At 44.7% G+C, this 288358-nt stretch overlaps 6 protein-coding genes, 4 non-coding genes and 1 pseudogene across 34 annotated transcripts; 5 read left to right on the top strand and 6 right to left on the bottom strand.

Moving 5' to 3' along the window:
* The first annotated feature begins 14082 nt into the window (after positions 1-14082).
* Positions 14083-32522, top strand: HIGD1C (HIG1 hypoxia inducible domain family member 1C). Its single transcript, XM_003252149.3, has 5 exons — positions 14083-14248; positions 14741-14795; positions 15515-15616; positions 22558-22692; positions 32019-32522. Exons 3-5 carry the CDS (start codon positions 15523-15525, stop codon positions 32081-32083), a joined length of 294 nt encoding a protein of 97 aa, XP_003252197.1. The 5' UTR covers positions 14083-14248; positions 14741-14795; positions 15515-15522; the 3' UTR covers positions 32084-32522.
* An 8830-nt stretch (positions 32523-41352) lies between these two features.
* SLC11A2 (solute carrier family 11 member 2) lies at positions 41353-87979 on the bottom strand. 8 transcript variants are annotated; one of them, XR_001116174.1, is made up of 18 exons: positions 87784-87979; positions 72135-72206; positions 69913-70061; positions 66806-66931; positions 65967-66086; positions 61525-61631; positions 60554-60624; positions 60383-60450; positions 58373-58528; positions 57176-57334; positions 56087-56173; positions 54351-54470; positions 53748-53897; positions 53170-53243; positions 52368-52521; positions 49952-50005; positions 43210-43374; positions 41353-41627 (listed from the first exon to the last, which is right to left on the bottom strand). XR_001116174.1 is itself a non-coding variant. In XM_012508413.1 (17 exons), exons 2-17 carry the CDS (start codon positions 72166-72168, stop codon positions 43297-43299), a joined length of 1707 nt encoding a protein of 568 aa, XP_012363867.1. In that variant the 5' UTR covers positions 72169-72206; positions 87779-87887; the 3' UTR covers positions 41353-43296. The 8 variants fall into 8 exon arrangements, 7 of the variants coding, with proteins under 7 accessions (XP_012363867.1, XP_003252193.1, XP_030672418.1 ...); XM_012508413.1 differs by having other exon boundaries at positions 41353-43374; positions 87779-87887; XM_003252145.3 differs by having other exon boundaries at positions 41353-43374; positions 87784-87879.
* On the top strand, positions 72439-72500 carry LOC115836482. The gene has a single exon (XR_004031560.1). It is a non-coding gene; the product is annotated as a U7 small nuclear RNA (small nuclear RNA).
* Positions 75551-75659, bottom strand: LOC115836443. The gene has a single exon (XR_004031527.1). It is a non-coding gene; the product is annotated as a U6 spliceosomal RNA (small nuclear RNA).
* An 11268-nt stretch (positions 87980-99247) lies between the features above and the next one.
* LOC115836427 lies at positions 99248-99351 on the top strand. The gene has a single exon (XR_004031511.1). It is a non-coding gene; the product is annotated as a U6 spliceosomal RNA (small nuclear RNA).
* A 12138-nt stretch (positions 99352-111489) lies between these two features.
* LETMD1 (LETM1 domain containing 1) lies at positions 111490-130931 on the top strand. 12 transcript variants are annotated; one of them, XM_003252142.2, is made up of 9 exons: positions 111490-111669; positions 112227-112378; positions 115294-115409; positions 116973-117055; positions 119038-119224; positions 119348-119449; positions 119554-119706; positions 121230-121326; positions 122557-123627. In XM_003252142.2, the coding sequence occupies exons 1-9, from the start codon at positions 111548-111550 to the stop codon at positions 122625-122627; spliced, it is 1083 nt and encodes a 360-aa protein (XP_003252190.1). In that variant the 5' UTR covers positions 111490-111547; the 3' UTR covers positions 122628-123627. The 12 variants fall into 12 exon arrangements, with proteins under 12 accessions (XP_003252190.1, XP_030672406.1, XP_030672405.1 ...); XM_003252143.3 differs by having other exon boundaries at positions 111509-111562; positions 122557-123624; XM_030816553.1 differs by having other exon boundaries at positions 111518-111669; positions 117007-117055.
* On the bottom strand, positions 124367-147416 carry CSRNP2 (cysteine and serine rich nuclear protein 2). 2 transcript variants are annotated; one of them, XM_030816544.1, is made up of 5 exons: positions 146990-147416; positions 140208-140444; positions 137611-137870; positions 131191-131487; positions 124367-127832 (listed from the first exon to the last, which is right to left on the bottom strand). In XM_030816544.1, exons 2-5 carry the CDS (start codon positions 140356-140358, stop codon positions 126909-126911), a joined length of 1632 nt encoding a protein of 543 aa, XP_030672404.1. In that variant the 5' UTR covers positions 140359-140444; positions 146990-147416; the 3' UTR covers positions 124367-126908. The 2 variants fall into 2 exon arrangements, with proteins under 2 accessions (XP_030672404.1, XP_030672403.1); XM_030816543.1 differs by having other exon boundaries at positions 147100-147405.
* Positions 147417-159270: 11854 nt separating this feature from the next.
* On the bottom strand, positions 159271-237130 carry TFCP2 (transcription factor CP2). 3 transcript variants are annotated; one of them, XM_003252135.4, is made up of 15 exons: positions 236288-237130; positions 184143-184294; positions 183195-183271; positions 181220-181325; positions 175829-175935; positions 174083-174235; positions 172196-172306; positions 171401-171489; positions 168728-168776; positions 168242-168335; positions 166195-166285; positions 165150-165274; positions 164273-164415; positions 161484-161535; positions 159271-160773 (listed from the first exon to the last, which is right to left on the bottom strand). In XM_003252135.4, the coding sequence occupies exons 1-15, from the start codon at positions 236407-236409 to the stop codon at positions 160736-160738; spliced, it is 1509 nt and encodes a 502-aa protein (XP_003252183.1). In that variant the 5' UTR covers positions 236410-237130; the 3' UTR covers positions 159271-160735. The 3 variants fall into 3 exon arrangements, with proteins under 3 accessions (XP_003252183.1, XP_012363851.1, XP_030672402.1); XM_012508397.2 differs by having other exon boundaries at positions 159271-160770; XM_030816542.1 differs by lacking the exon at positions 236288-237130 and adding an exon at positions 184403-184636.
* LOC105740150 lies at positions 189944-190729 on the bottom strand (annotated as a pseudogene).
* LOC115836429 lies at positions 227544-227650 on the top strand. The gene has a single exon (XR_004031513.1). It is a non-coding gene; the product is annotated as a U6 spliceosomal RNA (small nuclear RNA).
* A 14972-nt stretch (positions 237131-252102) lies between the features above and the next one.
* On the bottom strand, positions 252103-281079 carry POU6F1 (POU class 6 homeobox 1). Of its 4 annotated transcripts, XM_030816539.1 has the most exons (12): positions 280608-281079; positions 273087-273174; positions 269496-269590; positions 266894-267089; positions 262450-262571; positions 261321-261546; positions 260540-260793; positions 259762-259890; positions 258934-259137; positions 255271-255412; positions 254537-254705; positions 252103-253534 (listed from the first exon to the last, which is right to left on the bottom strand). In XM_030816539.1, exons 3-12 carry the CDS (start codon positions 269541-269543, stop codon positions 253189-253191), a joined length of 1836 nt encoding a protein of 611 aa, XP_030672399.1. In that variant the 5' UTR covers positions 269544-269590; positions 273087-273174; positions 280608-281079; the 3' UTR covers positions 252103-253188. The 4 variants fall into 4 exon arrangements, with proteins under 4 accessions (XP_030672399.1, XP_030672397.1, XP_030672398.1 ...); XM_030816537.1 differs by lacking the exon at positions 273087-273174; XM_030816538.1 differs by lacking the exons at positions 273087-273174; positions 280608-281079 and adding an exon at positions 271519-271561.
* Between the last annotated feature and the right edge of the window lie 7279 nt (positions 281080-288358).

Below are 288358 nucleotides of genomic sequence, written 5' to 3'. Positions count from 1 at the left end.
CAGGGCTGCTGCTCCACCAACTCACTAGGGCTCAGGGCTCCTTCCTGTTCCCAGCCCCTGTGGGCTCTACAGAGTGTGCAGCCCTGGCCATGCCTACCCTACTGTAGCTGGCATCCTTGTGGCAGCCGCTCCAGGATGGCCCGCTACAACCATCACTTCTACATACCTCTCATTTGTCCCTTCCACTCCACTTCCACAGCTATCACCATCACCTCAGTTTGAGAACTAGTGCCTGGATAGCTATTTGTATAAATTGACCAGGGATGGCTGGAATGACAAACCATTTGTGTAAGAACTTGCCAGTTATTGCCTAGTTACTCAAAGGATATGACAGGAAAGTAGGGAAGGCACTAAGTCTAGACACAATAGTAGAAAAACACTCCTTTTGCAACTGACTCAATCTTCCTTGCCCTTCTTTGTCCAATTCACCCCACTAACATAGCACGGCAAACAGAGAAGCTTAGCAAGCAATTTTCCTGGGGTACAAAGAAGTGGCTTCCTAGATAAGCACCAATATCTGATCTAAAGCATAGTGTCTAATACCTAACAATGCTACATGTTGGTCTCCATACCTCCACACCTTCACTCCTCCTGTCTTCCTACTCATCATTTCCAGAATGAGGACACTCTTTCTTAACAGTTTATTTTTATTTATTTATTTTGAGATGGAGTCTCACTCTGTCACCCAGGGTGGAACGCAGTGGTGCGATCTTGGCTCACCGAAACCTCCACCTCCCAAGTTGAAGCAATTCTCTTGCCTCAGCCTCCTGGGTATCTGGGATTACAGGCACCTGCCACCACACCCAGCTAATTTTTGTATTTTTAGTAAAGATGGGGTTTTGCCATGTTGGCCAGGCTGGTCTCCAAAACCTGGCCTCAAGTGATCTGCCTACCTCGGCCTCCCTAAGTGCTGGGATTAGAGGCATGAGCCACTGCGCCTGGCCTTAAGTAACAGTTTAATTTGGCTATTCTCACAGCTCAAAATTATGAAAGTACCTACTAATGATAAAATCGAATTTAAGCTGCTCCTCTCTGTATTTAGGGCTGTCAGCGCTGTCTCGACACTTTTACCTGCTTTGTGGTGCAGTGGAAAACCACGAGGTTTGGAGTCGGAATATTTGAATCCAGATCTCATCATTGCAGCTAGTATCATTATTAACTTAGTAAAAGAGGATACCACCACCTACATCTCCCAGGATTCTTATGAGGATGAAATGAGATAAACACAAAAGGTGCTTCGAAAACCATAAAACTGCCAGTGTTGTGCACTGGGACTCCTCCACACGGTCTCTCACTCTGGTCAAGTCCTGCGTCCTTAAGCATTTGTAAGAGGAAGAGAATGATATTTATTTTTCTATCAGAAAAGATATCTTACTTCTATAAATGTAGCCTTGAAATTCCAATCATCTAGATATTTTTTTTTTTTAGGCTAGTCAATTGAAGCAGTGGGAGTGGAGAGGAACAAAAATCTATAACTGGCTGTGATCAATTCACTGTAAACACCACTGCACTCAAACCAACCCATCTGAATTATTATACATTATAATGTTTTCTGAAGATTTGGTATATTTTAAAGGCTTCTGTCATAAAAAAAATAGTTTGGCAAAATTCTTATTTTTTCTTCCTAACAAAAAGTTCAGCACCCTCATGAGAAGCACTTGCTTCAATTGCTACAAAAAAGTTCCAGACAGAGTGCTTGTGGATATAAACACGGTTTTCTAAATCTCTCTAATCTTGGCTCCCATCTTATCTGTCAAGCTAAGCAGGTAGTATTAGAACTATAAAAGAAGCACCATCTAATTAATTCTATCTTGCCTATCAGGTTATGGGAACAGATTACTAAATCTAATCCCAGAGGAAGAGCTTCTTTGATCTTATTGTCCACTGAAGTTTAGAAATAAATCCAAAATCCTTACTAAAAAAGCAAAGGCTTGGCCAGGTTTAATGGCTCACACCTGAAAACCCAGCAGTATGGGGGGCCAAGGTGAGAAGATCACACAAGCCCGGAAGATTAAGACCCAACTGGGCAGCACAGTGAGATCTCATCTCTACAAAAAATTGTTTTCAAAAATTAGCCGGGTCTAGTGGCATAGTCTTGCTACTCAGGAGGCTGAGGTGGGAGGCTTGCTTGAGCCCGGGAGGTCAAGGCTGCAGTGAGCCGTGATTGCACCACTGCACTCCAGCCTGGGCGACAGAGTGAGACCCCATCTCAAAAAAAAAAAAAGACTGCAATATTAAAATAAACAGATGTACATCTATATTATGTATCTACAAATATAAATGATGCTGTATACCAAGTTGCTTGCCAATGCATACAATCCCATCTGCCCCTATTTTTCTTTTCTTTTTTTTGGGGGGGGGAGATGAAGTCTCACTCTGTCACCCAGACTGGAATGCAGTGGTACGATCACAGCTCAGCTCACTGCAGCCTCAACCTCCCAGGCTCAAGTGATCCTCCCACCTCAGCCTCCCAAGTAGCTGGGACCACAGGCATGTGCCACCATGCCTGGCTAATTTATTTATTTTTATTTTATTTCATTTTATCATTTTTTTTACAAAAAACCGAGATGAGGTCTCACTGTATTGCCCAAACTGGGCTTGAACTCCTGGCCCTCAAGCAATCCTCCCTCTTGGGCTTCCCAAAGTGCTGAGCCACCATACCCAGCTGAATTTTTTCATTTTTAGTAGAGATGGGGTCTCCCTATGTTACCCAGGCTGGTCTCAAACTCCTGGGCTCAAGTGATTCCCCCGCCTCGATCTCCCAAAGTGCTGAGATTATAACCATGAGCCACTGCGCTCAGCCTGCCCCAATTTTTTAAATGGGAGGAAACAGTGGAGAAAGTGAACTATTAATACATTGTTAACCTGTCAGCCCACATTTTTGCCATTGTGCTTTTATTTTTTTCCTTTCATATTCTGGGCTCCTGAGTAAAATCCTATAAACACTGGTCTTATTTCACACAACATTTGGATGGCAGGTATGCCTAAAAATGTGAGAATTAGGTAAAAATGGTGCCATCTAATGCCAATTCTTAACTTTTATGGTGGGACGGGTGGTAAGGCTATCGACAACCTTGAGAATCTGATGAAAGGTATAGGTCCTCTCTCTAGAAAAATGCTCCTACAAATAAATGTACCATTTCAGGAGGAAACAGATAAAACAAACACTTGTCAAAGCATCTTGTCATCACTTCCAAAGCACCATATATGAAATTTTAAACTCAAAAGTCCCATTCTCTAAACCTATCCTCCTAGCCTTTTACATCTCCCACTAAACCTGATCCTTCACTTAGAGACTTCCAATGCCTCCACTCTACCTGGTCTGTCTCTGGCTATCAACCTGCACTGATTCCCTTCTCCCACCAGGCTGACCTACAGAGTAAATCAATTCATTATCATTATCACTCTCCTATTCATGCTCCCTTGTTCTTTTTTTTTCTTTTTTGAGACATAGTCTCACTCTGTCACTCAGACTGGAGTGCAGTGCTGCAATCTCGGCTCACTGCAACTACCACCCTCCAGGCTCAAGTGATGCTCCCACCTCAGCCTCCTGGGACCACAGATGTGCGCCACCGCGCCAGGCTAATTTTTTTGTATTTTTGGTAGAGGTGGGTTTTGCCACATTGCCCAGGCTGGTCTCAAACTCCTGAGCTCAAGCAATCCGCCCACCTCAGCCTCCCAAAGTCCTGGGATTACAGGTGTGAGCCACCACGCCCGGCTCATGTTCCCTTGTTCTATTGCCATACAAATCAGCCAATTTCTGAGCAAGCGGGACCTTTTACCCCAAATCTGCTTCTTATTCCATATTTTTTAACTTAGTGAATGGCAAAACCATTTTTGTTACTGGAACTCAAACTGGAAACCAGGACATCATCCTAGCTCTCTCCCTCTCACTTACTGCCCACAACCAGTCAGATGTGGTCTCATCCTTTCGTCCTCCATTGCTTCTGCACACATCACTCCTTACTTGGCTTAACTGGCCTCCAGTCTGACCCCTTCCAATCTATTTTTTTACGCTGCTACCAGAACTTAAATAAAAAATCACTTCCTGCTTGAAATCCTTTGATGGCTTCCCATAGCTTTCAGATTAATTTTCAAAATCCTTAGTTTAAAATGCAAGGCTCGGCTGGGTGTAGTGGCTCATGCCTGTAATCCCAGCACTTTGGGAGGCCAAGGCAGGAGGATTGCCTGAATTTGGGAGTTAGAGGCCAGCCAGGGCAACATGGCGAGACCTCATCTCCACAAATAAAAAATTAGCTGGGCATGGTGGTGCGCACCTGTGGTCCCAGCTACTCAGGAGGCTGAGGTGGGTGGATCAATTGAGCCCAGGAAGTCGAGGCTGCAGTGAGCCCTGATTGTGCTACAGCACTCCATCCTAGACAGAGCCAAATGCAGTTTCTTTTTTCTTTCTTTTTTTTTTTTTTTTTTTGTTTTTGTTTGTTTGTTTGAGATGCAGTTTCACTATTGTTGCCCAGGCTGGAGTGCAATGGCATGATCTCGGCTCACTGCAACCTCCACCTCCCAGGTTCAAGCAATTCTCCTGCCTCAGCCTCCTAGCTGGGATTACAGGTGCCCACCAGCATGCCCAGCTAATTTCTGTATTTTTAGTAGAGACGGGGTTTCACCATGTTTGCAGGCTGGTCTCAAACTCCTGACCTCAGGTGATCACCCACCTCAGCCTCCCAAAGTGCTGGGATTACAGACATGAGCCACCGCGCCCTATCAAGATGCAGTTTCAAATACAAAATCAAATGAAATGCAAGTATCTTGTGATCTGGCCCTGTTGGTCCTCAAGCTCTATCCTCCACATGCCTCCCTCATGCCTGGTTCTATACATGACAACATTTGTGCTGTTTGCCTCTGTGCAGTTCCACAACAGCTATGCCCTCTGCCTGGAGTACCCACATACTCCCTTCATCTCAAATTCACCAGTTCTCAAAAACATCCATAGTCTTCTCCAAAAATGCCTTTCTTAATTCTGCGGTTTATCAAGTGCTCTAGGTATACTCCTGTGGGCCAAGCTTCTATCCTCTCACCTTTCCAGTGGGCTCTAATGTTGGTTTACTCATCTGTCTCTCCTACTTAACTCTAATGTCTTGACAGCAACACACTTGTTTTATATCCTTATGTCATATCTGCAGCACTCAATTAATCTTTGTTAAATGTACAAATAATCCCAGGCATCTCTGTTCCTACCCTCAGGAGAAAGTAAAATACCCTAGTTAGACTTTCAACGATGCTTATAAATCTTGTAATTTACCTTCAGCAGCCACAAAAGCCAAACCTTGACACCCTCAAGTCACCCTAGTAATGTCCATACTCCTCCCTCTCAGCAGATGACTTCACTTCTCACTTCACAGAACAAAAAAAATGAGCCACTGAGACTGGAAATGTAAGAACCTCACAGATCCCTTCTCCTGACCTAAGGATGAGGTCTCCTCCCAGGCTCTGCAACAATACCCCTGGGCTCTTGATTCTTCTCTCCCAGGTCTGTCTTTTGCTAAGTCACACTCATTTTGTATCTTCACTGTTCCCCTCTCCAGGAATTCCATCCCCTGTGCTCAAATATCCTAAAATCCACACCTTCCTCCAGTAAAATCAAAACAAAACAACACACCAGGCCAGGCAAGGTGGTTCACTCACATCTGTAATCAATCCCAGCACTTTGGGAAGACAAGGAGGGCAAATCACTTGAGGTCAGGAGTTCAAGACCAGCCTGGGCAACATGGCAAAATCACATCGCTACAAAAAATACAAAAATTAGTAGGGTGTGGTGGCATGTGCCAGTAATCCCAGCTACTTGGAAGGCTGAGGTGGTAGGATTGCTTGAGCCTGGGAGGTTGAGGCTTCAATGAGCCATGATTGCCCCACTGAACTCTAGCCTGGAAGACAGAGTAACACCCTGTCTCAAAAAGGGTGGGGGAACACCCAAAAAAAACAAAATAACACACCACAGAAAACTTTGTTTTACCTTCCCCTCAAGTTACTGCCTTCTCACCTCCCTTCACTGTCAAATCTTTAAAAATGTTAAATCCAGCCGGGTGCGGTGGCTCATGCCGGTAATCCCAGCACTTTGGGAAGCCAAGGCAAGTGGATCACCTGAAGTCAGGAGTTTGAGACCAGCCTGGCCAACATGGTGAAATCCCATCTCTACTGAAAATACAAAAATTAGCCAGGCATGGTGGCGTGCACCTGCAGTCCCAGCTACTCAGGAGGCTGAGGCAGGAGAATGGCTTGAACCTGGGAGGCAGAGGTTGCAATGAGTCCAGATTGCACCACTGCACTCCAACCTGGGTGACAGAGAGACTCCAGCCTGGGAGACAGAGCAAGACTCTGTCTCAAAATAAATAAATAATTCATCCCTGGGATGCAAAGCTGGTTCAACATACACAAATCAATAAACATAATCCAGCGTATAAACAGAACCAAAGACAAAAACCACATGATTATCTCAATAAATGCAGAAAAGGCCTTTGACAAAATTCAACAGCCCTTCATGTTAAAAACTCAATAAACTAGGTGTTGATGGGACATATCAAAATAATAAGAGCTATTTATGACAAACCCACAGCCAATATCATACTGAATGGGCAAAAACTGGAAGCATTCCCTTTGAAAACTGGCGCAAGACAGGGATGCCCTTTCTCACCACTACTATTCAACATAGTGTTGGAAGTTCTGGCCAGGGCAATCAGGCAGGAGAAAGAAATAAAGGGTATTCAGTTAGGAAAAGAGGAAGTCAAATTGCCCCTGTTTGCAGATGACATGATTGTATATCTAGAAAACCCCATCGACTCAGCCCAAAATCTCCTTAAGCTGATTAGCAACTTCAGCAAAGTCTCAGGATACAAAATCAATGTGCAAAAATCACAAGCATTCTTATACACCAATAACAGACAAACAGAGAGCCAAATCATGAGTGAACTCCCATTCGCAATTGCTTCAAAGAGAATAAAATATCTAGGCATCCAACTTACAAGGGATGTGAAAGACCTCTTCAAGGAGAAATACAAACCACTGCTCAACGATATAAAAGAGGACACAAACAAATGGAAGAACATTCATGCTCATGGATAGGAAGAATCAATATCGTGAAAATGGCCATACTGCCCAAGGTAATTTATAGATTCAATGCCATCCCCATCAAGCTACCAATGACTTTCTCCACAGAATTGGGAAAAACTACTTTAAAATTCATATGGAACCAAAAAAGAGCCCACATTGCCAAGTCAATCCTAAGCCAAAAGAACAAAGCTGGAGGCATCACACTACCTGACTTCAAACTATACTACAAGGCTACAGTAACCAAAACAGCATGGTACTGGTGCCAAAACAGAGATATAGACCAATGGAACAGGACAGAGCCCTCAGAAATAATACCACACATCTACAACTATCTGATCTTTGACAAACCTGACAAAAACAAGAAATGGGGAAAGGATTCCCTATTTAGTAAATCGTGCTGGGAAAACTGGCTAGCCATATGTAGAAAGCTGAAACTGGATCCCTTCCTTACACCTTATACAAAAATTAATTCAAGGTGGATTAAAGACTTACATGTTAGACCTAAAACCATAAAAACCCTAGAAGGAAACCTAGGCAATACCATTCAGGACATAGGTATGGGCAAGGACTTCATGTCTAAAACACCAAAAGCAATGGCAACAAAAGCCAAAATTGACAACTGGGATCTAATTAAAGAGCTGCTGCACAGCAAAAGAAACTACCATCCGAGTGAACAGGCAACCTACAGAATGGGAGAACATTTTTGCAATCTACCCATCTGACAAAGGGCTAATATCCAGAATCTACAAAGAACTTAAATAAATTTACAAGAAAAAAAAAAAAAAAACCATCAAAAAATGGGTAAAGGATATGAACAGACACTTCTCAAAAGAAGACATTTACGCAGCCAACAGACACATGAAAAAATGCTCATCATCACTGGCCATCAGAGAAATGCAAATCAAAACCACAATGAGATACCATCTTACACCAGTTAGAATGGCGATCATTAAAAAGTCAGGAAAACAACAGGTGCTGGAGAGGATGCAGAGAAATAGGAACACTTTTACACTGTTGGTGGGACTGTAAACTAGTTCAACCATTGTGGAAGACAGTGTGGCGATTCCTCAAGGATCTAGAACTAGAAATACCATTTGACCCAGCCATCCCATTACTGGGTATATACCCAAAGGATTATAAATCATGCTGCTATAAAGACACAGGGAGGGATAGCATTAGGAGATATACCTAATGTAAATGACAAGTTAATGGGTGCAGCACACCAGCATGGAACATGTATACATATGTAACAAACCTGCATGTTGTGCACAGGTACCCTAGAACTTATAGTATAATAAAAAATAAATAAATAAAAACAAAAGATAAAGCCTTCATTCTATGTCCAATGTGTGTAATATCTGATTCTCGTGTTCCTTCTTAAGATATTCTTCCATTCCTATGGCTTCTGGACACCATTCTCTCATGGGTCTCTCAACCCTCTACATCTGCTCCACTTCTGCTTCACCAGTATTCCTTTCCTAGTCCTTGTTATTCCTGCAGACTTCTTTTTGTGGGAGTTCACTGGATCTGTGACACGTCCACCCTTTCCTACCCTGTGGAGCAGACTGACTACACAGAAAAATGTGGGACACCTTTCACATGTATTAGTTTCCTACTGCTGCTCTAATGCATTACCATAACCTAAGTGGCTTAAAACAACACAAACTTTTCATGTGACAGCTCTGGAAGACAGAAGTCCAAAACGGGTCTCACTAGGCTACAATCAAGGTGTCAGCAGGTCTGTGTTTCTTCTGCAGGCTCTGGGGGAGAATCGATTTCCTTTTCCAGTTTGTAGAGGCCACCTTCACTCCTTGGCACATGGTTCCTTCCTCCATTTTTAAAGTAAGCAGCATAACATCTTCAAATCTCTCAACCTGACTTGATTCTCCTACCTTCCACCTTCTTGTAAAATCCGTTGTAATTACATTGGCCCCATCCAGATAGTCCAGGACAATCTCTTAACTCAAGGTCAGTTGATTATTAGCAACCTTAATTCCATCCACAACCTTAATTTCCCTTTGCCATGTAATGTAACACATTCCCAGGTTCCGGAAATTAGGATGTGGACATTTCTGGGAGTGGTGAAGAAGCGATATTATTCTGCCTGCCACATCAGCTAAACCAGCAAATATATAAGAGATAATGGGACCTTCAGTGAGGCATCAAATTGGTCTAAAGTAGACAAGATGAGCTTAGCATGGTGGCGGGTGCCTGTAATCTCAGCTACTTGGGAGGCTGAGGCAGGAGAATCACGTGAGCCTGAGAGGCAGAGGTTGCAGTGAGCCAAGACCACGTCACCACACTCCAGCCTGGGCAACACAGTGAGACTCTGTCTCAAATAAATATGAAAGCAAAGATGAGAATCGTGTGAAATGGCAGAATAGTTGCAGGAAGAACTGAATGAAGACTACAAGGGAACAAAATACTGCCCTTACACTCTAGGTTTCAAAAAGAAAATTAGGCTGCATTTTATAGAATAGCTGACATTTGTCTCTGACACATCTCCCCATGCTAAAATTATAATTTCTATTTCTGGAACCTTCCCTACATGATCACTTGACTCAGAATCCTTTGATGACTCTAAGCATATCTTCTAATCCTCCCCCAATCTCTTCACAACTTTAAAATTATGAAACCTAACAAATAAGTTATTGAATATGCAAAATGACCACTATACATACGAAAATACGTTCAATTTCACTCATAATACAAGAAATGCTCATCAAAACTGCTGTAACGTACCATTTCTCACACATCAGATTGGTGAAAACTTCTAAAGCCTGACAACACATTCCGTCGGGCAGGCTGTGGAGAAAGAGACACTTCTGTAGATTGCTGGTGGGAATGCCAATACAATAAAACCTCGTAGCGAAATCTGGCAATATCTAACAAAACTAAACTTTATTTTCCTTTGACCCAGCAATTCCCCTTCTGGGAATTTACCCTGAAAATATACCTTCAATAATATGAAAACATGGCTGGGAGCAGTGACTCACGCCTGTAATCCCAGCACTTTGGGAGGCCGAGGAGGGTGGATCACGAGATCAAGAGATTGAGACCATCCTGACCAACATGGTGAAACCCTGTCTCTACTAAAAATACAAAAATTAGCTGGGCGTGGTGGCACATGCCTGTAGTTCCAACTACTTGGGAGGCTGAGGCAGGAGAATCGCTTGAACCCAGGAGGTAGAGGTTGCAGTGAGCCGAGATTGCACCACTGCACTCCAGCCTGGCGACAGAGGGAGAGGAGGAAGAAGAGGAGGAGGAGGAGGAGGAGCAGGAGGAGGAGGAGCAGGAGGGGGAGGAGGAGGGGGAGGAGGAGGGGGAGGAGGGGGAGGGGGAGGAGGAGGAGGAGGGGGAGGGGGAGGGGGGAGGGGGGAGGGGGAGGGGGGGGGGAGGGGAGGGGGAGGGGGAGGGGGACAGGGAGGGGGAGAAAACACATATGCACAAGGCTATTGCTTGCAACATTGTTTGCTGTAATGTCTCCAGCCTACATGCTCACTCACATCTAGGAGGGCACTTAAACTATGCTATACCCACACAGTGGAGGACTATGCAGCTATAAAACAGAATGAAGAAAAGATCCCTAGAATGTGAAGTCCTGCACTCTCTGCTTGTAGATTTCGGATGCTTTCTTCAGGATCCTTTCCATTTGACACTTCTCTTGCATCTTTCTGAGGCCATCTGGGCTGGGGTCCGCTTGTCCAGGCTGTGTCGCTTCTCCCCCTTGTTCTTTTTGCTCATTGCCATGGCTTTCAGGAAGTTTGCCTTGTCTTTGTCCTTCTTTTTCTTCTTCTGCTTGATCACACTGAGCTCTGTGATGCCTTTCAGCTAAAGGGGTCCCTTCTGGACCTGCTTATAGGCTGTCATGGCACCTGCCCGCAGTTTGGTAGGTAGACTGCCCTGGTTATTTTAATGATCAAATTGTCCCAGATTTCGCTATTGGAAGCCCCTTTAAGCTGGCTCCTGTTGTCTATTGACATGTCCCATTATTCTTTGAATGCTTTTTTTTTTTTTTTTTTTGAGATGGAGTCTCACCCTGTTGCCCAGGCTGGAATGCAGTGGAGTGACCTCGGCTCACTGCAACGTTCATCTCCCAGGTTCAAGCTATTCTCCTGCCTCAGCCTCCTGAGTAGCTGGGACTACAGGCATGTGCCACCTCACCTGGCTAATTTTTGTATTTTTAGTAGAGACAGGGTTTCACCATGTTGATCAGGCTGGTCTTGAACTCCTGGCCTCAAGTGATTGGCCTGCCTCGGCCTCCCAAAGTGCTGGGATTAAGGCGTGGGCAGTGAGACAACACAGCCTGGGTAGCAGAACCACCACCCAAGGCAGGAATGGAACATACACCTTGTCCCTTTCTGAGCCCATTCCCCCAAAACTCCACTTCCAGACACTTCTAATGTGTATTGCCAGGGCAGGTATTGCTAATCAATCACGGTTTTCTTTGTTATGGAACCCAGACACATTAGCCTCATAACCCTCATCTCTGGGCTCCAAGCAGCCACTTGTATTTACTCAGAGTTAGCCCATCACCTGGAGCCTATTTGGCATTCCAGCCTTAAGGACACCTCATGGGTGACAGGACCAAGGCACAGCCCCAGTGTAAACAGACATGGGTGCAGTCAAATGGGAGGGTCCAGGTACCAGTGCTGATGGGCCAGGGTCTTCGAGGGCCTACTTGACCTAGATAAGGATCAAACTACATGGGCTACTGGGAGAAACGGTCTCTGCTGATATAGATATTGAATAAATAATAAAGGCAGAAGAGAAAAATCAAGTATGGAGTTTGAGGTTGGACTATGTAAACTACAGAATAAAGCAAAAACCAGTTATTTTAAAATAAAATAAAATATAAATAAATATTCATAGCGATGGATTATAAGCTACTGAATAAAATAGGAATGTAAGAGTCCAAACTGATAAATGATTAAATAGAGAAGAAAGAAAAGCTAATCCTCATTAGAATGCCTACTGATAAATGGTTTTTTGTTTGTTTGTTTTTGAGATGGAGTTTCCCTCTGTCACCCAGACTGAGTGCAGTGGCACAATCTTGGCTCATTGCAACCTCCACTTCCTGAGTTCAAGCGATTCTCCTGCCTCAGCCTCCCCGAGTAGCTGGGATTACAGGCACGCACCACCACGCGCAGCTAATTTTTTTTTTTTTTTTTTTTTTTTGAGATGGAGTCTCATTCTGTCACCCAGGCTGGAGTGCAGTGGCGCCATCTCAGCTCACTGCAACCTCTGCCTCCCGGATTCATGCCATTCTCCTGCCTCAGCCTCCCGAGTAGCTGGGACTACAGGCACCTGCCACCAAACCCAGCTAATTTTTTTTGTATTTTTAGTAGAGATGAGATTTCACCCTGTTAGCCAGGCTGGTCTTGAACTCTTGATTTCAAGTGATCCACCTGCCTTGGCTTCCCAAAGTGTTGGGATTACAGGCATGAGCCACCGCGCCTGGCCATAAGTTTTTTTTTTAAGGTGATGTATTTAGAAAAACCACCATTTAGCAAACTAAAATTAATGGATTCAAGCAAGGATCATCAACGGACACTGAAATTAATGGGTAAAAGTCTGACAAATAACAGGATATTTGTATAATATTAAAGTACCTATTCAGAAACTACTTATTAATTAAATGGGAGAAAAAAAAAAGTAACCACAGTGGAGAACCAGACAGACACCACGTTAATCCACGTGATCAAAGCAGTGGTGTGCTAGAGCCCACTCCTACCAACCCAGGAAAGGGACATTTCCTAACCTTGTGTTCTGTGATGACAGACTCTATTTAGAAATTGGGCATGGTGGGAATATTTACAACACAGAATGGGGCAATGGCAAATGCCACAGAACAGGGCAATATCTCCCCCTCCAGAGCCAGTCGAGTTCTTAAACATTTGTCAGCACCACACTGGACCAAAGTTAACTACCACCAGGCAATTCAACTTTCTGTGTCTCCTGACACTTCACACTAAGAAGAGCACAACATCATTTTTGTCATATTCTGCCCAAAATGTATGACCTCAATCTAGTGAGAAAACATGTGGTGTGGGGAGGGGGGAACACAGGACTAGATTGAGAGACATCCTACAAAATAACGGGCAAAACATCAAGGTCGGCTGGGCGCGGTGGCTCACACCTGTAATCTCAGCATTTTGGGAGGCCAAGGTGGGTGGATCACCTGAGATCAGGAGTTTGAGACCAGCCTGACCAACATGGTGAAACCACATCTCTACTAAAAATACAAAAAAATTAGCCGAGCGTGGTGTGGCGTTTCTACAGTCCTAGCTACTCGGGAGACTGAGGCAGGAGAATTGCTTGAACCAAGGAGATGGAGGTTGCAGTGAGCCAAGATTGCGCCATTACACTCCAGCCAGGGTGACAAGAGCGAAACTTCATCTCAAAAAAAAAAGAAAAAAAATCAAGGTCAAGAAAGACAAAGATGATTAGGAAGGTGTTTCAGACTAAAGGAGACTAAAGAAACAGGACAACTAAATGCAATATATGATCCTAATTGGATGCTAGACCAGAATTTTTTTTTTTTTTTTGCTATTAAGGACATTATTGGGAACAACTGGTCAATATGAATAAAATCTTTAGATTGAAAAACAGAATTATATCAAATGTTAAGTTTCTGATTTTGAACACTGTACTATGGTTATATAAGAATGCCCCAAATGCATACAAAAGTATATGGAAGAAAAGGCATAAGTCTGCTACTGTCAGGTGGTTCGCCAAAAATATTTTTTAAAGAAAGAAACATGTTAATAAAGGAAAATGCGGGTACCAGACACGCAGTTGTTTGTACTATTCTGGGGACTTTTCTGTAAGTCTGAAATGATTTAAACATTAAGTTACAAGAGAAAAACCATGAACACTACCTGATGATCCTCTGCCCTCATCTCTAGGTCCACATGGCTGCAGTCGGTGGGACGCCGTGAGCAAGGCCTTCTCCGAGGTCTCAAGGGGCCCCAAGGCTACGAGGTCAGAACAGAAGCGAAGGCCACGTCCACCACCGACCCACCTCCAGAGCCACAGCCTCTCGGGCCTCCACAGCCCCACCCAGGTCTCACACGCAGGCGCGGGGACTAGCTACAGGTGCAGCAACGTCAGGGCTTTCCCCTGGGCGCATGTGCAGCTCGAGGCTTTGCAGGAAGCGCACCTGCGATGGCCCCACCGCCAGGTGAGCCCGGTGGGCTCTCATCGCCTCAGCCGGAGATTCCAGCTGCAGGGCGCGCACCTCCTCTGGCTAGGGCGCGTTTCCGAAGGATGGCAAGAATCCTGGCCTCTGATGGCTATCTTCTCCCCTTCCCCTCCAAGCCCAGTGTTGTGACCCTGTGCCCTCTTTCCCCTCAATTTTGGGCCCAGGAGTCAGGTACTAAGACTCAACAGTCACAGAGGGAAGTCAGGAGCTCCCTTGTGAAGGCAGACTTAAGCAAATGCATCTTCTTCCAAAGCCTCCATGTTTTTCTTAATGTTGGCTTCGAAAGCCTAGTTTGTGGCCCAGGCTGCTACTGGTGAGTTTCTAGCAGGGTGCTGGAAATCTTGGCCAATACCAGCCAACCACTCCCCCAGCCCCCTGGGGTGTGTTTCTGGGCTTTCTCATTATCAATTAGTTGGCAATTGCATCTCATTGTGTCCTGGCCTTACAACGAACACCTGTTCTGATCTACAGCCTCTTGCTGAAGGAACACCAGGAAACAGACAGCAGGTGGTGGGGTGCGCCACAGGTACTGTGCTTCTTACGCTTACGTTTTCTGATGAAGTCTCATTCATAGGATGAAGCCGCTGTATTTGAATTCTGGGGTGAACACAGTAAGTCGCACAGGGGACAGACTCAGGTGCTGCTAAATCTGTTGTGATTATAGTTGCTTTTGCAAGTTTCTTCATTCATCCGATGTAGACAAGCCAGGCTAGGCAAGGAATCCATTGTCTAGCATAGCAACTGGCACACAGTAGGTGCTTGGTAAATATCTGAATGACTTTATAATGCCCTGCACATTCTGCAGAGTTGGAGTGATCATTCTCCTGATACCTGTAAATCTGGAAGTATTTTTGCCTATGTTGGCACTGCCATACTTCTTTAAAATGATACTTTAAAAAGAAAATGTGTTCTTCAAATACAGTGCTTGTGGAAGAAGTCCTGAGGTTCCCAGTGATCTCAATGCTGAGCAGTGGAAAGGAAACTGAATAACAGCATTATGATCTGTGTTTTTACTCTGTTTTCATGAAATCTGATTATCATTTCCTCTCTCTATGTATTTTTTTCTTATCCCCTTCCCCTGCAAAATGAAAAAATTCTGTAGTGAAAAGTGTGAAGGAAAGACAATTGTTTCAGTTGAGCAGATAGGCTTATCAAACAAATGAAAACAAAAAAACACATAATCAGGAGTATGATGGGAGAGGAAAAACAAATTATTTTTAATGATTTATATCCTATTGTTACTAGAGAAAAAAATGTCTTCAGATAACCAGTGGTCAGCAGATGAGGACGAAGGCCAATTATCTCGATTAATCAGGAAATCTAGAGACTCCCCCTTTGTCCCTATAGGTAAGTACAAGCCTTGACTGGATGCAGAAAACTGTAATAACACAATGATGCCTTACCCAGTGCCTTTGAGGATTGAAATGTTTCTTATAATTGAATTTTTTCAGATAATTGAAGCTAACCTCCTCTAAGCATGTGTTGAACTTTCAGAATAGTTCCTAGTACATGATAAGCCCCCAGTAAATGTTAGCTGTTATTTGAGGCATCAAATTTTATTCTATTTTATCCATTTTGTTAGAAGTCTACCTAAAATTATTAGTTCCTAGCCAGTCAAATGGAACAGATTGAATGCATGTTAACATTTCAGCCATAACTCAGGACCATCAACAGCAGCATCAGTTTATTATATTTAAAGCCTATTAGGGAGTATTGAGATGCATATGTCTCTTTGTCTTGTAAGTAATCTAAACTTAAAGTTCTTATATCTTCTGTTTATAGATTTTTCTGTTTCTTTCTTACTATTGGGCACATTAAAACCTTCTGCTTCTAGGCCGGGCACAGTGGCTCATGCCTGTAATCCCAGCACTTTGGGAGGCCGAGGTGGGAGGATTGCTTGAGCTCAGGAGGTGCAGGTTGCAGTGAGCCAAGATCACACCACTGCACTTCAGCCTGGGTGACATAGTGAGACCCTGTCTCAAAAACAAACAAACAAACAAAAAACCAAAAACTTCCGCATCTAATGTTTTTAATGTTCTGTGGCACCAGAAGCCAGATACCCAAGCTTGAAAGAACTGTGAGTCAATTCAGAGGGAAGCCAGATACCCAAGCTTGAAAGAACTGTGAGTCAATTCAGAGGGAAGCCAGATACCCAAGCTTGAAAGAATGATCAATCAAAAGATACCCAAGCTTGAAAGAACTGTGAGTCAATTCAGAGGGAAGCTCTGAGTAAAAGCCTGCACCCATCTGAACACTGTGAGCATGAACGTTGGAGTGGTCATTTTGGCTGCTCAGCGGCCCTCTGTGCTGGCTTCCTGGTGTGCTCCAAGTGTTGAGTTTGACCGCGAAATAAATTCTGGACTAAAGAAGTGATACTATAATTAGGCTGGGCACAGTGGCTCACAGCTGTAATCCCAGCACTTTGAGAGGCCGAGGCAGGTGGATCACTTGAGGTCAGGAATTCAAGACCAGCCTGGCCAACATGGTGAAACCCCATCTCTACTAAAAATACAAAAAACTGGCTGGGCACTGTGGCAGGCACCTGTAATCCCAGCTACTCAGGAGGCTGAGGCACCAGAATCACTTGAACCCAGGAGGCGGAGGTTGGGGGCAGAGCGAGACTCCATCTCAAAAAATAAAGAGAGATACTATAATTAGATCACCTAATAATCTGGACCCTTAGCCTCTTTATCTCTTCCCCACACATATTTAGTATGTTTACATTTTCAACAAGTATTATGTGTATGTGGACTTAAAAAAAAACCACAAAACCTAAGCACCAATATTATGTTTTAAAGTCTGAGCTTTCTGTTTCTTCTCCATGGATGTATACTGAAGCCATGCCTGTTTCCTCGTGTTCATTTTGTCTGGAAACTATTAAAATAATTTACTTAAATCAGACTGACGTAAGTTCGCAAAAATATTAATTCCATAAAAACTTCTAAATAGGTATGTTAGATGTTCCCATTAAGTGTTACTGTGACTCTAGCAACTTCCTAAGTGTCATTATTCACATATCAAGAAAGAATCAAATTTTACTTTACAGTAATATTCCGTTGAGAGGTTTTAAGACTTGTAATAGCACCCATAAGAAATGGAAGCAAATAATTTAATAGTGATTTATCTTCCTTGACATTTTTAACTAAAAAAAATGCAAAAACTCAATGCTACTTGAACAGATCACTATAATGAACAGAGATTAATTAATAAACAAAGAGACATATGCACCACTGTGCCTGTCGTACATTAAATTATTTTTCCAGAGACATTTAGGGTGATTAAAGTGGAAAGATAAAAGTGTTTCCAGCTAAATTCAATTATAAACAAACTAGAGACACTATATGGAAGGCAGTAAAGGTTATGACTTTAATCTCTAAAAGAAACAAAACCAATTTAGGTAAGAACAGAACTTTCATTTGATTAAGGGAAGAGAGACAAGTTTTTGCTAAAAAATAAATAATGATAAAATTTGGTAGGCTGGGCACAGTGGCTCACGCCTGTAATCCCAACATTTTGGCAGGCCAAGGTGGGTGAATCACTTGAAATCAGGAGTTTGAGACCAGCCTGGCTGATGTGGTGAAACCCTGTCTCTACTAAAAATACAAAAATTAGCTGGGCATGGTGGCAGGCGCCTGTAGTCCCAGCTCCTTGGGAGGCTGAGGCGGGAGAATCACTTGAACTCAGGAAGTGGAGGTTGAAGTGAGCCAAGATTGCGCCACTGCACTCCAGCCTGGGCAACAGAGCAAGACTCCATTTTAGAAAAAGAAAAATTGGATATATATCATTGAATAATTTGTTTAGCTATTGTCATTTTAACAATATCCACTATGTATTTTCCTGCTACAAGATGGAGGGTCCTATGCAGGTAATTTACAGAACTTTTTTATTGGTTATCTTAAGCAACTTCCATCATTATAAATACATTTACACTCTTCAAAATCATCTTACAATCACTGTTAAGGTCTCTGCATGCATTATATCTATTTAAAATATGTGTTGACAGATTATTCGGCTTTGCTTGTTTCACTTAACAGCTCATATGTGCATTTCTGTGTATTAATACTCCCTAATCTTATTTATTTTTATAGCAATGGCAGTTTTTCTTCTGTTTGGGTTATTTAGGTTTTCCTCAAACACAGTGTAGCCCTGAACATCTTTGTGTCGTTTTCTTGATTTTTCTTTTGGTTATTTCCTTGGAGTAGAATTTCCAGAGTAGGAAGCTTGTTCAGTTTAATATCATTTGTCATATATTTCCAGAGTTCCTTCTAGAAGGACTTGGCCAAACTTACAGAGCTTTCAGGGTTTTACCTGTTTTCTCATGTGTCTACCATCATCATTTTGTTATTTTTTTTTTTTTGCTGTTTTTATATCTGTAGCACATTAGTCATTTTTATTTATTGTGGATCAGCCTATAAAATATACATGTAAATGTAATGATTTACTGATTCTTATTTCCATTTATTAAATGGATCATGAAAGAATAAATATATCCTTACCCACCCATAGACACACATATGCCAACATAGTTATTCCAAACATGCTATCCACATAAAAATTATTTGCTTTTTTTTTTTTTTTTTTTAAAAGACAGAGTTTCCCTCTGTCGCCCAGGCTGGAGTGCAATGGCACAATCCTGGCTCACTACAACCTCCACCTTCTGGGCTCAAGCGATTCTCGTGCTTCAGCTTCCTGAGTAGGCATACGCCACCATGCCTGGCTAATTTTTGTATTTTTAGTAGAGACAGGGTTTTACCATGTTGACCGGGCTGGTCTCAAACTCTTGACCTCAAGTGATCCATCAGTCTCAGCCTCCCAAAGTGCTGGGATTACAGGAATAAGCCACCATACCCAGCCTGCATTTCTTCTTTTAATCGACCCTTACATTTAGATTAAAATGTGCATTTCTATATGCTAACAAGAAGCATCCGGAAACTGAAACTAAAAACATAATACTGACCAGGTGTGGTGGCTCACGCCTATAATCCCAGCACTTTGGGAGGCCGAGGTGGGCAGACCACCTGAAGTCAGGAGTTCGAGACCAGCCTGGCAACATGGCAAAACCCTGTATCTACTAAAAATACAAAAATTAGCCAGGCGTGGTGGCACGCACCTGTAATCCCAGTTACTCAAGAGGCTGAGACAGGAGAATCGCTTGAACCCTGGAGGTGGGGGTGGCAGTGAGCCGAGATCACGCCACTGCACTCCAGCCTGGGCAACAGAGTGAGACCCTATCTGAAGAAAAAAAAAAAAATGGAGAGACTACTGTATTCATGAATTGGAGGGGTGTGTGTGTGTGTGTGTGTGTGTGTGTAGTAGAGGCAGGGTTTTACCATTTTGGCCAGGCTGGTCCCGAACTTCTGACCTCAAGTGATATGCCTGTCTTGGCCTCCCAAAGTGCTGGCATTACAGGCATGAGCTACCATGCCTGATCCTGTGTTCCTGAATTGGAAGGCACTGTATATTGGTAAAGATGTCAATTCTCCCCAAGTTTATCTACAGGCTTAATGTAATTCCTGTCAAAACCCCAGCAAGGTTTTTGGTAGACATAGACAAACTTATTCTAAATCTTATATGGAAAGGCACAAGTCCTAGAAAAGCTAAAATAACCTTTTTTTTTTTTTTTGAGATGGAGTCTTGCTCTGTCGCCCAGGCTGGAGTGCAGTGGCTCAATCTAGGCTCACTGCCAGCTCCACCTCCCGGGTTCACGCCATTCTCCTGTCTCAGCCTCCCGAGTAGCTGGGACTACAGGCACCCGCCACCACGCCCGGCTAATTTTTTGTATTTTTAGTAGAGACGGGGTTTCTCCATGTTGGCCAGGATGGTCCATCTCCTGACCTCGTGATCCACCCGCCTCGGCCTCCCAAAGTGCTGGGATTACAGGCGTGAGCCACCGTGCCTGGCCTAAAATAATCTTTTTTAAAAAAAGATAAAAGTGGAAAGAATCACTCTGGCTGATATTAAGGCTTACTATATTGCTACAGTAACCAACACGGTGTGGTACTGATGGAAGGTCAGATGCATAGATTAATGGGAAAGAATAGAGAACCCAAAAAATAGGCCGGGCACAGTGGCTTACGCCTGTAATCCCAGCACTTCGGGAGGCTGCGGCGGGCAGATCACTTGGGGCCAGGAGTTCAAGGCCGGCCCGGCCAACATAGCGAGACATCATCTCTACTAAAAATACAAAAGTTGGCCAGGTGTGGTGGTGCATGCCTGTAATCCCAGCTACTAGGGAGGCTGAGGCACGAGAATCACTTGAACCCGGGAGGCAGAGGTTGCAGTGAGCTGAGATCGTACCACTGCACTCCAGCCTGGGTGACTGAGCAAGACTCTGTCTCAAAAGAAAAACAAACAAAAAAAAGACGCACACTTTTACTGTGCAAATGTTTTCTTACTGTGCATTTTGTCCTTGTCATATTCTATTACGTCTACCATATCCTCTTTTTTATTTTTTTCTTGAGATGGAGTTTTGCTCCTGCTGTGCAGGCGAGAGTGCAATGGTGCAATCTCAGCTCACCGCAACCTCTGTCTCCCGGGTTCAAGCGATTCTCCTGCCTCAGCCTCCTGAGTAGCTGGGATTACAGGCATGTGCCACCACGCCTGGCTAATTTTGTGTTTTTAGTAGAGACGGGGATTTCTCCATGTTGGTCAGTCTGGTCTCAAACTCCTGACCTCAGGTGATCCGCCTGCCTTGGCTTCCCAAAGTGCTGGGATAATAGGCGTGAGCCACTGCGCCCGGCCCCATATCCTCTTATAGATGTTATAAATACACTATTCTATTTTCTTCAGTTTTTGTTGTTGTATTTTTGTTTTGTTTTGCATTTACTCTTACTTATCCAAAAATTTTTTTCAGGGTCTAGTGTGAAATACAAATCCAAGTTAGTTCTTCTCTATACCAATAAGTTATACTTATGGCATTTATTAAATTATTCCAGTATCTGGGTTTATTTTTGTTGTTGTTGGTTTTGTTTGTTTTTTGTTTTTTAAAACAAAGTCTTGCTCTGTCACCCAAGCTGGAGTGCAGTAGCGTGATCTCAGCTCACTGCAACCTCCACCTCCTGGGTTCCAGTGATTCCCCTGCCTCAGCCTCCCGAGTGGCTGGGATTACAGGCATGCACCACCATGCCTGGCAAATTTTTTTGTATTTTTAGTAGAGATGGGGTTTCACCATGTTGGCCAGGCTGGTCTTGAACTCCTGACCTCAAGTGATCCACCCACCTCAACCTCCCAAAGTGCTGGGATTACAGGCATGAGCCACCGCACCTGGCCCAGTATCTGTTATCTGGCTATTTTTGTTTTGTCATGGATTAAGTTCTCCGTGTTTTAAATCTTTTTCTAGAATCTTTCCGATTTAGTTGATGAGTTCTTTGTTTCAGAGCCAGTTACATAGAATCTTGGTTGTCACAGCAGTCTATTCACCCCTCAACATTTGTAGGAAATACAGAAATATTTGTATGGGCTTCTGAACTTTTCTAGAATCACAGTTCTTGCCAGAGTTATGCTTCTCGTGCATATATTCATACATTTTCATCTCTCATTAAAGTTTATTATTTCACTTTATATAGAAGGACAAATTTTTTCTCACTCTACTGGGTTTACTCCTTACTTGGTAACAGGAAGCGAAGAGTAAAGCCAAACACTCAAAAGCTGTGGGCACTGAGATGCTGGGTTAGTTCACTTAACTGGCTAAGTGACTTGCCACAGATAACAACCTCGTAGCATGCACAGTTTGAAATCATTCCTCAGGAAATTACGAATGACTAGACAAGTTACTACACTATATGGTTCTAATTTTTCTGGGAAGAGTCAAAACTGCAAATACTGGACCCAAGAACATTAAGGGCTCATTTTAAAGTCTGGTAGATCAAATCCAGCTTGGTTCTTTGAAAAATGTTCTTTGCTGGAGTCTTGCCTGCTTATCTTTCAGGTTCTTATCCTGTAGACACTCTTTCATTTAACTCTCAAGCACTTGAAAATTCTTACCTGCTGTGTATTTAACCCATATATGTTTTTTTTCTAGAGACAGGGTCTCACTCTGTCACCCAGGCTGGAGTGCAGTGGTGCAATCATAGCTCACTGAAGCCTTGAACTCCTAGGCTCAAGGGATCCTCCTGCCTCAGCCTCCTGAGTAGCTGGGACTACAGACGTATATCACCATGCGTGGCTAATTTTTTATTTTTTGTAGAGGTGGGGTCTTGCTATGTTGCCCAGGCTGTTTTCAAACTCCTGGTCTCACACGATGCTCCTGCCTCAGGCTTCCAAATAACCCATACTTTTAAAATTCACAGGTATAGCAGGCTTTGTGACTGTGGTGTCCTATGGTCTTTACAAGTTAAAGTACAGAAGAGATCAGAAAATGTCAATTCATCTTATTCACATGAGAGTTGCTGCCCAAGGATTTGTTGTCGGAGCTCTGACTCTAGGTAACCTGCTTAATTTGTATCTTATGTTCAGCTGTCTTTGAGAGTACATTTATTTATTTTATTCATTCATAGTAGATAAATATTGGGTCACAATGATGTAATGAGAGAGGGGTAGGAAAGACTGATCTTCCCTTAGTTGAGGTTGTGGCCCAGTTGTGCACTTAATTTTTTATTATTGCAGCTGACAAAAACTGACAAAACCTATGGTAGAAAACTAGGGCAATGGGCTGTTCTTCTCTTTAGTGAAGGGAGTGGTGACTAGTTCCTATCCTATAACTCAAGAGCAGCAGTTATGGATAGATCACAGCCTAAATTGTGGCTGTGGTCCCCATCTCAAGGCTAAGAGCAGCGATCATATTTCCCAGCCTATCTGAACAGCAAATGTAGTTATTAGTTTAGGAAGAAGACATTTTTAGAGTCCACAAATCTCAACTGCCTTCTTCTTTCCTTCCAAGTTTCAGCAATAGGCAAATCTTTTTTTTATTAGTCCATAAATTAAGCAAGACCTACCCAGTCAAATCCAAAGAAAAGGTATAAAATTGTCTTCATTAATTCAGGTTATACCCACAGCTAAATCAGATAGTTCTAACAAGAAGTCCCTTTTAGGACCTAAATTAATCTAAATTTGTTTGGTTTACATTAATGAGAACAGGTCACAATATTCTTAGGTCCCCTTCATGATGTGCAGAGTGGAGTCATCCTACGTAGATTGGAGATTATAGAATTACGGGCATGGGGCTTGCAAGGAAAGTTATGTGGTAATACTCTTATTACTGTGAGCTGTAATGTGCTCCAAATACAGGAAGCCTTACTACAAAGTTACGGTCCTCATTTTCATCATTCAGCAAACATTTACTGAATGCCTGCTTGTGCCAGACACTGTTTAGAAATATGACTCAGTCCCTACCCTTAAACTAGTCTCCTTAGGAAGACAGACCAAGAAAGGAAGACAATATAAAGTTATAGATGCCGTGATAGAAATAGCACAGGCTGACTGGGCGCAGTGGCTTACACCTGTGATCCCATCACTTTGGGAGGCTGAGGCGGGCAGATCACTTGAGGTAAGGAGTTCGATACCAGCCTGGCCAACATGGCAAAACCCCGTCTCTACTAAAAAAAATACACACACACACACACACACACACACACACAAATAGCTGGGTGTGGTGGCACATGCCTGTAATCTCAGCTACCTGGGGGAGGCTGAGGCGGAGAATCGCTTGAATCTGGGAGGTGGAGGTTGCAGTGAGCCGAGCTAATGCCATTGCACTCCAGCCTGGGCAACAGGAGTGAAAGTCCATCTAAAAAAAAAGCCAGGTGCAGTGGCTCATGCCTGTAATCCCAGCACTTTGGGAGGCCAAGGCAGGAGGATCACTTGAGGTCAGGAGTTCGAGAGCAGCCTGGCCAACATGGTGAAACCCCATCTCTACTAAAAATACAAAAATTAGCCAGGTGTGGTGGCATGTGCCTGTAGCCACAGCTACTTGGGAGGCTGAGGCAGGAGAATCACTTGAACCTGGGAGGCAGAGGTTGCAGTGAGTCGAAATCATGCCATTGCACTCCAGCCTGGGCGTCAGAGCAAGACTCCATCTCAAAAAAAGAAAAAAAAATTTTTGTGCTATGGAAGCACAAACACAAGGGAGTGGTATTTAACTAGGGCTGGGAGGCCAGAGGAGGCTTCTTTAAGGATGTAAACCATGTACTGAACCAAGAATAAGGAGGAACTAACTAAGCAGAGAAGGACCTCAGGATTCTAGGCAGAGGAAAAAACAAAGGCACAGAAGCATGGCATGTAAGTGGAACTCTACATAGCTTGGTAGGCGAATCAGTGTTTGATGAGAAAAGCAAAACTACTAGTACTTTGAGGGATTTATTACAGGTATTTGAACTTATATAATTATGAGGCTCTTGCTTATGAATCTGGAACTTGGGCCTGAAGTGAGCAGGGAAAGGAATTAGAAAAGAAAGGAAAGTAGGCCAGGCATGGTGGCTCACACCTGTAATCCCAGCACTTTGGGAGGCCAAGGCAGGGGTATCACTTGAGGTCAGGAGTTTGAGACCAGCCTGGCCAACATGGTGGAACCCAATCTCTACTTAAAATACAAAAATTAGCTGGGAGTAGTGGTGCATGCCTGTAATCCCAGCTACTCAGGAGACTGAAGCAGGAGAACTGCTTGAACCTGGGAAGCGGAGGCTGCAGTGAACCAAGACCACGCCGCTGCCCTCCAGCCTGGGTGAAAGGGCAAGACTCCGTCTCAAAAAAAAAAAAAAAGAAAACAAAGTAGAAGCAAGGAAAATCCAGAACCTGCAAAGATGAGCTAGAATAATACACAGGACAGACTGGAACCCTTGTGGGTTTTCAGCCATCTCCAAGCCTCCACATTCACTGATAGAGATGAAATATAGAAAATGCCAATGCCTTTCATCCTGGAGCTAAACATGGAGCTGGCAAAGGGGTCAGAGAAGGTGAAGGATAAAATTCAGCAGGAGCCATAGTGGCTGTGCTCATGATTGCTGACCCCTGCCAATCAACTGAGCCAGCAGAGAAGCAAAACTATACTGCAACGGTGTCTTCCAGACATAAGAGGAATTCGAGTGCTGCATCATTTCCACCTTCTAAATCTCATGCAGGATGTCTCTTTTGCACCAACCCTGGTAATAAAAGGAAATGAATTCTGGAAAATGCAGTTACAGGCTGCTTCAACTGACATAATACAAGCCTACCACTATCCAGCCCTTGCCAACTTGACATCCATATATACCTCTTTTAATTAACCTTAACTTCCAAATAAAGACAGTGTCAAAATCAGCCACCCCTTGTATATCCAAAAGCATGCTAGTTCTCTCCCAAAAGAGGATACAGAATCCCTTCATACATCTTTGGATGATGATGATTCCTCTTTGAGCTGAATCACATTCCCCTTTGATATCCTGTGACTTAAATCCTGAGATATAAGGTTGAATCCTATTAACACTTCTTATGTTGGATGATAGGTAAATGGAAGTTGGGAATAGAAAAAAATTTGGCTAATCTATACACAAATGCATTCACATCAAAATAAGGAAGAAACACTCCTAAATATCAGTCTGTTTCTGCAGTTGGTCAGATGGTCATAGCTAGTATTATATCTATAGTCATCCACTACACATTTCATATCACCTTTGCTTTCAGCAAGTACCTTGGCTACTCACGGTTATTTGACTGGTGGGGTGACCCAAACCTTCATTCCTTCATGCCTAACCTGGATTATTAGGCATCCTGCCTGTGTTGGATTTCGTTTTCCATTGTCTTTAATTACAGAATATGGGAGTACCAAAAAGTGCCCTAAAAGATATAATACATTCCAATTTCCCCTTGATATTCAGATCAAATTAATATAATGAACTAAAGTGATGTCCTGTATAATGAAGAGATGATCAGGGTTCCTGCAGACTAGATTATGACATAGGGCTGGAGAGTTCACACAGCCCTGAGATTAGGCAGTGAAAGCATACTGTGGGCCCTACCAGGTGAAAGCAAACGCTTCTGATTATCTTTAGTAAAAGATACACAGAAAAAAGCACTCAACCAGATTAACAGCTGCATACCAAAAAGCGAATGTTATGTCGATTTGCTCCAGCAACAAAACCACATCTGGATAGCAGAGTGACTGCCTGATTAAGTTTCTAGGAATAGAATCATTCTCCAAGATCCATCTGTCTTCTGCCAAATAGGTAAATTAAATGGGGATGTTTTAGGAATCACCACTCTGGTGTCTTTTTTCAAAATCTTTTTGTAGAGACAGGGTCTCACTACGTTGCCCAAGCTCAAACTCCTGACCTCAGGCAATCCTCCTGCCTTGGCCTCCCAAAGTGTTGGGACCCATTGCACCTAGCCACTCTGGCATCTTTGGAGTCCTTGATGGTGGCACTAACCTTTACAATCCCTCTAGGAATAGAGTAATGCTTTTGTTTTACGTTTGTGGGTTTTGTTTTTGTTTTTTGAGACAGGATCTTGCTCTGTCACCCAAGTTGGAGTGTAGTGGCATGATCATGGCTCACTACAGCCCCAAACTCCTGGGTTCAAGCAATCCACCCACCTCAGCCTCTTGAGTAGCTGGGACTACACATGTGCACCACCATGCCTGGCTAACTTTTAATTTTTTTTTGTAGAGATGAAGTCTTGCTACATTGCCCAGGCTGGTCTTCACCTCATGGGCTCAAGCAATCTTCCCACCTCAGCCTCCCAAAGTGCTGGGATTACAGATGTCAGCCACCATGCCCAGCCACTGGTTTACTATTTTTCCTTCCACTTGGTATTTCCTACTGTAATAGCCCTTACTTTGCAGGTCAGGGGACCAGTGTAAGAATTCTGACAGTTGATGAGTATGTCTATTCCAATTACACATTCCAGAACTGAGGAATAACAGAGAGTGGGTTCAGGGACCCACCAGGCTTGACTATAAAACAGACCCACAGCAAAACTCCATTGACCACCTGACCTCCATAAACCCCTGCTTTGACTGGCAGGCCACACTAGTTCTACCAAAGTAGGGATTAGTGTCAATTCAGAACCAGGATTCACAAATCCCCCATAAACGTGATTCTTTTCCCTTCCTTGGTAAACAGGTACCTTGGTAGAGCACAGGTCCCCTTTGGGGAAGGCTAGAAGGAAGACTTATAGTATATATATTTTTGTCTGTTGAACAGGGTCTTTCCTTAAGGGGATCTGGCTCCCTCTTCATTCAAGGGATTTCTGGGCCTGTGAAAATGACTCAATTCTAGGAATTGGTCAAGGAGCCCTGGCTCTTTATTGTGGTGATTCACGTTAGACTTTTGTTCACCAAACCTAGAGCTTTTCTGCTTCTGCCAATAAGTTTCAGTTCCAGGGATACCATAATCAGTCAGCCAATGCCAAAGATCTCTGTGGCTTACTTAGACTATTCTGATGACCACTTAGGCTTTGCTGCCCATCACATCATGCTTTCCTTATCTTTGTCAATCAAATGCTACCACCTGACCCCCATAGCCTCAGGATCCCATCATCCCCATTGAATTTAGGGAGTCCAGCAGTTCGCACTGTCATTTCTGGCATACAGAGAACAGTCACCACAGGACTCTTGCCAGGGCTACCCTGACAAATGTCTTTCTCACAACCTTTGTTTAGGGAGTGGGTAAGTAGGATAAATTTGCTCTAACATACCAATCCCCCTAATCCTTTGGATACCTACCTCTGTGGCAGTTTCTGAACCTCAGCACTACTGACATTTTGGGCTGGATTATTCTTTGTTGTGGAGGATTGTCCCATGCATTGCAAGATGCTTAGCAGCATCCCTGGTCTCCACCCATGAGATGCCCATAGAATTTCCTCTCACCTCCACACCCTCAGTTGTGACAACCAAAAACATCTTCAGACACTACCAGATTTCCCTGGGGAACAAAACTGCCCCTGGTTGAGAACCACTACTCTACCAAGGAAGTTCTGGCATTTCAATTTCATTTAGTGGAGATTACTTTTTGGTCCAAGTTTCAGTCATTCTCAGACAGGATGGAAGGACTGCTTCTATTGGCAAAGGAGTCTCACTAAAATATAAGTGCTCAAAGACCCATTTCCTTTACATCTGCCACATCTTTCCAATTTTCAGAGTCCCACTCCTTCTAAAGCAATGGTTTAACTTTAACATAAGTGACTTTGTGAGGTTGGGGATTGAATTTGTATTGTGATGAGCCACTCACAGGATTCGGGAGGGCAAGGTGGGCGGATCACTTGAGGTCAGGAGTTTGAGACCAGCCTGGCCAACATGGTGAAACCCCATCTCTGCTAAAAATCCAAAAATTAGCCAGGCATGGTGGCACGTGCCTATAATCCCAGCTACTCGGGAGGCTGAGGCAGAATCACTTGAACCCAGGAGGCAGAGGTTGCCGTAAGCCAAGATCACACCACTGCACTTCAGCTTGGGTGACAGAGCGAGACTCAGTCTCAAAAAAAAAAAAAGAAAGAGAAATAGGGTCTTGCTCTGTCACCCAGGCTGGAGTGCAGTGGTGTGATCATGGCTCACTGCAGCCTCAAACTCCTGGGCTCAAGATATCCTCCTGCCTCTTCTGGGCTTAAGAGATCCTTCTGCCTGCCTCATTCCCACATAGCTGGGACTACAGGTATCATCATCATGTCTGGCTAATTTTAAAATTTTTTTGTAGAGGTGGGATCTATCTCCCTATGTTGCCCAGGCAAGTCTCAAATTCCTGGGCTCAAATGGTCCACTTACCTCAGCCTCTCAAAGTGCTGGATTACGGGCATGAGCTACCGGGCCCGGCCTTTATTTTTTGTAGAAATGAGGGTCTCACTTCATTGCCCAAGCTGGTCTCGAACTCCTGACCTCAAGCGAACTCCCACCTCAGCTTCGCAAAGTGCTGGGATGACAGGCATAAGCCACCACACCTGGCCTAATGGGTGATAATTTAAGAAACTATTTTGCTATTACGTGCCATGGACTGTTAGCATCCTCTTTATAACTGAAAACATGGCCATTAATGCCTTTAAATCTAAACAGATCAGAGAACCAATTCCGGATAACCCAGAACCACTTCAGAGAAACTATCATGCTGATTCTGTTCCTCTGGAAGCACTTCTAATTCCAAACTGTATCAGTCAAGATTCAGACAAGCAAAACTACCAGTAGTGATATATAAAAAGCAATTTAGGCCGGTTGTATTGGGAATCTGAGGCAGGAGAATCACTTGAGCCCAGGAGTTTGAGACCACTCTGGGTAACATGGCGAATACCCTGTCTCTACAAAAAATTAAAAAGTTAGCCAGGCAAGCTGCATGCACCTGTGGTGCCAGCTACTCGGGAGGCTGAGATAAGAGGATGGCTTGAGCCCAGGAGATCGAGGCTGCAGTGAGCCTTGCTCAAGCCACTGCACTCCAGCCTTGGCCACAGAGCGAGGCATTGTCTCAAATAATAATAATAAGAAGGAGGAGGAGGAGGAGGAAAAGGGGAGGAGGAGGAGGAAAAAGGGGAGGAGGAGGAGGAGGAGGAAAAAGGGGAGGAGGAGGAGAATGAGGAGGAGGAGAAGAAGGGATTTATTACAGAGATATGACCTTAAAACATTTTTGGAGTTGGCTAAACAGTTTATGCGAAGCTGTTGCTTATGTTTCTAATGCTGGGGACTGAAGTCAGTAAGGCAGCAGTTGGGAAGGAAAAATAAACTGGAATCTGCAAGGATGAGCTAGAACCCAAAAAGACAGATGAGAACTTGAGTCAGACTCACTGCCTCCCAACTTACCATAATCTCCACTCCAGTTCCACCGATTCTTTTTTTTTGGGAGACAGGGTCTTGCTCTGTCATCCGGGCTGGAGTGCAGTGGCGTGATCATGGTTCACAGCAACCTCGAACTCCTGGGCTCAAGTGATCCTCCCACCTCAGCTTCCCTAGTAGCTGGGACTACAGGCATGTGCCACCATGCCCAGCTAATTTTTGTTTGTTTTGAGATGGAGTCTCACTCTGTCGCCCAGGCTGGAGTGCAATCTCAGCTCACTGCAACCTCCACCTCTCAGGTTCAAGCAATTCTCCTCACTTAGCCTCCCGAGTAGCTGGGATTACAGGCACCCGCCACCACACCTGGCTAATTTTTGTATTTTTAGTAGAGATGGGGTTTTGCCATGTTGGCCAGGCTGGTCTCAAACTCCTGACCTCAAGTGATCCACCCGCCTTGGCCTCCCAAAGTGCTGGGATTACAGGCATGAGCCACCATGCGTGGCCCTAATTTTTTTATTTTTTTGTAGAAATGGGTCTCACTATTTTGACTAGGCTGGTCTCTAACCCCTGGCCTCAAGTGATCCTCCTCCCTTGGCCTTCCAAGGTGGTGGGATTACAGGCATGAGCCCTCACCACACATCTGCATTTATATTATCTATAAATAAATGCACAGTTTAGCTGGGCACAGTGGCTCATGCCTATTATCCTAGCACTTTGGGAGGCCGAGGCGGGTGGATCACCTGAGGTCAGAAGTTCGAGACCAGCCTGGCCAACATGGTGAAACCCCATCTCTACTAAAAATACAAAATTAGCTGGGTGTGGTGGCGCATGCCTATAGTCCCAGCTACTAGGGAGGCTGAGACAGGAGAATTTCTTGAATCTGGGAGGCGGAGGCTGCAGTGAGCCAAGATCGCCCCACTGCACTCCAGCCTGGGCAAGACAGAGAGACTCCATCTCAAAAAAATGAAATAATAAATAAATCCACATTTTGAGAGGCATGCTCAACATATTTACTTAGGTAAATCTGGAAAGTTTGGAGACCACCTACCTGTGCCATGTAGAAATCTCGTACTTAAGGCCAGGCACAGTGGCTCATGCCTGTAATCCCAGCACTTTGGGAGGCCAAGGCAGGCAGACCACCTGAGGTCAGGAGTTCAAGACCAGCCTGGCCAACATGGCAAAACCCCATCTGTACTAAAAATACAAAAATTAGCTGGGCATGGTGGTGGGTGCCTGTAATCCCAGCTACTCGGGAGGCTGAGGCAGGAGAATTGCTTGAACCTGGGAAGCAGAGGTTTCAGTGAGCTGAGATCACACCATTGTACCACTCCAGCCTGGGTGACAAGAGCGAGACTCCGTCTCAAAAAAAAAAAAAAAAAAAAAAAAAAAGTCATACGTACAATAATGAATATATGGGTTTCACACTCAGAAGAGGGATCTAATTTCAAGATCTGATGCCTTGATAACTGAGACAGGTATGGGCTGGTGGTGGTGGTATGTGAGTTGTAGTTTAAATCTGTGACTCCCTAACTTGCTTTTGGATGTGAACATTTGCTGACATCCTTGGAACTCACTAAAGCAGCTCCTCTCTTCCTTACCACTTCCCCATTTCTGCATGCCCCAGGACTCTGAGGAAGCCATACGTATCATCTGTCTAAACTCACAGGCAATTCACCCACCAGATCATAAATCCCTAGAAGCAGGAATTAGATCCACTCACCATTTGTTTTCCTCGGGATACTGAGTACAAGTAGAGACTGAATAAATGTTTGCTAATGGAGATGACTACTATTTTTATCTTAACATCTGGTCAAATTTGCCCACTTTCCTAACATTTCACCAGTATTTTGGTGGCACTATAACATCATAAATTTAAGTTGATATTGATTTGAAAGGGCTCCTAGAGTTTTGTTTTTTGTTTTTTTCTAGAGTCACTTGTATGATCCAAACCAAAAACTAATAAGAAGGAGGGCCTTTGTTTGTTTCTGTTTAAATTGTGGGCTAGTTTCATAAAAATACAACAAGTGGAAGAAATTCAGCGTTTGTTTCCCATGGAGACTCAATTGATATACATCCTTCTTTTTCTAGGTGTTCTCTATTCCATGTATAAGGATCACATTAGACCTCGATTCTTCAGTGAGTCCAAAAAATGAAGCTACACTCTGGAAGCAAGAAAGACAAGAAACTTCTGAAAACTATTTCTTATGAAGAGTAAATTTTCAATACATAGCAAATTTTACTACAGAAGTGTCACAGAATGCTCATAGCCTTTGTATTTCAAGTCTCAATGTTTTAAGAAGTTGATTTCCAGATCAACAATCATAAACAGTCAACTCAGAAATATCCCGTGTTGATGTCTTTCAGAACCTAGGGCATGATTTTCTGACTTAATTTTTTCAAATTTTGTAGTTAGTGGCAGAAAATAATCTGCCACTAATCTGTCAAACTAATGATAATCTGCCAAACCAATCTGAAAAATTAATAATTATATAATGGTTACTGAAGACTTCTCTTTTCTTTCTTTCTTTTTTTTTTTTTTTTTTTTTTTTTTTTTTTTGAGATGGAGTCTTAACTCTGTTGCCCAGGCTGGAGAGCAGTGGTATAATCTCGGCTCACTGCAACCTCTGCCTCTCAGGTTCAAGTGATTCTCCTGACTCAGCCTCCCAAGTAGCTGGGATTACAAGCACCCACCATCATGCCCAGCTAATTTTTGTATTTTTAGTAGAGATGGGGTTTCACCATGTTGGCCAGGCTGGTCTCGAACTCCTGACCTCAGGTGATTCACCCGCCTTGGCCTCCCAAAGTGCTGGGATTACAGGCGTGAGCCACTGTGCCCAGCCACAGACTTTTCTATATCCATGTTAAATGTAACACCCTATTTATGACTTAATTCTCCCTAAATAGGGCAAAGTAATTACTGTTTCATAAACTCCTTTTTAGAATGGGTAATAATTACATCAGAGGAGAATGGTCATGTTGTTATATAAAGTTGGTTCACCATTTTACATCTCATTCTTATACAGAAACTTGACTATTTTACCGCAAACACATGTTTAACATTTAATTATTTGTTATTCACTTTTAGACTTTAAAGTATTTCTAGGAATACAAAGGTAAACTACAAACAAATTTCTTTTTCCTGAGATGGCAAAAAGGATTTAGTCCAGAAGTGCTATTGCTAGTGTGGTACGACACTGTAGAAAACACAAGAAACCAAAGCTGATGTTAAAGGTTAAGTATACCTGTGGCCTTGAACTCCTCTCTAACTGCCCTCAGGGTCTAAAAGATTGACTAGGCTTTGCTGAAGACATAACTGCCTTGACTTAAGCTTAATCCCAAAGACTCCAAGCCTAGGAGAGAAAAAAATAGTCACTGAAATAAAATCAAGAATATATGCAATGTAAGATGATTTCTGGTGGGTACTTCCTTTTCCTCAGTGTTTCCTGTAATGGAGGTTTACAGTGACAAGCAGGTGAAGTCCAGTATTTGGGGACAAGAAAGATGTAAGAATATATGAAAATATGTCTGCATTCTGGCTAACAACCTACTGTTCTGTGTATTATACACATTTTTCTCCATTGGGACAGATAATTATTTTAAAAGTTGTCAACTGTATCTATCATGAAGCTCTTCTAGTGCTACCAACAAGTATATATTTTGGTCAACACTGTCCTCTTCGGAAAATAGGCAAGGAAAGAATCCAACTGCTTTATTCCATTAGAGTAAATATTCCAGCAGCTGGATCTAATATGTTCCATTAAGGTCAGGAAAACTGAGGACAGCTGGCATGGAAATAAGTCATCCTTTCATGTTGGTTGTGCAATGAAAAGTATTTCTAACCAGGCTACTGGAAATATTCTACCTTCTCAATATGTACTCAGGACTAAAAATAGATTAAGAGTTTAATTAGAAACTAGCTTTTCTTACAAAACCCAATTAAGTTCCACAATTTTGTAATCGTACTCTGAGAGAGCTAAAGTAATATATTTGTTGCTTGAAAAAAGCAATGCAAAGTATTCATTTGTTAAGAGTATCTATGCATGAGAACCTACAAACTATGTTTAAATTAAAATGTAAAAGCATTTCCCGGAACCAGAACAGGAGCACTTAGAAGGAAAGTGGTCACAATCGAATTACTCGGTCTTACTTGTAGCCATTGCCATGTTCTGGGGTGGTTCCAAGATGGCCGAATAGGAACAGCTCCAGTCTACAGCTCCCAGCACGAGCGACGCAGAAGACAGGTGATTTCTCCATTTCCAACTGAGGTACTGGGTCTATCTCACTGGGGATCGTCAGACAGTGGGTGCAGGACAGTAGGTGCAGTGCACCGAGCATGAGCCGAAGCAGGGCGAGGCATCGCCTCACCCAGGAACCGCAAGGGGTCAGGGAATTCCCTTTCCTAGCCAAGGGAAGGGGGGACAAACGACACCTGGAAAATCGGGTCACTCCCACCCTAATGCTGCACTTTTCCCACAGTCTTAGCAAACAGCACACCAGGAGATTATATCCCGTGCCTGGCTCAGAGGGTCCTATGCCCACGGAGCCTCACTGATTGCTAGCACAGCAGTCTGAGATCAAAGTGCAACGTGCCAGTGAGGCTGGGGGAGGGGAGCCCGCCATTGCCGAGGCTTGAGTAGGTAAACAAAGCAGCGGGAAGCTCCAACTGGGTGGAGCTCACCGCAGCTCAAGGAGGCCTGCCTGCCTCTTTAGACTCCACCTCTGGGGGCAGGGCATAGCCGAACAAAAGGCAGCAGAAACCTCTGCAGACTTAAATGTCCTTGTCTGACAGCTTGGAAGAGAGCAGTGGTTCTCCCAGCACGGAGCTTGAGATCTGAGAATGGACAGACTGCCTCCTCAAGTGGGTCCCTGACCCCCGAGCAGCCTAACTGGGAGGCACCCCCCAGTAGGGGCAGACTGACACCTCACACAGCCGGGTACCCCTCTGAGATGAAACTTCCAGAGGAATGATCAGGCAGCAACATTTGCTGTTCACCAATATTTGCTGTTCTGCAGCCTCCACTGCTGATACCCAGGCAAACAGGGTCTGGAGTGGACCTCCAGCAAACTCCAACAGACCTGCAGCTGAGGGTCCTGACTGTTAGAAGGAAAACTAACAGAAAGGACATCCACACCAAAACCCCATCTGTACGTCACCATCATCAAAACCAAAGGTAGATAAAACCACAAAGATGGGGAAAAAACAGCAGAAAAACTGAAAATTCTAAAAATCAGAGCACCTCTCCTTCCTCCAAAGGAACGCAGCTCCTCACCAGTAATGGAACAAAGCTGGACGGAGAATGACTTTGACGAGTTGAGAGAAGAAGGCTACAGACGATCAAATTTCTCCGAGCTAAAGGAGAAAGTTCGAACCCAATGCAAAGAAGTTAAAAACCTTGAAAAAAGATTAGACGAATGGCTAACTAGAATAAGCAATGCAGATAAGTCCTTAAAGGACCTGATGGAGCTGAAAACCATGGCACGAGAACTACGTGACGAATGCACAAGCTTCAGTAGCCAATTCGATCAACTGGAAGAAAGGGTATCAGTGATGGAAGATCAAATGAATGAAATGAAGTGAGAAGAGAAGTTTAGAGAAAAAAGAATTAAAAGAAATGAACAAAGCCTCCAAGAAATATGGGACTATGTGAAAAGACCAAATCTACGTCTGATTGGTGTACCTGAAAGTGACAGGGAGAATGAAACCAAGTTGGAAAACACTCTGCAGGATATTATCCAGGAGAACTTCCCCAACCTAGCAAGGCAGGCCAACATTCAAATTCAGGAAATACAGAGAACGCCACAAAGATACTCCTTGAGAAGAGCAACTCCAAGACACATAATTGTCAGATTCACCAAAGTTGAAATGAAGGAAAAAATGTTAAGGGCAGCCAGAGAGAAAGGTCAGGTTACCCACAAAGGGAAGCCCATCAGACTAGCAGCTGATCTCTCGGCAGAAACCCTACAAGCCAGAAGAGAGTGGGGGCCAATATTCAACATTCTTAAAGAAAATAATTTTCAACCCAGAATTTCATATCCAGCCAAACTAAGCTTCAAAAGTGAAGGAGAAATAAAATACCTTACAGACAAGCAAATGCTGAGAGATTCTGTCACCACCAGGTCTGCCCTACGAGAGCTCCTGAAGGAAGCACTAAACATGGAAAGGAACAACTGGTACCAGCCACTGCAAAAACATGCCAAATTGTAAAGACCATTGATGCTAGGAAGAAACTGCATCAACTAACAAGCAAAATAACCAGCTAACATCATAATGACAGGACCAAATTCACACATAACAATATTAACCTTAAATATAAATGGGCTAAATGCTCCAATTAAAAGACAGAGACTGGCAAATTGGATGAAGAGTCAAGACCCATCAGTGTGCTATATTCAGGAAACCCATCTCATGTGCAGAGACACACATAGGCTCAAAATAAAGGGATGGAGGAAGATCTACCAAGCAAATGGAAAACAAAAAAAGGCAGGGGCTGTAATCCTAGTCTCTGATAAAACAGACTTTAAACCAACAAAGATCAAAAGAGACAAAGAAGGCCATTACATAATGGTAAAGGGTTCAATTCAACAAGAAGAGCTAACTATCTTAAATATATATGCACCCAATACAGGAGCACCCAGATACATAAAGCAAGTCCTTAGAGACCTACAAAGAGACTTAGACTCCCATACAATAATAATGGGAGACTTTCACACCCCACTGTCAACATTAGACAGATCAACGAGACAGAAGGTTAATAAGGATATCCAGGAATTGAACTCAGCTCTGCACCAAGCGGCCCTAATAGACATCTACAGAACTCTCCACCCCAAATCAACAGAATACACATTCTTCTCAGCACCACACTGCACTTACTTCAAAATTGGCCACATAGTTGGAAGTAAAGCACTCCTCAGCAAATGTAAAAGAACAAATTATAACAAATTGTCTCTCAGACCACAGTGCAATCAAACTAGAACTCAGGATTAAGAAACTCAGTCAAAACCACTCAACTACATGGAAACTGAACAACCTGCTCCTGAATGACTACTGGGTACATAATGAAATGAAGGCAGAAATAAAGATGTTCTTCGAAACCAACGAGAACAAAGACACAACATACCAGAATCTCTGGGACACATTTAAAGCAGTGTGTAGAGGGAAATTTATAGCACTAAATGCCCACAAGAGAAAGCAGGAAAGATCTAAAATTGACACCCTAACATCACAATTAAAAGAACTAGAGAAGCAAGAGCAAACACATTCAAAAGCTAGCAGAAGGCAAGAAATAACTAAGATCAGAGCAGAACTGAAGGAGATAGAGACACAAAAAACCCTTCAAAAAATCAATGAATCCAGGAGCTGGTTTTTTGAAAAGATCAACAAAATTGATAGACCACTAGCAAGACTAATGAAGAAAAGAGAGAAGAATCAAATTGATGCAATAAAAAATGATAAAGGGGATATCACCACAGATCCCACAGAAATACAAACTACCATCAGAGAAGACTATAAACACCTCTACGCAAATAAACTAGAAAATCTAGAAGAAATGGATAAATTCCTTGACACATACACTCTCCCAAGACTAAACCAGGAAGAAGTTGAATCTCTGAATAGACCAATAACAGGCTCTGAAATTGAGGCAATAATTAATGGCTTACCAACCAAAAAAAGTCCAGGACCAGACGGATTCACATCCGAATTCTACCAGAGGTACAAGGAGGAGCTGGTACCATTCCTTCTGAAACTATTCCAATCAATAGAAAACGAGGGAATCCTCCCTAACTCATTTTATGAGGCCAACATCATCCTGATACCAAAGCCTGGCAGAGACACAACAAAAAAAGAGAATTTTAGACCAATATCCCTGATGAACATCGATGCAAAAATCCTCAATAAAATACTGGCAAACCGAATCCAGCAGCACATCAAAAAGCTTATCCACCATGATCAAGTGGGCTTCATCCCTGGGATGCAAGGCTGGTTCAACATACACAAATCAATAAATTTAATCCAGCATATAAACAGAACCAATGACAAAAACCACGATTATTTCAATAGATGCAGAAAAGGCCTTTGACAAAATTCAACAGCCCTTCATGCTAAAAACTCTCAATAAATTAGGTATTGATGGGACATATCTCAAAACAATAAGAGCCATCTATGACAAACCCACAGCCAATATCATACTGAATGGGCAAAAACTGGAAGCATTCCCTTTGAAAACTGGCACAAGACAAGGATGCCCTTTCTCACCACTACTATTCAACATAGTGTTGGAAGTTCTGGCCAGGGCAATCAGGCAAGAGAAAGAAATAAAGGGTATTCAGTTAGGAAAAGAGGAAGTCAAATTGCCCCTGTTTGCAGATGACATGATTGTATATCTAGAAAACCCCATCATCTCAGCCCAAAATCTCCTTAAGTTGATAAGCAACTTCAGCAAAGTCTCAGGATACAAAATCAATGTGCAAAAATCACAAGCATTCTTATACACCAATAACAGACAGAGAGCCAAATTATGAGTGAACTCCCATTTGCAATTGCTTCAAAGAGAATAAAATACTTAGGAATCCAACTCACAAGGGATGTGAAGGACTTCTTCAAGGAGAACTACAAACCTCTGCTCAACGAAATAAAAGAGGACACAAACAAATGGAAGAACATTCATGCTCATGGATAGGAAGAATCAATACCGTGAAAACGGCCATACTGCCCAAGGTAATTTATAGATTCAATGCCATCCCCATCAAGCTACCAATGACTCTCTTCACAGAATTGGGAAAAACTACTTTAAAGTTCATATGGAACCAAAAAAGAGCCCACATTGCCAAGTCAATCCTAAGCCAAAAGAACAAAGCTGGAGGCATCATGCTACCGGACTTCAAACTATACTACAAGGCTACAGTAACCAAAACAGCATGGTACTGGTACCAAAACAGAGATACAGACCAATGGAACAGAACAGAGCCCTCAGAAATAATACCACACATCTACAACTATCTGATCTTTGACAAACCTGACAAAAACAAGAAATGGGGAAAGGATTCCCTATTTAACAAATGGTGCTGGGAAAACTGGCTAGCCATATGTAGAAAGCTGAAACTGGATCCCTTCCTTACACCTTATACAAAAATTAATTCAAGATGGAGTAAAGACTTAAATGTTAGACCTAAAACCATAAAAACCCTAGAAGAAAACCTAGGCAATACCATTCAGGACATAGGCGTGGGCAAGGACTTCATGTCTAAAACACCAAAAGCAATGGCAATAAAAGCCAAAATTGACAAATGGGATCTAATGAAACTAAAGAGCTTCTGCACAGCAAAAGAAACTACCATCAGAGTGAACAGGCAACCTACAGAATGGGAGAACATTTTTGCAATCTACCCATCTGACAAAGGGCTAATATCCAGAATCTACAAAGAACTCAAACAATTTCACAAGAAAAAAACAACCCCATCAACAAGTGGGCGAAGGATATGAACAGACACTTCCCAAAAGAAGACATTTATGCAGCCAACAGACACATGAAAAAATGCTTATCATCACTGGCCATCAGAGAAATGCAAATCAAAACCACAACGAGATACCATCTCACACCAGTTAGAATGGCGATCATTAAAAAGTCAGGAAACAACAGGTGCTGGAGAGGATGCGGAGAAATAGGAACACTTTTACACTGTTGGTGGGACTGTAAACTGGTTCAACCATTGTGGAAGACAGTGTGGTGATTCCTCAAGGATGTAGAACTAGAAATACCATTTGACCCAGCCATCCCATTACTGGGTATATACCCAAAGGATTATAAATCATGCCGCTATAAAGACACATGCAAATGTATGTTTATTGTGGCACTATTCACAATAGCAAAGACCTGGAACCAACCCAAATGTCCAACAATGATAGACTGGATTAAGAAAATGTGGTACATATACACCATGGAATACTATGCAGCCATAAAAAAGGATGAGTTCATGTCCTTTGTAGGGACATGGATGAAGCTGGAAACCATCATTCTCAGCAAACTATTGCAAGGACAAAAAACCAAACATTGCATGTTCTCATTCATAGGTGGGAACTGAACAGTGAGAACACTTGGACACAGGAAGGGGGACATCACACACCAGGGCCTGTTTTGGGGTGGAGGAGGGGGGAGGGATAGCATTAGGAGATATACCTAATGTAAATGACCAGTTAATGGGTGCAGCACACCAACATGGCACATGTATACATATGTAACAAACCTGCACGTTGTGCACATGTACCCTAGAACTTGTATAATAAGTATAATAAGAAAAAAAAATGTAAAATCACATTTGGAGAAAAGTTAGGAAGTATGCAGGATGTGAATTTACCTACTTCAGCTTGGGTAAAGTGGGAGGGTCATTGCATGAAGACCCTATAAACAGATAACATAACAATACTTGAATTTGCAAAAGACTTCCTGGGCAAAGTTTTAGTGGCCCCATGTTGTAATGTCTGAAATTGAGAAGGCTGTTTATATTAGCTACTAAAACCCCTGCCTCTGTTACTAATGAAACTACTTCATATACCTGGATACACTCTACCTACCTTTTATATTGGGCTGGCACACAGTGACTGCTCAGTAACAATTAGTTAATTGCACTTTTTCTGACATTCTGTGTATACATTGTCAGAGCATCCTTCTACAGATTGACTCCATAGTGTTGAACTCCAGGAATTAAGTGAATGCACTCAGGTTATTCTTAAGATTGAATATATTAATATATGCATAAGTACACTTATAGTAATCCAGATTTATATACCACAAATTGGAGAGTGATTAAATATTCTTAACTTAGAAAAAAGCTTACCCAAGACTCACTCTTAATTATCAACCTCCTCTACTGGCTTTGACATGATTCAGTTTGCTTTATTATGACATTTTCTGATTACAGGAGTTCTGTGACCTGAAGGGTACACTTGTAAACCTGTATTCTCTGTTCCTAGTAACATATAGTTAAGGACTGGAAAAGAGCTATAGAAATTCCGTAAGTACTTAACCAACCACCTCACCTTTCTGAGTTTCACAACAGGATGTTTTTATTTTTTACCTTCCTTTCCCCAACATTCTCTGGTAATGAAACAACTGAGAAATAAAACCACCCAGGGAGGCGGGGAAAATCCAACACACTGGTTCATCTAGAGTTGTCCTGTATAAAGAAACCAAAACACTAAAACTTAAGAGTCTCTTTTTCAAGTAAAAGCATAGAATTGATGTTAATTCAGTCTCAGTTTTAAGATCAGAAGGACTCTGTAACCTGAGTTGCAGGGTTGGCCGCTGTCATTATCTCAAGTTTCAAGAGGCCCTGAAGTAGAAATGAGGAGATTTTAAAGTGTCATTTTAGAAAAATCCCTGCCTCTTTAAGGACCAAACAATTATAAATGAAGATAGGCAATGTCTGGATTTTTTAAAAGGTTTTATTGAAATGTAATAAGTTCTAAAATAAGGCAGAGAGGTCATGTATTTAATGCTGAAAGGGGAAAATGATGCTCAAAGTCACACAAAGGCTGCAGGTTTTGCTGACTCAACACCTTTGGGGCTAGAAAGAAATGAGGAGTGGGCTGGATGCAGCGGCTCACGCTTATAATCTCAGGACTTTGGGAGGCCAAGGCCAGCAGATTACTTGAGCTCACGAGTTCAAGACCAGCCTGGGCAACATGGTGAAATCCCGTCTCTACAAAAAATACAAAAATTAGCTGGGTGTGGTAGTGTGTGCCTGCAGTCCCAGCTATTTGGGATGCTGAAGTGGGAGGATGGCTTAAGCCCAGAAGGCAGAAGTTGCAGCGAGCTGAGATCACGCCACTGCACTCCAGCCTGGGCAACAGAGCAAGACCCTGTCTTAACAACAAAAAAAGGCTGGGTGCAGTGGCTCACACCTGTAATCCCAGCACTGTGGGAGGCTGAGGCAGGCAGATCACTTGAGGTCAAGAGTTTGAGACCAGCCTCGCCAACATGGTGAAACCCCGTCTCTACTAAAAATGTGGTGCCTGTAATCCCAGCTATTCAGGAGGCTGAAGGAGGAGAATCAATTAAACCCGGGAGGTAGAGGTTACAGTGAACTGAGATCACGTCAATGCACTCCCGCCTCGGCGACAGGGCAAGACTCTTCTCAAAAAAAATAACAACAAACAACAACAACAAAAACAAAAAAAAATTTAAGGAAACAAATTCCTGGTTAGGAAGGTGGGTGAAAAAAAAAATCTATACATGTAGGCAAGCAGTTTGTGATATGTGGACTAATCTTCCAAATCTCACTCTAGTACTAATCTCATGCTACTTGGTATAAATAGGTATTTTAAAGTGAAACATTTAGCATTCCCTAGGAGATTCAATGATACAAATATTGGCCATTGAAATAGACTTTGGACCTAGAAACGGTGTTTGGTATGTTAATGGGGAGAGTGGGAAGAAAATACATTGGCGGACTATACAAATATTAGAAAGAAGATAAATACCTTCACTATCTTATGTCAGGACTTACAAGTTAAATGTTAGAAGTTTCCTCTTTTTCTGCCTAAAACTTGAATGCCAGAATGAACTGAGTTACAATGCAGCACGGAAAACTGATCACTGGTTGAAGTGTGGCTTCTGGATCTTGTTACTGGGTATTAAAGCTCTTTGGCAAATGCCTTCATATCTGCTTAATGACTAGAAAACAATTCAAGAAAAGTGACGACAAAGACAATAATTACAAAATAGGCTGATAACCAGAGTTAATTATGATTGCCAAATAGAAGAAATGTTTTTTTAAGAAATGATGTGTTAATATGATGTGTTAATATCAGTAGATACAAAGAATATAATCTGGTTGATTAAAATCAAACTGAAATTTCACTGCCATCGTAAAGTATCACTTTACAAGATAGTCAATTTGATCGGTTCATTGTGAAAAACAGCATTATTCTCTTTTCTTTCTCACTTGTGATCCAGACAAAACAAATATCTGATATATCAAAACAATATTTTAAAAAAAAATACAAAAGTTCTATCAGTTTCATATAACGTTAAAACTCTACCCAAACTGAGATGCTCAGGTTTACATAAATATATATACATATATATCTTTTAAATCCCAGAGTCCAAGACACAAGCCCATAGGGGTGTGTGGCCATCAGAGGCCAATCGTTTAACTCTGGGAGTGTATGACTCTTGTGAGGTGGGTGGGTCTCTGACCTACATTTATAGCTGTCAGTTTTGAACACCCTTCCCATGAGGAAATCTTTGCCTTTTGTTCAAAACGTCTGAACAAAACTCACCTCTGAACTAACAGAGATGTTAACAGGACACCTGGCACAAAAAGGGCTTAGAAAAACATGTTCTCATGGAGTCTCTCAGGCTGTCAGTCATCTAGACACAAGTGAGTCAGCGTCCATGGTGTTCAGAAGATAGAGTTCAGGCTGAGCTGTCAATCCCAGATGGCACTAAGGAAAAAAAGATGGAAGAGAGTTAGACTGATTTTCACGTATTTATTGAAATCAGCATTTGAGTACCTATAATTAGCACATCAATTTAGGCCTTTTTTTCTGTACTGCTATATTGATTTTTATTTCAGAAAAGAAATGGCTTACAGATACATACATGAATGATTTCTGATATGCAAAATAACAGGTAGGAGCTGAAATAGTTAAGGACTGAGATGGTACCAAATGTCCTCAGCAAAATTAGCACTCCGACTATTCTTGTGACACACTGCCTCAGGATGGGCGCTTCAAATCAGGATAAGAACAAACAAGCAGAATGCTTTTGTATTTTACTACTGTGTGAATTAGAAATCAAATTTCCAACAGTTTCAATCCTGAGCCCTATTATCCTTTGGCACTGGAGCAGAGAAAAGCCTTTTATTTAAAAAACAAAAACATGAAATGGCATGTACTAAGAGTGAGAAAGATGACCTATGGGTCCGAAATGTTTGTCAGGCTGAATCAGAATCACCGAAGCTGCTTTTAAAACACAATTCCCAGCTGGGTGCGGTGGCTCACGCCTGTAATCCCAGCACTTTGGGAGGCTGAGGCGGGCGGATCATGAGGTCAGGAGATCGAGACCATCCTGGCCAACATGATGAAACTCTGTCTCTACTAAAAATACAAAAAAAATTAGCTGGGTGTGGTGGCACATGCCTGTAATCCCAGCTACTCGGGAGGCTGAGGCAGGAGAATCACTTGAACCCAGGAGGCAGAGATTGCAGTGAGCCGAGATCGCACCACTGCACTTCAGCCTGGCGACAGAGCCAGACTCCATCTCAAAAAACAAAACAACAAACAAACAAAAAACACAATTCCGGCTGGGCACGGTGTCTCATGCCTGTAATCCCAGCACTGTGGGAGGCTGAGGCGCATGGATCACCTCAGGTCAGAAGTTCAAGACCAGCCTGACCAACATGGCGAAACCCCTTGACAAAAAATAAAAAAATTAGCGGGGCATGGTGGCGCATGCCTGTAATCCCAGCTACTCACGAGGCTGAGGCAGGAGAATCACTTGAACCCGGGAGGCAGAGGTTGCAGTGAGCTGAGACCATGCCACTGCACTCCAGCCTGGGCGACACAGTCTCAAAAAAAAAAAAAAAAAAAACCACAATTCCAGACTCCACTCCTAAAGAACTGAGTCTAGATGGTTTGTGTTGGGACCTGTGAAGTTGTTATTTTTTTTGTAGAGACAAGGCCTCACTATGTCACCCACGCTGGAGTGCCAATGACACGATCTTGGCTCACTGCCACCTCTACCTCCTGGGCTTCAGCCATCCTCCCATCTCAGCCTCCCAAGTAGCTGGGACTATAGGCGTGTGCCACCACACTCAGCCAATTTTTTTGTAGACGGGGTTTTGCCATGTTTCCTAGGCTGGCTATGAAGTTATTTCTTTTTACTTTTTCTCTCCTCGAATACACCTTGAGACAACTTTGAGTCTCATTTTAGCCCTACTATTATTACGCAGAGCTTTTATTGTTATCCTTTGGCACCAACAGCCTCTAAGTTAATGCAGAATGCAGACTATAAATTTATTGGTAGCAACTATCCCTATTTTAGTTTAATAGAAAGGCACTGGAGTTGGGTTCAAGCCCTTAACTCTGCCACTTCCTATGGCCTTCAGCATGTCACATATACTTTTGGAGCCTTATCCTACTCATTTGTAAAATGTGAATAAATGCTACATTTGAAAATGCCAAGTACAGCCAGGCACAGTGGCTCACACCTGTAATCCCAGCACTTTGGGAGGCCAAGGCAGGCAGATCACTTGAGGTCAGGAGTTCAAGAGCAGCCTGACCAACATGGTAAAACCCTGGCTCTACTGAAAATACAAGAATTAGCCAGGTACAGTGGCTCACGCTTGTAATCCCAGCACTTAAGGGAGGCTGAGGTGGGTGGATCATGCGGTCAGGAGTTCGAGACCAGCCTGGCTAACATGGTGCCTCCCCATCTCTAAAAATACAAAAATTAGCTGGGCTTAGTGGTGTGCGCCAGTAGTCCCAGCTACTTGGGAGGCAGAGGCAGGAGAATTGCTTGAACCTGGGAAGGGAAGGTTGCAGTGAGCTGAGATCACACCACTGCACTCCAGCCTGGGCATCAGAGTGAGACTCCGTCTTAAAAAAAAAAAAAATTAGCCAGGCATGGTGGTGGGCACCTGTAATCCCAGCTACTTGGGAGGCTGAGGCAGGAGAATTGCTTGAACCTGGGAGGCAGAGGTGGCAGTGAGCCGAGATCACACCACTGCACTCCAGCCTGGGTGACAAAGCTAAACTCCATCTCAGAAAAAAAAAAAAAAGAAAATGCCAAGTACACCAATATACTATCTCATGTGAGTCTTCAACACATATATTTAACACACTACAAACTGCCGTGTATAACGTCATAGGCTTGCTGTGATGACTGTGTGAAGACAGATTAGACCAAATGATGCCCAGAATAAAACTATTGCCAACTAGTGGGCCAGGAAAACACTGTATTACACTGGCTTTAGGACATGGAAACAGCTCTTCAGACATCAGCTTGCTTAATTTAGGCTTAAGTAAATAACAGCAATTAAAGATACTGACAATTCACTGAAGCCTTTCCCAAGTGAGCAATGGTGGTAGACTTCTTCAATAGCTAGTAAGCAAGGGTTGCAGTATTAGTCCTGTGATGCCCACAGAGTGTCACTTAGATGACTTAGCTGATAGACCACCTTCACTGGAGATGTTTGCTATATTGTTCTGAGACATTGAGAAATGAGACTAAATGGCCTGGAAATAGGCTAAAATACTTCCCGGGGCAGAGAGCTAATGCAAATGAGTGAACTTATTAGCTAGTAACTCTTGGCTATTGCTGGGATAGGACCATAGAGGGCCCTGCCCATCCTCTACACTTGCCAAAAGCATTCAAACTTACTTTTAAAAATTCTGCACAGGGACCAAAATCTACCAGTTGGCAACTTCTGCCTAATGCATATTCTAGCACGAATCAGAGTATGAAACAAATGCTTCAATGTGTTATGTTCCTTGTGCTGCTAAACAACAAAGCTTGGTGACAACCCAACATGAAGGGTGTATTATATATTACACAGGATAGTTTGGGAATGAAAACATGGGTTCTGGAGTTAAGCTATGCGAGTTCAAATGCCAACTGCACATTTCATTAGTAATGTAAATGTGGGCAAGTTACTTTTGGCCTTCCAGTTGACTCATCTACATAGAGGCTGATCCTCTTGTTGTTACAAGGATTAAATGAGATAATACAAGTGTTCAGGCCAGGCCTTAGAACACAGTACTGAGTTAGCCATTTTTACATTCATAAGCTAAGGGGCTGAGAGAAGCTGACACATTTAGATTCATTGGTCCTACCAGTGAAGGAGCAGAAGGTATTCCAGAGGGCAGAGCTAAAGGAAATGTTTCAAAACAGGATCCTCACATTGTTTTGAATCCTATTTTAGTTCTGAAATTAAATCCAAAGTAAAGAGAGAGCACTAAATGAGGAAGGACAACATGGAGAACAAAATTCTTCCTAGATGAATTCCACTGTGTTACTTACAGGAAAGGCTTGCAACAGAGAAAGGGAAAATGAAGTTCTGGTGACACTCCTGGGACAAATCAAGTGCTGGCTCAAGTTTTCCCGTCATGTGTCTAACAAAGTTCACTGTGCCTGAGCTCTGCCTTTGTTTTTAATAAATGGTGTCAATATTTCCATTTATATCAGGTCTGCCAAAATGCTCCTTGGTCTTTTTAAGCTAAATGAGTTTGGTTTCTCTTCAAATACTAATTTTTCATTGGCAGCACATATAGAATGTAAAAGTGAAACAGTGAAATAAACTACAGGTAGAAAATATTCAGCTTAGAGAAAAGCAGAATAAATTTTTTTCCCCCAAGTTTAAACATGGTAATGATGTGACCTTTAGCTATGGTAAAACTATTTGACTAAGTGGGTAAATGGAAATTAATGTCCTGGTATCTGCAATTAATCCAAGCCTTCTGAGGACTAAATCCATTTATTTCTCTACCTTTCTAAGGAGAAAATCCTAACAGTGTGGACTCAGTGTGCCATTCCAGGTGGTAGTTGCTGTTTCAGTATTTTTGTATCAAAGTTGTTGTAACCCTATTAATAAATTATTTCAAGGTTAAAAAAATACCCAGGAAACCAAATTGGAAAAAGAAATTTTTTTTTAATTAGAAACCAAGTTTACATATGGTTAAATGGTTACTAAAAGCTCAGTTGTACCACTCCTAACACCACTAGCAGAACCTCAAGGGAGCTAAGAGCTCTTCCCTTTTCCCCTGTTAATTTCCAGTATAATGTAGCAGCACAATTATTTCATGTCACATTTAAGGAGAACAAGAATCAATTTATATAAAGTACAATTGTATATCCTTAAACATTCCACATAAACACACTGCCAAAACTCACTGGATATGCTGGAACTGGAGGACTTAAATTTCTACGTATTGTTTATTGCACCCAGAGTACTGGTTAGACTGCACTTTCTCTCTGTGAGGATCAAATGCAATAAGGTATGAGGGTATTTTTAACACTGTGAAGTACACACATATTATTATAAAATGCCATTTAATTGGAAGGCGTTTTCCATCATTGCAAGTCATAAATATAACTTTTAAAAGAATACTAGCAGCTTTTACCTAGGCTCCTAAATGCTTGAAAATCTGAGACTGACTGGACCCACCCAAACACAGGGCAAAGATACATGTTACCATATCATCTTTGTAAAGAATTTTTTTTTGTCAGTTTGGCCTTTCCTACTGCAGCCAGGTGAGAGCTTAAGATGTCAGTCCCCAACATCTTCACAGAGTGCCTTTATGACCAGTTTGGGGAATTACGATGGAAAGGGGAAGAGGCAGATATGAAGAGGAATGGTTAGGGGAATTGTCATTCATGACTCTGTGCTATATTACTTGAGGGGCTAAGAAAAATGTATGGTCAGTGAAACACAGTAGTGTACCCTTAAATGCCTTATAAAGGACCATCCATCCAGTCTGTGCTTTTGACTGTGTGCAAATATCAGTAATAGTGCTCTTGGGGGCTCAGATGAACAGAGAACACCAATCAACCATGACTCTGGAAGGAAAGCTCCAAAAATGAGAAGTCCTTCAACACCGTTTCCCATTACTGTTCTCACCAAATCAATGGCTATAAAACAGTTTTGATTATTTATCTCCATCAAAGTGATTTGATTTGAGATAATCACACAATCTCAGGCTCAGTATGTAAAAATGTCAGAAGTGGCAGAAGTAGTAAAAGCAGCAGCTTCGTGCTGAAGACACCCATTTCCTCTGACTCCAGAGCTCCACCATCTGGTCTCAAGATTTTTCCCTCTGAGGAAACAGCTGTAGAGAGGTAGCCCAGTTCAACCTTGCTGAGACAGTGAACTTTGCAACCATACTGACACCTACTGACTTGCGGAGAACGCTGAGAAAGACAGTGTGCTTTGCAGTGGTTAAGTCCACAGCTCCTGAGATTGCCTCGCAAGTCATCTTGGCATGAAGCAGAGCGGTGCATCAGAAAAACATGACGATTCTGGTGAGAAGTGGCTTTTAGGAACAAAATAGATGGCTCTCCTTCCCCCTTAAAGTCTTTTCTCCCCACCCTCAACATTTCATGAGAACATCAGTTCACAAATACTACCATCTTTTTCTATCACCACCCTCCTGGAGAAGGAAAGTTAAGGTTTTACAACTACATATGCTCAAGAGTAAATATCATCAGGAAAGCTCTGTACTAACAGGCAGGTTATTAAGACTCCCAAGAAATCCTCATAAGCTTTTCAATCTGAGGAAAATCCTGAGAAGGTAATTAGTAAGCACCACCTAGCGATGTGGTGTTGGTTTTGTTAGTTGTCAGTTTTTCCCCTTCTTTGTTTTCTCAACCTCTTAACTTCCACTGAGAAATTAAAGTGGAAATAAGTTCAAAGAATCCTAAGCCTGATAGAGCTATAGGTGTCTCTTCATTTTATATTTCATATGGATGAAGCTATTCTAGTTGAGAATTTGGTATAATAATTGAAAAGGTATGTATAAGGAAAATTTCTCAGCCTTTAAAAATCCATTACATTTTGATAAATAAAACTTGCATACTCATTCTGTAGTTTGTATAATAAAAAAATGTATTTCATTTTCCAATCTTTTTTTTAACATATAGCCTGGTTAAGAATCATGCATATCCTTGTCTCTCCAAAGGATAAACTGAGCTGGCCCTTGGGCAACTACTTAAGAATTTAGTGTTGGAATGATAGCAGCAAATGTCAGCTTTTCAAAGATCCCACCCTAATCCAGTTCCAAGGTTAGGTCAGGAAGAAAAAAATAATTCCATCTTTCAAACACACATGAAACAAAGTCTTTTCCAACCAACGGTTGAGTCATAAACACAGTCTGTGCAACGGCACATACTTTTGGCTATGTTCACACAGTAAACCATAGAAACACACTGGCTCTGATGGCTACCTGCAGAAGACAGACTAATCCAGTGTTATTTAGTGTAGCCAGGGGTGGCTTCTTCTGTCAGCAGGCCTTTAGAGATGCTTACCGTATGCCCGCAGTCCAGGAAGGACATGCCCAGTGCAATCAAACATTGCCAACCCTGAAAGACAAAACATGGTCATCATTCACCAGGCTCTTTGAAGAGCCATGACTGCTCACACAGCACTTCTCAAATGAAAACCTGCTCCCTTCCTTGAACATCCAGCTGTGCCCATCTTCTACCACCAAGGGTTGCACAAGTCATTCTCTCAACCCCACTCCCCCTTCAAAAAATCATCTGCCTTCCTCAACAAAGTTTGTCCATACTATTTTTAATATTGAATTTCTCTGTTCTTACTGCTTTGTGTCTGTGGTTTTCCTTTTTTTTTTTAATCTTTATTATTATTTTACATTTTAGAGACAAGGTCTTCCTCTATTGCTCAGGTTGGAGTATAGAGGTGCAATCATAGCTCACTGAAGCCTCGAATTCCTGGGCTCAAGCAATCCTCCCTCCTCAGCCTCCTGAGTTGCCAGGATTACAGACGCACACCACCATGCCCACCTAATTTAATTTTTTTTGTAGAGACAGGGTGTCTTGCTATATTTCTCAAGCTGGTCTGAAACTCCTAACCTCAAGTAATCCTCCTGGCTCGGCCTCCCAAAGCACTGAAATTACAAGCGTGAGCCACCTTGTCCAGCCTGTTGTTTGTTTATTTTACCCAACTGTAAATTCTTGGAAGTCCACTTTTCCTCAGTCCTCCCCATGATGAGGAGAATGACTAACAGACTAATACAATTGGTGTAGTCTCCTAAGCTGCTCTATGAAGTTCCTGTTTTGAAGCTAAACAGCAGTAACCCACTCTAGAATCAGCCCTCTCCTCTAAAAATGGGTCTTCAGGCCAGACGCGGTGGCTCACGCCTGTAATCCCAACACTTTGGGAGGCTGAGGCAGGTGGATCACCTGAGGTCAGGAGTTTGAGACCAGCCTGGCCAACATGGCAAAACCCCATCTCTACGAAAAATACAAAAATTAGCCAGGCATGGTAGCACGTGGCTGTAGTCCCAACTACTCAGGAGGCTAAGGCAGGAGAATCGCTTAAACCCAGGAGGCAGAGGTTGCAGTGAGCTAAGATCGTGCCACTATACCCCAGCTTGGGTGACAGAGAAAAACTCTGTCTCAAAAATAATAATAAAAATGGGTCTTCAACAAACTCATTAGCCTTAGGCTGACTGAGGACAAACTGGCACCTTCATATCCAATTTGCATTCTGAAAGGATCCCCCTAACTTCTATAGTGAATTTTTAAAAACAATTCCTGTCAAGGACATATTCAGTTACTTGGTTTTCCTTGAAGTTAAGTTCCTAGATCATAGGGTCAGTACAGTCTTTGTGTGCCCAAAGTTTATTGGGAAGAAAAAAAGAAGAGATCTATCAATCTAGGAAATAATTTTTCAACATTTACTGAAGTGATTTTCTCAATAAAGTATCTAATGTGTGGCACACTGGTGTGGGGAAGTGTTCTAGAGATTAACAGCAGGTTTCCAGCCTCCATCTTTAGCCATTCTCTGCAGCAAAAATGGTATAAATTCTACTATTCCTTATCCCTAACCCCTGTGTCTTTTCAAAGAAACCTGTATAGAACAGGGAAATGGATCTGTTGTTATTTTGGCTGTTTTTCATTAATATAAGCAATGTTAAAGATTTGGAAAATAGAGAAGAATATATCTACAACCCTAGCTTCCTACAACAACTATATTGCCATTTTTATATAATTCTAGACTTTTTTAAAAATTTTTTATAATTGGAATATAAATTTTACATACCTTTTTCATGTAGCTATAGTTTTATAACCATGATTTTTAAAAAATGACTCTAGAATGAGAGTCAAGGGGAGACTATCACTATTTACTTATTTCCTTGGACAGCCTGTAAGTGATGGAGCTGAGCAGGGCTGTGCGCCGCATGTGTCCCACCCCAAATCTCTAAATCACACTGCATGCCCCATTCTCCACCTCTGTTTTGTACCGTTCTCCACACTCTGTACTGCTACCCTTCTTTTAGTTCCTCAAACATACTATACTCTCTTGTTAGGAATTACTAAGAATGGAAACTACAGAAGTGACAGAAATTGGAAAATGACAAATCTTAGTAACCAAAGTGAATTTTATGGTTAGAAATATTTTGTAAACAGCTGATTTGACAATTCCATATAAATTGTCTCGATCACCTGGAGGTAGATTGTTATGTGCTCTTTTGGGTCTGTTCATTTCTCTTTTTTTGTAGAGACAGAGTCTTACTATGTTGCCCAGATTGGTCTCTAACTCCTGGATTCAAGCAATCCTCCCGCCTCAGCCTCCCAAAGTACTGGGATTGTAGGCATGAGCCGCTGTGCTCAGCCTGGGTCTGTTCATTTCTGAATGTCAGTGAACCCCACCTCTACCACCCCTGATACCTATGCCCCTGCTCTTCCAGGCTGGACTTACCAAGTACAACACAAAGCCCAGATAAGCGACACTGACCACAGCAGCCACCACATATAATGCCACGTGCCCTAGGTCCCGGACATAAACCATCACAAAGTACATATTGATGGAACAGATGACAAGGACCAAGATTCCTCCTGCAATCCGCCAGCCTCTGTAAAAGAAATCAGCAGTCACTGGTGGAATAATCCAACTTGGCCACAGACAGAAAAGGAAACAGGACGGGAATTAGAGGCAGTTCAAAATCAATGGAAAAATTGTTCTTAATCTGAAAAAAAAATGATTCTTCATAAGTCTTAAGTTAAATCACCCAAAGTTAGATACTGATAGACAGGGAGAAAGAGGGGGGAAAAGACACCAACAAATAATCCCTAATATTTAAGTCCCTAGAGATGCAACAAGGCCTAGAAATGCAATGAGCCATTTTATTAACGTTCCCAGAAATGCAACAAGTCACTTCAGATACCTCATATCCTTTAAAGATATACATAAAAGGTACTAACTTATGCCTTTCTTGTTAAGATCATTTAACAAAGAATTAAGGTGCCTCAAACTTCAGTGGCTGAAGCTGAAGAGTTATGCCGTAAAAGCTGAACTTTCTCTCCCCTCCAAATGAAAGACGTGCTTTCTCTTCCTTTACTGTATTCAGTTTCCATTCTCTAAGCCAAAGAGGAAGCAGCTAGCAATCACCTCTCAAAGCATATCACTTCCCTCTGTGTCTCACGTCTGACTGGCCTACTGCATGAAGATACCCTTTCCCCATATCAGCATCCCCTTTGGGAACGAACAGGAGTACACTCACAGTCCATTGGCAAAGTCACTCATTACTGGCCGCAAGCTCGTAAATGTGAGGATGGGTATAAGAGCAAAGGGAAGCTGGAAAAGAAAGAAGATCAGATGGGATTACTATGGGTCCTTGTATCACCCTAGAGAACAGCACAATTAATCAAAGGGAAACATAAATGCTGCCCAACTACTCCATGAGAAATAATTATTCCTATCATCCCAACATGCTTGGGCACTATGCTCAATTCTGCAGAGCTGTCATTAACCTTTGTACGTGACTTGTCTCCTCAACCTCCACAGGACCTAGCGCAGTGTCCTATATGTTCATTTAATGTTTGCTTGCATTAATGAACTACGATTTTGTGTCCCATATGTAAGTAAAGTTCATAGTTCCCATTCAACAGGTTTAAAAACCAACCATTTCTAAAATCCTTTTAGATGCCAAGGATTTCATATACATTTACTGCAGACGACAACCACGCCTCTGTCTTCCTCTCAATATCCCCCCAGCACCCAGCTAGGCTTGGTACCTAAGGGCAGTACATAATGTGACCTGAATAACTAGCATGTGGGTTTCCTCAGATTCCTCCTCACCTGTAAGCTCTGTAGAACATTCAGAAAGTCATTCATCCCTGTTAGATGCTCTACATCTTGGAAGACAGCAACAAGCAGAGTGGGGATGATGGCAATAGAGCGAGTCAGAACCACTCGGGCAAAGCGTGACCACTTTAGGTTCAGGAATCCCTGGAAGAAAACATAGGAGCAGATGACTCTCTGCAACAGGAAACAAAAAAAAAAGTTTTGGGGAGGTTCAGGAGAGACCTCAGAAGAATGGGATTAAGTGACAAAAGGGGCCAGGCGCAGTGGCTCGTGCCTGTAATCCCAGCACTTTGACAGGCCAAGGTGGGTAGATCACTTGAGGTCAGGAGTTCAAGACCTGCCTGGCCAACATGGTGAAACCCTATCTCTACTAAAAATACAAAAAATTAGCCGAGTGTGGTGGCCAGAGCCTGTAATCCTAACTACTCGGGAGGCTGAGGCAGAAGAATCACTTGAACCTGGGAGGTGGAGGTTGCAGTGAGCCGAGATCGTGCCATTACACTCCAGCCTGGGTGACAAGAGTGAGACTCCATCTCAAAAAAAAAAAAGAAAACAAAAGGGTTGTGTTATCTCCCTCTATCCTATACCAGCACATACCTCCATGACAAACTGGCCAGAATAGGTTCCTGTCATGGTGGAGCTCTGTCCTGCAGCCAGGATCCCCACTGCCCAAATGTAGAGTGCAGCAGGCCCAAAGTAACATCCCAGCACAACACCCTGTGAGAGGCCAAGAAGAAGGATATGATTGTGTCAATCAACTGCTCAGACAATATCCAAAACAGCAGTTCCCTGTGGCATTTCTCCTTTCTTTGCTAGGCACCACCAAGTGCTGTGCTGGGCACTGTGCCAGAAGCTAGGCTCAAGTCCTGACCTCATTCTAGAAGCTTTCAATCTAAACTTTACTGGATGCTCCTTCGTTTCTCTGCCTAGTCCTTTCTCTTCTCCAAGCTCCTAAACCTCCATCTTAAAATATTTAAAAAAAAAAAAGAAGAGGTCTACACCACATTCCCCAAATTATATTCCTTTACACACTATTCTGGAAAATGGCAATAGAAGTAAAGGGAAATATCAAATAAATTTGTGAAATGCTACAGACTATATATTCTACTGTTGGAGGATCACAATGTAACCAGCATAAAAGAACTGAGAGACTCCAGTAAAAACACTTTACTAAGAACACTTTCTTGGGGCTGGGTGGGGTGGCTCACACTTGTAATCCCAGCACTCTGGGAGGCCAGGGTTGGAGAATCCCTTGAGCCCAGGAGTTTGAGACAAGCCTGGGCAACATGGCGAACACCCTGACTCTACAAAAAAAAAAAAAAAAAAAAAAAATACACGGCCCGGCATGGCGGCTCACACCTGTAATCCCAGCACTTTGGGGGGCCGAGGGGGGTGGATCACCTGAGGTCAGGAGTTCGAGACCAGCCTGACCAACATGGAGAAACCCCATCTCTACTAAAAATACAAAATTAGCTGGGTGTGGTGGCACACACCTGTAATCCTAGCTACTTGGGAGGCTGAGGCAGGAGAACCACTTGAACCCAGGAGGCAGAGATTGCAGTGAGCCAAGATCACGCCACTGCACTCCAGCCTGGGCAACAAGAACAAAACTCTGTCTCAAAAAAAAAAAAAAATTAGCCAAGCGTGGTGGTGCTTGCCTGTAGTCCCACTACCCAAAAGACTGAGATGGGAAAATCACTTGGACCGGGTAGGTGGAGGCTGCAGTGAGCCATGATCGAGCCACTGTACCCCAGCCTGGGCAGCAGAGCAAGACCTTGTCTCAGAAAAAAAAAAAAAAAAAGCTGGGGTGTATACTGCATCTTTTTTTTCTTTTCTTTTCTTTTTTTAAAGACAGAGTCTTACTCTGTCGCCCAGGCTAGAGTGCAGTGGCCCGATCTCAGCTCACTGCAACCTTTGCCTTCCAGGTTCAAGCGATTCTCGTGTCTCAGCCTCCTGAGTAGCTGAGATTACAGGTGCCCACCACCACACCCAGCTAATTTTTGTATTTTTGTTTTTAGTAGACACAGGGTTTCACCATGTTGGTCAGGCTGGTCTTGAACTTCTGAGCTCAAGTGATCCACCCGCCTCAGCCTCCCAAAGTGCTGGGATTACAGGCGTGAACCACCGCACCCGGCCTGTATCATGTATCTTTTCAACTGATCCTCTATTCCTTCCCATTTAATCCAAAATGCTTGTCTGGTGTCTGGAACTCTGAAATAAATGACACTCCAGAGGAGAGATGCTCATATCTGAAGTGAAGTCACAAAAAAGACCACATACTATGCTAAAAATATTGATTCAGGAACAAAGATCACAAATCCAAACACGCTTACCCCTTTGTAGATGTCCACAGCCAGTGTCGAGTTATCTTTAGGAAAGAGGCCAGCATGAGGACTGCTGGTATTTGTACAGACTTCAACCTAGAACCCAAAGCAATTCAAGAGCAACTTTTGTTTCGGAAGCAAGGAGCAAGTAAGAGCTCTCGTACATATCACACACTATCATCTGTGAGAGGCAGGCTGGAGGGAAAACACTGGATATATGCTGTGACGTGGGCAGAGACTGGCAGCAATGTCATCTAGGATCTTCCTCTATAATCCTTCTACACCCACAGGTCATCAAAAATCTTTACGGAGTTACAGTGTGCATGGTAATAATGTACAAACGCTGGGGTACTTTAAATGATGACAGGAGGAGAGGCTCTGAAGAAGGCTTCAGACATGAGAGAACACCCAGAATAGAATCCTCAGTCAAAGCAGACAGAGGAGTCAGAGGTTCCATAGATGGCAAACAAATGGTGATCAAAACTACATAGGCAGGCCAGGCACAGGAGCTCACGCTTGTAATCCCTGTACTTTGAGAGGCCGAGGCAGGCGGATCACTTGAGGTCAGGAGTTTGAGACCAGCCTGGCCAACATGGTGAAACCCCATCTCTACTAAAATTACAAAAAATTAGCTGGGTGTGGTGGCAGGAACCTGTAATCCCAGCTACTCAGGAGGCTGAGGCAGGAGAATCGCTTGAACCCAGGAGGTGGAGGTTGCAGTGAGCCAAGATTATGCCACTGCACTCCAGCTTGGACGACAGTGCAAGACTCCATCTCAAAAAAAACACTACATAGGTAATCAGAAATCAAGATTGATACAGAATTCAAAATGACAAGACAAAGTCTGTCATCATCACAGTTTCTGTTTTCTATTTGTTGACTACTCCCAAACAAAAGCTGAGAAAGAGGGTCCAGGCTTGGTCAGCCCCATACTGTAGACTCTGACTGGTGCACGGTGATTTTGGGGGGGCAGAGGAGAAGCTAGAGATTATTTCTCCTGAACATTAACACTAGAATGAGGTATTTTCCTTCCCCATCCCATTGCAGTCTTCACTTTACCCTCATATTCACTACCACCCACAACCCTGGTTTACTCACCACCTGCTCGTTGGTTTTCCCAAAAAATGCTTCAGCAAAGACTGAGACAACAAAGACATTGATGATGAAGGAAACAAAGAGTGCAATGCAGGATTCAATGAAAAAGTACTTATTGGCTTCTCGAACTTCCTGCTTATTGTTCCGGTTTACCTGTCTAGACTAGAAAGATAACAACAGCAGTCACTTTTTGACCAGTTAGAACAAGTTTCCTTGTGACATTTCAGGAGTTTGGAGTCAGCTGAGAGATTTAGGGGACAAATAGTTGACCAGACGAAAAGTGAGAGATCCAACACTCACCTACATCCTAGTTCACTGAGCAATTAAGAACTTCGTATGGGGGGAGAAGAAAGAACTTCATGCCCTTTCGTTGAACTGTACATTCCCCAAAGAGGGAACAGAGACTACGTGACTGCTGAGCTCTCAGTTACTCTCAGTGGCTGGAAGGACCACTGACCTATAAAAACGACCTGATTTCAGTCCTAAGGTGTGCATATACCTATTTATAAAGGTTTCTGAAATCTCCCAGCAAACTACTACATAATACTGACGGTAAAAGCCTGTTCGGGCTCCTTTACTCCTGACCTCCATAAGGCCACTCGAGCTTTTGAAATTTAAACACAAGAGACTTGATGCACTTCCAAACTTTTATGAAGAACTTTAGTCCCAGCTGGGTGCAGTAGCTCAGGCCTGTAATCCCCGCACTTTGGGAGGCCACTGTGGGTGGATTGCTTGAGCTCAGGAGTTCGAGACTAGCCTGGCCAACATGGTGAAACCACATCTCTACTAAAAATAGAAAAATTAGCCAGGCGTGGTGGTGCACGCCTATAATCCCAGGTACTCGGGAGGCTGAGGCACGAAAATCGCTTGAACCCGGGAGGCAGAGGTTTCCAGTGAGTAGAGATCACGTCACTGCACTCCAGCATGGGCAACAGAGACTCCATCTCACTTAAAAAAAAAAAAAAAAAAAAAAAAAAAAAAGAACTTTAGCCCCACCTGCTTTATGCAGTTAGTAATCTCTGGTCAATTTGGTGATAAAAACAGCATCTAAGTATATGGAGTTTATAAATGTCCAGGCTTAGAAAATACCTTGCTCCTTCATGGTCCTAATAATTGTAAACTAACTTTGTGTCCCTTGCAATTAAAGGAAAAGATCCCATGAACTGTCTAGGAGGTGAAGGAGATAAGGGCCTTGCTCACCTTGACTAAGGCAGAATGCAGGTACATGTTGTGTGGCATGATGACAGCTCCCACAATGCCCACAGCCTGTTCAATCTGTGGAGTGCGACAGCCTGAACAGGACGGTACGAACATGCCCTTGAGTACCTGGCTCTGGCTGGGTTTCACTGTAACATACTACATACCAACATAACAATGATTAGCCTTTACAGGAACGTGAAACAGGGGAGTAACATAGTACTAGGGAACAGTTGGCATCCTTTATCCCTTACAATCCCTTCTTCTTTCTTTATTTTTATATTTTTTGAGATAGGATCTTGCTCTGTCACCCAGGCTGGAATGCAGTGGCATGATCACAGCTCACTGAAACCTCAATCTCCCAAGTTCAAGCAATCTTCCCACCTCAGCCACCCAAAGTGCTGGGATTACAGGCCACCACACCTGGCCACAATCTTTTCTTCTGCAACTACCTCAGATAATGAGGAATATAGTATCATCAGAGGACCAAGCAACATAAGGGGCTTACTACCAGGGGCCAGAGAATTCAAGACCGAGTATCCGGATAGTTTACAACACATCTTAGATATATGAAACAGATGTGTATGATACACAATTAATTTCTAAAGAAAGGGCTGGGTGTGGTGGCTCACGCCTATAATCCCAGCACTTTGGGAGACCAAGGCAGGCGGATTGCTTGAGCCCAGGAGTTCAAGAGCAGCCTGGCAACATAACAAAACCTTATCTCTACAAAAATTACCTTGGTGTGGTGGTGCATACCTGTAGTACTAGCTACTAGGGAGGCTGAGGTGGAAGGATCACTTGGGCCCAGGAGGTGAGCTGAGATCGTGCCACTGAACTCCAGCATAGGCAATAGTGTGAGACTCTGTCTCAAAAAAAAAAAAAAAAAAAAAAGGCCAGGCACCGGTGGGCTCATGCCTGTAATCCCTAGCACTTTCACAGGGCCAAGGGCGGGGTGGGATCACCTGAAGTCCATGAAGTTCAAGACAGCTTCATAGGACCAGCCTGGTCAACATAGAGAAACCCCATCTCTACTAAAAATACAAAAAGTTAGGCAGGCATGGTGGTCCATGCCAATAATCCCAGCTACTTGGGAGGCTGAGGCACAAGAGCCACTTGAACCTGGGAGGCGGAGGTTGCAGTGAGCCAAGATCACACCCACTGCACTCTAGCCTGCATGACAGAGCAACGCTCTGGCTCAAAAATAAATAAATAAATAAAATTCTAAAAATTAAAAAAGAATATATAATCAATTTTTATTATCCATACGTAGCATACTTCTGTTCACCCATGTTCATTTAAAAATCACTTGCTGTTTGCCACTAGTACGTGTGTAATGAGAGACTCATCCTTAAACACTCTCATATCTACTCTTCCCCAGTTCAGTATTTCTCTTGGAAGCCTTAGGCCAAGAGGCATAATCAACTCATAGATTACATATATTTTTTAAAGTTCAGCCAGACCAGTAAGCAGAAATCAGTTTACAAGAATTGTACAAAGAAAGGTGCTAGTACTGCAAATAATGTTAGTGACTCTAAGGAGTTTCTGGGTTGGGGCACAAACCAGGGAATATCCAGTATGTTTCATATAATTCATTAACTGTTTTAATATTGGGAAAGTTCAAGCTGCAATTAATATAAACCAGGATGAGCAAAAGCAGAACTCCTTTAAGTTAACAGCCAAGAATAACCCTGCAACCCCCTCCTTAATTAACCCTATCCATGGCTGTTCTGTTGTCAGATGGTCAACTTGGGACCGAGGAATCTAGTCTGGAAAGCCCTAAAATATCTAGTCATTTTAAACCTGGGAGTCCCTACAGGCCTTTCTGCACACTAATCTTTGCTATGGATCACATTCCTTTAAAATTGGCCCAGGGAAAAATTGGCTTTTTGTTGATACACCTACTATAAGTGAACCATACTAGCATTATTACTGTCTTTTATAATAAAAGGCTAAAAAAAAAAAACACAAAAACTTATTTTAAGAAGCTAACGAATACTCTGTACCACTTGCCTCATATCCAAATGTGAGGGCCATAATAGTGATGAGAAAGCCAAAAAATGCTTCTAGCTTCCGCAAGCCTAAAGGAAAAAAGGCAGCAGTGAGCTCAGAGAAGGTAGACTTCCCCATCTGCCACACGACAGACAGCAGCTCCTTTGACCCTCCCATTCCCACTCTCCTTACCATATTTGTCCAAGAAGAGAAATACAAAAGTATCTGCAATGGTGATGAGAACGCCACCCCACAGAGGAATCCTAGGTCAGAGATGAGATATGGAAGTCAGAGAGACAGAAAGAAAGGAAACATCAAAAAACACTCTTTTCCCAACAGCTCTCCAGATAGAGAACATTTGGAGAAGCTAGGATTTGAGGGAGGAGGGACAATGGCGGAAAATCAAGCCTTGGGTAAAGTGGGGTAACAGCATCGACTTAATTACATTCATTTAAACTTTGATTGAGAGTCTACTATGTCACTCTTAGGATACAAAGCTGAAAAGTTTGGGTCTTACCCTCAAGGAGTTAGACAGATAGAATTTTATAGGATTAGATAGATAGTATCCAGTGGGGGCTGGGTGCAGTGGCTCACGCCTGTAATACCGGCACTTTGAGAGGCTGAGGCGAGCATTTCTAGACCTGAGGTCAGGAGTTAGAGACCAGCCTGGCCAACATGGTGAAACCCCCGTCTCTACTAAAAATACAAAAATTAGCTGGACATGGTGGCAGGTGCCTGTAATCCCAGCTACTCAGGAGACTGAGGCACAAGAATTGCTTGAACCTGGGAGGCGGAGGTTGCAGTGAGCCGAGATCACACCACTGCACTCCAGCCTGGGTGACAGGGAAAGACTCTGCCTCAAAAAATAAATAAATAAATATAATTTTAAAAAAAGATAGTATCTAGTGGCATAAAACGACATACAAATCAATAATTGCGACACAAAACGCCACATATTCTAATAAAGGTAAGCATAACCCACCATGGGAAATGGAAGATGTAGGGTCTACATCTACCAGGGTAGAAGAAATTGTTTCCAGAAAGGTTCCACAGAAGAAATAACAATTGAGTCTTCAAAATTAAAAATGAATTGGGTTTTTGTTTTTATCTCTGCTTCAAAATCCAGCAAAACACTGATTACTTTCTAGAGGAAAACCCCTCACCTTCCTACAGACAGAAGATTGATGGCAATGGCTGAGCCAATGACTTCTTGCATATCTGAGCCGATGATAGCCAACTCCACCATCAGCCACAGGATGATTCGTGGGACCTAACACCAAACAGTAGAAAGACATGGTTCTGATTAATCATTTCTAAAAAATTCCTCCACAATTTGGAATTCACATTTTGGCACTAAACCATAAACAGTCCTTTATAAGCCTCTAGACTAGAGAAGAAATACCAGAACGTGCCTCCACTTGGCCGATCACTGCACTGTGGCTCTCACCTGGAGAAGGAAAAGTGTGCTACCACGTGGCAGAGCCTGTGAACGAAGGTCAAGGCAGTAATTCATCTTACTTTCTTCTTTTTCCTTTCTACTTGAGGAGAACGTAATTTCCATTTACTAATTTCCACTTAATTTCCTAAAAACAATCCTAAAAATTTTAGAGGAGAATAAGGATGCTAATACAGTCCAAATATGGGTCAAGAAAGAATATTAAATGATTGCAGAAGAACACATCTATCCTGACCATAGCTGGGAAGGCAAAACAAACATGAAAAGGTTGGGGTCAGGCCGGGTGCGGTGGCTCACACCTGTAATCCCAGCACTTTGGGAGGCTGAGGCAGGTGGATCACCTGAGGTCAGGGTTCAAGATCAGCCTGGCCAACATGGTGAAACCCCGTCTCTACTAAAAATACAAAAATTAGCTGGGCATGGTGGTGCAAGCCTGTAATCCCAGCTACTCGGGGGGCTGAGGCAGGAGAATTGCTTGAACCTGGGAAGTGAAGGTTGCAGTGAGCTGAGATCGTGCCACTGTACTCCAGCTTAGACAACAAAGCAAGACTCCGTCTCAAAAAAAAAAAAAAGGTTGGGGTTGACCAGGCACAGTGGCTCATGCCTGTAATCTTAGCACTTTGGGATGCCAAGGTAGACAGATCCCTTAAGCCCAGGAGTTTGAGACCAGCCTGGGCAACATGGCAAAACCCCATCTCTACAAAAAGTACAAAAATCGGGAGCAAAATAAGAACTTATGAACACACAGACAGAAACAACAAGACGCTGGGGTCTACTTGATGGGGGAGGGTGGGAGGAGAGAGAGGAGCAGAAAAGATAACTATTGGGTACTGGGCTTAATATCAGAGTGATGTAATAATATGTACGACAAATCCCCATGACACGTGTTTATCTATGTAACGAACCTTCACATGTGACTGCTCTGCCTACAGAATAGCCTTTCTTTATTCCTTTATTTTCTCAATAAACTTGCTTTCACACAAAAAAAAAAACCTTCACATGTATCCATCTCCAAACCTAAAATAAAAATTAAAGAAAAAAAAAAGTACAAAAGTATCCAGGCATGATGGCATACGCCTGTAGTCCCAGCTACTTGAGAGGCTGAGGCAGGAGGACAGCCTGAGCCCCAGTGGTCAAGGCTGCAGTGAGCTATGCATGCCACTGCACTCCAGAGTGGGCAACAGACAGAGCAAGACTGTCGCAACAAACCACCACCATAACAACAGAAAAGGCTGGAGTCACCTTTAATGTAATAATAATGCCCAAGCAAGTGAAAAAGAACAGGTGTGCAAAAGGACTCAAGGGAAGATGGTTGGAATTGGGTGGCATATAATAAAGTCAGAAGCTAATCTGGCCAAACAATACAGCTGAAAATCAAATTTAGTTATTTAGTTAGCCAGAAAAAACACCTCCAGATAGCTAATATCCAAAAAATGTGTCAGGTCACCCGTGGTAGCTCACACCTATAATCCCTGAACTTTGGGAGGCAGAGGTGGGAGGATTACTTGAGCTCCGGAGTTCGAGCCCAGCCTGGGCAACATGGCAAAACCCTGTCTCTACAAAAAATTTTAAAAATAGCTGGGTATTGTGGTGCACGCCTGTGATCCCAGCTAATCAAGAGACTGAGGTAGGAAGGCTGCTTGTGCCTGGGAGGACAAGGGTATAGTGAGCCATGATTGTGCCACTGAACTCTAGTCTGGGTAATAGAGCAAGATCCTATCTCAAAAAACAAAACAAAACAAAACAAAAAAAACAGGCCAGGCACAGTATCTCACATCTGTAATCCCAGCACTTTGGGAGGCTGAGGCAAGCAGATTGCTTGAGGTCTGGAGTTTGAGATCAGCCTGGCCAACATGGTGAAACCCTGTCTCTACTAAAAATACAAAAATGTGCTGGGTGTGGCGGTGCACACCTGTAATCCCAGCTACTCAGGAAGCTGAGACAGGAGAATCGCTTAAACTTGGGAGGTAGAGGTTACAGTAAACCAAGATCACACCACTGTACCCAAAGCGAGACTTGGTCTCAAAAAAAAGCAGGGCCAGGCGCAGTAGCTTATGCCTGTAATCCCAGCACTTTGGGAGGCCAAGGCAGGCAGATCACAAGGTCAGGAGTTTGAGACAAGCCTGGCCAACATGGTGAAACCTCATCTCTACTAAAAATACAAAAATTGGCCAGGCATGGTGGTGCAGGCCTGTAGTCCCAGCTACTCAGGAGGCTGAGGCAGGAGAATAGATTGAACCCGGGAAGCAGAGGTTGTGGTGAGCTGAGATCATGCCACTGCACTCCAGGCTAGGCAACAAAGCGAGACTCCATTGCAAAAATACCAAAACAAGGGCAGGTGCAGTGGTTCACATCTGTAATCCCAGCACTTTGGAAAGCCGAGGTGGGCGGATCACAAGGTCAGGAGTTCGAGACCAGCCTGGCCAACATGGTGAAACCCCATCTCTGTTAAAAATACAAAAATTAGCCAGGCATGGTGGCAGGCACCTGTAATCCCACCTACTCAGGAGGCTGATGCAGGAGAATCGCTTGAAACCAAAGGCGGAGGTTGCAGTGAGCTGAGATCACGCCACTGCACTCCAGCCTGGGTAAAAGAGGAAGACTCCGTCTCAAAAAAACAAAAACAAAACAAAACAAAACAAAACAAAACAAAAAGCAGGCTGGGCACGGTGGCTCATGCCTGTAATCCCAGCACTTTGGGAGGCCAAGGCTGGCAGATCACCTAAGGCCAGGAGTTCGAGACCAGCCTGACCAACATGGTGAAACCTCATCTCTACTAAAAACACAAAAATTAGCCAGGCATGGTGGCACGTGCCTGTAATCCCAGCTAGTCAGGAGGCTGAGGCAGGAGAATCCCTGGAATCACCTCACTGCAAGAGGCAGAGGCTGCAGTGAGCCAAGATCACACCACTGAACTCTAGCCTGGGCAACAGAGTGAGATTCTGTCTCAAAAAATATATATATATTATTATTACGAAGTAAGCAACTATTAACATGTACGAAGAAAGAGAAGCTAGGCTTGGTGCAGTGGCTCATGCCTGTCGTCCCAGCACTTTGAGAAGCTGTGGTGGGAGGACTGCCTGAGCCCAGGAGTTTGAGACCAGCCTAGACAACATAGCAATACCTCATCTCTACAAAAAAAAAAAAAAAAAAAAAATTAGCTGGGTGTGGTCGTGCTCGCCTGTGGTCCCAGCTACTTGGGAGGCTGAGGTAGGAGAATCGCTTGAGCCTGGGACGTCAAGACTGCAGTGAGCCATGATCACATCACTGCACTCCACCATGGGAGACACAGTGAGACTCCATCTCAAAAAATAAAAAGAAAGAAAAAGAAGCTAGAAGGATTATAAATTACCAAGGTTTTGTTTGTTTTTTAAAAATTTTATGGGTACACAGTAGGTGTATATATTATGGGGCATATGGGATATTTTGATATAGGCATAAAATGTGTAATAATCGCATCAGAGTAAATGGGGATATTATCAAGATTTTTTTTTTTTTGAAAAGCAGATAAGGATACTTTTTGCTCACACCCAGGAAAAGAAACAAAACAAAAGACAAAGCTAAGTTAAAAATATCTTCCAGACATAGTGTTCATTCTTACCTTAGGCAACGGTAAGAAAGGCCCAAAATGTCCAGAAGGAAGCTGCAGAGGACAGTGTAGCCCCAGGGGTGAGGGGAAACTGAAAAATAATTATTAGCAAATCCAAAGATCTTGCCACGTACAGTTTGTAGTAAAAGGAAAATAACTTACTTTTTCAAAGTGATGGCAAAGTCAAACAAAAAAAGAACATATATAAAATGCAAACTGATGGAGTAACATGAAGGTATGAATAAAAGTGCTTAGAGAGAGTATCCTCCTCCCCATGGGCTGGGCATTGCTAGATACTGGAAGCCAGAGTGAATGGTAACACAGTTTTTCTAAGAAAACCTTCTAAGAAATGCAAGTCTCAAGTTAGATTTTGAAGGAGGGGGAAAACATGGCCTGGCAGCAGGAGGAGCTACAGTATTTCCGTTGGTACCATCCGTCTTCAGGGCCACTGACCCCCAAGTCCTTGACTGTCTCACTATAGAATGAGGCCAGCACATACTGCCAGACACACAGATTCCTATGGCATGGGTGAGAGACAAACAGGACAATACATTGCTCACCTTGGGATACTGACGGTGACATACTTCAGCAAGATGCAGCCCAGTGACCACTCCCAGTCTAGCTGCAAGCCGCTGGAGCAGGAGCCCCACAAGGGTGGCCAACAGAAGGATCCAGAGCAACTAAGAAGAACAAAATCTGTAACATTCATTGAACAACTGAGTTTTTGTTTGTTTCTTTGTTTAGTTGTTTGGCAACATGAGTGGTAAATACTGCATTCAGAAAAGAGCCCAGGTGGCTGGGCGCGGTGGCTCACGCCTGTAATCCCAGCACTTTGGGAGGCCGAGGCGGGCGGATCACAAGGTCAGGAGATCCAGACCACGGTGAAACCCCGTCTCTACTAAAAATACACAAAAAAAATTAGCCGGGCGTGGTGGCGGGCGCCTGTAGTCCCAGCTACTCGGGAGGCTGAGGCAGGAGAATGGCGTGAACCTGGGAGGCAGAGCTTGCAGTGAGCCGAGATAGCGCCACTGCAGTCTGGCCTGGGCGAAAGAGCGAGACTCCATCTCAAAAAAAAAAAAAAAAAAAAAAAAAAAAAGAAAAGAGCCCAGGTCAAGAATCAAATGACTTGAGTTCTATATCAGGTTTTGCACATGAGCTGCTAAGTCACCTTGTACCTTTCTGAGCCTCAGTTTCTCCTATATGCAGTTTCTCCTTTGTTCAAGGAAACTATGTGGATGAAAATAAGACCAAATGGAAAGTACTTTACACGTAAGAGCCACTGCCAATGAAGTGTATCTGCATGTAGCCCCTGAGGCTACTATCCAACATGCAGGGTGGAGAAAAGGATATGAGAGTGTATTGTGTGCTTTAAAGGACAGGGGTAGGACTAGATGTTCACCTTAAATCCAGCCACTGCTCCAGACTGCAAATCGGATTCAATATTTCCTGGATCCAGGTAGGCAATGCTCATAAGAAAGCCTGGTCCGGTGAAAGCCCAGAGTTTACGAAAGCTAAAACAAGAATGCTATACAAGAGAGGAAAAAAGATTAAACTGAACATCACCATTGAACTACTGATGTAATAGATCTGTTATCACATATGAAGCAACAAAATCCAGCCTCACAAGAAAAAAGGATTTACAATGTCAGATATTGCATGTGTCCAAGTTTCACCTCCATCTTACCCACTTTTTATTAAGAAGCTGGCCACTTCTCTGTCCAAGTCAAAGCCCTTCCCTTACCTGCAGGTTCCATCAGCCTCTTATTCTAATACCAGAATAACAGTATCAGTACCTCTGTGCCCAAACACTTCCCAAAAAGGACAAGAGCCACCATTTTAAAAAGGAAACAAGCCAGGTATGGTGCTGTGTGGTGTGTGCCTATAGTCCAACTACTTGGGACACTGAGAGCAAACAAAAATAAAATTCTAAGCTCCCCCAACCAACTGAATGGATCCTCTTGTTGACCAAGGGCATTCCAAAGAAAACTTGAAAAACTAGTTCAGGCCATGATGGGAGGGAGGGGTCAGACAAACCTCATTATACCCCCTTCCCTTTGGAATTCAGACACAAATGACCAGCATTAAAACAGAGATCTTGGCCAGGCACAGCGGTTCATGCATGTAATCCCAGCACTTTGGGAGGCCGAGGCGGGCGGATCACCTGAGGTTGGGAGTTCGAGACCAGTCTGACCAACAGGGAGAAACCCTGTCTCTACTAAAAATACAAAATTAGGTGGGCGTAATGGCACATGCCTGTAATCCCAGCTACTCAGGAGGCTGAGGCAGGAGAATTGCTTGCACGCAGTAGGAGGAGGTTGTGGTAAGCCAGGATCGCACCACTGCCCTCTAGCCTGGGCAACAAGAGTGAAACTCCATCTCAAAAACAAACAAATAAAAACCAGAGATCTTAAAACTGACAAAACAGATTCCTTGTAGCAATAACATGCCAAATTCCAACCTGACTCTAGCATAGCATCACATGACAGATAACAGGCCCTGAAAGAAATCAAAGTATTTTACTCCAAGATATATTTCTTTGTATATTTTGAAATGACCCTGCAAAGCTGTCTCTTATGAGCAAAACCTAGAATATGTAGAGAATCTCCTTCCGTTTTCAGGTCTTTTCCTGATCCAGGAGAGAATTAACTAGGAGTCTGGTACCTTTTTAAGTCTGATAAAAGACATTTACATCTATTTTCTCTGAAGCTTGTTACCTAGAGGCTTCACCTACATAATAAAAACCTTGGTCTCCACAACCCCTCATTTTAGACACTCCACAGCCCCTCATTTTAGACCAGGTCTTTAGAAAATAACTCTTTCAACCAATTTCTTTTTTTTATTTATTTTTATTTTTGTAGAGACGGGGTTTTGCCATGTTGCCCAGGCTGGTCTCCAACTCCTGGGCTTAAGCAATCCTCCCACTTTAGCCTTCAAAGTAGCTGGGACCACAGGTGTGCACCACCACACCCAACTAATTTTTTTTTTTTTTTTTTACTTGGAGACAAGGTCTCATCACGTTGCCCAAGCTGGTTGGTCTCGAACTCCTGGGCTCAAGCGACCCACCCGCCTCAGCCTCCCAAAGTGCTGGGATTACATGCATGAGCCACTGCACCCAGCCTCAATCAATTTCCAATCAGAAAATCTTTAAATCCACCCTTGACCTGAAAGGTGCCCCCTCCCCACAAGTTGTCCCACCTTTCCTGATGGAACCAATGTACATCTTACATATATTGGCTGATGTCTGCCTGTAACTTCTGACCCCTGAAACGTATAAAATCAAGCTGTAACCCAACCACCTTGGGCACTTGTTCTCGGGACCTCCTGGGGCTGTGTCACGGGCCTTGGTCACTCATATTTGGCTCAGAACAAACCTCTTTAAACATTTTACAGAGTTTGACTCTTGTTTGTTTGTTTGTTTTGAGACAGAGTCTCACTCTGTCACTCAGGCCGGAGTGCAGTGGTGCGATCTTGGCTCCTCACTGCAGCCTCTGCCTCCCAGGTTCAAGTGATTCTCCTGCCTCAGTCTCCCAAGTAGCTGGGATTACAGGCACCCACCACCACACCCAGATAACTTTTGTATCTTTAGTAAAGACAGGGTTTCACCATGTTAACCAAGCTGGCCTTGAACTCCTAACCTCAGGTGATCTGACTGTCTCGGCCTCCCAAAGTGCTGGGATTACAGGTGTGAGCCACTGTGCCCAGCCTGTTTTGTTGTGGTTTTTGTTTTTGAGAGGAGGTCTCATTCTGTTACCCAGAGTGGAGTGCCATGGCATGATCTTGGCTCACTGCAACTTCTGCCTCCTGGGCTCAAGTGATCCTCCCACCTCACCCTCCCAAGTAGGTGGGACTATGGGTGCATACCACCATGCCCAGCTAATTTTTGTATTTTTTGTAGAGACCCGGTTTCGCCATATTGGCCAGGCTGGTCTTAAACTCCTAGGCTCAAGTGATCCTCCTGCCTTAGCCTCCCAAAGTGCTGGGATTACAGGTGTGAGCCTGGGCCCTGCCAGAGTTTGACTCTTTTTCATCAACAAACAAGAGGAAGGATAGCTTGAGGCCAGGAGTTCAAGACCAGCCTGGGCAACATAGTGAGACCCTGTCTCTAAAAATAAAAATAATGAGCCTGGCATGGTGGCATGCCATCTATAGTCCCAGCTACTGGGGAGGCTGAAGTGGGAGAATCACTTGACCGCAGGAATTCAAGGCTACAGTGGGCTATGGTTGTGCCACTACACTGGAGCCTAGATGACAGAGCGAGACCCTGTCTGTAAACAATATAGATAGATAGATAGATAGATAGATAGATAGATAGATAGATAGACAGACAGAGATAGATATAGATAGGGGTGTGTGTGTGTGTGCGCGTGTGTGTGTGTGTGTGTTACAGTCTTCAGAGATTGCCAGCGAAAATTAGACCTGAGGCTGCTGAACTTGAGCCATCCAGCAGATCTTTCACTCACAGGTTTTCCCCAGACAAGTGTTCTCCTCCAAGGACCTGATACTAACCTCCTCCTCAGGAATGGAGATCTTCTCATTAAAGTAAGTGGCAAAGTACTCCTCTGAGTCCCCAGGGGACTGTGGAAGAGAGGGATTACTATAGGCAGGGTTGATGGTACCAAGACTGGCAGACTCCCCATGATCTCCAGAAACACTGTCTGAATTAACAGATTTGAAAATAAATTAGTAAAAAATGAACAAAATACACTAACAATTCATCCTTAGTATACTGAAATTAAATAGTTTAACATCTAAATGCACAAGAGACCAACCTGACTCTAGCTCAATTTATTTTGAATAGTTTATTTTTAATGTACATTTTAGAATAAGTAATACATTCACATGGTTAAAAATTCAGGAAGTAAAAAATTTAGTCTACACTAAAAAAGTTATCTCCCTCCCCCTCCCCAGTCACTCAATTCTCTAGATCAGTTTTAACTCACAGTGGTTTTCCTACTTCCACACTTCTACTCTTACTTGCGAATTTTTAGAGTTATTTCATTTTCCTCTAAAAACACTGACATATGAGCTCAAAATATTACATTCCCAGACCAGCTCCTGGTAACCTAAAATCCTAGCTTTAACAGAAAAGAACTAGGCCCGTCTAGCAAAATGTCCTCCCCACCTCCTATATTTGGTAGGACTTACTCAAAGAATCGACCTTGGACATTATATCTCTGTCAGACTTCTCAAAAAATGTGCAAGTTACAAAATCCTGCCACAGTTCTGGCTAAACTCTGAAGCTGCAGCAAAACCATCAAGCAGGAACCCTTTGTACTCTGACTAAGGCTTGTGGTAACATGCTGCTGCTCACGGGGTACTGGCACCCTCGTGATGGCAGGGCTCATCTCAGACTGATATCACCGTTTCCCTGAGTTCTGCATTTTGCAGTCAATCTTAAATACTGGGAAGCAGAAGGTCTTGGAGAAAAGGGATAACTTGCCAGAAATACACAGAGCCTAGTTTGCTTCAGCCATCAAATGGCTATTTTGAATCACAAAGCTCTAATCTCTGTGTTTCCAATAAATCCTTACAACCTCTAATTTAAACAAATAAGAGCTTTCCTTCCATAGGGAGCTGACTCATATCATCTTAATTAAGCAGCTTTGAATTAATGAAGAAATTTATAGGAAAGGAACAGAAATTCCAAAGAAGCAGCTCAGATTTAGGAAGGAATAGTCAAAGCACTCAAGAAGCTCCAATCAAATACAGAGCGTGAGGTACTCGCCCTGTATTTTACTGCTCCATACACATCTGAAACATCAGGAAGCATCACGAACAGCCAAAACACTCCAGAGGTTTTTATCCTGGGTCTGGGAATAACATTGCCCTTGCAAGCATTACTGCCAGAAATCAAATTTCAGCTAACCTTGGCTCAACTCAGAATTGTAAAAAAGATATGAAGCAGGTCACTGGTTAAAAATCTGTTTTCAGGGCCGGGAACGGTGGCTCACGCCTCTAATCCCAGCACTTTGGGAGGCCGAGACGGGCGGATTGCCTGAGGTCAGGAGTTCAAGACCAGCCTGACCAACATAGCAAAACCCCATCTCCACTAAAAATACAAAAACATTAGCCGGGCGTGGCGGCAGGTGCCTGTAATCCCAGGTGCTCGTGATGCTGAGGCAGGAGAATCCCTTGAAACTGGGAGGCGGAGGTTGCAGTGAGCCGAGACCATGCCACTGAACACTAGCCTGGGCAACTAGAGCAAAACTCCGCCTCAAAACAAACAAACAAAAAAAAAACCATTCTGTTTTCAGGATGGGCACGGTAGCTCATGCTTGTAATCCCAGCACTTTGGGAGGCTGAGATGGGCGGATCACTTGAGGTCAGGCATTTGAGAACAGCCTGGCCAACATGGCGAAACGCTGTCTCTACTAAAAATACAAAAACTAGCCGGGCATCATGGCATGTGCCTTTAGTCCCAGCTACTCGGGAGGCTGAAGCAGGAGAATCACTTGAACCCAGGAGGCAGAGGTTGCAGTGAGCCGAGATTGTGCCACTGCACTCCAGCCTGGGCGACAGAGCGAGACTCCACCTCAAAAAACAAAAACAAAAACAAAAAAAAACCCATTTTCATTTACAGCCTAAGTCACCAGACGGTGACTTTTGAATGGAGTTGTTAGACTAGATGATGATAGACGATGACAAGAGGAAAAATATGATAAATTTCTGTTACCAACATAAACCTAATTACAAATAAAATTAGACAATAACACAAAGCGGTAAATTACCATCTGACATCTTCTGTTCAGGACCCAACACCATGGTGGATACCTGAGTGGCTGAGTTCTTAGAATATGATTCTGGAAAGGAGAAGAGTGAGGGAGAAGAATTAGCAAGAACAAACTAATAAGTTCAGAACCAGCAGTTTGTTACTCTGAATGACTGAATCCTTACTATGAAAAGAGTAATTCTTCTACTGAATTAGGTAACCTTGAAAATAATTACAGTTTTCAGAACATGACTGACAGATATTTAACAAAAAAAGAAAAGTCTTAGTCAAGATTTTGCTGGCAAGACTTCAAAACCAAATTGAAGTGTTACAGTTCTTTTAGAATGTGTCTAGCAGGCTTTCTGGTTTTTGCTGTGAAACCCTTCACGGATGACAGAGGGTGGTGGACAAATTGAACAGGAGGTATTTTAGTGAGACGGCAAATACCATTTTTTTTTTTTTTTTAGTCTTTGAGTCGGAGTCTTGCTCTGTCGCCCAGGCTGGAGTGCAGTGGTGCAATCTCAGCTCACTGCAACCTCTGCCTCCTGGGTTCAAGTGATTCTCCTGCCTCAGCCTCCCGAGTAGCTGGGAATACAGGTGCCCGCCACCACGCCCAGCTAATTTTTTGTATTTTTAGTAGAGACAGGGTTTCACTGTGTTAGCCAGGATAGTCTCGATCTGCTGACCTCGTGATCCGCCAGCCTAGCCTCCCATAGTGCTGGGATTATAGGCATGAGCCAATGCACCTGGCCAGGCAAATACTTTTTTTAGTAAGCATCTACACAGAGGCTGCTAGGCAAGTATCCATTCTCTGAGGCTGCTAGGCAAGTATCCATTCTCTGCCTTTGCCTCCAAATTATCCCAAGTGTCTGAAGGCAGACACATTTCCCCCTATTTTATGAGTTTTTTTTTTTTTTTTCTTTTTTGAGACAGTCTCTGCTGTCCAGGCTAGAGTGCAGTGGCACAATCTCAGCTCGCTGCAACCTCCGCCTCCCGGGTTCAAGCGATTCCCCTGCCTCAGCCTCCAGAGTAGCTGAGATTACAGGCGTGTGCCACCATGCCCGGCTAATTTTTGTTATTTTTAGTAGAGACAGGGTTTCGCCATGTTGGCCAGGCTGGTCTCAAAGTCCTGACCTCATGATCCGCCCACCTCAGCTTCCCAAAGTGCTGGGATTACAGGCATGAGCCACCACACCCAGCCTATTTTATGAGTTTTTAAGGACAGAGATCTGTAATTCTCTTTGGTCTAAAATATGTAATTTAAGCTCATGGTTCAATCTTCTAGAAAGGGTGGGAAAAAGCACCATACAAACATACTGGTAGTGGAGGGCCACTATTTGGCAGCCTCAAATCTTCCTAAGAAGTAAAGTCTACAGCCATAATGTTCTAGACCTCATTCCTCAACCCTCTGACAACTAGAAGAAACTAGTCACCCGTGGCCCAGGCCCTCCCAAGCTCTCCAAGAGAGCTGAAGCACCAGCAGGATTAAGCATAGCGTGTGGGATGCCAGCCTTTGTCTACAGGTCCTGTACTAAGCAACCTGCAGTGGGGTGGGTGGAGTCAGGGGTGGGGTGGAAGTTCCAGATGTCCATCATCCTGTTAAGTTTAATTGGAGGGAGGATTTTAGCAAGCTCACTTGGGCACAGATCTATGGCATATTCTCTATTGAGCCTCACCAATAAGGCTATTTAAAAAAAACAAAATGTTTCCATCTTCTTCTTATCTACTTCTCAGTTGATTTCAAATTTAGAAGGGGAAGGACAACATAATATTTATTGATAAGCCCCTCTTTGAATCCCAGTAATAACTGTCCTACTGAAGAAGTGATGAAGCCTCGCTTAATGATCTTTTACTGCTTAAATCTAGTCTTTTTTCCACCCTTGTTCCTTATATGTTGTTGCTACGTGAACAATCTTCTACTTGCTGTTTCGGGTTTTGGGTAATCTTTCTATCTACCAACATATTCTGTACTTATAGAATTACAGAATTCAGACAGAAAGGAGCTTTTCTTTTTAGGCTTCATCTGTCTTCTGGGGCATATATACCACCACCTGCTAATTTGGAAAACATAATCCTTCCTCTCTAGAGTCACCAATGCCAAGTATTATATTACAACGGACAACTAGCCATGGCTCTCGTGTCAGGTTTTAAGCCACCAGATGACTAAACATCAGCCAACAGCCCCCAATAATACTGACTAAATTCAACCCCTCTTTCAGTCAATTACAATAGCACCTCACCTAAATGGGATTTAAATATTTGACCACTCAGAGTAGCAGTACTCACTTGGATTCCAATCACAGCACAGCCCCTTCGTTCCCGGCAAAGCCTTTTTACTTTTGTTTTACATACAAGTCTAACAAACTAATGTTATCAGATTGTCTTAACCGACAATAAACTGGAAACCACAAATCAGATCTGGAACTATGCATAGCTCTTCCAGGAAAAGAGGAACTTGGCACACTGAGGAATCAAAAAACTCAAATACATCAATTAGTCTTGGGCTATTTGGTATGAGGCAAACAGTCCTTCCTTATGCGTCAATCAGTTCTGGGAATATTACAAGTATAATAACTCCAGTTTCCAATTGTGGCCCTGATCAAAATGAGGTGAATGAATTAAATTGCTTTTTTTTTTTTTTTTTGAGACAGAGTTTCACTCTTGTCACCTAGGCTGGAGTGCAATGGCACGATCTCGGCTCGCTACAACCTCTGCCTCCCAGGTTCAAGTGATTCTCCTGCCTCAGCCTCCGAAGCAGCTAGGATTACAGGCGCCCACCACTGAGCCCGGCTAATTTTTGTATTTTTCAGTGGAGACAGGGTTTCATCATGTTGGCCAGGCTGTAAATCACTTTTGTAATGATGATTAATATCCCGTTTAAGGCACTGGAAAATCAGCTCAGCATGGTAGTGCATGTCTGTGGTGCCAGCTACTTGGGAGACTGAACTAGGAGAACTGCTTGAGCCCAGGGGTCAAGGCTGCGGTGAGCCATGATCGCACCGCTGCACTCCAGCCTGGGTGACACAGCGAGGCCTTGTCTAAAAAAGAAGAAGAAAAAGAAGACAAAGAAATGTCTCGTCTACATCTGAGGAAGATTTTTATCCAAAATAGGCAAAACAGGCCTTAAAAGTTTTTATTTTTGAGATGGAGTCGCACTCTGTCACTGAGGCTGGAGTGCAGTGGTATGATCTTGGCTCACTGCAACCTCCGCCTCCCGGGTTCAAGCGATTCTCCTAACTCAGCCTCCCAAGTAGCTGGGATTACAGGCATGTGCCACCACACCCAGCTATTTTTTCTATTTTTAGTAAAGATGGCGTTTTGCCATGTTGGCCAGGCTGGTCTCAAACTCCTGACCTCAGGTGATCCACCCACCACGGCCTCCCAAAGTGCTGGGATTATAGGCATGAGCCACTGCCCCTGGCCAAAAATTTTTCTTTTAATATGGAACATTTCACAGATTTGCATGTCATCCTTGTGCAGAGAGGCCATGCTAATCTTCTCTTGATTTGTTCCAATTTAGTATATGTGCTGCCGAAGCAAGCACCAAAATAGGCTTTTAAGTTATATTTTAAAAGCAAACAATTAAGGTAATAGTGTGATCTTCCCAAGATTGTAGTCTGCAAATATTTTGAGACAGAAATATTTCATGATAAAATTTTAAATAATTATTAGTGGTATTCTAAGTTCATTCCTATACCAAGTACATACAGAGCTGTTCAAATACAAAAAGTTTCGTCTTCTAACTGAAATCTCAAGAATGAATTATTTCAAGAAAGAAAACAAATTCTAGATTCCAGTCTCCAGCCTTTTCAACAAAGCTTTTAGTCAACAAACTACATGTTTCATTACAGTGCCTACAGAATAAAACTCGGGGCCAGACGCAGTGGCTCACGTCTCTAATCCCACCACTTTGGGAGGCTGAAGTGGGTGGATCACCTGTGGTCAGATATTCAAGACCAGCCTGGCCAACATGGGTGAAACCCCGTCTCTACTAAAAATACAAACATTAGCCGGGCGTGGTGGCAGGTGCCTGTAATTCCAACTACTAGGGTGGCAGAAGCAGGAGAATTGTTTGAACCCAGGAGGTGGAGGTTGCAGTGAGCCGAGATCGTGCCACTGCACTCCAGCCTGGGTGACAGAGTAAAACTCCATCTCAAAATAAAATAAAATAAAATAAAAGAGGTCAGGCGTGGTGGCTCATGCTTGTAATCTCATCACTTCAGGAGGCTGAGGCAGGCAGATCACCTGAGGTCAGGAGTTCGAGACCAGCCTGGCCAACATGGTGAAACGCCGTCTCTACTAAAAATACAAAAGTTAGCCAGCGTGGTGGTGCATGCCTGTAATCCCAGCTACTCGGAAAGCTGAGGCAGGAGAATTGCTTGAACCCGGGAGGCAGAGGTTGCAGCAAGCCAATATTGCACCACTGCACTCCAGCCTGGGCAACAGAGCAAGACTCCGTCTCATTAAAAAAAAAAAAATTAATAAAACTAGGGAGGGGCCGGGCACAGTGGCTCACGCCTGTAATCCCAGCACTTTGGGAGGCTGAGGCAGGCGGATCACCTGAGGTCGGGAGTTCAAGACCAGCCTGAGCAACATGGAGAAACCCCGCCTCTACTAAAAATACAAAATTAGCCAGGCATAGTGGTGCATGCCTGTAATCCCAGCTACTCAGGAGGCTGAGGCGGGAGAATCGCTTAAACCTGGGAGGTGGAGGTTGCAGTGAGCCGAGATTGCGCCATTGCACTCCAGCCTGGGCAACAGAGCGAGGCTCCATCTCATAAAAAATAAATAATTAAATAATTTTTTAAAAAATAGGGAGGGAATAGAAAGGGCCAGGCCAGTTATGCATAGCATTTAAGTCTCCACGAAAATTTATGACCCGTATGGAAGCAGTAAGTTAATATTAAGACAGTTTTGCTCTCCAGGGCTGTAGCACCAGGTTGTTTCAGTTACTTCGGCACATTAAGGAAAAGATCCAGAGTTAGGACACAAGCAACTAGAATCAACCCAGCAATACTTTGATAGGCAACCATCACAATTACGATTAATACTGCTTTGATACTCTAGCTCACCCCTAACCATAAAGTGTCACCTTCTCTTAAACTCATTAAATTTCTTCCTATCGAATAGCAATTGACAGAAAAACAATGGCACTTATGGTTAAATGTAATATGACTATTTTATCCAATTATCCTGCCTCAGCCCCCCTAGTAGCTGGGATTACAGGCAAATGCCACCACACCTGGCTAATTTTTGTATTTTTAGTAAAGACGAGGTTTCACCGTGTTGGCCAGGATGGTCTCGATCTCCTGACCTCGTGATCTGCCCGCCTCAGCCTCCCAAAGTGCTGGGATTACAGGCGTGAGCCACCATGCCCAGCCTATTTTATCCCATTCTCTAACAAAAGTTGTAAGACTGGCTGGCTGTAGTGGCTCATGCCTGTAATCCTAACACTTTGGAAGGCCAAGGCAGGCAGATTGCTTAAGCTCAGGAGTTCAAGACCAGCCTGGGCAACATAGTGAAGCCCCATCTCTACAAAATATACAAAAATTAGCTAGGTGGAGGCCGGACATGGTGGCTCACACCTGTAATCCCAGCACTTTCAGAGGCTGAGGCAGGTGGATTACCTGAGGTCAGGAGTTCGAGACCAGCCTGGCCAATATGGTGAAACCCCATCTCTACTAATACAAAAATTAAAGCTAGGTGCAGTGGCTCACGCCTGTAACCCCAGCACTTTGGGAGGCTGAGGCAGGCGGATCATGAGGTCGAGAGCTCGAGACCAGCCTGGCTAACATGGTGAAACCCCATCTCTACTAAAGATACAAAAAATTAGCCGGCGTAGTGGCGCATGCCCGTAATCCCAGCTACTCAGGAGGCTGAGGCAAGAGATTCACTGGAATCTGGGAGGCAGAGGTTGCAGTGGGTTGAGATCGCACCATTGCACTCCAACCTGGGTGGCAGGGCGAGACTCCGTCACAAAAAAAAAAAAAAATTAGCTGGGTGTGGTAGTGAACACCTGTAATCCCAGCTACTGGGGAGGCTGAGACAGGAGAATCGCTTGAACCTGGGAGGCAGAGGTTGCAGTAGTCGAGATCGCGTCACTGCACTCCAGCCTGGGTGATAAGAGCAAAACTCTGTCTCATAAAAAAAAAAAAAAAAAAAAAAAAAAAAATTAGTTGGGTGTGGTGGTGGGTGTCTGTAGTCCCGGGAGGCTAAGGTGGGAGGATCACCTGAGTCTGGGAGGTCAAGGCTGCAGTGAGTGTTGATCAGGCCACTGCATTTCAGCCTGGGTGACAAAGCAAGACCCTGTCTCAAAAAAAAAAAATGTTGTAAGACTGTTTTACAAGATAAAAATGCTAACAAAATTTTATTTTCTGTCTAAAATTTCAAAAGTCTACATATTCTTTGATCTAGCAATTTTACTCCTAAAAATGTATTCTTTAAAAAAAAAAAAAAAAGCAAAAAGTACTCATCAAGGGAATATGTACAAGGATATTTCCCACAGCATTGTTTGTAGTATGAAAAGACTGTAAACAACCTTGATATTAGTAGGGGACTGGTTGAATAAACTGTGCACATTCATTAGACAGAATACCATGCAACCACCATAAATAAGACCATCTATCATGTATTGATAGGAAACAATCTCTAAACTATTACATGTTGTCAAGTCAAAAAACCAATTTCTTGAGCAGCATGCTATCATGTATGTAGCAAAAAGAAAAAAGAGAAAACACACACATGTACACATACAATCTCCAAAGGACACACCAAAAACTGGTAATAAAGGCCATCCCTGAGAGAAGGAAGGAGTAGGGGAGCCCAAATGAGGTCATGTGAAAGGAATACCTCTCGCTGAATATACACTGTATACCTGTCGCACAGAAAAAGAAGTTTTACCAGATACATGTATTATTTGCCTTATAAAAAATGTCAAGGTCATATAGATTCACTCAGCTTCTCAACAAACATTTTAGGGATGTTCAGTTGAACTCTCTGATAAAGCTTCTGCAATAGATAATCAGAAGTCTACAGCTGTCTAGTTGGCAGGTATTTATTGCCTTCAGCCTAACTTACTACTAGTTTGTCTTAGTGCCACCTAAATGCAAAATATTAAAAACCCCCTCTCAGGAAAGCATTCCTGAGTCCCTAATTTGGCTTAAGTGGCTCCTCCGTGTTCCCTCAAGGCACCCACTGCTTACCACTGTCATTACTCTTACCACATTTTCTTGAAATCATCCATTCCCTAGTACTACTCTTAACAACTTTTCTGCAAGTTTGAAATTATATGAAAATTAAGTTACCCCCCAAAATACATACCAGCTATAGTAAATTATAATATCTAATTAACAGTAATTCTGTATATTCTCTTAGCATTTATAAGAACTCTGGAAGAACAATCTGGATAGCCCAAACCTGTTTTAAAAACTGCCCCTGGCTGGGTGGGGTGGTTCACGCCTGTAATTCCAGCACTTTGGGAAGCCGAGGTGGGTGGATCACTTGAGGTCAGGAGCTCGAGACCAGCCTGGCCAACATGACGAAACCCCGTCTCTACTAAAAATACAAAAATTAGCCGGGCGTGGTGGTGGGTGCCTGTAATCCTAGCTACTGGGAGGCTGAGGCAGGAGAAACACTTGAACCTGGGAAGTGGAGGTTGTAGTGAGCCGAGATCATGCCACTGCACTCCAGCCTAGGCAACAGAGCAAGACTCCATCTCAAAAAAAAACAAAAAACAAAAAACTGCCCCTAAGAAAGTTTGAAATACTGAGTATTAATATATACAACTTCAACATTTTTTTTTTTTTTAATCTACGGTTAAAACAAAAGTTTGGGCCGAGTGCGGTGGCTCAAGCCTGTAATCCTAGCATTTTGGAAGGCCAAGGCGAGCAGAGTTCGATGTCGGCCTGGGCAACAGAGCAAAACCCCATCCCTACAAAAAAAAATACAAAAATCAGCTGAGTATGGTAGTGCGTGCTACTTGGGAGACTGAGGTGGGCAGACTGCTTGAGCCTGGGAGGTTGTGGCTGCAGTGACCCATGATCAGGGCACCCCAGCCTAGGCTACAGAGCAAGACCCTGTCTGTCATACATAAATAAATAAATAGATAGATAGTTTGGGTTTGAAATCATTCGTTTTCATATAAAATTCCCCCAATAGAGAATAAAGGTACTCAAAACCATTTCACTAGTCTTACAGCTGAAAAGGTCTCCCTAAAATCAATTGTAAGGTTTAGAGAGGAATGTTTTTAAATACAGTCCCTTAATTCTTTCCTCCTTTTTTGTGTCACCTTCCTCATCTCAATAAAATCAAAGACAACATTAAATAGGAAAAAACGTTCATAGAAGCAGACAGAAAGGTGTCTGCATGGAAGTAATTGATGAAATAAATGCTAGCAAGAATGTGTTCAAGCCACATGGCAAAGCCACCTCTTCCTCTTGACACTGTTCAGTTCATTCTTCCTCAGGCACTGTTCAGTGCCAGAGACATGCTAGTGACAAAAGAGAAACTGCTAGGTGCACAGATCAAGGCTTAGCGACACCCCAAGTGTTTATTAGAGAATAACAAAGAATTCTGACTTTTTTTTTTAATTCTATTTGTCCTAAAGAAAAGGTTTCTAGATTCTTCTAAAATTCTCTTTTCCCTAATGGTCTACTTCAAGGCCAAAGTACTTGACAGTTCTACTAAACCATTACTGTATTATTAACACAACACCTTGTTGTACCAGGCGCTCTTCATGAAGGTGGGCTCCTGCCATTTGGATGACTGACAGTCAACAAAACTTTTTGAAATATTCTAGCAGCTCAAACAGAGCTAATTATTTTCTGAAGCCTATGTATTTTAATGAGGAAGGTTATTAATCACTTTTTTTAAATAAGAGATTATTACTCTTCTTCTATTTTTCTATTCTAGGTCATGAAGAAGCAGCATTTTCTGAGTCTATCAAAAATATCCATCCAATTAGTTTTTTTTTTTTTTTTTTGGGATAGGGTCTTGCTCTGTCACCCAGGCTGGAGTGCAGTGGCGTGGTCTCAGCTCACTGTAGCTTCAACCTCCTGGGCTCAAGTGATCCTCCCGCCTCAGCCTCCCTAGCAGCTGGGACTAGAGGCGTGTGCCACGCCCTGCCAATTTTTGTATTTGTTGTAGAGACATGGTTTTACCATGTTGCCCAGGCCGGTCTTGAACTCCTGGGGTCAAAGGATCCATCCACCTCAGCCTTCCAAAGTGCTGGTATTACAGGTATGAGCTACCGTGCCCAGCCCAATTAGTTCTAAAACTCAATCTGCTCCCGTTCGAGGTGTGGGGAAAGAAACAGCTTAGAATAGACATGTGAATTTCCAAATTGTTCTTGAAGGTGTAAAGTCTGGTATTGTTTTTTATTTTATTTTTTGAGACAGGGTCTTACAGAACAATTATTTACATATTTCTAGCCTCCGAGGCTAGAATGCAGTTGCACAATCCCAGGCTCAAGTGATCCTCCCACCTCAGCCTCCCAAGTTCCCAAGTAGCTGAGACTACAGGCATGTACCACCACAGCTAGCTTTTTATTTTTTTGTAAAGGTGGGGTCTTGCTATGTTACCCAGGCTGGTCTCAAACTCCTGGGCTCCAATGAGGTATTATTTTTTACATTGGAGTAAGTTTATCCTGTTTTTCTCTTATTAAAATGAATTTGATATAAAATGATACATAGAAAAAAAAAGTCAGGTTGAAGACTGATTATGTGTACTTCATGGTAAACAGTGAAAAGCCCCTGTGGTAAGTATTCGTTTTAGAAAAAGGTCTCAACACTCTAATCCCCTCTACTCAAGTGGGTAATATTAGAATGTCTTTAACCAAAAGCCACACAAACACACTCAGTTTATAAAGTACAAACAGTGCTGCTATTATACAATGCGCTTAACATGAACCAGTCTCTCTCTCTCTGGCATAATGGCCACTGAGATACAGTCAGGCCTCTGTAACCCTGGGTTCCACATTTGTGGTTTCAAACAACTGCAGATCAAAAAGATTTGGGGGAAAAAAACGGTTGCTTGTGCCTGTACTGAACATACACACCATTTTTTTCTTGGTATTATTCCCTAAACAATACAGAACAATTATTTACATAGCAATTACATCGTATTAAGTATTACAGACCCAGCGCAGTTGCTCACACCTGTAATCCCAGCACTTTGGGAGGCTGAGTCAGCCCAGAAATTTGAGAGCAGCCTGGGCAACATAGTGAGACACTGTATCTACAAAAAATTTAAGAATTAGCCATGTGTGATGGCCACACACCTGTAGTCCCAACTACTCAGAAGGCTAAGGTGGGAGGATCCCTTGAGAACAGGAAGTCAAAGCTGCAGCAAACCATGATTGCACCACTACACTCCAGCCTGGATGACAAAGCGAGACCCTGTCTAAAAGAAAAAGAGGGGGATTATAATTGATATAACTAATCTAGAGGTGATTTTAAGTATATGGGACGACGTACATAGGTTAAATGCAAATACTACGCCATTTTATAGGGACTTAAGCGTCATCCCAGGATTTTGGTATGCATGTGAGTGAGGTCCTGGAACCAATCCCCTACAGATACCAAACCATACTTTGCATGCCCTAACAATAATCTCAAAATTGGAGACATCCTATTTAACTTACAAAACCACAATTTTGGGCCGGGCACAGTGGCTCATGCCCATAATGCCAGCACTTTGGGAGGCTGAGGCAGGTGGATCATTTGAGGTCAGGAGTTCAAGACTAGCCTTGCCAACATGGTGAAACCCCATCTCTACTAAAAATACAATAATTAGCCAGGCGGTAGTGGCACACGCCTGTAATCCCAGCTACTTGGGAGGCTGAGGCAGGAGAATCGCTTGAGCCTGGGAGGCAGAGGTTGCTGTGAGCTGAGATCACACCACTGCTCTCCAGTCTGGGTGACACAGTGAGACCCTGTCTCAAAAAAAAAAGACAACCACAACTTCAACTCAACACCAAGTTCACTGTTTCTCACCTGAGCTGGACTTTTAAGTCTGTTTTGTAGTTGAATGAAAAACCTGACGTTGAGACCATCTTAAGATAAAGAAAAAAGAAAAAGAGAAAGTGGAGAAAATGTTAGGAAGCAAGAAGAGGAGGTGGGAGGATGATGTAGGGAGGAAGAGTACAGCTGATAATGAAACCAGCTGCCTGGGTGTCAAAAACGATAACAGTTGGGAGAAATGTGGCCAGCTGTCAAGGAGTACTTATCTTTTAAACAAAAATATCACACATCAACCAGAGACATCAGAATTAGAAGGGGCTGGTACCCATTAAATACAACTCTTCACCTTCTCCCATCAGCGCTCTTGAGGCTTAACCAGCTTCCAAATCTCCCTGAATGCTCGCAAGTCAGGGTCACTAAAGTCTTACTTCCAGTGACTATAGCTTCGTCTTTGTTCTTCTCAACTCTCAGTGTGAGCTTCCTCTGAATTTCCTCCTAACCAGAAGTTTACAGCAGTGTGTTTCCTTTTGGGGGACAAACCTGGCCTCCTGATCTGACACCTCTATCATGGAACACAATGCCAAGCTCTGTGAACAATTTCAAAGATCCCTTTCTATTGGAATAAGAAAATTCCCTATTAGACTGGCCATGGTGGCTCACATCTGTAATTAATCCCTTAGCACATTGGGAGGCTGAGGCGGGAGGATTGCGTGAGCCCAAAAGCTTGAGACCAGCCTGGGCAACATAGCAAGAAACCCAGTTTCCATTTAAAAAAAAAAAAAAAAAATTACTTATTTCCAAAAAAAAAAAAAAATCCCCTATTAAACCAGCCTATACCTACTTCTTGCCTTAGAAAATATGTTTTGCCCTCACATTTAAGTAGCTTTTCTCTGGCAGATATGAAGAATTTTCATTAGATTACATTCAACCCATTTTTCCTAATGATGGATATTGGCTCCCAAATGATGTAGATTGACCTTAACAACTTTAAATATTGTCCTTCAAGTTTCTTTTCCTAAAAGCAAAGAAAAATTGAGACAACATATACTGCAAAGATTATCCAGCCTTTAACAAGCCTCCTTCTGCTCTTTGAAACCTGGTAAAGTTTTAATAATTAACTTGTAGCTTTCTTCTTTCATTTCCTGGGAGTTTTAACAGCTATCAGCTTAGTAGAGATGAGACCAAAACAAACACAAACCTGATACAAAATGACTTATCGGCAATAAGCACCAAAACAAGACTAAAAACCCTAATTTGTTCCTTATGCCAAAAAATATAAATTACTTTAACCTGAAATTAAAAGTGGAAGAGAAGTTAGGCAATAAATATATTTTGGTCATTCCTGGCCAATTGTTTTATATTCCATTATGATTTCATTAAAATATACTTTATTATATACACATCATTTTATTGTATCTAGAATATTCCTGATGACGCCTGGAAGGCTCTTCTTTGTGTCTCAAGGGGCCAATTAATGTAAATTGCTCCATAAATGTTTGTTAAATTATAAAAAGAATAAATGGCAAGGCTGGGCACAGTGGCTAATGCCTGTAATCCCAGCACTTTGGGAGGCCAAGGCAGGAGGACTGCTTGAACCTAGGAGTTCAAGACCAGCCTGGGCAATATAGTGAGAACTCAACTCTACAAAAAAATTAAAAACTAGCTGAGCATGGTGGCACAAGCCTGTAGTCCCGGCACCTCAGGAGGCTCTAGTGGGAGGATCGCTTCAGCCTGGAATGTGGAGGTTGCAGTGAACCAAGACTGAACTACTGCACTCCAGCCTGGGCAAGAGAGCGAGACTGTCTCAAAAAAATAAAAATAAAGAATAAAGGGCAGCCAGTAAGTGAGACATGGTCTGCATCTTCTAATTCACTACATTCTGCTCATTCAAATGCCCCTACCTTTTTTCCCAGAATGTTTTACTCAAACTACAGAGCCTCAGAGAGACGATAATAATGACAATATGAGGGCAGCAGACTTCCCTTTCTGCCTCAAATACACTCAGTTCTTTAAAGGTGTCATTCCCATGCCTCTTAGGCAAAAACAGATTTCAAAGACATCGTCCTTCACTCTCACCAGGCCAACTTCCAACTTTAAATCCTAAAGTATTAAACTCGTTGGGCACGGTGGCTGGCACCCAGGGGCTCAAGACAGCCTGGGTAACCTAGTGAGACTCCATCTCCACAAAAAAATTTTAAAAAATTAGGGGTGGCGGCATGCACTTGTACTCCCAGCTACTAGGGAGGCTACGGCAGGAGGATCACTTGAGCCTGGGAGGTCAACCCTGCAGTGAGCTGTGATTATACCGCTGCACTCCAACCTGGGTTACAGAGCCAGACCTTGTCTTGGGCCAGGGGGAGTCTTGAACTCTCTTATTCCAAAACTAAACAACTAAACTTACACCATCTGCACTTCAACTAAATTTGGCCAGCATGCAGCCGAAGTAAGCAATGTTTTTTTTCATAAACTTAAAGTTTCTCATTTTCTGACTAGTTTCTAATAATGCTATGTGTATAAATAGCAGCTTCCTTGAAGGGAAGAATTAGAAGACAAAGCAGTCTTCCACTGGAGTATCCCAGATAGCATCACGAGACTATGAGAGGGCTTTTTAAGGCCATAGGAAGGGCAGAAATCTGTCCGCAGACATTCGTACGTAGGTACATGGTGAGGAGGCAGAGAATAAACATGTCTTTGACTCAACAACACTCACCCAAATTCTTAGCACTGAAAGTCAAACAAGGAAGATCCGGCAGGGCGCGGTGGCTCACGCCATCCCAGCACTTTGGAAGGCTGATGCAGGTGGATCACTTGAGGTCAGGAGTTCCAGACCAGCCTGGCCAACATGGTGAAACCCCGTCACTACTAAAAATACAAAAAAAATTAGCCGGGCATCAAGAGGCTGAGGCAGGAGAATCGCTTGAACCCGGGAGGCAGAGGTTGCAGTGAGCCAAGATCGAGCCATTGCATTCCAGCCTGGACAACAAGAGCGAAACTCCGTATCAAAAAAAGAAAGAAAGAAAGAAAGGAAAGGAAAGGAAAGGAAAGGAAAGGAAAGAAAAGAAAAGAAAAGAAAAGAGATCCTCCTTTGTAGTATAGTTCTCTAACCTTCACTGAGTCATAACTGAACCAAAGCTGCCTACTAGCTTTGTAGAGTAATCCAAGGGACCACTGCTGATTTCCTAACATTAGAGTAAGATTAGATTCATAAGAAGCTTCCCCATTCCTTAACAAGAAGTGCTGCCAGGCTACCCAGAAATTCCCCTCCCGAGTCCCACTGCCATTCCGGAAACATGAGAAACCAAGTATGCTGCAATCATGGCCTTTTTAGTACTGGCTCCAAAATAAACTGCGTGGGCCAAGCAAGACTGTCAATGAAATACTGTCCAATGAAAAAATAAACAGCCGACGGTTTCAGGTTTCATTTACCCAACACAGGTATCACAATAAATGACCTAGTATAATGATAGTTTCCAACCGTATTTAATAAAACAAACACGCAGCAGAAATCCTCTAGTCACATATAACTACACTATACCCTCAGATCAAAGTTAATGATGTCAACGGAAAGTATAGGCCGGAGGGTTCACTGGTGACAGGTCATGAGACTCTGAGCAAAGAATAAGTAATAAGGTTAGAATTCTTTAGAAGTGTTAAGGGAAAGAAGGTAACAACAACAAAAACTCCACATCAAGAGTTCTAAGTACTTTGTTGTTTATTAACTAATTTCATACCAACAACCCTGTAAGATTGATATTATCAATCCCCATTTTAAGTACGTGGAACAAAAGAACAAAGAGGCAAACAACTTGCCCAAAGATTTACAAAGCCAAGAAATTATGCGACCTGGTGGGACTTCGGGTTCCAGAAGTCAACGTAAACATAGCTTCTCCAGTTTTCACCAACAGTCACTAAAATTGAGGCCAGCAAGTTTTTAGAAGCCTACCTCCCCTTGCAAACTCTCCTTCCATATAATTTTTGCTTTTCCAAGAGATGTCACATTTAAGCGGTAGCTTTAAAAGTGGAGACATGAAACGAACAGCTGGGAGAGCCATCCAGCCCACTTACATATGTGCAATATCCCCCTGCAGAAAAACCCTGCTCATTGGAGCCTGGAATCCAGAGGGTCCCTGAGAGCTGCACAAACAGCCTTAAAACCAATCTACGCACAACTACTGAGCCGCCTGTGCAGGCTATTCACACAGAAGGCGCTCCCTGGAAGTCGGTTAGGCTATAATTAGTCTTTTGTTGAAGCAGGGCGGCGGGAGGCCCCGGAGAGCAGCCCGGCCCCCGGCGGCGCCGACAAGGAGGCCACGAGAGACCTTGCCCTGTGCCCGTCGGCCTCTTTCGCGGCGTCGAAGCAGGTCGGCGCACCCCAACCACGGGCCCGGCGCGCCCTCCGGTGCAGCTGGGAGTTGGGCCATGCGTCCTAGGCCGCGGCGGGGAAGGGGCGAGACCCCCGCGACCTCCGGCGTTCCCTCCCTGCCCCCATCTTTGGGTCTTTAGCTGAATGGCGCGACTCCATCAGTCCTGGACTCTGGGCCTGAGGCCCTCCCTGCCCACACCTCCCCTCACAGCCCCCGCACAGCGAGCCGGTGTCGCATCCTAGCCCCAGAGCCGGACCCCCGACACAGGCCCTCGAGCCGCCCCGCGCCCCTCCCTGCCAGCGAGCGGAATACCGTGACCCCTGACCTTGCCTTCCCCTCACCTTACCAGCTCCGCAACCACCTGACACGCCGCCCCCGCGCCGACGGCTCCATATTCCGGGAGCCAGCGCCAGGCTGGCCAACGCCCTCCCCTCCCCGCGATTGGCCGACAGGACGGCAGCCGCACATCCCTATTGGCTGGAGTCCCCGCAGCGGCCGGGATGCGTGGCCCGCCGACGAAGGACCGAGGCTCCGCCCACGCGCCGTCTGCATGCGGCGGCCCCTGGGGTCCCCGGCGGGAGCTGCATGCTGCATAGTTGCTGCTTGCGCTGGCCAGACCCACACGGCCCCTGGACTGGGGAGCTCCCGTCCGCTAGCAGTCTGGGGACAGATAAGATTGCTGCCCTAGTTCGCCGTGGCGCCACGTTAGGTACTGACAATCAAGCTACGAGGTATGGCTCTATCCTGTAAAGGGTAGCCAGGCCAGGCGCGGAGGCTCACACTTGTAATGCCCAGCACTTTGAGAGACCGACGCGGGAGGATCACTTGAGTCCAGGAGTTCGAGACCAGTCTGGGCAACATAGACCCGGTCTCTACAAAAAATTTTAAAATTAGCCAGGCAAAGGCCAGGCGCGGTGGCTCACGCCTGTACTCCCAGCACTTTGGAAGGCCCAGATGGGCGGATCACCTGAGGTCGGGAGTTTGAGACCAGCCTGACCAACATGGAGAAACCCCGTCTCTACTAAAAATACAAAATTATCCGGGCGTGGTGGCGCATGCCTGTAATCCCAGCTACTCGGAAGGCTGAGGCAGGAGAATCGCTTGAACCCGGGAGGCGGAGGTGCGGTGAGCCGAGATCGCGCCATTGCACTCCAGCCTTGGAAACAAGAGCGAAAACTCCGTCTCAAAAAAAGAAAAAAAAAATTAGCCAGGCATCACGGCGCCCGCCTATGGTCCCAGCTACTCGGGGGCTGAGGTGGGAGGATCACTTGGGCCTGGGAGGTGGAGGCTGCGGTGAGACAAGATCGTGCCACTGCACTCCAGCCTGGGTGACAGAGCAAAACCCTGCCTTAAAAAAAAGGATAGCCACCTGGCAGGTACATTTCCTCGCACCCCCAGAGCCATATCATAATATCTGTTGCCCCACCAAGAGCATCCCATACCTGGGAGGAACCGCGAAACATCAGCTAGTGCAGCCAGTTCGACCGCCTCAGGTGTCCTCCCAAGCCTCCGTAGTGAATTGTTTTCCTCCTTCTCGCCCAGCTGCCTCGATTCTCCCCAGACTTTATCCCACCTACCCAAAAGCAATCCCACTCTATCGCCAGTTTCAGCCTCATACTGTATCTTTTGCTCTGAAGATGAGACTGCCAGACTGGTGAAGAGGGAATAAATGGCCTAACAAATTACCGTAATTTTCTACAATGTCGTTTACAGCCACCGAAAACATTAGATCCTCCCGCCACCCTCACTCCCCGACCCCTCGCACTGCTTACAGCATTAAAGGTAATCGAGCTTCTTTATTCACGTAAAAACAGCTAGGAGAAAATTTCATTAGTAAGAGAGACCGAGAAATGAAGAAAGGAGCGTGAACTGCAAAGAGAAAAATCCAAATAAAGTGCAAAGTAAAAACAAACTCGGGGACCAAAAAAAAGGCGGGGGAGCTTGACTTCCTGGAGCAGGTTGGTTTTCATACAGAATTTCTCCTAGAGAAAAAAGAAAATGCACAAATTAGTTCTGAGATTCTTGCTACAGTACATCTGTGGAGTTTCAGAAAGGTTTGATGAAGTTCCTCCAGACCAGAACCTTTCCTTTGGGAATTTCTATTGTAACTAGAAAATAAAATTGCTAGAGCTGTACTTGTCACCCTTTCAGGTCTGCTCAGCTGGGCAGCTTCCCTGGGCTACTTACTTAGCTCACAGTGTGGAGCTGCCTCCGTCTTAAGCTGCTTCTTCCTCATGGTGCAGAACTAGTTTGACTTTCCCAATGCCAGCTCCTGCCTCTATATATGAAGACAAGTGCGCCTCCCTCAGTTAGATAAAGGGCACTTTTGGGTGCTCTAAGCAACACAGCTTTCTAAAGACGGGCAAGGAATTTCAAGAGGCAAACCACGCCCTCCAAAGCCTAATCAGATTTCATCTTTGACCTGCCGTGAAAAGAGAAGCATTATATATCTGCCACTCCTAGATATTAATTAACAATTTATTGAGTTCAAAAACTTTTATTCTAAGATTTCATCTCTATACCATTTGGCAGGAGCAAGAGCAGGTGGCAAGCCTGTGAGTGCCAGTGGTTGAAAGGGGTGGAGTAAGAAATTGCTTCCCTTCTCTGCTCCTCGTGGAGTGCAGCTGGTTCAGGCTCCACAGGTGCACTAGGACTCTGCTCCTCTGAGACGTGAGGTGAAACCATTAACCCCAAGCCTGACAGTGCACTTGTATTTTCCATATAGGTACGTGCAGCACTGATGCAATTATGAGGAGTCTCAGAGCGTGGGTGGAAATGCTGCCTGCTCTATTATCCCTCGGGATCTAAAGGACCCGCTGGCTTCAGCCTGGTCAATCAGTGATCCACGAGCAGACATCAGAGCCACGCAAACTCCAGACTTGGTGCCTGATGGAAAAGAAAAAGAAAGGAAAAAAACCCAGAGACTACAAGAGAGAAGTCCAGGGCAAGCCTAGAATTTCTCGATCTGGGAGGAGGGGAGCTGAAAGAATGGGGAAATTTTGCCTCAGGGAAATAACTTAGATGACAAAGCTGCATAGGAGAAGCATTGGGGTGGCATAAAATACAGGAGAGAAGAAAACAGCTGCTGCTTTCAGGCAGCAGGCAGTTTTCTAGTAGTTTTCAAGAAAATCTGCTTAGTACCATAAAAACATAATAGCTTAGAATGGAAAAGAAAGAAAAGCAGTAATCGATTCAAATAAGTCAAGGCAGGCTTCCAGCAAGTGGCTCTGGTTCCTACCTAGAACAACCACTGAGTCAGGAGAAAGAATTATGGATCTCCTGCCCAGGGACCCAGATGAAAGATCTCTTTGCTTCAGGGCTCTCTTAATCACAAAAGTCAAATAACTACAACTTGACCTGTCTCCTATCCTTGTTCTACATCAGGTAACTTCCCCAAGGCAAAGCTGTCTCTGCAGATTGGGCTGGGGGCCAATTTGTTCCACTTGAAGGGAAAATAGAAGCACCTGTAAAATCACCCAAGCACTAAAGTCTTGGAAGGAAAAGGCCTATTTGAGTTTAGGAATTCTTACCCTGGGCAACATAGGGAGACCCCCTCTCTACAAAAAATTAAAAAATTAGCTGGGTGTAGTGGAACGTGCCTGTGGAACATCCCAGCTTCTTGGGAGGCTGAGGTGGGAGGATCATTTGAGCTCAGGAGGTCAAGGTTGCAGTGTGTCGTGATCACACCACAGCACTCCAGCCTCTGCAACAGGGCAAGACCCTGTCTCAAAAAAGTGGGAGTGGAGAAGGGACAAAGAAATTTGTAACTGTTATGAGTGTCAGGTTTAGACTATGCCAAAGGTCATGTTGAGGTCCGGAGGTAGTGGGTGGATGAGCAGAAAGAACACTTGGGGAGCCGTAGACAGGTGAAAGATGATTTTATTCAGCAGCAGCTCTCATCAACAGCTTTCTCACACTGTCTGCCCTGTCTCGGCTGCTTAGTCCGGCTCCCACACACAGTTGTGTGCCCCCTGCCTTCAGGGTCAGCAGCTTAACTCTCTGAGCATGAGCAAGCTGAGCTGTGTCCTGGCTCCTCTCCGTCCATCTGAAAAAACGCACTCCATTTTTGCCTTCCTGGTCCCCAATTTATACTTAAGAGTAACTGACAACATTAATTGAATTTTTATTGTGTACCAAACGCTATATTTAACACTTCACAAGCATTAATCCTCATAGTAGGCTGGCACAAAAATTCACGCCTGCAATCCCAGCACTTTGGGAGGCCAAGGCGGGAAGATCACTTGAGCTCAGGAGTTTGGGGCCAGCCTGGCCAACATGGTGAAACTCTGTTTCTACTAAAAATACAAAAGTTTGCTGGGTGTGGTGGTAGGCGCCTGTAGTCCCAGCTACTTGGGAGGCTCAGGCAGGAGAATCGCCTGAACCCGGGAGGCAGAGGTTGCAGTGAGCTGAGATGGCGCCACTTCATTCCAGAAAACAAAACAAAACAAAACTGTAGATTGCAACCAGGAGCCCTGAAGCAAAGAGACCTTTCATCTGGGTCCCTGGGCAGGAGATCCATAATTGTTTCTCCTGACTCAATGGTTGTTCTAGGTAGTTGGACACAGCAAGAAAACAGGGTCTCCCTATATTGCCCAGGCTGGTTTCAAACTTCAGGACTCAAGGGATCCACCTGCCTTGGCCTTCCAAAGTGCTGAAATAAAACAGAATTTTTTTTTTTTTTCTGAGACAGAGTCTTGCTCTGTCACCCAGGCTAAAATGCAGTGGCGCAATCTTGGCTCACTGCAACCTCCACCTCCCAGGTTCAAGCAATTCTCCTGCCTCAGCCTCCCAAGTAGCTGGGATTACAGGCATCTGCCACCATACCCAGCTAATTTTTGTATTATTAGTAGAGTCAGGGGTTTCACCATGTTGGCCAGGCTGGTCTCGAACTCCTGACCTTGTGATCTGCCTGCCTCAGCCTCCCAAAGTGCTGGGATGACAGGCGTGAGCCACACTGCGCCCAGCCAGAATTTTAAAAAAATAGAATAGAAAATATGAGAGAATGTCACAGGCACTAAGGTAGGTATTGTTTTGTGCAACTTTAAGAGTGTGTGCGTGTGTGTGTATGTGTGTGCGGGGTTACTGTAAAATATATTTCTTGCCTGGACACGGTGACTCTCACCTATAATCTCAGCACTTTGGGAGGCCAAGGCAGAAGGATCACTTGAGCCCAGGAGTTCAAAACCAGCCAGGGCAACATAATGAGATCCTATCTTTACAAAAAATAAAAAATTAGGCCAGGCGTGGTGGCTCGCACCTGTAATTCCAGCACTTTGGGAGGCTGAGGTGGGCCGATCACTTGAGCTCAGGAGTTTGAGACCAAGTGGGCAACATGGCAAGACCTCATCTCTAAAAAAAATATGAAAATTAGCTGGGAGCGGTGGCACATGCCTATAGTCCCAGCTACTGGGGAGGCTGAGGCAGGATAATCACTTGAGCCTGGGAGGCAGAGGTTGCAATGAGCTGAGATCACACCACTGCACTCCAGCCTGGGCAACGGGAGTGAAACCCTCTCTCAAAAAATAAATAAATAAAAATAAAACTTAGCAAGGCATGGTGGTGCAAGACTGTAATCCCAGCTACTTAGGAGGCTGAGGGAGGAAAATCGCTTGAACCCAGGAAGTGGAGGTTGCAGTGAGCCAAGATCACACCACTGCGCTCCAGCCTGGGTGACAGAGCAAGACTCCATCTCAAAAAAAAAAAAAAAAAATTCAGCCAGGCATGGTAGCCTGCTCCTGTAGTCCCAGCTACTCTGGAGGCTGAGGCAGGAGGATCCCTTGAGCCCAGGAATTCAAGGCTCCAGTGTGCTATAATTGCGTAACTTCACTCCAGCCTGGGTGACAGGGTGAGACCTCACCTCTTTTTTTTTTTTTTTTTTTTAAAGACAGAGTCTCACTCTGTTGCCCAGACCGGGGTGCAGTGGCGCGATCTCGGCTCACTGCAACCTCCACCTCCCGGGTTCAAGCGATTCTCCTGCCTCAACCTCTCGAGTAGCTGGGACTGTAGTCTTGCACCACCACGCCTGGCTAATTTTTGTATGTTTAGTAGAGATGGGATTTCACCATATTGGCCAGGCTGGTCTCAAACTCCTGATCTTGTGATCCACCCTCCTTGGCCTCCCAAAGTGCTGGGATTATAGGCGTGAGCCACCGTGCCCAGCCTGAGACCCCATCTCTTAAAAAGAAAAAAAAAAAATTAGCCAGGCTCAGTGGCTTACACCTATAATCCGAGCACTTTGGGAAGTTGAGGCAGGAGGATCCTTTGAGCCCAGGAATTCAAGGTTGCAGTGAGCTATGATTATATCTCTGCACTCCAGCCTGGGTAACAGAGTGAGACTGTGTTTCAAAAAAAAAAAAAAATTACTAAATAAAAAAAATATATGCCCCACCTCACATAATTGTGTTAAAATTAAGTGATATGTAAATACAAGATTATTTTATAAACTATAAAAATGTTCATAAGTCTTAGGTAAAAACCTGTATATAATGTTAAGTAAACAAGTGAAATTCGATGTAGTAGAAATTATACAGCTAAATGTGCATTAGGTATGATTTTGTTTTGTTGTGTTTTGTGATTGTCAGTGACAGAAACCCAATTCAAATTGCTTGTGCTCAAAAGGAGCTGAATCACTCACATAAACTGGGAAACCCAACAACACAGCTGACTGTAGGCAGGACTGAAGCTGGGGACCCAGATATCACCAAGTCACTGTCCACCTGTCCCTTTCCTTTTTTCCCTCCCCCACCCCTCCTCCTCCTCCTCCTCCTTTTTTTTTTTTTTTTTTGTAATAGGGACAGGGTCTCATTTTGTTGCCCAGGCTGATCTCACACTTCTGGTTTCAGGCAATCCTCCTGCCTCAACATCCCAAAATTCTGGGATTACAGGCTAGGGCCACTGCACCAGGCCCTGTCTCTTTCTTTCTATTTCTCACTCTCTAGTCTCTGCTTTAGAATCAGTGTGGTTTTGTTCTCAGGCAGGTTTCCCTGCATGATAGAACAGGGACCACCATCTGCACTGGGCTGACTTGGTTCTTTTTCCTATAGTTCCAGCAAAAGTCCCAGGGAAACTTACTCGGGAGGCTGAGACAGGAGGAACACATGGGCCCAGGAGGCAGAGGTTGCAGTGAGATTGCACCACTGCACTCCAGCCTGGGCAACAGAGCAAGACTCTGTCTAAAAACAAAAACAAAAACAAAACAAAACAAAAAAGATGAGTAGTGTCCTAGCCTAGACTCCAAGAAGTCTTTCCAGACTAACACAGAAAGCTCTGCCTGCTACCTAGCTTGGGTCATGAGCCAATCCCAAACCAAAAACAGTGGCCATGGGGTGCCTGGGACACAAGCTGATCCTTGGAGGCAGGGGGTGGGGTCAGCCCTGCTTGAGTCACCTGAACTAAAAAAGAGGTTGGTGGGGGAGTCTTCTCAAGGGGTAGAGTGAGAGATTCAGAATGATTGCACTTTTTTTTTTTTTTTTTGAGACAGAGTCTCGTTCTATCACCCAGGCTGGAGTGCAATGGCACGACCTAGGCTCACTGCAACCTCCACCTCCCAGATTCAAGCAATTTTCCTGCCTCAGCCTCCCAAGTAGCTGGGATTACAGGTGACTGCCATCACGCCTGGCTAATTTTTGTATTTTTTTTGTTTTGTTTTGTTTTGTTTTTTGAGATGGAGTTTCACTCTTTCGCCCAGGCTGGAGTGCAGTGGCACGATCTCGGCTCACTGCAACCTCTGCCTTCCGGTTTCAAGTACTTCTCCTGCCTCAGCCTCCCAAGAAGCTGGGATTACAGGTGCCCACCACCACGCCCATCTAATTTTTGTGTTTTTAGGAGAGACAGGGCTTCACCATGTTGGCCAGGCTGGTCTCAAACTTCTGACCTCGTGATCCACCCACCTTGGCCTCCCAAAGTGCTGGGATGACAGGTGTGAGCCACCATGCCGGGCCTAATTTTTGTATTTTTTTAGTAGAGACAGGGTTTCGCCATGTTGGCCAGGCTGGTCTCGAACTCCTGACCTCAGGTGATCCGCCCGCCTTGGCCTCCCAAAGTGCAGGCGAGAGCCACCCCGCCCGGCCTATGACTGTACTTCTAATGCTGAATAGGATTAGTCTGGAAAGACTTCTTGGAGTCTAGGACACTACTTATCTTGCTGTTAGTTTCCTCTGTTTAATTTTCTCATATGCCAATCAATGCAGTAAGGATACACAACATATACGTTCATTTAATTTAGTTTCATTCATTTAACAAGTGCACTATCTGTAGAGAATCTACTATGTTCCCGGCACTGATTCTGGGCAGTGGGATATAGCAATGATAGAGACATAAAAAGTTCCTGTTCTCTGAAAACCTATATTCTGCGGGGCAGACAGATAACAACCAGTCAATGAGTATACATCAATAAGTACAGATCATTACATTTTATTAAAAACAAATTTAAAAAGCAGTAAATGGAGCAGCAAGAGCTATATAGGTGGGAGATCAGGACTATTTCAGAAGAGATGGTTAAAGACCTCGCTCAGTGACTTTTGCTTTTTTTAAAATTTATTTATCTTATTTTTTGAGACAGAGTCTAGCTCTGTCACCCAGGCTGGAGTGCAATGGTGCGATCTGGGCTCACTGCAACCTCCGCCTCCTAGGTTCAAGCGATTCTCCTGCCTCAGCCTCTTGAGTAGCTGGGATTACAGGTGTGGGCCACCACACCCGACTAATTTTTGTATATTTTTTATTTTAGGGGTTTCACCAGGTTGGCCAGGCTGATCTCGAACTCCTGACCTCGTGATCCACCCACCTCAGCCTCCCAAAGTGCTGGGATTACAGGGGTGAGCCACCGCGCCCTGCCACTTTTCGTTTTGTTTTTTTGAGACAGAGTCTCACTCTGTCACGCAGGCTGGAGGGCAGTGCTGTGATCTCAGCTCACTGCAACCTCTGCCTCTTGGGTTCAAGCAATTTTCCTGCCTCCCTGAGTAGCTGGGATTACAGGCGCATGCCACCACGCCTGGGTAACTTTTGTATTTTTAGTAGAGATGGGGTTTCACCATGTTGCCCAGGGTGGTCTCAAACTCCTTACCTCAAGTGATCCACCCACCCTGGCCTCCCAAAGTGCTAGAATTACAGGTGTGAGCCACTGCATCCAGCCCATGTACATTTCTTAATGAATATATATGAAACATGTTAACTTTTTTTCTACATTGAAACAATTTTTATGAGGGTGATATCAAACTGCAAAATCCTTGAGGCCTTTCTAATATTGATTCAGCTAGGTAAGACATTTATGAGTCTTGCTGAATGTGCAAATGTATTCAAATTGAGAGCACAGCCAGGTGCAGTTGCTCATGCCTGTAATCCCAGCACTTTGGGAGGCCGAGGTGGGGGATCACCTGAGGTCAGGAGTTGGAGACCAGCCTGAACATGGTGAAACCCCATCTCTACTAAAAATCCAAAAATTAGCTGGGCGTGATGGCGGGCCCCTGTAATCCCGGCTTCTAGGGAGGCTGAGGCAGGAGAATCTCTTGAACCTGGGAGGCGGAGGTTGCGGTGAGCCGAGATCACACCATTGCACTCCAGCCTGGGGGACAGAGTGAGACTCCATCTCAAAAATTAAAAAATAGTAAAAATAAATTGAGAGCACTTTGAGGCAAGGGCTTCCTTTCTTTTATAGGAACTGAACACAGAGGAAGCTCAGTAAATGGTGCTAGTGGAACAACGGGGGTAACACAGTGAATATCAATACTGATGAGAGGGCTCCCAGGTGACCCTGCCAAAGCTGGGTGGGGAAAATTTTCCTCAAAGAGTTTCCTTAACTCTGTCCTTTTGCTCTAATTGCTGTGGACGTGCCAGGCAGCACAAAGTGGCTCCTGAGGGTGGTTCCTGCTGATGCTGGGTAAAGGTCCACTTATTGAGAGCTAAGTACTAACACAAAGCAAAAACTCCTCTGATTTCAAGCGTTAGTGAGGCTTATGTTGTGTGGAGGAGAAAAAGCTTGGAGTGGGGCACATGTGTGGAGGATGGAAAAGGAGAGGATGGGAGAAGTCAGAAGAGATCCACCCTCCCTAGTTGATTGATGACAGTTTCCCTGAATTTGGAACCCCTATAACAAATACATACTAGGCACTGCTCATCACCCAGTGTTGCCTTTATCCTTGAATTGCACTGACTTTGATGTGTTTGATGTTAATTCTTTACTATATACAGTAGTTCTAGATTGCTCTTTTTTACTGTTATATGGTTTGTCCTTTGCTTGTCTGTTTTATTAATTTTCAGAGTATAAATTCTTAGACTATATTTGTGAATAATACATTCTAAATTTAGTTCAGTGTCTACCTTAATTGCCCACTGAAAGCAATCACTGATAAAAACTTTTTTTTTTTTTTTTTTTTTTTGAGACAGAGTCTCTCACTCTGTCACCCAGGATGGAATACAGTGGCATGATCTCGGCTAACTGCAACCTCCCGGGTTCAAGCAATTCTCCTGCCTCAGCCTCCCGAATAGCTGGGATTACAGGTGCATGCCACCATGCCTGGCTAATTTTTGTATTTTTAGTAGAGACAGGCTTTCACCATGTTGGCCAGGCTGGTCTCTAACTTCTGACCTCAGGTGATCCACCCGCCTTGGCCTCCCAAAGGGCTGGAATTACAGGCGTGAGCCACCGCACCCGGCCTGATAAAAGTTCTTTGATGATGCTTTTTGATGACTACAATTACAAAAATCAAAGGCTACTTCTTGGCTGGGCGCGGTCACTCACGCCTGTAATCCCAATACTTTGGGAGGCCGAGGAGGGCATATCCCCTGAGCCCAGGAGTTTGAGACCAGCCTGGGCAGCATGGCGAAACTCCATCTATACTAAAAATACAAAAATTAGCTGGGCGTGGTGGTACACTCCTGTACTCTGTCTCTTAAAAAAAAAAAAAAAGCTACTTCTTTTAAGTTTAGAATACTGCTCCTTCTCTGGAGATACTAGTCTCCTCTTCAAGTCGTCTCTCACAAATTGGTTTCAGGTGGACTCTCCTGAAACCTTTCAGTTTGATGGTCAGGAGACCTGGGTACTAATCTTAGATTCACCAACAACTTATGTGTAACTCTGCTTCAGTTTCACAATTTTCTGGAAAAAGACAGGAAGAAAAAAGCACATAGGATTCTCTTTACCTCTTCTTTCCCACTTGCTTCTTTTTTGTTTGTTTCTTTGTTTTTTGAGGCAGAGTCCCACTCTATCACCCAGGATGGAGTGCAGTGGCTCGATCTCGGGTCACTGCAACATCTGCCACCCAGGTTCAAGCAATTGTCCTGCCTCAGCCTCCCAACTAGCTGGGATTACAGGGGCCTGCCACCATGCCCGACTAATTTTTGTATTTTTAGTAGAGATGGAGTTTCACCATGTTGGCCAGGCTGGTCTTGAACTCCTGACCTCGTAATCCACCTGCCTCGGCCTCCCAAAGTGCTGAGATTACAGGCATGAGCCACTGCGCCCGGCCCTCCCACTTGCTTCTTTAAACGCCTTCACTGAGCCAAGATCGCCACTGCACTCCAGCCTGGTGACAGAGCGAGACGCTGTCTCAAAAAAAAAAAAAAAAAAAAAAAAGGCCTTTGAAGAGTTATTCTAAGCCTGGGGCCTTTTATATTCCCATTCTCTTCAAGAAAAAGACTCTGAGGGAGGAGATGAGAAGCAGAGAGTCCCAAAGATGATGAAGAATCACATAATGAGGCGCTGAAGTATCAGAAGACGGAAAAGGAATAGGCAAAAATAAACTCCAGGGCAATTAAATATCTAAAGTTGTAAAAACAAAACAAAACAAAACACCAACCAACTTCAAAATTATCTGGTGCTCACTTTGGCAGCACATATACTACAACTGGAACCATACAGAGATTAGCATGGACCCTGTGCAAGGATGACACGCAAATTCATGAAGCATTCCATATTTTTTTTAAATTTATTTTTAAAGGCTGAGCACAGTGGTTCACACCTGTAATCCCAGCACTTTGGGAGGCTGAGGCAGGCAGATCACTTGAGTCCAGGAGTGCGAGACCAGCCTGGGCAAGATGGTGAAACCCTGTCTCTACAAAAAATACAGAAATTAGCCAGGCATGGTAGCATGCTGTAGTCCTAGGTGAGCAGGGCATGGCCAGGGGGGCAGTGGGAATGCCATGCAGTCCAAAAAAAAAAAAAAAAAAAAAAAAAAAAAAAAAAAAAAAAAAAAAAAAAAAAAAAAAAAAAAAAAAAAAAAAAAAAAAAAAAACTTTTTTTTTTTACAAAGTTACTGCCAGGCTGGAGCAGGCCATCGCCTGCCCTACTCCTCAGGTGATCCTCCCACCTCAGCCTCCCAAGTAGCTGGGACTACAGGCACATGCCACCGTGCCTGGCTAATTTTTTCCAAATTAAACTGACAATGATATTTGTTTCATATCTACAGAACCATCAATAATCTAAAATTCTGACCGTTTTAAGTGTCAGTGAGGATATGGAAAAACTAGGACTCTGATATCCTGTAAAACTGATACACTCACTTTGGAGAGCAACTTGATAATATCTACTCAAGTTGAAAATGCACTTATTCTTTGATCTAGAAAGTCTACTTCCAGATAAATGCCTTAGAGCATTGTTTTTCAATCCATTAGTGAGTCATAAAATCAGTGTAGTGAGTCATGTCCAGCATTTTACAAAAATGAAACAGGACAGAATGCGATAGAGTAGGAAACAGAGTGCATATAGCACGGGCAGGTATTATTTTGTTAAATTTTTATTTCATCTATGAACTGGGTCTTAATATATTTCCATAGTGGTTTCAAAAAAAAACCTCTAAAAACATTCCTTCATAGAAACTCTCATCCATTAGCACTAGGAGACCTGTTGGAGGATATTCCCTGAAATGTAGTGTTTGTAATAATGAAACACTAAAAACAATGTAAATGTCAGTCAGTAGCAAATGGATAAGCAGTTGGGGTGTATTCATGTGATGGAACACCATTCAGCAAGCTAAATGAATGAACTTGCTGGGCCAGTGGCTCACACATGTAATCCCAGCACTTTGGGAGGCTGAGGTGAGTGGATCACCTGAGGTCAGGAGTTTGAGACCAGCCAGGTCAACATGGCAAAACCCTGTCTCTAATAAAAACACAAAAATTAGCCTGGTGTGGTGGCATGCGCCTGTAATCCCAGCTACCTAGGCGGCTGAGGCAGAAGAATCGCTTGAACCCGGGAGGCGGAGGTTGCAGTGAGTGAAGATCGTGCCACTGCACTCCAGCCTGGGTGACAGAGCAAGACTCTGTCTCGAAAAAAAAGAATAAAAATTTTAAAAATTAAGAAAATAAAATCAATGAACTTAATCTAGATGAACAAATTATGAAAACAAAGTTAAGGAAACAAGATACAGGAAAATAAGTGCCACATGAAACAAATTACATGAATTTTTAAAACATTAGGAAATACCATATATATGTAAATCTTCATATGTATGTATACGTATGTGTGTATAGATGTATGTATGTATATATGTATGTGTGTGTAAATACATCATAGATAGATAGTCAAAGAATTAAAAGCAGACTAGGCTGGGCACAGTGGCTCATGCTTGTAATCCCAGCGCTTTGAGAGGCCGAGGCGGGTGGACCACTTGAGGTCAGGAGTTCGAGACCAGCCTGGCCAACATGATGAAACACCATCTCTACTAAAAATACAAAAAGTTAGCTGGGTGTGGTGGTGGGTGCCTGTAATCCCAGCTACTCAAGAGGCTGAGGCAGAAGAATTGCTTGAACCCAGAGGGCGGAAGTTGCAGTGAGCCAAGATTGCGTCACTGCACCCAGCCTGGGCAACAAGAGTGAAACTCTGTCTCAAACAAAACAAAACAAAACAAAACAAAACAAAACAAAACAAAACCAAACCCTTGGCAGGGCTGGGCGCAGCGGCTCACGCCTGTAATCCCAGCACTTTGGGAGGCCGAGGCAGGTGGATCGCTTGAGGCCAGGAGTTCAACACCAGCCTGGGTAACAGGCCAGGCTAGAAACCCTGCCTCTACTAAAACAAAATTAGCCAGTCGGGCACGGTGGTACATGACCTGTAGTCCTAGCTACTTGGGAGGCTGAGGCACCAGAATCACTTGAACTCAGGAGGCACAGGTTGCAGTGAGCTGATATTCAGACACTGCACTCCAGCCTGAGCAACAGAGCGAGACGCTGTCTCAATAAATAAATAAATAAAACCCTTGGCCGGGTTCGGTGTGGTTCATGCCTGTAATCCTGGCAATTTGGGAGACTGAGGTAGGAGGGTTGCTTGAGGCCAGGAGTTTGAGACCGACCTGGGCAACACAGTGAGGCCCTGTCTCTACAAAAAAATTAAAACTAACTTAAAAAAAAAAAAAACCTCTTTAAGGCTGGGCCCAGTGGTTCACACCTGTAATCCTAGTCCTCTGGGAGATCAAGGTGGAAGAATCCCTTGAAGCCGGGAGTTTAAGATCAGCCTGGGCAACATGGCAAGACCTCCTCTCTATAAACAGATTAAAAGACAAACAAAAACTCTTTCATTCTGGTATTTTCCCCCCAGTTCCTTGGGAAGAATAACTGTCCCAAATCAGCTTGTCAAATTTAGTGAATTAGTAACTAAAAGTGGCAAATCACTGCAGTTATTACCTTTGCTACAAAAAGAAACTTTACCTTTCCCTAAGGTTTCATTCTTCCATATCTTTGCGCATATTGTTCCTTCTTTCTTCCTAGAAATGATAATCCCAGTGATACTTGGGTTTGGGGGCTCCAATCTTGTGCCATTTATTCCTACTACTTGTCTGCCAAGCAATCTCCAATTGACTCTCCACAAACTACTTCAAATCTGACTTTTCTTCACCTGGAAGCACCACTACTGCCACCACCATCAGAATTTATAAATTTACAGCTAGGCACAGTGGCTCACACCTGTCATCCCAGCTACTCGAGAGGCTGAGGCAGGGAGAAGTGCTTGAACCCAGGAGGCAGAGGTTGCAGTGAGCCAAGATCACACCACTGCACTCCAGCCTGGGTGACAGAGCGAGACTCTGTCTAAAAAAAAAAAATTTATGAATTTACTACTCCTTCAACTTTTTTTTTTTTCGAGACAGAGTCTCACTCTGTTGCCCAGGCTGGAGTGAAGTGGTGTGATCTCAGCTCACTATAATCACCTCCCAGGTTGAAGCGATCCTCCCACCTCAGCCTCTAGGGTAGCTGGGATTATGGGCAAGCACCACCACGCCTGGCTAATATTTGTATTTTTGGTAGAGACGGGGTCTCACCATGTTGGTCAGGCTGGTCTCGAAGTCCTGACCTCAAAAGATCTTCCCGCCTTGGCCTCCCAAAGTGCTGAGATTGATTACAGGTGTGAACCACTGCACCCAGCTGCACATTTTAATATGTAAGGCAATGCCTTATGTTTCCCAAGGAGAAGAACTAAAAGATAGTTTTTGGCCAACCTTATATGAAGTAGTCAGATGTCTACTTTAAACATCTACTTAGTGGAAAATGTAAGTCTAATATTATTTAGCAACACATATTTTAAATCACATATAAAACATTGATTTAGAAATAATACTTTTTCGGTCAAATTTTATATCATAATTTTATTCAAATCATCAATGTCATCATCATTCATGCCACTTTTATTGTTAACTAGCCCAATTTGCAGAGCAAGACATCCTTACATATATCTAGGTTGAGGACAGTTTTTTTTTTTTTATTTCATGCTATGTTTGTACGTTCTTGGCTTATACAATATAATTTCTGTTGTTTGTTTGTTTGTTTTTGAGATGGAGTTTTGCTCTTGTTGCTCAGGCTGGAGTGCAATGGCGTGATCTCGGCTCACTGCAACCTCCGCCTCCCGGGTACAAGTGATTCTCCTGCCTCAGCCTCCCGAGTAGCTGGGATTAAAAGGCATGCACTACCATGCCTGGCTAATTTTGTATTTTTAGTAGAGACGGGGGTTTCTCCATGTTGGTCAGGCTGGTCCCAAACTCCTGACCTCAGGTGATCCACCCGCCTCAGCCTCCCAAAGTGCGGAGATTACAGGCATGAGCCACCGCGCCCGGCATGTTTTTTGTTTTCTGGGTTTTACTGAAATGGATTCTGAGTTTGTCACCCAGGCTGGAGTGCAGTAGTGCGATCTCAGCTCATTGCAACCTCCATCTCCTGGGTTCAAGCGATTCTCCTGCCTCAGCCTCCCGAGTAGCCAGGATTACAGGTGCCTGCCACCTCACCCAGCTAATTTTTGTATTTTTAGTAGAGACGGGGTTTCACCATATTGGCCAGGCTGGTCTCCATCCGCCCGCCTTGGCTTTTCAAAGTGCTGGTATTACAGCATGATCCACTGTGCCTAACTCTCTGGTTTTTTGTTGTGTTTTGTTTTGTTGAGATGGAGTCTCCCTCTGTCACCCAGGCTGGAGTGCAGTGGCGTGATCTTGGCTCACTGCAACCTCCCCCTCCTGGGTTCAAGTGATTCTCCTGCCTCAGCCTCCTGAGTAGCTGGGATTACAGGTGCACACCACCACGCCTGGCTAATTTTTGTATTTTTAGTAGAGACAGGATTTCACTATATTTGGTCAGGCTGGTCTCAAACTGCTGACCTCGTGATCTGCCCACCTTGGCCTCCCAAAGTGCTGGGATTACAGGCGTGAGCCACTGTGCTCAGCCTCTGTAGTTTTTATTTTATTTTTGAGATAAAGTCTCACTCTGTCACCCAGGCTGGACTGCAGTGGCATGATCTCAGCTCACTGCAACCTCCGCCTCCTGGGTTCAAGTGATTCTCCTGCCTCAGCCTCCCGAGTAGCTGGGATTACAGGTGTGTGCCACCACGCCCAGCTAATTTTTGTATTTTTGGTAGAGACGTGGTTTCACTATCTTGCCCAGGCTGGTCTCGAACTCCTGACCTCAAGTGATCATCCTCCTCAGCCTCCCAAAGTGCTGGGATTAGAAATGTGAGCCACCACGCTTGGCCATATTCATTTAATAAATATTTAATGAGCCCCCCTTATGTGCCAGGGACTGGAATACAGTGAGCTTAGACTCCCGTGGGGAAGATAGCCATGAAATGTATAATGACACAGCTAATTAATTATGATAATGTTAAGTACTATGAAAAATAAGTATAGCTAGCTACAAAGTGAGTAACAGGAACCTCAATCTGTAGGGTTAAGAGTTTCCTGTAACAGAGCTGTTTATATACAGTGCAGCACTAACTCATATGCCCAGCCTGCCTGGGTTCAAATTCTGACTCTATCTTGAGCAGATTATTGAACCTCATTTTCCTCATCTATAAAGTGGAGATAGGTCTGGCTTAGTGACTCACACCTATGTGAACCCAAAATATCTGAGATAGGTCTCAATCAACCTAGAAAGTTTATTTTGCCAAGGTCAAGGACGTGACACAGCCTTAGGAGGTCCTGATGACATGTGCCCAAGTTGGTTGTGGCACAGCTTGGTTTTTCTTTTTTTCTTTTTTTTTGAGACAGAGTTTCGCTCTTGTTGCCCAGACTGGAGTGCAATGGCGTGATCTCGGCTCACCGCAACCTCTGCCTCCCAGGTTCAAGCAATTTTCCTGTCTCAGACTCCTGAGTAGCTGGGATTACAGGTGTATGTCACCATGCCCAGCTAATTTTTGTATTCTTTTTTTTCTTTTTGAGATGGAGTTCCGTTCTTGTTGCCCAAACTGGAGTGCAGTGGCACAATCTCAGCTCACCACAACCTCCGCCTCCCGGGTTCAAGCAATTCTTCTGCCTCAGCCTCTGAGTAGCTGGGATTACTGGCATACGCCACCGAGCCTGGCTAAGTTTGTATTTTTAGTAGAGACGGGGTTTCTCCATGTTGGTCAGGCTGGTCTTGAACTCCCGACCTCAGGTGATCCACCTGCCTTGGCCTCCCAAAGTGCTGGGATTACAGGCATGGGCCACTGCACCCAGCCTAAGTTTTGTATTTTTAGTAGAGATGGGGTTTCATCATATTGGTCAGGCTGGTCTCGAATTCCTGACCTCAGATGATTTGCCTGCCTCAGCTTCCCAAAGTGCTGGGATTACAGGTGTGAGCCACTGTGCCTGGCCCACAGCTTTTTCTGGTTTGTTTATTGAAATACAGTCTCGCTCTGTTGCCTAGGCTGGAGTGCAATGGTGTGATCTCAGCTCACTGCAACCTCCGCCTCCCGAGTTAAAGCGATTCTCCTGCCTCAGCCTCCTGAGTAGCTGGGATTACAGGCACGCACCACCATGCCCGGCTAATTTTTGTATTTTTAGTAGAGACGGGGTTTCACCATGTTGGCCAGACTGGTCTCAAACTCCCGACCTTGTGATCTGCCCGCCTCAGTCTCCCAACGTGCTGGGATTACCAGCGTGAGCCACCGCGCCCGGCCCACAGCTTGGTTTTATACATTTTAGGGAGACATAAGACATCAATATGTGTAAGATGTACATTGGCTCAGCCTGGAAAGGTGGAACAACTCGAGATGGGGGAGAAGGCTTCCATGTCATAGTTAAATAAGAGACAAACGGTTGCATTCTTTGGAGTCACTGAATTAGCCTTCACTGAATACACATGTGAGAGGAGGGTGGAGGAAAGAATCACTTATGCTTTGGTTGGACGTGGTGGCTTATGCCTATAATACCAACACTTTGGGAGGCCGAGGTGGGCAGATCACTTGAGGTCAGGAGTTTGAAACCAGCCTGGCAAACAAGGTGAAACCCCATCTCTACTAAAAATACAAAAACTAGCCAGGCATGGTGGTGGGCACCTGTAATCCCAGCTACTCAGGAGGCTGAGGTAGGAGAATCACTTGAACCTGTGAGGTAGAGGTTGCAGTGAGCCAAAATTGGGCCACTGCACTCCAGCCTGGGTGACAGAGTGAGACTATGTCTCGGGGGAAAAAAAAAAAAGAAGAATCTCTTATGCCTTAATCTGGCTTGGTGAAGCAATAGGGCAAAGGAAGCAATCAGATATGCATTTGTCTCATGCAAGCCTCAGAGGGATGATTTTGAGTTCTGTCTATTCTTTATGCACAAGGAATTTCCTTGTGGGCAATTGTGAGAGAGCTTTTTAAAAATCCTTGTAGCTTTTTCAATCTTTGTAGCTAGCTTATTTAGGAGTAAAATGGGAGGCAAGTTTGCCTGACATAGTCGCCAGCTTGACTTTTCCCTTGGCTTAGTGACTTTGGAGTCCTGAGATTTTTTTCACACCTATAACCTCAGCGCTTTGGGAGGCCGAGATAGAAGAATCACTTGAAGCCAGGAGTTTGACACTAGCCTGAGCAACATAGTGAGACCCTGCCTTTACGAAAGATACAAAAATTTCAAGGGGCAGGAGTTGAAAAACTAACTATTGGGTACTATGCTCACCACCTGGGTAACGGGATCATTTGTACCCCAAACTTCAGCATTATGCAATATACCCATGTAACAAACCTGCACATGTACCCCTAAATCTAAAATAAAAGTTGTAGTTATTTTATTTTATTTTATTTTTGAGACAGAGTCTTGCTCTGTTGCCCAGGCTGGAGTGCAGTGGCATGATTTCAGCTCACTGCAACCTCTGCCTCCCAGGTTCACGTGATTCTCCTGCCTCAGCCTCCCAAGTAGCTGGTATTACAGGCATGTACCACCACGCCCAGCTAATTTTTGTATTTTTAGTAGAGACAGGGTTTCTCCATGTTGGTCAGGCTTGTCTCGAACTCCCGACCTCAGGTGATCCATCTGCCTCGGCCTCCCAAAGTGCTAGGATTACAGGCGTGAGCCACCGTGCCCAGCCCAAAGTTATTTTATAAAAATACAAAAATTAGCTTGGCAAGTGGCAGCACATACCTGTAGTCCCAACTACTCAGAAGGCTGAGGCAGGAGAATCACTTGGCCCAGGAGTTTGAGGCTGTAGTGTGCCACTGCACTCCAGCCTGGGTGACAGAGCAAGACCCTGTCTCTTAAAAAAACAAACAAACAAACAAAAAAACAGAATTTACCTCAAGAAGTTATAATGGGGAATAAATGAGTTAACATACATAAAAGCACTAAAACCAATGATGGCACAGAGTACCTGTTCAATAAATGTTATTATTCTCATTTCAGCTGGAACATGAAAAACAAGTAGGAGTAACCTAGGGGGAAGGAAAATGGGAAAAACTTTAAGCAGAGAGAGCAGCAGGTGCACAAGCCTAGAGGAAGAACTGCCTGGCCTACAGAACTGAAAGGTTAATGTTTCTTAGTATAGAAAGCTCAATGGAGATACCATACAATGAGGTTGGCGAGGTAGGCCAAGGCCAGTAATGAAGGGCCTTGTAGATCACATTAAGGAAACTGAACTTGATCCTAGGAGTCTGAGGAAACCTGAAAGGTTTTTTGTTTTTTTTTTTTCAGACGGAGTCTTGCTCTGTCACCAAACTGGAGTGCAGTGGCACAATCTTGGCTCACTGCAGCCTCCGCCTCCCAGATTCAAGCAATTCTCCCGCCTCAGCCTCCGAGTAGCTGGGACTACAGGAGTGCGCTGCCACGCATGGCTAATTTTTTTGTATTTTTAGTAGAGATGGGGTTTCACCATGTTGGCCAGGATGGTCTTGATCTCCTGACCTCGTGATTCACCCGCCTTGGCCTCCCAAAGTGCTGGGATTACAGGCGTGAGCCACTGCGCCCAGTCGGAAACTTGAAAGGTTTTATAAAAAGAAATGACAAGCTTAGATTTGCAATTTTAAAAGCTCTCTCTGGCTACATACAACATGGAGAACTGGTTGGAGGGAAGACAAAACATATGGCAAGGAAACCAGTAAAGAGGCTGCTGTAGAAGTCGGGACTAGAGGCTTGCAGCTTAGCCTAGGGTGGTGGCAGAGAAGATGGAAGGAAGCTGGCTGACTGAAGAACAGCTAGAAGATAGAACCAACAAGACGCATGTGTGTGTGTGCACGCGCGTGCGTGTGTGTGTGTGTGTGTGTGTGTAGGGGGGGAAAGGGGGAAGAGGCCTAAACACTAAATAAATCTCTCAGGAAAGGGCTGGGTGCAGTGGCTCAAGTCTGTAATCCCAGCACTTTGGGAGATCAAGGCAGGTGAATTGCTTGAGTCTAGGAGTTCAAGATCAGCCTGGCTAACATGGCAAATCTCTATCTCTACTAAAAATGCAAAAATTAGCTGGGCATGGCAGCATGTGCCTGTAATCCCAGCTACTTGGGAGGCTGAGGTGAGAAGACCACTTGAGCCCAGGAGATCAAGGCTGCAGTGAGCCATGATGGGGCCACTGCACTCTAGCCTGGGCGACACAGCGAGACCCTATGAAAGAAAGAAAGAGAGAAAGAGAAAGAAAGAGAGGAAGGAAAGAAAGAAAAGGAAGGAAAGGAAGATAAAAAAAGGTCTGAGGAATGACCTGTGTTCTGCCACATCCTTTCATTGCATGAAATGCCTTCCCCTCTACTCCATCCTTTCACACAGTTCCTTCCTATTTTCTCCACAAAACTCTGATTTTGTCTCCTTCTTTCCAAGAGAGTTCCAGAATTTTAGAGCTGAACATTCTTGAGTAGTTGACATGACTCAGAAGCTACCTGAAGATGGCTGGGCATGGTGGCTCATGCCTGTAATCTCAGCACTTTGCGAAGCTGAGGTGGGCAGATCACCTGAGGTCAGGAGTTCAAGACTAGTCTGGCCAACATGGTGAAACCGCGTCTCTACTAAGAATACAAACATTGGGCTGGGTGCGGTGGCTCACACCTCTAATCCCAGCACTTTGAGAGGCCAAGGTGGGAGGATCACGAGGTCAGGAGATCGAGACCATCCTGGCTGACACGGTGAAACCCCGTTCCTACTAAAAATACAAAAAATTAGCCGGGCGTGGTGGTGGGCACCTGTAGTCCCAGCTACTCGGGAGGCTGAGGCAGGAGAATGGTGTGAACCCGGGAGACGGAGGTTGCAGTGAGCCGAGATCGCGCCACTGCACTCCAGCCTGGGCAACAGAGCGAGACTCTGTGTCAAAAAAAAAAAAAAAAAAAGAATACAAAAGTTGTCTGGGCATGGTGGTGAGCGCCTGTAACTCAGCTACTCGGGAGGCTGAGGCAGGAGAATCATTTGAATCCGGGAGATGGAGGTTGCAGTGAGCTGAAATTGCGCCACTGCACTCCAGCCTGAGTGACAGAGTGAGACTCTGTCTCCAAAAAAAAAAAAAAAAAACCTACCCGAATATGAAGACCACGTCTTAGTCAACTTTTTTTTTTTTTTTTGAGACAGTCTCACTCTGTTGCCCAGGCTGGAGTGCAGTGGTGCGATCTTGGCTCACCTCAACCTCCACCTCCTGGGTTAAAGCGATTCTCCTGCCTCAGCCTCCCGAGTAGCTGGGATTACAGGCGCCCACCACCACATCCGGCTAATTTATGTATTCTTAGTAGAGATGAGGTTTCACCATGTTGTCCAGGTTGGTCTCGAACTCCTGACCTCGGGTAATCCGAGCGCTTCGGCCTCCCAAAGTGCTGGGATTACAGGCATGAGCAACGGCGCCCAGCCGTCTTAGTCAACTTTCTATCCCGTCCACCCCATTTACCCAACACTTGTGAAGATTCAGGGCCATCTTTTAAAACTTTTCCTCTGACTGCACGAGTGGTACAGTCATTAATAACCCGTGCTAATATAAAGCTCTGTGACCCATAAAGCATTATACAGATGTGGGAGCTTTCACAGCTGTATTCTCTTTGGATCCTCACAGAATTCTTATAAAATAGGTACTATTATAAGGGAAATAAACTCAGAGCTGAAGTGACATATCCAAGGTAATATTCACTAAAACAAATGTCAATGCCGAGATTGAACCTATATCCAGGAAACCCACATGGGATGCTCTACCACCTTCCATGAAGAATAAATATTCATATATATCCGAGAGGACTGTTAATTCTTGGAGGCAGTTAAGTACCACTTCTGGGACTCCTTCTTAGTTTCAAGTATTAATTTATTCAAACATGTTTACTGAGCATCTACTATGTGCTAATTATGGCACCTAGTGTTGGAGGTGCAGCAACGAACAAGGCAGAGAAGACGCTTACCCTCATTCTAGTTCAGGGAGCTGTCAAACAAGGACACAAATACGTAAACACTATAAGTGACAGATGCTATAAAGAAAATACAAGGCCAGGTGCAGTGGCTCACGCCTGTAATCCCAGCACTTTGGGAGGCCAAGGCTGGCGGATCACTTGAGGTCAGGAGTTCGAGACCAGCCTGACCAACATAGTGAGACCCCGTCTTTACTAAAAATACAAAACTTAGCCGGGCGCGGTGGCGGGCGCCTGTAGTCCCAGATACTCGAGAGGCTGAGGCAGGAGAATCGCTCGAACCCGAGAGGTGGAGGCTGTAGTGAGCCGAGATCGCGCCACTGCACTCCAGCCTGGGGGACAGAGCAAAACTCTGTCTCAAAAACAAAACAAAACAAAAAAGGGTAACATGAGCGTAAGTGTGAAGTGTGTCCTTTTCGCCGGCACTACTTCAGACAGGGTGGTCACAGAAATCCTCTCAGAATAGTAACATTTAAGTTGAGACAGAGCTTGGTCTTCGCTAGGTGCTTAACGAAAACCATTTTCCCACAAACTTAGTTCTGGAAACGACAAAGAAAGGAAAAAGTGTACTTAGTCCGTACAGGGGCCGCTCCCAGGCCTCCAACCTTCGCCGCCGGACTGACTGGAAAGTGGACGGTTCCCGGCCTATCCACGCCGCCACCATTAGAGGGCGCCGCGGGTCCTCCCAGCCCCAGGCACCGGCAAACTGACATCTGCTACCTAACAGTCGAGGCCCCGAAGCCCCGAGTCCGGGCCGAGGGCAAGGGCGGCGCTGGGAAGCCCTGAGGCCCTAGGGAATCGCGGAGGGTCACTGGACGCCTCAAGGAGAGGGTGCCCTCCGCATCGCAAACCCACACCAGTCGCATAAGAACTCGCTCCCTCTGGGACACCCTGTTTCCGGCGCCTTTAAACCGGGAAGTACTGCTGTGTCCAATCCTGGCCCTCCTTCCGCACTTAGTCTTTGAGTCCTTCCCTCTCCTGGCTTGTGCTGGAGCCAAGCAGGCTGTGGCTACCAATCAGCGCTCAGAAAAGACGCATGCGTCTTCGGACGAACGCGACGTACGGTTAACTTTGACCCAAAGACAACCTCTTCTCTCCCGCTTCCCTCGCTGTGAAGATGGCGCTCTCCAGGGTGTGCTGGGCTCGGTCGGCCGTGTGGGGCTCGGCAGTCACCCCTGGACATTTTGTCACCCGGAGGCTGCAACTTGGTCGCTCTGGCCTGGCTTGGGGGGCCCCTCGGTGAGGGACCTGTAGCGAGAAAAGCATTTTTGACGTCCAGGCTGTTTCAGTGTCTCAACCTTGCTTGCATTCTGTCTCTTAATTCTCAGAGTTCCACGCCTTGGCCCTGGAATTTTTATTCTTCTGCTCAGGATTCAAACTCCGATCCCCCCTAGTGACCCGGCTTCCTGACCCTCTGTACTCTCAGTGCCCCATATTGTCTGGTTTCCTCGCGTGTCCTGAGCTCATCTTTCAGCCTCACTTTTTCGGCTCAGGTTTTACCGCTACTGTCTCGATTCCACCTCTTTCTGACTTAGCCTGCAGTTCAAATTGTCCCACAGGCATTGCGCTCTCTCCCGAGGCATACCCTGAGTTCCTTTCCTGCCCCTGGCCTTTGCCTGATTTGTGTTTCACAGTCTGATTGCCTATCTCTTCTTGACCCCAAGACCCTCCTTGGGTTTCAGAAGTGTCAAGCCTTGGGATACAATCTCCGAGACTCCTGCTTTACATTAGGGACTCAAGGCGTGAGGGAGCTTCTAGGACTGATTCCCAGATAGTCTCTTTGATCTTCCTTGTAGGTCTTCAAAGCTTCACCTTTCTCCAAAGGCAGATGTGAAGAACTTGATGTCTTATGTGGTAACCAAGACAAAAGCGATTAATGGGAAATACCATCGTTTCTTGGGTCGTCATTTTCCCCGCTTCTATGTCCTGTACACAATCTTCATGAAAGGTAAAAACGAAACTACAATAGAAATTCCGGAATCAGCTCTTGGGCAGGGTCAAAGAGATAGCATAAATAAGATCATTTGCAGCTTCTGCTATGGGGATATGAGCCGAGATATCTTAATATTTCGTAAATGCCTGCGCCTTAAACTAATTCTTATAAATTAGCACTTCTTGAGAATGTTTCTAGAAAGATGTTGTGAGAAACAACTTATGACAGCAACATGAGGGAGGGAGAATATAGGTATGTTCTCGTACTTTCTTAACCACACACCTAGCTATAGTAGAAATTTTTTGTCTTGCACAGGGCAGGGATCTGTGGCTGTATAGACCTGCCCTGTGATTTATAAGTCAACTTACCCATAGGAAAATGAGGTCTAACCCTTGTTATGAATCTATATTAGGTAGTATGTTGTAGTGGCAATAGCACTACATAATACTTGGTTTCTAAATGTTTTGGTTCAAATCAGAGATCCTTAGTTACTAGGAGATGATATATATTGTGTCAAGTGTCTACTCTGGAGCCCGATTGCCTGATTCAAATCCCAGTTCATCACTGTGTGATTGGACTAATTAATTAACCCCTCTTTCCTTGGTTTTCTTATGTGTAAAATGGGAGTAATGGAACCTACCTATTTATCACATGGTTGTGAAGATTTTAAAAACTGATACATGTAAAGTACCTAGAACAGGTCCTAATCCCTAGTAAGTGCCAAATAAATGTTAGGTTATTTTCATCTAAATGTTACGTAACAATATTATAGGTTGGTGCAAAAGTAATTGCGGCTTTTGGCTTTCAGTGGCAAACACCACAGTTGCTTTTGCACCAAATCTATAATATGCTCTATGCTTTTATCATAACACTATAGTAAACTACATTGTCAAATCTGAACATTATCATAATTATTACTAGCTTCATGGACTTGAAAAATTACTTATCCTTAATCTGTAGAGATAAAATTGGCTACTTTTTCTGTTTTCATGTAGATAAATAGGATCAAATGAGAGAAAGGGATGAAAGCATTTGTGTTTGTTTTTAAACCTTTTATTGTGATTTTTTTTTTTTTTTTGAGAGTCTCACCCTGTCGCCCAGGCTGGAGTGCAATGGCATGATCTCGGTTCACTGCAACCTCTGCTTCCCAGGTTCAAGCAATTCTCCTGCCTTAGCCTCCCAAGCAGCTGGGAATACAGGCGCCTGCCACCACACCAGGCTGATTTTTGTATTTTTAGGAGAGACGGGGTTTCACCATATTGGCTAGGCTGGTCTTGAACTCCTGACCTCGTGATCCGCCTGCCTCTGCTTCCCAAAGTGCTGGGATTACAGGCGTGAGCCACCGCGCCCGGCCAACTATTATGGAAATTTTTAAACATACACAAATGTAGAGAGAATAGTGTAACAAACTTCCATGTATTCACCTCATTTCATTATCATAACTCGTGGCTGCCAATCCTCATTTATATACTTGCCTTATGTATTATTTTGAAGACAATTGAGACATCATATAATGACATATAAATCATTGATAAATATGAAAGCATTAAAAAAATAGATGCAAGAAGCCAGGCGCAGTGGCTCATGCCTGTAATCCCAGCACTTTGGGAGGCCGAGGCGGGCGGATCACCTGAGGTCGGGCATTTGAGACCAGCCTGACCAACATGGAGAAACACCGTCTCTACTAAAAATACAAAATCAGCTGGGTATAGTGGCACATGCCTGTAATCCCAGCTACTAGGGAGGCTGAGGCAGGAAAATCACTTGGACCTGGGAGACGGAGGTTGCGGTGAGCTGAGATCACACCATTGCACTCCAGCCTGGGCAACAACAGCGAAACTCCATCTCAAAAAAAAAAAAAAAGAAAGAAAGAAAGAAAGAAATTAGATGCAAGAATTTTCATAGAATGAAAATTTTAAATGTAATCATAAAAATATATTGAACTAAACTACTTTAAAAAGTGTTCCAGGCCGGGCACGGTGGCTCACGCCTGTAATCCCTGCACTTTGGGAGGCCAAGGCCGGCGGATCATGAGGTCAGGAGTTTGAGACCAGCCTGGCCAACATGGTGAAACCCGGTCTCTACTAAAAATACAAAAATTAGCCAGGTGTGGTGATGGGCACCTGTAATTCCAGCTACTCAGAAGGCTGAGGCAGGAGAACTGCTTGAAATTAGGAGGTGGAGGTTGCAGTGAGCCGAGATTGCGCCACTGCACTGCAGCCTGGGTGACAGAGCAAGACTCTGTCTCAAAAAAAAGTGTTCCAGGCCGGGCGCAGTGACTCATGCCTGTAATCCCAGCACTTTGGGAGGCCGAGGCAGGTGGATTGCTTGAGGTCAGGAGTTCAAGACCAGCCTGTCCACATGGTGAAACCCCATCTCTACTAAAAATGCAAAAATTAGCCAAGCGTAGTGGCACACGCCTGTAATCCCAGCTACTTGGGAAGCTGAGGGGGGAGAATTGCATAAACCTGGGAGGTGGAGGTTGCAGTGAGCCAAAATCGTACCACTGCACTCCAGCCTGGGCAACAGAGTGAGATTCCATCTCAAAAAAAAGAAAAAAAAAAGTTCCAGAAAGGAGATAAATTAATATCTGGCTGGGGAATACATAGGGTTAATTTAGCAAGACTTTCTGAAGTTAGGGAGCTTGATTTTTAAAAAGGAGTGACCAGTGAAACAGAAGAGGGAGACCATTCCATAGCAGATTGCAGAAGCCAAACTTAGCTAGAAGAGAGGTGATGTGCTAGGGGAAAAAAGGTTGAGAAAAGAGATTCGGGTTGACCTCAAGAGTTTCAAGTTACCTAGTTTAAAGCTTTGAGTATTGTTGGGGAGGGGTGAGAGTGTTTGCATGTGATTGAACATGGAGTAGGAAGCTGTGGTTAAGATTTAAACTGGGATAACATCACACTCTGTCCTCTACTTTAATGAGGCAGGATTACAGATGTTATGGGCTGATGCCAAAAAGGCTAGAAGAATAAAGACAAATATGTGGAAGCACAATATAAAGTTTCATCAACTTCCATACCGGGAGATGGAGCATTTGAGACAGGTATGGGCCAGGGGCAGATATCCAGAAGTTCATGGTGAGGTAATTACATTTAATCAAGATCTCAAGGTTTTTTCTTTCATTTGTTGTTCACCATTGATCAAGCTTTTGCCCTTTGCCACGAGAACAAAATATTGAACTGAATGAGGCATCAGATTATTTGTAAGAATTGGGTTCAGCCAGAGTTGTAGCCCTCCGTAGCAAGAGCTCCATAGAATTTCTGGCACACTTTCTGAATGAAAGTTGTAAACACTAAAATCTAATTAGTTTCTGAACATACAAAAGTCTGCAAGGGGGCCGGGCGCGGTGGCTCACGCCTGTAATCTCAGCACTTTGGGAGGCCGAGGCAGGCAGATCACGAAGTCAGGAGTTCGAGACCAGCCTGGCCAACAAGGCGAAACCCCGTCTCTATTAAAAATATAAAAATTAGCTGAGTGTGGTGGCGGGCGCCTGTAATCCCAGCTACTCGGGAGGCTGAGGCAGGAGAATCGTTTGAACCCGGGAGGCAGAGGTTGCAGTGAGCCAAAATCACGCCATTGCACTCCAGCCTGGGCGACAGGGCAAGACTCTATCTCAAAAAGAAATAATAATCAAATGAAAATAAAAGTCTGCAAGGGCAGCCAGGCGCAGTGGCTCTCACCTATATTCTCAGCACTTTGGGAGACCGAGGTGAGCGGATCACCTGAGGTCAGGAGCTTGAGACCAGCCTGGCCAATATGGTGAAACCCCATCTCTACTAAAAATACAAAAATTAGCTGGGCATGGTGGCGGGCGCCTGTAGTCCCAGCTACTCAGGAGGCTGAGGCAGAATTGCTTGAACCTGGGAGGCGGAGGTTGCAGTGAGCGAAGGTCGCGCCACCGCACTCCAGCCTGGATGATAAGAGCGAAACTCCGTCTCAAAAAAAAAAAAAAAGTCTGCAAGGATCCAAAGGGCAGCATGAAAGTAGTATTTGGTGGTGACTTGATGGGTCGTTTTGAAGCTGAGAGTAAGAATCTAGGACTCATTCCGCAGATCAGGAAGAGTTCACCGAAGGATTTGGTATAATGTCAAGCTCTGTACTAGACATTATTTGGGATACAAAAGTAATAAGTCAGAGGTTTTGTCCTCAAGGAACTAACCATCCAGAAGTAAATAGAAATAAACTTGGGGACCACATGCAGTGGCTCATGCCTGTAATCCTAGCACTTTGGGAAGCCAAGGTGGGCAGATCACTGGAGGTCAGGAGATTGATACCAGCTTGTCCAACATGGTGAAACCCTGTCTCCACTAAAAATACAAAAGTTAGCCTGGAGTGGTGGCTCATGCCAATAATCCCAGCTACTCGGGTGGCTGAGGCAGGAGGATCACTTGAACCCAGGAGGCAGAGGTTGCAGTGAGCTGGGATCGCACCACTGCACTCCAGCCTGGGTGACAGAGCAAGACTCCATCTCAAAAAGAAAAAGAAAGAAATTTGGTCCTTTTTCTGGGCTGTAATAGAAGTTTACTGTACAGTGGGGTGGATTTATTGTCTATTGTATTAACAACTTATTTGGGTTAAAACTGCATCTGTGTTTATTTCTGCTTAGTTCCGCCAAGACGTCACCAAGTGTCTTTTCCTAGGTATTATTTCCATTCCACCTTTTGCCAACTACCTGGTCTTCTTGCTAATGTGAGTACAGACTTCCATCTCCCCAACATCTTGAAGATATATCAATTTTTTTTAAAATTAAGAATTACTTTGAACAGAACTTTTCATTTCAGAAGATAGGCAGAGGTTATCAACCTTCTGCTCCAATCTTCTCATTATTCCAAGGTTCATAAAAGCCACTTAGGAAGACCTTGGTTACTGTGACACATCACAGCTAGAAGTGTAGGTGGCCTAGACTCTCCCTATCTCTTAGCTGCCCTGAGTCATGTGAAATAAGATAGTGACCTTCTCCATCATCCCTAGAGGCAACAACTCACTCCCCAAGAGAGAGTACTTTTAGACTAATTTCTTTAGGGAAAAAAAAGTACATTTTGTATTCTGATAACATATTTTTATTACTTCATATCCAAAAATGACATTTCTAAACTGTGATCTTGCATGTCATTCATTGTCTATTGCTGTATAACAAATACCTTCAAAGCTTAATAACATAAAACAATAGTATAAATCATTTTCATGATTTTGTAGGTCAAGAATTAGGGCAGTGCTCAGGTGGGTGGTTGATTTCTCTCTTCCATGTAGGGTTGACAGAGGTCCCTTAGTGATATTTAGCTGCTGAATGGACTAGTCTGGAAGGTCCTAGATCACTCTTATGTCTGGTGCCCTGGCAGGAATGGCTACACGGCTAGAACTGTCAACCAGAGTGCCTAGATGTGGCTTCTTCAGTATGGCAGCCTCAAGATAGTGGGACTTCTAACTTGGGAGCTCAGGGCTCCAAGAGCGAGGGGTTCTAGTAAGAATCTACATGACTTTATAACCTTGTGTTGAAGGTCACATAGACTCACTGCTGCTCTGTCCTATTGATTGAATCAGTCACTTAGAATGAAAAAAGGGGAGGATGTAGACCTCAGCTACCTAAGACAAGTGCCAGAGAATTTGAGGTCATGTTTTAAAACCACCAAACACGTAGATAAATAAATTTAAAAACAAATGGTGGCCAGGCGCGGTGGCTCACGCCTGTAATCCCAGCACTTTGGGAGGCCGAAGCAGGCAGATCACAAGGTCAGGAGATTGAGACCATCCTGGCTAACACAGTGAAACCCCGTCTCTACTAAAAATACAAAATACTAGCTAGGCGTGGTGGCAGGTGCCTGTAATCCCAGCTACTTGGGAGGCTGAGGCAGTACAATCGCATGAATCCAGGAGGGAGAGGTTGCAGTGAGCCGAGATTGCACCACTGCAGTCCAGCTTGGGTGACAGAGTGAGACTCCATCTCAAAAAAAAAACAAAACAAATCGATTGCCTTTTACATACTGGTTCCACATAAGGACTGTGCTATAGTTACATTGTCAACATCACATATAGTGTCCAGGTCAGTCTGCAACTCTCTCCAAAGCATACTCTTCACATGCTTTAGTTCAAAATGAGTCATTATATCCGATTGCTGCGTGGCAGGCTGTTCTGCTAGTCCTTCCTTTCACATCACATTTCAGTAATGGTGCTTGAAATTGTGCTTCAGTGTATCTTATAAATTTTGGTCTGAGAGTCACTTAAGAGAAAGGGCTGACAGTGGTGGCTCTCACCAGTAATCCCAGCACTTGGGGAGACTGAAGCAGGAAGATTGCTTGAGACCAGGAGTTCGAGACCACCCTGGGCAATATAGCAAGACCTCATCTCTGCAAAAAAATTTAAAACTTAGCCGGGCATAGTGGCCTGTGCCTGTAGTCCCAGCTACTCAGTAGGCTGTGGTGGGAGGATTGCTTGAGCCTGAGAGGTCGAGGCTGCAGTGAGCTGTGATCATGCCACTGCACTCCAGCCTGGGTGACAGAGGCGACCCTGTCTCTTAAAAAAAAAAATAAATAAAAAAGAAAAAGAACACTGAGGTAGGGAAATAGTGTCTCCATCTCTTCTTCCTAGTATTCATGTCTACCAAATGCTTTCTTTGGCTTCCTCTGAAAGAAGCCAGTTTCAGCAAGTGAGTTTGTGATTCTTTCTCCTTTCAGGTACCTGTTTCCCAGGCAACTACTGATCAGGCATTTCTGGACCCCAAAACAACAAACTGATTTCTTAGATATCTATCATGCTTTCCGGAAGCAGTCCCACCCAGAAATTATTAGTTATTTAGAAAAGGTCATCCCTCTCATTTCTGATGCAGGACTCCGGTGGCGTCTGACAGATCTGTGCACCAAGGTATTCCTGCAGTTAACCCTTCCTGCAAATGTGGAATCTTGTTAGATTCAGTGTGCACTAAAACTAGGGAAGAGGGGTAGTCAGGACTTTCCTAACATCTACCAATCTCTTACCTCTTCCAAGATACAGCGTGGTACCCACCCAGCAATACATGATATCTTGGCTCTGAGAGAGTGTTTCTCTAACCATCCTCTGGGCATGAACCAACTCCAGGCTTTGCACGTGGTGAGCACTTTGAGGGCTTCTCTTTTCCGTAGCATCACCATGTTTCAGATGTTTGCTTGAGCTCATACTGTTTGCCTTTCCCCTCCTATGTGGTTGTGTTACAGAAAGCCTTGAGCCGGGCCATGCTTCTCACATCTTACCTGCCTCCTCCCTTGTTGAGACATCGTTTGAAGACTCATACAACTGTGATTCACCAACTAGACAAGGCTTTGGCAAAGCTGGGGATTGGCCAGCTGACTACTCAGGAAGTAAAATCGGTAAGAGCTTGATTGCAACACCAGCCCTCAACCCTTGGTGTGCTTTTGAGCCTACAGCAGGCTGGAGGTTTACAGGGGTTCCTTGTCTTGTTTGTTATATAGAACCCAGCTTCTTTATTCTCTCACTTCATTTCATTTATTTATTTATGATTTATTTTTATTTATTTATTTATTTTGAGACAGAGTCTCATTCTGTTGCCTGGGCTGGAGTACAGTGGCACAGTCTTGGCTCACTGCAACCTCTGCCTCCCGGTTCAAGTGATCCTCCTACCTCAGCCTCCCAAGTAGCAGGATTACAGGTGTGCGCCACCACGCCCAGCTAATTTTTTGTATTTTTAGTAGAGATGGTTTCACCATGTTTGCCAGGCTGGTCTCAAACCCCTGGCCTCAAGTGATCCATCCACCCAAAGTGCTGAGACTACAGGTGTGAGCTACCGTACCCAGCATATTTATTTATTTTTCAGTCTCACTATTTTGACCAAGCTGGTCTTGAACTCCTGGCCTCAAGCAATCCTCCCATCTTGGCCTCCTAAAGTGCTGGGAATACAGCCGTGAACCACTGTGCCCGGCCTTTTTAAAAATTATTTTTTAATTAGCCAGGAGTGGTGGCACACGCCTGTAATCCCAGGTACTTGGGAGGCTGAGACATGAGAATTGCTTGAATCCAGGAGGTGGATTGCAGTGAGCCAAGATCGCACTACTGCACTCCAGCCTGGGTGATAGAGTGAGACTCTGTCTCAAAAAAAAAAAAAACCCCAAAGAAATTATTTTTTATTTTTGTAGAGACAGGGTCTCACTATGTTGCCCAGGCTGGTCTTGAACTCCTGGGCTCAAGTGATCCTCCCACCTTGGCCTTTCAAAGTGTTGGGATTACAGGCATGAGCCACTGCACCCAGCTCCTCACCTCATTTCTGTGTCTTTTTTCTCAATAATCTTAGCTAGGGGGAAGGAATTGCCTACAGAAATTTTGGTTTGTATTTCGTTTCTTCTGGCACTTCAGAAAGCAAGGATACTGCAGTTTAGACCTACTATTTTAGATTATATAGGACTCTTTGCTTGTCATCTTGTCCATCACTAGTTTTCAAATTGCCATGAGGAAAGGCTTCATGTGGGAATGAGATTGTAACTTTTTTTTGAGACAGAGTCTCGCTCTGTTGCCCAGGCTGGAGTGCAGTGGCATGATCTTGGCTCACTGCAACCTCTGCCTCCCAGGTTCCAGTGATTCTCCTGCCTCAGCCTCCCGAGTAGCTGGGACTACAGGTGTGTGCCACCACGCCTGGCTAATTTTTGTATTTTTTAGTAGAGATGGGATTTCACCACATTGGCCAGGCTGGTCTCCAACTCCTGACCTCGTGATCCGCCTACCTCAGCCTCCCAAAGTGCTGGGATTACAGGCCTGAGTCACCGTGCCCGGTGAGATTGTAACTTATTTAAAGGAGATTTAGGATTGTTTGTGGATTTCCATTTCCTTGGCATAATCACTCTGTGATTATTAAGGACCGTTTCTCTTCTGAGTGGTATAGGCTTGTTATCTCCGTGGCCTGAATTCTACGCATATTGGTGAAGATAGGTGTCGAACTTGGCTGGGAGAATGGCTGCAGATTTCCTGCAGCCTGAAAGGTAAAACATATTTGTGTGGTTATACCACTAAAATCCAAGTCACTTTTATATTTTATTCTGAGGTCATTTTGGAGTTAATTATTGAGTACTGTGAGATATGTATATATATACATCTAATTGAAAGGGCACAAACTCACATGCCTACTGCATGCCTGGCAGGTAACGAAGTAGGCCATAAGACAAGAGGGAGTAGTGGGGACTGTGGGAACATAAGAGTGAATGCACGCTAGTGTGAGTCAATTTTCCAACCTTGGCACTTTCTTATGGGGGGATATCCTGTGCTTTTTTTTTTTTTTTTTTTTTTTTTTTTGAGATGGAGTTTCACTCTTGTTGCCCAGGCTGGAATGCAATGGTGCGATCTCGGCTCACCGTAACCTCTGCCTCGTGGGTTCAAGTGATTTTCCTGTCACAGCCTCCCGAGTAGCTGGGATTACAGGCATGCACCACCACGCCCGGCTAATTTTGTATTTTTTTTTAGTAGAGACCAGGTTTTCTCCATGTCGGTCAGGCTGATCTCGAACTCCCGACCTCAGGTGATCCGCTGGCCTCGGCCTCCCAAAGTTGTGGGATCACTGGCGTGAGCCACCATGCCCAGCCTATCCTGTTCTTTATAGGTATTTATTATAGCAGTATCCCTAGCCTCTACCCACTAGATGCCAGTAGCACCCCTTCACCCACAGTTGTCACAACCAAAAATGTCTCCAGACATTGCCAAATGTCCTAGGGGTGGGGAGGAGAGAGGCAGAATTGTCCCCGTTGAGAAGTACTGGTCTAAAGGCATTCAGACTCAAAACAAAAACAGTCTGCTGACCAAACGCAAAGCATCTGTGCCCGTTGGCCCCCTGTTTAGGCTGGGTCTTGATGTTTTCTGGGCCTTTGGATGTTAGGGTGGGCCTACTAATCTTGAAGCTGAGAAATGTCCCTAGAGCACCAACTTCTACCAGAAGAATCCCAAGGCGACTGGTGTTTAGTACCGTTACCATCTCTGAATTTTCTACTGCAATCACATGAGAAATAGAGGATGAATTGATACGAATATATAGTAGAAGGAAAGGAAGGCATGCGTGCAGGGGCTGAAACAAAGAAGGGGAACTTTGAGAAAAACAGCTTCTTCATTCCACCCCTCCCTGCACTTGGCTTCCTGCCTCCAGGCTGAAGCCATATATAACAAGGCAGTTAGTTATAAGGCAGTGTTCCCAAGCCAAACCGCTAACACTGTGGTGTTTTCAGAAGCTGAGCTGTCTCTCTTGCTGCACAACGTGGTCCTGCTCTCCACCAACTACCTTGGGACAAGGCGCTGAATGAACCATGGAGCGGATGGCGTTGTCCTGCAGTCGCATAGTATAGCAGTGCAGGAACAAACAGCACTTGCCAGCGAAGTCTGTGTGTACTGTTAAGTGTGTGGGAGGCAGAGAGAGGAGCAGGGGCCATGGGCCTCACAGCATGGCACACATGTGGGAACTGCAGACATTCCCCTCACAGCTAGAACTGAAACAAACCCTCTTGCCAGGGGTGGCCCGTGTGAGGTGTCATCCCGTCCCCCTCATAATTACTAATAGCTGGAACTGGCAGCAGCCTCTGCTGGGCTTTTACTGTGATGTGTTCAGTTCATGTCCTAGAAAGTCAGCTTTTGCCCCAGGTGGGAATCCCTATTTGGCTTAGGACTGATCCACTTCCATGTTACTTACGTCTGTGGGTTTTTGTTGTTGCTGTTAGAAAATTTGTGGCTGTCGAGAACAGCACTCCTTTGGCTGGAGCACTCGTGTCCGTGCATGTACTTCAGTGTTTCCCTCCATCCTTTCTGATACGACCAAAAATCAAGTTGTTTTGTTTTTTGTCCCCTACACTGGCATAGGCTAACCACTTCCTTTCTTTTTCAAACCCTCTGAACACCTTTTTTTGATGGGTACCTTGCAGGAATATTCTATTGGAAAAGATAACAGGAAGTAAAAGTGCTTCTTGACCCCTTCCTCAATGTTTCTAGCCTTCACTCTCCGTTGTCTTTTCTGGGCTGTATTACAGCCCCCTGTGGATCTTCAACTCTGCTGCCTCCACTGTGATGCAGCGGTCCAACTGTAACTGACAGTGGCTGCCTTCTCTGGGCCATGGATCGCACCTGTAAGGTACTAACTACTGCCCAGCCTGGGGAGATCAGGAGAGGTCTGCATAGAGTTAGTAAGTTGGGTTTAGCTTTTGTGTGTGCATCAGTGACTTATAGTTCTGTAATAACTTACTGTAAATGCATGAAGCACTGTTTTTAAACCCAAGTAAAGACTGCTTGAAACCTGTTGATGGAAATGACTTATGCATACTCTAATCATTTTGCTGTCTCCTTTTACAAGACTGACATAACCTAACAAATGGGGACTTAATTGGTTGGAATAGAACCTTCTGATGGGATGGAAGTTTTGCAGAAACTGATTTGAAGTTGATCTCCTTGCTGGACACTGTAAGGTGATAACAAGGAAAACAGAATTTCATAAAGTTAGTGGAATGAGGCCGGGCGTGGCGGATCACAAGGTCAGGAGATCGAGACCATCCTGGCTAACACAGTGAAACCCTGTCTCTACTAAAATAGCAAAAAAATTAGCCAGGCGTGGTGGTGGGCGCCTGTAGTCCCAGCTACTCAGGAGGCTGAGGCAGGAGAATGGCGTGAACTGGGAGGCGGAGCTTGCAGTGAGCCGAGATCACGCCACTGCACTCTAGTCTGGGCGACAGAGTGAGACTGTCTCAAAAAAAAAAAAAAAAAAAAAAAAAAGTTAATGGAATGAGAAAATGGGAGCCCAGAGTAGGGACAGGGCTAAGCTCCAACAGAGCAGCAGCAAGGCCTGCTTCAGCTGAACAGGCACACAAGGGCATATGAACCAAGTCCAGCTCTTGGTACTCCAAAGAGAATATTCTATTTTTCCATCACAAAATGTTTCTATTGTTAACATTAATTCCTAACTGACCTAATTAGTTTTACAACGAAGCTGGAGAAGCATCCTTTTTCTAACAAGTAACTGAATTGTGGCCTGCCGAGACAAAGAGTAACACACCATTCTTTTGAATATTTCTTTAATATTACATTTAAATATTCTCTTTAAATACAGCATTATCACAATGTAAAGAACCTAAAGGGGAAAAAATTATTTTCAGAGAACCAGACAAGCTTTGGATTCACATTGAAAATACTACCTGTGTACAGTATGTGAGAAAGGAAATTGGAAAATAATAAGGGTTGTGGTAATAAGAGTCATTTATCTAGGCCTAGACTGGGACTGAAGCTATCTGCTTCTATGATCAGAGGCCTAGCTTTCCTAGCAACCATGAGCTAGAATTCTGTCCAACTCAGGTAGCACCAGAAGTGAGATGGACTAGGTTGTAGAGAAGGCCTTTTGCTTGACAAGACAGTTAATGCTAAATGTTAATATTTAGCACTCAAAAGTTTGGGATCAGTGTGTCACAACTGTAGAGTTAATGAAGGGGATGGACTTAAATTAAGAAACTACAGGTTTTCAGAAACATCAAATATCTTGTGGGTTGGCAATGAGCTTAATAATTACAGATTCATATTCCTGGTTTGATCCCAAAAGCTAATGTGTTCCTCATCATGCAGCTGGAATCTACTTCCTAGATTAAGCTGGAGCCTTCCTGCAGAGACAGTGTGCAAACCTCACCCTCCCCTTCCGACACAAACTTTGAAAAAGGTTCTTTTCTCCATAAAGCCAAATTCCCAATTAAGCTTCAGTCGTGTTTGAGGGTACCAGTCTAAGGTAGGGGAGTCTAGTTCAGTTCTGGATAGCTTCGCGATCTCAGGTACTTAAGACTCTCAACTGTTTTGTGAGGCTAGGGGATGGGGAGAGATAAGGATCTACGTACTTAAGTTCCCCTCCAAACTAAAACCAAGCAAAACCTGGAACAATTAGGAAAGGCAGAATGAACTAAAAAATGTTATGTGGATTAAATACAAATCCTTTCAGGCTCAGAGTTCAGAGACTTCAGGGGTGAAATGCTGCTGCGACATACACGATGGTTTCTGTAAGACACCAGGGCCTTAATATCCCACCAGAAAAGGCTTTATGAGCAAGATAAGTAGGAGTAGTGTCTCCCCCAACACAGTTTTTCACTTTTGTATGTGTGTGTGGTTAATAAACCATACCAGAAGTAAAGTATGGTGTAAAGGATGCTTGAGAAGAATAGTTTTGCTCCCTACTGCCTCCATTTTAGAACAGAGACAAAGATCACTTTGCTAATAAAAGGAAATCAGTGCTGTTCAGTGGAGGAGATCTTAGAACACAGGATGAACAGGAACTGTATTCCTCCTGACAAGAGGTAAGAACTGAATCAAACTGAATGAGTTCCATTCTATACGCTTCAAAGGTTATCATTAGAACTTGAATCCTTTGGAATCTGGAAGTTGCATGTGGCATTTAAGAACTGGCTTGGCTTCCAATTTTTATATATCATCAAGATGGAGGGGTCCAATAAACATTTGCAATTCTTGGAATTGAACTGCAACAGTATAAGAACTCTAACCTGCTATGTTGAAAATGACCATGAGGGTAGATCCAGGAAAAAAAGAAAAACTGGTTGGTAACCTTAAGATTGCCACGTCCTACATTCCACTAAAGCTCAGATCTCACAAAGAGGGAAAAACCTGGGTGAAAAAACAAGCACAGCACAAATATGTCATCTTTCCAGATAGCAAGCAGTCTGTTCCCACTGCCTCCTTTGGCCACAGTTAATGCTCCACATAGGCCTCCTGTGGGATGGGTGAGCCCCAGCCGAAAGCTGCCTGACAGTGCTAGCATCAGACTCGGACAGAAGGCTCAGGCTCGTTATACCACATCCCCAGCCAATCCAGCTCTTTTTCTCCGAAGGAGAAAGGATGGAAAGAAAAAAAGACATATAGACAAGTTTAACTCTAATACTTAAGAACATGTGGAAGAAACAATTCAAGTCACAGACCAGGAATCCCCAGTGTGGGGAACAGGTCAGAGAACACCAAACATGTCAAATATTAACTTATTTACCAAATATGGGATTGAAGGAAGGCAGGTTCCATTTTTGTAAATCCTGGAGATTTTGTACAGAAGCAGAGACCCTTCCACTCCCTCCTCCCTAGACTCGACCAGGTGACTTTCCAGTTTGAAGTATTATGACACAGCAAAATGGGGTATCAGAATAACCACCGGGAAAAAGGAGCTTGTACTCTGCCTGGGGCTTGGGAGAGAAAGGGCTTTGCCATGCTCTTCAAATTCTCGTGTTCTGGTCCCTACAGAAAGAATAGCTGCTGGAGTCACCCAGCTCTTCCTGTGAGATCCTAGTTCTTTGTTCCAGTGGCCCAGAAAGCTCAATGTTCAGCACTACGCAGCTTTCTCTGCCCCAAGACTATCCCCAGATCAAGGTAGGGCTGGTCTCCTTGGTACTGTTTCCCTTTTAAAAAATACTCAAAACACTCCTTTCCCACCCATTCCCCAAAGACCCCAATAAAATAACATGGGAGCAGCAGCTGCTTCTACAGTTTTGTTTTGAAATGGTGTTAGATAAAATAAGGGAATAAATAGAGAATGGGTAACAGGCAGGACCTCCAGTGCCTGTCACACTGCCAGAGGGAGTTCTAAGGAAGAATCTTCAGGGGGCCGATCCTCATTCTGCTGGGAGGTCTTCACCATCCCACAGCCCTCTTCATTGTCCGTGCGGAAGGGGAGGCTTGAGGGGGACCAGGAAGGGCGGAAGTCTTCATTTTCAGGCTCCTCAGGGTTACAATCTTCTGGCAATAGAGCTTCTAGGGTGGGTGTTTTCCCCACCTCTGATTTACAGAGGGCAGCTGGGTCTGTGGAGCTACAAGCCACGAGTGAGGTAACAGGGAGAGAGAAGACATTCAGATCCTTCTCCTTTGGGAAAGAGGCTGAGCCTTCTTCTGTACCAGGCTCTCCTTTCACTCCCAAGACTGGCCTCTGCTCCACTTGATAATAGACCAAGGGCCCACCGTTCAAGTAGGATGGGCTGTTCACCGTTGAGGCAGTTGGGTGGTCTGAGTTCTCGGTAAAACACAGGACAGAGGAGCCTGGGGGCAGCTGAGCCTGGATGAGAATGGGGGCCGTAAGGCCTGGGCACAGCTCTTCGGGGACAGCCAGGGGCTCCTCCAGGATGCACACACCCAGACTCTCGATGCTGGAGTCCAGGCTGGCACTAGAGCCGCTGGAATCTTCTTCTGCCTTAAGCCGCTCCAGTTCCTCTGCACTCTGCAGGTGCATCACTGCTGTCTCATTCTCAGCAATGAACTCCTGGAAGTCCTGGGTCTCAGAGCCCTGTGCTCCTGTCAGGCTGCAACTGGCAGTCGGAGAGGGCTCCTCATCTGGGGCTGCTGGGCGGCTCACCTGCCGCTTGCTCTCCAGCTCCAGCTTCATAATGGTGTGGAGGTAATGAGTCCGGACCCGGATTGGATTAAATTCAATGCGCCCTGCCATGTTCCCACAGCCATCCCGGGAGCAGCCACATGGAAAGGACATGCGATCCACCTGAGCGGGGACAGGAAGGTTGGGACAAGATGAGACCTACAATCCTAACAATGGAGATAGGAGACATGAGCTGGCAAACAGGCAGTTGGGGTTTGAGGTCTCCTTTTAAGAAGAAAAGCAACCAATTCAAAGCATAGCATGCAGTGTGAGCTAACAGAACACTAGATGGTAGTTACCAGACCACTTGCATTTCAATCCCAGCTCAGCCATTAATTAGTGGTGTGACCTCAAGAGAATCATTTATCTCTCTAGGGCTTTGTTTCCTCTTCTGAATAACAAGTAGACAAAAATCACAGCACAGGGTCCTTCCAGTTAAGAGTCCAGAGATACTTCTCTGAATGCTGATAGTTTTCACAGAGGAAATTTACGAGCCTCAGAGACTTTTTCAGAACTTACCTGGTTCACTGAGACAACAAAAGGCTGGACCCAAGCCTATGGCCTGCAATGACAGGCATGGGAGAGTGAGTGGAAGATCTTGCTACTTCAAAAAAAATACATTCTGGGGAAACTAAGCAAATGTGCCTTAGTTTGCTAAGGTGCTAGAACGCAGGTTCACACAGTGGCCACTTTTTTAGCTACCTGCTTTATTTTCCCTGAGGGTTGACTAGTTTAGTTCTGAAGCAGTTGCCAAGATAATTAACTTACAGACCAGGGATATCTGGAAAGGAGATGCTTTCTACCTCCTTATCACTTTCGTATTCCAACAGGAAAAACACATAAACCAAAAATAAAAGGAAAAATTAAAACCACAAGTAAGCAAATAAGCATGTACAAATCACAATGTCTTTCTATGATACTGACTTACAGAAATCTCCACTCCAGTTATACCTTTTTCCTTTGGAGACAGGGTCTTGCTCTGTCATCCAGGCTGGAGTGCAGTGGCGCCGTCATGGCTCACTGCAGCCTGGAGCCATCCTGGGCTCAAGCAACCCTCCCACCTCAGCCTCCTGAGTAGCTAGGACTACAGGCATGCAGCACTACATCTAGCTAATTTAAAAAAAATTTTTTTTTTTGAGACGGAGTCTCACTCTGTCACCCAGGCTGGAGTGCAGTAGCACAATCTCAGCTCACTGCAACCTCTGCCTTCTGGGTTCAAGCAATTCTCCTGCCTCAGCCTCCCGAGTAGCTGGGATTACAAGGTGCCCGCTATCACGCCCAGCTAATTTTTGTATTTTTTTAGTAGAGACAGGTTCACCATGTTGGCCAGGCTGGTCTCAAACTCCTGACCTCGTGATCTGCCCACCTCGGCCTCCCAAAGTGCTGGGATTACAGGCGTGAGCCACCGCGCCCGGCCCTAATTTTCAAATTTTTTTGTAGATAGGGTCTTGCTATGTTGCCCAGGCTGGCCTCAAACTCCTGGGCTCAGGCAATCCTTCCACCCCCGCCTCCCAAAGTGCTAGTTACAGGTGTGAGCCAACGTGCCAGGCCCAGCTGCATCAATTCTTAGGACTGTTCTCAGGTGTGTGTGTAACAGAATAACTCATTATGGGACTTTGGTCTGAAAAGCAGTATTTGGCCAGATCTACCACAGTTATTTGTTACCCAGCTAAAAATAAAGAAAGGGTGAGTTAGGAGAAATCCAACCACAAGGACTCAGCATCTACACCCTCAGTAATTAAATTCCAGATAAATTTCATTCTTAAGGATGGTATTGCTGTTTTCAACTGAAATGTGTCTTAAACTGTCCCCCATCAGAGGGCCAACAAGGGGCCAGGCACGGTGGCTCATGCCTGTAATCCCAGTACTTCGGAAGGCTGAGGCAGGCAGATCACCTGAGGTCAGGACTTCGAGACCAGCCTGGCCAACACGATGAAACCTTGTCTCTACTAAAAATACAGAAGCTGGCTGGGCATGGTGGCTTGCACCTGTAATCCCAGCACTTTGGGAGGCTGAGGCAGGCGGATCACGAGGTCAAGAGATCGAGACCATCCTGGCCTACATGGTGAAACCCCGTCTCTACTAAAAATACAAAAATTAGCTGGGTGTGGTGGTGCGTGCCTATAGTCCCAGCTACTCGGGAGGCTGAGGCAGGAGAATTGCTTGAACCTGGGAGGCAGAGGTTGCAGCGAGCTGAGATCACGCGCTACTGCACTCCAGCCTGGCAACAGAGCGAGACTCCGTCTCAAAAAAAAAAAAAAAAAACAAAAAAAAACAAAAAAAAAGAGAATTACAACGATTAGCCGGGCACAGTGGCGCACACCTGTAATCCCAGCTACTTGGGAGTCTGAGGCGGGAGAATCACTTGAACCCAGGAGGTGGAGGTAGCAGTGAGCCAAGATCGCGCCACTGCACTCCAGCCTGGGCAACAGAATGAGACTCCATCTCAAAAAAAAAAAAAGGGCAGCCAACAAGAGATGATACTTTCTCTTTCAGGTAACTATGGTTTTAAGCTCTGCTAGGCCAGGTCTGATCCTGAATTGTAAAGCTCTGAATACTATTTTGATTTTTTCAAAATTGGAGTAAAGGTACTGAAGAATAAGTGTTTGCAGATAGAATCTATAGGCCCACACCACTCCTCTGCTAACTTTTTGAGACAGGGTCTTGCTCTGTCGCCCAGGCTAGAGTGCAGTGGCACAATCATAGCTTACTGCAACCTATGCCTCCCAGGCTCAAGTGATCCTCCTCCCATCTCAGCCTCTTGAGTACCTGGGACTACAGGCCCATGCTACCACGCCCAGCTAATTTTTGTATTTTTTGTAGAGATGGGGTTTAGCCATGTTGCCCAGGCTGGTCTCGAACTCCTGGGAAGCAATCTGCCTGCCTGCCTCGGCCTCCCAAAGTGCTGGGATTACAGATGTGAGCCACCGCGCCCAGTCCTGCTTCCTTTTATCTCAAAGAATCAGTATTTAGGAAACAGTATTTAGGAAATACTGTTTAGGAATCAGTGTTTAGGAAACATTTACTAAATGTTAAATGTACTAACTCCTCTTCATCCCTTTCCTAACAGCTGCTTCTTATCACCTCTGAGAAATGAAACAAAAAAAGATGAGATATGTCCACAGCCTAAGAATCCTGTCATGCTTGTTTTCTTTGCAAAAACTTTAAGAGACAGGGTCTCACTCTGTGACCCAGGCTGGAGTGCACTGGTGTGAACTCAGCTCACTGCAGCCTTGACCTCCTGGACTCAAGAGATCCTCCTACCTCAGCCTCCCAAGTAGCTAGGAGTAGAGGTGTGAGCCACCGTGCCTGGCCGTGTGCTCTTTGCTTACTCTGTTGATGGAGGAGGGTTGTGGAACTGGAGAGTGTTCACAACCACAGGGAATCCACCCCTGCATGGGCCTCCCGTGTTCAGTGGCACCCACAGCTCACCCTGCTGACCCTGGTGTAGATATACTATCTCAGGCCAACTTGGACTGACCTGGCATTTAATCCCAGCCTGGCTGCAGGCACACGCTTCTGGGTCACAATACAGTCGGCAGTCACAACCACATTCTTCCCGTGACAGGCGGATGGCTCGAAGTTCTTGCTTCTCTTCAGCATCAATGCGGTGGACCCCAGAAGCCCTCAGCAGGGCCCGTCGCCGTTTGGTGGGCAGAGGCTGCAGGAAGAAGTAATCATCCACCTCCACGTTTTCCACATCAATGTCTTCATCTGACACATCATCCAGCGTCAGGCCATCGGCCTCCACCGACTCCACTGTCCCATTCTTGGTCAGCTGCCAAGAGACAGGAAAGGTTAGCCTCATAGATGTGAGCAGCATGCACCTCCTCAGTGACCATCCCAGAGCAGCACTGTCCCTTGAACTTTCTGCAACCATGGGAATGTCTGTGCTGTCCAAAATGATGGCAGCTACTACTGAGCACTGGAAATGCGGCAGTTGGAAAAAACTGTCATTTTATTTATTTTTTTGAGAAAAAAGTCTCATTCTGTCGTCCAGGCGGGAGTGCAGTGGTGCAATCTCGGCTCACTACAACCTCCGCCTCCCAGGTTCAAGTGATTCTTCTGCCTCCCAAGTAGTTGGGATTACAGGTGTGAGTCACCACGCCTGGGTATTTTTTTCTGTTTTCAGTAAAGACAGGGTTTCACTGTGTTGGCCAGGCTAGTCTTGAACTCCTGGCCTCAAGTGATCCACACACCTCGGCCTCTCAAAGTGCTGGGGTCCACTGTGCCAGCCCAATTTACATAATTTTAATTAAATAGCCGTATGTGACTACTGGCTGCTGTATTCACTAGCACAGGTCAAAAGAATAAATCCAGAGTGGGAAGATGGGAAATCTTACGCATCATCACCTTTCTGGGTCCAAGCTTCTCAAAAACCCATCTCATCTTCCCTCCTACACGAAAATCTATTTCCACAAACATACCCTCCATTTCCAGACATGTGTCCCCTAATTTACGCTCACTTGCCTTCTAACACAGAGAGGAAAAGGTATGTGAATGACTGGATGATCCTTGGATATACAGAAAAATGTGAAACACCCTTCAACTTGCACCCACTGAATGCAAAACTACCTTTTTGGAAAAAAAGGGCAAATTAAAGTGTAGTAAAAGGCTACCAGGTCTTAATCAATGAACCCAAATCCCCACAGTGTGAACAATTATCTGTGCATGCACTACAGAGCTTCATTTTACTGTAAAGAGAAAAAGCAAATATATTAACAGGTATTAAAGAAAGCCCTCGGCCAGGCGCGGTGGCTCACGCTTGTAATCCCAGCACTTTGGGAGGCCGAGGCGGGCGGATCACGAGGTCAGGAGATCGAGACCATGGTGAAACCCCGTCTCTACTAAAAATACAAAAAAAAAATTAGCCGGGCGTGGTGGCGGCAGTCGCCTGTAATCCCAGCTACTCAGAGAGGCTGAGGCAGGAGAATGGCGTGAACCCAGGAGGCAGAGCTTGCAGTGAGCCGAGATCGTGCCACTGCACTCCAGCCTGGGCGACAGAGCGAAACTCCGTCTCAAAAAAAAAAAAAAAAAAAAGGAAGCCCTTAGCTGAGAAAAAATGTATTTCTTCTCCTTTCTTTTTTTTTTTTTTTTTTTTGATACGGAGTCTCACTCTCTTGCCCAAGCTGGAGTGCAGTGGCGTGATCTCGGCTCACTGCAAGCTCTGCCTCCTGGGTTCACGACATTCTCTTGCCTCAACCTCCCGAGTAGCTGAGACTACAGGCGCCCGCCACCACACCCGGCTAATTTTTTGTATTTTTAGTACAGACAGGGTTTCACCGTGTTAGCCAGGATGGTCTCAATCTCCTGACCACGTGATCCACCCACCTCGGCCTCCCAAAGTGATGGGATTACAGGCGTGAGCCACCGCACCCAGCCTCCTTCTCCTTTCTAACTTTTTTTTTTTTTTTTTTTTTTTGAGACAGGATCTCACTGTCTCTCAGGATGGAACTCAGTGCATGATCTCGGCTCACTGCAATCTCTGCCTCCCGGGTTCAAGTGATTCTCCTGCCTCAGCCTCCCAAGTAGCTGGGATTACAGGTTCCTGCCACCATGCCCAGCTAATTTTTATATTTTTAGTAGAGACAGGGTTTCAAAATGTTGGCCAGGCTGGTCTTGAACTCCCGACCTCAACTGATCCACCCAACTCCACCTCCCAAAGTGCTGTAATTACAGGCGTTAGCCATTGCACCAGGCCTAATCCTTTTTTATTTGACTTCAAAGAAAAGCTGTATGTGAGGAAAGGTGGTATAATAATACTGAGTGTGCTATGTACAGGCAGAAATCTGGGTTTTCTTTTTTTTTTTTGACACGGAGTCTCACTCTGTCACCCAGGCCGGAGTGCAGTGGCGCAATCTCGGCTCACTGCAAGCTCCGCCTCCCAGGTTCACGCCATTCTCCTGCCTCAGCCTCCCGAGTAGCTGGGACTACAGGCGCCCGCCACCACGCCCAGCTAATTTTTTGTATTTTTAGTAGAGACGGGGTTTCACTGTGTTAGCCAGGATGGTCTCGATCTCCTGACCTCGTGATCCACTGGCCTCGGCCTCCCAAAGTGCTGGGATTACAGGCGTGAGCCACCAAGAAATCTGGGTTTTCTGGGCTGAGATGGATAGAGAGCCAAGAAAGGGAGTCTCGGTGGAAGGACAGATTGAAGACAAGCCGTGGCTGAAAGAGTTCTGAAAACTCACTAGAGAACTCAAGAAAATGAGGCCTAATAATCCCTGGGGCTCTGGAAGCTGCTGGCAGGATGAAAGCCACGTGACTGCAGCCTTTGGTTGATTTCATCAGACAACCACAGGGTAGAGCTGGTAAAGGGACAACTCCTGGGAGAGATGTGATGCAATGGACTTGGGTAATCAGCTACACACCTGGTTTTCTTGTTTGTGGGGGAGGCGGTAGAGAAATGAAGAGAAGTAAAGTGGGGCTTCTGGAGGTTTCCTAGTCAGTGATTTCGGTACTAGGCAGGCCAACTACAAAGGGCCTTTCTGTTTATCTCAGGATTGCTCCTGTCTACATCTCCAGGGTTGACCTCCCCCTAAGCATAACCCCTCCTACTGTCCTCTCATAGGCAAGGGATTAGAGATGTAACACGAGGACACTCATGCAGATGTGAGAATTTAAATATCGAGATAGAAGTGGCATTTCAAATCAGGGAGAAAAGAGTCTTCTAGTTATTAAATGGTATTGGAACAACTGGATATTTTCTGGGGGAAAAAAGATTCCCAATGTATACTATTCATGATAATGAGTTCCATATGGATAACGGGCCAAAATACAAAAAATGAAGTAAAAATATTAGAAAAATTATAGTTAACTAAAGTTGCGGAACACCAAGCAGCTGCTGGAACAACCCCAAAGGAAGACAAACATTAGATGGAACATGAGAGATGCAGAATGTACATTTTTTGAAACCAACTGCCTCCCTTATAGAGGGCTAAAAAACAGGCCTGGTGCAGTGGTGCATGACTTATCCCAGCACCTCTCAGGGACTAAGGTGGAAGAATCACTTAAGACCAGGAGTTCGAGACCAGCTTGGGCAACAGAACAAGACCCCATCTCTACAAAAATTGGCTGGACATGGTGGCTCACTCCTGTAATCCCAGCACTTTGGGAGGCCGAGGCGGGTGGATCACTTGAGGCCAGGACTTCAAGACTAGCCTGGCCAACGTGGCAAGACTTCGTCTCTACTAAAAATAAAAAAAATTAGCCCAGCATGGTGGTACATGCCTATAATCTCAGTTGAGGGAGGCTGAGGCACAAGAATCGCTTGAACCTGGGAGGCGGAGGTTGCAGTTAACCGAGATTGTGCCACTGCACTCCAGCCTGGGCAATGGAGTGAGACCCTGTATCCAAAAAAAAAAAAAAAAACTACAAAAATTAACCAGGCATGGTGGTGGGTGCAGCTGCAGTCCCAGCTATTTGGGAGGCTAAGGCAGGAGGATCGCTTCAGGATTGCCTCTGCGCTCCAGCCTGGGTGACAGAGTGAGACCCTGTTTCAAGAGAAAAAAAAAAAAATCTAAGCAAAGAATAAACTAGGTAAGGTAAAGCAAGGGTTTCCTCTTGACATATAAAGATAAGCCTGGTGCAGTGGCCCGTACCTGTAGTCCCAACTACTTGCGAGGCTGAGGTGACAGGATCACTTGAGCCCAGGAGTTTGAGACTAGCCTGGGCAACAAAATGAGACCCCATCTTTAAAAAAACAAAGTGCTGTATTAGATGTCATCACTGCTGGTGCTCACTAAACATCCTGCTAACAAGTAGAGCTCCTGTATCTGTCTTGGGTTTGCCTGGCTTTGTCCCTAGAATTCCCCTAAGTGGAGAACACAGAACAGGATGGTATACTGTTTTGACAGATCATTCCTCTGCCGGATTTAGGAGAGAGGAGTTTTCTTCTAGGGAAAGGAAGGAATGCCTTCACTGCAATTGATGAGAACAGTGTTTATTTGCCCAGCTGTTGCTATAGCAGCTGGAAGGTGACAGGGTCAGTGATAGAATTCCTCAGGCAGAGGAAAGGGAAGCCTGAATGTCATTCTAGAGTGAGAAAAACAGGTGTAGGGCTTTACCAATAGTCTGAGGGAAGCAGACATAGAGCTCTCAGAGAAAGAAAGGAATGAGATGCTCTGGTTAGCCTACATCCTCTGCCACCAGTTCTCCAACTCCACCACATTCTAATGTGCCTCTCTCATGACTCTGGAAATAATGGAGCTGCCTGTTTTAATATCTGTCAGCATGCTTTGGGCTTCAAAGAAACCTGGCCAGGCTGAAACTGGTGTTCTTCAAATTTGGAATCAGGATCTCTGGGGGAAATTTTTGAGAACTAGTAGAAACTATGGCTGTGGGAATACCAAACAGTGCTAAGATAAAAAATAGGTGGCCAAGTGCAGTGGCTTGTGCCTATAATCCCAGCACTTTGGGAGGCTGAGGCGGGCGGATCACGAGGACAGGAGATCGAACCCATCCTGGCCAACATGGTGAAGCCCCGTCTCTATTAAAAATACAAAAAAAAAAAATTAGCCGGGTGTGGTGGCGGGCGCCTGTAGTCCCAGCTACTCAGGAGGCTGAGGCGGGAGAATGGCGTGAACCCGGAAGGCAGAGCTTGCAATGAGCCGAGATCGCACCACTGCACTCCAGCCTGGGCAATAGAGCTAGACTCCATCTCAAAAAAAAAAAAAAAAAAAAAAAGAGTGGCTATGAAGAGCCATCTAAGGTGGGTCTTTTCCCAGCCTCTCTCTCTGTTGAAGAGCTGGTGCTGTATCAGGTGGCCGGCACAGTATTATACAAGTCTAAATAACTATTTGATAATGCTGTTTGTTTCTACAAGATTATCACGTAAGGGTGATGGGGATTATAGAAACAGCAGGATCCCTTCAGAGACTGTGAAATATCCAAAACCTGTTCTGTGCATCTGGCCAAGGGACAATCATTTGACCAGAAACTGAAAATTGTGCTTCCTTGAGTTCCAGGGTGACAGACCTGAATGCCTTCACATATTCGTATTTTAAACTTAAAAAAAAAAAATGGGGGGGGGGGGTGGGTTGGGCATGGTGGCTCATGCCTGTAATCTCAGCACTTTGCGAGGTCAAGAGGGAAGGACCACTTGAGCCCAGGAATTGAGACCAACCTGGGCAACGTTGCAAGACCCCATTACTATTAAAAAAAATACTAGCCAGGCATGGTGGCATGAGCCTATGGTTCCCAGATACTTGGGAGGCTGAGATGGGCAGATGGCTTGAGGCCAGGAGTTCAAGGCTGCAATGAGCTGTGATTGAGCCACTGCACTCCAGCCTGGGTGACAGAGAGAGACCCTGTTTCAAAAGAAGACACACATACATACATAAAATTGAGGGAGGCAGTGGGGGCTTGGGAGGGGGAAATTCTAGGGAAGCCATTTTGCTATATCTGGTAGACTCCCCTGCCAGATAAAAAGAAGGGAGTCTTGGACTGAGATTTGATTTCAAATCTGATTTTTCATTAGAAAGAGTTGAAATCTCTATACCCCAAGGACAACAGTCAAATAAAAAAAAAAATCAGTTGGGTGCAGTGGCTCACACCTATAATCTCAGCACTTTGGGAGGCCGAGGCAGGTAGATCACTTGAGACCAGGCGTTCGAGACCAGCCTGGGCAACATGGCAAAACCCTGTCTCTACTAAAAATACAAAAACTAGACGGATGCACACCTGTAATCCCAACTACTCGGGAGGCTGAGGCACAAGAAATCGCTTGAACCTGGGGAGGCCGAGGTTGCAGTGAGCTGAGATCACGCCAGTGCACTCCAGCCTGGGTGACAGAGCGAGACTCTGTCCCAGAAAAAAAAAAAAAAAATCAACCAATCAACCAACCAATGAACCTAAATAGTTTCCTATATGGACAGCAGCAGACCCCAGAACCCTTAGGCACCTTCATTTTCTTGGCGTGGAGTTTCTCTTCCTTCAGGTGCTCACGCAGAATCTCTCGATGGTTCACCTCCTGTTCCTGGGCAAACTCACAGAGTGTGTAGCTCCGTACAGAGTTATGGCGCTGGGCCATGCCCAGAGAGCTACCACCCTGGCTGGGCACACTGGTAAAACCCTGGCGCCGGGCAAAGTAGTATACAGTCACCTGGTCAAAGCGTACATTCTTCCTCCGCAGCTGCTTCTGCCGCTTCAGGATGGATGTGGCTGAGAAGGGAACACAGAGAGATGTTTTATTTATTTTTCTATTCATTTATTTAGAGACGGAGTCTCGCTCTGTTGCCCAGGCTGGAGTGCTGTGGCGCTGTCTCGGCTCACTGCAACCTCCACCTCCCGAGTTCAAGCAATTCTCCTGCCTCAGCCTCCTGAGAAGCTGGGATTACAGGCGTGTGTCACCACGCCCAGCTAATTTTTGTATTTTAGTAGAGACGGGGTTTCACCATGTTGACCAGGCTGGTCTTGAACTCCTGACCTCAGGTGATCCGCCCGCCTCGGACTCCCAAAGTGCTGGGATTACAGGTGTGAGCCACCGTGCCCGGCCGAGAGATGCTTTATTAACTCAGGGATGACCTGTTTGGGGAGCTTGCTCTTTCTCATCCATCTAGGCTCTCAACTCTTCTTCTCTAAACGTGCTCTCCATATCTAGAGAACTGTCTAATATCTTCAAATCCTAAATGCTCCGTCAGAAGGGATGTTGCACTTCAGCTGGTTCATACAACTGCCTCCAGACTGACTATACCTAAACAGATGACCACGAAATCCACCTTTAGACATCAGCTGGGAAGAGGATCTCTAGGTAATCTTTTCTGGATATAACAATCTATAGCTTTGTTGTCCAATACAGCAGCTACTAGCCACATGTGGCAATTTAAGCTAATTAAAATTAAATAAAATTTAAAATTCAGCTCAGGCCAGGCATGGTGGCTCACGCCTGTAATCCCAGCACTTTGGGAAGCCGAGGCAGGCGGATCATGAGGTCAAGAGATCAAGACCATCCTGGCCAACATGATGAAACCCCATCTCTACTAAAAATACAAAAATTAGCTGGGCGTGGTGGCACACGCCTGTAGTCCCAGCTACTCGGGAGGCTGAGGCAGGAGAATCACTTGAACCTGGGAGACGGAGGTTGCGGTGAGCCGAGATTGTGCCACTGCACTTCAGCCTGACGACAGAGCAAGACTCCATCTCAAAAACAAACAAAAAAATTCAGCTCAGTTATACCAACCATATTTCTTTATTTTCTTTTTTCCTTTGAGACAGGCTCTTGCGGGGTCACCCAGGCTAGAGTGCAGTGGCACAATCACGGCTCACTGCAGCCTCAACCTCCCAGGCCCAAGTGATCCTCCCACCTCAGCCTCCAGGGTAGGTGGGACTGCAGGTGCACGCCACCACATCCAGCTAATTTTTGTATTTTTTGTAGAGACGAGGTTTCGCCATGTTGCCCAGGCTGGTCTCGAGCTCCTGAGTTCAAGTGACCCACCCACCTCAGCCTCCCAAAGTGCTGAGATTACAGGCGTGAGCCACTGTGCCCAGCCACTAACCACATTTCACGTGCTCAATAGCCACACATGGCAACTGGCTACTGTTGGACAATGCAGATACAGAACATTTCTATCATAACAGAAAATTCCATTGGATAGCATTGATCTGTAGCAGGGGACAGCAAACTGTCAAGGGCCAAACTAACTATTTTAGGCTCTACAGGCCATGAGGTCTCTGTTGCAATAATTCAACTCTGCCACTGTAGCATGAAAGCATCATACACAATGGGTATAACTGTGTTCCAACAAAACTTAATTTACAAAACAGGCATTGGGCCAGACTTGGCCCATGGGCAACCCCTCATATATAGTATCAGTTCTTTCCAAGAACTAACAGAAGCATAAGAATTAAGAAATCTTGGCCGGGCACGGTGGCTCACGCCTGTAATCCCTGCACTTTGGGAGGCCGAGGCGGGTGGATCACTTGAGGTCAGGAGTTCAAGACCAACCTGGCTAACACAATGAAACCTTGTCTCTACTAAAAACACAAAAAATTGGCCGGGCGTGGTGGCTGGCGCCTGTAATCCCAGCTACTGGGGAGGCCTGAAGCAGGAGAATCACTTGAACCCGGGAGGCAGAGGTTGCAGTGAGCTGAGATCACGCCACTGCACTCCAGCCTGGGCAACAAAAGCGAAATGAGAAAAAAAAGAATTAAGAAATCTGGATTTGCCCCAGTTGTCCAAGCAGCAAGCATTTATATCCTGCTCCAGCTACAATTTCCTGGAACTCTCTGGGACTCTGGTGGGGGCAGGGTAGAGTCCTGGACTCCTTCTTCAATCTAATTTAACCCATTCTGGGAACCAGCAACCCACAACACAAGTAAAATCAGCTAGAATAAATCAGACTTTAGTCTACGGTATTAGAGAAATGAGGTCCTCCAAAGAGCAAGGAAAGATGATGATTAAGGGCAAATCCCCAAGCCACATAGACGCTGTCTCGAGCTGCCATGGGTTCTGCTGCTTGGGGAATGCGGGTATAGGCAGGGAGGGAGCAGCTTACTCACGTGTGAAGCTGGCAGTGGTAGGAGGATTGAGGCTGTCGCAGCTGTCAGCACTATCACTGCTGGAGATCTCATCGTCTGAGTTGGAAACTGATGAGCCCACATCCACATCATCAAACTTCCTCTTGAGACCCGAGCCCGTGAATGCATCCATTGGTTTCAAAGGGGTTTCCTTGGGGAGCCCACCAAGCTGGCCCCGAAGCCCCTACTCACCACCAGCTAGCCAGGTACATTAGGATTCTGCCCAGGGAAAAAAAGGAATCAGCATTCCTGTCCCCAGACAGACCCCTCCCCAGTGTATACATACAGCTCTCTAAAGAAAGCACCTCACCTAGCACTGATGTCTGCTTTCTCAATATTACGTTCTTTCTCTACTAGCTCTGGCCAACATTCTCCTACTTTCATTTCCCTTCAGCCCCTCCATTCTCAATCACTCTTAGAATAATGAGGTGGGGAGCAGCAGCACCTTTCCCAGTGGAAGAAAGGCCTTTGCTTCCGATCCAGCTGGGGTCTAGGCTTCATTAGCCCAGGAATCACAGTAGCTGCTCTTCTGATCATATAGGAAAGCTCTCCAAGGAACCAGTGAGAAGAACTTGAGATCAAAAACACAGTTATCACTGCTGCTTGTTTGGTTGGCAAAAAAAAAAAACAAAAGAAAGAAAAGCAGAATTAGGCTTTGCCTAAACCAAGACTAGACCCAACTATTTATCTGTTTTAGAAACAGGGTCTCACTATGTTGCCCAGGCTGGTCTTGAACACCTGGGCTTGAGCAATCCTCCTGCCTCAGCCTCCAGAGTAGCTGGGACTACAAGGCACACACCACTGAACCCGGCTAGACCCACTTATTTTTCCTAGTGATAATATAGCCCGGCATTTCCCAAAGTGCGTGTCTTATGGTATTAATAGCTTTTACATAGAAATAGGACTGCTGTGTCAAAAGGGTTTAAAAAATTGCCTATAGTGGAACCTCTTAGAGGTTTTTAATATACTAATAAGCATGGTGAAGGCTGAGAGAACACAGAATGCAGTGTTTCTACAAACGTGATTAAGGAACCCACTGTTTCCAAGGTATTTTAGAGTGCAAATAATGCTTGGAATACACTTTGGGAAATACTGCTCCAGGCACTCAATTTTGAAGGACATTAGCAGTCAGGAAAACCCTTTACCCAGATCTTCACAAGTGTAAAGTGTCTCACCAGGCTTCTATAAAGGTCAAATTTGGTACCAAAGAATGGACCCAAGATTAGAATCTGCATGGCTTCAAAACCCAGAATCTTTCCCAATCTCATACTGCTCCATAAAATAGGACTCATCTGGTCTGTCACCATCCTCTGTGCAAGGACATCGTAGCTTTACAATCTTTGCCCTCTATAAATAAATCAGCAACGGGAAAACAAATAGCAAGAGAAGTAACTGCTTATGGTTATATCAGCATGGCAAGCAGTGTTATTTTCAACATGGTTTCATACAACCAAGGGGTCTGAGATAGTCCATTTCCTAGGTACAAATCGTTTTCCTCCATTTTTGGATTTAAGTTCCAGAAGGACACGAATCTGCTCAGCAGAAATGCTGTCAAAGCGGGAGCCATGTGTGATGAGACACGAACCCTCCCTGCCTCAGGAATGCCAGGATCTCCCCAGACTATGATCTCACTAGTTGCTAATTATGCAGCAGGAATAACAACACTGCCCAGAACGACAGGGCTGCATTACTGCAGAGCAGCTACCCAGAATATACTGTGGTGTCAAGAGATGCCTGCTACAGAGCTGTTTTTCTGGACTGTGTCTGTTGGAAGCAATTTGCCTGCTCTTGGATCAGCTCTACAAAGTCAGCCAGACCTAATAAGTACCTTAAGAGAAGGTATTTCCTAATCTATCCAGATTGCATCAAATTCTGCATTCGAGTCACAAGATGCACCTAAGAAACCTCAGCCATCGGAAGTCTCAGACAAGCACATTCCTGAAATAAATTTGGCCAGGGAGGAAAAAAAAAATCAAGTATTTGATAAAAATTGTAATTCAATTAAAAAACGAGCCCAAAGTATCAGTTCAGTTCTTCAGGTTACTGATCTTACCATCAGAGGTCACATTCTTAGGGCATGGTAAGAAAGCAACGAGCCAAGGGCTTTTTATGGGTTAAGATTTTAGGTGGGTTTAAAGATACCTATCAACAAGAAGACATTTATGCATCCAACAGACACATGAAAAAATGCTCATCATCACTGGCCATCAGAGAAATGCAAATCAAAACCACAATGAGATACCATCTCACACCAGTTAGAATGGCGATTATTAAAAAGTCAGGAAACAACGGGTGCTGGAGGATGTGGAGAAATAGGAACACTTTTACACTGTTGGTGGGACTGTAAACTAGTTCAACCATTGTGGAAGACAGTGTGGCGATTCCTCAAGGATCTAGAACTAGAAATACCATTTGACCCAGCCATCCCATTACTGGGTATATACCCAAAGGATTATAAATCACGCTGCTATAAAGACACATGCACACGTATGTTTATTGTGGCACTATTCACAATAGCAAAGACTTGGAACCAACCCAAATGTCTATCAATGATAGACTGGATTAAGAAAATGTGGCACATATACACGATGGAATACTATGCAGCCATAAAAAATGATGAGTTCATGTCCTTTGTAGGGACATGAATGAAGCTGGAAACCATCATTCTGAGCAAACTATCCCAAGGACAGAAAACCAAACACCGCATGTTCTCACTCATAGGTGGGAATTGAAGAAGAACACTTGGACACAGGATGGGGAACATCACACACCGGGGCCTGTCATGGGGTCGGGGGAGGGAAGGGATTATACCTAATGTAAACGACAAGTTAACGGGTGCAGCACACCAACATGGCACATGTATACATATGTGACAAACCTGCATGTTGTGCACGTGTACCCTAGAACTAGAAATACTAGGAAGTATTAAAAAAAAAAGATACCGATCAACAAACAAATTTCTCATTCCATTCTATTGTAGCGGGGAGGGGGAGCCCCTTGTGATTGAATACTTATGTGGGTGGAATTTTTTAAAGAGGCAGAATAAAGCCGGGCACGGTGGCTCACGTCTGTCATCCCAGCACTTTGGGAAGCCAAGGCAGGCGGATCACCTGAGGCTGGAGTTCGAGACCAGCCTGACCAACATGGAGAAACCCCACCTCCACTAAAAATAAAAAAAATAAAAAAAATTAGCCAGGCGTGGTGGTGCATGCCTGTAATCCAGCTACTTGGGAGGCTGCGGCAGGAGAATCGCTTGAACTCAGGAGGCAGAGGTTGTGGTGAGCCAAGATCATGCCATTGCACTCCAGCCTGGGCAACAGAGGGAGACCTTGTCAAAAAAAAAAAAAAAAAAAAAAAAAAAAAAAGCCGGGTGCGGTGGCTCACACCTCTAATCCCGGCACTTTGGGAGGCCAAGGCAGGTGGATCACAAGGTCAAGAGATCGAGACCATCCTGGCCAATATGGTGAAACCCCGTCTCTACTAAAAATACAAAAATTAGCTGGGCGTGATACTGGGCACCTTGTAATCTCAGCTACTCAGGAGGCTGAGGCAGGAGAATCGCTTGAACCCAGGAGGCGGAGGTTGCAGTGAGCTGGATTACGCCACTGCACTCCAGCCTGGGCGGCATAGCAAGACTCCGTCTCAAAAAAAAAAAAAAAAAAAAAAAAATGGAGGGAGGGAGGGAAGAGAAGAAGGCAAGCAGGCAGGCAGGCAGGCAGGCAGGCTTTTTCCTTAGCCTGGAAACACTCAAGGATTTATGACTGGAAGTAAATGTCCACTCCTGTTCTTTCCTCAGGTGTCCCCAGGCTTCTGGTAGTATCTCCTGTGAATATTTCTCTTCAAGCCCCATATGAACTTGGGTCTGCTCCAAAATCATCTTTATTACTAGAATTCTCCACGGTCTTAACCCAGTTGCTCTCAGGAGTATCAGTTCTCTTTAGGTTACTTTTGGTGAACTTGGATGCAGCAAGGATTGCTGGCTGCTTGTTCTATTCTCCTCCTCTTTTTCTGTTTTCTCTACTTCTGGAATACTGGTTTCTGGGCAATGATAGGAGATAGGTAAGAAAGAAGAAAAAAGATGTGACACCTAGGAGAAAAGTATCTTCCTTAAGCTGCCTGAGAATAACTGGAACCTATGGCTATGTGTGTAAATAATATGTATACTGACTTATGGTCAAACTCTTCCATTCACGTGGATGGCACTCAGGGAAATCCTCAAGGATTCCTCTCTTCACCCTACCCAGGCTCTGTTAGCAGCATTTTCTCTGACATTAGCTCCATTATTTTTTAAAAAAGAAAAAAGATTATGTCCCAACAACCAATATGAGATTAAATTTCAACCCGGCTCCCCTTGTCCAACTCTCTGATGTGAACCTGACTTTTAGATGAAGATGGTCACTGGGCACCAAGAACAAATCTCCTGTTCGCTTCCATAGTGCCCTGAAGAAATCCTTCTTTGGGAGGCTGAGGCAGGAGGATTGCTTGAGGCCAGGAGCGCAAAACCAACTTGGCCAACATAGCAAGACCCTGTCTCTGTATTTTCAAAACAATTGGCCCGTTATGATGGCACATGCCTGTAATCCCAGCACTTTGGGAGGCCAAGGCGGGCAGATCATTTGGGGCCAGGAGTTCAAGACCAGCCTGGCCAATATGGTAAAACCCCACCTCTATTAAAAATACAAAAACTAGCTGGGTATGGTGGTATGTGCCTGTCGTCCCAGCTACTTGGGAGGCTGAGGCGGGAGGATTGCTTGAACCCAGGAGGCAGAGGTTGCAGTGAGCTGAGATTGCGCCACTGCACTCCTGCCTGGGTGACAGAGCCAGACCCTGTCTCAAAAAATAAAATAAAATACATAAAAATAATTTTTTTTAAAAAAGAAATCTTTCTTTGCAATAGTAACAGAATAGTTTCCATACTTTCCAATTCATCAAATTAATCTTTCAAACCACAACTAGAAAAATCAGTCATTCCTACCTCTCTCAATTATTCATTGGTAGAGGATCAATACCTGTGTTCAAGAGATACACTTGTAAGTTTTAGCACCTGGGAATGCAGGTAAAAACTGACAGTTAACTGTCAAAATGACCAACTCAACAAATGCTTTTGGAGAAAATAACGCAACTCTCTTTAAAGCTTTTAAATGCCAGTGAAATGAAAGGTCAGCTGACACTTTCTGGCTACATGTCTAATGGTCTTTTCTCAAGAGTTTCTAGCTGAACATTTCTCAATGGTATATGAAATAGTTAAGATCCAGAGCACAGAAGACATCAGGCTAGCACCTAATAAACAGTTCTACCAGCATATGTGTATTTTAGTACTAGATCTAAGTTCCTTTCAGGCCTATAAGGATTCCTATAAGCACCAAAACAAACAAACAACAACAACAACAAAAAACCAGCATATGTGAGACCAGCAAGAGGGACTGCCCAGGCAAAATTTTCTGGAAGAATCTATTTGCAAAGTTTAGGTAATATGAGTCTCTTTCTTAAATGAGTCCAAAGTAATAAGCTACATCTCACAGGAGAAAGCCTCTTCGCTTGACTGGAACCCAACCTTCTGCTAAAGGTCAAGGAATCAAAATCTCCAGTAAGATGGTCAGGGCTACCATCTGTGGCTGGACTGGAAGGAAGGCTTGCTGCTGTGTTACCAAAAACCTGAATAAAACGACCTGTCCTGTTTCTCCTTTTACAAGATACTGTGGTTGTTTCTCAAATACTATGAATTTCATGGATCCATGTGCTTTGTGATCACCAGGATCATGAACTTATAAAGTACTCAAGTGAAAACCCCCCGCTTAAGCTAGGTGTTTAAAGAAAGCCGTGCACTCACCACCCCCACTCCCCAATTTTTACCCATTCACTAACACAAGGTTAGAATTTTCCATGCCTAAACTACCATCGTGTGGAAGACAGATCTTTGTGGGAACTGGAACATGATGCTGCATTAACTCTCAAGGATATCCAGTCATTTGTAACACCGGCACCACCAACATCCTGGCTTTGTGGATTTGCAAGACAGAAAGCCAGTGAAGAAAAAAATCTGAACTATGGATTTACCTTGAACTGAAAACTGCAGGACATGGGGACAGTGTTGTCTTGTGGGGATAACTTCTAGCATTTCATTCTGAAGAACAGTTTGTGTGTCACACTGCCACTCTCAACCCCTTTAAAAGGATGAATCAAGACTACAGTACTAAAAGGGACCGGTGGCAGTTGGCTGCGTATTTGGGCCTATGAAAAAAGATCAAGCTAGCAACCAGGGCAATTGATGCTTTCATTTCCCACACGACGCCAGAAATATGGGAGATATCAGGAACCGGAGCGAAGGGACATGTCAAGTCACCAGTTCCTTTTAATGAACACTCCTGCCGAACCCTTCAGCTCTCGGCCCACTTCCCTCTGATTCCTGCTAACCTTCCCGCTCATCCCAATCCTCTGCAGCCCCTACCCAGCCTTCCTCATCCCTTCCTGCCTGCTACTCACAAATTCCCAACCACTCCTCCCACATTTTCCTCTGTTCCCCCTCCCCTTCCTTCACTTTCCTCCATCCTACATCATTCTCCACTCCATTCCGAACTCAATCCTCATCCGCAATCCTGCAGGCTTCCAAGCCGCCCATCGGTCTCCCGCGAGCTGCCCCCGCAGTCCGGGCCCGCGTCCTCGGTGCCCCTCGCTCCCACGCCTCTTCCCGACTCCGTTCCTTCCCAACGGCACCCGACCTCCCCGCCCCCCGACCGCTCCCGTCCGAGCCTCTCATTTCTGACCCCTCCATCCGCACGGCTCTGGGCTTGACCACTCCTCCACGGCCGCCCGAGGGCCGATCCCGAGAAAGGACGAGGCGGCACCCTCCGCCCCGCACCCCTAGGCCCATTACCGGCCCCGCCGCAGCTGCCTCCTCCCGTGATGGTCTCTGCCGCCCCCGCTGCCGCCGCCGCCCTAGCCCGGGTGGGAAGGAGGGAGGAGCGAGCGAGTCCCGGGCCCCGCGGCGACGGCCGGGGAGCTCCCAGGGAGGCAGGGCGGGGAGGGAGGGCGGTGGGCAGCCCAGCCGGCAGGCAGAGAGGGCCGGGCGGCTCCGGCAACTCGGGCGCCCCCGGCAGCAGACGCCCAGAACCGCCCCGGCTCCGGCTAACAATAGGCTCCGGCCGCAGCGCACTGGTTCTTATAGGCGCCGGCACGTCCTGCCCGAGGCCCGGGGCTGGCTGGGAAATGGAGTCTACGTGCCGACCCCACACCCAGCAGCATGCCGGGAGTTGTAGGCGGTGACTGCTGCAAAGCCGAAGCCGGCGGGTAAACCGGCTCCCGAGGCGGCAGCTGTGCTGCAACCCTTTAATGGGGGAAGAGAGGAGACTCAGCTACAGATCTTAAATAAACGAATTCTCCTCCAAAGCTCCTTTTTTCTTTCGCCAGGACCACACGCCGTTAGGAACATGATCCCCCCTTCTTCTCGCTCATGGGGTCTTAGTCTTCAGCAATATGACTTATTGCAGCCTGCGCAAGGTATAAAGAATACAAGCAATATCTTGAGTTATCTACTTATATGAGGGACTGCTTTGAGTGTTTTCTTTAAAAAAAAAAAAATGCTGCCGGGCGCGGTGGCTCACGCCTGTAATCCCAGCACTTTGGGAGGCCGAGGCGGGCGGATCACGAGGTCAGGAGATCGAGACCATCCTGGCTAACACGGTGAAACCCCGTCTCTACTAAAAAATACAAAAATTAGCCGGGCGTGGTGGCGGGCGCCTGTAGTCCCAGCTACTTGGGAGGCTGAGGCCGGAGAATGGCGTGAACCCGGGAGGCGGAGCTTGCAGTGAGCCGAGATCGCGCCACTGCACTCCAGCCTGAGCAAAAGAGCGAAGACTCTGTCTCAAAAAAAAAAAAATTATCTTCTCAACTTTGCAAACTAATTTATTTATTTAAATAGATAAGGGGTTTTCGCCATGTTGCCCAGGCTAGTCTTGCACTCCTGAGCCCAAGCGATCCGCCCGCCTCGGCCTTCCAAAGTGCTGGGATTATACGCATGAGCCACCGCGCCCTTCCGCGACCTATTTTTAAGAAAGGGCGCCAGGTGTGGTGGCTCATGCCTGTAATCCCAGCACTTTGGGAGGCCGAGGCGGGCGAGTCATGAAGTCAGGAGTTTGAGACCAGCCTGACCAACATGGTGAAACCTCGTCTCTACTAAAAATACAAAAATTAGCCGAGGGTGGTGGTGCGTGCCTTTAACCCCAGCTACTCGGGAGGCCGAGCCAGAATGGCTTGAACCCGGGAGGCGGAGGTTGCAGTGAGCCAAGACTGCGCCATTGCCCTCCAGCCCGGTCAACAAGAGCGAAACTCCGTCCCCCAAAAAAGCGGGGGGAAGCCAAGATTCAGAAGTCAAAAGTTGTATGTGATTTGCCAAGGACACATAGCCTTGGCTTCTTCTCTTTCCCTTGAACTATAAGGCTCGGCAAGCTCCAGGTGCATTCCCTTGTCCCCTGCCCCCCCACCCCGCCCCCTCATTTTGTTCTGTCATCTTGTTTGCTTGTACTTTCCCCCTTCCATACTCTGCTTGAATACACTGGCCTCATTGCAGCTCCTTCAACAGGGCAATCATTCTCTTACCTCAGGGCCTTTTGTCTGGCTTCCACCAGCTAGCCACATACTTACTCTCTCACTAATATCTGCTCAAATATCCCCATATCCGAGATCTTCCCTAACCATATTTCCTTTTCCCCTGCATTAAGAGACAGGATTGGCCGGGCGCGGTGGCTCACGCTTGTAATCCCAGCACTTTGGGAGGCCGAGGCGGGCGGATCACGAGGTCAGGAGATCGAGACCACAGTGAAACCCCGTCTCTACTAAAAATACAAAAAAATTAGCCGGGCGTGGTGGCGGGCGCCTGTAGTCCCAGCTACTTGGAGAGGCTGAGGCAGAAGAATGGCGTGAACCCGGGAGGCGGAGCTTGCAGTGAGCGGAGATTGAGCCACTGCACTCCAGCCTGGGTGACAGAGCGAGGCTCCGTCTCAAAAAAAAAAAAAAAAAAGGATTTCACTCTGTCACCCAGGCTGGAGTGCAGTGGCGCGATCACGGCTCACAGCAGCCTCAAACTCCTGGGCACAAATGCCTAACCATATTTCTAAAATGGTGCTTCTCCTTAGTTTCTATCCCTGTGCCTTATATTTCTTCTTAGCATCCACGTATTTGTTTTTGTCTTGTCTCACTTGACTAAATTCGGTGAGAGCAAGGAATTGTTTTGTTTACTGTATCCTCAACACACAGTACAAAGCCTAGTAGTTGACATTTAAGAGCACGATAGATATTTATTGGATAGATGGATGGACGGCAAGATTTAAACTCACGTTAGGCTGGTTCCAAAACCTGGTACATTTTTCACTGCAACCAAGAAACTATGAAGCCAGATCCACTAGCTACCAAGCCATCTCAGCTTTAGAATTGAGAGGTTGGATGGCTTGGGAAAAAATGCTAAGAATTTCAGTTCTTTTCCCTAGGTGACATCAGAGACTCCAAGAAGCTAGGACACTACACTGCAAAATAAAAAAGCAGCAGGTCAGAAAAAAGGAATCTTTTGGTAACATGCACTTATCATCTCCCTCTTTGCTGAAATTTAGAGGCAATATAATGAGTGATCGAGAGCATGGATCCTGGAGTGATCGAGAGCATTGATCCTGGAGCCAGACTGCCTGAATATAAACCCCACTTCCTCTACTTACTAGTGGCATGACCCCGGGCAAGGGACATAAGTTTTCTGCCTTAGCCTCCTCATTTGCAAGACAGGGATAACGATGTCTATCTCATTGGGTTTTGTGAAGATTAAACAGCTGATCTATTGGAAAATGTTTACAACAGTCAGTGCTGTGTAAATGTTAGCTATTTTTAATCATAAGCTTTCTATTCAGTTGTGTAGAAGGTTTGGTTCATGATCCCATTCTTCCTGTACATACAGAAGACAAAAGGGAAGAGAAAACTATCCTAGACCACTCTATAGAATCAGTAGGCTGAGTAACAAAAAACCAGCCTGATGCCCATGTTGAGGATGCTAAAAAAGTGTCTCATATGCCTACACATCCAGTGTTCCAGTAGTCATGGAAATTCATCAGGGTACCATCAGCCCCAGTGCCCAGTGCATTAACCTCAATTGGCTAATGCCACCAAACTAGAAGATAGCCAAACCAATGTTAGCACATCCTTTGAGAAGATGGCAGAATTCAATTTGGCAATAAACTCTTGATCAGTCAGAAGATCATCTGGGCCAGGCGTGATGGCTCACACCTGTAATCCCAGCACTTTAGGAGGCTGAGGAGGGAAGATTGCTCTAGGCCAGGAGTTTGAGACCAGCTGGGCAACATGGAGGGAGACTCTGTCTCACAAGAAATTTTTAAAAACTAGCCAGGTGCAGTGGCATGCACCTGTGATCCCAGTTACTTGGGAGGCTGAGGTGGGAGAATCACTTGAGCACAGGAGGTCAAGGCTGCAGTGACAGCTGTGTTCATGCCACTGCACTCCAGCCTGAGTGACAGAACAAGATCCTCTCTCTCTCTTTTTTTAATTAAAAAAATAATAGAGATGGGGGGGGAGGGTTCTCCCTGTGTTGCCCAGGCTGGTCTCGAACTCCTGTGCTCAAGCAATCCACCAGCCTTAGCCTCCCCAAGTGCTGGGATTACAGGCCTGAGCCACGACACCCGGCAGAGACTCTGTCTCTAAAAATAAAAATCATAGGCTGGGTGCGGTGGCTCAGGCCTGTAATCCCAGCACTTGGGGAGGCCAAGGTGGGTGGATCACTTGACACCAGGAGTTCAAGACCAGCCCGGCCAACGTGGCGAAACCCCGTCTCTACTAAAAATAGCTGGGAATGGTGGCAAGAGCCTGTAATCCCAGCTACTTGGAAGGTTGAGGCATGAGAATTGCTTGAACCCAGGAAGGCGGAGGTTGCAGTGAGCCGAGATCGCATGACTGAACTCCAGCCTGGACAACAGAACGAGACTCTGTCTAAAACAAAAAACAACAACAACGAAAAAAATCATGTCCTGAGCAGTGTTTTCTTTTCTTTCTTTCTTCTTTTTTTTTTTTTCTTTTCTAATAGAGACAGGGGTCTCACGTTGCCCAGGCTGGCCTTGGACTCCTGGGTTCAAACAATCCTCCTGCCTTTGCCTCCCAAAGTGCAAGGATTACAGGCATGAGCCACCACGCCTGGCCCTGGGAAGTGTTTTATACTTTGGTCTTGCAGTAATGTCTGTGTGTGAAGGTGATCTTATAATCAGTAGTATCCTTAGATTATTGAGCTAATGAACAGGTGTATAGTATTCAGTATGAACTGTTTTACACTCATAATCCCTTTAAAACTCTCAAATAACTCTATGAATTAAGTATTACCTCCTTTTTAATACTTAATTCATAGGGTTAAGATGATAAAATTGAGGCTTGAAACATTACTCTGTCCGAAGTCATATCCAGGAAGAGAAGGATCTGGGATTTGAATGCAGGCCTATCTGACACCAAAATATATACTGTATCAGCTACCTCTTACCACCAAAAGATAAACAAGAACACACTCCCCAGAGAGGTGAAAATAGGACAGAAGATATAATATGTTGAAATTCTTAGAGAAAAAGAGTTAAAAATCTAAGGCATTGTATTTGTTTTTCTGAAAAGGAATCTATAGACAGCCCTAAAGTTGTTATGTTACTTCACTAATTTACATTTAATTATATTCCAGATCTAGAGAGACAGACACCTCTTTGTGACTAATTCCACGCTAACAAAAAGAGAACAGTATGTGTAAATCTGAGAAAAAGAGTGCCACAGCAAACTGAAAGCACAAACACCAAAGAAGTCATATGCGCCATTGCACTCCAGCCCGGACGACAAAAGTGAAACTCTGTCCTCCCCCCACACAAAAAAAGGAAAAGAAAACAAGAATCTACATTAATTAAAATGCACACCTCATCTTAAACAAATCTAATATATGAAAACAGAGATTCGCATAATAGGTAAACCAGTTATAACTCATGTCCCAAAATATCATATCAGTAAAAAACAGCACAGTAAGACAACAAATAATACAATAATATTAGTTTAAATAGCAAGTTCCCTTGTAATTGATATTAATCCAATTGAAAACTTTAATTCATATAAACTTTTCAGCGTCTGAATTTGAAAATGCAAATGCTAGACTTACTTGAAATTTTTGGCCGGGCGCAGTGGTCACGCCTGTAATCCCAGCACTTTGGGAGGCTGAGGTGGGTGGATCACAAGGTCAGGAGTTGGAGACCAGCCTGGCCAATATGGTGAAACCCTGTCTCTACTAAAAATACAAAAATTAGCTGGGCATGGTGGCAGGCACCTGTAATCTCAGTTACTTGGGAATCTGAGGCAGGAGAATCACTTGAACTCGGGGGGCGGAGCTTGCAGTGAGCCGAGATAGTGCCACTGCACTCCAGTCTGAGTGACAGAGCAAGACCCCGTCTCAAGAAAAAAATAAATAAATAAATTTTCAAGCAAGATAGATTTTAGCTTAGGCCTATGTTGACAAGGAACACTACAGGGGAAATTCTGTAGAGAATGTGTGAAGAAAGACATGAAAAGAAGAAGGAAGAAGTGGAAATAGATGAAAATTCAAGGTTGAAGATAAAATACAAGGTCACTAAAAGAACCAAGAAGGAGAAATAAAGTATGCAGAAAAAACAGTGCTGGTGGCATTACTCCCATGTCACAAAGGGCAGCTTTCCCAACTCACTCCATTTTGCAGTGGTAGGATATTCTTCCTCATTTAAGTTTTGGAGTTGGTATAATCAAACAAAAATTAATCACAAACTAAAAGTAAGCATTCTAGCAGGGAAAGCCTTAACTCACAACTAAGAAAATAGAGCATTTACAGGAGAAGCAGAATGATGTAGGATTACTCCTAATGAAATAGTATATAGGCTGGGTGTGGTGGCTCACGCCTGTAATCCCAGCACTTTGGAAGGCTAAGGTGGGAGGCTCGCTTGAAGCCAGGAGTTCAGATCAGCAAGGACCACATGGCAAGATCCTGTCTCCACGAAAAATAAAAATTAGGGCTGGGCACAGTGGCACATACCTGTAATCCCAGCACTTTGCATGGCTGAGGTGGGAGAATCGCTTGAGCCCAGGAGGTCAAGGCTGCAGTGAGCTGTGATGGTGCCGCGGCCCTCCAGCCTAGGCAACAAAGTGAGATCCTGCCTCAAACAAAACAAATTTGCAGGGTGTGGTGGCACGTGCCTGTAGTCCTACCTACTCAGGAGACTGAGGTGAGAGGATCACTTGAGCCTAGGAGTTCAAGGCTACAGTGTGCTATGATCACACCACAGCCTGGGCAACAGAGCAGGACCCTGTCTCTTAAAAACAAAAAAAGAAGCTAAGAAAGAAAGAAATAGGCTGGGCACAGTGGCTCATGCCTATAATCCCAACACTTTGGGAGGTCAAGACTGGTGGATCACTTGAGGTCAGAAGTTTGAGACCAGCTTGGCCAACCCGGTGAAACCCCGTCTCTACTAAAAATATAAAAATTAGCCGGGTGTGGTGGCACATACCTGTAATCCCAGCTACTGAGGAGGCTGAGGCAGGAGGTTCGCTTGAACCCAGGAGGCAGAGGTTGCAGTGAGCTGAGGTCACGCCACTGCACTCCAGCCTGGGTGACAGAGACTTCTCAAAAAAAAAAAAAAAAGGAAAAAAAAGAAATATATATAAATGAGGCAGCTAGGTGGGACAATCGTGCCACTCCTACTGAGACTGGAGTTCTCATAAGACCCATGGGGGCCATAACAGATCAAATTCCTCTAGAGGAACCGTCCGTGACCAGTGATTCAGTAAAATGATAAAATGGTTCTTTCAGTTCTCCAGTCCCCCCAAATCTGGAATTGTTAGGTTTGGCCAGAGAAAAAAGCTACAAGAGGGAGAAGCTCAATCCTGACTTCAAATATTTGGACTCTAAATTGCTTTCAAGACTGAATATCGAAGCTCTGTTCAGCCCTTCATGGTGATTTGCAAGACAGTTCAAATCTCTGCAGTAACCCTATACAAAACACTTTCTCAGAATATGTGGGGATACACAGGGTTTTGAGAACACTCCTCCATTATGCATACATTAGAAATGGTTGGTGCCATTATCCCACACCTTCTTGACTTGCCAAGCTTCCCCCGAAACCTCCAGCTCAGAGATCATACTCTGCCCTCACAACATACCCAGTACCTGGACTTCCAGGAATCAGAACTTCAGCCCCTTCATGTGGACCTTACTTTTTTGTCACGTCTTGGGTTGTCTTTTTAAATATTTTTTTTTTAGATAGAGTCAGTTTCTTTCTCTCTCTTTTTCTCTCTTCTCTTTTCTCTCTCATACAGGCTGGAGTGCAGTGGTGCAACCTCGGCTCACTGCAAACTCCACCTCCTAGGTTCAAGCAATTCTTGTACCTCAGCCTCCAGAGTAGCTGGGATTACAGGCACCCACCACCATGCCCAGCTAATTTTTTTTTTTTTTTTTTTTTTTTTTGTATTTTTAGCAGAGACGGAGTTTCACCATGTTGGCCAGGCTGATCTCAAACTCCTGACCTCAGGTGATCTGTCTGCCTCAGCCTCCCAAAGCGCTAGGATTACAGGCATGAGCCACCACTCCCAGCCCTGTTTCCTCCCTTTATATGGCTTCTTAAATAAATCATTTACGTGGGCAAACATTCTCATTAGGCCATAACATTGAACAGTCAATCTTATTACTCAACAGCCACATTTCACGTACTGACTACTCAATCCTTAGAGTCCTACAACGACTTCCCTCCCCTTTTATTAGTATTTCCCAATAACTCCCTTTTAATTATCAAGTCTTTATATAGCAGATTTTTCTACATGGAACCTATTATACTTCAAGGGAGTACAGGCAATGGTAAGTCAAACAGGATGCTATGCCTCTTCTCTAAAGGGCCTAGGCTGGTATGGTGGGTGGCTCACATTTGTAATCCCAGCATTTTGGGAGGCTGAGGCAGGAGGATGCTTGAGCCCAGGAGGTCAAGGCCAGTATGGGCAATATAGGGAGACCCTGTCTCTACAAAAAAATACAAAATTGGCCGGGCGCGGTGGCTCACGCTTGTAATCCCAGCACTTTGGGAGGCCGAGGCGGGCGGATCACGAGGTCAGGAGATTGAGACCACGGTGAAACTCCGTCTCTACTAAAAATACAAAAAAATTAGCCGGGCGTGGTGGCGGGCGCCTGTAGTCCCAGCTACTCGGAGAGGCTGAGGCAGGAGAATGGCGTGAACCCGGGAGGCGGAGCTTGCAGTGAGCCGAGATCGCGCCACTGCACTCCAACCTGGGTGACAGAGCGAGACTCCGTCTCAAAAAAAAAAAAAAATACAAAATTAGCCAAGTGTGGTGGCACACACCTGTAGCCCCAGCTACTTGGGAGGCTGAGGTGGGAGGATTGCTTGAGCCTGGGAGGCAGAGGCTGCAGTGAGCTGAGATGGTGCCACTGCGCTCCAGCCTGGGTGACACACACACACAAAAAAAGATGCATGTTCAAATATATGTGACCTAAATGGCATCCATATAGAATAACCAGTTTTTTTTGTTGTTTTTTTTTTGAGACGGAGTTTTGCTCTTGTTGCCCAGGCTGGAGTGCAATGGCGCAATCTCGGCTCACCGCAACCTCCGCCTCCCGGGTTCAAGCGATTCTCCTGCCTCAGCCCCCCGAGAAGCTGGGATTACAGGCACGCATCACCACGCCCGGCTAATTTTGTATTTTTAGTAGAGATGAGGTTTCTCCATGTTAGTCAGGCTGGTCTCGAACTCCCAACCTCAGGTGATCCGCCCACCTCAGCCTCCCAAAGTGCTGGGATTACAGGCGTGAGACACTGCGCCCGGCCAGAATAACCAGTTTTTAAAAAGAATGATGTAGAACTAAAAATTCTAATATAGTAAGATATTCAAGATACGCTAAATACAAAAATCAAATTGCAGGTCATTAGTGTAATATGAGCCCATCTGAGTGTGTGTGTGTGTGTGTGTGTGCGCGCATGTGTGATGGGGGAAATTCTTTGCAATGATTACCACTACAGAGTGGGACTAAGAGGTAAGGGGAAAAGTTATATGATACCATTCTTTATTGTTTATCATTTTGTGTATTACTTTCATAATGAAAAAGCTAGTATAAAATTTTCACTTAATTGAAAGGATTATTAGTGAACATATGCAAGGTTTTAAAGCAAACTGAATAATTACAGTGTTCTATCACTATGCCAGTTCTTACCAATTATACATCACTGGCACAATAAAAATTTTTTGTAGCTAAAGAAGCCTAAGAGAGTTTCTGGTAAATTTAAGGATCTATAATTTGAAAGTTGTACAAGTTCATTTCCATAAATTTGAAGACTACTCTAAAAAACCCTGACTTCAGGTAAAAATAGTTAAGTGTAATTTATAGTCAATATATTAATAAAGGCCAGGCATGGTGGCTCATGCCTGTAATCTCAACACTTTGGGAGGCCAAGGCAGGAGGACTGCTTGAGGCCAGGAGTTCAAGACCAGCTTTGGCAACATGGTAAGATCCTGTCTCTACAAAAAAACATTAGCAGGGCTTCGTGGTGTGTGCCTGTAGTCCTAGCTACTTGGGAGGCTGAGGCAGGAGGATCACTTGAGCCTGGGAGTTTGAGGCTGCAGTGAGCTATGACTGTGGCACTGCACTCCAGCCTGGGTGACAGAGGGAGATATAATTCTTGTTTTGTTTTCTTTGAGATGGGGGTCTCACTTCGTCACTTAGGACACAGTGCAGTGGCATGATCACAGCTCACTGCAGCCTCCAACCCTGGGCTCAAGTAATCACTGCCATGCCTGGCTAATTATTTTAACTTTTTGTAGAGATGGGGGGGCGGTCTCACTTTGTTGCCCAGGCTGGTCTTAAACTCCTGACCTGGCCTAAAGTGATCCTCCCATTTTGGCCTCCTGAAGTGCTGGGCTTACAGGCATGAGCCACTGTGCCTCATCTATATATATAATTTTATGCATCATTTGCAGTAAGAGTCACAAATGCACAGATTTGGAAGAAAGCTTAAAAGTCACCTAGCCTTGGGCCAGGTATGGTGGCTCACGCCTGTAATCCCAGCACTTTGGGAGGCCAAGGTGGGTGGATCACGAGGTCAGGAGTTCAAGACCAGCCTGGCCAACATAGTAAAACTCCATCTCGGCCGGGCGCGGTGGCTCACGCTTGTAATCCCAGCACTTTGGGAGGCCGAGGCGGGCGGATCACGAGGTCAGGAGATCGAGACCACGGTGAAACCCCGTCTCTACTAAAAATACAAAAAAAAAATTAGCCGGGCGCGGTGGCGGGCGCCTGTAGTCCCAGCTACTCGGAGAGGCTGAGGCAGGAGAATGGCGTGAACCCGGGAGGCGGAGCTTGCAGTGAGCCGAGATTGCGCCACTGCACTCCTGCCTGGGCGACAGAGCGAGACTCCGTCTCAAAAAAAAAAAAAAAAAAAAAAAAAAAAAAGTAAAACTCCATCTCTACTAAAAATAGAAAAGTTAGCACGGCATGGTGGTCTGTGCCTGTAGTCCCAGCTACTCAGGAGGCTGAGGCAGGAGAATCGCTTGAACCTGGGAGGCGGAGGTTGCAGTGAGCCGAGATCAGGCCATTTAACTCCAGCCTGGGCAACAGAGTGAGACTCCGTCTCAAAACAAAAAAGTCACCTAGTCTTTTTTTTTTTTTTTTTTTTTGAGACAGAGTCTCGCTCTGTCGCCCAGGCTGGAGTGCAGTGGCGCAATCTCGGCTCACTGCAAGCTCCCCCTCCCGGGTTCACGCCATCCTCCTGCCTCAGCCTCTCCGAGTAGCTGGGACTACAGGCACCCGCCACCACGCCCGGCTAATTTTTTTGTATTTTTAGTTGAGACGGGGTTTCACGGTGGTCTCGATCTCCTGACCTCGTGATCCGCCCGCCTCGGCCTCCCAAAGTGCTGGGATTACAAGCGTGAGCCACTGCACGCGGCCTAAAGTCACCTAGTCTTGGCCAGGCACGGTGGCTCACACCTGCACTCCCAGCACTTTGGAAGATGAGATAGGAGGATCACTTGAGCCCAGGAGTTCAAGACCAGCCTGGCGGGCAACATAGTGAGACCTCATTTCTATATTTTATTAAAAAAAATTTTTTTTGAGACAGTCTTGCTCTGTCACCCAGGCTGGAATGCAGCAGCCTGATCTCAGTTCATTGCAACCCCGCCTCCCAAGTTTAAGCAATTCTCATGTCTTAGACTCTCAAGTAGCTGGGATTACAGGTGTGTGCCACCACGCCCAGTTAATTTTGTATTTTTAGTAGAGATGGGGTTTCACCATGTTGGCCAGGCTGGTCTCAATCTCCTGGCCTCAAGTGATCTGCTTGCCTCAGCCTCCCAAATTGTTGGGATTACAGGTGTGAGCCACGTGCCCAGACTCATTTCTATATTAAAAAAAAAAAAAAAAAAAGCCGAGCGCGGTGGCTCAAGCCTGTAATCCCAGCACTTTGGGAGGCCGAGGCGGGCGGATCACGAGGTCAGGAGATCGAGACCATCCAGGCTAACACGGTGAAACCCCGTCTCTACTAAAAATACAAAAAATTAGCCGGGCGTGTTGGCGGGCGCCTGTAGTCCCAGCTACTTGGGAGGCTGAGGCAGGAGAATGGCTTGAACCTGGGAGGCGGAGCTTGCAGTAAGCCGAGATCGTGCCACTGCACTCCACCCTGGGGGACAGAGCAAGACTCCGTCTCAAAAAAAAAAAAAAAAAAAAAAAAAAAAAGCATCTAGTCCAACTTTCCTACCCAAACACCTAGACATTAAAAAAAAAAAAAAAAAAAAAATCCAAACCAATAGCAGCCTGCTGAGGAAAGAACTGAAGTTAAGAACCAGTACTAGGAATATAAGACAACCAGAAATGTCTCCTCCTCAAAATGGAGACATCTGGTAATCATTCACTAAAAAGCATTTTGGTGTAATATAACAAGTTGCTCAGGTCAGTTTTAAACAAGTCATTGACTTAATTTTCTGGTTTCAAAGTTTTCAATTTGTTTCAAACCAAGAGAAATTAGACCATGATGCAGATTGAGTTTAATGAACAAAAATCTCTGTATAAAAAACATTTAAACCTTATCAAATGCTTTAAACACACACACACACACACAGACACACATCCAAATCCAATACACAATCTTAGAACATTATCTTTGTGTACCTCAACATAACCTGTAAAAGTATTTCTAGATAAAACTTTACAAGTGAAGAAAGAAAACCCATGATGTTACACTTACACACACACACACACACACACATTCTTAAGGAAGAACAAAAACATGGTAAGAGTGTGAACAGGAAGGGAATGCATCTTCTTTTGTAAAGCTTATATTAAAAAACACAGCATGAGTAAAATAACTTCCTATACCAAGAGAAGATGCAGAGAGAGGAAACAGAAAGCAGGGATGAGACTAACTCATTAATAGTTTGAGAATGTCATTCAAGAACAGTAAATTTGGGGAGTTACAGATAATCCCCAGTTGCCACCACCTCAAATTCTTTGATTCCAGTAACTAATGACACTTAAAAAGCATCTATGTGTTCATTTTTTGTAGGTCTTGATTTGCTCATCATTATTTAGGTGTGCTTTGTCTCTTTCAGTGGTTAATTCCTCAGTTCATACTCAGTGTTATGTCGTAGCCACAGAAGGGCCACAGTAATACGCGAAGTGAACACAGGTTATAATGGGTGGCACTGGTGGTATGAGAGGGTGAATAAGGAGGGCCAGATTGCCTGGTTTGGATTTCAGCATCACTGCCTGCCAGCTCCTGGCACCTAGCAAGCTACTTAGCCACTGTGTGTCTCCATTTCCTCATCTTCGGTTGGGGGTCACTATAGCACCTACTTCAGATAGTGTGATTAGGGGGTTAAACAAGATGGTCATTCAAAAAATTTATCACACTGCCTGGTCAATAAATGTTAGCTGAAAATACTATTAGTCATGGTATTACAGGGGAACCAAAAGGAAAATTCTGTCTCTGTATTTCTCCTCACTGATAAAGTTTTCAGGGACAAACTGTGGCAAAAAGCAGAGATACCAGTACATTTGAGACCAGTACAAAGAGATTGAAGATCTAGTCTTATGAATATAGATACCCATTTTTATGTAAGAAAAAAATTACAGGGCTCCATATCACAAAGTTTAAGATCTTCCTGTTAAACATCACACAATTCCCATCATCATTATGCCCTACACACACTCTAAATTATGTAGAGTTTCTACTAATATTCAACAACAACAAGGTCCAGAAATTTTAACTAAAACAGCTGCAGAACTGCATGTTGGGCAGTAATCTGTGTGTGCCACAAGAGCTTGGGCTAACACAGAGGGCCAGGATTCTGCCTCCATGGCCTGGACTCCTCCACACACAGTCAGATGAGTCAGGTTCTTGCAGACCTTCAAATCTCCATTCATATCCCCCTTCAAGAGGGCCATTTTCAGAGGTGAAGGAAGCAGCAGCCACTAGGCATGAAACGCCGCACTCCTACTTCAGTATGATATGATAGCTATCATTGGTTTCTGCTGTTAAAAAAAGAGAGCGAGAGAGAGAGAATCACCTTTAGTCACCTCTAAAACACAGCAGGAGAAACAAAGTATAGTAAGATTCTCATGAGAAGGGGAAAAAAGGGAGGTGGAGGTTGCAGTGAGCTGAGATCACGCCACTGGACTCCAGCTTGGGCAACAAGAGCGAAATTCTGTCTCAAAAAAAAAAAATGCATTATAAAAACAACATGCCTCAATTTCCTCATCTGTAATGGAAGATGGAAGAGAATGGTAAAAAGCCGGGGCGGGCACGGTGGCTCATGTCCGTAATCCCAGCACTTTGGGAGGCCGAGGTGGGTGGATCACTTGAGGTCAGGAGTTCGAGACCAGCCTGGCCAACAAGGTGAAACCCGTCTCTACTAAAAATACAAAAATTAGCTGGACATGGTGGCACGTGTGTGTAATCCCATCTACTTGGGAGGCTGAGGGAGGAGAATCACTTGAACTCGGGAGGCGAAGTTTGCAGTGAGCCGAGATCGTGCCACTGCATTCCAGCCTGGGCAACAGATCGAGACTCTGTCTCCAAAAAAAAAAAAACCGACTTAAAAAAAGGAACAATCTCTAATATTGTCACTTTCTTTACCCAAATATGGTTACTTTTCCTATCTCTCCTCAAAGAAGTAAGTACTTTGCCTAGTAGTAGTAAAGCTGTTAAACTGCTTAGAGAAAGATGTTTGTCTTACTATTACCTTTCATTGTGTCCAGAATAAAACATGCTTCTTCCTGAAAGTTCTGTATCATCTGAAAAAAGCAAGAAAATTTGTGATTATTTAAATGAAAAATAACCCCTTTATATTCCTGTGTCCCTAAGGACTACCCCACATCCAGAGAGATTTAGATGGGAGGCTTTACAGGTCACAAATAATGCATTTCTTGAATATCTAGGATCATAAAAGTTTTTTCCTCCCCTCCCATTTGGTTTTTAAATATTAAAAAACTAAGCAGATTAGAAGAGTTGTCTTAAAGCCTGGTATGCATTTCCCTGGGTTAACCCCAAGACTCTCCAAGGAGCACACGGACACTAATATGTGCATACAGGAGAACTGATTTCCGTGTCTTCAACTCCCATATGTGCTCTTTCCTAAAACCTCTTTAATTCTCCTTCCCCACTTTCCCTTCTCAAACTCCCTTCTCCCATTTTACAAGATAAAGGCATGAGTTTCACCCTCCCAGGATCCTAATAAGGTGGCCCATGATGTGAAAGCTTCAGGTGGCAAAGTGGAACGGCAAAGGTGAACTCTAATAACTGGGCAACAGACCCTTTTATGAGCCACATGGTTTCTAACGCTTTCCTTTCACCAGAATTAAAGAGTAACCTAATCACAAATTGTCATAAGATAGAGGATTCAAAATGATTTTTTGATAATATCACTATGTAATTTCTGGCATATAATTCTGAAGTATAATCTAATGACATTGTCATTACAAAATTCCATCCATTCCTATCAATTTATGGGAATCAAGTCCCTCAGCATTTATATCTAGAGAAAAAAACAGAATGGAATTGATGCTGAAATACTATGTCATTCTAGCAACCAATAGGCAGTATTCATCTACAAAGGAAATAATTATGTGCAAGGGTACGGATAGGGAATGAAACAATTTCATCGAACTCATTCATAGATATACCTATAATAATTTTTTTCTTAATTTTTTTTTTTTTTTCTGAGACGGAGTTTTGCTCTTGTTGCCCAGGCTGGAGTGCAATGCCCCCATCTCGGCTCACCACAACCTCCACCTCCTGGGTTCAAGGGATTCTCCTGCCTCAGCCTCCTGGGTAGGTGAGATTACAGGCACGTGCCACCACACCTGGCTAATTTTGTATTTTTAGTAGAGACAGGGTTTCTCCATGTTGGCCAGGCTGGTCTCAAACTCCCGACCTCAGGTGATCCGCCTGCCTGCCTCGGCCTCCCAAAGTGCTGGGATTACAGGTGTGAGCCACTGCGCCTGGCCTTCTTTTTTTTTTTTGGATGGAGTCTCGCTCTGTCGCCTAGGCTGGAGTGTGGTGGCGCAATCTCGGCTCACTGCAACCTCTGCCTCTCGGGTTCAAGCAATTCTCTGCCTCAGCCTCCCAAGTAGCTGGGATTATAGGCACCTGCCATCATGCCCAGCTAATTTTTGTATTTTTAGTAGAGATGGGGGTTTCACCATCTTGGCCAGGCTGGTCTTGAACTTCTGACCTCGTGATCCACCTGTCTCAGCCTCCCAAAGTGCTGGGATTACAGGCATGAGCCATTGCACCTGGCCAGCCTTCTTAATCTTTAATAATTACTTACTAAAACATGTGGCATATTTACATTATTTTAATCAATTATATAATTATGATAATTCCATTCAAAATAATTTTTAAATTTTTATTTAAAAACTTTGTTTCAAACAAATATAGTAGGATAATCAATGAAAGATGTTTGTGCATAAAAATATGTTACAGTAAGATGGCCAGGCGTGGTGGTTCACATCTGTAATCCCAGCACTTTGGGAGGCTGAGGCGGGTTGATCATTTGAGGCCAGGAGTTCGAGACCAGACTGGCCAAATGGTGAAACCCAGCCTCTACTAAAAATACAAAAATTAGCCGGGCATGGTGGTGGGCGCCTGTAATACCACCTACTTGGGAGGCTGACGCAGGAGAAAGGCTTGAACCCAGGAGGCGGAGGTTGCAGTGAGCAGAGATCACACCACCGTACAACAGCCTGGGTGACAGAGTGAGACTCCATCTCAAAAAAAAAAGTTACAGTAAGATAAAATTCAATGGGGGAAGTAAATGAAAATAAGAGTTCAAGGAAACAGAGGAATAGTATAAGAATTCTAACTGTTAAAGAAAAGCACAATCGTGGTTTTTTTTTAATGGATGGTGGTGGTATTAAAACATTTTTGTATTAAGGTTACATGGGATGCAATTAGAATAATGATGTAACCATTTCACTTAAAAATGTCATTATATATGCCCAGAAGTGACATCTTTTACAACTATTTAAACTTTAACAAAACATTTTAAGTCAACCTAAAAATGTGCATGGGAATATGTGGTTTTTAAAATATTTTAGGACCAGGTGCAGTGGCTCACATCTGTAATCCCAGCACTTTGGGAGGCCAAGGTGGGTGGATCACTTGAGGCCAGGAGTTTGAGACCAGCCTGGCCAACATGGCAAAACCCCATCTCTACTAAAAATACAAAAATTAGCCAGGCGTGGTGGTGAACGCCTGTAATTCCCACTATTCGGGAGCCTGAGGCAGGAGAATCACTTGAACCCAGGAGGAGGAGGTTGCAGTGAGCTGAGATTGGGCCACTGCACTCTGGCCTGGGCAACAGAGACTGTTTCAAAAAAAAAAAAAAAAAAATTAGGAGGAAAGCAAGCAAAAAAGTATGAAACCCTCTGATCTAGAAAACAGAACACTCTGCCCCAGGAGAACTGCTCTTGCTCCATGCACTGACAAATTAATCATCATCTGGTAATTCAACTGTACTGAAAAATCTACCTCATCACTGATGAGCACATGAATTCCTGTTGGCCCCTGCTTATAAATCTGGCTGATCTGGCAAGGGGAAATGCTGAAAAGCTGAGCAATTTTTTCTGTCAATTCAACAGCTGTCAGTTCTTCTAGATAGATAGCATGGTAAACTGCAAAAGGGAGAGAGCAATAGCAGTCAGTACAAAGCTTGTCCACTCTTACAGGTAACTTGATCACTAGGAATGCCCACTTCTCTGAAGGACTGAGAAATCACACTGCCTGTTCAAATCCTGGCTCAACCACTTGCAGCTGTGTGACCTAGTGCAAGTTATTTAACATCCCTAGGCCTCATTTTTCTCGCATAAATACTGGAGATAACAGTAAAATCCTCCGCAAAGAGGAGATATTAGTTGTAAATATTAAAGCATATAAAAAGTGTTAAGAATAGCACCTGGCTGGGCGTGGTGGTTTACACCTATAGTCCCAGCAATTTGGGAGGCTGAGGCAGGGAGATCGCTTGAGCCCAGGAGTTCAAGACCAGCCTGGGCAACATAGGGAGATCCCATCTCTACAATAAATAAAACAATTAGGCAAACGTGGGGTGCACACCTATAGTTCTAGCTACTCGGGAGGCTGAGGGGAGAGATTCACTTGAGCCCAGGTGGTCAAGGCTGCAAATGAGTCATGATTGCGCCACTGTACTTCAGCCTGGGTAACTGAGTGAGCCTCTGTCTCAAAAAAAAAAAAAGAATAGCACCTACCATGTATTAGGAACTTAAATGCTAGTGATTATTGTTACTTCTAGCAAATACTAAATCTGTTTGATAGTTTCCCATCACACATGCCCATAAGTTATCTCTTCACCTTTCTTCATATCTGTCCTGGTGTGTCCAGAACAACCTACCGAAGAAAGTACCATTTGAGTCTCCATCCTCATGCTTCTGCTGCTGTTGCTGCTGCTGTTGTTGCTGCTCCCTCAACTGCAGTGATTCCTGACAAACATAAATGGTTAACCTTGGACGCACCATCCTAAGGGGAGGAAAAAGGCTAATTAGTCTTACATTCTTTATGGTAAGCACAATAAAAAGGGAGAAATTGTGTTTCTACATTAATCATATAGAGCAGATGAAAATTGCAAGCTCATTGGCCAAATGCAATTAATTTGCTATGTTTTATTAGTTCCCCAGTAGTAGGGTTTTTTTTTCCTTAAGTGGAATTAGTTCCAATATGAGACATCATATAAACCTCTGAACTTTTGGCTTTTCCTGAAGACTCAGATCTAGCAATCTTAGGCCCGCATTCTCACATGAAAACAATCAGCTGCTCTTCTTACATGATGCATATATTCTTCACTATATCCCAGTCTTGACTGCCATTCATTTACATTACCTGTATGTACTCTATAGTCATTTGAGTTTGTGGCCTTTGGTGTAAAAGTTAGAAATAGTCAAAATATAAAAGCCACTGTCTAATGGGTCAGGTTCAAGATATACTTTTTACTAAAAAATGCCAACACAGTAAACTAGATCAAAACACCTTGTTTTTTGCTTATTTGTTTTGTTTTCCTTCAAAGCTCTTATCACTATCCACAATATTTATTTGTCTTACTCCCCATTAGAAAGTAAACTCCCTAACAATGGGCACCCTGTTTTGCTCACCAATATATTAATATTCCCAGAGCCTACAATAGTACCTGGCTCATGAAAAGGATAATGAATTTTCATTGGAAAATTCATTCACCTGGAAATGAAAAATGGAATATCATGGGGAATTCCTTGGACGAAGTGCAAGAAAACATTTTTTTTAAATCTTTATTTGGTACATAGCTGACATTTAAAAGAAATGTTTTGAGAAGGTGTATTTAGCTGTGTAGAATATTGTGAAGAATTCCTGAATCCAAATCCATTTGGAATCCCAACCTCACTAATACTTTAACGCTAATTACATACCGGCCTTTTAATGCATTAAAAAGTCTGATTCCATCTGCAGGGCCACAGATTTGGATCACATCATCTCTAGTTAATTTCAATAAATCTGCCCCTGGAATAAATATAAGAAAATGGATGATAAAGGCAAAGATTCTCTTTTTTAATGACTATTAAAATGGGCTCTATTATAAGGACACCTCATTACCAGAATGTTACAATCCATAATTTTCTTCATGGCATATAAGGCCCTTCATGACCTGGCTCCTACCTCCTCTCCCGTCTCAATTCCCCCCAATTAACCTCCCCACTTAACCCTATGCTTTCATCATACTGATGATGTCTAATGAGCAAGGTGTTCTTTCTGCCTGAAATAACCTTCCACTATCTAAGCTGGGCACAACATGCCTGTAGTCCCAGCTACTCGAGAAGCTGAGGTAGGAGGATTGCTAGAGGCCAATCAACTGTTAGGAGTTCAAGACTGTTAGGCATGGGCAACATAGCAAGACTCCATCTCTTAAAAAAAAAAAATCCTGGGCCAGGAGCAGTGACTCACGCCCGTAATCCCGGCACTTTGGGACGTCGAGGAGGGTGGATCATTTGAGGTCAGGAGTTCAAGACCAGCCTGGCCAACATGGTGAGACCCTGTCTCTACTAAAAATACAAAAATTAGCCAGGCGTGATGGTGGGTGCCTGTTATCCCAGTTACTCGGGGGCTGAGGCAGGAGAATCACTTGAACCCAGGAGGTAGAGGTTGCAGTGAGCTAAGATTGTGCTTCTGCACTCCAGCCTGGGTGACAGTGAGACTCCATCTCAAAAAAATAAATAAATAAAAAAATCCTCGATTCACCTCATGTGTCACACATGTTCCCTAACACCAGATCCTCCCATGAACATCTTACTGTCACTATCAGAACACTTATCTACAGCATCATAACTATTTATCGTTTTTTCAGAGTTTTATTTTGATTTGATTAGTTGTGTTTTGTTTCAGTGCTTTTTTTTTTTTTTTGGATACCAGATGATTAATGGGCTATTTGATCAGGAAGTATGCCTCATCCATTTGTGTATTCCTACCACATCAAAAAGTGCCAAATAGGCCAGGTGCTGCAGCTCACACCTGTAATCCCAGCACTTTGGGAGGCCAAGAAGGGTGGATCACTTGAGGTCAGGAGTTCGAGACCAGCCTGGCCAATATGGTGAAACCCTGTCTCTACTAAAAATACATAAATTAGCTGGGTGTGATGGTAGGCGCCTATAATCCCAGCTAATCAGGAGGCTAAGGCAGGAGAATCGCTTGAACCTGGGAGGCAGAGGTTGCAGTGAGCCGAGATCATGCAACTGCGCTCCAGCCTGGGTAACAGAGTGAGACTCCATCTCAAAGAAAAAGAAAAAAAATGCTAAATTAAAGTGTATTGTGTAAATGAATTATAGTGATATTAAGGGGAAAATTTCAGACTACCTGCAAATGCCCCCTTGATGAAACTCTACAAAATATACATTTTAAAAAGTGTTGTATGAAATAAGCATTTTTTTTTTTTTTTTTTTTTTTTTTTTGAGACGGAGTCTTGCTCTGTCTCCCGGACTGGAGTGCAGTGCTGCGATCTCGGCTCACTGCAAGCTCCGCCTCCCGGGTTCACGCCATTCTCCTGCCTCAGCCTCCCGAGTAGCTGGGACTACAGACACCCACCACCATGCCAGGCTAATTTTTTGTATTTTTTTTAGTAGAGACGGGGTTTCACCGTGGTCTCGATCTCCTGACCTCGTGATCCGCCCGCCTAGGCCTCCCAAAGTGCTGGGATTACAAGCGTGGGCCACCGCGCCCGGCCTGAAATAAGCATTTTTAAATTAAATTGAATTTAAACTAAAAGGTGTTTGTTTAAGTATTTCACAGCACAGCTGCAGCTAGTGAGAAAGTCTTAAGGGTTCTGTGAAATTCATTTCATCAGAAAAATGCAGTAAGATCTCTCATACACATATATACGCACAACTCTCCCATGGATACCAGGAGGTCCTAGAATGCAAGGGAAAATCTCATGCTAGGGAAAACAAAAGAAAAAGAAAATTTAACCTGAGAAGTTTGTGAAAAGCCTTGTGAATGTAGAAAAACGATTTCGATGCAACCACTGCTGAGCTTCCTGAGGTGTGGTTGTTGGTAAGAGGTTCTGAAAGGGAGAGCGCATTTTTTAGGTAACCAAATAGATTTGTCTGTTACCCCGTTAGGTAACACATAGCCAAACACACCCACACAACCCCATACTCAGACCTAGTTTGTGAAAGTTGTTTTCTCTTTCTCCAACCATGCAAGATGCTCAAGGAGTTCCATCCTTTTCTTCCCCACTAGACTGTAAGCTGCTCAAATGGAAGGGTCCTGCATTACTTGTTTCATATCTTTAGCCCCTAGCACAGTATCTGGTTCATAGTCAAAATTCAATAAATGTTTGTTTAATGAATGAATGAATAATACTCCCTAAAAGTTGGGCATTTCTACTGAATTGGACAGTCATCAAAGTATTACCAGACATTGCAAGTAACTGACATGCAACTTTAGACTTACATCTGTGACTGGAGGGGGTGGCTCTGGCTGGTGGTTTGGTGAACCATTTCTAAAGAAACATTTAAAATGAAAGGATGAGTCCATGACACATGCTGGGGCTCATTATTTCATTCCTCATCTTCACAATAAATCTTACGCTAGAGATTTAAAAAAAAAAAATCTGTGCTCTCTCATAAAACATTCTTATTCTTTGACCCAATACTTTAATTTTCTATTAGTTTAACCTAAAGACTTTATGGGGAGAGGGAAAAACTATGTCATTAGCAACATTTTCTTATTATTGAGGAAACTGAAGAAAATATCAACATTTCAATAAATTGGGACTGATGAGATAAATTGTGGCATAAAAAATATTTAACTGGCTGGGCGCAGTGGCTGACGCCTGTAATCCTAGCACTTTGGGAGGCTGAGGCGGGTGGAACACAAGGTCAGGAGATCGAGACCATCCTGGCTAATACGGTGAAACCCTGTCTCTACTAAAAAATACAAAAAATTAGCCGGGCGTGGTGGCGGGCGCCTGTAGTCCCAGCTACTTGGGAGGCTGAGGCAGGAGAATGGCGTGAACCTGGGAGGCAGAGCTTGCAGTGAGCCGAGATCGTGCCACTGCACTCCAGCCTGGGCAACAGAGTGAGACTCCGTCTCAAAAAAAAAAAAAAAAAAAAAAAAATTTAACCACAAATTTACTAAGATGAAAAATTATGAAATAATAATTATCAAGAAAAAAATTTAAAAATAAAATGAAAAATATCAGGATAAAAATTTTTATCAATACGTTACTACTGTAGGAAATACATAAATATGCACACATATACAAGAAAAATATTAGAAGAAAATGTACGCAATGCAATATCATCACCCACATTTAGAATATTTTTGAGACGGAGTCTCGCTCTCTCGCCCAGGCTGGAGTGCAGTGGCGCGATCTCGGCTCACTGCAAGATCTGCCTCCCGGGTTCATGCCATTCTCCTGCCTCAGCCTCCCGAGTAGCTGGGACTACAAGCACCCGCCACTACACGTGACTAATTTTTTTGTATTTTTAGTAGAGACAGGGTTTCACTGTGTTAGCCAGGATGGTCTCGATCTCCTGACCTCATGATCCGCCAGCCTCCACCTCCGAAAGTGCTGGAATTACAGGCGTGAGCCACCACGCCTGGCAAAAAAAATTATTTTTAAAGCAGCCTCAAAAATTAGTGCTGCCTAATTTATGATCCAAGGGTTATCTCCACACTCCAGTTTTTCTTTTTCTTTTTCTTTTTTTTTGAGACAGAGTTTCACTCCTTTGCCCAGGCTGGAGTGCAGTGGCATGATGTCAGCTCACTGCAACCTCTGCCCTCTGGTTTCAAGCGATTCTCCTGCCTCAGCCTCCCAAGTAGCTGGGATTACAGGCGCCCGCCGCCACACCTGGCTAATTTTTTTATTTTTAGTAGAGAAACATGGGGTTTCACCATGTTGGCCAGGCTGGTCTCAAACTCCTGACATCGTCATCTGCCCACCTCGGCCTCCCAAAGTGCTGGGACTGCAGGTGTGAGCCACTGCGCCCAGCCTGTTTTTCTTTATATGTTCTTTGTCTATGAATTGTCCCTCTTCCCTAATGCCTACTTTTACGGAAGAAAAAGTTTAACTAGTATGAAGTACATGACAAAGAGAAGAGAAAAATTTTTAAACACAGCTCTTAAACCCTATATCATATTTGGAATTACCTATAAGTAGAATGTATCATCTATGTGGATGTTAAGATTTTTTTTTTCTTTTAAAAAAAGATCTTTTTCCTTTTTTAGCCTTAGCTGCAAAATTCAAATTTGGTATTCGAACTTAGTAATTATCTTAGGGCCCTAGTTATATGTATTCCTTCTACAACAAATACCTACTTTTATTCTTAATTGTTACGTTTTAAATATTTAAGCTACCTTAATTAAATCCTTTAAAAAGTAGGTCAGACATAGAGCCTAAATAAATCCGAAAACACAAACATTGCAACCAAACAATATGCTCCCACATTTGGTAGCCTAACTATTTCAAGTTTCAATATAGTTATGTGAAATACATGTTAAATGCTCGGACTATAATACAGCTACTTTTTAAAATTGGAGTAGGCGTCTGTACCAACTTTCAATTATCTCTTATGGTAAAAGATAATAAGGCAAGATTAAATGTATCCCATAAATAATTCCAAAACTTCATTTTAGCCATCATCTTCAAACTTATTTCCTCAATTATCAAAGATTCATAATAATTAGGTGTTAGAAGTATTCCTAACAAGTAACAAAACAAATTTTAGTGTTTGTACAATTGCTTCCACTTCCCAAAGACCACTGTCTGGTGCAAGTACGATCAGGAAGTGAAATAACCACAAGATGTGCAGTAATAGGGAGAGGCAAAAAGCCCAGATCATCAGTCCCTGAACCACTAAAAATTGACCATAAATGCTACTTTCTAGTGGGGGGAAAAAAGAAGAGGAGGAGGGAGAGGGGAGATCACAAAGAGAAGAAGGGGCTATATAAAACTCTTTCAATCTCTTTTGAAGCTACTCCAAATCTCAGTTAATATATAAATCCATCAAAGCACAACCAAATAGATGGACTTATTGATTTAAAAAGATCTTGTTTATGAACAGGTAATGAAAGAATATATACTTTGGACAAACACAGGCCAATTTTATTTCCCAGACTTACCCTTCCCCAAGAGAAAAACTGCTATGGGAACTGTTGAAGCCAGGTGATGGGGAGTTATTGACATACGTGATCTCGGGCCATGGAGAACACTAAAAACAAAGGATAAGTTAGATAATGAACAAGCACATTTGACCCTAGGATTTGACTAAAACATTGTTACTTGAATAGCACATCTTGATTAGTAAATCTTAACTCCTCAGAGACTCCCATAAGCAATAGAGAACACTGCTTCTCTTTCCGCCATCTTGGAGCCTGTGGAGGCCTGCTGAGAATAGGACTTCTAAAAGGAAATATGTCTAGAAAACTGTGGTCCCGGGCCATTTTTGTTGGTTATAAGTGGGTTCTCCAGAACCAAAGGCAGCACACAGCTCTTCTTAAAATTGAAGGTGGTTTATGCCCGAGATGAAACTGAATTCTATTTGGGCAAGAGATGTGCTTATGTATACAAAGCGAAGAACACCACAGTAGCTCCTGCAGCAAACCAAACAAAACCAGAGTAATTTGGGGAAAGATAACTTGGACACAGAGACAGTGGCATGGTTCGTGCCAAATTCTAAAGCAATCTTCCTGTTAAGGCCACTGGACACAGGATCCGTGTGATACTGTGTCCCTCAAGGATTTAAACTAATGAAAAGTAAATAAAAGTAGACTTGTGCTCTGGTTTAAAAAAAAAAAAAGAGCAAGACAGAGAAAGAATATTACTTAGGAGAAGTAAATTCTCACCAGTTTGGAAGTGATGAAATTTTAAGATTAAAAATTATGAACTGAAATTGTCACCAAAAGAAATCTTTTTACCTCTGTGAGTATGGTTGTCTCATAGGAAGGTTGATATTTCTCCTTTTCATGAGGTGTTCGTTTCTCCATTTTTTCCCTATCCGTTTTTTGCTTTCTGTCTGCACCTTTGGGCTGAAATGAGAAATATTTTGTTTTAAATTCAGGTACTCACCTTTTAACCCAAAACATTGCTTCCAAAAACTTAAATATTCACGTATGAAACAAAATTGCATGTGCAGTGATGTAAAGGCAAGACACATCACTTTAAGTTTGAGAATAGGAAATTTAAATGTTTATGTTTGGAGTTGAAAAGAATCAGATCTATAGCTACTGACACGGAAAGATCTCTAAAGCACATAGTTCACTGAAAAAAACCAAGTCTCAAAACATTTCTTTTTTTTTTTTTTTTCGAGACGGAGTCTCACCCTGTCACCCAGGCTGGAATTCAGTGGCGCGATCTCGGCTCACTGCAACCTCCGCCTCCCAGGTTCAAATGATTCTCCTGCCTCAGCCTCCCTAGTAGCTGGGACTACAGGCGCCCGCCACCATACCCAGCTGATTTTTTATCTTTAGTAGAGACGGGGTTTCACCATGTTGGCCAGGCTGGTCTCAAACTCCTGACCTTGTGATCCACCCACCTCGGCCTCCCAAAGTGCTGGGATTATAGGTATGAGCCACCGCGCCTAGCCTCAAAACATTTCAAATAGTAAAATCTCATTTATGTGTCAAAGAAAATATGTATATAGCTATGTATGTGTGTGTATAAAAGCATAGAAAGGAACTAGAAGAGCTGGGCACAGTGGCTCACGCGTGTAATCGCAGCACTTTGGAAGGCCGAGGCAGGTAGATTGCCTGAGGTCAGGAGTTCAAGACCAGCCTGGCCAACATGGTGAAACTCTGTCTCTACTAAAAAAAAAATTAGCTGGGCATGGTGGTGTGTGCCTGTAGTCCTAGGTACTGGGGAGGCTGAGGCATGAGAACAGCTTGAACCCAGGAGATGCAGGTTGCAGTGAGTTGAGACTGCACCACTGCACTCCAGCCTGGGTGACAGAGTGAAACTCCGACTCAAAAAAAAAAAAGAAAAGAGAACTAGAAGAACACATACGAAATTATGAAATTATGACAGTGGTTTCCTCTGGGAAGAGGTTGTGGAGGGGTCGGTGTAAGAGTAGTAAAGGGAGAATTTCACTGTTGCTCTGAATAGTTCTGTATTATTCAGTCTCTTACAGTAAGAACATATTTATTCATGTGATAAAAATAAACAGGACCCTGGCTGGGGCACAGGGGTGCACACGTGTAATCCCAGTACTTTGGGAAGCCAAGGAGGGCAGATAACTTAAGCCTGGGAGTTCAAGGCCAGCCTGGGCAACATGGCAAGCAAGACCCCCTCTCTACAAAAAATACAAAAATTAGCCCGGTGTAGTGGCACATGCCTATAGTCCCACTTACTGGGGAAGCTGAGGCAGGAAGATCGATTGAGCCCAGGAGGTTGAACTATGATTGCGCCACTGCACTCCAGCCCGGGTGACAAAATGAGACCCAGTCTCAAAAATAAATAAATAAACAAGACCAAATAAGAAAAGATCAAGTATGAAAATAACCAAAACTAGTCAATTTTTGTGAGCTTTACAAGAGCTTGTAACTTTAATAGTCTTTAAGAGCTTTCAATGAGAATCCATGTTCTTGCCTCTAGCCCTCTTTTCCAAGTTCCTATTATCCTATGACCATGTAAATTTCTTTACCAGGCATCTTGGTAATTATTTCAATGACTCTAGCTTAGACTTTTTTTTGTGTGTGTGTGAGGTTTCAAAAAAATAAAACAAGTTGATTTTCTGACTTGGTAACTAATGTTAAAATAGAATGATGAGGTAAAAGAATCCAAAGGGCCAGCACACTGCCCAGGAATACCTTGAAAACTTTGATCTGGCAGCTGGCCGAGTGTAAGTGCTCAGTATACTCCCCGTTTTCATTCTCCTTGAAGGTATCTATTTGTACTCGGAATGGCACCCCCTTTTCTCCACCATGTTTCCTCATAGTGAACTCTGTACTAATACAGTGCACCTGAAAAGAATACAACAGCAAGGCTTCAGTACCGCTAGCTAGCCAAACCAGTTGGCAGTATTTTTTTTAGCAACTATTAACAGCAAAACCTTTACCAGGCATTATGAATACCTACAAAAAACACTTTTCCTCTTTTTGATCTTGAAGAACTTACAATCTGATAGAGAAAACAGAAAAACTTAAATGCTTTACAAATGCAAACAAAAGTACAGATCTAATGCTAACAAAAGCTAATGTGAGGAACTAAATTCATTAACTGCTTCAAAGAACACAGAGCCAGCAAAAGAGAAATGATTTATGTTAGTCAAAGTTTCCTCAATTTTAAGGAAGATTTTAGAAAGAGGAGTCACTACCCAGTCTGGGAACATAGTAAATATGAAAGTTCACAGCAATAGTGGAGAAAAAGGTTTGCTTGACTACTGCATGAAGTCTAAGATTGGTGAATTTTTTTTTTTGAGACTAAGTTTCACTCTTGTTGCCCAGGCTGGAATGCAATGGCACAATCTCGGCTCACTGCAACCTCCACCTCCCCGGTTCAAGCAATTCTCCTGCCTCAGCCTCCCAAGTAGCTGGGATTACAGGCACGCACCATCACGCCCTGCTAATTTTTGCATTTTTAGTAGAGACAAGTTTTCGCCATGTTGGCCAGGTTGGTCTCGAACTCCTGACCTCAGGTGATCTGCCTGCCTCGGCCTCCCAAAGTGCTGGGATTACAGGTGTGAGCCACGGCACCCGGCCTGGTGAATCTTAATAGAAGAACCTTGTCTGATTGACTACTCCACAAGATTATAGCTGAAAGTCTTAAAATCATATATATAAAGTGTTTACTTAACATAGTGACTATCTCATGTGAAGTACTCAATAAACTAGTGGTTATTATAATTACTACAAATAAGGATTTTCAAGGACTCTACCCAAATAACATAATCAGATATGCAAATCAAATTTTAAGTATAAAGATGTTCAAAATAACATCACAGATAATAGTAAAAAATCAGGCCAATCAAGGCCGGGCATGGTGGCTCACACCTATAATCCCAGCACTTTGGGAGGCCAAGGTGGGCGGATCACCTGAGGTCAGGAGTTCAAGACCAGCCTGGTCAGCATGGCGAAACCCCACCTCTACCAAAAATACAAAAATTAGCCAGGCATGGTGACATGCGCCTCTAGTCCTAGCTACTGGTGAGGCTGAGGCAAGAGAATCGCTTGAACTGGGAGGCGGAGGTTGTAGTGAGCCGAGATTGCACCACTGCACTCCAGATTGGGAGACAAAGCCAAGACCCTATCCCCCCCAAAAAATTATGCCAATCTAAATGCCAAATAATTGTTATGTAAATTATGGTAAAACCAAGGAATGAAATATTATGCAGCCATTACCAAGCAATTTCGGGAGACACAAATAAATAAACTGGGGTATTAGAAGAGCAATTCAGAAACTCCTCAATGCTGTCAGGCACAAGTTAAAGAGCCTGGGCTTGACAGTCAGGCTAGAATCTTGTAAAGATTTCAAAGTTAACATGTTTTATCCTTTAAGAAATAAACTGGTAGTAAGAGATGCTCTTCAAAACTGGAACCCTATCTGCAACGCCTTACCTGAATAAACACAGATGTCCTCTTTGCAGGGTCCCACAGGAACTCCACTGTATTTAGTTGAGTTGGATTAGCCCTAGGATCGATTATACCCACAGACATTGGGATATCTGAGAAACAAAATGGTAATCATTGAACAATTCTGAGGGCTACTCAGTTTTAAATAAGAAAGCATTGATTCTTATATTACTCAGTGTAGCTACCAAGATTTTTGTGTATCACATCCTAAATTTCTTTGTTTTTTGTTTTTTGTTTTTTGTTTTTTTTATGGAGTCTTGTTCTGTTGCCCAAGCTGGAGTGAAGTGGTAACAGGGCTGGAGCACGGTGGCACCATCTCAGCTCACTGCAACCTCCGCCTCTAGGGTTCAAGCGATCCTCCTGCCTCTGCCTCCTGAGTAGCTGGGATTACAGGCCCGTGCCACCACGCCCAGCTAATTTTTTTGTATCTTTAGTAGAGATGGGGTTTCACCATGTTGGCCATGCTGCTCTCAAACTCCTGACCTCAGGTTATCCACCCACCTTGGCCTCCTAAAGTGCTGGGATTACAGGCTTGAGCCACTGTGCCCAGCCCACACCTTAAATTTCTTTTTTGTCAATGAAAATATTTGATTAGAGTAAAATTGATTTAAGTACTTTGCTTCTGAGCATCTTTTTTCCTCTTTAAAAAGTTTTTAAAATACGGCAATTAAAAAAATTATTTGGCCAGGCACGGTGGCTCACACCTGTAATCCCAGCACTTTGGGAGCCCAAGGCAGGTGGATCACGACGTCAGGAGTTCGAGACCAGCCTGACCAACATGATGAAACCTCATCTCTACTAATTAGCCGGCTGTGGTGGCACACACCTGTAATCCCAGCTACTCAGGAGGCTGAAGCAGGAGAATTGCTTGAACCCGGGAGATGGAGGTTGCAGTGAGCCGAGATCGAGCCACTGCACTCCAGCCTGGGTGACAAAGCAAGACTTCATCTCAAAAAAAAAAAAAAAATATTTTTAGGCCAGGTGTGGTGGCTTACACCTGTTATCCCAACACTTTGGGAGGCCAAGGTGGGCGGATCACCCGAAGTCAAGAGTTCAAGACCAGCCTGGCCAACATGGCGACACCCCGTCTCTACTAAAAAATACAAACATTAGCCAGGCATGGTAGTGGGCATCTGTAATCCCAGCTACTTGAGAGGCTGAGGCAGAGAGAACTGCTTGAACCAGGGAGGTGGAGGTTGCAGTGAGCCAAGATTGTGCCATTGCACTCCAGCCTGGGTGACAGAGCAAGACTGTCTCAAAAAACAAAAAATCATTTTTAAATTGACAAATAATAATTGTACACATTCATGGGCTATATAGTGATGTTTCAATACATATAATGCATAGTGATCAGATCAGGGTAATCAGCATATTCATTGTCTCAAGCATCTGTCATTTCTTTGTGTTGGGAATGTTCAGTATCCTCCTTCTAGCTTAAAATATGGCAATTTAAAGGCAGTTTCCTTTTAATTTGCTAAAATCCTATATAAGGTGGATTAAGTCTACACTATCATGAAAACTGTAACTTATAATCTATTTCAACTACAGTTTTAAAATTAGTTTCATTGCCAAAAGCACATTAAGAGGATTGCTATTGAAGGGGTGCAGCAGAGTGTCTATATGAAGGTAGAAAGCATTATATCACGAATGGAAGTGGGAAAATTTTAACATAAAGATTGATGCAGGCCAAGCATGGTGGCTCATGCCTGCAATCCCAGTACTTTGGGAGGCCAAGGCGGGTGGATCATTTGAGGTCAGGAGTTCGAGACCAGCCTGGCCAACATGGTGAAAACTTGTCTCTACTAAAAATATAAAAATTAGCTGGGCGTGGTGGCAGATGCCTAAAATCACAGCTACTCAGGAGTCTGAGGCACGAGAATGGCTTGAACCCGGGAGACAGAGGTTGCAGTGAGCCGAGATCGTGCCATTGCACTCCAGCCTGGATGACAGAGTGAGACTCTTTGTCTCAAAAAAAAAAAAAAACAAAAAAAAAGATGGTTGATGCTGACTTACCAAGTCATCAAATAATCCTATAACAGAGTGACAAATCTTTACTTAAAAGGGAAGCAAGAATTAATGGGTTTGAGTAGAACTTTTCTTTCCATTCCACACAGCAGGTATTCAAATAGCATTCCCTGATTTCTCCTATTAATGATCAAACTGGGGAGTTAAGGCCAGGTAATATGTATTATCAGAACTGTGGTATAACTATAGTACTGTTTTGGTATCAATGATTTAAACAATAAAGCATCAAGTGGGTCCCACTCCACAATATTAGTTGTGTTAGATTCATCTTAAGGTCAATTTATCATACAGATTATCAGGATCACTGCATGAGAACCAATGTTTTCTCAGGTAAAATTAGTAGCAGTTAAATTTTTTTTAACAACTATATTTACCAAAAGGAAATTTTAACCAGTTAGAAATCAGAGATGCAGATACTAGGAAAAGTGACTGCATATGTATTTGTGAAGATCTTTCCTTTATACCCTATGACTTAAGAAAAACAAATTCTACTCTGTGTAGCAACGTGGGAAGACAAAACTTAACTGCAAACCAAGTGACATAGCTTCTAATACCAGAACTCCCACTTTAGTGCCTGGTTCTCAGGCACTAGTAAAATGAAGGAACTTTCAGCATGCTGGGGAAAAACGTCTGCCCCTCTTTACAAACGCAAAACAAAATATCAGATCCTGAGCAGCCAAAACAATCGTGAAAAAGAACAAAGTTGGAGGTCTCATGCTTCATGACTTCCAAACTGACTATAAAGCTACACTTAGCAAAATAGTGAGGTATAGGCATAAAGACAGACATTTAAACAAATGGAATAGCATAGAGAGCCTAGAAATAAGTCTTCAATTATATGGTCAAATGAGTTTTCACAAGGGTGCAAGACCATTCAGTGGGGGAAAGAACAGTCTTTTCAACAAACGGTGTGGAGAAAACTGGGTATCCACATGCAAAAGAATGAAGTTGGGCCCTTACCTTGTACCATATACAAACATGAACTCAAAATGGATCTGTGACCTGAATATAAGACCTAAAACCATAAAACTCTTAGGAGAAAACATATGGGAAAAGCTTCTTGGCAATGAATTTGGCAATGATTTCTTGGATGTGGCACCAAAAGCACAGGCAATTAAAAAAAATTAGATAAATTGGACCACCTCAATGTAAAACTTTACTGCATGAACGGATAGTATCAACATCGTAAAAAAGCAACCCACAGAATAAGAGAAAATATTTGCATGTGATATATCTGCTATGGGGTTAATATCAGAATATTTTAAAAATTCCTTCAACTCAATAACAAAAAAAAAAATCCAATTCAATAATGGGCAAAAGACTTGAATAGACATTTCTCCAAAGAAAATACATAAATGGCAGGCCGGGAGCCCTGGCTCACACCTGTAATCCCAGCGCTTTGGGAGGACAAGGCAGGTGGATCACCTGAGGTCAGGAGTTCAAGACCAGCCTGGCCAACGTGGCGAAACTCTGTCTCTACTAGAACACAAAAATCAGCTGGATGTGGTGGCGGGCACCTGTAATCCCAGCTACTCGGGAGGCTGAGGCAGGAAAATCGCTCAAACCCGGGAGGTGGAAGTTGTAGTAAGCCAAGATCGTGCCACTGCACTCCAGCCTGGGTGACAGAGGGAGACTCCATCTCAAAAATAAATAAATAAATAAATAAATAAATAAAAATCAATAAATAACTAAATAAAATATATAAATGGCCAATAAGCACATGCAAAGATGCTTGACATCACTAATCACCAGGGAAATGCAAATCAAAACCACAATGAGATACTACTTCACAACCATCAGAATGGATATTATCAAAAAATAGAAAGCAACAGGCCAGGTGCGGTGGCTCACGCTTCTAATCCCAGCACTTTGGGAGGCCGAGGCGGGCAGATCAAGAGGTCAAGAGATTGAGACTACCCTGGCCAACATGGTGAAACCCCGTCTCTACCAAAAACACAAAAATTAGCTGGGCATGGTGGCGCATGCCTGTAAACTCGGAGGCTGAGGCAGGAGAATCACTTGAACCTGGGAGGCAGAGGTTGTGGTGAGTTGATATCGCACCATTGCACTCCGGCCTGGGTAACAAGAGTGAAACTCTGTCTCAGGAGAAAAAAAAAAAAGGAAAGCAACAAGTGTTGTTAAGGATTGGAGAAACTGGAACCTTTTTTTTTTTTGAGACAGAGTCTCGCTCTGTCACCCAGGCTGGAGTGCAGTGGTGTGGTCTTGGCTCACTGCAAGCTCTGCCTCCCGGGTTCACACCATTCTCCTGCTTCTGCCTCCCAGGTAGCTGGGACTACAGGCGTCCGCCACCACGCCCAGCTAATTTTTTTGTATTTTTAGTGGAGACGGGGTTTCACCGTGTTAGCCAGGATGGTCTCGATTTCCTGACCTCATGTTCTGCCCACCTTGGCCTCCCAAAGTTTTGGGATTACAGGCGTGAGCCATAGCGCCCGGCTGAAATTGGAACCTTTCAGTACTGCTGGTAGAAATGTAAAATGTGTAGTCACTGTGGAAAGCAATATAGTGGTTTCTAAAAAAAATTTAAGATAGAGTTACCATATGACCCAGCAATTCCATTTCTGGATATCTATCCAAAAGAATTAAAAGCAGAGACTCAAACACATATTTGTACATCCATGTTCATAGCAGCATTATTCACAATAGCCAAAAAATGGAATCAAATTAAATGCCTATCATGGGATGAATGGATAAACAAAGTGTGATATATACACACAATGGAATATTATTCAGCCTTACATGGGAAGGAAATGCTAATGTATGCTACACCATGAACCTTGAAAACATTATGCTAAGTGAAAAATGCCAGTCACAAAAGGATAAATACTGTATGATTTCATTTATGCAGTACTTAGTAGTCCAATTCATAGAGACAGAAAGGAGAATAGTGGTTACCAGGGGCTGTGAAAAAGGGAGAATGGGGAGTTGTTGTTTAACAGGTACAGACTTCCAGTTTTGCAGATGAGAAAAGTTCTGGAGATGGATGATAGTGATGGTTACACAATAATGTGAATGTACTTAATGTTACTGAACTATCCACTTAAAAATGGTTAAAATGATAACTTTTATGTAATGTATATTTTACCACAACTTAAAAAACAACAAAATCAACCTGTAGTTGCGATGGAACTAAAGTGTTTACACTTCCAACTTCAATTTTGATACCATTTTAACTTGTATTTCTTAAAATTTTTTATGCTTAGTAAATAATTTCAAGGTTTATGCTAATTGAGCCTCTCAAGCATATGAATCAAGGTAAATGTCAAATAAAGAAAACCAACTCTGGGTCCATAGCTAAAGGCATTCCCTAGGCAATAGATTCTCTTAACTCACCTATGTCAAGAATTCTGTCTCCAGGTCGGTTCCATCTCCAGCCCTCTAGCTGCTGATGCTCAGTGTACTGAAGCCTTCTGTCATGGAACACCACACGGAATATACTCTAAAAGGATACAACAAAATCAGATGATAACAAGACCTCTTGAAAATCAGTGCTGACAAAGAAAAACTAGCAGGACTCACTGCCAGTTGGTTTCTAAACACAATCTAAAATTATTTTTCTTAAGATCTGTTTCACTCTAAAACCAATATCATACTAAGTGCTATTTCAGGATAAAATTTTATAATTTCTCAGATATAATCTTTTATTTTTATTTTATTTTATTTTTTGAGACGGAGTCTCGCTCTGTCGCCCACGGAGTCTCGCTCTGTTGCCCAGGCTGGAGTGCAGTGGCGCAATCTCGGCTCACTGCAAGCTCTGCCTCCCGGGTTCACGCCATTCTCCTGCCTCAGCCTCTCCGAGTAGCTGAGACTACAGGCGCCCGCCACCATGCCTGGCTAATTTTTTTTGTATTTTTAGTAGAGACAGAGTTTCACCGTGGTCTCGATCTCCTGACCTCGTGATCCGCCCGCCTCAGCCTCCCAAAGTGCTGGGATTACAAGCGTGAGCCACCGCGCCTAGCTCTTTCATTTATTTTTTTTTTGAAACAGATTTCGCTCTTGTTGCCCAGGCTGGAATGCAATGGTGTGATCTCGGCTCACTGCAACCTCCGCCTCCTGGGTTCAAGGAATTCTCCTGCCTCAGCCTCCTGAGTAGCTGGGATTACAGGCATGTGCTACCACACCTGACTAATTTTGTATTTTTTGTAGAGACAGGGTTTCCCCATGTTGGTCAGGCTGGTCTCAAACTCCCAACCTCAGGCGATCCGCCCGCCTCAGCCTCTTAAAGTGCTGGGACTACAGGCGTGAGCCACCGCACCCAGCCAATTTCTCAGACAGAATCTTTATAGTTAACTGGTACCATATTTAAAACTTGGCTTAAACTTCAGTCCGATGGTAACTAGGAATAAAGTACTCCTGTCTGAAGCATTTCTGCACGCCTCTTCTGTTACACCACGGCCTATCTGGCTTAGCTCTTCAGATGTATATGAAAGACTCACCAAGTCCTCCGCTTGCTAACCCACCATACAACCTGTAAACACTGAGGGTAGGTAAAGCCTGTTTCCATCAACTTTCCTTTTGTTACTCTTACTTTGTAGAAGTGCCTATTAATTCCTCCCACCACCTTTTGACAAAATTCCTCTGTTTCAATTGTGCTGTGAATTATCAAAATCCAAACTGTTAATCTAGACTAAGACAACTGCTCTTCATCAAAGTAGCTTCTGTTTTCCTCACTATAAGACTAAGTATCGGCCGGGCGCGGTGGCTCAAGCCTGTAATCCCAGCACTTTGGGAGGCCGAGGCGGGCGGATCACGAGGTCAGGAGATCGAGACCACGGTGAAACCCCGTCTCTACTAAAAATACAAAAAATTAGCCGGGCGTGGTGGCGGGTGCCTGTAGTCCCAGCTACTCGGAGAGGCTGAGGCAGGAGAATGGCGTGAACCCGGGAGGCGGAGCTTGCAGCGAGCCGAGATCGCGCCACTGCACTCCAGCCTGGGTGACAGAGCGAGACTACGTCTCCAAAAAAAAAAAGACTAAGTATCAAAAAAGACACTGAGGCTTCTCTAAAGATGTCAAGGAGGTTACTTTACTCCACCCAAAAGAACTTCACTGAGCCAGGGGTGATTACCCTGGATGGGGAGTGCTAAGCGTTCTATTTCTGCAGCTCTGAAAAATTCATGTGAATAGTGGGGCTTACTCTGACCGCAAAGAAATAACACATCAGCTTACTACTCTGCCAACAAATTACTGCAGGCAAGAGATACCATTAAGCCATTGGAAGCAAAAGAACATTAACAACAACAACAAAATTTAAAATCCCAAAAGGATTAGTCAAAAATATTGTACAGAAGAATGATTTATTCGTTTTACCTTCACCAATTTGCCATTAATTTCTGGAAGTTCTCCAAGTTTCCTATTGTCTAGCATTCGAATTTCATAAGACTGTCCTAGAAGAAAAAGTAATTACATATTATATTCATCACAAATTAACTTTGCTAGATTCAGAAAGAATAAAATTCAGTTGGTTGAATATACAACAGTATAATAATATTATTAGTATTAGTAACAACAACCAGAAGCCTTTACTAGATGCTCAGCACTGTGCTAAGTATTGTCACACATTATCTCATTTAACTGATATACTTTTCTAAGGTATTATCAATCCCATTTTACAGACAAAGAAATTGAAACTTAAAAGAGTTTTAGCAACTTGTCCAAGGCCACACAACTGGTAAATAATAGAGCCAGGTAGAGTAATACTTCTCAGACAGTAACCAATGGGAGTGTCTAGAGAACATGATGAGGAAGAGGAAGCTGGACACTAAAAATGGATAGCTAAGCAAAAGAAGCTAGTAATAGATATCAAGTATGACATTAGAACTCAAATTTCTGAAGTAGGACTTCTAGTTTGATAGGCCACACTAGAAAGATCTAGTTTTTACATGTAAGTGTACCTAATAAAACATCATAAATGGCCGGGCACGGTGGCTCACGCCTGTAATCCCAGCACTTTGGGAGGCCGAGGCAGGCAAACCATGAGGTCAGGAGATCGAGATCATCCTGGCTAACACAGTGAAACCCTTTCTCTACTAAAAATACAAAAAAATTAGCCGGGTGTGGTGGTGGGTGCCTGTGGTCCCAGCTACTCAGGAGGCTGAGGCAGGAGAATGGTGTGAACCTGGGAGGCGGAGCTTGCAGTGAGCCAAGATGGCACCACTACACTCCAGCCTGGGCGACTCCGTCTCAAAAAAAAAAAAAAAAAAAAATCATAAATACAGTAGGCCTGCAATAGTACTAATGAATGAGGAAGCATCTAACCTTGATTGAGATACGTTAGGGTTTCATCATGGAGTTTCACTGCTGGAGAGGTAGCAGCACAAAGCACATATTGAAAAGGCAGGATTTTATTCTCATTATCAGGAGGCAAACTCGACTCTTCTTGCTTAAAAATGGGCAATGCGAGGACATCACTAAAATAAAACAAATGACTCACATTAATACCTGGCAGTGGTGCAAAGGCAGGTTTATTGCTGAATAATTTAACTGCAATGCTTTGGAAAGTCATAAACATTACTCACCGTGGTGGAGTTTCATCCCAACAATTCCATTTAGATTACCTGCTGTGATATCCCCCAACCCCCTGACCACAACAGTATGGGTGATGACAGATATTCACTGCTAAAACCACTAAGTGTTAAAGAGAATATTTCTAGGAATCATAGACAGGGGTTCCTAAAAGGACTCTGGAAATTATAAACAGAGTTCTAAAATGTATAAATCTAGGACACTCAGTAATGTCTTCATTCTCAGAAAGGCAACAACTATACTATCTATATAATCATATCAGCTGATTTACTATAAGGACTAAAATAACTTCTACAATTCCTTAGAAGCCACATGAAAAGGACAAATCAATAAAGAGTATGTATTTCAAGGTCATCTTACATTCTGTGGAATAACAACTAATATTGAGATGTTCCTACAAACCATTTCCTCTAAGAAAAAGCTTTTTGTATCTATCAGTTTATCTAAACTTGCAAACCAAAGACACACACCCATCCTTTGTCAGTGGGAATATAAAACCACACTCTCATCCTTTTGTCAGTAGGAATGTACAATGACATAAAACACTTTAGGAAAAGGTTTGGCAGTTTTTTATAAAATTAAACATGCAGCCAGGCACAGTGGCTCACGCCTGTAATCCCAGTAATTTGGGAGGCCGAGGTGGGCAGATCACCTAAGGTCCGGAGGTGGAAACCCGCCTGACCAACGTGGCGAAACCCTGCCTCTACTAAAAATACAAAATTAGCTGGGAGTGGTGGTGCATGCCTGCAATCCCAGCTACTCGAGAGGCTGAGGCAGGAGAACTGCTTGAACCCAGGAGGTGGAGGTTGCAGTGAGCCGAGATGGTGCCATTGCACTCCAGCCTGGGCAACAAAGGCGAAACTCTGTCTCAAAAAAAAAAATTAATTAAAAAAATTAAATTAAATTAACCATGCATCTATTGACCCAGCAATTCCACCCATTGGTACTCATCCAAGAAAAATGAAAATGTAAGTCCACCCAAGACTTGTTATAAATGTTCCCAGCATAAAAGCAAAAACTAGGCCAGGTGCTCAAGCCTGTAATCCCAGCACTTTGGGAGGCCGAGGCAGGTGGATCACCTGAGGTCAGGAGTTTGAGACCAGCCTGGCCAACGTGGTGAAACCCCGTCTCTACCAAAAATACAAAAATTAGCTGGGTGTGGTGGCACATGCCTGTGGTCCCAGATACTTGGGAGGCTGAGGCAGGAGAATCACTTGACCTCAGGAGGCAGAGGTGCAGTGAGCCAAGATCACGGCACTGCACTCCAGCCTGGGGAACAAAGCAAGACTCTATATCAAAAAAAAAAAAAAAAGAACAACAACAATAAAAAAAAATAAAAACTGGAAAGAACCTAAATGTTCATGAGTAAGAGAACGGATGTACAAACCGTGGTATATCCATACAATGGACTACTCAGTGAAACAAAGGAATGCAACACAGATGAATCTCACAGATATAATGCTCGACAAAAAAAGCCGGACACAAAGAATGCATAATGCATGGTTCTGATGACAGCCTAAAACAGGCAGAGCCAAAGAGAACAATGGTTTCCTGATGGGGCAGGGGATGACTTGGAAGGTATATAAGGGAACTTTGTAGGGAGATAAAAATGTTTTATACTATGATAGTTCTGCTACACAGTTGTAACTGTAACAGCTTATTTTTGCATCTCATTGTATATGAATTTTACCTAAAAAAAAATTTTTTGAGTAGAGGATGGGGAATAGGTAGAAGTAAAAATAAAAGAGGGCTAGGTATGGTGGCTCATGGCTGTAATTCCAGCACTTTGGGAGGCCAAGGCAGGTGGATCACTTGAGGCCAGGAGTTCAAGACCAGCCTGGCCAACATGGTGAAACCCCATCTCTACTATTAATAAAAATACAAAAATTAGATGGGTGTGGAGACACACACCTGTAATCCCAGCTATGTAGGAGGCTGAGGACGAGAATTGCTTGAGCCGAGATTGTGCCACTGCACTCCAGCCTGGGTGACAGAGCAAGACTGTGTCTCCAAAAAAAAAAAAAAGGTAAAAAGAGTAGTAACATGTTAATGACTTTTAAAGCAAGGTGATGAGTACAAGAGGGTTCATCATATTATTCTATTTACTTTATATATGTTTGAAATTTTCCACAGTAAAGTTTCTTTAAAAAAATAAAAAATATATATAGGCCACAGAGTAATTCTGGGTACAAAAGAAAAGGAACGGGGTACATGAAATAAAAGAAATAATTAAGATTCCCTTGGCTAGGCACGGTATGGCTCATGCCTGTAATCCCAGCACTTTGGGAGGCCAAGGGGGGCAGATCACTTGAGGTCAGGAGTTTGAGACCAGCCTGGCTAACATGGTAAAACCCCGTCTCCACTAAAAGTACAAAAATTAGCCAGGCGTGTTGGCGTGCACCTAGTCCCAGCTACTTGGGAGGCTGAGGCAGGAGAATCACTTGAACCCGGGAGGTGGAGGTTGCAGTGAGCCGTGATCGTACCACTGCACTGAAGCCCGGGAGACAGAGTGAGACTCCATCTCAAAAGAAAAAAAAAATATTCCCCCAAAAGATCAGAAATCAGGAATCCAGTTATTTATTTTTTTTTAGATGGTCTCGCTCTGTCTCCCAGGCTTGAGTGCAGTGGCACGATCTCGGCTCACTGCAACCTCCACCTCCCGGGTTCAAGTGATTCTCCTGCCTCAGCCTCCTAAGTAGCTGGGACTACAGGTGCACGCCACCACATCCAGCTAACTTTTGTATTTTCAGTAGAGACAACACCATGTTGGCCAGGCTGGTGTCAAACTCCTGACCTCAAGTGATCTGCCCACCTCAGCCTTCCAAAGTGCTATGATTATAGGCATGAGCCACCACACCCAGGCCAGTGATTCTTGTTAACATTCCCCATGTTCAAAATGGAATACATTGAAACCTTTACCTATAATTTAAATATTAAGCTTCTAAAGAGACAAAAATGCTTTTTTTTTAACCATTCACAGATGAAAAAGCAATTCTTTATATGTACCTATATCCCTCACCTGTATACACATTTTCCCCAATACATCAGATTACAGGGTCACTACCTTCAGGCAAAGACACTATTGACAGAAAGTTGACTACACTCTTGTGAATTTTACAGACAATATTATAAATTATTACTGGAAAATAAAACAAGTAGCAAATGTTCTGATTATTGACTTCACACACAGGTATAATACAAATTTACTGGCATGAACACTAAAAAATGGAGGGGTGGAAGAGAAGAAAATTTTTCTTTCTGTTGATGTCTGAATATAAATGTTATTATTTGAATCCAGAAAGACTAGATGCAAACCAGTTTTCATGAAACAGTTTTCTTTTTTTTCTTTTCTTTTTTCTTTTTTTTTGAGACAGAGTCTCCCTCTGTCACCCAGGCTGGAGTGCAGTGACACCATCTCGGCTCATTGCAACCTCTGCCTCCTGGGTTCAAGTGATTCTCCTGCCGCAGCTTCCCGGGTAGCTGGGATTACAGGCACCTGCTACCACGCTCAGCTAATTTGTATATTTTTAGTAGAGACAGGGTTTCACCATGTTGGCCATGCTGGTCTCGAACTCCTGACCTCAGGTAATCTGCCCACCTCGGCCTCCCAAAGTGCTGGGATTACAGATGTGAGCCACCACACCCAGCCTATGAAACAATTTTCTAATCGTTAGAAAATATTTCAAAGGCCAGAAACACAAAAGGCACTTTCTTTTGCTTAGGCTTTGCTCACATGAGTTAAGAGTGGAGAATGCTGAGGGAATCCTTCTTCCTGTCCATATTAATTTTTTTCCACATGAAACATATTATTGTTCCCTTGAGACTATTTACAACTGTAGAAACATAGAGTTTTCTAAAAAATTACTCTGTTCTAATTGTTTTATTTCTCCAGATCAGGAAGTTACCAGTGCTCTCATAACAAAAAGTATAGAAAATAAAGTAAAACACCACAAAACTTAACACAGTGTTAGCACTTCTAAGCCTTTACTACCTTATCATTCTCAAATATATCACATCTGATGATTCCTTAAAAAGATTAGTAAAAGATTACCAGATTTCAAGGCAAACAGGATTTTGAAACATAGCAATAGTTCAACCTTTATGAATGTAGGGTGGTTATTTTTTCTTCTCAAGTATCACTTCCAACCAAGGTTAATAAACAGCAACCATTCCTAGTCTTCTCGGGACCATGTGGCATTACACCTAACCCATGACTAAGCAAAGGACTGCCATCTGGGGCTGGAATTCTAAAACTGATTCTCAAAGTTACCCCTAAAATTAACTCAAAACAGTACAGCCAAACCAAATACACAAGACTCTATTTCCTCATCAAACACTTTAAGATCTATAAACCCCAAACATATTTCAGTTATTCATATTCTTGCTACACTGCATTTCTTTTAGTCTGCTGCAGGAGCAAACGTACCATTCAGTTCCACATTCCTAGAGATAGAGGTTAAAGGTCACTGTAAATATAATTCTAGGCCCCTATTTATACCAAAACAAAAACAAGTGCATCTAGAAAGAAACAACTTTGGAAATACAAAAGTCTGCTCTTCCTCAGAGGCGAGTTTAGAAAAGGAAAACCCAAACCCATTCTGGTAGATTCTAAGTAGTTGCTGCCAATGTACAATTTAACATTTTATTATATTTTCTGATTGCTTTATGTATTTAATTCATTTCTTTTTAATTTTTATTTTTTGTAGAAATGGAGGTCTTGCTATGTTGCCCAGAGTGGTCTCAAACTCCAAGCCTCAAGTAGTCCTCCCACCTCTTCTCCCAAAGTGTTGGGATCACAGGCATGGGCCACTGTGCCTGGATTAATTCATTTCAATGAACCATAAGCTATTTGAAAGGAAGACTTCTCTTTCCTGTTCTTAGTGAATATTCACTGATATGATGTATACTTTTGTTCTGTGAAATAAAAATTATAGGAGGTCACTAAACTCCTATACTAGGCCCCAACAAGGCAGACTAAAAATAAAAATGGAGTCATTCACCTTAAGGTCTACATCGCTAAACCTAAATTAAGCTATGTTATCTTCTAAGAAATCAAGAGAGAGAGAACACCTAATTTCCCAAACAGGACAGTTTAAATCTTCAAACAGCATGACAATGAAGTTCCCTCTGCTTTAATCCTCACACAAAAACAGTAGCCTGAAGTAACCTGATGTTAACCAACGAGCTACTTTTTTTTTTTTTTTCTTTTTTGAGGGGGTCTCACTCTGTCACCCAGGATGGAGTACAGTGGCGTGATCAAAGCTCACTGCTGCCTTCAACTCCTGGGTTCAAGGGATCCTCCAGCCTCAGCCTCCCAAGTAGCTGGGACTACAGGTGTGCACTACCGTGTCTGGCTAATTCTTAAATTTTTTATAGAGATGGGGTCTCATCATGTTGCTCAGACTGGTCTTGAACTCCCGAGCTCAAGCTCTTCTCTCTTAGCCTCCCAAAGTGCTAGAAAATTGCAGGCATGAGCCACCTGGCCCAACTAATCGGTTATTTTTTTCTTTTCATCTTTTTTTTTTTTTAAGAGTTCTGAAGTGATTTTACTTTTATTTCCTTCACTTTAAGCCAATTATGAAATTTCAGTGATTTCTGGGGTGGGGAGATAAGGCAGTGTTAAGAATCATTGGGGCTGTGGCCCAGTCAGCCTGCGGAGGTGCAGGCAGGGTGGGCCCTCATGGGGCAGCCGGAGGAGCACAGACTGCCCCGCCGGCAGGGAGGTCATATTCCGAGAGCGTGAGGGCTGTTACGCAATGTCCTCTGCGGCTTCCAACTTGCACAGCTCGATCAGGCCGTCCCCTGCGGTGGCCAATGAGTTGGCCATCAGCTCAGCTGCCTTGGAGTCGCCCTCAGCAGAGATCATGGCCGCCTCTTTCCGCTGCTCAGCCTTTTCCATCACAAATCTGGCCCTCTCTGCTTCCTGCTGAGCCACCTGTTTGGCTTCCACTGCTTCTGTGAACTCCTTCCCAAAGGTCAGATATGTCAAGGACACGTCGTCCAGGATGAGCCCAAATGTGGCTGCTTGCTCCGTAAGGTCGTTGCTCACCTGCCTGGAGACCAGCTCTCCCTGGGTGATTACTTCTCCAGCATCGAAGCGAGCCAACACTGACTTGAGGATCTCGGTCGTGATGGACGTCAGCACAGGCTCATCACAGTCCTCTCTGATGCTGGTGAAGATGCGAGGAAGTTGGCTAGCAACAGGCTGGAAGATGATGTGCAGTGTGATGTTGACATTCTGTAAATCTTTGCTACCAGTGATGACTAGTACGTTACATGGTGGAGAAAGGCAGTCAAAGATAATTGGTTTCTGTACCCATGGGATGAGAAAGTGAGTCCCCTACCACAATGTCCTGTCATTTTTGTCCTGGAATCAGTCAAAGATGACAGCTATGTACCCAACATCCACATTATATAAGGCAGAGTTCACAGGCCTCCTGCGACAGCTAAGACCAAGCCAAACTTACCATGGACTCAAACACTTTGGCTGCCGTGTTTTCTTCTGCGGGACCCTCTCACACTTGCTTCCACTCTGACCTCCATATGAATCAATCAGTTATTTTTCTATTGTTCTGTCTCCCTCTCCCAGCCTTATAAGAAAAAGTAACTTTGAAAAGTAACTAATATACTCTGTTCTTTGCTTCTGCTTTCTTTAGCCCTTCTGTCTAACCTCTTCTGCTCAGCTCACTGGAACAATTACTGTATTTTATGGAATGATGTCTTGCTCAATTCTAGAATCACAAAGAAAGCCAATTGAGATCTTTTAAATTTGCTGTAATTCTGTCCTTTGACAGGTTGTTTGCATTCACCAGAATACTCAGCACTATATACACTGTGATCATTTTGGAATTTTTGATCTTACCCTGTCTCTGATCAAAATATAAAGATATAGAAATCACAGGCTGGGCGTGATGGCTCATGCCTGTAATCCCAGCACTTTGGGAGGCTGAGGAGAGCGGATCACGAGGTCAGGAGATCAAGACCATCCTGGCCAACATGGTGAAACCCCACCTCTACTAAAAATGTAAAAATTGGCCAGGCACGGTGGCTCACGCCTGTAATCCCAGTACTTTGGGAGGCTGAGGCGGGTGGATCACGAGGTCAGGAGATCGAGACCATCCTGGATAACATGGTAAAACCCCATCTCTACTAAAAAAGACAACAAAAATTAGCCGGGTGTGGTGTTGGGCACCTGTAGTCCCAGCTACTCGGGAAGCTGAGGCAGGAGAATGGCGTGAACCTGGGAGGCGGAGCTTGTAGTGAGCCGAGATTGCGCTACTGCACTCCAGCCTGGGCAACAGAGCGAGACTCCGTCTCAAAAAAGAAAAAAAGAAAAGATATAGAAATCATACCTGTTAAAAGGATAAGTTGAGTATATGTTAAAAATGTATACCCCTAAATGGAAATCCACACCTGAGCATGGAGGCATAGCAGAAAGCAATTGAGTGAAAGTAAGAGGAACAGAAGCAATATCAGGAGTGATCTTTCTGGAATGTAACTAGGATTCCACAAAGAGCTGCTTCATGGTCCCCTGAGGTATAAATTACCCTTTTGAGAAAAGGCAGCCCTGAATGGTCTCTACTAATTCATAACTGTGGTTTAGCTTTCCTCCTTCAGGCCTACCAGCTGCTTGAGATGCTCTGTTCTAGAAAGAGCCTAGAAAAGGGAGAAGGAGAGGGTTGAAGAGTGTTACCTTGAGTAAGAAAGGCAGTAGATAGCATCTAAGGAACTTAGAAACTAACTTGGAACAATAAGATGTCATGAACTTCAACCTTCCTATTTGTAACCCTCATTTAGCCTCCACTAAATGAGAATAAGGCATTTGAAACAAAAGCATGCTAACATCCCTATGTTAGCTACAGCACGAAAGGGCAACAGCTGAAGAGACTACACTCTACTCTGAGGCCAGCTTCAAAAGAAAAAAAATCTCCAACAACAAACAATTGGCCATAACAACTTTAAGAAAATAGATTGATTTTCTGGGATTTGTGGGAAGGATGTCAGGTCAGATCAGGGAGGAGACCTGGCAAGAAGAGATGGCCCTGTGGTTTTACCATAAAGCCAGTGATGATAAAAGATTTCTGCTACTGAAAAATCTCATTCAACTAAAAACCAGCACATATGATTTTTAAAATTTGCCTTGCTAATTATTCTATCATCCAGAAGGTAGAAGAAATGAGTAGAATTATAATTTGGAACCTAATCTGAATAAGAAGAAATAGATCAGAAAAGAAGTAATGGATGCCTCAAAAGAAAACCACCAAGACAGACAGGCAGAAGGGCAAGAGGCACAGCTAGAGGCAGCAACTAGACTCTGAACAGGCTTCAACCAGTCAAGGAGGCAGGACCTAAGGCTCAGGCGCTAAAGACAGGACCTAAGGCTGAGGTGCTCAAAGGGAAGACAACAGGATTGAGGTTCTCAAAAATGAAATTCTGGCAATCTCACATTATTTAAGATAGAGGGGGAAAAAAGAGGGGGCTTATCTAAAGAGACTAGCTGGAAAGCTCACCGATCAACTCAGAATTAGACAGACATACACAATATATATAAAAAGAAAGAAACTATTTTTAAAAATTGCACTGATGTGTCATCAAGAAGGAAGCTGAAGCTGAAGCCCAGACTGTGCTGAGACTTGCAAAAAAGGTAAGGAAGGCACAGGCCCACTCTTTGATGTAAAAGGCATGTTACTAATTAATATAAAGCAGAGAAAGAACATCTCAATTCTTGTTTTTCTTCTATCTTTTCTGTCAAGAAAAATCATCTTGAAAGTAGAAAGAAAAGAAGAAATATTAGGAAAAGTGGATTAGTGACCAAGATAAATAAGGAGACTGTCAAAGGGTGCCTATCTCTCTAAATGAATAAAAAATTCCTGGATGAATTCTACACCAGAGAACTTGAAGAATCTGCAGATGAGACCCATGAGTGACACTTTGGAAACCCAGACAAATCTCATGATTCTAATAATCCCAAATATCACATTAGCTTTGTGTGTCTGCAGAAGCAATTTTCTTTTCTTTTCTTTTTTTTTTTTTTTGAGACGGAGTTTCACTCTGTTGTCCAGGTGAGAGTGCAGTGGTGCGATCTCGGCTCACCGCAACCTCTGCCTCCCGAGTTCAAGCAATTCTCATGCCTCAGCCTCCTGAGTAGCTGGGATTACGTGTGTGCACCACCATGCCCAGCTAATTTTTGTATTTTAGTAGAGATGGGGTTTCACCATGTTGGCCAGGCTGGTCTCGAACTCCTGACCTCAAGTGATCCACCCAACTCAGCCTCCCAAAGTGCTGGGATTACAGGCGTGAGCCACCGTGCCCAGCCTGCAGAAATAATTTTCAAAAAGAAGGGAGAATATATTCCCCGTACCTTATACCAGAGTTGATGTGACGTGCAGGACAAGCAAGACTGAAGAATAGGTTACTAAAAGAATAGTTCATTAATAAAAACTAGTATCGGGAACATCTAGAAACCATAACCAAACTCCATTTTCCTTTTTTTATATGGTTAGGCCAGCAAACGCTATAGGCATAAATATAGTATCTGGATTTCAGCAAGGCATAAAATAAAGTCTCTCTTGATATCACTGTGCAAGGTGAAAAAATATGAATTTTTTAACTTAAAAGTTAAGTGGCTTCACAGACAACTATACAACTGTACCTAAAGAGTGCAGATAAATCTGGAAGAAGGCTCAGTAGTATGCAACAGGGGCCCAGAGCAACCTGTCCTTTGTAACATTTTTTATAAATGACTTGGATGAGAATACGGAAAGGAGGACGATCAAATGCGAAAATGACAGGAATCTGGGATGGGAAAGTAAATACCCTGTATGACATAATCAACTTTTTAAGTAATTCTAAGTGGCTGGAACAGGAGGCTAAATTTAAGGGGATCATATTTAATAAGGATAAATATAAAGTCATAAGCTTAGAACAAAAAAATCAACAATAACAACAAAATGGCACAGGACAGTGAGAAATGACTAGGCTTTTAAAAAAGTCTATTTCAAAGAGACAAACAGTGTGTTACAGCTGCCAAAATCACTGATATCAGGTTTCATTAAAAACAAAGTCTGAATGAAGAAAATGTCATTCTCTATGCAAATCAGACATTTGAATATACTTAGCTCTGAGTGTACAAATTTGAGAGGACTTAAAAAATCTAAGGAGAGGCCAGGCATGGTAGCTCACGCCTGTAATCCCAGCACTTTGGGAGGTTGAGGTGGGCGGATCACGAGGTCAGGAGTTCGAGACCAGCCTGGCCAACATGGTGAAACCCCATCTCTACTAAAAATACAAAAAATTAGCTGGTCATTGTGGCAGGCGCCTGTAATCCCAGCTACTCGGGAGGCTCAGGCAGGAGAATCTCTTGAACCCGGGAGGCGGAGGTTGCAGTGAGCCGAGATCATGCCACTGCACTCCAGCTCGGGCAACAGTGCAAGACTGTCTCAAAAAAAAAAAAAAAAAAAATCTAAGGAGAGAGATAAGAATAAGTGAGGTGACCTAAAGTCATGTCACATGTAGAGTAACTGAAGGGAAAGAGGATCACTGAAGCAAAGAAGTCTTTTTAGTTCTGTTCTGTAAAGAGATTTCAATAGCTCAGGGTTGCATGAGTTGACCTCTTTAAAAGGGCCTCCCAATCAGTTCTATGATTTTATTATTCTAAAAAGACTAAATGTTGTGAGACTGTTCAGGTATTAGAAGCTGCACTGGAAGGAAAATGGGCACAAGGCATCTTTTTGGCAGGATAAAAATGTTCTAAAACTGGGGAAAAAAAAAAAAAAAGCAGCAGCAGCTTCATTGGGGCCAGGCACAGTGGCTCACACCTATAATCCCAGCATTTTGGGAGGCTGAGGCAGGAGGACTGCTTGAGACCAGTAGTTTGAGACCAGCCTGGGTAAAAAATAAGACCCCATCTCTACAAAAAAAAATTTTTAATTAGCTGCGCATGGTTCTGTGCATCTGTAATCCCAGTTAATTGGGAGGCTGAGGTAGGAGGACTGCTTGAGCCTGGGAGGTCACAGTGAGCCATGACTGTGCCACTGCACTCCAGCCTGGGCAACAGAATGAGACCCTATCACAAAAAACCTACAAACACAAAAATAACATTAAAAAAAGAAGCTGTTGGCCGGGCGCAGTGGCTCACGCCTGTAATCCCAGCACTTTGGGAGAACGAGGCAGGTGGATCACCTGAGGTCAGGAGTTCAAGTCTAGCTTGGACAACATGGTGAAACCCTGTCTCTACTAAAAATACAAAAATTAGCTGGGCATAGTGGTGTGTGTCTGTGATCTCAGCTACTCAGGAGGCTGAGGCAGGAGAATCACTTGAACCTGGGAGGCAGAGGCTGCAGCAAGCCAAGATCATGCTACTACACTCCAGCCTGGGTGACAGAGCAAGACTCCATCTCAAAAAAAAAAGAAGCTGCATTGGGCTGCGTTTAGGGATCCTATTTATTACTAGAAAATGCGAACTGGCATATAGTGTCCTCTGATAGGAAATATCATTAGTTCACTGCTATTACAAAGTCCAAAGCATATTTTCCATCTGCTATAGAAGGCAGAGCCAAATGATAACTATAAAAGCCTATATACTGGCTAAACTAACTGGCTTATAAATCTGTCTATACTTAAAAAAAAAAAAAAAAAACTGGCCAGGCACGATGGCTCACGCCTGTATTCCTAGTACTTTGGGAGGCCGAAGCAGGTGAATCACCTGAGGTCAGAAGTTTAAGACCATCCTGGCCAATATGGCGAAACCCCGTCTCTACTGAAAATATAAAAACTAGCTGGGCATGGTGGCAGGTGCCTGTAATCCCAGCTACTCGAGAGGCTGAGGTAGGAGAATCATTTGAACCAGGGAGGCAGGGGTTGCAGTGAGCCAAGATCGCGCCACTGCACTCCAGCCTGGGTGACAGAGTGAGACTCCATCTCAAAAAAGAAAATAATTATTTGTACGTTTGTGTACTTGCCATGACAAAACAAGGACTAGACATAGGCCGGGCGTGGTGGCTCACGCCTGTAATCCCAGCAGTTTGAGAGGCCGAGGCGGGCAGACCACGAGGTCAGGAGATCGAGACCAGCCTGGCCAACATGGTGAAACCCCGTCTCTACTAAAAAAATTACAAAAAATTAGCTGGGCGTGGTGGCGGGCGCCTGTAGTCCCAGCTACTCGGGAGGCTGAGGCAGGAGAATGGTGTGAATCCAGGAGGCAGAGCTTGAAGTGAGCCGAGATCGCGCCACTGCACTCCAGCCTGGGTGACAGAGCAAGACTCTGTCTCAAAAAAAAAAAAAAAACAAAGACTAGACAAATTAGACAAATTATAATAAAGGTATAGATAACATCTAGGCATACTAAATCTTCTGTATACCAAACATAACAGGCCCATCGGTATAGTTTTTTTCTATCACAAACAATTCCTAAAAATGGTATTCTTGGTTAAAGTTAAGATATAAAAGGTTTTCAGTTTTCAGAGAATGTCTACATCTTATGAACATCCACTTGGCCAAAGATGAACTATGCTCTCAGTATAATGAATGAACTCTCAGATCTTCTAAACTGTCTATGAACAAGCTGAGTAAAATATGTATTTCCTGAAATACCAATAACTTCCCTTTAAAAATAATTTTTTTCACTCAAGGTGGCCTTGAATAACTCCTTTTGAAAAGAAAACTTCAGTCATTCAAATATTTATTACCTACTAAGTACCAGCTACTATTCTAAGTTTGAAAAACCACACACTGATTTTTTAAAATAAAATTATTTTATTTTCCTTCTTTCCTCTCCTTTTTCTGTTCTTTTGGTCTTCAGTGTTTCAGCAGCAGTAAATAATTGGTATATCTTTTTAAGTTCTTACTACTTATTTAAACACAAAGTTTATGACACCATCTATTCTCTATTTTGTACTCACTTCTCCCTAACCAATTTACAACTAAGTTCTTTTTCATTTATGCCTAACTTTCAGCTAAACACTTGCTAGATAGTTCCTATCTAACTGTAATAGAACAAATGCTAAAACAGAGGAACAACTGGTTGGGGGGGGAAATGAATATAAATGAAGTCTAAATAATCCAAATGTAGTCTTAAGTTTTAAACATCATAAAAACCACCCGAGATTTCATCACTAGGCTGCTAAATGTGCCTTTGGTAGCTCATCTCCAAAGATGGTCTCAGATGACCCACAGTTCTTTGTATTCACCACCCTTTCGCAGCACTCCTTCCACACTGGATCTGGGCTGTAATTTGCTTTAACAGCAAGAATGTGGAAGAATTAGCAGTGTGCAAGTTCTGGTTTAGGGATTAGTCTTTTTTTTTTTTAGACAGAGTCTTGCTCGCCCAGGCTAGAGTGCAGTGGTGCCATCTCGGCTCACTGCAACCTCCATCTCCTGGGTTCAAGTGATTCTCCTGCCTCAGTCTCCCCAGTAGCTGGGATTACAGGCATGTACCACCATGTCCGGCTAATTTTTTGTATTTTTAGTAGAGATGGGGGCTTCACCATGCTGGCCAGGCTGGTCTCGAACTCCTGACCTCGTGATCCACCTGCCTCTGCCTCCCAAAGTGCTGGGATTATAGGCATGAGCCACCGTGCCCGGCCGGGTCTAGTCTTTAAGAAGGATTTCTAGCTTTTACCTTTGCACTTTTGGGAACCCTGAACTGCTAGTAATAAGTCTGGCTACTCTGTTGAAGCAACCACATGGAGTGGCTCAGTGGAGAGGGGGAGACCCTGAGGCTACATGGAAAGAGAGCAAGCTCCAGCCAACCCAGTGTCCCAGCAGAGCCCAGCATCAAACATGTAAGTGAGCCATCTTGAATGTCCCAGCCTAGGCCTCAGAATGACTGCAGCCTCAGCCTGCTGATACCACATGAAGGAGAACTGCACGGTCAATCCACAGATTCATGAGATGTCGTTGTTTGAGCCACTGAGTTTTTGTGTGTGGTTTGTTATGCAATAAGATAACAAAGCTTCTAAAAAATTTCTTTGTTCTAAAACAAAACTTAATAGTAATGGTGAATATGCAAAGGAAAATATTAAGTCAACCTTACTTAGAACAGTTCTACTAAAAAAAAAAAAAGGTACATTCCAAAAGCCACTGTATGACATTTAAGAAAAAATAACAAAGCACAAAACCATCTCAGATTACAATATAACTCATCTGAACTTAAATTACCTTTTAGAACAAGTTAATGCTATAAAACCTTGAACTACACTGCCAATAAAATATACCTATTTTCACTCTCTCTCTTTTTTTTTTTTTTTTTTTTTTTGAGACGGTCTTGCTCTGTTGCCCAGGTGGGGTACAGTGGCGCCATCACCACTCACTATAGCCTCAGCCTCTTGGGCTCAAGCCATCCTCCCACCTCAGCCTCCCAAAAAGCTGGAACTACAGGTGTGAGCCACCATGCCCAGCTAATTTTTGTATTTTTTGTAGAGATGAGGCTTTGCGATGCTGCCCAGACTGAGACTGGTCTCAAATTCCTGGGCTCAAGCAATCTACCGCCTTGGCCCCACAAAGTGCTGGGATTACAGGCGTGAGTCATCATGCCCGGCCTTTGTTTTCACTCTTTGGGTAAAGAAACAGTGTTGGCTGGGCACAGTGGCTCACGCCTGTAATCCCAGCACTTTGGGAGGCTGAGGCGGGCAGATCACTTGAGGTCAGGAGTTTGAGACCAGCCTGGCCAACGTGGTGAAACCCTGTCTCTACTAAAAACACAAAAATTAGCCAGGCGTGGTGGCAGGTGCCTGTAGTCCCAGTTACTTGGGAGGCTGAGGCACGAGAATCACTTGCACGCACCACCATGCTCACCTATTTTTTTGTATTTTTAGTAGAAATGGGGTCTCACCATGTTGCCCACGCTGGTCTTAAACTTGTGAGCTCGAGCAATCCGCCAGCCTCAGCCTCCCAAACTCCTGGAATTACAGGCATAAGCCACCCCGCCTGGCCTTGGTGTTTTCTATTTGACTTCATTTTAAATTTTTACCACAACCTGAAGTTTGGAAAAAATACTGCTCTGCTCTTTTGTGCCCCTTAGAACTTTGTACCAAATTAAATCAAATTTATTTACAGTTCCTTTAATAGTATTTTAAAAACAAACATAATAAAAGATAAGTCTAAAAGATCATACTGTAATTCAGCTACTTAAGTACAGGAATAATATCTACTTAAATAGATAATCAAACAAATACAGGTTGGGCACTATGCCTCATGCCTATAATCCCAGCACTTGGGAGGCCAAGGCAGGAGGATCACTTGAGCCCCAGTGTTCAAAACCAGCCTGGGCAACATAGTGGGACCTTGTCTCCAAAAAAAAATTTTTTTTAATTAGCCAGGCGTAGTGGTGTGCACCTGTAGTCCCAGCTACTCAGGAGGCTGAGGTGGGAGGATCACTTGAGCCCTGGAGGTTGAGGCTGCAATGAGCCGTGACTGTGCCACGGCATTCCAGCCTGGGCAACAGAGCGAGACTCTGTCTCAAAAAGAAAAAAAAAAAAAACCTACAATTCAGGGCCAGACACAGTGGCTCACACCTGTAATCCCAGCACTTTGGGAGGCCGAGGCAGGCGGATCACTTGAGGCCAGGAGTTCGAGACCAGCCTGACCAACACAGTGAAACCCCATCTCTACTAAAAACACAAAAATTAGGCAGGGGTTGTGATGGGCGCCTGCAATCCCAGCTACTCGGGAGGCTGAAGCAGGAGAATTGCTTGAACCTGGGAGGCAGAGGTTGCAGTGAGCCGAGATCGTGCCACTGCACTCCAGCCTGGGCGACAGAGCCAGACTGTCACACATACACACAAAAAAAACAACTACAATCAGATCCTGCTTTTTAAGTCAGAAAGTATTTAGAAATAAAATAGTTTTCAAGTCATCTTCTGCTGTATTTGTATATTACATTACTAAATTCAAGTCAGGTCTGTATGAAAGGCATATAAATAGCAGTGGCTCTCAATCTTAGCAGCTGCACATTAGAATCACCTGGTGAGCTTTAAAAAATGCCTTCCAGGCCATATCCCATGTCAACTAAATCCAAATGGGGATGAGGGATTGGTGAGCTTGATTACTCAGTGCTATGTATTAATAAACTAAGACAACGAATGGGTTTGATCTCTATGTCATCTAGGATGACCATGTTTTTAAAGCAAGACTTGACTTTACAGAGGTCCTCAGTGAGCTATCTTGAAACATTACCACAAAGGGTGAGGGAATTTGTTCAGGTCTACACATACTCATCACCACTACTGGGGTGAAAACACTCAGTCTGACACTGTCACAGTAAATCCCTTCAAAACCTTTTTTTATTTTTTGAATTCATCGAATAGTCTTTGAGCACTTGCTATGTTCTATGTTCTAGGCCCTGTTTTAGGTGGCAGGAATATAACAATAAACAAGTTAAAGAAGGTTCCCTGGCTGGGCGCAGTGGCTCATGCCTGTAATCCCAACACTTTGGGAGGCCGAGGTGGGCAGATCACGTGGTCAGGAGTTCGAGACCAGCCTGGCCAACATAGTGAAACCCCGTCTCTACTAAAAATACAAAAAAAAATTAGCCAGGTGTGGTGGCAGGTGCCTGTAGTCCCAGCTATTCAGAAGGCTGAGGCAGGAGAATCTCTTGAACCTGGGAGCTGGAGGTTGCTGTGAACTGAGATCGCACCATTGCACTCCAGCCCAGACAACAGTGTGAGACTCTAAAAAAAGAAAAAGAAAAAGAAGGTTCCCTGACAGAGCATAACATCACTGTCATCTAAATTTCTATCTCTTCACAGCAATACCATACTAAATTATTCTGCAAGCCCCTCATGTTTTCTTCCTCTCCAGTTCACTGTCTTTACAGTATTAATGATAATAAAGGAAGCAGTATTACTGATAATAAAGGAATTATTTTAAAATATATAGTAAAAATGATGTAACTTGAAAGGGCCTAGTATGTTTACAGCAGGTGTTTTATGCAACTGCCCTGAGTAGCTTACCTCTATTCCCCTCCAGTTTCAAAGCAGGAACATGGAAACACAAGTGAGCAGTAGATAAAAACTACACCATAGGCTGGGCACAGTGGTTCATGCCTATAATCCCAGCACTTTGGGAGGCCAAGGCAAGTCGATCACTTGAGATCAGGAGTTTGAAACTAGCCTAGCTAACATGGTGAAACCCCATCTCTACTAAAAGTATAAAAAATAATTAGCTGGCATGGTGGCACGCGCCTGTAGCCCACAGTCCCAGCTAGTTGAGAGGCTGAGGAAGGAGAATTGCTTGAACCTGGGAGAGGAGGTTGCAGTGAGCTGACACTGTGCCACTGCATTTCAGCCTGGAAGACAGAGGAGACTCTGTGTCAAAAACAAACAGCAACAAAAAAAAACTACACCACATCTCGATTTTATGCTGTCCCTGAGAGAGATATCTGTCATTTGATAGTCTTTCTCTGGGAATACTTGTTCTGGAACTGTTTCCCAGATGTCAAAACTGGGCTTAATGTTCTTTAAGCACTTTAAGAAGTGCTTCTGGAGTACAAATCTTTCTATTTCTTCAGCATGATTTATGAGATCAGTTTAGATCACTTGCGAGATACCAGATATACATTTTATTATGTACATCTCAAAGTTTACCAAAAAATGGAGCTGATTTCCCTTTTTTTGCCTCAAGTCTTTCAGTCTCTCACATTTCTACTCTGCTGAATTATTTGCCAACTACCAATTATTTATACCTACCAGAAATGTGCTTTTATTTTCCTTTAGCTTATAAAGTCACTAAACACATCTAATTTTTGCTAACCTTATTTATTTTGGAAGCTGAAAAGTATCTGTGTCAGATACAAATTTACTTCCAGGGAGCTTGTAAGGTATTAAAAGTTTAATCAAAGAAATCTGAATCAGCAAAGCCCTCCCTCAGGAGATTTATCAGATATAGGCCTACCTTCTTAGTTTTTTTCCATACATTATAGGATTAGCATTTACCAGCCTACAAATCTCATTAAAACACTGCTAATTGAAAACATCACCTGTGGCATCATTAGTACTAGGCTCTTTTATTAAATTTCTGAAATCACTGACTCTTTCCAGTTAGGCAAGAAATGGCAACTCGCAGCAATTTTCATAGGTTATATGTTGAAGGGAATCTGACTATTTTGATATAGAAAATAGAACTCCCATTTCAGTATTCAAAGATCAAATGTGTATCATCATAGTATGGCATAACTGGGAAAACACCAACAGTTTTTTTTGTTTTGTTTTCTTGTGACTAAGGGAATCCACACTCAGCCCTTTATAGTGCTGAGCCTCAAAGCTTCTTTTCCGATCCAAAATGTCCACCAGCTCATGCTTGTCTTCCCCCTTGCAGTTAGGCTTCCATCTTCACTGGCAAGCATCACTGTTACCTCTCTATACTTGAGAGTTCTTATGTCTTGCTCATCCTGTACTCCCTACCATGCCTGGCTTCAAAGTAGGACAATCTCTCTAGTCCCTCATTCCTCCCCATACTGAAAGGCAAGCACAGACACTTTTCTGTGTATTTATTTATTTTCAATTTCTCTGTGTGTGTGTGGTGTGTGTGTGTTTTGTTTGTTTGTTTTTTGAGATGGAGTAGCACTCTGTCGCCCAGGCTGTAGTGCAGTGGCGCTATCTCGGCTCACTACAACCTACGCCTTCCACGTTCAAGTGATTCTCCCGCCTCAGCCTGCCAAGTAGCTGGGACTACAGGCGCACTCCTATAATCCCATGTAAACCATGACTGGCTAATTTTTGTATTTTTAGTAGAGATGGGGTTTCACCACATTGGCCAAGCTGGTCTCAAACTCCTGGTCTTAAGTGATCCAAACGCCTCAGCCTCCCAAAGTGTTGGGATTACAATTGCTGATGACTATCAGGAAAATCCTGAAAGTACCAGAATAGTTAGTCCTATGAAATGGTAAATAGGCTCTAACCATCTCTTCTCTTTTATGCTAAAAGTGATAGGATTTATGAACATTTCTCCTCCTTCAGACCACATTTTTCTTTTGAGACCAAGTTTCGCTCTTGTTGTCCAGGCTGGAGTGCAATGGTGAGAGGCTGGAGTGCAATGGTGTGATCTTGGCTCACCACAACCTCCGCCTCCTGGGTTCAAGTGATTCTCCCGCCTCAGCCTCCTGAGTAGCTGGGATTACAGGTGTGTGCCACCACACCTGGCTAACTTTCTATTTTCACTAGAGACGGGGTTTCTCCATGTTGGTCAGGCTGGTCTCGAACTCCCAACCTCAGGTGATCCACCAGCCTCAGCCTCCCAAAGTGCTGGGATTACAGGTGTGAGCCACCGTGCCCGGCCAGACCACATTTCTGATGAAGGAAGGCCTTTTCTTCTAAAATGGCCAGCAAATTCCCTAGAGATGTAACCAGTTAGACCTGATGATGCAATCAAAGCAGAAATGTTATTTGCCCCTTGTCTTTTATAGATAGAGAGTAAATTTGTATTTCTAAGGATATGCAGAGCAGAAGACACCCAGTTTACCAAGCTTCAACCCTCCTCAGGCATGATAACTAGCTTTTTATCATTATCCTCCAATCTGCAGCCAGAGTACCTTTTTAAAAATGTAAATCTAGAAATGTCCCTTCTCTGTTTATAAAGCTTCAGTGGTTTCCCAACGCAATAATGATAAAGTGCTAACTCTTCAACATGGCTCCCAAAACCCTTCAAAGCTGGGCCCAGTTTACCTTTTCAGTCTCATCTCTCACCATACTTCCCATCTCTCTTTTCCCTTTAGCTACATATGCATAGTGAGACGGCATCTTGCTCTGTTGCCCAGGCTGGAGAGCAGTGGCGTGATCATAGCTCACTACAAGCCTCAAACTCCTGGGCCCAATCAATCCTCCCACCTCGGCCTCAGCCTCCCAAGTAGCTAGGACTAAAGGCACATGCCACCTCACTATGTTGCCCAGACTGGTGTTGAACTCCTGGCCTCTCGGGATCCTCCTGCCTCAGCCTCGTAAAGTGCTGACATTACAGACAGGAGACACTGCACCTGGCCTCTTTGCCCTTTTTAACAGATTCAGCAGACAAACTGCAGTTCCTTCCCTTGCCCCCAGGCCTTGGGGTCCATCTGCTCTCTTCTACCTCAACTCAACTGCTATGATTCATTTTTTGTACATAAATTTCCATTTAATTCATACAATAATGCTGTAAGGTAGGAGGAATTGTCTCCTCCTCACCATTTTCCAACTGAAGGAACTGAGGCTACAGTAATTAGAAACGTTAAATGATGTGCCCAAGGTTACACAGCTATTAAATACTGGATTTACAAATGAGTTTATTCGTTCATTCAATAAATACATTATGAACACTGACATGCCTGGAACTATTTCAGGCAGTAGGGAAATAGTAAGCAAATAAACTCATTTTATCTAAGTTTTATCCTTGTTTATCAACACTCAATGCCTCATATTAAGTAGCAACTGTTCAAAACATTCCTGAGGGGAAAAATATATTATCAAAAGCTCCCACTGAGTGCGCCAAAGATATTTCTAAAGGTGTTGCACTCTAACACTTATGCATGGATATTTGCACAACTCATACTAATGAAATGATAGTATCAATTAACTATGATTTCACTAAAAGAACCTGAAAAGGACTCAAAGGCCAGGCATGGTGGCTCCCATTTATAATCCCAATACTTTGGGAGGCTGAGGCAGAGGATCGCTTGAGCCCAGGAATTCAACACCAGCCTGAGTAATATAGTGAGACTCTGTCTTTCTTCCTTTTGTCTTCTTTCCTTCTTTTCTATCTTTCTTTACTTTTCTTTACTTTTTTTTTTTTTTGGTAGAGATGGGGTCTCAAAATGTTGCCCAGGCTAGTCTCAAAATCCTGGGCTCAAGTGATCCTCCCACCTCAGCCTCCCAAAGTGCTGGGATTATAGGTGCAAGACACTGCACCTGGGCTCTCCCTTCTTTCCTTCATTTTTTAGAGGCAGGGTCTCACGCTGTCACCCAGGCTGGAGTGTAGTGGTGCTATCATAGCTCACTGCCGCCTCAAACTCCTAGGCTCAAGGGATCCTCCTGCTGTAGCCTCCTGAATAGCTGGGACCACAGAGGCACACTACTGCAACCATCTAATTTTTAAAGTTTTTGGTTGGGCGTGGTGGCTCACACCTGTAATCGCAGCATTTTGGGAGGCCAAGGCAGCTGAATCATCTGAGGTCAGGAGTTTGAGACCAGCCTGGCCAGCATGGTGAAACCCTGTCTCTACTAAAAATACAAAAATCAGCCAGGCGTGGTGGCAGGTGCCTGTAATCCCAGCTACTTGGGAGGCTGAAGCAGGTGAATCGCTTGAACCTGGGAGACAGAGGTTGCAGTGAGCTGAGATCACACCACTGGATTCCAGCCTGGGTGACAGAGTGACACTCTAAAAAATACAAATAATAATAATAATAATAATAATTAAATAATATTTTTTACATTTTTTTTTTTGTAGAGATGGGGTCTCACCATCTTGCCCAGGATGGTCTTGAACTTCTGGGTCTAAGCAATCCTCTCACCTCAGCCTCCTGAGTAGCTGGGACCAAAAAAAAATAAAAATAAAAAAATAAAAAAAAGCAGGGGGAAGTGGGGGAAGAACCAAAAAGATTCTGCAATATAGCTGATCTTTCTGCCCAGAAGGCTAAATAAATTTCCAGATTTCTGTATGGTTCTTTTTATTATTTAGGTCTGTGTTCAAGTATGTACCTCTGCAGAGAGACATTCCCTGGTCATTCTACCTAAAGAAGACTCCATATATTTTCATTATGGCACTTCTTTCTGAAATTTCCTTATCTTTCTGTTTACAATTTCTTCTCTGTACTTCTCCCGTAGGAATGCAAGCTCTATTCTTGCAAGGATCTTCTTCGTCTTGTCACTCTATTATCAGCAAGACCTGGCCATCCTAGGTACTCAATAAACACTACTTTTTAAATCACTAAAATACTAAGAATATGCCCATATAAAAAATAGGGGTCTTTAGCTGAGCAGGGTGGCTCACACTTGTAATCCCAGCACTTTGGAAGGCCGATGTGGGCAGATCACTTGAGGCCAGGAGCTAGAGACAAGCTTGGACAACATAGTGAAACCTCATCTCTACTAAAAATACAAAAAAAAAAAAAAATAGCTGGGCATGGTAGCGCACGCCTGTAATCACACCTAGTCGGGTGGCTGAGGTACAAGAATCGTTTGAACCTGGGAGGCAGCGGTTGCAGTGAGCCGAGATGGTGCCACTGCACTCCAGCCTGAGTGACAGAGAAAGACTCTGTCCCAAAAAAAAAAAAAAGGGGCCTGGTGCTGTGGCTCATGCCTGTAATCCCAGCAGTTTGGGAGGCCGAGGCGGGTGGATCACGAGGTCAGGAGTTTGAGGCCAGCCTGACCGACACAGTGAGACCCCGTCTCTACTAAAAATACAAAAATTAGCCGGGCGTGGTGGCACACACCTGTAATCCCAGCTACTCAGGAGGCTGAAGCAGAAGAACTGCTTGAATCCCCGAGGCGGAGATTGCAGTGAGCCGAGATTGCGCCATGGCACTCCAGCCTGGGTGAAGAGCAAGACTCTGCCACAAAAAAAAACAAAAAAAGTCTTTATAATTAGGCTACTCAGCAAACATGATTGGGTTATACTGTGGATGAACAGTCAAGACAATGCTGCTACCATTTATTATCAAATCTGTATTGAGTACCTGGCTGTTTACGATCCCTGTGAAGATCTCCTGAATATTCTTCTTTACGGGTCTGCATGTTACTGCAATTACTTCTTCATGTACAATTTAATTAATGAAATATCTCATACATTTTTAAGCATCTTCTTTCCCTATCAAACCTACAAACCTATCTGCCCTTGAAACCATCTTCTCTTTTGCTCCTGATGCAATGAGGGCTAAGTTCCTCCTCCTGGGAAAGGCTAATCCTTACCCCAGACTTGGATCCCATCCCTTCTCAAGTCTCAAGAACCTTTTTCCTCTGATTATCCCAATACATGTACCATCAACCTTCCTCCATGGATCATTCCCATTAGCATACCATGACATTTGAGTATTTCCCATCTTTTAAAAAGAAAGTCTTCCTATATCCGCCTTCAACTACTGCTATACTTCTCTGTACCTTTCCTAACTAAAAGTCTTTATACACAGATCTCTATTTCCTCACCTCCAATTTATTCCTTCAACCAAGACAGTTCGGCTTTCACTACAACACACCATGGCAAGTACTTGTCATGGTCACCAATGACTTCCATGTAGCCAAACTGAATGGTCAATTCTCAGGGCTCAGCTTACTTCTGTTTTCAGGAGCACTCAACACAACTGTAACTCCTAAATTTACCACTCTCTTCTCACTGGCAACATCTTCTCAACTCCTTTGTGGCAACCCTCCTCCTCTACAAAATCTCTGGACTTGATTTTTGGCTCTTCTCTTTCCACACTTTCAGAAGGTCTCATTAACTCCCATACATTTAAGTATCTCTTTATTCTGATGACTCCCAAATGTGTCTACTAGGTCTAGACTTACATATTGATTTGCATATTTAATACCTACCTAACACTGCCTTTTTGATGTCTCTCAGAGATACCAAACGGACCAAGTCCAATATAAAACTCTTGATCTTATTCCAAACATACCCAGCCTATCCCCCTTTCTCAGCAAATGGCAACACCATCCAACAAAATATTCAAACCAGAACTCTTGAAGGCATCCTAGATTGATCCTTTTCTCTTATCCTCATGTCCATTAGCAAGTCCTATACATTTTTATCTATAAAATATATCTTGAGTTGACGTTCTCTTCAGTAGAGGATAGAAATTTAGAGGACAGGCTCTGGAGGTAAGCTACTAGAATTTATATGACAGTAATAATTGCTAGCATTTATTGAGCACTTACTAGTTGCCTGACACTACCCTAATTATTTTACATATATTTAATCTTCATAACAATCTCACAAGGTAAGTACTATTATTATTACCTCCATTTTAAAGAGAAGCATGGAGACGTTAAGTAATTTGCCCAATCCTGGTGGGGCCGGAATTCAAACCCCTAAGTTTGGTTTCAGATGTCACTATGCTAGGCTGTCTCTTGGAAAAAATAGACCAAAGATGGAGAGTTGAAAGCTATTCAGCGGTCCAGGTAAGAAACAATGAGAATTTGACCCAGCAACGAAAGTACAGATCCAAAGCAGACAAATTCAAGAAATATTTAGATAAGACCTAAATAGAGAGTTACATTATGTTCAAGGATTGAAAGGCTGGATACATATGCCAATGATGTCAATTTATCCCAAATTCATCTATAGGTTCAATTCCAATAAATATCACAATAGATTCAACTTGACAAGATGATTCTAAAAAAAAAAAATTTTTTTGAGACAGGGTCTCATTGTTGCCCAGGCCAAGTGCAGTGGCATAATCATGGCTCACTGCAGCTTCAACTGCCGAGGCTCAAGCAATCCTCCCCCAACCTCAGCCTCTTGAGTAGCTGGGACTACAGGTGTGCACCACCACACCTGGCTAATTTTTCAATTTTTTTGTAGAGATAGGGTCTGTCTATGTTGCCCAGGCTGGTCTCAAACTCCTGGGCTCAAGCAATCCTTCCACCTTAGCCTTCCAAAATGCTGAGATTACAGGTGTGTGCCACTGCACCCAGCCATTCTAAAATTTCTATCAATAAGCAGAACCAAGAAAAGCCAAATACTCCTGAAAAAGAATAAGATGAGGGCTATGCCCTGCCAGATACCAACAATTACTTAAAAACTTTAGTAATAGGACAGCATGGTATTGACACAGATAGACAAATTAACCTATAGAAGAGAATACAGAACCCATAAACCGACCCCACATATATAGAAATTTGATTTCTCACAGCTGGTATAGTTGATCAGTGGGAAAAGATGGACTTTTCAATAAATTATGCTGGAAAAATTAGACATTTGTAGGTGAAAAAAACGGAATTGGAGCCTTAGCAACACCCAATACAAAATCAACTTTAAGTAGATTAAAGACTAAAGTGTGAAAAGCAAACACAGAAAACTTTAAAAAGACAATACAGGAGAATATCTTTACGGCCTCAGCATAAGCAAGAATTTCTTAGACAACACTGGACACAGTGGCTCATGCCCGTAATCCCAACACTTTGGGAGGCTGAGGCGGGGGGATCACTTGAGGTCAAGTGTTTGAGACCAGCCTGGCCAACATGGCAAAATGCCATCTGTACTAAAAATGCATAAATTAGGCCAGGTGCAGTGGCTCACACCTATAATAATCCCAACATTTTGGGAGGCTGAGGCGGGTGGATCACTTGAGGTCAGGAGTTCGAGACCAGCCTGGCTAACATGGTGAAACCCTGTCTCTACTAAAAATAAATAAATTAGCTGGGCATGGTGGCGGGTGCCTGTATTCCTAGCTACTTGGGAGGCTGAGGCAGGAGAATCGCTTGAACTCAGGAGGCAGAGGTTGCAGTGAGCCGAGATCACACCACTGCACTCCAGCCTTGGGGACAGAGTGAGACTTCGTCTCAAAATAAAAACACTAAATACAAAAATTAGCTGGGTATGGTGGTGCACACCTGTAATTCCAGCTACCTGGGAGGCTGAAGCAGGCAAATCGCTTGAACCTGGGGGGTGGAGGTTGCAGTGAGCTGAGATCACATCACTGGACTCCAGCCTGGGGGACAGAGTGAGACTCTGTCTCAGAAAAAAAAAAATACAAATACAAATACAAAAATTAGCCAGGTGTGGTGGTACACACCTGTAATTCCAGCTACTTGGGAGGCTGAGGCAGGAGAATTGCTTGAACCCAGGAGGTGAAGGTTGCAGTGAGCCAAGATCACACCACTCACTGCACTCCAGCCTAGGTGATGGAGTGAGACTAACTCAAAAAAAAAAAAAAAAAAAGATTTTCTTAGACAAGACTCAAAAATCATATACCATGAAAGATTCATAAATTATACTAAGTTAAGAACTTTAGGCCAGGCATGGTGGCTAATGCCTGTAATCCCAACACTTTGACGTAGGTCAAGGTGGGAGAACTGCCTGAGCCCAGGAGTTTGAGACTAGCCTCAGCAACATAGGGAGACCCTCGTCTCCACAAAAAATACAAAAAATTAGCCAGGCATGGTGGTGCATGCCTGTGGTCCCAGCTCCTTGACAGGCAGAGGCAGGAGGATCACTTGAGCCCAGGAGTTTGAGGCTGCAGTGAGCTGTGATTGCCACTGCACTCCAGCCTGGTCGACAGAGCGAGACCCTGTCCCTTCCCCCTCCCCACCAAAAAAGGAACCTTAGAACCAAAGACACATAAAGAGAGGGAAATGACAAGCCACAAACTGGCAGAATGTACTGACTACATACAAAACTGACAAAAGATGAGTATCTAAAATATATTTGAGGCTGGCCACAATGGCTCACACCTGTAATCTCAACACTTTTGTAGATTACTCCGTCTCTACAAAACTAAAAAATTAGCCAGGCATGGTGGCATGCCCAGCTGTTGTCTCAGCTACTCAGGAGGATAAGGTAGGAGGATTGCCTGAGCCCAGTAGTTTGAGGCCACAGTGAGTCAAGCTTGTGCCACTACACTCCAGCCTGGGTGACACAGCAAGATCCTATCTCAAAAAAAAAAAAAAAAATTAATAAAATATATTTAAGGTTCCTATAAATTAATATGAAAAGGGCCAAACCTCCCTCCCCCACCCCGTACCCCCCAAAAATTCAAATACTTACTTCTTAGGAGAAAACATCAGTGGCCCACAAACATATGAAAAGGTGCTGGCCTCATAAGAAATTAGGAAAATGTAAATTAAAACCACAATAAAATACTATTCCACACAAAAATTACAACAGTGAACAATGAAAATAATGGCTAGGATGCAGAACCGAAACATCTGAACTCTAAGTATACTAGAACAATAATTTAGCATTGTCTTGTAGGAAGATATAGCAAGCTCATAATCCAACAATTCCATTGTTCCTATAATCCCTCTGCCTGGAATATCTTTCTCCTCCACCTTTGCGTGGCCAAATCTTACCCTTCTTTCAGATACCACCTTAGGAGGTAGAAGTAGTATTTCTATGTTCTGAATTCCTATAGCACTTCAAGTGCTTTTAGCATATTTATTTCCAGACTGTATCACATTTATTTATATACATGTCTTATCTTCTCCATCAAATTGTAAGCAAATGAAAGACAGAAACCTGTTCATTTAGATTCAGCACCTGCATATGGGAGCATATGGTGAAGACAAAGCTACAGAATCAAGCTGTACAAAACCAAGTACATAGTAGGCACTCAAATGTTTGCTGAATGATAGAGTAAAAATGTGCTTAGTGACTGAGGGAATAAACCAGGATTTGCTGTGCATATACAACATTAGGCCGGGCACAGTGGCTCACGCCTGTAATGCCAGCACTTTTGGAGCCCAAAGCAGGCAGATCACCTGAGGTCAGGAGTTCGAGACCAGCCTGGCCAATATAGTGAAACTCCATCTCTACCAAAAATACAAAAATTAGCCGGGTGTGGTGACACACGCCTGTAATCCCAGCTACTCAGGAGGCTGAGGCAGGAGAATCACTTGAACCCAGGAGGCAGAGGTTGCAGTGAGCTGAGATTGCACTACTGCAGTCCAGCCTCAGCAACAGAGTGAGACTTCATCTCAAAAAAAAAAAAAAAAAGAAAGAAAATTAAACCATTGGTGAAAGGAAAACCGGAACGCCAATTTGTGTACCCAAAGTCCCAAGTTTATTCTGTTAGGCTCTACTTGAGGCGTAGTGAGAGTTGACTATCAGCAACAAATGGAAACTACTATGAACAAGGCAGATAAAGGAGACCAGGATAGGAAGAGGTGGGGGGGAAAAAAAGAGAGAAGGTGACAAAGTAGAGGGAAGGCTGGGATAACTGGCAAGCCACATGTAGGAGAATGAAACTGGATCCTCATCTCTCACCTTATACAAAAATCAACTCAAGGTGGAGCAAAGACTTAAATCTAAGACTTGAAACCATAAAAATTCTAGAAGATAACATTGGAAAAACCCTTCTAGACACTGGCTTAGGCAAAGACCTCATGACCAAGAACCCAAAAGCAAATGCAACAAAAACAAAGATAAACAGATGAGACTTAATTAAACTAAAAAGCTTCTGCACAGCAGAAGAAATAATCAGCAGAGTAAACAGACAACCCACAGAGTGGGAGAAAATCACAATCTATACATCCGACAAAGGACTAATATCCAGAATCCACAAGGAACTCAAACAAATCAGCAAGAAAAAAACAAACAATCCCATCAAAAAGTGGCTAAGGACATGAATAGACAATTCTCAAAAGAAGACATACAAATGGCCAAAAAGCATATGGAAAAATGCTCTACGTCACTAACTATCAGGGAAATGAAAATCAAAACCACCATGCAATACCACCTTACTTCTGCAAGAATAGCCATAATCAAAAAATTAAAAAAAAATAGATGTTGGCATGGATATGGTGAAAAGGGAACACTTTTATACTGTTGGTGGGAATGTAAATAGTACAACCACTATGAAAAACAGTGTGGAGATTCCTTAAAAAACTAAAAATTTATCTACCGTTTGATCCAGCAATCCCACTGCTGGGTATCTACCCAGAGGAAAAAGATACTTGCACACGCATGTTTATAGCAGGACAATTTGCAACTGCAAAAATAAGGAACCAGCCCAAATGCCCATCAACAAGTGGATGAAGAAAATGTGGTGGCCAGGCATGGTGGCCCACACCTGTAATCCAAGCACTTTGGGAGGCGAGGCGGGCGGATCACAAGGTCAGGAGTTCAAGACCAGCCTAGCCAATATGGTGAAACTCCATCTCTACTAAAAATACAAAAATTAGCCAGGCGTGGTGGCGGGCGCCTGTAGTCCAGGCTACTTGGGAGGCTGAGGCAGGAGAATCACTTGAATCTGGCAGGAAGAGGTTGCAGTGAGCCGAGATTGCACCACTGCACTCCAGCCTGGATGGCAACAGAGTGGGACTCGGTCTCAAAAAAAAAAAAAAAGAAAAGAAAAAGAAAAAGAAAAGAAAATGTGGTATACAGGCCAGGTGCAGTGGCTCACATCTGTAACCCCAGCACTTTGGGAAGCCGAGGTGGGTGGATTACCTGAGGTCAGGACTTCAAGGCCAGCCTGACCAATATGGCGAAACCCTGTCTCTACTAAAAATACAAAAATTAGCCTGGCGTGATGTCAGGCGCCTGTAATTCCAGCTACTCAGGAGGCTGAGGCAGGAGAATCTCTTGGACCCAGGAGGTGACGGTTGCAGTGTGCCAAGACTGCGCTGCTGCACTCCAGCCTGAGCAACAGAGCAAGACTCCATCTCAAAAAAAAAAAAAAAAAACCAGAAAGAAAGAAAATGTGGTATATATACACCATAGAATATTACTCAGCCATAAAAAGAATGAAACAATGGCATTTGCAGCAACCTGGATGGAACTAGAGCCCATTACTCTAAGTGAAGTAACTCAGGAATGGAAAACCAAACATCGTATGTTTTCACTCATAAGTGGCAGCTAAGCTATGAGGTCACAAATGTTTAAGTATAATACAATGGACTTTGGGGACTCGAAGGGAAAGGATGGGAAGAGGTGAGGGATAAAAGGCTACACATTGGGTACACTGTACACTGCTCAGGTGATGGGTGCACCACAATCTCAGAAATCACCACTGAAGAACTTATTAATGTAACCAAACACCACCTGTTCCCCAAAAACCTTAAAAAAGAAAAGTAGAAGGAAGGAATGGCAGCACTGTTGCTTTGTAGGTTGTTTTCCATAATAAGAGGAGGGCAAGAAAAACGTAGGAAAGCAAAGAAAATTTATGAACTTACAGTAAAAAGGAGTAACGGCATAACTTAAAAGAATGAAGAAATAGATTACGTGTTAGATAAATTTTTTCTTACTTTTTTTTCTTTTTTTTCGAGATGGAGGCTCGCTCTGTCACCCAGGCCGGAGTGCAGTGGCACGATCTTTGCTCACTGCAATCTCCGCTTCCCAGGTTCAAGTGATTCTTGTGCCACATCCTCCTGAGTAGCTGGGGCTACAGGCATGCATTACCACACTCAGCTAATTTTTTGCATTTTTAGTAGAGACGGGGTTTCGCCATGTTGGCCAGGCTGGTCTCGAACTCCTGGCCTCAGGTGATCCACCTGCCTCAGCCTCCCAAAGTGCTGGGGTTACGGGGTGAGCCACCGTGCCTAGCCTTTAATTTGTTATAAGGTATTTTAGACATAAAAAAGATAAAACAGGCCGGGCGCGGTGGCCCACACTTGTAATCCCAGCACTTTGGGAGGCCAAGGCGGGCGGATCACGAGGTCAGGAGATCGAGACCACGGTGAAACCCCGTCTCTTCTAAAAATACAAAAAATTAGCCGGGCCCGAGTGGCGGGCGCCTGTAGTCCCAGCTACTCAGAGAGGCTAAGGCAGGAGAATGGCATGAACCCGGGAGGCGGAGTTTGCAGTGAGCCAAGATTGCACCACTGCACTCCAGCCTGGGCCACAGAGCGAGACTCCGTCTCAAAAAAAAAAAAAAAAGAAAAAAAAAAAAGATAAAACAGTAGAACAAATGACTGTGTACACTCTAGGCAGCTTAAGATACCGCATTAACCATTGAAGCCCCCTATATTTTTCCTCAGTTATATCCCCTCCAACTCCCAGAGGCAACATTATCCTGAATTTGCACTTAATCATTCTTAGCATGTCTTTATATTTTTACAGCAGTGCCATCTTTTAAAAAGTAGTGAAGTATGGCTGAGTGCAGTGGCTCACGCCTGTAATCCCAGCACTTTGAGAGGCCAAGGCAGGCAGATCACCTGAGGTCAGGAGTTTGAGACCAGCCTGGCCAACATGGTGAAACCCCTTCTCTACTGAAAATACAAAAATTAGCTGGGCACGGTGGCAGGCGCCTGGAATCCCAGCTACTTGGGAGGCTGAGGCATGAGAATCGCTTGAACTCGGGAGGCGGAGGCTGCAGTGAGCCGAGATTGCGCCACTGCACTCCAGCCTGGGCAACAGAGCAAGCCACCATCTCGAAAAAAAAGAAAAAAAAATTAAAAAAAAAAATAGTAATGAATTAAAAATTCTTTTTAATTTTAAAATTTAAAAAGTAATGGATAACCTTTGCAGCAAAACAGGGCGAATCTCATCTAAATACACTGTCCATCATAAGAGACTTAGAATGAAAGGGAAAGTAAAGAACAGTAACAACTGACCAACACTGAGACAAAGAGAGAAGATTTGGAAGATAGGTGATAATTGAAGTGGGGAGAAATGAAGAAAAAAAGTACTGAAAAAGCACAGCAAACAACAACAACAAAAGGGCAAAAATCAGTCTCAATAAAGAGACTTAGGTCTCAATGAAGAGAGATTGTTGCCTCAGGAACTGCTATAGTTACTTGCCTTTTTTAACAAAACGGAGAGATAGTGAATCCACTCATTCAACAAATCAGCGCAAACTACTTATTAGGCACTATTCTAACAGTAGGCAGAGGGCAGAGAACAAAAGAAAATCCCTTCTTTTATGAAGCATGAAGTTGGGGAGAGAAGCCAACAAATGATTTACACATCAGATGTTAGGGAAGAAATAAAGCAGAGAGGGTAAAGAAAGCAAGGAGTGCTGGTGAGGGGCAGGAGGCTCTTGCTATTTTACGTGAAGGACATTAGAAGGCCTCTCTGATAAAACGACATGTGAGCAGAAACCTAAACGAAGTAAGGAACATACAGGAATGTTTCAGGAAGAGTAACTCCAAATGCAAAGACACTGAGGTGAGACTGGAGCCCTAAGACCAAGTGCGGCTGCAGCAGAGCAAGCCAGGGGAAGAGTATATTAAATGGCTGGAGGAGCAGACCGTATGGATCCTTGCCAGACCTGTGGCTTTTATTCAAAGTGAGATGTGAAACCACTGGACAGTTTTCGGGAGAAAAGTAGCACGATCTGATGAACACTTTAAAGAAAGTGATCACATAATTTATCACTAAAACAGGTACACCTTAGTGAGTGAAGAAGGGTGATATTAATAGTTACCTTAGGACAGTATTAATAAGACCTAATTTTAAAAGGCTTCTCTGTGTGCAAGTCATTTTGAAGGGATTCCTCCTGGCCAAACCTGGAACACTGTCATCAAAATATATAGTGATAGAAGATTGCATTGTATTCAATAAAGTAAGAATCTATGAGTCTACATTGATAAAAAATAATAGGAACAGAAAGCTCTTTCTTACAGTAGAAAACCAACTAATAAATGTAGAGGGAAGGCAAAAAGAGAAAATCACTTGGCAACGATCATAAAGATAACTGATTAGGGCAAGAATCATCTGAATGCTAAAATTAACAGGTGAAAGTTTGAGAACAGGGTATTTACATAGTCTCAAAACATCTCCCAAGACTTTATTACAAAAGGCAAATGAATAACTTTATGATGGAGAAAACTGGACCCTACCACTCAAGTAACACTGCCAGTAATAGGAGCAATAAATAGCATGTGCATCCTAATATGATACACAGAGAACTCGGCATCACTTCTTAAGTATTAATGCCCAACATGCATAACCTGAATCTAACCACGAGGAAACAATAGACAAAAACAAATTGAAGGATGCTCTACAAAATAACTACCCTGCACTTACCAAATTGTCAGTGTCATAAAAACACAAAGACTCAAGAACTGTTCCAGATTAAAGGAGATGAAAGAGACAAGGTCACTCAATCAACACATGATATTGGATATTCTTTTACTATAATGGATATTATTAGGACAACTGACAAAATCTGAATAAGGTCTATAGATTACAGCATTGTGTCAGCGTTAAGTTCCCGATTTTGATCATTATACCATAGTTATGTAAGAGAATTTCTTGTTTTTAAAAAATACAAACTGAAGTATTTAGGTGTTTGGGGCATCACATCTGCCTTTTACCTTTAAATCATTCAGAAAAAAATAATTTTGAGTGTGTGAGAAATTCTGAGAAAGAGAAGGATAAAGCAAATATATTAAAATATCCTTTGGGGAATCTAGGTGAAGGGTTTTCACAAATTCTTTGTAGCATTCATGCAAATATTATACAAGTCTGAAATTATTTTTTCCCACTGCTTTTTATTGTGATAAAATACACATAACAAAATTTACTATCTTAATCACTTTTAAGTGGACAGTTCAGTGGTATTAAGTACAATCATGTTGTTGTACAACCATCACCATCATCCATCTCCAGAACTCCTTTCATCTTGCAAGGCTGAAACTCTTCTAGCCACTGAACAGTAACTAGCCCCTGGCAACCATCATTGGTGGTGATACTTTCGCAGCTAGCTGAGGGATCAGGACTTGGGCAAAGGAGAACTATTTGCATTCTTTTTGTTTTCCATTTTTAAAATCTGTAGTAAAATATACATAATACAATGTTGGCTGGGCACAGCAGCTCATGTTTGTAATTCCAGCACTTTGGCAGGCCAAGGCAGGGGGATGGCTTGAGGCCAGCTCTAGACCAGCCTGGGCAACATAGCAAGAACCCATCTCCCTAAAGTTTTTAAAAAATTAGCTAGGTGTGGTGGTGTACACCTGTAGTCCCAGCTACTCAGGAGGCTAAGGCAGGGGAATAACTTGGGCCCAGGAGTTTGAGGTTGCAGTGAACTGTGATTGCGCCACTGCACTGCAGCCTGGATGACAAAGCAAGACCCTGTCTCAAAAAAAAAAAAAAAAAGTTATCATTTAACCTTTTTTTGTTGTTGTTGTCCATATCAATGCTTCAATCTGTAATATTTTAACCATTTTTAAGTGTACACATCAGTGCTATTAAGTACGTTCACAGTGTACTTAACCATCACCACTATCCATTTTCAGAACTTTTCATCATCCCAATCTAAAATTCTGTGCCCATTAAACAAGAACTACTCACTCTCCCCTCTCCTGGTTAACCACTGTTCAACATTCTATCATTATGAATTTGACTACTTGAGGTATTTCATGGCAGTGGAATCATATATTTATCATTTTGTCTGACATTTCACACACCATAATGTCCCAAAGTTTATCCATATTATATTACACATCAGAATCTCCTTCCTTTTCAAGCCTGAATAATCTTCCATATTATATACATTTTGTTTATCTAGGTTGCTTCCACCTTTTGGCTGTTGTGAATAATGTTGCTAAACATGGGTGTACAAATAGCTGCTCAAGTCACTGCTTTCAATTGTCTTAAATATATACTCAGAAGTGAAATAGCTGTATCATAATTCTACATTTTTTTTGAGGAACCACCATACTGTTTTCCACAGTGAATGCACTTTACATTGCCACCAGCAATACATAAAGGTTCCAATTCCTCTACATTCTTGCCAACACCTACTTTTTTTTACTAGCAGCCATCCTAAAGGCTGAATAATATTCCATTTTATGTACTTACAACATTTTGCTTATCCATTCATCCCTTGATCAATGGGCTATACTTATGAACATTAAGTACACAAATATCTCTTAGAGACCCTGCTTTCAATTATTTTGAGTATACATTAGGTCATCCTTATCTGATGGGGGGATCCAAGACTCCCACGGATGTGTGAAACCAGGGAGAGTATCAAACCCCACGTATAGTGTGTTTTTTCCTATACATATATATCCACGGTAAAGTTAATTTATAAATTAGGCAGAGTAAGAGATTAACAACTAATAATAAAATAAAATAACAATATATGGTAATAAACTATATAAGTGTGGCTGGGCACAGTGGCTTACGCCGGTAATCCCAGCATTTTGGGAGGCCGAGGCGGGTGGATCACTTGAGATCAGGAGTTCGAGACCAGCCTGGTCAATATGGTAAAATCTCGTCTCTATTAAAAATATAAAAATTAGCCAGGCATGGTGGCAGGTGCCTGTAATTTCAGCTACTCAGGAGGCTGAGGCACAAGAATTGCTTGAGCCTGGGAGGTGGAGGTTGCAGTGAGCTGAGATGGTGCCACTGCACTCCAGCCTAGGTGACACAGTGAGAGTCCATCTCTAAATAAATAAATAAAAGTGGTCTCTCTCTTTCTCTCAAAATATCTTATTGCACTATACTCACCTATTTTCTTATAGGCCACAGTTGACCTTGGGTAACAGATATCTCAGAAAGTGAAACCTAGGATAAGGGGGAACTACAAAACCTCCACAAGCAGAATTACAGGATCATATGATGTGAGGAATTTTAGGTGTCAACTTGACCGGATTAAAGGATACTTAAAAAGCGGGTAAAGCATGATTTCTGACTGTATCTGTGAGGGTGTTTCCAGAGGAGACTGGTGTGTGAGTAGGTTGACTGAGGGAATAAGATCCATCCTCAGTGTGGGAGGGCAACATCCAAAGGGCAGGGTGCCCACCCAGATAGAACAAAAAGGCAGAGTAAAGGTAAATTCATTTTCTCTCCTGGGGCTGGGACACCCTTCTCTTGCCCTTTGATATCAGTATTCCAAGTTCTCCAGCCTTTGGACCCCAGGACTTACACCAGTAGCCTCTCAGGTTTTCAGGCCTTCAGTCTTGGTCTGAGAGTTATGCCATTGGTTTCCCTGGTTCTGAGGCTTTGAGACTTAGATTGAGCCATGCTACTGGCATCCCTGGTTCTCTAGTTTGCAGATGGCCTATCACAGCCTTCTTAGTTTCCATAATTGAGTAAGCCAATTCCCCTAATAAATCCCCTCTCATTCACCCATCCATCCATCTATAATCCTATTGGTTTTGTCTCTCTGGAAAATCCTGATACATGTGGTAATTTTATTTTTAATTTTTGGAAGAACCACCAGTTTTTCACATAGGCTATGCCATTTGACACGACTACCAACAGTGTACAATGGTTCCAATTTTTCCATGTCCTTCCCAACAATTATTTTCTGCTGTTCTTGATAGCAGCCATCCTAATGGGTGTGAGGTAGTATCTTGGAGTTTTGACTTGCATTTCCCTAATTAGCAATGTTGAGTATCTTTTCATGTGCTTATTGGTCATGGTGTATAATCCTTTTAATATGCTGCTAAATCTAGTTTGCTAATATTTTGTTGATGATTTTTACATCAAAGTTCCTAAGAAATGTTAGTCTATAGGCCAGGTGCAGTGGCTCACGCCTGTAAAGCCAGCACTTTGGGAGGCCAAGGAGGGTGGACCACTTGAGGCCAGGAGTTTGAGACCAGCCTGGCCAACATGGCAAAGCCCTGTCTCTACTAAAAATTTAAAAATTAGCTGGGCGTGGTGGCACATGCCTGTATCCCAGCTACTTGGGAGGCTTTGGCACGAGATTCATTTGAACCCAAGAGGCCCAGGCTGCAGTGAGCCAAGATTGCACCACTGCACTCCAGCCTCAGTGATAAAGTGAGACTCTTTTTTGTCTCAAAAAAATAAAAATAAAAATAAAGAACTATTAGTCTATAGATTTCTTATAGCATCTTTGTAGGGCTTTGGCATCAAGACTATTCATCCATTTTGCATTGCTATAAAGGAATACCTGAGGCTGGGTAATTTACAAAGTAAAGAGGTTTATTTGGCTTATGGTTCTGCAGGCTGTACAAGAAGCATGGTGCCAGTATCTGCTTCTGATAAGTACCTCAGGAAACTTTCAATCATGGCAGAAGGTGAAGGAAGAGCAGGTATGTCACATGGCAAGAGAGGAAGCAAGAGAGAGGGGGGAGGTGCCACACTTAAACAACCAGCTCTTGAGTAAACTAATAGAGCAAAAATGCACTCATTACCATAGGGACCACACCAAGCCATTCCTGAGGGATAAACCCCCATGACCCAAACACTTCCCACTAGGCCCCACCCACCTCCAACACTGCAGATCAAATCTCAACTTGAGATTTGGAGGGACACATATCCAAACTATGTCAAAGATAATGCTGAATTCACAGAATGAATTAGTGAGTGTTCTTTCCTCTTCAATGTTTTGAAAAGTCTGAGACGGATTGGTGTCAGTTCTTCTTGAAATGTTGATAGAATTCACCAGCGAAGTCATCAGGTCCAGAGATTTCTTTGTTGGGACATTTTCGATTACAAATGCAATCTCCCTATGAGTTATGAGACTATTTACATTTTCTATTTCTTAGTAGTCTTGGTAGGTTTTGTGTTTCTAGGATGTGACCATTTCATCTAGGTTACCCAATTTGTTGGCGTACAATTGGTTTATTAATCTTTTTCCCCAAAAAACTAGTCAAGTGCAGTAGTAAGGATGGGGGAAAGAGTAGAACAAGTTCTATCTGTAACTGACTGTCAACAATCAATTAAGACAACTCACTATCTCCAGATCAGCCTACAATTGCTTATCGTACTCTATTATAATCTCTCTTTTTTTTTCTTTTTTTTTTTTTGAGATAGAGTTTTACTCTTGTTGCCCAGGCTGGAGTGTAATGGTGCAATCTCAGCTCACTACAACCTCTACCTCCCAGGTTCAAGTGATTCTCCTGCCTCAGCCTCCTAAGTAGCTGGGATTACAGGCATGTGCCACTACGGCTGGCTAATTTTCTTATTTGTATTTTTAGTAGAGATGGGGTTTCACTATGTTGGCCAGGCTGGTCTCAAACTCCTGACCTCAAGTGATCCGCCCACCTCAGCCTCCCAAAGTGCTGGGATTACAGGAGTGAGCCACTGCGCCCAGCTCATGATCTCTCTTTTTAAGAGAAAGGCTCTGTCACCCTAGCTAGAATGCCATGGAACAATCATGGTTAACTGCAGCCTTGAATTCCTGGACTAAAGCAATCCTTCTGCCTCAGCCTTCTGGGTAGCTAGGACTACAGGCATGTGTTATTTTTTTGTATATACAGGGTCTCAGTATGTTGTCCAGGCTGGTTTGAGCTCCTGGGCTCAAGTGATACTCCCATTCCGGCCTTCAAAAGCATAGAGATTACACATGTGAGCTGCCATGCCCAGCCTACCCTTTCCATTTCTGTGGAATTGAGGGTAATATTCCCACTTTCATTTTTATCTTTAGTATTTCAGTAATTTGAGTTTTTCTTTTTTTTCTTTTCTTTTTTTTTTTGAGACGGAGTCTTGCTCTATTGCCCAGGCTGGAGGACAGTGGCGTGATCTTGGCTCACTGCAACCACTGCCTGCCTCCTGGGTTCAGGCGATTCTCCTGCTTCAGCCTCCAAAGTAGCTGGGATCATAGGCATGCACTAATTTTTGTATTTTTAGTACAGACAATATTTTGCCATGTTGGCCACGCTGGTCTCGAACTCCTGACCTCAGGTGATCCTCCCACTTTGAACTCCCAAAGTGCTGGGATTATAGGCATAAACCACTGCACCCGACCCATTTTAATTTTTTTTCCACTATAATCTTAATTTTTTTTTAGAAACAGAGTCTTGTTCTGTCACCAAGGCTGGAGTGATGTGGCATGATCATAGCTCACTGCAGCCTCAAGCAATCCACTCACTTCAGCCTCCTGAGTAGCTAGGACTACAGGCATGTACCACCATGCCCAGCTAATTTTTCTTCTTTTATTATTTTTTGTAGAGATGAGGTCTTGCTATGTTGCCCAGGCCAGTCTTGAACTCCTGATCTCAAGAGAGCCCCCCATTCCTAAAGCACTGGTATTACAGGTATAAGCCACCATGCCTGGCCTCCATTATAATCTTATAGGACCACTGTTATCTATACGGTCTGTCACTGACCAAAATATCATTTTGCAGTACGTGACTTTACTGAGCCTTCTGCCCACCCTGGGCATGCACAATGACTTCTTAATTTCTCCCATCTATTTGGTTCCTTTTGACCATCCTAGTCATCAGTATCTGTTTTTTTGTTTGTTTGTTTTTTAAGATAGAGTCTTGCTCTGTTGCCCAGGCTGGAGTGCAGTGGCATGATCTGGCTCACTGCAACCTCTGCCTCCCAGGTTCATGTGATTCTCCCGCCTCTGCCTCCAGAGTAGCTGGGACTACAGGTATGAGCCACCATGCCCAGCTAATTTTTATATTTTTAGTAAAGACAAGGTCTCACCATGTTAGCCAGGCTGGTCTCAAACTCCTGACCTCAAATGATCCGCCAGCCTTGGCCTCCCAAAGTGCTGAGATTACAGGCGTGAGCCACCACACCCAGCCCCTAGTCATCAATATCTGGCTCTCAAAAGGGAAAAAAGAAAAAAAAATGGAGACGGGGAGTATGGTGCCAGCGCTTTAAATCTCCTGGACATCGGCCAGGCCAGTGGCTCAAGCCTGTAATCACAGCACTTTGGGAGGCCAAGGCGGGCGAATCACAAGGTCAGTTCGAGACCAGCCTGGCCAACATGGTGAAACCCCATCTCTACTAAAAATACAAAAAAAAAAAAAAAATTAGCCAGGCATGGTGGTGGGGCCTGTAATCCCAGCTACTCGGGAGGCTGAGGCAGGGGAACGCTTGAACTCAGGAGGCAGAGGTTGCAGTGAGCCAAGATCACACCACTGCACTCCAGCCTGGGCATCATTGTGAGACTCTCAAAAAAAAAAAAAAAAAAAAAAAAAAAAAAAAAGAAATCTACTGGACATCACTTCAGTGGTGGTAATGCGGGGACTTGCAACAAAGTGGTGAGATGCAACAATAACCATTGCCTCTTTGCAACTCTGTGATCAAAACCAGCAATTCTTTCTTTTATTTTTAATTTATTTTTTATTTTTTTTGAGACGGAGTCTCTCTCTGTCACCCAGGCTGGAGTGCAATGGCATGATCTTGGCTCACTGCAAACTCCGCCTCCCAGGTTCAAGCGATTCTCATGCCTCAGCCTCCCAAGTAGCTGGGATTACAGGCGCCCACCACCACGCCCAGCTAATTTTTGTGATTTAGTAGACACGGAGTTTCACCACATTGGCCAGGCTGGTCTCGAACTCCTGATCTCAGGTGATCCACCCACCTCAGCCTCCCAAAGCGCTGGGATTACAGGCATGAGCCACCGCGCCTGGCCAGAAGCAGCAATTCTGATTGGAGCACAGATTTCTGAAATTTGGGTTTTTGTTTTTAGAGACGGGGTATCACCATGTTGCCCAGGCTGGTCTCAAACTCCCAGGCTCAAGCAATCCTCTCACCTCAGCCTCCCAAAGTGCTGGGATTACAGGCACCAGCCACTGCACTTGATCCAGATTCCTGATATTTGGAAGAGATGGTCCTTTCTGCCCACCTTAGGTTCCACCAACTACGTGCAAGCTGCTCCAGGAACATGTGCACAGCTGCCTGCCGTGGGGCTCAGGGATGTGGATGGGCAGCTGCTATTGTGCTAAGCGCTGAAACTGACTGAAATTAACCAAAATTTACCATCCAGGATTGGAGGGTAAATTGCAGTTAATTCCTCACAGTTGTAAGATTTCAATAAACTCCAGAGTTCCAAAGGAGATGCATCAGACAGATTCTGCCAGAGCAACTGTTATCTTGGTGGTGGGGAGACAAATTTCTGGTACCTCCTACTTTATCAACTTCCCAGAATCCTCTCTGAATTTTTTTTTTTTTTTTTTTTTTTGAGACGGAGTCTCGCCCTGTCACCCAGGCTAGAGTGCATTGGCACAATTTACGCTCACTGCAACCTCCGCCTCCAGGGTTCAAGCGATTCTCCTGCCTCAGCCTCCCGAGTGGCTGAGATTACAAGTGCCCACCACCATGCCCAGCTAATTTTTTGTATCTTTAGCAGAGACGAGGTTTCACCCTGTTGGCCAGGCTGGTTTCAAACTCCTGACCTGGTGATCCATCTGCCTTGGCCTCCCAAAGTGCTGGGATTAAAGGCATGAGCCACCGCGCCTGGCTGTGATTTTTTTTTTTACTCTGCTTTTTCCATGTTGAGAATGAAATTATCTTTTAAGTGAAAAAAACATAGGCACTGGCACTTACAAAGGGTTCTTTCTGTGTAGAGAACAGATTGGATGAGTGTGTGTGTGCGCATACACTGAGTCAGAAGGAGGGTTGGATCAACTAAATGGGTGCTGAAAATCAGGGACATCACTCATGGAAGATGACAGAGCAGGAACTCCAGGAGTTAGTACCTTCACCAAAATAACTATTGAGATGGCAAGAACTGCTTGAGGTGACTATTTTAGGACTCTGGGGTCTAATGAAACACTTGCAGTGTCCAGAAGAGTGCTTGATGAAGAAAAAAGTTGGTAAATTTTAGTGAATTTTGGCATTTGGAATAGCATCTATCATTCTCTAACTCCCATCCCTGTGGTACGCAACTGTTGGGATGGCAGTTCCTGTTGCAGCTTGCTGGTGCTAGGGTGGGAAATAGGGGCTTTGTCCTCCAAAAATTGAAGTTAAGTGTTTCATTCACTACTTTTGATTGCTGAGGAGCTGCCAGAGTGCTGGCCACTGTTTCACACATGCACACCCCCAACTGAAGTTGCCTCCCTAGTGGCACTAGACAAGTGAACTTAAAGAAAGAGAACACTCTTTTTTTCTTTCTGTTTTCTTTTCTTATTGGATCTAAGCATTGAAGGAAATCTCTGTCAAGTCATTGAAAGACCACAGAGATAAAAGAACAGACACTTCAGTGACTGCATGCAACCAGATATACACTCTTTGCAAAGACAGTTTGGAAAAGTCACTAAACAAATGCAGCTTTCATAAACAACAACAGTAATCCCTAGGGAGGCAGTGGAATCTGACTTTCAGAGTTACCATATTACAACACACAAAATGTCCACTTCCCAACAAAAATTTGTAAAGCAAACAAAGAAACAGGACTATATGGCCCATTCACAGGAAAAAAAAAAAAGAAATTGGCTGGGCACAGTGGCTCACGCCTGTAATCCCAGCAATTTGGGAGGCCGAGGCGGGCAGATCATGAGGTCAGGAGATCGAGACCATCCTGGTTAACACGGTGAAACCCCATCTCTACTAAAAATACAAAAAATTAGCTGGGCGTGGTGGTGCATGCCTGTAATCCCAGCTACCCAGGAGGCTGAGGCAGGAGAATAGCTTGAATCCGGGAGGCAGAGGTTTCGGTGAGCCAAGATCATGCCACTGTACTCCAGCCCAGGCAACACAGTGAGACTCTGTCTCAAAAAATAAATAAATATTAATAATAATACTTTTTTTTATTCGCACCACTGCACTCCAGCCTGGGAGACAGCAAGACTCTGTATCAAAAAAAAAAAAAAGAAATTGACAGAAACCACCCCATAGCAAGCCCAGACAATGGACCTACTAGACAAAGACTTTAACTGTCTTAAATATGCTCAGAGGGTTGAAGGAAACCACGAAAAACAAAAACAAAACAAAACAAAAAACTAAAGGAAATCAGGAGAACAATGTATAAACAAGTAAGGAATATCAATAAAAATATTTTAAAAATATAAAAATGAATGAAATAGCAATTCTGGACATAAAGATACAAGAGCCAAAATAAATATTTCACTAAAGGATTCAATAGCAGAGTTGAACAGGCAGAAGAAAGAATCAATGAACATGAAGATAGAATTGAAATTACTTAAGCTAAGGAGCAGGAAAAAAAGATGAACAAAGAAAAAGGAACAGAGGCTGGGCACAGTGGCTCACACCTGTAATCCCAGCACTTTGGGAGGCTGAGGTGGGTGGATCACCTGAGGTCAGGAGTTCAAGACCAGCCTGGCCAACATGGGAAATCCCCATTTGTACTAAAAATACAAAAATTAGCCGGGTGTGGTAGCCCATGGCTGTAGTCCCCACTACACAGGAGGCTGACACAGGAGACTCGCCTGAACCCAGGAGGTGGAGGTTGCAGTGAGCCAAAATGGCGCCACTGCACTCGAACCTGGGTGACAGAGCTAGACTCCATCTCAAAAAAAAAGAAAAAAGAAAAAAGAAAGAGCCATGGGGCCTACTGGGGTACCATCAAATGTATCAATGGCTAAACCAACCTAATTAATACATGCATTACCTCATATGCTTCTCTTTTTTGTGGTGAAAAACACTTAAAATCAATTCTACTCTCTTAGCAATGTTCAAATATACAATATATTGTATTAACTATAGTCCCCACGATGTACAAGAGCTCTTGAACTAAATCCTGATTTTTTTTGTGGTTGGGTCTCATTCTGTCACCCAGGCTGGAGTGCAGTGGCATAATCACAGTTCACTGACACATTTACAACCCTAAATTTCCCTCTGAGTTTTTACTACATCCCATAAGTTTTGGTATGTATGTTTTCCTTTTAATTTGTCTCAATGTATTTTCTTATCTCCCTAATGATTTCCTCTTTTTATTCATTTGGTGTTTAAGTGTATTGTTTAATGCTCACTTCAGCAACACATATACTAAAGTTGGAATGATTCAGAGAAGATTAGCATGGCCTCTGAGCAAGGATGACATGCAAATTTGTGAAGCATTCCATATTTTAAACATTTCAGGGCTGGGTATGGTGGCTCATGCTTGTAATCTCAGCACTTTGAGAGGCCAAGGCAGGAGGATCACTTGATCCCAGGAATTTGAGACCAGCCTGAGCAACATGATGAAACCCTGTCTCTTCAAAAAATACAAAAATTAGCTAGGCATGGTGGCACGGGCCTATGGTCCCAGCTACTTGGGAGACTGAGGTGGGAGGATTGCCTGAATCTGGAAAGTTGAGGCTACAGTGAGCTGTGATGGTGCCATTGCACCCCAGCCTGAGCAACAGAGCAAGACCCTGTCTCAAAAAATAATAGTAATAAGGCCAGGCGCGGTGGCTCACGCCTATAATCCCAGCACTTTGGGAGGCCAAGGCGGACAGATGACCTGAAGTTGGGAATTCAAGACCAGCCTGACCAACGTGGCAAAACCCTGTCTCTACTAAAAATACAAAAATTAGCTGGGCGTGGTGGTGTATGTCTGTAATCCCAGCTACTTGGGAGGCTGAGGCAGGAGAATCGCTTGAACCCGGGAGGCAGAGGTTGCAGTGAGCCAAGATCACGCCACTGTACTCCAGCCCAGGCAACAGAGCGAGACTCTGTCTCAAAAAATAAATAAATAAATAATAATAATAACAAAATTTTAGAAAGAAGGCAGAGTATGGTGGCTCATGCCTTTAATCCCAACACTTTGGGAGGCTGAGGTGGGAGGATCGCTTGAGCCCATGAGCTCAAGACAAGCCTGGGCACCATAGTGAAACCCCCATCTCTACAAAAAATAAAAATAAAAAGAGAGATTAAAAAAAGAAAGACTTTAAGTCAATACTTTAACTTCAGACCTTAAGGAACTAGAAAAAGAAGCACAAACTGGACCCAAGCAAAAGGAGGGAATAATAATGTTTAGAGCAGAGATAAGTGAAATAAAGAATAAAAATAAGGCAGGTGCAGTACCTCACACCTGTAATCCCAGCACTTTGGGAGGCTGAGGCAGGAGGATCGCTTGAGGCCAGGAGTTCAAGGCCTGGGCAAGACAGTGAGACCCCATCTCTATGAAATTTAAAAAAAAATTAGCTGGGTTTGGTGATGCACGCCTGTAGTCTCAGTTACTCAGGAGGCTGAGGTAGGAAGATCACTTGAGCACAGCAGTTTGAGGTTGCAGTGCATATGATCACACCACTGCATCATTCCAGCCTGGGTAACAGAGCACGACCCCATCTCTCAAAAACAAACAACAACAACAAAAACCAAGAAGAATAAAAATAGCAGAATCAACAAAACCAAAAATCTGTTATTTAAAAAGATCAATAGAATTTACAAACTCTTGGCCGGGCATGGTGGCTCACACCTGTAATCCCAGCACTTTGGGAGGCCGAGGCGGGCAGATCACGAGGTCAGAAGTTCAAGACCAGCCTGGTCAACATGGTGAAACCCTGTCTCTACTAAAAATACAAAAATTAGCTGGGCACCGTGGCAGGCACCTGTAATCCCAGCTACTGGAGAGGCTGAGTCAGGAGAATTGCTTGAACCTGGGAGGCGGAGGTTGCAGTGAGCTGAGATCATGCCACTGCACTCCAGCCTGGGTGACACAGCAAGACTCCATCTCAAAAAAAAAAAAAAAAAAAAGAATTTACAAACTCTTGCTAGACTGACTGGCAGAAAAAGAAAGAAGATGAAAATAAATAAAATCAGAAATGAAACTGGGGATATTACTACTAATTTTACATAAATGAAAGGATTATAAGAGAATACTGTGAATGACTATAAACCAGCATATTAGATAATTTAGATAAAACAAATTTTTAGAAACATTAAAGTACCAAAACTGCCTCAGAAAAAAATTAAAAGTCTCAACAAACCTATAATAAGAGATTGAATTGATAAACAAAAACCTCCCAACAAAGAAAAGTCCAGTATCACATGGCTGCATTGGCAAATTCTACCAAATATTCAAAGAATTAACACCAATCCTACTCAAACTCCTTCAAAAAACAGAAAAGAACGGAACACTTCCCAGTGTTCTATGAGGCCAACATCACCATGACAGCAAAGCCAGAAAAAGATACGATAAAATTCAGGCTGGGCATGGTGGCTCACACCTGTAATCCTAGCACTTTGGGAGGCTGAGGCAGGAGGATTCCTTGAGTCCAGGAGTTCAAGACCAGCCTGGGCAACATAGGGAGACTTGGTCTCTTAAAAAAAAAGATGATAAGAAAACTATAAACCAATATCCCGTAAGAATATAGAAACAAAAATCCTCAAGAAAATAACAGCAAACTGCAAACTGGATCCAACAGTACATTAAAAAGATTATATACCATGACCAACATTTATCCCAGGAACGCAAGAGTGGTTCAACATAAGGAAATCAATCAATGTGATGCACCACATTATAATCTCAATAGACACAGCAAAGATATTCGAAAAAATTCAATACCCTTTTATGATTTAAAAAAAAACAATCAGTAAAAGTTCAAAGACATTATGCTAAGTGAATAAGTCAGTCACAAAAAGACAAATCTATGATCCCACATATATGAGGTTCTTAGAGTAGTCAAATTCATAGACACAGAAAGTAGAATGGTGGTTGCCAGAAGCTGGAGTGAGGGGAGATGGGAGGTTAGTGTTTAACAGGTACAGTATTTCACTTTGGGATGAAAAAGTTCTGGAGACAGATCACGGTGACGGTTGTACAACAACGTGAATGTACTTAATTACACTGATCTGGACATTTTTAAAGGGTTAAAACGATAGAATTTTATGTTATGTGTATTTTACCACAATAAACACACACATACACACATATTCAGCAAACTAGGAATAGAAGGAAACTTGTTTAACACTAAAACGGCATTTATGAAAAACTCTGAGTAGGGCATGGTGGCACATGCCTGTAGTCCCAGCTACTCAGGAGGCTGAGGCAGGACTGCTTGAGCCCCGGGAGTTCGAAGCTGCAGTAAGCCATGAACATGCCACTGCACTCCAGCCTGGGCAACAGAGTGAGACCCCATCTCAAAAAAAAAAAAAAAAAAGTTGGCCGGGCATGGTGGCTCACACCTGTAATCCCCAGCACTTTGGGAGGCTGAGGCAGGTGGATCACCTGAGGTCAGGAGTTTGAGACCAGCCTGGCTAACATGGCGAAACCCCATCTCTACTAAAAATACAAAAATTAGCTGGGCGTGGTGGTACGTGCCTGTAATCCCAGCTACTTGGGAGGCTGAGGCAGGAGAATCGCTTGAAGCCAGGAGGCGGAGTTGCAGTGAGCCGAGACCATGCCATTGCACTCCAGCCTGGGCAACAAGACCGAAAACTCCATCTCAAAAAATAATAATAATAATAATAAATAAATAAATAAAAGTTAACATCTGTGAACAGCCTGGGCAATATAGCATGACCCTGCCTCAAAAGAAAAAAAAAGGCAAGAAAAAAAAAGATAACATCTCTGACTGTGGGTCACTATATTAATCGATGCTAAAAGTTGTTTTTCAGGAATTAGGGGACAGCCCTTACCCAGTTGAGACCACGAATCCTTCAACTGGACCTGCATGAGTGCCCAAAAAGTGACCTTTTCATGTCAGAGGGACAAAAACTCCACACTTAGATCATGTTAACACTGCCATTTTCTGCACATGTCCTATGAAGAGCAATGTAGCTCAATTATGCTAGTGCAGAAACCTTGATTACCTCACCTTTCCTACCTGCCAATCACCTTTCCCCAGGCTTTAGGCCACCCTGCGTCCTACCCCACAAATACTGCCAAGCCCTATTTTCAGGGTGCCGGATTTGGGATTTGCTCTCCTGTCTCCTCACTCAGCAGCCCTATGAATAAAATCTTGTCTCTTTTGCAAAACCCATCATCATAGTGATTGGCTTGCTGCACGCGGGCAGGGTGAACCTAGTTTGATATCACAACCATCATCACAAGCAATTTTAGAACATTTTTAACACCCTGAAAAGAAACTCCATTCCCACTAGTAGTCCCTCTCCATTCCCTCCTCCTCCACAGTTCTAGTCAACCACTAATCTATTTTCTCTACAGATCTGCCCATTCTAGAAATGTCATAGAAATGGAATCATATGTTATGTGGTCTTTTGTGACTGACTCCTTCACTTATCATGTATTCACAATGAATCTCCTTTCCTTTTAGTGTAAAGTTTGTGCCACAATAAAAATGTGAGAAAAAAAGAATAATAAAAGTACCACTGATAAGGATTAAATAAATCCAATTAAGATGACTCTTTATAAAGTACAAATTAATAGATTTGAAGATGAAATCATTATAAGATGCAACAGAAAATAAACTAGGGTAAAACAAATGTGTCAGAGAAGATATTTTATAAAACAAATTGCTTGTCAAAGAGAGTATTTTCCCTAATAAAGATGTAGAAAGTCAGACTGCTTGATTTTTTTTTTTTTTTTTTGAGAGTCTCACTCTTGTCCCCTAGGCTGGAGTGCAGTGGCTCGATCTTGGCTCACTGCAACCTCCGCCTCCCAGGTTCAAGTCATTCTCCTGCCTCAGCCTCCCGAGTAGCTGAGATTACAGGCGTGCGCCATCAGGCCGAGCTAATTTTTGTATTTTCAGTAGAGACAGGGTTTTACCATGTTGGCCAGGCTGGTCTTGAACTCCTGACCTCAAGGTGATCCGCCCACCTCAGCCTCCCAAAGTGCTGGAATTATAGGTATGCACCACCGTGCCTGGCCTGATTGACTCTTAGAACCAGTTGGCAAAGATTATTGCTGGAGGGTGGCACACTAAGGTCCAAGGTCTTATTAAAAGGAGAAATAGGCCTGGGAACTGTGGCTGACATGTGTAATTACAGCAATTTGGGAGGCCAAGGTGGGAGGATCTCTTAAGGTCGGGAGTTAGAGATCAGCCTGAGCAATACAGCAAGATCTAGTCTCTATAAAAAGTAGAAAAACTGGCTAGGTGTGGTGGTGTGACCCTGTAGTCCTAGCTAGTCAGGAGGCTGCAGCAGGAAGATCACTTGAGCCCAGGAGTTTGAGGCTGCAATGAGCTACAATCACGCCACTGCACTCTAGCTTGGGTGACAAGAGTGAGATGCTGCCTCTAAAAACATAAATAATAAGACAAAATTAAAATTTTAAAAATAAAAATCAGGGCTGGGCACAGCGGCTCACACCTATAACCCCGGCACTTTGGGAGGCCAAGGGGAAAGGACTGCTTGAGCCCAGGAGTTCCAGAACAGCCTGGTCAACATAGGGAGACCCTGTCTCTGCAAAAAATTTAAAAATCAGCCAGACATGGTATCTCGTGACTGTACCCCCAGCTGCACTCCAGCCTAGGGGACAGCTACTTGGGAGGACTGCTTGAGCTCAGGAATTCCAGGCAGCAGTGAGCTGTGATTGAGCCACTATACTCCAGCCTTGGCGACAAAGCAAGACCCCAACTCTAATGAATAAATAATCAGATTTCTAGTCTGTGCCCCAATCACTGGAGATGGGACCCTGTAAACTGGTGTTATGTTTTGGTTTGGTTTTTGTTTTTTTGAGACAGGGTCTCACCCTGTCACCCAAGCTGGAGTGCAGAGGCACAATCACAGCTCACTACAGCCTTGACCTCCTGGGCTCAAATGATCCTCCCATCTCAGCCTCTGGAGTAGCTGGGACTAGGGGCAGGCACCACCATACTCAGCTAATTTTTTTATTTTTAGTAGAGAGAGGGTCTCCCTATGTTGCCCAGGCTGATGAAAACTCCTGAACTCAAGCAGTCCTCCCACCTTGGCCTCCCAAAGTGCTAGGATTACAGGCATGAGCCACCATGCCTATCCCCAACTGTATTTTTATTTTTATTTCATTTTTTTTTTGAGACGGAGTCTGGCTCTGTTGCCGAGGCTGTAGTGCAGTGGCACAGTCTCAGCTCACTGCAGCCTCTGCCTCCCGGATTCATGCAAGTCTCCTGCCTCAGCCTCCCAAGCAGCTGGGATTACAGGCATGTGCCACCACACCTGACTAATTTTTGTATTGTTAGTAGAGACAGGGTTTCACCATGTTGGCCAGGCTGGTCTCAAACTCCTGAACTCAGGTGATCCACCTGCCTCAGTCTCCCACAGTGTTTGGATTACAGGCGTGAGCCACCGCACCCGGCCCCCAAGTGTATTTTTAATAAGCTGTCCAGGTGACTCTTATGAATACTAAAATTTGAAGACCAATATCTAATTAACACAAATTAATAGAATAGATTACATGTGTATAAGATTCAAGAGAGCTGGGTGCAGTGGCTCACGCCTGTAATCCCAGCACTTTGGGAGGCCAAGACGGGTGGATCACCTGAGGTCAGGAGTTCAAGACCAGCCTGGCCAATATGGTGAAACCCCATCTCTACTAAAATTACAAAAATTAGCTGGGCATGATGGCATGCGCCTGTAGTCCCAGCTACTCGGGAGGCTGAGGCAGGAGAATCACTTGAACCTGGGAGACAGAGGTTGCAGTGAGCTGAGATTGCACCACTGAACTCCAGCCTGGGCAACAGAGCAAGACTCCATCTCAAAAAAAAAAAAAAAAAAAAAAGTCAAGAGAATAGTGACAAGTACCTAACACATGAAAAAAAGGGTGAAAAAAACAAAAAAGCCGGGTGTAGCATTATATGCCTGTAGTCTCAGCTACTTGGAAGGCTGAAGTGAGAGGATCACTTGAGCCCGGGAGATGGAAGTTGTACTGAGCCGAGATGGTGCCACTGCACCCCAGCCTGGGTGACAGAACAGGACCTGTCTCAAAAAAAGAAAAGAAATGAAAAGAAAAAAAAGAAGAAAGTACTTAAAATGTTGGCACACTATGCTCTCAAGAACTCAAAGTGATGTTTGAAAACTTGTGCATTTGATTTTGATGTTGAAAAAAACTAAATGTGTAAATATGCAAGCCATTCTAATGCCTGTGAAAACCACACAGGGTATGATTTGTAAAGCACTCTTAATTAAATGTAAGATGGCATAGTATCAAGAGCATATGGTATTGCACCTAGTAGATTAACAAATGTTTGCTGGCGATATTAACTATTTTTATAATGAGTACAGTTATATTTAATTATTTCCAGCCTAACCTCTGGTAACCTAAACAAAATCAAACTTTTTGCTGTATCTTTACATACGTAACAGCATAAAAAATTGTCAAATATTATGTCAGATGCTCATGTGTAAGTTCAGGGTCAGGGCACTTACTTTCAGACCAAAAGAACCTCTATTTTTATGCTCAGACTTATATAAACATGGACAGGTGAAACCAAAGTTGAATTGCTCATGACTAAGAGCACTGCATGATAGAACATATAGAACTCAAGTTTCCCTGAAAATCACTAAAATATTTATATAATGATAGCCTTTTTTTCCAATTTTTCTTAATTTTTAAAATCTTTTTTTTTTTTTTTTTTTTTAGTTTAAGAGATGAGGTCTCACTCTGTCACCAGGCTGGAGTACAGTGTACAGTGGTGCAATCACAACACACTGCAGACTCAAACTCCTGGGCTCAAGCAATCCTCCCACCTCAGTCTCCTGAGTAGCTGGGGCTACAGGAACATGCCACCAGGCCTGGGTAATTTATCTGTTGATTTATTTGTGGAGAGCGGGTCTTGAACTCCTGGCTTCAAGAGATCCTCCAGTCTCCACCCCCAAAGTGCTGGGATTACAGGCATGATTATTATTTAAAATAATAGTCTTCATTATTCTAAGTAAAGATTCCTGAAGATGCTGAAGTACTAAATTATCTCCTTTTTTTTTTTTTTTTTTTTTGAGACGGAGTTTTGCTCTTGTTGCCTAAGCTGGAGTGCAATGGTGCGATCTCTGCTCACTGCAACCTCCGCCTCCCGGGTTCAAGCGATTCTCCTGCCTCAGCCTCCCAAGTGGCAGGGATTACAGGCCCGCGCCACCACACCCCGCTAATCTTTATATTTTTAGTAGAGACGGGGTTTCACCACGTTGGCCACGATGGTCTCGAACTCCTGAGCTCAAGTGATCTGCCCGCCTCAGCCTCCCAAAGCGTTGGGATTACAGGCGTGAGCCACCGCAGCCGGCCGAAAGGAGATTTTTCATCTGTTATCAACAACTGGCTTGATACATAAAGATCCAGAAGCATCTTAAGTTTTCTTCGTCACTTTTTCATTTCACAGCTTATGTTTTAAAAGTCAGAAATCTCAGAATTAAGTAAAGTCTTAAAGCAAGCTAGTGGTAAGATACAGCTGTGTGGACTTCTTCATCAAGGACTTCCATATCTTTCCAACAAGAAACGAACCAATATTCATCATTAAGCACCAGCTCCCAATTTCCCAACTTCCTAGATACCCTTCCTACGCTATATGTAACCCTTCTTCACACAACGTCAGACTTACCCACACATACACCATCAGTCCCCAAGTCTCCCACACTGGCACAAAAGCCTCTCAACATTCATCTGGTTGCTAATCAGGGACCACCACTCTTCCTTCTTCCACTGATCCTGCACAGGCTTCATATCGCCTACAATCGCTTTTTCCATTTCTTCCACGACACTAACTACTCAAAGCGACAAAAGAACAAGTCCCTTTTCCCCAATCGTAAACAGCTTTTTAAAACTCTATACACCTCCTTCTCACTCAACCCCTTTTCTTAGTGTCTATCCGCCTTTGTTAATCAGAAGGTGTAGGGTCTGGGAAAATCTCACTCACCTCATGCTATAGGCACCAGCACCCAGTTCCTGGCCGATCCCGGACAGGCTAGCATCAAAGTCCTGCACCAACCCGGATTCAATCACTTCGTCGGCCAGAGGCAGCTTCAGAGCCCAGGCCATCCTGGCTCCTTTCTTGCCCCAGGAGACACCGTGTCTTGTACAAAGGCGCGGAGGGTAATTCTACCCAACAGGAGTAACACAAACCAAGAAAACTACAAACCAGGGTTTCCCACGCAGTGCCCACCAGCCACCCCCAAGCCCGACCAGCACTGCTCGTACAACTAATCTCCCGTACCCTTGGCTGCTCGTTCTTGGCTGCCCCAGGTTCCAAAATCCCCCCTGCCCAGCTCTCAGGAACGTGAGGACCCCTTTGCTCAACCACTGCAGACTTCCCAGAGGCAGCTCTGGACTCCCGCACTCCCACTCCTCCTGAGAGTTCGTAGTGGTGGCTCGCTGCTTCCCAGTCAGACCGGCAGCAGCCGCAGGAAGCCAGCCCGGCGCTCCCACGCTGCTTTCGCACCTTTTCCCCCGCCCCTTTCTGCTGGAGGCCCCCTCCCTCCCAGGGCTCGCTCTCTTTCCCCTCCAGGCCTCGCTTCCGGTCAGTCCCACGATCACTTCCGGTCACCCCTTCTCAACCCCACGGCTTAGAACCAAATCCAGGTTTCCGCTGAGCCGACTCCTCGCCCTCTGTAGCCCTCCAGTGCCTGGAAACATGGAAGGAGAAAGTCCAGCACGGGTGTGAAACCTAGACTCGCCAGGCCCTTCCACCGCCCGCCGCCCCGGCGCCAACCAATCATGGCGTCCTCTTTCTTCGCCTGCCCGGCGAACATGACGTCACGCTGTCGTTAGCCTATAAGGAAGAGACCTCGTCAGTCTCGGCAGCGATGATAGGCGGGCTGCGCCACGGCTCTGCCCCCGAGATGGGCTGGGCGGTGACGGGGAGGACCCGGCGTGCAAGTGTCCGGGTTTAAACGTCTATCCATGTAGTTACCAGAGTTCTGGTATCCGCTACCCATCAAGTCGTCACCCTGAGCCATGGAAGGAGCCCTTCTTCTAGCCTTATGAACCCACTCCACCCCTGGCGGACTCTTGACGGCTTCCCAAACGCTCCTTACGTGTGCGCGCTTGCTCCTGCCTATCCTCCTGTCTCCTTAAACTCACCTCTCCGGAGGTCAAGACCCTGCATAAGTCTCACTTTCCTGTATATTCATTTTATCTTCGGCATCCTCTCTAATGCATTTGAACAGAAAAGCATGAGATCAGTAAAAATGTGGTTTTTAGGCCGGGCGCGGTGGCTCACGCCCGTAATCCCAGCACTTTGGGAGGCGGATCACCTGAGGTCGGGAGTTCAAGACCAGCCTGACCAACATAGAGAAACCCCGTCTCTACTAAAAATACAAAAATTAGCCAGGTGTGGTGGCGCGGGCCTGTAATCCCAGCTACTCAGGAGGCTGAGGCAGGAGAATCTCTTGAACCCAGGAGGCAGAGGTTGCAGTGAGCCGAGATCGCGCCATTGTACTCCAGCCTGGGCAACAACAGTGAAACTCCATCTCAAAAAAAAAAAAAAGTGGTTTTTAAAAGGTGGTTGTGCTGGTATGGGGTGTTGAAATTTAAAAGATCTGAAAATCAGAGTTTAGGATGGCATCTTCATTTACTACTTTGGTGTCTTCAGAATAATTGCTTAATCTCACAGATTTAGCTTCCTCATTTGTAAACGGGAGTGGGAGTAACTTTATCTGCTCCACCTTCCTCCTTTGAGGATTGAGTAATAATGGCCATTGTTTATTAAGTATCAACTATTGCTAGGAACTTTATTACACTATGAGTAGTCCTCAAAGCAATCTTGGAATTAGAATTATAAAGCTAAGTATAATGACTCTTATTTTATCAGTAAGAAACCAAGGCTAAGCGCTTAAATTGGCCAGAGCTAAATTGACATGCCAGCTTCAGAGCTGATTCCAAAGCCTGGCATTTTTCGTTACAAGACATTGCCTTTATGTGAAAGTATTGGTTCATTATTGTATTCCATTGCTGAATTTTTTAAAATCTGCCTTGACTTATTGTTTTGTATATACCTGCCTCTCTCACTAGATTGATCTAAAGAATAAGGAATAGGTCTTTTTCAGGCTTGCGTTCTAAATATCTCCAACTATAGTTCCTGCATTCAACAGGACTTTTGAACATGTTTATTGAATTTAAAAAGGAATGAAAAAGGAATAAGAGAATCAAGAAAAAGAGAGAAGTTGACATGAAGATGGCAACATGTTGTGCTGGTATGGGGCGTTTCAGCCATAGGCATCTCTCTGAGGGCTCCGGGCTTAAACCTGCTGTCTTACCTTGGTAAGCCCTAGGATCCAAGTCTTAGCTCATTCTGGAGATATTCAGTATCTCTTTAAGCCATCTTTTCTTCCCATGAGCCAGTTCTATCTCAAAATGTGTGACTGTGGGTAAAGGAATGGGTCCTGGGCTCATAGACAAAAAGAGAGATGTCACATGGAGATCTGAGGGCTCAAAGTTTTTGGGTTTTGTTTTTGTTTTTGAGACAGAGTCTTGGTCTCTCGAACAGGCTGGAGTGCAGTGGCGCAATCTCAGCTCACTGCAACCTCTGCCTCCCGGGTTCAAGCAATTCTCTTGCCTCAGCCTCCCAAGTAGCTGGGATTACAGGTGTGTACCACCACACCCGGCTAATTTTTGTATTTTTAGTAGCGACGGGGTTTCACCATGTTGGCCAGGCTGGTCTCGAACTCCTGACCTCAAATGATCCACCTGGCTTGGCCTCCCAAAGTGCTGGGATTACAGGCGTGAGCCACTGTGCCTGGTGGTCAAAATCCTTTGTAAACCAGCATTGTACTTAGGGTATTTTAAACCTCTCTTAGATAGAGCCATGCCTTGTTTGACCAACAGCTCCACCTCTAGCTGTATAATCTCAGGCAAGTAACTTTACATCTCTGAGCCTCAGTATTTTAATGCATAAATTAGTGAAAATAATACTTCCCCCTAAAATTGTTGTGAGTATTAAATAAGGTACCAAAATGTCACAAAAATAGTAATGATTCAATAAATGTTAGCTCCAGTCTCCCACTAGTAGCACACTTCTGCTTCTCTGTTAGGATTGGGTTGATTTTGTTATCCTATTTTAATAACATTAATTTACATTGTATAGTATGTTATGGGCTTGGGATTTTTTTGTTTCTTTTAGAGACAGGGTCTCACTCTGTCACCCAGACTGGAGTGCAGTGGCCTGATCATAGCTCCCTGTAACCTTAAACTCCTGGGCTCAAGCAATCCTCTTGCCTCTGCCTCCCAAGTAGCTGGGACTACAGGTGCACACCACTATGCCCTTTGAGACGGAGTCACGCTCTGTTGCCAGGCTGTAGTGCGGTGGTGCGATCTCAGCTCACTGCAACCTCTGCCTCCTGGGTTCAAGCAATTCTCATGCCTCAGCCTCCCAAGTAGCTAGGACTACAGGCGCGTGCCACCATGCCCAGCTAATTTTTGTATTTTTAGTTGAGACGGGGTTTCACCATGTTGGCCAGGCTGGTCTTGAACTCCTGACCTCATGTGATCTGCCTGCCTCTGCCTCTCAAAGTGCTGGAATTACAGGTGTGAGCCACCATGTCAGCCACCGTGTCCGGCCTTAATAGCACTTTAAAATACATTGTCTTGGCCTGGCACCATGGCTCATACCTGTAATCTCAGCACTTTGGGAGGCTGAGGCAGGAGGATCACTTGAGCCCAGGAGTTAACGATCAGCCTAGGCAATATAGTGAGACCCCTTCTCTACAAGAAATTTAAAAATTAGGCATAGTGGTGTGCACCTGTAGTCCCAGCTACTCAGGAGGCTGAGGTGGGAGGATAGTTTGAGCCCAGAAGTTCGAGGCTACAGTGAGCCATGATTGGGCCATTGCACCCAGCCTGGACAACAGAGCAAGACACTGTCTCTATTAAAAATAAATAAATCAAATACGTCATATCATTTAATCTTCATAGAACTTTTTGTTTTGTTTTTCAACATGAGGAAACTGAGACTCAGGACAGAGTGGTCAGGATCAAGCAGAACTCTTTAAAAATTATCCTGAAAATTATTTTGTGATTCAGCAACTCCTTTCTACATGTATACCCTAGAGAAACTCTTCTACATACATAACAGGAGACTTGTATGAGAATGTTGATGGCAGCACTGTTCATGGTAACAAAATGGAATAAAACAATTGTCCACCAGCAAAAGAATGGATAAATTAGACTGGAATATAATATTATTGAGCAGTGAAAATGAATAAGGCTATACTAAGCTGCATGAATAAATCAATGTTAGAATTGAGGGGGAAATTCAGAAATCCTCATACTGTGTAATATCACCTTATAAAGCTCAAAAGCCAGTAAAATTAAGCAATTATCATTTAGGAAAGTATACAGTTGACCTTTCAACAACACAGGTTTGAACTGCACAGGTCTACTTATTTGTGGATTTTTTTTAATTTTTCATTTTTTGTTTCTTTGTATCTTCTAATATTCATGGATTGTCTTTCACCTCTGACACTCCTAAGACATTAAGACCAACCCCTCCTCTTCCTCCTCCTCCTCAGCCTACTCAATGTGAAGATGAGGAGGAAAGACCTTTATGATGATCCATTTCTATTTAATGAATAGTTAATATATTTTCTTTTCCTTGTGATGTTTAAAATATTTTCTTTAGCCTACTTTATTGTAAGAATACAATATATAACACATAAAACATAAAATATATGTCCATTGACTATGTATGTTATCAGTAAGGTTTCAGATCAACAGTAGGCTGTTAGTAATTAAGTTTTAGGTGAGTCAGAAGTTACACTTGAATCTTCAACTGTGTGGGGATTACCCTCACATTGTTTAAGGGTCAACTTTACATACAGTCCTTTCAAAAGGAATGAAATAAATACAATTATAGTGATGGTCACATCTAAGGAGAGGCAGGGGAATAGGTGAGGGAAGGAACTAAAAATAGCTTCAGCGTGGCCGGGCACGGTGGCTTACACCTGTAATCCCAGCACTTTGGGAGGCTGAGGTGGGCAGATCACATGAGGTCAGAAGTTTGAGACCAGCCTGACCAACATGGAGAAACCCAGTCTGTACTAAAAATATAAAACTTAGCCGGGAGTGGTGGTGCACGCTTATAATCCCAGCTACTTGGGAGGCTGAGGCAGGAGAATCTCTTGAACCAAGCAGGCAGAGGTCACAGTGAGCTGAGATCAGGCCACTGCACTCCAGCCTGGAAGACAGAGTGAGATTCTGTAACAAAGAAAAAAAAAAAGAAAAGAAAATAGCTTCAGGCTAGGCATGGTGGCTCACACCTGTAATCCCAGCACTTTGGGAGGTCAAGGAGGGCAGATCACCTGAGGTCGGGAGTTTGAGACCAGCCTGACCAACATGGAGAAACCCCGTCTCTATTAAAAATACAAAATTAGCCGGGTGTGGTGGAATGTGGCTGTAATCCCAGCTACTCGGGAGGCTGAGGCAGGAGAATAGCTTAAACCCAGGAAGCAGAGGTTACAATGAGTCGAGATGATGCCATTGCACTTCGGCCTGGATAACAAGAGGAGCGATATTCTGTCTCAAAAAAAAAAAAAAACAATAAAAAGAAAAAGAAAAAAGATAGCTTCAACAGTTCTTTTTTTTTTTTTTGAGACAGAGTCTCACTCTGTTGCCCAGGTTGGAGTGCAGTGGCACAATCTCGGCTCACTGCAAACTCCGCCTCCTGGGTTCATGCCATTCTCCCGCCCCAGCCTCCCCAGTAGCTGGGACTACAGGCTCCCGCCACCACGCCCGGCTAATTTTTTGTATTTTTAGTAGAGACGGGGTCTCACCGTGTTAGCCAGGACGGTCTCGATCTCCTGACCTTATGATCCGCCCACCTCGGCCTCCCAAAGTGCTGGGATTACAGGCGTGAGCCACCGCACCTGGCCTCAACAGTTCTTAATAGTTTACGTAAGTGGAGTAGTGGGTGCATGAGTGATTGTTTCATCATTATGCTTCATAAATTACCAAAAAATTGTACTCTTGAATAAGTAACAAATATATATAAATTAGCAGCTGGTTCCTGATTCTCTTAGCTGGGATTTGCCTGTAGTGATGCCTCCCTGCCAGTGGAAACTGCACACACACACAGCAAAATATAATAGCCAATATGGCTGGATGTGGTGGCTTACGCCTCTACTCCTGACACTCTGGGAAGCTGAGGCAAGTGGATTGCTTGAGCTGAGGAGTTCAAGACCAACCTGGGCAACATGGCAAAATCTCATCTCTACAAAAAAATTAGCTGACTGTAGTGGTGTGCCCCTGCAGTCCCAGCTACTGGGGAGGCTGAGGCAAGAGGATCCATTGAGCCTAGAAGGTAGAGGATGCAGTGAGCCAAGATTGCATCACTGCACTCCAACCTGAGCAATAGAGTGAGACCCTGTTTCAATAAATAAATAAATAAAAATTAATAATAACGATAGGCTCATATTTACTGGGCTCTTCCTAAGTGCCAGGGCCTGACTAGGTGCATTAGGTTTATTATCTCATTTCATCTTCACCCACCCCTACAAGAAAGGTATCCTTATTCGATTCATCTCACAGATAAGGAAACTGAGGCTTAGAAAAATTAAATGGCTTGTCCAGGGTCACCCAGCATGACAGCGGTAACCCCACAGTCTAGGCATCTAACCTTCATGTTACACTCTCTCTGTGAGTGGTTATAACTTTAAAAAGGGCCAGGTGCGATGGCTCATGCCTGCAATCCCAGCACTTGGGGAGACGGAGGTGGGTGGATAACCTGAGATCAGGAGTTTGAGACCAGCCTGGCCAACATGGCGAAAGTCTATCTCTACTAAAAATACAAAAATTAGTCAGGTGTGGTGGTGGGCACCTGTAGTCCCAGCTACTTGGGAGGCTGAGGCAGGAGAACCGCTTGAACCTGAGAGGCAGAGGTTTCAGTGAGCCGAGATTATGCCACTGCACTCCAGCCTGGGCCATAGAGTGAGGCTCCATCTCAAAAATAAATAAATATATAGCCAGGCGCGGTGGCTTACGCCTGTAATCCCAGCACTTTGGGAGGCCGAGGTGGGTGGATCACTTGAGGTCAGGAGTTCGAGACCAGCCTGGCCAACATGGTGAAACCCCGTCTCTACTAAAAATACAAAAATTAGCTGAGTATGGTGGCTGATGCCTGTAATCCCAGCTACTTGGGAGGCTGAGGCAGGAGAATTGCTTGAACCCAGGAGGTGGAGGTTGTAGTGAGCCAAGATCGTGCCATTGCACTACAGCCTAGGCGACAAGAGCGAAACTCCATCTCAAAATAATAATAATAATAAATTAAATAAATAAATAAATAAACTTTAAAAAGATCCGTTTTGCCGGGCGCAGTGGGTAACGCCTGTAATCCCAGCACTTTGGGTGGCCTAGGCGGGTGGATCACCTGAGGCCAGGAGTTCAAGACCAGCCTGGCCAACATGGTAAAACCCCATCTCTACTAAAAATACAAAAATTAGCCAGGCATGGTGGCAGGTGCCTATAATCCCAGCTACTCAGGAGGCTAAGGCAGGAGAATCCCTTGAACCCGGGAGGCGGAGGTTGCAGTGAGCCAAGATCACACCATTGCACTCCAGCTTGGGTGACAGAGAGAGATTCCATCTCAAAAAAAAAAAAAAATTAAAAATTAAAAATAAATAAATAAATAAAAAGATCTGCTTCTTACCTATTTTTCCTTTCAGAGATGAGTTTTGAAACTTGTGGAGGTGAGAATATTGAATTTTTAGAACATTGTGCCCATGAAGGAATATTGGATGAAGCATGTTTTCTCATTCACGGAAGAATGGTTCAAAGAGAACGGACTTTAAAAAAAACAAAGAGTAATCATATTAGATGTTTCAAAGAGATGGCTGTGCCACATCCAGGAATATCAGGGAGCCCTGTGCCCTGGAAAATATTTAGGAAAAGACACACATGTACTTCTTGGAAATGTTTGAGACTATGTTTAATATCTGAACCAAAATAAACACTGCACAGAAGTCCTCCTTGCCACTTATTAATTCTAAAACACACTGAGGTGAAATAAGAGGAGACTCCTAAGCCTCAGCCCCTCCCAAGTGGAGTGTAGGTCAGCCTGGAAAATTATGCCCTTGACTCCAGTTCCCCCTTGGGAAAGAAGACTTTACACACTGTTTACCCCTGGAATTCTGTGACTCGGAAAGTGAACTTTTCCCGTACTCTCCCTTCCCCAACGTAACTAAGAATGAAATTGGAGTGCCAGGATGCGAGAGATTCCAGGAGCAGCCCAGAAGGCTCTGCCTCCAAGAAAAGACCACTAGATGTTCCCTTAGAAATCCGGCAACACTGGGTTGGGTGAGGTGGTTCACGCCTGTAATCCCAGCACTTTGGGAGGCAGAGGCAGGTGGATCACCTGAGGTCAAGAGTTCGAGACCAGCCGAGCCAACATGGTGAAACCACATCTGTACTAAAAAGACAAAAATTAGGTGGGCCTGGTGGCGTGCATCTGTAATCCCAGCTACTTGGGAGGCTGAGAGAGGGGAATCACTTGAACCTGGGAGGTGGAGGTTGCAATGAGCCAAGATCGTGCCATTGCACTCCAGCCTGGGGCAACAAGAGCGAAACTCCTTTTCAAAGGAGAAGAAAGAAATCCAGCAACACCTATCAATAGATCAAATTTTTGTACCCATAAATTAATCCCGCAATAAAAATCCTGGCTTCTATTACACATAATAAATCAGAGTACCAGGCGGGCGCGGTGCCTCAAGCCTGTAATGCCAGCACTTTGGGAGGCCGAGGTGCGCGGATCATGAGGTCAGGAGATCAAGACCATCCTGGCTAACACGGTGAAACCCTGTCTCTACTAAAAATATTTTAAAAATTAGCCAGACGTGGTGGCAGGCACCTGTAGTCCCAGCTACTTGGGAGGCTGAGGCAGGAGAATGGCGTGAACCCAGGAGGTGGAGATTGCAGTGAGCCAAGATCGAGCCACTGCACTCCCGCCTGGGTGACAGAGCGAGACTCTGTCTCAAAATAAAAATAAAAATAAATCAAAGTACCTGTGGCACAGAGCTCCAAATTCAGTGTTCTGGATTGTGTAAGTTAAGGCTCATCATGGAGGGTTCATTTCTCAAGATTGGATCCTAAAACTGGACACCATCAATATGGGACATATCAGGGTCTACCCTGGTAGGTAGAAACATGTGGAAACTCTACCAAAAAGATCAGTTTGGGTGCAGTGGTTCACACCTGTAATCCCAGCACTTTGGGAGGCCAAGGTGGGCAGATCATGAGGTCAGGAGTTTGAGACCAGCCTGGCCAACATAGTGAACCCCCATCTCTACTACAAATACAAAAAATTAGCTGGATGTGGTGGCGGGCACCTGTAATCCCAGCTACCTGGGAGGCTGAGGCAGGAGAATCATTTGCACCCGGGAGGCAGAGGTTGCAGTGAGCCGAGATTGCGCCACTGTACTCCAGCCTGGGTGACAGTGTGAGACTCCATCTCAAAAAAAAAAAAAAAAAATCAGAACACACAAACACACTGCAACCTCAAGTTCCCACCCACCTCTCGGAGCCTGTATGAGGTAAAGTTAAGCACAAAAGCTTTACAGACAGCCTACCTGGGTTCAAATCCTGGTTTTGCTGTTCACAAAGCAGCCCTGAGTAGATTCCTCATGCTCCGAGTACCTCAATTCCCTATCTACAAAGTGGACATAATAATATTTCTTACCTTATGGAATTATTGTGAGAATTAACTGAGACGGTGCATGTTAAGTGCTTACAAGAGTGCCTAGCACTGTGACTAGTGATCAGTAAAGGCTAGCTATTATTATTATTGACAAGGAGGGCACCCTAGCAGCTGTCTTGCCTATCTCTTAAGACAAATCAGTTCTCTCAGAGGCTTGAGGGTTTGCATGCCCTGGGTCAGTACCCATTCATCCCCTAGCCTTCCCTTTTCACTCGAGTACTCAAGTCAGTCAATGTCATTGGGTTTCCCAGTTAATCAGTGGACATTTTCCTCCAGGTACAAGAAGAAACCATTCCCCAGGCAGGCTTTTTTAGGGACTGACCATCTCGTTTTAACTCTTCACCTCTCCCTGCCACCCACCTGTGAGACCTAGTGTGGCTTCTCTGAAGGACCCTGCAGTTGAAAGGAAAGGAAATCAGAAGTTTTCACAGCCCCACAGTTCCACCTCAGGCTCTTCTCCTCTAGAGAAGACTAGAGAAGTCCAGAAACCAGCCCATATCCATAAAATATCAGTTGCCCCGTCAGAGCCATCCACAACACAACAGACTTCCCAGGCCTGGGAATAAAGACTGCAGTCCCTTCATCCTCTAAAGCCTTCCTGGGCCAAATGCCAAGAGCCACCCTCAACTGGTCTGAGCCAGAGCTACCAGCTCCAACCGACCTTGCTGGTGGGAGCTGCTGGGAGCTGTCTCTCTCAGGTCACAGCCAGCTGCTGCCCAGATTCTATTCACTCTCACATTTCACACACCCAACCCGGCATAGCTAAGCTGAATCTCATAGTCCTGCTTTCTCCCAGGAACCTGAAGTCAGGGACTCAGCTGTCGTTATTTCCATGAAGGAGAAGGTATGAAATGCATTCAGTCAATCATCTGCCATTTATCAAGCACCTACTGTAGGCCCCTAGCCTGTGTAATGAGGAGTCACAGCCCAGCGTGGATAACTAACATCTATGTAAGATCTATGTAATATCTCTGTAAGATCTATACAAAAGGTAAGTGCTCGTTTCTGTTTGAATTTTTGCCCCATTATTTCAGAGTACTGTAAAGCTCCTCTGATCCCTAAGCTTTGCATCACAGGCTTAGACATTCATTATCTCCCTGGGTAGGGGTGGAGAGGTGGGGCATGGTCCAGAATTCGGCACAGTGCCCGGCTCACGAATGTTGGTTGGGTAGAATCAAAGGTGATGTCCTGCTCTCACCGGTTTATTTTATTTTTATTTATTTGTTTGTTTATTTTTTTGAGACAGGGTCTCACTCTGTCATCCAGGCTGGAGTGCAGTGGCTCGATCTCGGCTCACTGTAGCCTCTGCCTCCCAGGCTCAAGCGATTCTCATGCCTCAGCCACCCAAGTAGTTGGGATTACAGGCATGTGCCCCCACGCCCGGCTAATTTTTGTATTTTTAGTAGAGACAGGGTTTTGCCACGTTGGCCAGGCTGGTCTCAAACTCCTGACCTCAGGTGAACCACCCGCCTCGGCCTCCCAAAGTGCTGGGATTACAGGCATGAGCCACTGCTCCTGGCTGCTCTCACCAGTTTAGATTAGGTAGCCCAGACCTCATCAATACCAGCTGAGTGTCAGGGGAGAGGGACCTGAGGGAGAGACGTCATGAACCCTGCTCCTAGGAAGTAGACAAGCCAAGAGAGACCCTCATGACAGGTGTGGTCTCAGCTCTAAGCTCAGGTGACAGTCCTGGGGAATAATACAAAGTCTTGCTTACCATATAGTCACCTTTTTGTAAAGTATAAGTCAAACTAATTATTAATGTTCTGGCTTCCTATCCTGATAAGTGTACGTTTATAGTGACCTGGGAGGCCAGGTTTGGATTTAGAACTCCTCGAAGTCCCATGCTAGAATGTGCCCCAGTCCTGGCCCTCAGCCCATTGGCTGCCTTCTCTTCCCTCTCCCCATCTTGCACTGCAAAGAGCCTGACGTACATGTGTCTACATATCCAAGCTCTGTCACCCTACTGTCTGACAAACAGCTGCCCTTTGGCCACGGCTGGGCTGAATGTTTGTGTTTCCCAAAAATTCCTATAATGAAACTGAATCCCCAATGTGATAGTACAGTTGTCCTTCCATATCTGTCGGGGATTGGTTTCAGGATGCCTGAGGATACCGAAATCCACAGGTGCTCAAGTCTCTCATATAAAATGGTGTACTCCAGCCTGGGCAACATAGTGAGACCCCATCTCTAAAAATAAAAATAAAAAAATTAGCCAGGTGTGGTGGCACATGCCTGTAGTCCCAGCCATTCGGGAGGCTGAGGTGGGAGGATCACTTGAGCCAGGAAATCTAGTGAGCTGTGATCGCGCCGCTGCACTCCAGCCTGGGCCAACAAGTGAGACTCTGTCTCTAGAAACAAAACAAAAACCACCAAAAACAGTGTAGTATTTCCACATAACCTCCTATGCACATCCTCTTGCATAAACTTATCTCTAGGTTACTTGTAATACCTACTAATATAATGTAAAGGCGATGTAAATAGTTGTTATACAATATTGACATTTTTTGTTTTGTTTTTTCTTGTTGTATGAGGGAGGTTGGGTTGTTTGTTTGTTTGGAGGCAGAGTTTTGCTCTGTTACCCAGGCTGGAGTGCAGGGGTACGATCTTGGCTCCCTGCAGCCTCCATCTTCTGGGTTCAAGCAATTCTTGTGCCTCAGCCTCCCGAATAGCTGGGATTACAGGCATGCACCACCACACCTGGTTAATTTTTGTATTTTTAGTAGAGACGGAGTTTTACCATGTTGCCCAAGCTGGTTGCGAACTCCTGAGCTCAGGCAATCCGCCTGCCTTGGCCTCCCAAAGTGCTGGGATTACAGGCAATAGCCACCACACCCAGCCTGTTGTTGTTTTTGAATATTGTATTTTCCATCCGAGGTTGTATCTGAGGACACAGACCCCAGGGATATGGAGGGCTGACTGGATTAAGGTGGGGCCTTTTGGGGTGTGATTAGTCAAGTAAGATTAGTGGGATTAGCTCACTTATAAAAGTGGCCAAGGGAGCTTGCTTGCCCTTCCACCATGTGAGGTTACAGTGAAAAGATACCTGTCTATGAGGAAGAGGGCTCTCATCAGACATCGACCTTGATCTTGACCTTGATCTGGGACTTTCCAGTCTCCAAAACTGTGAGCAATAAATTTCTCTTGTCTGTAAGCCACTGAGTCTAAGGTACTTTGTTGTGGCAACCAGAGCCGACTAAGGCAGCCACCTCTTAGACCTACAAGTGTGCACACCAACGGCACAGCTCCTGGCACCCAGAGAGGAGGGGTCCAGGAAGTGAGTTTGGCAGAGAATTCCGGGGCTCTAGGTATAAGAAGGGTGGTCTAAAAGAAGACCCTGTGCCCTGTAGGGAGGGTCGTGGTGGCAGGAGGGTCCAAGCAGGGACTTCTGAAGTGGGAATCCAGAGTACTGACCCCTGCTTTCTTGCAATGGGATTTTCCAGGCTGCAAGCTCACAGCAAAGACTGTCACTTCCCTGTCCTCTGACACTGTTTCACTCATATTTCTACCCTGAAGAGTGAATAGGAAAAAAGCAGACCAGTACAAAAGAAAAAATACTATTGATCCAAACAACTACATCAAGTGCTTCTTCCCCATTCTCCTCTCCCCTCGCTGCCCCTCCAGCCCTCAGGAAGCTTTGCTGTGTTGGGAACAGTGAGAACCTCAGTGCCAGAGCCTGGTCCATGAGGCAGGAAGGAAATCTGGGCATGGGAAGGTAACTGGATTTCCAAGAACACAAAAATGTCAAGGTCTCGCATTCCAAACTCGTGTGTTCCTTAGTCCATTTGGCTGAGTTCTTTCCCTGGACTTCACCTGGATAAAATGCCATGGTTAGTGCAGGGTCAAGGGCCCTAGCTGATCCACCAGGGAAGTTTTGGTCTTTCTTCCATTTAAAACAAAACAAACAAAACTCCACACAGTTAAACCATTTCTGTCCATTCTCCTCTCTTTCAATAGTAAAGAAGACACTAAGCTGTGGTGTAAGTCCAGAAGATGTTTTCTTTTTTTTTTTTTTTTTTTTTTTTGAGATGGAGTCTCGCTCTGTCACCCAGACAGGAGTGCAGTGGCGCAATCTCGGCTCACTGCAAACTCCGCCTCCCGGGTTCACGCCATTCTCCTGCCTCAGCCTCTCCGAGTAGCTGGGACTACAGGCGCCCGCCACCACGCCTGGCTAATGTTTTTGTATTTTTAGCAGAGACGGGATTTCACCGTGGTCTCGATCTCCTGACCTCGTGATCCACCCGCCTGGGCCTCCCAAAGTGCTGGGATTACAAGCGTGAGCCACTGCGCCCGGCCAGAAGATGTTTTCAAAACAAAATGTATACCAACTCCTTTCAGAGCCTGATGCTAACAAAAAATAAAATAAACCTACCTCCCAGGTGAGAGGTTCAGGCCCTAGCTGCTTCCTGGGGGGGTCTTACACTGTGGGAGCAAGGGCAGAGGTCACAGGCCAGCGAGCTGTGCTTTGAGTAAATTTCAGGGACACCCTGCACCCCCATACCTGGGGAACTCACCCTGCAAACCTCCCACCCCTGGTATTGTTCCTCTGAATGACCAATCCATCATTCCAGCAGAGGAGAAATGGTTTAGTTTTAGCTCAGCTTTGGGAAGACAGATTTAAATAAGGGAGGGGCTGAGAAAGCATGGCCAGGCCTAATTTAGACCAGTGGTTCATGATTGTTTTCCCATCATGACACAGGACAGATGGTGTCCTCCTGCACGTCCACCACCACAGACACACCCTGGCTTATGTGCTATTCCCAGGATGCCAGCTGTGACCCATTTGTCTCTCTCAAAAAAGAAAGCATACCTGAATGCAAGCGTCTGAGCATGAAAACCTGCATCGCTGTAAGTTTTTGTTTGTTTGTTTGAGACAGAGTCTTGCTCTGTCACCCAGGCTGCAGTGAAGTAGTGTGACCTCAGCTCATTGCAACCTCCCAGGTTCAAGCAATTCTCCTGCCTCCGCCTCCCAAGTAGCTGGGATTACAGGTGTGTGCCACCACACCTGGCTAATTTTTGTATTTTTAGTAGAGACGGGGTTTCACTGACCTCAAATGATCCGCCCACCTTGGCCTCCCAAAGTGTTGGAATTACAGGCGTAAGCCAACGTGCCTGGCCTAATTTACTGAAGTGTAAGTCACTGAATGCTTTACAAGCTCTGGAGCTTAACTATTCTCACTGAAAACTTGTTTGCAACACCCCTCCCAAATGAGTCTGTCACCTCATTGAGGCAGGTCGATAACCCTGAACTAGAGTGTCAAGACTCTCTGTTGGAAACACGCTCTCCTGGGAAGCTGGGTCAGGCAAGCTGCCCACCTGCTTCCTCACCTCTGCTACACTCTGGCAGGCATGATTTGTCCAAATGCAGCAGGGCGTGTGTGTGTGTGTGTGCGTGCGCGTGCCTGTGCACACTGCACGTGCATGTGCTAATTCAGCACACAACTGTCCTCCTCTCACTGGCCAGGCTACCAAGAGGGTGGCCATGCTGGCATTGCAGGGCCTGGGAGGCACCAACAGTAAGTGGGAAAGGAAACAGCACACCAGAGCAAGCTAGGCTAGGAGGTGGCTCTGCACCAGTGACTGACAGAGGTGGTGATGTGTCCCTGCCTGACGGTCATTCCCTCAGGGTGGATCATGGGAGGTCCAGTGGAGGCAGCTGTTAGAGACCAGCCTCTGTAAGCATAAGAGTACTGAAGAGAGGGGTGGTTGACCCCCGTGACTTGGGGCCCTTTAGGGACGGTCTACACCGCAAGCCTGTGGTCATCTAGGCAAATCTCAATTCTCTCCTGACTTCCTGAAGTTACATACTGAGTTTTAGGGGCTTTCCAGCCACAGTGAGGCTGGAAACTCACTTAACAGCTTGGATGAGAGCTAACCCCCAAAGTACCATAGCTACCCTGTCTAGAGGCAAAACTCAATCTGATCTGGGGGTGTTCTTGGCTCAGAGGACACTGTGGGGATTGCTTACATATAGACATGGTCTGAGACTCAACAAAATGAGATTCCTCCTCCAGTATCCAAGGCTTAAAGTTACAAAGAAAATTAGAGTTAAGTTAACTTCCACAAGAGACCTTCCTGGGCGCCATGATTTATTTCAGGATGTTGTCCTTTCCCCCAGGGCCTTGCTGTCTGGTTTATTGTTTAATTTGCTCCTTTTGAGAAGGCCCCAGTATTGGGTTGGGAAGGGGTGTGGGGACAAGAGAAAGAAAGAGAAAGTCAGCGTTCCTGTCCTTATTTTTCTCCAGAGTTGCCCATTTGCTTGCACATCCAGTCTGCAAGTTCTCTTAACCCACGTTTTTTTGTGGGAGGGATGGCCATTGACAGAGATTAGATTAAAACATGAAAGAACAGCCCGATTTTCTAAATTCCCAACCTTCTGCTGACCCAGGACAACTCCAGGACAGGTAGAGTTCACTGTTGCTTCCTTCCAACATGGATTAAGAAAACGTTCTGTTTTAGTGCAATTTTCCCCGCAAAGGAACCAGGAAGAGGTGGGAGAGGAGATCCCATGTTCCAGCCCCAGGGGTTTGGGAACCTTCTGACCTTGAGGTCAAGGCAGACATTGAGTCTGACCTTCTGAGCAGCACATCACACTTTTTTTGAATTGTATCTCCTGGGTCCTTTCGGTGCGCCTGCAGGAAAAGTGTGGGGGCGGAAGGGCAGTGTGAGGCTGTGGTTCCACTGGATGAGTGGTCATACCTGCCACACTAACGCAGAGGAGCAAAGGAGAAGAGAAGGTGGAAAGAGAACGCTGTCCAAAGCAAGAGCTAATGGCCAGTGGTCCTTAGGAGCTGCTTCAGCCCTGACCCAAAGACAGGGAGTTTCTGGTTCCCCACCAGAATTCACCCTTCAGAAACCATGCTAGCAGGGTGCTTCTCTAAGTGACAACACAAATCCTCTTCTTCGGAGTGACCAGCCCAGAGCCTGGAGCTCTCATGTGGCCCCCTCTGGCCTCCCCATGATGTGAGATGTGTGGGAGAAAAGAGGGACATTGATGCACATGCACACGGTGGAGTCTGATGACCTGGGGTGAGCACAGCTGCATGTGGCAAGATGACAGGTGCTGTCATGGCAGTGGCTGCAGCCAGGTGCCACAGGACATGGACAAAGTGCTGGAACACAGGGCCAGGGGCTAAGCCCTAAGGGATCTGAAAGACGTTCAGCTTGCTGGTGTTCTTGAGCGTCTGGCGCCGATTGCAGAACCAGACCCGCACGACCTCACGGTCATAGTTGAGCTCCTTAGCAATTTCGGTGATCTCCTGGCCTGTGGGCAGCGGGTTCTTCTCAAAATAGGCGTTGAGAGCCTCTATGGCCTGGGGGGTGAAGGAGGTGCGGCGTTTGCGTTTCTTGGAGGGCTCGCCTCCCACAAACTCCATCAGGTTCTGCTGGCCTTCCTGGTTACGCAGTTCGGCTTCGTTTAGCCACTTTTCCAGCACCGGCTTTAGCTTCTGGGCACTCTTGGGTGTGATGTCCAGCTTTTCGAACCTGTGGGCAACCCATACCCAGGAAGAGGCAGTGAGAGCATGTCGGTCTCTTTGGCACACCCTGCACCTAGGTGCAGGCTCCATCCTCAAGGGGCCGCTCCTCTAGGGGCTGGTGAGACTGTACCCAGTGCTCCCCTCACCACCTCCACCAAGACCCCTCTAGTTTGGCCAAGCCCAGACTCCTCAGACCCTCTGATGCACCCGGTCCTAACAGGGAAACCATTCCCATGGCCTCGGCTCAGTCAGTAGTGGAATAACAATAGTGCAACTGCCTTACAAACAACCATTCTAGAATGTTCCCCGAAATGAATGAAGTCCTTTGAGGAGTCACCTTGGGAGGCCTCCAGTCACAATCCCATAGCAGCATCACTAACAAGTCAGGCTGCTCTTTCTGGCTGAGCTGGATGTGGTGACAGGATTCTCCACAGGATGCTGGAGGCACTCTAAAGGTCACTCTAGCCTGATCTATGGAGCTGGCAGGCAGATGAAACCTTTTGGCCATCCCTGAGCCATGCGCTTATTCTTGTTTGAAACTCTATCCCTTCTGGCACCAAAACCAGTTTGTAGGCTGCTTACAGAAAACTCAGCTATGTTGCATTACAGTCACGCCTTGTTAGAAGGGAGATGGGAGCATGATGAGGTATGGTGGGTTACAGTTAAGGGCCAACATAGAATGGAAGTTCCCACTTTGGTGACTAATTTTATAAGCTGTACTCCTTTCCTGCTAGAATTCCTCAGTGGATTAGGGTCTTGGGTTTCCCAAAGAAGACCCATATTAATGCCCAGGATTGGAGGATAAACTTCAGAGGACCTCAGAAGGACAGGGTCAGTCTTTGACTACCCCAAGTGTTCATATCTACCCTTAAGATGGTCCTCTTTATCTGGAAAAAGGCCAGAGCAAGGGGGCATATGGAAAAGGGGCCGGTGCCCAGGTCCCCATGAGTGCCTGGTGGTACCAGACAGCTGAGCAGGCCCTAATCCTGTCTAGGGCAGCCTTACTCACCGGCAGATGGCTGACTGGCTGTAGGCTGGACCTTCCGTTGCAGTCAGAGCCTGACCCACCTGCGTCTGTGTAAGGCCCAGGGAGAGCCGCCGGATCTTAAAGTTCTTGGCAAACTCCCGGATCTCTTCTAAGTTGATCCCATCCTCATCCAGACTTGGAGTATGTGGCTCTAGGCCAGAGGGAAGGAGCAGGGATGAGTGTGTAACATGGGAACCATCCCTGCTTATCTGGCTCATTGGTCTGAACTGATGCAGTAGTGACAGGTGAGGACACCTGGGAAAAGGCTCATGCACCTTCAAGACCCTTATCACCTTTGTCCCCAAGACAAGCAAGAGTTGAAGAAAAGGGGCCTAAACTAACAGGGGTAAGGAGCTATTTTCAAGTTCTTCCAGCTCTAACTGCTCACCCTCCCCCATTCTCCCTAGGCCTGGCCCCAAACACACTTGCTGGTCACCCACATTCCTCAAATACTGGGTGAGAGACCGTAGCGGAGACAGCCCATGGCTCGGCCTCTCCAAAAAGCAGCCAGCCAGCCAGCCAGCTTGACAGCCTCCACTGTCATCGTGCCCAAACTCCACCTCAACGGGAATGGGAATAAAAAAGCCAGCCCCTCATACTGGGCCTCTGCCCTTCCCCTCTGGACCGCAGGATATCAAGGAAAGCATCTGAGGAGGTTGGGTGCCCAAACAAATGCCTCCCCATTTCTCCACACTACTCCTCCAGGAGCCACTTACTGGACACCAACTGGCTGACGGTGGGGGTCTCTGAGCAGGTAATTGGGATAGGAGAAGAGGCAGATGGCTTGGCTGCTGGAGCTGGGCTGGCAATGACCACAGCAGGCTGGGGCACGGTTGGTGTGGGGTGGATGGGCTGCACCTGTGAAAGGACAGACAACAAGCCTTTGCTGCCCTCTGCCAGGCTCAGGGAGTTAAAATCCCTGGGTGGACCAGAGGCAGGGCAAAAGCAGGCATGAAATCCTCACGCATGCAGGACATTCCCGCCTGGGCTCTATCATAAAACAAGACTAGGCAGGGCATGGTGGCTGATGCCTGTAATCCCAACACTTTGGGAAGCCAAGGCGGGAGGATCACTTGAGGTTGGGAGTTTGATATCAGCCTGGGCAATGTTGCAAAACCCTGTCTCTACTAAAAATACAAAAATTAGCTGGGCGTGGTGGTGGGTGCCTGTAATTCCAGCTACTCAGGAGACTGAAGCAGGAGAATTGCTTGAACCTGGGAGGCGGAGGTTGCAATGAGCCAAGATCGCGCCACTGCACTCCAGCCTGGGCGACAGAGACTCCGTCTCAAAAAAAAAAAGAAGCAAGACTAGAAACACCTTATTAACACCCACCCAACGATAGTGACTCAATTATACTAAATAAGCACAGCAACCTGCCCTACCAACCTGGAGCTTCACACCCAACTGTGACACAGGCAGGCGAGAGGCTCAGAAAGGTTCAGTACACTTGGCCAAAGCCCCAACAAGTGCTCACCCTTGGGATAACTGCTTCCAAATCTCTGCCCTCAAAGAAGCAGCCTCAACTTGATTTTAGAGCCTCTCAGGCCCCAAATGCACATTGAACACGGAAACTGGTAGATGGCTTTTAGTATCTCTCTACCAAGAGAGACTGTGCAGCCCTTAAAAGGAAGAAGGGATACCTCTTAATTACTCTGATGTCTGAGTCATAGCCCTAAGTGAAAAATGTAAGGTGAAAATCAGTTTTGACCCGGCGTAGTGGCTCACGCCTTCATCCCAGCATTTCGGGAAGCCAAAGTGGGCAGATCACCTGAAGTCAGGAGTTCAAGACCAGCCTGGCTAACATAGTGAAACCCCGTCTCCTACTAAAAATACAAAAATTAGCCAGGCATGGTGGCACACACCCATAATCCCAGCTACTGGGGAGGCTGAGGCAGGAGAATCGCTTGAACATAGGAGGCAGAGGTTGCAGTGAGCCGAGAGATCATGCCGCTGCACTCCAGCCTGGGCGACAGAGTGAGACTCCATCTCAAGAAATAAAAAATAATAAAAAAAAAGAAAATCAGTTTTTATGGAATAATGCCTTTAAGAAATACATATGAATTTCCAGAAAAACAAAATCTTGAGGCATATAAAGTGAGCTATCAAAAGAAGTTGTCTCTAGAGTTGGAATTAGAAGGGATTTTTACTTTTTACATTACATAAAATATTAGAATTTTTGTAAAAAGCACATATCATATTTGTAATCAGAAGAAACTATAAATATATGAAAGTATTTGGTATGATTTAAAAACAAAGCTTTCTAGGAAGTACAGATTTCTCCAGGATGGTCCTGTTTCCTGGATTCTACCCCTGGTACGTCTCAAGTCCATTGCTTCTTCATCCCCAGGGCCTTTGACTTAGTTCACAGCTCTTTGACTCTCCTAGAGCTGTTTAAACTGCCTCTCACCACAGTCCAGTTCCTGACACCATGTGAATAACGGGGATTTTTTTTTTTTTTTTTGAGATGGAGTCTCACTCTGTTGCCCAGGCTGGAGTGCAGTAGCACGATCTTGGCTCATCACAACCTCCGCCTCCCGGGTTCAAGCAATTCTCCTGCCTTGGCCTCCCAAGTAGCTGGGATTACAGGTGCCCGCCACCACGCCTGGCTAATTTTTGTATTTTTAGTAGAGACAAGGTTTCACCATGTTGGCCAGGCTGGTCTTGAACTCCTGGCCTCAGGTGATCCCCCCACCTTGGCCTACCAAAGTGCTGGGATTACAGGCCTGAGCCACTGTGCCCAGCCTATAACAGGGATTTTTAAAAAATGCACCTCTCAGCTGGGCACAGTGTCACATGCCTGTAATCCCGGCACTTTGGGAGGCTGAGATGGGCTGATCACTTGAGTTCAGGAGTTTGAGACCAGCCTAGGCAATGTGGCAAAACCCTGTCTCTACAAAAAATACAAAAATTAGCCAGGTGTGGTGGTGCACACCTGTAGTCCCAGCTACTGGGGAGGCTGAAGTGGGAGGATTGATTAAGTCTAGGAGCAGAGGTTGCAGTGAGCCGAGGTCACATCACTGCGCTCCAGCCTGGGCAACAGAGCAAGACCCTGGTCTCAAAAAAAAAAAAAAAAAAAAAGGCACATCTGGTCAGCCATTTCCTTGCTAAAGCCCTTCAGTATCAGCAGTTCCCTACTACCTTACCTGACAACGGTAATAACAAGAAGAACTACTGTTTGTTTTTCAAGTGCTTTCCGTGCGCCAGTGTTCATTGCCTGTGTATAATATATCCTTTAGCATTCATAATCTTCTGAAGTTGGTACCCTTATGATCCCTATTCACAGACAAAGCTAAGAGGTTATTTACAAAACTTGGAAGTGCATGCTACATTTGCGAACCACTGGCCTTATTATCGCCTGGGAACTTAGGAATGCAAACTCTTGGACCCCACTTCAGATCTACTGAATAAGAAAGTCAGAGGCGGGATCCAGGAATCTTCATTCCAGCAAGGCCTCCAGGGGATTCTGATGCACAGGCTTGAGAACTGCTGCTCTAGCACGTGATACTCGTTGCGGTTCCCTGAAGGTAGAACACTCTCACATCCAACTCATCGCTTTTTATTTTTTAGAGATGGGGTCTTGCTATGTTGTCCAGGCTGGAGTGCAGTGATCATTGTACACTGCAGCCTTGAACTCTTGGCCTCAAGCGATCCTCCACCTTAGCCTCCTGAGTAGCTGGGACTACAGGTGAGCACCACTACACCTGGCTTCATCCCTTTATGATATAGGCCAGTGTCCCTTATCTATGAAGTCTTGCCTAACACCCAAGTTTGTCAAGAGCTCTTTTCTCTGGGGCCCCAAACCACCTTATTTGTGTGTCCTTGTGATAGTTTTGTCCCGCTGACTTGTAATGGTCTCCAGTGCCAAGCTACCTAAGGCTAGGAGGGTATCTTATTCATCTTTCTGTCTTCAGCACTCGGAATATAGTAGGCACTCAAAAAATACTCCCAGAATGAGCAATGAGTAAATCAAAGCCACGGTGCAGAGCGGAGGGGTGGAGGGATGGAGGGGTAGAGGAAGGGGGTACAAAACTGACTTCCCAGGGCTTTTCAGGAAGTTTGTTCACCCTAAAGCTGATTCTGGCCCAGTCTACTTTGACCATCACCTACCTCCCTGACCTTCTTAGAATAGCACTGGCATCTGAGGGCACATATACATATTTTGGGTGTGTGTGAGTAGGGGGTCTTGTGGTGCTGTTTCCCTGGGCAGAACCTGTGTGGACACATGTGGGCTTTCTACTCTGGGACCTCCCCCACTTTAGGAAGTGCCCTGCTCTCCTAGGAGTTTCAGAAGATGCTGTCCTGTCTGGCAGTCTGGAGGGAAGCAGCCGGTGCCAGATAGCTGAGCCTGCCCCACCCCCCACCAACCCCAGCCCCTGTACCTCACTCTTAGCAGGGGACTCAGGTGTGCTTGGCTTCCGGACAGCCACAGGTGGAGGCAGGGGGCTGCTAGCCAGGGTCGCAATCACCTGGCCCTGGGCGTTCAACAACAGCTGGGGGGTCACGGCCTGGACCTGCAGGCTTTGGGCTGGTGCTGGGGCCGCCACACTAGCTGAGTTCACTACCCATGGAAGGGTTCCAATAACCTGGGAGGAAATAAGGCAGGGACCCCAGGTGTGAGGGTAGCATCCAGCTCCACCCCAAACCCAAATCCCCACACCACCAGGGGAAGAGACTAATGGACAAATCCCTCAACCTGCTCTGGCCTCAGTTTCTGCATGAGTAAAGTGCAGGATTCACACTCTAAGGGCTACTTCCTTTATTCCATCCTCAGAGCTATGGTGGAGCAGGAATAGGTCTGGATGTGGATTCAGAGACCTGCCTTGTTCTGCCACATTTTAGCTGTGTAGCTTTCATTGCTCTGAACCTCAGCCTTCTGTCCTGTAAGATGGGATAAAAATCTCCATCTAATAGACTTGTACTCCGAAGAAAGTGAGATGATGTATGAGAAAGCACCTAGCATAAAGCCTGACCACAACATGGGTGCTCCATAAATGAAAACTCCCACGTAATGTGAGCACCTCCAGGACAGGGTGGTGGGTACAGCCCTGCCCAGCTTCAGCATTGGCAGAAAGCCACCACAGAGGAGACAGGCACAACAGCTTGACGTCTGTTCGAGTTTCTATGACCCACAGCCCAAGACCTGGCCGCCATCCCCTGGCCAGCCTCTCCACAGTCCCCACCCTCCAGCCCTGTCTTTGGCCACTTGCCTGTCCCTGAGCATTGGTGAGGATCTGACTGCTGATCCCTGGCATGCTGGGAATGGCGCTGGTAATGACTGGAGCTGTAGTGAGGGACCCCAGGATCTGGGTCTGTCCCCCGAGGGAAGCAGCACTGATCTGTGGGTGGAGGAAGAGCCTTGCTCAGAAGCCAAGGGGTGAGAAGAGCCCCGGGCAGAGGGAAGAGGACAGGGGGCACTGGGGTGGGTAGATGCGAATGTGGGCTTCAGGCCCATGTCTACCGGCTGAATGGTTTCCAGGGCTAGGGGCTGCAGGGGTCAGCAGGGAAGGGCAGGGCCACAGTCATGGAAAAGTAACTCTGGTTAATCTTTCAGGCCAGGCCTGGGAGGGTAGAAGGGCCACACTGGAGAGGCTGATGTGATCCTAGTCATATCTAACAGCTCCCACTGCCAAGCCAGGAGCTACACTGGATAGACACCAGCATAGAGCTGTAAGCTCTGGCTGCACCTTAGTGACAGCTCATAAGTTTTCAATCCCCAGACGTCATCCCACCCTCCAAGCCTGGTCCAGTGGTTCAGATTCTGGAGAATGTGCCCAGCCCTCTTGGCAGAGGTTGTCTGCTTTTATCTGGGATGGACGGGCTGGCAGCTGCAAGGAGAAGGCCTCAGAGGGAGCCCATCTCTGCTGACGTGTTGGAAAAGGGCTGTTTTCGGGGGGGCTCGTCCTCCACTGTGGGAAGGGTCAGTTCCACCCTTGGCCCATGATTCTGTCCATCCCTGGTCAGCCCTGGGTGAGGGCAGCAGCTTACGATTCCTGGGCTAAATGCGAAGCCTGCAGGCTGGATGGTGATCTGTGGGGGGGTGTCCACTGGCTTGGGGGTAGGGGCAGCAGCGGTGGCAGCAGTGGGCTGCGGGAGGATGGCAGGTGTGGTCTGCAGCAGCGGCTGGGTCTGGAACAGCGTCTGGGGCTGGGCTGGTGGCCGGGGTTGGGCCGTCGAGGAGGCCTGTACTGGTGCGGCAGCTTGTATGGGTGCCGGAAGAGCGGTGTTCAGCACAGCAGCTGCTATGGAGCAAGGCAGAGACAGAGGTGCTCAAATGCCTAGCCGCTGCTCAGAGCAGCTCCAATCCCAAGGGATCTGGCACAAGAAGGAGAGGGGGTTGGGGCAGTGGGCACAGTGGGGCAGGCAGCCACGATTCCCTTGATCCTTGAAGGGCCGGCACATGCCAGCATCTCTCATCCCCCCTCCCTGGGGCCAGGAGACGTGTAGGTTCAAGAACCAGACGTTGAATCTTCTTGTAGTCCTTCCCAGGAGGCTGGTCATGGGGTGAGTTCTGGCGTGGGGGGAGAGGGGCAGTCTCAGACAGCTGGCTGAAGGATGGCAGGCCTGCAGGGCCAGCATGGTGTCACGGCCTACAGTCCCGAGGTGGTGCAGCAGCTCTGCGGCCGGATGCCCGACACCGGATCCAGACTCCAGGGCGGTTGCCCTGGGTGGGCCGTGGGCTCTGAGTCCGACATGGCAAGCACACGTGCGGGGGTGTAGTAGAGGGTGGTGGGGGGCCTGGTGCAGTCCTGGGAAGAGTTGCCGTTACCTTGGAGACCGGCTAAAGGTGGCTTGAAAATTCCCCCCGTAGGAGAAGCAGCGGTCAGTCCTGGGAGGGCAGCCACGGTTGCTGTAGGAATTGTCCACACGGCCAGCCCCTGCTGACCAGCCACTTGACCTGCAATACTGATGGGGATAAGAAGAGGTTGAGTAACTGCCCCTGCTGGAACCATAACTCCTGTCAGAACTGTGGCTAAGTTTTCCTGAGTCAAGACCTGCAAAAGCAAACAAGATTTCAAAAAGAAAAGAAAAAATAAAAAATCAACATCGACAGCGCAAACACTGGGTCTCTGAGACCCAGCTGAGCACAAACAAAGCATTCTGAGGGCGATGGGGCAAAGGCCACATGAGGGTGGGGAAGAGCCAAACCCTAGCTGGAGGCCCAAACCTGAGAGGGTGCCTGGACCGACTATCCTGCCTTCAGAGAAGTCGCCTAAATCCAGGGCAAGGCGGTCCTGCTCACAGGATGGGAAGGGGGCACAGGCCTCCCCCACCACAGCCTGCTGCCTGCCAGGCCTTCCGTGGGCCCTTGCTGACAGGCCCCGTGCTTAGTGGCCAGGGAACAGGGAGCAGAGGCTGATGGAACCAAGTGGTCAAGGCCCCACAGAGGCCTCCGAGAAGTTTCTGATGGACCATACCCTTGGCTGGATGCCTCGGAGTCAGGGAATGTAAGGAAAGGGACAGGGAGCTCTGCCTGCCTGCAGGATCCTGAAGGCAGCCTCTCACGGGGCTGGGGCCACTCCCTGGTTCTAAATGAGGACTCTGAACAATCCATTAACTCTTCCAGGCATCCACTGGAGGGCCGGCAAGGGTATTCATTCATTTCGTCATCTGATAAACAGAAACTCTGGCTGCATGAAAGAGTTAATGTTATTTCTGCAATCCTGGCAGGCCCAAGGAGATGATTCTGCAAATGCAGATCCCCTTTTGCAAATGGGCCTGATCTAGGCAGGGGTGAGGCTGGACGTGCCTAGTAGGAGGGTCCCTCCCTCAAGCCATAGCCCCTTCCCTGTCCTGCCCCCATGAAGTTCCCAGATTCCATGGCTTCCCCATGCTGGCTGTCCCATGCCTCGCTCCTGCCCCCGGCCCTCTGTCCAGCTCCCGAGGGCAGCCCTTACCTGGGGGGCAGCTTGTACAGCCAGTGGCGTGAGGGTCTGCGATGCCTGAGGCTGGCTTGGGGCTTGGCTGAAGGTGGCAATGGCAGGGGCAGGGCTCGGAGGGATCCCCGGGGGTGACTTCACTTCACAAGGCATTGAGAGAAAGAAGGACAAGGAGTGAGCCTGACGTGAGTGGAGGGGTCACCACAGCAGTACGTGACACCCCATCTGCAGCCTGAAGCGGTGACCCTCAGCCCCATGCTGCATTGCTACACAGCCCAAGACCAATTGCTGGTCTTCCCTGGCCCATGAGGCAGCTTCCTGAATGCTACGGTGGTGAGGATAGGAGGCTGGGGAGCCCCGTGCCAGCTCTGGAAGGTAAGCCACCCCTTCTCACATCCAGCTGAAGAAGATACCCAGGTGAGTGTTAGCCCTCATTTCCTGGCCCTGTAAGGACTGTCACATCATCAATGGAGGGGTCTGAAGCACACGTGTGTCAGGGAGGGCCGGAGCTAGAAGTGATGGGAGCGGCTGTCCTTGGTTCATCCTGCCACTGAATCGCTCTTCATCCACCTCCAGGGTACTTTTGGATGCAGCTGCTGAAAGGGCAGGAGCTCCTGAAGGGCAAAGTCCTGGAAGCAACAGTCCCTGAAAATTGGACAGGTCTGTGCTGCACTACAGGATCTCAGGGGCTCTCCAGGACAGCCAGCTTTTCTCTGCTATTCCCTGAGGTCTAAAGTCATGTGAGCAGCTTCAGTGAGCTTCTAAATGAACTTCCTGTGACCTGCAGCTTTTTGCCTCCTCTTGGTACCTTAGCCTATGCAGGTACTGGGGTAACCCCACCAGGAAAGTCCTTCACAGCCATACAACAATGAGGAGAAGGGTTATTATTTAATATATGGTTAGTTAAAAGGAGCCTAGGAGTTGAGTGATGGATATAGGACCAGATCACTGGCTTCTTTTTAATTTAATTTAATTTAATTTTTTTTTGAGACGGAGTCTTGCTCTGTCACCCACGCTGGAGTGCAGTGGTGTGACTTCTGCTCACTGCAACCTCTGCCTCCGGGGCTCAAGGGGTTCTTCTGCTTCAGCCTCCCAAGTAGTTGAGATTACAGGCGCATACCACCACGCCTGGCTAATTTTTTTCTTGTCTTTTTAGGAGAGATGGGGTTTCACCATGTTGGCCAGGCTAGTCTCGAACTCCTGACCTCAAGTGATGTGCCCGCCTCAGCCTCCCGAAGTGCTGGGATTACAGGCATGAGTCAGGCGCCTGGCCAGATCAGTGGCTTCTTAAAACTGCTGGGCATATATTTCTAGGCTTTAATCCAGGCCTATTGAATCAGAATGTCCAGGAGTGGAGGCTAGTTACCTCACCTCTCTTTTTTCCTTCAAAGCTCCCCCTGAGATATGGCCAAGAGTGGGAACCACTGAATCAGATAACTGCAAAAGTTCTGTCCAGCCCTGCAGTCCTGGCCCATGTTTCAACTTGGGAAGGCGTCAACCTCAACTCAGGACTATGCTGTTCACAGCATATACAATAACAAAACCCAGGTAGTTTAAGGAATTCAAGAGACAAGCACACACCAACAAAGGCCTTATGAAATAGTAAAAGAAAACAAAATAACAGGTTTCTCTCCTCTGTGGAGGGAAGATACATTTCTAAATCCAGAAAAAAAATCAGGCTGGGTGCAGTAGCCCACGCCTGTAATCCCAGCACTTTGGGAGGCGGAGGTGGTAGCATCACTTGAAGCCAGGAGTTACCAGACCAGCCTGGGCAACAAAACAAGATGCCATCTCTACAGAAAAAATAAAAATGAGTTAAAAAAATAAAACAGAAAAAAATTAGCAAACATAAGGAGAGTCTGAACATATGAAAATTTTAAAAACATTTTGTTGGACAAAAGATAACAAGTAAGTGAGAAAATGGGAAAGTGACAAACATAAATGATGAAAGCTTACCCTCTAAAGAAGCAAAATTTTCATTTTATTAGGGCATATTTAGTAGGACCATGGAGTCCGAGGTTTTACATACATTAGGGCTGCTATTGCTTCCTGCTAGACTGTACAGAAAGACTAAACGAACTCACAGAAAAATCAACAATGTACCTGTTTCTCTACAGCACCACTCAATAGTTTTTTTTTGTTTGTTTGTTTGTTTTTTTTTCTGAGACAAGGTCTCACTTTATCACCCAGGCTGGAGTGCAGTGGCGCAATCTCGCCTCACTGTAACCTCCACTTCCAGGCTCAAGTGATCCTCCCACATCAGCCTCCAGAGTAGCTGGAACTACAGGCATGTACCACCACACCTGGCTAATTTTTGTATTTTTTTGTAGAGACAGAGTTTTGCCATGTTGCCCAGGCTGGTCTCGAACTCCTGAGCTCAAGCAATCCGCATGCCTCAGCTTCCCAAAGTGCTGGGATTACAGTCGTGAGCCACCACGCCTGGCGACCAATATAGATTTTATCATTGCTTATTTATTTTCTGGCTTAACAGACATCTCATATCTTAAAGTCAATTACTTTTCTTCTCATTGATAGCAAGATTTTATATTTTTCCATGAAATGGCTTCCTCCTATGTTAATAATTTCCCTCCAAAGAGATTTATCTTATTTTATTTTATTTTATTATTTTAATTTGAGATGGAGTCTCGCTCTGTTGCCCAGGCTGGAGTGTAATTGCGCGATCTCTGCTCACTGCAACCTCTGCCTCCCGGGTTCAAGCGATTCTCCTGCCCCAGCCTCCTGAGTAGCCAGGATTACAGGTGTGTGCCACCATGCCCGGCTAATTTTTTTATTTCTTTTTTAGTAAAGACAGGGTTTTGCCATGTTGGCCAGGCTGGTTTCGAACTCCTGACCTCAGGTGATCCGCCCGTCTAGGCCTCCCAAAGTGCTGGGATTATAGGCGTGAGCCACCGCACCTGGCCTCAAAGGGAATTTTAGTAGACTATCACACACAAAACTTTTTTAAAGGACCAATACAAAAACATTCAAAGCAGCACTGTTTATGAAAATGAAAACCCAGACAATTTGACAATGGCCAAAACCAGAAGCAGGTGTGTGACTCTATGTCAATAAAAGACATAGGTACATGAAATTACGTGGTGGTGTCATACTACTTAGTTTACCCTCAGTGGCCACAACAATGAAAATATGTATGTGTGACAAAGACTGGATAGTAATTTAGAGTGACACAAACCAATAGATTCTGTTTTCATCCTGGAAAAGTTTCCTGTTACTTAGTTTTGTTTTAAAAACAGGAAACCCTTCTTAATACTGCACACCTAGAAAGTTTCCATCACACTAAGCTGGCAGCTTAGGTGGTGCCATCAAAATGCCTCCCTTACCTGCTTGATGGTGACTAAAATTCCTTTATAGAGCAGGAGCCTTTTGTGAAAGGCTTAGACACACAAACCCCTGGAAGAAGATACACACTACACAAACACTCATGAAAATCACTGATTTAGGATCCACTTCTGAGAGCGAATTTGGATAAGGAGCAGAATTAAGGCACCAGAGGAAATGAGATATGAAGATGGATAAACGGGTGAAAAGCAAAGTGAGGGCATGGTGAATAAACCTGAGAAACCTCCCCTGTTTTCTGAAAAGGGGCTCCACTGCACAATGGCTATGCTGAATGGAAGGAGTGGCAGAGATGTAGGGTCCTCGTCTTCCCTGCCTGGTCTCCAGGGCACTGCCCTGTGGGAACGGATGATGACCCATCCTGGCCTCAACATGGAAGCAGAGCATTTCCAGGCTAGGGAAAAATGGTCATGTCTCTTGTCATTCCTTTATCCAAAGAGGAAAGAAAATGACTAAGGTTACTAGGGTTCCAAAGAATTTACATGCTGATGTGAAGGTAGGGCAAGTCATGTGTGGCCATGCAGTATTCTTGTTAAGGAGCTGTTGCTTTTCTGAAGTTTGCGTGTTCTCATGTGCTCTCTTCTTGCCTCCTCTTCTTGGCCCACCCCCACCAGTCCAGATCTCCAGTCAAGGGAAGGGGGAATGTACAGCAGAAGTCAAGGGGAAATGAATTGGGGTGTTTTGGGGAAACTGAAAAAGGAGGCCCAAGTCTTCCTGCAAAAGGAGATGACTACTCTGCAAGGTGTTAATGAGGAAGACTGATGAGAGGGTGCCCCAAGGCCGGGGAGCAGTGCCTGATCTCCCACAGCTCAGCGGGTTCAACTCCCAGGTTCAACCCCCTAAGCGAAGCGCTACCAGTCTCTTCCCACCTCACCCTGATCCATCCTAGTTTAGGCCTGGAAGTGACGCAGACTAGAACTAAAGCTCCAGAAGCGAGTGTAGAGTAGCCCTAGCAGCTGACCAGAGGCACAGGCTGTCCCGTGGGCAGGCAGACAAGACCCTAAAACCACCCGAGCCCCAGGGATTCATGCTGGCTCCCCAGGGACCACAGGAAGGACTGGGCACTCAGGTGGCGCAGTACCAGGTGGGGGTGATGGCCTCGTACCAGTTGCCTCTGCAGAGGAGCCCAGGTTGTCTGGCCCAGCTTCACCAGCAGCTTGACTGGCTTCAGCAGGGTCTCCGCGCTGGGAGCCCTCGGCGGCCACAGCCTCCAGCCCTTTGCTGTCTTCCTCAGCGGGGAGCTGGGCGTCCACTCCGACTTCCAGCACTCGGATAGTCTCATGACCTGACATCACGATGACCTGCAAGCAGAGGATGGGGGCACTGTTGGGATAGGGGCCCGTATAGCCGCAGGGTCCAAAGCTCTGGGTATGGTTTGGGGAGAGAGGGGAGGGCACTTCTGGATGCAGACCTCCTGTCCAGAGGGCTGTGTGCTCTGTGAGAATTCCAGAGCCTGGCGCAGGTTGCAGCTCCCTGATTCCAGGGAAGGAGCTGCTGGAAGAAAGCAGGCCCTGGTGACAGGGAGAAGGGCCTGACGCAAGCCAGAAAAATGTCCCCCAGAGCCAAACCATTTGGGAGCTAATTTCTCTTTGCTGCATCTCTTGGACTCAGTGCAGGGAGTGGCGGATGGCCTATCCTACAACTTGCAAGGATGTCCTCTTGGCAGCCAGGATCTTCCAACGTGGGTATGAGGGCTCCTAACATGGTATCCACAGCTTAAATCGGGCCAGGAATCAAATCCCTCTTCACTTCCCTTGAAACCATCTGAAAGCTCCCCAAACATAAAGGGATGGAAAATGAATGCTCCACAATGCTAAGTAACTTCTATCGCCCCTGATTCCTTTATTTCCAAAACTCTGGAGTAAAGGCTCAGGATTTCCCTGCAAGCTAAATTCCTGAAACAAGGGTCAAGAATCCTGAAGATGCATCCTCTCCCTCTCTGCCTGGCACCGCTCCTGGACTGCAGCTTTTCTTTTTTTTTTTTTTTGAGACCGTCTTGCTCTGTCACCCAGGCTGGAGTGCAGTGGTGCAATCTCAGCTCACTGCCAGCTCCACCCCCCAGGTTCACGCCATTCTCCTGCCTCAGACTCCCGAGTAGCAGGGACTACAGGCGCCTGCCACCACGCTCGGCTAATTTTTTTGTATTTTTAGTAGAGACGGGGTTTCACTGTGTTAGCCAGGATGGTCTGGATCTCCTGACCTCGTGATCCGCCCACCTCGGCCTCCCAAAGTGCTGGGATTACAGGTGTGAGCCACCGCGCCCGGCCTGACTGCGGCTTTTTATCCTGTGGGCCTGTGGCTCCAGTCCTGCCACCTGCTGTGGGCATGCTCAGACCTCAAGGGCAATCTCCATGCATGAGAGATGCAGGCGGACCCTGAGCCTCCTCAGAACACTGTCTCCCTCCCCTGCCCAGATGCCACACACTAGCTCTTCATCACCAGCACGGAAACCCTGCCAATTGGGCCATTCAAGAATCAGAGACAAAGTCTGTAAATTAAACAGCTTTGTGTCGGGCCTCTCTGCATTTGGCCTGTGCCTGAAATCACTCACACAACACACTCTTTAAGCCTGAAAGTGGATCCAGTCAGAGGCTGTGCTGGAAAAAGTGACGATGTGACCCATCAGCAGAATATGAGATGAGTGAAATACATCCCCAAAGCAGCTCTTGTGCTGCCTCCAGCTTGCCCTATGAGGGGCTTCACTCCAATTACATTTTCAGAGAAATTCATCTTTTCTTTTTTTGGAGACGCAGTCTCGCCCTGTCACCCAGGCTAGAGTTCAGTGGCGCGATCTCGGCTCACTGCAAGCTCCACCTCCTGGGCTCAAGCAATTCTCCTGCCTCAGCCACCCAAGTAGCGGGGATTACAGATACCCACCACCACGCCCGGCTAATTTTTGTATTTTTTTGTAGAGACGGGGTTTCACCATGTTGGCCAGGCTGGTCTCGAACTCCTAACCTCAGGTGATCCACCCGCCTCGGCCTCCCAAAGTGCTGGGATTATAGGCGTGAGCCACCGCGCCTGGCCTTTTTTTCTCCTTTTAGAAAATGGGCCGCGTACAGTGGCTCACGCCTGTAATTCCAGCACTTTGGGAGGCCGAGGTGAGCGGATCACGAGGTCAGGAGATCGAGACCATCCTGGCTAACATGGTGAAACCCCATCTTTACTAAAAATACAAAAAATTAGCCGGGCGTGGTGGCGGGCGCCTGTAGTCCCAGCTGCTCGGGAGGCTGAGGCAGGAGAATGGCGTGAACCTGGGAGGTGGAGCTTGCAGTGAGCCGAGATCGCGCCACTGCACTCCAGCCTGGGCGACAGAGCGAGACTCCGTCTCAAAACAAACAAACAAACAAACAAACAAACAAAAAATGATATAAGTAATAGTAATTTGCAAAAAAAAAAAAAATTAGAAAATATGTGTAAGCAAGAAGAAAAACTAAGGAGTAAATTACCTGATGTTCAAACCTTTCCCTGTGAAAACCTAAACATATTATGTACACTTTGATTTTACATCTTAAAGTCACAGCTTAACTCCCCAAACCCAGGCCCTGAGAAATCCTAAATGGCAAGTACCTCTGGACAGGTGAAGTGACGGCGAACCCTGGTAAGAAACAGAGAGTGACGGGCCCTGTGGAGTCCTCCTTTGTTGCCCACACCCCTCACTCCATCACCCTTACCCACCCCCCCTTCCCATCCCAGAAGATACCTACCTGCTCATTGACAGTCAGAGATGTCTCTGACCCGGCTCCAGGATCCATGGTCACTTGTCAGGGTCGGGTGGGGGCCGGCCCACACCTAGCACTTCCTGGGTAAGATGGGATTGGAAAGGCAAAGGGTGATATGACACAGTAATACAATTTGTATACCATCGAGAAAAGTCAGAATAGAATCACAGGAAGACAGAGAAGTTAGGTTCTCCCAAGTATCTGTAGAGGTAAAAAAAACAAAAAACAAAAAAAAAAACAGGATTCTTTTTTTTTGAGACAGTTTTACTCTGTCGCCCAGGCTGGAATGCAGTGGCACAATCTGTGCTCACTGCAGTCTCTGCCTCCCGGGTTAAACCAATTCTCCTGCCTCAGCCACTCGAGTAGCTGGGATTACAGGCATGTGCCACCACGCCAGGCTAATTTTTGTATTTTTAGTAGAGACAGGGTTTCACCACGTTGGCCAGGCTGGTCTTGAATTCCTGAGCTCAAGTGATCCACCCGCCTCGGCCTCCCAAAGTGCTGGGATAACAGGCGTGAGCCACTGCACCTGGCCAAAAAGCAAGATTCTGTTGCATTTCCTATAGCATCCTAGGAGAATCTACACTCAAAAGAACCAGGAACACCTGGGCTTAGGGTGAGGAGAGTAAAGAAAGGGCAAGATATCTGTCCCTGGGGCTTCTCCAGTCCAGTGGGAGAGCACACCCAGCAGAACCCAATGGGAATCTGACCCTGACCCTCAGAACCTTAGACTTAGGTAAGGAGCAAGGGAGAAATTTGGGCAGATTTCCTGGAATAGATTGTAAAAACATAAATTAAAGTGCTCTCCAACTTTAATATGCATGATCATCACCTGGAGCACTTAGTAAAAATGTTAGTATTTCTATCAATTAAAGTACAGAGTAGAGTGAGACTCGGTCTCAACAAATAAATAAATAAAGTACAGAGTAATAATTTAAAAATAAAAATGTAAATGCAGACCCTTAGACCTTTTCACCCAACTACTCTCAGAGAGTCTGATTCAGTGGGTGAACATCACAGAATTAGCTCTCAGGTGACTCTGTGACAGTGGCCCAAAGACCACAGTGGCCTGTAACAGAGGAGGTGGGACATCCCAGATGGTGGAACAGCCTGCCCTGTGCAGTGAGGAGTGGGCAAAACCCTCATGTGAGGACAGGTTGTCTGGCTAGAGCCACAAACCACAGTCGTAAGAAATAAAGAAAATAGGTTGGGCGCAGAGGCTCACGCCTGTAATCCCAGAACTTTGGGAGGCTGAGGCAGGAGGATCACCTGAGTCCAGGAGTTCGAGACCAGCCTGGGCAACATAGTGAGGCCCTGTCTGTACAAAAAAAAAAATTAGCTGGGCATGGTGGCGCATGCCTATAGTCCCAGCTACTCAGGAGGCTGAGGTGGGAAGATCGCTTGAGCCTGGGAGGCGGAGGTTGCAGTGAGCAGTGATTGGTGCACTCCAGCCTGGGTTACAGAACCAGACCCTGTCTCAAAAAAGAGAGAGAGAGATGAGAGAAAGAGAGAGAGAGAGAGAGAATGAGGCAAATAGCTTTAGACACTTTTAAAGGAAAAAAAGCAATTGACATTTATTTTGAGTGCATATTGTATGCTAGACATTTTATATAACACAATTGCTTGCTGTATTACTCACGCCAACACTGGGGAATGGGAGGCATTATTATCCGCATGTTACAGATGGTGAAACAAAGCCCAGAGGGGTGTTCTGGATTCACCTTTCCTTTCTGCTATGGTCTGAATGTGTCCTTCCCCCCAAATTCATGTGTTGAAATGCTAATCCCCAAGGTGATAGTATTAAGCGATAGGGCCTCTGGAAGGTAATTAGGAATGGGATTGGTGCCTGTATAAAAAAGACCCAAGGCTCATGCCTGTAATCCCAGGACTTAGGGAGGCCAAGGCAGGTGGACTGCTTGAGCCCAGGAGTTCAAGACTAGCCTGGACAACATGGTGAAACCCCATCTCTACAAAAAGTACAAAGGTAGCTGAGCGTAGTGGTACATACCTGTAGTCTCAGCTACTCAGGAGATTGAGGCAGGAGGATCACTTGAGCCCAGGAGGTTGAGGCTGTGGTGAGCTGTGATCTTGTCACTGCACTCCAGCCTGGGCAACAGAGACAGACCCTAGTGTGACAGAGATACTTTCACCCTTTCGACTATGTGAGGACACAGCAAGAAGGCTCTGTGAATGAGGAAGTGGGTCCTCACCAGACAACACCACCTTGATCTTGGACTTCCCACCTTCAGTACTATGAGAAATAAATTTCTGTTGTTCGTAAGCTACCCAGTTTATGGTATTTTGTTATAGCAGCCCAAACAGACTAAGATAAATTCACATCCCATACAATTAACCATTTTAGCCACTTTAAAGTGCACCATACAGTGGAATCTGGTGGGTTCACACTTGTGCCACCATCACCACTGTCTAGTCCCAGAACATTTTCATCAACCCAAAAGGAAACTCCATATCCACTAGTAGTCATTCACCTTCCACTGCCACCGCCCAAGCCCTGGCAACTACTGATGTGCTTTCTCTATGGGGTTCCCTATTCTGGATATTTCATGTAAATGGAATGATAGAATATGTGGCTTTCTGTGTCTAGCTTCTTCTACTTAGCATGTTTCCAAGGTTCATCCACATTGTAGCATGTGTCAGAACTTCATTCTTTTTCATGGCTGAATAGTATTCTATTGTATGGATATACTACATTTTGTTTATCCATTCATTAGTTGGTGGATATTTGGGTTGTTCTACCTTTTGGCTGTTGTGAATAGTGTATTATGACTATTAGGTATAATTTTTTTTGAACACCTGTTTCCAATTCTTTGGGTATATACCTAGGAATGGAATTGCTGGATCATCCCTGGGGTTTTAGCATCTTCGTTGCTTGGCGCAATGTTCCCTGATCAACCAGGTAAGGAGAACCATGAGGTTCTTTCCCTCCTTTTCCTTCCTTAACCCTCTAGAGTGAGATTCAAGAAGAGGGCAAGCAATTCCAGGTACCTAACAATTTGAAAAAAGAGGAAATGAGCCTTCCCCTTTCAGGTAGGATGAGGGGGTGCAGGAGGGGCAGAGGAATTTGCCGAAAGAACTGGTGAGCATCTACCTACCTCACTGGGGCTCTAGCCTCCTTCTTAGGTGATGTCTCCCCTCAGATTTTTTTTTGTTTTGAGACAGGGTCTTGCTCTGTTGTCCAGGCTGGAATGCAGTGGCATGACCATGGCTCACTGCAGCCTCAAACTCCCAGGCTCAAGTGATCCTTCCACCTTAACCACCAGAGTAGCTGGGACTACCCATGGCCAGCTAATTTTTTTTTTTTTTTGTAGATATGAGGTCTCACTATGTTGCCAGGGCTAGTCTTAAACTCCTGTCTCCCCAGATTTTGTACATGGTAGTCTTCCATGAGTTTTTCAGAGAACTTGGCAATTTACCATCACTTCTGGGTAGGAATTGGGATAAGCTATGAAAGTTGTTACATATAGAAGCCATTTGCAAAGAAAATAAGAGGAAGAGACAAAATTGAAATGAAAGCTGTGCAAGGTGAATCTGGGTGCATTATAGCTTGATACATACATTTCATGGGGAGAAGAATTTTCCAACTCCAAAGGTCATTAGGCGTAAGGCAGCAGCAGCCAATCTTTGTAGGACAACAGGGCATCTACTTGAGAGGAGCGTTAAGTCTGCTCATAGTCTTGTTGTGGCCTCTGGCTCCTCGCTGCCAACTATGGCCACTTACAGGGAGTGGCTGAGCAGGGGCAAGTGTCCACTTTGTGACTGTGTTATTAGGAGGATTCAAGTAGTGATAAGGCTTGGGTGATTCTGATATCCCTTTCACCCTTAAAATTTGATGAGCTATGAGGACCTGGGTCCTCAGTGTCTGGTCCTTTCAGTCAAGGGCAAAGTCAGTCCTGAGACATAGCCTCTAGCCACACCTGAGCCCACTCCAACCCACCAACCAGATTTCATTCAGCCCACCAGAAATCCAGGCAGAGCAGAGTCCAAGACCTCCTTTGTCCCAGATCTCAGACTCCCTTGTCTGTCTCTGTCTTACCTTTAGATGGCTCCTATTACACATGTATGTGATATCAACGTCTCTCTGACAAGTAGACACTCAGCATTTTGACTCTGAGCTGTGCCCTGTGTGTTCCCCTTGCTCGGTATCTGTGCAGACTTTCCTCCGGACCTGCTGCCATCTCCTTGTCAGGAACTTTCCAAATTTTTTTCAAGCCTCAGGCTGTGGCTTGGTTCCAGTGACTAGACAGCCATCTTCAGTTTGCTTTTTGACCATTTCCCCAATGACTGCATAAATAGCACATCTGGATGGCCTCCTTTAAGCCCATGATGCTGTGCAGTGCCCACAGCCTGAAGGCCAGGGAGGAGAGACAATCAGCTGTCTGTTTCAAGAGAAGGCGCTCCTGTCCCCATCCCAGCAGCAGAATCCCAATACATACACAGATCACAGCAGAGCTGCTCTGGTTAAAGCTGAGGAGAGAGCCAGAGCCCAGCAAGGGCCCTCTCCTTTGCCTTCTTTCTCCAGTGAGTTGAATTTGAAAAACACCTGGATCAGGGCTGCCAAGGCACTCTGGTTGGCTAGAAAATGGCTCACTTATCCCTTGCTTTCCTTGCTAACATCTAAAAACGCAGGCAGGGCTGGGCACAGTGGCTCATGCCTATAATCTCAATACTTTGGGAGGCTGAAAGGGGAGGATCGCTTGAGCTCAGGAGCTTGATACCTTCCTGGGCAATGCAGGGAGACTCTATCTCTACAAAAAATAAAAAAAATAAACTAGCCAGGTGTAGTGGTACGCGCCCATGGTTCCAGCTACTTGGGAAGCTGAGGTAGGAGGATTGCTTGAGCCCTAGAGTTCAAGGCTGCAGTGAGTCGTGATCATGCCGCTACACTCCAGCCTGCACTCCTTGACAGAGCAAGACCTTGTCCCTAATAAATAAATAAATATAAAAACAAAAACCCAAGCAGCCTCAGGGGTAGAAGGAACGGCAAGTGCTAAGGCATTTGCCTACCACCTGAGAATCCAACGAGGTCCAGGGCCATGCAGGATTTTAAGCGGGGGAGAATGAGCTAGAGGACCTGGTTCTGCCTGTCATTCTCCTCTGGAACTGCTGTGGGTTTAGTGCAACATTCCAAGATACCCAGGAGGAGAACTGGGATATCCCAAACAAATCAGAACTCCCTAGAATAGTCTGAGATCCTATTAGAAGAAATCCTGAAATGCCTTGCCCTTCGTTTTTTTTTTGTTTTTTGTTTTGTTTTGTTTGTTTGTCTGTTTGAGACGGAGTCTGGCTCTGTTGCCCAGGCTGGAGTCCAGTGGCACAATCTCGGCTCACTGCAACCTCCGCCTCCTGGGTTCAGGCGATTCTTCTGCCTCAGCCTCCTGAGTAGCTGGGACTACAGGTGCACGCCACCATGCCCAGCTAATTTTTGTATTTTTAGTAGAGACGGGGGTTCACCATATTGGCCAGTCTGATCTCGAACTCCTGACCTCGTGATCCGCCCATCTTGGCCTCCCAAAGTGCTGGGATTACAGGCATGAGCCACTGTGCCCGGCCAACCCTTCGTTGTTTCAACACGTTTCAGTGGCTACTGTGTGCTAGGTGCCGGAAATTCAATGGGGAAAAACACATTTCCCACCTTTGTCAAGAAATCTATAGTCCAGGCCGGGTGCGGTGGCTCACGCTTGTAATCCCAGCACTTTGGGAGGCCGAGGCAGGCAGATTACGAGGTCAGGAGATCGAGACCACAGTGAAACCCCGTCTCTACTAAAAATACAAAAAATTAGCCGGGCGTGGTGGCGGGTGCCTGTAGTCCCAGCCACTCGGAGAGGCTGAGGCAGGAGAATGGCGTGAACCCTGGAGGCGGAGCTTGCAGTGAGCCGAGACTGCGCCACTGCACTCCAGCCTGGGCAACAGAGCAAGACTCCGTCTCAAAAAAAAAAAAAAAAAAAAAAAGAAATCTATAGTCCAGGCTGGGCGCAGTGGCTCATGCCTGTAATCCCAGCACTTTGGGAGGCTGAGGCAAGTAGATCACCTGAGGTCGGGAGTTGGAGACCAGCCTGATCAACATGGAGAAACCCCATCTCTACTAAAAATACAAAATTAGCCTGGGGTGGTGGCACATGCCTGTAATCCCAGCTACTCGGGAGGCTGAGGCAGGAGAATCACTTGAACAACCAGGAGGCAGAGGTGAGCTGAGATCGCGCCATTGCACTCCAGCCTGGGCAACAAGAGTGAAACTCCGTCTCAAAAAAGAAAAAAAAAAGAAAGAAACTATAGTCCAATATGGGAGTCAAGGAAATAAGAAGGTAACTACAATACAGTATGCTTAAGTTCCATGGTGGGTGAATAGAAAGCAGTAAAGAATCTACAAGAGGGACACCGAACACCTAATGACCTAAGGCAGTTTTTTGGTTTTTTTTTTCGAGATGGAGTCTCGCTCTGTCACCCACGTTGGAGTGCAGCAGTGGGATCTCGGCTTACTGCAACCTCCGCCTCCCAGGTTCAAGCAATTCTCCTGCCTCGGCCTCCTGAGTATCTGGGACTACAGGTGCGCATCACCACACCAGGCTGATTTTTGTATTTTTAGTAGAGACGGGTTTCACCATGTTGCCCAGGTTAGTCAGGAACTCCTGACCTCAGGTGATTCACCTGCCTTGGCCTCCCAAAGTGCTAGGATTACGGCGTGAGCCACCGCGCCCGGCCTCTAATGCAGTTTTATATGGTGCTTGTTCCCAGGGAGGCCTGTATTTCAGACATGAAATTCTATGTAAAAGAATCTTATCCTTTGTAGGAAAATGGAACTTGTATGGGAATCAGACTTTTAAACTCAGATCCATTTCTGGTTTTTTTTTTTTTTTTTTTTTTTTTCAGAGACAGAGTCTTTCCATGTTGCCTAAGCTGGTTTCCAGCTCCTGGGCTCAAATCATCTTCCCACCTCAGCCTCCCAAAGTGCTGGTATTACTGGCATGAGCCACCATACCTGGCCCATTTCTACGGTTTTTTTTTTTTTTGAGACGAGGACTTGTTCTTGTTGCCCAGGCTGGAGTGCAGTGGCATGATCTTGGCTCACTGCAACCTCCGCCTCCCAGGTTCAAACGATTCTCCTGCCTCAGCCTCCCAAGTAGCTGGGACTACAGGCGCCCACCACCATGCTCAGCTAATTTTTGTATTTTTAGTAGAGACGGGGTTTCCCCATATTGGCCAGGCTGGTCTCGACCTCCTGACTTTGTGATCTGCCCGCCTTGGGCTCCCAAAGTTCTGGGATTACAGGCATGAGCCACTGCATCCGGCCTAATTTCCTTATCTTTAAAATGGTGACTAGGCCAGGCGCGATGGCTCACCCCTGTAATCCCAGCACTTTGGGAGGCCAAGGCAGGAGGATCACCTGAGGTCAGGAGTTCAAGACCAGCCTGGCCAACATGGGGAAACCCCATCTCTACTAAAAATACAAAACTCAGCCAGGTGTGGTGGCGGGTGCCTGTAATCTCAGTTACTTGGGTAGCTAAGGCAGGAGAATCGCTTGAACTGGGAGGCGGAGGTTGCAGTGAGCCAAGATCATGCCACTGCACTCCTGTCTGGGAGACACAATGAGAGACACAATGAGACTCTAAATAATAATAATAAAATAATAAATAAATAAATAAAATGGTGATTAAATAGGCAAGCCCTATGGGATTGTTATGATGATGATGTAAGATCATGTAAATGAAATGCTTAGCATGACTCTTACCACAATCATCTTCATTTTTATCTATATGTACATAGAGGTAGAGAGAGGTCAGGTGACTTGACCAAGGGCACAGGAGAGTCAGTGGCAGATTCAAACTTCAAGGCTCTGTCCACCTGCCCCAGACCCCATCCTCCTGACACCACACAGAGCCTAATCTCAGGAAATGGGGGGAAGGCTGATGGGGACTGCTGTGGCCCCCAAGGCTCAGGACACACTGGAAAATAGAGGATCTCAATTCTGCTCCACACCGACGCCTGCCCCCACACCCTGAACCATAAGCAGAGGTAACAGTCTTGCCAAGCTGTTGGTAGGCCAGCTAGGCACATACAAGCCAGAGAAAGGAAAAAGAATGATGAGGTGACCAAAAAAATAGGAGAGTAGAGTCAAGCATAGTGGCTCACACCTGTAATTCCAGCACTTTGGGAGGCTGAGGCGGGTGGATCACTTGAGGTCAGGAGTTGGAGGGCAGCCTGGCCAACATGGTGCAACCCCATCTCTACTGAAACGTAACAAACCCAAACAAACAAACCAATAAAAAATTAGCTGGGTGTGGTGGCGCAGGCCTGTAGTCCCAGCTACTTGGGAGGCTGAGGCCAGAGAATCGCTTGAGCCCAAGAAGTTGAGACTGCAGTGAGCCAAGATTGTGCCACTGCACTCCATCCTGGGTGACAGCAGAGTGAGAACCTGTCTCAAAAAAGAAAAAAAAAAAAAAAAAAGAAAGAAAGAAATGTGAAAAATGAAAAGTAGATATGTTCCTAATAGACCGTAAGCTCCAGGAAGGCAGGGATCATGTCTGCTTATCATCATATCCCTGGTGCCTAAGATAATATCTGGTATATAACTAGGTTCATGAATATGGGCTGAAAACAATTGAAGATACGAGGTCATGTCATAGCCACATCACTTAGCCTCATTATTTCCTACCTTTTCCCTCAAAACACACACCCTATTTCAAATGTTTTGCCTCCATTTCCAGTACTGGGGCTACTTAAAAATGATTTCAAAGACGTAGTACAGACCGGGTGTGGTGGTTCACCTCTGTAATCCTAGCACTTTGGGAGGCCGAGGCGTGCGGATTACTTGAGGTCAGAAGTTCAAGACCAGCCTGGCCAACATGGTGAAACCCCATCTCTACTGAAAACACAAAAATTAGCCAGGCATGGTGGTGTGCGCCTATAGTTCCAGCTAGTTGGGAGGCCGAGGTGGGAGAATTGCTTGAACCCAGGAGGTGGAGGTTGCAGTGAGACCAAGATCGCGCCACTGCACTCCAGACTGAGCGACAGAGTGAAACCCTGCCTCAAAAAAAAAAGATTTCAAAGGTGTAGTATTCGGTTCTGAGGAACCGAGACCACACTGGCCCATTCCTAAAGCGCCTAATTTCTCATTCCAAGCCTTCCTCCCTTGGCCAGTTTCTCCTGCATCCCACTCTCTCTTCTGCCTCATGAACCCTCATTCTGACACGGGGGGGTCAAAGGCAGGTTTAAAGGCAGAAGACCCACCTTGAGTACTGCTTCTACTATAGGTAATCCCTATAAGCCTCAGTTTCCTTATCCAAAATGGAACCAAATTATAGTAACCACCTCATGGGTTATTGTGAGGATAAAATTGATAACATTTATGGAAGGCACTTAAAACAGGGCCTAGCATGAAGCAAACACTATATATGTGTTTGTTATTATCATTGCTATTATTTTGAACTAAAGTAAAGCATGCATATAAAAATGTTTTAAATTATAAACATTTTAAAAATGTAAAAGATGGCCAGGCACGGTGGCTCACGCCAGTAATCCCAGCGCTTTGGGAGGCCGAAATGGGTGGATCGCCTGAGCTAAGGAGTTCGAGACCAGCCTGGGCAACACGGGGAAACCCCATCTCTACTAAGATACGAAAAAATCAGCTAGACTTTGTCTCAAAAAAAAAGAAAATGTAAAAGATTACTCTGATAATTTTATGGTGAGTAAATCTTGGGGACGAGAATATGAGCTTATCCCAAGTTCCTTCGAAATGCAGAGAAACCTTACAGGAGCAAATTTTTTTCTGAGTCACTTTTCTTAACTGCCAGGTAGTACTTCCAGGAACAAAACAGAAGAAATGGCTACATACACACACACTGACACACAATCACTCTATGGTATTACCTTGGTAGTTTTAATGTTTAGCATCTACTTGTCCACCCCCAGAATAAAAACTCCATGCTAGAAGTTTTGTCCGAATTGTTCAGAGCATGGCACTGAGTGGGTATTTTTGTTGAACTAATGAAGAAATGAAGTTCTACAGCAGATAAGCGGAGTACCAGGTCACAGAAGCATCACTTTGCGGACCAGGACTTGAATGAAAATGGAATATATGGAATTATTTCTCAGAAGGCCTCTGCCAGTCAATGGTGGCTGCCTTAGATTGCCAAATAAGGGGCATGGGATACACGTATATGAACAATTGAAGACCAGTCCTCTACTTTTGGAACACGGAATTGGGGAAGGGCAGATGAGGTTAAAAATCTCTGCAAAGAGCCTCTTTTCTTTGGCCCAGGAATGCTTCCTGAACTCTTCTGATTTCCCCCTGCCCAGCAGCAGAGGCTATTCTGTGAAGGTTTTAGGCTTCCAGTCGGGCTGAGTGGGCTATTCTGCCGCGAAAGTGGAGGTTAGAGGGTATGCTGGGGGCTCCCTTGGCCTTGCCAGGTGAGCCTGCCCAGGGAGCCTGCATCGGGCCCATTATTATGACTATTTATTAATAATAATATCGTTATTAAATATTTATGAAGTGCTCATGCTCTGCTAGAAGGTGGCCCTCCCATCACTGACCCACCCTTCCAGCAACGCCTGGGTCCCTACCCCCGGCTCCCATCGGTCGTCCCGGAGTTGTTGGTTCATTCGGGAGAACTGTGACAGGTCGCCCTGGCCGCCCCAGCGGGCCCTAACCGCCGGGAACCCAGGCGTCCGTGTTCTCCAGAGGGGCAAGGATCCGCTCCTGGTCGCCACTGCTTCTGTGTACAGAGCGTCCCCTGTGGTCCGTACCCCACAAGGGCTCCAGGGGCAGAAACGGGGAGGGGCCAGGTCGGGGTTCCCCACCGGGTCCACCTGGCGGCCGCCCCCTCCGCTTCAGGTCCGGAGCGGCCCGCGGGCGGGCGAGGGCGCGGCCCCCCGGTGTCTAGCCCCAGACGGGCAACGGCGCGCTGTCCCGCTCCCGCAGCTCCCCGCCGCCCCGGCCCCGCGGCTTTTTTTTCTCTTTATCATAAATATATAAATTATGCTAATTACGGGCATTGCATATTAACCAAACCCGAAACCTCCCCTGCCCGGCCCCCTCCCCCTCCGTGCAAACCCCTCCCCGCCCCGGACCCCGCTACTTACCGGAGCCCGAGCCCGAGCCGCCTTCGCCGCGGGTGCCTGGCGGCCACCGATTAGAGATTCATCTCACAGCCCGGGCCAGGGGGGCCGGGGCCGGGGCCACGGCGGCCGCCGCCCGCAGACAAAGAAGCCAGTGCGGCTTGGCTGGGCTCCGCTCGGCCCGGGAGCTGGTCGGGACCCGCCGCCGCCCCCAGGCCCCCGGCCTGGGCTGGGCAGAGCCGAAGGGGGCTCCGCGGGCTACGCCGGGCGGAGGGGGGACGGCCGGGAAGCGGGAAGGGGAAGCCGGGTGGGGGGGGGGGCGGTCAGGTATATATTTTTCTTCGTTCCCCCCTTCCACGACCCCCCCCTTTTTCCCTCCCCCCCTTTTTTCCCTCCTTCTGCTACTTGGATTTTTTTAGCTGCTGCGTCATGAGCATAATTTATGCAAAGAGCTTTGCCGCATGCTGCACCGCCCGCGCCAGCCGCCGGGGGCGGCGGGCTGGGCGGGCGGTCAGGGAAGGGAGGGGAGCAGGGGAGCCGGGGGCGGGGGGTGGGGGTGGGGAGGGGACCCTCGGGCCCTGGCCAAGCGGGAGGCCCCGAAGGCTCTCTCCCGGGACAGGGATGGACGGTCAGTGGGTCTGGTTACTCAGCCCCTCCGAGGTGCCGCGGAGGTGGTTTCATTTCGGAAGGTGCCAGAGTAGGAGCTGGAGTCCGGACTGGGGACCCTCCATGCCACATGGCCTTCAGCCGAGGGTTGGGGCGGTGACTCCCGGCCACCGCCTTTCCTCTAGGTAGTCAACTGTCCTCAGTGTTGAAAGTCAAGTTTATGTCTATCCCTCCCTCCCTAGGAAGGCGGAGGAACTCAGACATCGCTCAGCCAACAACGTGGAGAACCTCTGAACTGCTGTGTCCCAAAGCAGCGAAGGGTCCCAGGTCCCTCACCCGGTGACGGCCGTGGGCTGTGTTGTCTAAAAGCAGATTTCCGGCCTTCTTGTCCAAGTAGACAAGGAAATGTGAACAGAAAGACAAAGTTCAGTGGAATGGTGAAAAACCTCTAGCAGCTTCTTAAGGTAGAGAGGGGACCAGAAAAGGCATGGATGTGGGCGGCTGAGGGAAAGCAGATGGGAGAAATGGTGGACAAATGAAAGAGGAAAAAGTTGGAAGACCAAAGTGGAAGCGTGGGAATGAAGAGCGAAGAACTGGGAAGGAAGGAGGCTCTGTAAATCCAGTGAATGTGGATCCCAATACTGAGGCCACCTGCTGTCACCCTAGGCTGTTCCCCCTCCCACCCTCCCCCGATATTTGGTGGTCTGATGATAGCTAGATGGGTCAGAGGCAGTGTGAGAATGCAATTGGAGGCCTCAGTCCTCCCGGGGACTGCTCCGTAAGGCCTCCTGGTGGAAGGGCATTGAATGGCCCGGCCTCCTCGTTAACCTGGCCAGTGGACCAGGCTGTATCAGCTTGCTGTTTCCATCTGGAAGTGAGCAGGTACTGCTGGCGGCGGATTTATGAGTAACCAATGTATTAGGAGTCAGAATACTTAGGTTTTAGTCCCAACTCTTCCACTAGCCGTCCAGGCAAGTAATTTAACTTCTTCATTACTTATAAAACAAGGATAATATTTATACTGACATTTATAATGATTGCTTCATAGGATTAAGTTTGTGAGCCTGTATGTGAAAAAACTGAAAGCTGCAAGCTCTATACAACTGTAAGGTGTCATTCCTTGTACAATAGTTTGAACTCGTTTTAATGGCCCTGTGAAACTCTACTGCGTGGCTTGGTATTACAGTTCTTGGGGTTTTTGTTTGGCCGGTAGTCCCTGTAGTTTCTCTCCCTGGACTGTGAATTCTTTGAGAGCACTGGTTGTGACTTACTCATGTTTGTATTTCCCACTACTCTTTATGTGAAGAAGGGGCTCAGTATTGCTGCTGAAATTTGTCACATGAAGGTTGAAACTTTTCATTTATGTCACTTTGGTTTGGTGCTACACATAGATCAAAGGCTTTGGATAGCATGGATATCAGGGACAGTTTGAAGAAAGAAATATGGATGTGATCAGAGGAGTTCAGGAGGACATACATAAAAATGTTAATCATGGTTTTCTTTATGTTGTATACACTTCTGCATTGCTTAAATATTTGATGAGCATATATTACTTTTTGTTTCTTTGTTTATTGGGGCATAACATGTACACAGTATGTGTATACCTGGATAAATTTTTACATGTATATACATATACGTGTATATATGTGTGTATATACATATATACACGTATAGATATGTGTATACATATATACATGTCTATATATACATGTATATATACACACACGTATAGATATCCATGTAATCCCCACCCAAAACAAGAAATAGAGCCTTTCCAAGACCTGAGGATTCCCTTATGTTCCTTCACAGTCCATAAATTCCCAAAGTAATCATTATTCTGATTTCTGTCACCATAGATTGATTACTTGAGCTGATTCTTGAACTTCTCACAAATGGAATCAGACAGTATGCAGTCTTTTGTGTTTGGCTTCTGTCACTCAACAAATTTTTTTTTTTTTGAGATGGAGTCTTGCTCTGTCGCCCAGGCTGGAGTGCAGTGGTGTGATCTCAGCTCACTGCAACCTCCACCTCCCGGGTTCGAGTGATTCTCCTGCCTCAGCCTCCTGCATAGCTGGGATTACAAGCACGTGCCATCATGCCCGGCTAATTTTTGTATTTTTAGTAGAGATGGGGTTTCACCATGTTGGTCAGGCTGGTCTCGAACTCCTGACCTCGTGATCCGCCCATCTCGGCCTCCTAAAGTGCTGGGATTACAGGCCTGAGCCACCACGCTCCCAGCTAATTTTTTATACTTTTGGTAGAACAGGGTTTCACCATGTTGGCCAGGCTGGTCTCGAACTCCTGACCTCAAGTCATCCACCTTCCTCGGCCTCCCCGGCCTCCCAAAGTGCTGGGATTACAGGCGTCGGCCACCACATCTGGCCTCAATATATGTTTTTGAGATTCATCCATGTTGTTGCACGTAGATGTATTTTTTTATTGCTGTGTAGTATTCCGTTGCATAGTGATACCACAATTTATCCATTCCATTATTGATGGGCATTTGCTTGTTGTTTGGGCCTCTTAGGAATAAAACTGCTATGAGCATATTCTTGTACAAGTATTTTGGTGAACATATGCACTTATTTCTTCTGGGTAAATACTGAGGAGTAGAATAGCTAGGTTTGGGGTATATCTTTAGCTTTTGTCCATACTGCTAAATAGTTTTCTATAGTGTTTGAACCAATTTATATCTTTATCAGCAATGTATGAGAGAGTTCTAATTGTTCTACATCCTCACCAGTATGTGGTATTGGTAGTCTTCTTGCAATGAAAGTTTATTACTTTTTGGCTGGGCGCTGTGGCTCACGCCTATAATCCCAGCACTTTGGGAGGCTGAGGCGGGTGGATCGCCTGAGGTCAGGAATTCGAGACCAGCCTGGCCAACATGGTGAAACCCCGTCTCTACTAAAAATATAAAAATTAGCCGGGTGTGGTGGTGGGCACCTGTAATCCCAGCTACTCGGGAGGCTGAGGCAGGAGAATTGCTTGAACCCAGGAGACGGAGGTTACAGTGAGCCGACACGGTGCCACTGCACTCCAGCCTCAGTGACAGAGTGAGACTCCATCTCAAAAACAAAAAGCAAAAAACAAAACAAAGTATATTACTTAAAAAAAATTTTTTTTCTTTTTTTGGCTGGGCATGCCAAAGACCACACCTGGCTTTTTTTGTTGTTGTTGTTGTTGAGACAGAGTCTCACTCTTTAGCCCAGGATGGAGTGCAGTGGCGCGATCTCCACTCACTGCAACCTCTGCCTCCTGGGTTCAAGCGATTCTCCTGCCCCAGCCTCCCAAGTAGCTGGGATTACAGGCATGTGCCACGTGCCCAGCTAATTTTTGTATTTTTAGTAGAGACAGGGTTTCTCGATGTTGGCCAGGCTGATGTCAAACTTCTGACATCAGGTGATCCGCCTGCCTCCACCTCCCAAAGTTCTAGGATTACAGGTGTGAGCCGCCACGCCTGGCCTAATATTTTATTGTTTTTATTTTAAAATTTTACTTTTTTTTTTTTTTTTTGAGACAGAGTCTTGCTCTGTCAGCCAGGCTGGAGTGCAGTGGTGAGACCTTGGCTCACTGCAATCTCCACTTCCTGGGTTCAAGCGATTCTCCTGTCTCAGCCTCTCGAGTAGCTGGGATTACAGACATGCACCACGACTCCCGGCTAATTTTTGTATTTTTAGTAGAGATGAGGTTTCACCATGTTGGCCAGGCTGGTTTTGAACTCCTGACCTCAGGTGATCCACCTGCTTCGGCCTCCCAAAGTGCTGGGATTACAGGCGTGAGCCACTGCACCCGACCTGCAGTATTTTGTTATAGCAGCCCAAAAAGACTAAGACCCAGCCATATTGATCCACTTTCGGTTTCTTAAACTTCGAGCTCTTTCCTGCCTTCATCGCGTCTGCCTATGCTGTTCCTTCTGCCTCCTCCTTGGCCCATCTTTCAGGCCTTGCCTTATATACGGCTTCCTTCCTCAGAGACATTTTCCCTGCACTTCAGTGTTATTTTGTCTTGTATCACCTTCCTGTTTTCTTAATCACCATACGTGCTGATATATGTTTATTTTCTATTTAATATGTTTACCAAGTAGACTATAAATTCCAAGGCAACAGTCCATTTTGTTTTTGACTGGACATTTAGCACCAAGCCCAGTATCTGGCATACAGTAGATAATAATTATTTATTGAATAAATGAAGGCTCGGAAGGTTGGGGAATGTGAGTGAAGGAGAAAAAGAAAACGTGCTGGGCTGAGAATCCTGTTGAAAAGTTTCATTTGGCCAGACACGGTGGCTCACGGGTGTAATCCCAGCACTTTGGGAGGCCGAGTCAGGCGGATCACGAGGTCAGGAGTTCGAGACCAGCATGGCCAACATAGTGAAACCCCGTCTTTACTTTTTTCTTTGTTTGTTGAGACGGAGTCTCACTCTGTCACCCAGGCTGGAGTGCAGTGGCGTGATTTCGGCTCACTGCAAGCTCCGCCTCCCGGGTTCACGCCATTCTCCTGCCTCAGCCTCTCCGAGTAGCTGGGACTACAGGCGCCCGCCACCACGCCCGGCTAATTTTTTTGTATTTTTAGTAGAGACGGGGTTTCACTGTGCAATATTACTTTTTAAATTTCATTATTGTTCCAGTAACTTCACTTGGTAATTTATAGGCCATTCCCCAATCCCTTTCTTTCCCTTGCCTTTTCTTTCTTTCCTTTCTCTCTTTCTTTTCCAGACAGGGTCTTGCATTGTTGCCCAGGCTGGAGTGCAGGGGTGTGATCATGGCTTACTGCAGCCTCAACCTCCTGGGCTCAAGTGATCCTCCCACCTCAACCTCGAGTAGGTGAGACCACAGACACATGCCACCATGCCCTGTTAATTTTTTAATTTTTCGGTAGAGATAGGGTCTCCCTATGTTGCCCAGGCTGGACTTGAATGCCAGAACTCAAGTGATCCTCCCGCTTCAGACTCCCAAAGTTCTGGGGTTACAGTTGTGAGCTACCACACCTAGTCCTCACTCTGCTTCTTGAGAATATATATTATTTACCCACCGGATGAATGACAGGGCCATATATTTTCTCTTTCACCTGATCTCCAAGCACCCAGCATATAAGGGATGCTCTGTTCACAGTAAGAGTCTTCCTGGGCACTGTACCTAGAAAGGTTCTGAAATCTTAACAGATAATCCCTGGGGTCCCCTCTTCCCTGGCATAATAACTGAGCCAGTTCCAGGTCTTCAGAAACTTGTCATAGGGCAACCAGGTGTTACCAGAATCCATGCATATTGTCCCAAACACCTTCCTTACTTCCATAGTCAATCTTGTGCCTTCCTCTCTCTAACCAACAGATGAAAGGCACCCACTCCTGTTGCTAAGGCAATAAAGCTAGGGCATTCAGCAGGGGACTCAGGTTGGTCAGCAGAAAAAAAATCTCTCAGCTGTAAGAGAGGAAAGGGAGCAATGCATTTCTAAGGGCGAGTTTTCATAAAACAACAAAGCAGATGTCAGTCTTGGCTGGTCATGTTGAAGGCATGTGAAGAGATCGGGCCATGGAGGAGAAGATCCCTGACGCTGTTAACAATGCAAGGATATCTTAAGGTGAGAAGTCAGAGTTTTTGACAACTTATATGTGACAAGGAGTATGCTTATGCTGCTCCATTTTTTATAGACCTCCACCTCTTGCCCTGAAATGCGTATATTTTATTCTGTTTACTTTAATTTTAGCAATGATGTGAAACTGTATTGCTGGGCTGCTGTCACTGTCTCTGACAGATCACCCTACCACCTCAAAGGGTAAATATGGGTTTTTTTTTCATAATTTTTGTACAGTAACAATGTGAGGAACATTTTAGCTCATAAATTATTTACTAAACCTCACAGGCATAATAGGCCGTGTGCATATTCATCAGGCTATCATCCATTATTCATAAGAAGTTCACTTCAACTGTTAGAAGAAAATGAGGTTGTTGATTGAAATGCTGAAGAAATGTGGGCTTTTGTACTCCCCCCCTTCCCTCTCTCATCTGAGCAAGTCTGGAAGTTTCCATCAAAAAATGATATTACAGGAAAAAAATGTTATTCCTGACAAGTGAATATGTAGATAGAGGGAAAGCAAGCATGAAGTAGGAAATAAACGGGCAGAATCAACCACTATTCATTTAATTCAAATAATGTCCCCTGACCCCAGCTTCCACAGAGTCTGTGCCCAAGGGGACCCCTTTCTTGCAATAAAAGATCAGCTTCTGCAAATCTGGTAGAGTTATTGCATATATATATATATATAAAATTTTTTTTTGAGACATAGTTTTGCTCTTGTCATCCAGGCCGGAGTGCAGTGGCACAACCTCGGGTCACTGCAACCTCCACCTCCCAGGTTTAAGCGATTCTCCTGCCTCAGCCTCCCAAGCAGCTGGAATTATAGGCGTCAGGCGTCTGCCACCACGCCCGGTTAACTTTGTATTTTTAGTTGAGATGGGGTTTTGCCATGTTGGCCAGGCTGGTCTCAAATTGCTGACCTCAGGTGATCCGCCCACTTTGGCCTCCCCAAGTGCTGGGATTAATATCAGCGGTGAGCCACCGCGCCCAGTCAGTTATTGCTTATATTAACTAAGATACAGGTTGCATTCTATGGCTTAAGAAGTATTTATTCTTACCTTCTTATTTGACCCTCACACCAAGTCTGTGAGGAATAATTTTCCTTTTTCTTTCTTTTTTTTTTTTTTTGACAGGGTCTTCTTACTCTGTCACCCAGGCTGGAATGCAGTGGCACAATCAAGGCTCACTGCATCCTCTGCCTCCCAAGGTCAAGCGATCCCCCTGCCTCAGCCTCCTGAGTAGCTGGAACTTCAGGCACACACCACCACGCCTGGCTAAGTTTTATTTTTTTGTAGAGACATGGTCTCCCTAAGTTGCCAGGCTGGTCTCAAACTCCTGGGCTCAAGCTATCCGCCTGCCTTGGCCTCCCAAAGTGTTGGGATTCCACTGCGCCTGTGGAATAATTTTCAAGATGAGAAAATAGCCTGAGAAAACTGGGAAAGATGAGCAAACTGAAACTCACAAGTTAAGTGACTTGTCCAATGCCGATAAGCTTATGAGAAACAGAACTAGGACTGGAACCTAAACTTCCTTCCACATCCCATGTTTTGTTTATTTATTTTTGTAGAGACAAGAGTCTTGCTATATTGTCTG

This window comes from Nomascus leucogenys, chromosome 8, assembly GCF_006542625.1.
Source record: "Nomascus leucogenys isolate Asia chromosome 8, Asia_NLE_v1, whole genome shotgun sequence".
Lineage (NCBI taxonomy): Eukaryota > Metazoa > Chordata > Mammalia > Primates > Hylobatidae > Nomascus > Nomascus leucogenys.
This window is presented reverse-complemented; position numbering and strand designations above follow the sequence as displayed.

Coding starts and splice junctions, on each gene's coding strand:
- POU6F1 (XM_030816539.1), bottom strand. CDS start 269,543: ATGGATCCTGGAGCCGGGTCAGAGACATCTCTGACTGTCAATGAGCAG. Junction 267,090..269,495: donor CTCTGACTGTCAATGAGCAG/GTAGGTATCTTC, acceptor CTCTGCTTGCAG/GTCATCGTGATGTCAGGTCA. Junction 253,535..254,536: donor AGCCAGTCAGCCATCTGCCG/GTGAGTAAGGCT, acceptor GGTTGCCCACAG/GTTCGAAAAGCTGGACATCA.
- HIGD1C (XM_003252149.3), top strand. CDS start 15,523: ATGTCTTCAGATAACCAGTGGTCAGCAGATGAGGACGAAGGCCAATTA. Junction 15,617..22,557: donor CTCCCCCTTTGTCCCTATAG/GTAAGTACAAGC, acceptor TAAAATTCACAG/GTATAGCAGGCTTTGTGACT. Junction 22,693..32,018: donor TGTCGGAGCTCTGACTCTAG/GTAACCTGCTTA, acceptor TTCTTTTTCTAG/GTGTTCTCTATTCCATGTAT.
- TFCP2 (XM_003252135.4), bottom strand. CDS start 236,409: ATGGCCTGGGCTCTGAAGCTGCCTCTGGCCGACGAAGTGATTGAATCC. Junction 172,307..174,082: donor GCCAGATCAAAGTTTTCAAG/GTATTCCTGGGC, acceptor TTCTCATTTCAG/CCCAAAGGTGCAGACAGAAA. Junction 161,536..164,272: donor ATGTGCTCATCAGTGATGAG/GTAGATTTTTCA, acceptor TGCTTTTTTCAG/ATGATACAGAACTTTCAGGA.
- LETMD1 (XM_003252142.2), top strand. CDS start 111,548: ATGGCGCTCTCCAGGGTGTGCTGGGCTCGGTCGGCCGTGTGGGGCTCG. Junction 119,450..119,553: donor AACTCCAGGCTTTGCACGTG/GTGAGCACTTTG, acceptor GTTGTGTTACAG/AAAGCCTTGAGCCGGGCCAT. Junction 121,327..122,556: donor GATTTCCTGCAGCCTGAAAG/GTAAAACATATT, acceptor TGGTGTTTTCAG/AAGCTGAGCTGTCTCTCTTG.
- SLC11A2 (XM_012508413.1), bottom strand. CDS start 72,168: ATGGTGTTGGGTCCTGAACAGAAGATGTCAGATG. Junction 70,062..72,134: donor TGAACAGAAGATGTCAGATG/GTAATTTACCGC, acceptor CTGTTAATTCAG/ACAGTGTTTCTGGAGATCAT. Junction 53,244..53,747: donor ATGTTCTACAGAGCTTACAG/GTGAGGAGGAAT, acceptor TTTCTTTTCCAG/CTTCCCTTTGCTCTTATACC.
- CSRNP2 (XM_030816544.1), bottom strand. CDS start 140,358: ATGGATGCATTCACGGGCTCGGGTCTCAAGAGGAAGTTTGATGATGTG. Junction 137,871..140,207: donor TACCACTGCCAGCTTCACAC/GTGAGTAAGCTG, acceptor TTCCCTTCTCAG/CCACATCCATCCTGAAGCGG. Junction 127,833..131,190: donor AGGCTGGGATTAAATGCCAG/GTCAGTCCAAGT, acceptor GTCCCCGCTCAG/GTGGATCGCATGTCCTTTCC.